This window comes from Triturus cristatus, chromosome 7, assembly GCF_964204655.1.
Source record: "Triturus cristatus chromosome 7, aTriCri1.1, whole genome shotgun sequence".
NCBI classification, from domain to species: Eukaryota; Metazoa; Chordata; class Amphibia; order Caudata; family Salamandridae; genus Triturus; species Triturus cristatus.
In genome coordinates, this window is record NC_140590.1 from 1,208,380,652 (window position 1) to 1,208,669,009 (window position 288,358).

Consider the following 288,358-nt stretch of genomic DNA (forward strand, 5'->3'; position numbering starts at 1 on the left):
TTTTTAGATGTTGATGTGGCAGTTTTTTGATGTTGAGGAAATGTGGTAGAGGAGCCTAAATAGCTAAATGTGATATAAAAGGATCTTCTGAAATGTTACAAGGGAACCCAGAGGACTTTGACTTACTAAGCATTCAGTTTTATGGTCTAATGTATTCCAATTCTGTTTTTGGTGTCACATGCCATATTTGAGGTATTCAGTCCTTTCCCAGAATATGATGTAATATTTTACTGTGGCTGAAGTACCATATTTCTTTATTTAGATGTTTTTTAATCTTGAGCAGGAATAGTGTGGTTAGGCACTGTAAAGGTAGAAAAGACAAAAAGTCCATTGAATATTTAAGTATTTCTGGGTATTGACTTGGACTTATTAGGGGTGGGATTTAGACTGCCTGAGTGCGGATTATTAAAACTAAAAGCAATGATGGACAGTGAGATAAGTACTTTAAACAAAGTTCAACAACTGATCAGAAATTTTTATTTTGCTTGTAAAGTATGGTTCCATGATGGAATATCGTTAACATAAATATCGTCAGAAATAAATATCGTCACTAAAATATCGCTTACATTAATATCGTCATCCTATACTTAAACAAGAATTCACACAAAGATCGATATTTTTTTATCGACACCCCTAATATCGTTTACACTAATATCTACAACATAAATATCGACTACTACATTATCGACTTTATTTTAAATATCATTACCTTAGACATTTATATCGACTACACTAACATCGACGACCTATCTGCTTATAGAAATATACAAAAAATATCGTCTTTTTATTACCAACTCGATATGCACGATTCTTTTATTTTACTCACTTGTTTTTACTATTTTACTTTACAAAACTATTCACACATATAATTATTTACTTTTCCTAATACTTATTGATATAAAAATATATAATATATGTTAAAAATATTACATTTACTGATACTATCATACACTCCGATGGCCTAAATGTGAAACACATTTCATTATTTTCTACATATAAACTATTTACATATAAAAAAAAAAAGCACATATAAAACTTTTTACAATGTACTTTAACTAACAAATAGTGATGCAACAAACTCTTACGAAAATAACGGTTTTCTAATTCGAAATTACGTTCTCGACCAATGATTTTGACATTTCACTAATTGAACCAATCAAAAGCTACCATGAATTAACTCACTAATATAAAAACAATTATACACTTAAGGTAATTTACCATTTTTGGCGCAAACTTGGAGAAAAACGGTTACCTTGCTGAGAGAAGAGAATACAAACCTACGACTACAACTACAAAACGTCATACTACACTTCAAGTAAGTAAAAACCCATGGCTTTTTTCATTCGAACTTAGCAAAAAGTAGATAAACTCCCTAATTTAAAAACTGTTCTTCTTTAGAGTAAAAACAAAACATGTTGAACTTATCAACAACGACCAAATAATTAGATGTAAAAACATTTATAAACTACCTTATCCATGTCTACTTAGATAGCTGATAAAAATTATTTAAACTTGCTAAGTAAATGTACTATTTACTTCATATGTTAACAACTACTATCATCCAAATACTATAAGTAACACAATGATTATTTTTTCCACAGACTCTACAAAATTATTTACCTATCTACAACTACACTACCAACATCTTCTACTACATCAAGTAAGTATAGTCACTGTATGTATAACAATTCTGAAAGTAAAATCAAACACCTATAACACTTAATCATGTCTTTCAATTATTCTTTAACACTACTACAGAACTTAAAAAGAAGAAAATTCAAAAAGAGAAATAAGAATAAAAGATTTACCACTGAAGCCACATAGTAAGTATATGTTCACGCTTTTTCCTGTTCTTATACACATCTCTCTAAATAGTCTTCAATGTTCTTAAAAATACATATATATATTTTCCACAGATCTACCTTACACATGGCAACTGGAGCTACTTTCATTACTTCGCAAAAAGGGAAACTAATGCTGAACTACATGGGTTACACCTACACTCAAGAAAGAGTAAAAGCGAATAAGACCCATTGGAAATGTAGCAAATATTACTCAAGTGCATGCTATGGTAGAGCAACAACTGTTGATAACAATGTGGTAAATGTACGTGAGCATAACCACCCACCAAATGTAACAGAAGTTGAAGTTAGACAAGCACTGGAAACATTGAAAGATGCTAGTACAGGATCACAAGAAACAAGCACTAGTATTTTGAAAAATGTTTTAAGAAAAGTGCCAGAACATGTGACAGGACAGCTACCTTCTATTCCCAACTTAAAAAGATTAATTGCAAAAACTAAACGTGCTTCAGATCCAACTCCACCAACGCCAGAAAGTTTTAAGGATATAAAAATATATCCTGAATATACCATTACACATAATGAGGATAAATTCCTAATGTATGACAACCAGAGTCATGACAAACGAGTTTTACTTTTTGCTACAAATAGTAATTTGCAAAAACTTAAATCATGTGAAACATGGATGATGGACGGGACTTTTAAAGTTTGTCCCAAACTTTTCTATCAACTTTACACCATCCATGGGGAATACCAAGAGACAAATATCCCTCTAATTTATACTCTGCTACCAAACAAAACAAATACTACCTACGTTGAACTTTTAACAAAGATAAAAGAATTAACAGATAATTACTATCCTCAAAGAATTATAATTGACTTTGAAATAGCCATGATTCAAGCTATCCTTAAAATATATCCCCATACCTCAATACAAGGTTGTTATTATCACTACAACCAAAGTATATGGAGGCACTTACAAAAATCTACCTTAAGCATTGAATATTGTACAAACAGTCACTTTGCTTATCAAATTAAAAAGTTGATTGCATTGGCATATGTACCAACAACAGAAGTAGCTAACTACTACAATTTATTAATTGACAGCCCTTTCTACCGCACCAATGAGAAAATACTAACTCCCTTCTTGGACTATTTCGAAGATACCTGGGTTGGAAGATTACATCGTTCAGGCCACCGTAGACAACCTAAATTTCAAATTTCATGGTGGAATGTGTATGCTAGTACAATAGCACAGAAAGCTAAAACTAACAACGCAGTAGAAGGATGGCATAATGCCTTCCAAGCCACTTTAGGAAGAAGTCAACCAACACTTCACAAACTAATCCAAAGCATTAAAAAAGAACAAAGCTACCAAGAACTCAGAATAGAGCAATCCCTTTCTAAAGTTGGCCCTAAACTAAGTAAACAAACATTAAATATGTACGAATATCTCCAGCAAAAAACTAGACTGTACCCAAGTATAGAAGGTCTAGCATACTTAGACCTAATAGCAAAATCCATCCTTTAAATATAAATTTACCATGTTTAGTAAGAATTTACTTTTTATTCTTAAAAAACCAATGAATATTGTAAAATATACATTAATATGTTGAATAGAATTATGTATTAATTGTTTATTGTATATTAAAAAATGTTTTTCATTGTTAAATATTTTTCCCAGATGTTAAAAAATGTAAACTTATGTTATGTACATATCGTGATAAAATCAATGTCATAAAAAATATGTAATATATTCAATTTTTATAAAAATTTAATATACTAATATATGCATAATTGAAACTGTATTTATGTACAAAACTGCAATATAATTTGTTAACAAAAATTATGTTAAATGTTTTATAAAATGTTCAAAATCTTTGCAGTAACAAATTAAACTATTAATAAAAAAAAAGATCTAAAAATTTTTATTTTTTAATTTAGAAAATTGTCATATGTATGTAAAAATGTTATAAAAATGTTTGTAATTTATATTGTTGAAATGAATATTACAACATGACATATATTATTCTTATTAAAAATAGTAAATAGATAATGCTGGATAATAAACCATAATTATTAACTATTCTAACTCCAATCCTACGTAAGTCAGGGTAAATGGTGGATAGTAAACCATTATAATTAACTATTCTAACTCTAAACAAAACATAAGTCAAGGAAAGTGCTGAATTGTAAACCATAATAATTTACTAATCTAACTCCAATACAACATAATTCAGGGAAAGTGCTGGACTGTAAACCATAATAATTTACTATTCTAACTCCAATCCAACCTAAGTCAGGGAAAGTGCTGGATAGTAAACCATAATAAATTACTATTCTAACTCCAAACATAACATAACTCAGGGAAAGTGCTGGATAGTAAACCATAATAAATTACTATTCAAACTCCAATCCAACATACGTCAGGGAAAGTGCTGGATAGTAAACCATAATAAATTACTATTCTAACTCCAAACATAACATAACTCAGGGAAAGTGCTGGATAGTAAACCATAATAAATTACTATTCTAACTCCAATTCAACATAAGTCAGGGAAAGTGCTGGATAGTAAACCATAATAAATTACTATTCTAACTCCAAACATAACATAAGTCAGGGAGAGTGCTGGATAGTAAACCATAATAAATTACTATTCTAACTCCAATCCAACATAAGTCAGGGAAAGTGCTGGATAGTAAACCATAATAAATTACTATTCTAACTCCAAACATAACATAAGTCAGGGAGAGTGCTGGATAGTAAACCATAATAAATTACTATTCTAACTCCAATCCAACATAAGTCAGGGAAAGTGCTGGATTGTAAACCATAATAATTTACTATTCTAACTCCAATCCAACATAAGTCAGGGAAAGTGCTGGATTGTAAACCATAATAATTTACTATTCTAACTCCAATCCAACATAAGTCAGGGAAAGTGCTGGATTGTAAACCATAATAATTTACTATTCAAACTCCAATCCAACATAAGTCAAGGAAAATGCTGGATAGTAAACCATAATAAATTACTATTCTAACTCCAAACATAACATAACTCAGGGAAAGTGCTGGATAGTAAACCATAATAAATTACTATTCTAATTCCAATCCAACATAAGTCAGGGAAAGTGCTGGATAGTAAACCATAACAAATTACTATTCTAACTCCAATCCCACATAAGTCAGGAAATGTGCAGGTTAGTAAACAATAAACATTTTTATATCTAAATTTTTTTTACACCCTATTACCCTATAACACCAAAATAATTTATTAATATTTAAAAATAAATTTCATGTAAAATTTAAAATTTCGAAGTTAAATTTTAACTTCATGATAAATTTCTAATTTATTAATATTTTCTACACTTTTAAAACACGACATTTTTAAATTACTACCCACCCTAATCCCCTATAATACCAAAAACCCGCTCCTACAATATTTTTTGGGAAGTTTAAAATTTAATTACAAATTTAATTTGGTGAACAATTCGAAATTTCTAATTTAAATTTTGATTTCTTAATTATTTTCTAATTTTTTTTAATTTTATAAATTTTGTAAAAACCAAATTTTAAATTACTACCCACCCTTATCCCCTATAATACCAATAACCCGCTCCTAAAATTTTTTGGGGGAATTTTAAAATTTAAATACAAATTTAATTTCGTGAACAAATCGAAATTTCTAAATAAAATTTCGAATTCTTAATCATTTTCTAATTTTTTTATATTTTAGAAATTTTGAAAAAACCAAATTTTAAATTACTACCCACCCTTATCCCCTATAATACCAATAACCCACTCCTAAAATTTTTGGGGGGAATTTTAAAATTTAAATACAAATTTAATTTCGTGAACAAATCGAAATTTCTAATTAAAATTTCGATTTCTTAATTATTTTCTAATATTTTTATATTTTATAAATTTAGTAAAAACCAAATTTTAAATTACTACCCACCCTTATCACCTATAATACCAATAACCCGCTACTAAAATTTTAACAATTCTTTTGTAGAAAATATTTTTTAACACATATTATTACTAGTAGGAGTTTTGTAAGTTTTTTAAAAACATAATACATATTTTTTTATAATTTTTATAACAACTTATATTTTTCTGTCGATATTATATAAAACGACATTTTGATCAACGATATTCTGTTCATCGATATTTTTTCTTGACGATATTTTTGTCATTCTCAAGAAACGATATTTTTTACAAAGATATTTTCGATTACGATATTTTTCACAGTCGATATTCTGACCACGATATTAATGCTAGTCGATATTTCCCCGTCGATATTCTATCTTTATACCGTAAAGTATTTGCAACTGAAAGTGCTTTTGTAGACATTTGGCTGTTGCCACATTGAGAGTATTTTGACCTCACATGTGGCATGTGGAAGTGGACTGGCAACTTCATCGAGCTGCCAGTCCACTGCCTTCCCCTGTGACACCTCTAGAAGATCAGCTCGGTGGGACTACATGTGCCAAACTCCATCAGGAGATATTGGCATGTGGTGACATTCCTGCTAGGACCAGGACTTAATCCGAATGTGAGGAAAAGCAGGACCACGCTGGATTGAAATTAGGTCATTCTGCCCTTTCGGGCAGAATGTTCTAATAGCCTTACAGCCCTCTGTAAAGGGCTATACCGGTTATTAAAGGCCCGCTCCCTTGGTAAAGGCCCTCACCTTAGACTCAAGTCTGTAGGCCTGCTCCATTGGTAAAGGTCATCGCCGTAGGCTCGGGTCTTTAACACTGGAGTGGGCCTTTAATGGCCAGTGTAGCCCATTACGGGGGAAGAGGGGGATGGGGGCGGGGAGGTAAATGGATATATTAAACCTCCAAGTGGATGAAGTTGCTCAAGCTATTGTGGTCCCCACTGATTTTATAAATGTGATGTGGCTAAGTGGGAAGTTGACCTGACTGTATTTTTTAAGATTCTTCTAATAAGGAAAACTGAACCCACATCATGGCAAAATGCAACGATTGTCCCCATCCATAACAATGTTAAGACTCCTGAAAATCTGCTTCTTACTTCACTGCTAGACATTTTTGGAAATTTATTCAGCATTGTCTAATAGACATCAAGATTATCTGAACTAAGCATTTATTCTAGTGAACTGGCAAGCAGGGATCAGAATCAGAATTGTGATTACAGAGCAGAGTTTGTGCCTAAAGATTTTCATTTCGAAACATATTATCGTCAAGAGGTGGAGCATTTGACTTTGTGAACAGATTATGACTTAAGGAAACCTTAGTTAATCATATGATCTCATCTGCTTTATTAATGTAATAGTTTTCTTGTACTCTAGTATCACTGCATGTCATAACGGAAACCATCCTGTGGTTTTATCTTTACCTCAGGGGTTAGACAAAGTTGCTTTTATTTAATAAATGTAATAAAAGATTGTCACAAATAGGAGTTAAAACTGACTGTCCTAGGTCTACTCTGTCTACTTCATGCTCATGATGATGTGCAGTTTGTAAAGACATGGAAAGTACGTCAGGGCCATTTGAGGTCTAAAGAAAGTATTGGCCAATGAGGCAAAATACAACATTATCATTGATTGGAGAGCTCATATTCTAAGGAAGAAATGTATATTGAATTATAAATCCCTTGACACTCCATCTGATTTTGTTACTGGCTATCCCAGCTGACAATATGCAGGTGGTTAATTTGTTATCCATGGGACTCTGTAATCCCTATATAAATCTCTAGTTTCTTTATAATCAACGACTTTTGGCAAACTCAGTCGAAATACGTCAGAACTCAACTATTATAAGTTATTACAGTCGAGTTCTGACATTGCAATGCCTGTTGCCAGAGCCAACAGCTGAGGTGAAAGGCAGGTCAGGAGTATGATTAAAGCAGCTGTTTAAATGTTGCTTTTCTTTCTTCTGCTCAATTTTATTAGCTTGCAATGACAAGCAGAGTGTATGTTAATTGTTTGTACTCCTTAGATAGCTAATAGCTAGAATCTTTTTTCATGCTTATATGTATTCCAAGGTACTGCAGCTTTTTTTTTTAAACTGACTTGTATTGAACTGTTTCTAATATCTGTTTGCAACAAATATCTAAGAGGTTTTTGATGTGTGTAAATTCGCAATAAAGGTTTTATTTTTTATGTTTACAAACATGCTTGCTCTTTCATATGAAAAAGAGCTACGCATCAAGGTTTAAAGAGGTTTGTGGGAAAGGTGATGGTGTGACCATGTATTATATGGGATAAAGTAACCCCTGGCTTACATGATAAGGATATTGCAAGTCAGCTCGGAGTTCCATATCCTTCCAAAGAAACTCGGCCTATGCCTTGTTCCTCTATATTTTTATGGAACTCCTCAGTGACTTGCAATATTCCTATAATGTATGTCAGGGGGCACTTTATCCCATATATGATGGCAAACTAGGTGGGGGGCCGTTATCAGCCCGGGCAGGGCTTAAATTGAGCTCACCACCACTCATTTTTGGGGGCCTGCACTTATTGTAAATCATAAGTCTTTGATCCAGAGCAAGAGAGAGAAAAGCACAACAGGAAGGATAAAGAGAAAGATGGTAAAACAGTGACAAAGAAAGACAGCAGGGATGAAAGAGAACCTTAAAGAGTGAGACAAAGAGGCAGGGAGTCTCTGATGACAGATAAAAAAGGCATGAGGTGGAATCAAGAATACACAGCCTTGGTAATTGGCACCACCACCATTCCATAGCGCCAGCCACAGGATTCTGAGCAAAACTTGGGCCCTGCACTTATCCTTAAACAAATTCTCTCATGAGGGTGTACTCAGATAAATCAACTGATCAAGACACAAAATAATTTCTTAAAGAGGCTCTGGTGGTTACCAAAATCGACTCTGTTGGACTTTGCCATCTCTGCCGGGACACACCCAAACTTAGTGCATTCACTCCTCCTATTTTTGCTGAATTTGTTTTTGTTGGTCTTAGGGCTCTCTGCAGTTTACCACTGCTAACCAGTGCTAAAGTGCTTGTGTGCCACCCCTCAACATGATAAAATTGGCTTACACCTGATTGGCATATGTAATTTACTTGGAAGTCCCTAGTAAATTGGTATGCCATATACCCAGAGCCTGTAAATTAAATGCTACTACTGGGCCTGCAACGCGTATTGTGCCACCCACTTTAGTAGCCCCTTAAAACATGCCCCAAGTCTGCCATTGCAGCTTGCATGCAGTTTTAAACTGCCAATTCTACTTGGCAAACTAACCCTCTTGCCAAGCCTTAATCTCCTCTTTTATTGCATATAAGTCACTCCTAAGATAAGAACTAGGTAGCCCATAGGGCAGGTTGCATTAAATGGTTGGACATGTATGCTTAAGTTTTCCATGCCCTGGTAGCGAAAGACTCCTCTAATTCGTTTTTCACTACTGAGATGTCTACCTGTCCCATAGGATATCTTTGGGCTGCCTTATTACATTTAATGAGTGCTAACTTTTGATTAGGAGCAAGTAGGACATTCATGTTTCGTGTCTTAGAAATTGCTATTTAAAGTCCTCTTCGATAGTAGTCAGATAATTTTTTTTATTTTTTTTATTGTCAACAAGAGAGCTTCATTTACAAATTATACTAAGTGTATCTTATATTATCCATAAAAGAAAAAACGTCTTAAAAATACATGCCCGCTCATATACAAGCATACTTAACATACAAATACATTTAATGGAGAAAAGAAGTAATAATTATAAACTTGAAACTAGTGACCAATTAGTGTTTACGGGAGGCGCCTCTTCAACATACATATAATACAGGCTTGTTGCACGCTGGAGTAAGGCTATGGGGACTGATGTCACCTCTACAGTTATTAAACAAGCACTCAGAATTATAGGCAGTTCAATTCATTCCGTTAGTCTGAGACTACAACAATTTTGTACAATTTGTATGCTTTATTATACGCCGGAGAAAATTGTAAGCGGGCGCAGGGGAATCATGGAGGAGACCGGAAGAAATGCCCTAAATGTGGTATGTATGCTGCAAGCATAGTACACTTTTTGTAACGTGCCCAGAACTAGGAACCTTTTGGTAAAAGATAGGTCAGGTGATAAGGCAGAAACTAGGGATAGATTCATCCCCTACAGTCACGGATATTATGATGGGATACAAGGAGGAGAGCCAGGGACTAACGTGGCTTATGTCAATCTTACTAGTTGCTGCCCGGCTTACAATTGCTAGGGTATGGGTTTCTCCTAAACCCCCTTCTATAAGCGAATGGTGGGCTATAGTAAGGGAAACATATGAAATGGAAAAAGCCCTAGCTAAGGCAAGGGGAATTCGCTCTCTGATGAAACTGAAGGCTATATGGGGGTATTTGGCACTAGACACGTGAGATCCAAAGAGTAAAGTCAGATTTTAAGTCACAATTCAAAAAATGCAATTTTTAGAAAGTTGACATTTTTCTGCCCTAGCAATTTTGTGCCTGCTGCCTGTTCCTGGGTCACATGACTGGGTGTAATTGGCAGTTGAACTTCGCATATTCCTCCCAGACTACCACTCGATAGAGGTATTAGCTAAGCCTGGATGAAACGTCACTGGTAGGGTGGGGAGGGCGGAGTTGGGCGCATCCCCTCTTGCAAATTAATAGGCTGTGCCCTGCCTTCATACATAAGACTTCACACTCCATTGTGCCTGTAGTCAGGCTGGAGCCAGGTGGGGGAAGCAGGAAATTTCAAGCACTTCAAAGGAGAAGTTCTAGAAACTTCTCCTATTTCAAAGAAGACAGTAAGTATAAAAATAGGACCCTCAGACCCACTCTTCAATTCACTTTGTGGACCTGTGGAAGGACTCTCAGAGGACTGCCTGCTGCTGTAGTCTGCTGTGTACTTCAGAAGGCTGGTTTTCTGCACCTGGAAGGACCTCTCTGCTGACTGAAGCCTGACTTGAACACTCAGAAGCTTGCTGTGCTACTTGAGCCTTGTTCCACCTCATGATTCCAGGACTACCAGAGTGACTCCAAGGGCTAGTTTGCTGGCCTTCGGAACAGAGTCTCAGGAACGAAAAAGGCTCCAACTACCTTGAACCTGCACCTGGACCTAGCCTGAGTGAGTGCTGGCCCTCCAAGTGGTGCCTTTCCAGTCCCGTACCCTTGCAAGTGGTGCTAAAAGTGCCCAGATAGCCAAAATCCCAAAGTGGGACTTGGAAAATCTGTGGCTAAAAAGTGCTTTGAGAACCGAGAGAAGACTGGGACCTACCTGCTTGTCAATTCGCCCAAGTTGCATCGCCGGTCAGTCTGACTTTGGGGAAGCACCCGCTACGTTCTTGTTCAGTGGTTCTTCACAGAAGGGGTGTCCTACCTCATGGAGCCCTCTTCGTTTACAGCTTGCAGCTTCAACCTCCTGGAGGTTTTGGACTAGGAATCTAAGGGGATCATTTGGATGGTGGTCCAACCACCATCTGATGCTACGATCCAACCGAAGCATTACAATGCATGCGGTTGGAGGCAGCATATGGAGGGACAGTGCGCGTTGGAATGTTGGAGATTTGCCCACCATGAAAAGGCAGGTGAAAAATTGACTTTATGGGCTCCTAGCGGGCCCCCTCCCCCGGCCCTTCGTTATGGAGCCAAACATCCCTGCACCATGTGACAGGCACTGCATGGTGCCTGCCACACGGTGCAGGGATGTTTTTAGAGTCTTCATTTTCTGTTAGTATGCTGGCTGCACAAGCCATCATGGAAAATATATACTTTGTGGCTGCCATGAAGGTGGTTGCATTGTAATATAGGCAGCGGGACCGCCGACTCATTGTTGTAATGATGCCCTAAGTCCGAAAGTGAAAAACCTCACCTCAACTTCGTCTAGTGGCTCCCCGACAAGAACACTTCCTCCTTGGACACTGCCTGCACCTTTGCCCTGATAAACTTGACCTTTTCAGGCATTTTTCTTCTAACTTTCTTCTAAGTCCAAAGGAAAGCACAGACCGGGTTCAGTCCACTTCATATATCCGACCCATGCTCCATTGTGGTTGGCCATATTTTTCAACTTTGACCCTGTCTCACGTCTAGATGTCTGCAATTGGCTCTTTGTTCTTTTAGATGCTAGTTTTTACCTTATACTTTAAAAAATCATAACTCCAGTTCTACTGTTCTGGTGTCAAGTAATATATTTAAATGTACTCAATTTTTCTGTATTAGTTTGGGATTTTTCATGTGTTCTGTTTTAACTTTATTACTGTTTGTGTGCTGCATAACTACTTTACACATTGCCTCTAAATTAAGCCTGACTGCTTTTGTGCCACAATACCAGAGAATTAAGCCCATATCAATTTAGTGACTTTAGTGGTTCACCCTGACAGAGACTGTGACTGCTGCTTGAGCAGGATTTATACTCCATTAAGGATTCAACCCAATTTCTCACAGACTTCAATACAATTACCAAAGCTGAAATTAGGAATGAATGTAGAAATAATCAAATAACTCTCGAATCAGCATTATGTTTGATTCGGCTGTACGAATCATGTTTCATCGGATAACCAAGAAATTCTTCGTGATCACTAGTAATGTGACCAGGTTATCAGTTTACCATGACTAGTGCATGTAAATATCTTTTCTCTGATCCTTGGCTTGAATAATATCTGGTCAGAACCTAACTGAGCTCGTGCCATTCTGTTACATCTCCGATCTACTGGGATTTTTTAACAAAAGCTTTTCGATTGCATCTATTGGGCCTTGTCATTTGAGGAACACAATATTGCCAGGTAGAGATGTGGACAGGATGTTGTTGGCTATCAGCACTCCTTACATATAAAATGTACATTATCACTTATAACGCTGTGGGCCTTTACTGTTAAATGTTCTAAGAGTCATTCTGTTTATGGTAAATGCTCAGTTGGGTTAATGGAAAATGTTAAACAGACAATGTTGGTTAAAACCGGTGTTTGGATGTTCTAATGTAGAAACATGCAAAGAAAATGTATTTTAATATAAAAAAACAGAACAAACATGAAGTAATGAAATTCAAGTGCCTGGAACATTCATAAGAAGATCTTTCCAAAGATTTAGCTGCTCAAGCCATGGAATAATATTTCTTTTTTTTACGCATCTTGGTACTTGCTTATGACATTGATGCCATTTGGCGAATCTTCACAAAACTTTACAAAAAAAAGTCTCATTCATCTCATCTCCTTGCCGAAGGTTTTGATTTGGTTTGTGAAGCGGGTCTGAGAAAAAAAAATTCCCCATGCAATTTTCTTTAAGAAAATTAGACACAGCTACAGCCAGAGTTTTTGCATCTGGTGGAAATCTGTTCAGTCATTTTTGAGAAACTAAGGGCCCAATTACAATGTGGGGTGGAAAGTCATCTAAAAGGTAGTCAGAGGTTTTCTGACCAACATCATTGTTTTCATTCCGAGGCGGTCGAAAGGAAACTCTTGGGGGGATTCCGCTCCACTTCCGATGGGTTCAAGGAGCCCGTCGGAGTGTCAGAAGGAGTCATAATACCATGAAGATGGTGGAGCTAGCCTCAGCTCTGCCGTCAGGATTATGATGTCAATTTACCACAGCCTTTCCATGTTGGGATTTCTGTCATGGAAAGGCTGCTGGAAAGAGATTTTGGGGGCCCATAGCTGAGCCCCTTCCTCCTGGCCCTCCGCTATGGGGCATAGGCGGCACCTATGGTGCCCCCTAAACATCCCATGATGCCTGCCACACGGTGCAGGAATGTTTAAAAAAATCACATTTTTAATGGCATCTTGTATTGTGGGCCTTTTCTGCCTGCCGCACAAGCTGCCATTGAAAAGTGGATGTTTCCAATCACAAATAGAGCGGTTGCATCCAAATTCTGCAGTCGGAACCGCCGACCTATGTTCTTGTGGTTCTAGTGCACTATGGTGTCGGGCGTACACAAGTCTGCCCGACATTGCAATGAGCACCTACGTTTTAAAAATATAAGTATTTATAGGGAAGTTGAGCATCTTCGAATCCAACAGATCAAAATATAAGGTCTGATTGGCTGCCATAACATCAACAAAGATGCTGCAGCAGCCATGTTAGGACTCAGGGAGTCAGCCCCCTGTCCTGAAAAGATATTTTAAAAAATTTATTGAGGGTATGGGTAGGAATATACTAACCCCTCGGCCCCAAAATCTTTTAGCAAATGGTACCACAGATCCGAGGATGATCCACGTATATATTGTAAAAACAAATTAAAAAGACGGTGAGCTCAAGCTATTGTTAAATAATGGCCCAAGAGGGCCTGAGCCCAGGTGGCTGGCCCAATATTTGCCTTTTGGGAAGTAGGCATGTGGCCCCTTTTTCCAAGCCTTTTCAAAACCCCATTCAAGCCATCCTCCGGAATTTATGACAATTTAAATGGGAGGGACATGCAGCCCCCTCTCCCCAAGCCCTACGAAGGCCCTGAGGCCCGCATCCCCCAGGTCAGATGTATTGATATGAGGAGGGGATGAGCAGCCCTCCTCTGTGAACCTTTATAAGGCCCGAGGACCTACCAACCCTTGGCACCAGTTTCATTTTTTTGGGGAGGGGGCGTGTGTTCCCTCTCTCTGAGCTATAGCACGGCCTCAGGACCCCATCCTCCAGGTCTCTAAGTATGTCTACCACCTCTGGTGGGAGCAGTAATGCTCCCGCTGGGCATGAGCAACATTTTCCCTCAGGGCAGGAGCATAGTTATTGCCGGCTACCACCAGCACTCATAATGGATGCTGGCTGGGGAGCCGGCAAGGGCTGCAGAGACTTTTGGGATTTTCCCCTTGGACCTCACTGCATTCCAGAAATGTGGGTGTGCAGGTGAGACCCGGGGCACCCGCAAAAAAAAGTGGCCAGCTCCAACCAGCACCCATAATGGGAAGCAGGCCAGTGCTGCAGCGGCCTTGGAGCTCCCTCCGCATCCTCCATAACATTCCAGAGATTTGGGTGCCACAGGTGAGACAAGGGCAACCACCCAAAAAATAAGTGGCTGCCTTCCACCGGCACCCGCAATGGGTGCTGGCCAGGAAACTGAATGGGGGCACTGGCCATTGGGGTTTCCTTCATGGCTCCTTACTCAAAATAAAGGTTGTGGGTGCCGTTTTCCTGATATTCAGTAAAAGTATGTGACTGAGTTAAGATGTACGCAACTGGCAATCTGGAATTAGGGGATGCAGGACTTGTTAAGGATTTTGTTGTGATGTGGGACACAACGTAGTGTGCAGAGGAATGGGTAGAAGTGTGGGATAGACAGGACTATAGCATAGTTTTTTTAGAATGTTTTCCAGTGGTAGTCGTCAGGTGTTTATGGAAAGATAAATTGGCTAACTAAATTGTTTTCTGCAATGTACATTGAGAGAGTAGTTGCTCAGAGTAATAAATTGTCGGCAAAAGATGAACGGCGGGAAGTATGTTGTACAATATGACATTGTCATTAGGGGTGGGCGGAATTAGCGAAAGTGCCTTTCGCAAAATATCGCGAAACGGCACAAAATCTCCGCGATCTCGCGATATTTCGCGTGATCGCGGAGATTAGTGCTTCCGGTTGGGGTTGCAGGAGCATCGTGCCAGAATGAATCTTGCCCTGCATATTTACCCAAGAAGATGCCACCGTTTTGTGCAATACCTCTACTCAACTCGAGTACTTTCTACTGGCTAATTAGTAAGTGCTACCTTGTTGGGTAAATGTATTTATTAATTTTTATTTATTTAATGCATTTTTATATAGCGCGGACTTTACCCGAAGGTGTCAGAGCGCTTCAGAGCATGTATAGTGCTTTTCCTACACTACAGCTGCGTAAAGGGCAAGAAGAGTTGTCTCCAGTGGCAATGTGTGTCTGTAACGTTGCCACGGCACCGACGGCCCTGGGGTCCCTCGAGTCAGCTGTCCATCATAGTGGGGGAGAGGGCGGGAAGACATTGCCCACCGCTGGTGTGTGTGGCGGGGCTTCCATGCAGTTCACATGCCGCTTGTTTATAAAGGGCCAGAGACCGATCAGAGCAGCAGACGAGGAGACAGAACCTCCTGGTGTCAGGAACTACAAGGGGATTGCGCTCGTGAAAGTCATGGCTGCACAGAGCTCCATCAAAGATCACAGCTAATTTTTGACGGTAGATATGGGGAGAAAAGCACACCTGCCCAGCCTCGACCTAGCTCCCGAATGTTTTGTGCTGATTAATGCGTTACTGAATTTGAGCTTCAACTCGAGCCCCTGCTTTTTTTTGTGACAGGAAAGGACTCAAGGCGACAATTTCTGTTCCCTCGCGGATCGTGGAAATTTCGCCATTTTCGCGTTCCGCGCGGAACGCGAAAATGTCGAATTGTCACAATTTCCGCGAGCGGAACGGAAATTGTTGCCCACCCCTAATTGTCATCTCTGAAAAAGAATATTGTATTTCAAGCAAGTCCTGTCCCGGGAAAAAAATATTTCTGATGCACTATATCAATCATAGTGGGTGAGATACTGATGGCTGACCTCTGGAATGGATGGGAAAACAAAGACAAATCTGTAATGTATATTTAAAAGAGATATTTTAGAAGCAGAGCAGTAATTTAAAAAATGTTTGGCTCTGTGAACTTTAAAGACTCACTTCCCTCCCAAGACATAATGTTAGTGTGCTGAAATGCAACAGAGAGGTGGTGATAGGAGATGTTTGATTTAAATGAGAAGCTATTTAATTGGATATTTACTGGGAGTGTTTGGGAGAGGATGGGCACCTGCCATATTTGCTGACAGGATTTCTGATATTTCCTTTTTCGGTTACTACTCAGTGGGTGGTAAACTGAATAAAAGAATGATTGCAGATGGATTAAGAATTAGGGATAGAACTGAGGATAGAAGATAGCCCGTATCATGTAGGTTATGGGAAAAAAGTTTGCAAACCTTGTCAAGAGTGTGTACTTCATATTGGAATTTTTTTTTAGGTCGAGCGTAAGCGTACAACCTCTTATATACTTTAGTATACAGACATCTCTGTGGGCCAAATTCCAGTCCTTGCTTCTCATTTGTTTCTTTCAATGTCCTTTAAAAATCCTTGCTTATTAGTGTCCAGTGCTGCCTATTTGTTCCTCCTTTTTCCTCCAAGGAGCAGGGACTTAGTACAATATCATTACACTTTATTCTGTTGATCTGCTCGTGGGAGGGACTATTTTTCACCCTCTTGTTACACTGTGTGTGCTCAGACGTAACTGCTTTCATTTTATTGCAGCATTCACGTCTTGACCTTCCTGTCTGAAGCCAGCAGCAGCCAGCCATGCTTTCTAGCTACTGCAGCTCTAAATCATGTCAAAAGTTAAACCAAAACTTGAAATGATACTTTAATATGCATGCTGCATGTGTTTTTTCCTCCCCTCCAGGACTTGTGCTTGGCTGCTGGCTAAGGAGTTGGAAGTTTCTCCTCATCAGTTTTGCGCTGAGACCAAAATGTTTCCTTCTGGAAAAATGTCCCCTTTAAAATGTGCATTTGAATGTATTACATTAAATAAAAGCAGAATAAGAACACAGGGCCAGCACAAGGGCTGTGTGATCCCAGTTTGCGAGTTTAGTTTTCCTGGCCTCCTGCAATTTCCAGACAATAAAGATTTCAAGATAACTCTGATGATTGATGTTCTTGCTGGAGAGAGAGATCAGAGTTGTCTAGTGGAAGAAGTTTTAACTCATTGCAAGGTAGCCAGAGGGTTAATATTCCAGCTGCGAAGAAAAGTGTACCATGCAGATTACAAAGTGCATAAAATGTAAACAGGTCAATGGGTCACTGCTCTTCTGTTACTAGCAGCTTATAAGTTAAAATCCTAACAGAACAGTGAATTTATAACTGTCATCAAAGAACTGCATGCACTGCAAAGTAAAGATTAGAGGAGATATTAAAGTTGCAAAAAGGGGTCATCTGGATGGAAATTGAATATTTATATTTAAGAAAAACCCCAACTATGGTGTTCTGTTTTCAATTCTGAGTTTGTGCTTCTGGGGCCTAAGCACTCTTTAGCAATGCTGTCTACCAATATGCATGACTAGTGACTCCTACACTCTGTAGTCCTCTGTGCTATGTAACATTTCCCTTACACTAATTTATACACTTAAGATTGATATTCTCTGTGTAATATGTGTGTGATGCAAAGTGCTCTGACACCCTACACTGGTATGTGTGGCGCTTTATAACTAATTAAAGGCATCTGAACATTAGTGGTTAAGGAACCTTGAGGGACACTGTCAAAGAGTGGTGGTGAGGGAATCCGCATCACTCAGTCTTACCTCAACATCTTCTGAGCACCGTCTCAGCATCATCACAGCACCACCTCCTCATCAGTGCACCCTCAGTGCATCACCAACTCAGCATCAGTGCAGCACCACCTTAACATCAACAATGCACAGCACTATCTCAGCATCAGTGCACCACCTCCACTGCAGCAACACCACCTCAGCATCAGTGCACCACTACCTCAGCACAGCACCCACTCAACATCACTCAGCACCACAGACTGGCAGTAAAAGAGGCTCAGGTACTGCCAGCTTTGTTTCTTGTGAGCAAGGACTATAAGTACAAAGTGTGTGTTATTGCACCTCTTGCAGGTTTTCAAAACACGTAAATAAAAGGCATTGCCATATACAATGCCAATAGCTCAAACTCTCACAAATGCAAGACCAATTGCATTGCAAATGCTTGTTTCAGTTTGTGTTTCATTTATCAGAATCTTTTACGAGCTTTTTATTTTTTAGAGATGACAGAAGAGAAATATTTGCCGGCCTTGCATGTGGAAGATGTATAGGTGGCAATGGAAGATAAATGGTTGTGTATGAATAGGAGTAAAACCAATGAAAAAGGAAAAAGGGAGGCATGGATCATGTGTCCACTGATGGCCATGTATAATTATAGTTTGAGAAGGGGAACCAAAAAAGAAAGTGGTAGTTTTCATCATGCTGAATACTTGGGCCCTAAATAGGAGTGGTCTCTGAATTTTGATGGAGCCAGTAACACCAGTTACTTGCATCATCAGAAATATATGTTTTTGTTTTTCACATGGAGACGAAAGCAAAAAATATCTCTGAAAGACTGGGAAAAACATGCAGGGATCATTGCGGAAACACAGGTTCCCCAGAAAATTGTAATTTCTAATATTTTCCTTCCCTTAGGTTTACCAGGACCCATAATAATGGTAATTCTGGGGCAGGAAAATAGCAGGGGTCAATTCAAGGCATTCATTACGAGGCCTTAGTGGTGAAGAATGGGCAAGTCTTGCATTTTCTAAGAAATGTTTTGAAGAAAACTGGATCACAAAAAAGGTGAGAGGATGTGCCCTAACTGCTAGGGCGATCGACCTCGAATCGGGGAACCGGGTTCGAGTCTCTGCAATGACGCTCAACATCTTGTGATTCTGGGAAAATCACTTAATCTCCTTGTGCCTGACAAAAAGGAATGTCCTTACGTAACGCAAATGGTGCTCCTGAAAAGCACTCTGATACCTTCGGGTTAAGTTTGCGCTATATAAAACTCCGAAAATAAAAACAATCGTGTGATTTTGCCTCTGTAGCATCCAAATTCGGTATGTGCGATCAACGGTGTATGGGATTGGAAATGTGAAAATTTGAGAGATTTCCGTTTAATATAAGGGACAATTGGTTTAACTAATTTTGATGCAGTTTATTGGTGTTAAGTTGTAGATGGCCTCAGAACGGTTGTCCATTTAAGGTAGGCCTTTGTGGATGTTCTATTGTTAAATGGCAAAATAAAATAATTTTTATTTTTTATTAAAGAGATTTTTATTACTAGCTCTGAATGTGTGGGTGAGATCACCCTAGTTTTTGCTAATTGTTTTTGAGCTGGAGAGAGAATCAGGGACACCAGATGCAGTTATGAAACATGTAGGGAAAAAGTATTTGCCACATAGATTTGATTCGGAATTGATTAAAACAAATAAGTGATATTTAGCGAGGTTATAGAAAATGCAGCATAGCTTCAAACTTTGCTAGATCAATTTGCTACCACCAAGAGTTCGGAGGACAGCAGAAAACCATGAGCCTTAAACAAGGCTGTACAGTGAGCGAGAAAATACACATTTTTTAAATAAAAATATGTACAGTTCATTACTTGAATACTATTTATGACATATCAGATTTGTTCATACAAGATGGTGTTCACTTGTCCTTTCTGTGTGTAGAAACATATCCAAAGGGGTTAGTGGAAGGGGGAGAGAAGATTTTTAAACTATCGAACAATCAATAACTCATTTATAAAGCTCAGTAAATCACCGGTGAGGATCTCAAGGTGCTGGGGCTGCTAGCTCTTATGTGGTGATCTGTTCATTGAACAGCCAGGTCTTGAGCCCTTTCCAGAATTCCTGTATTGATGAGGTGGTCCTAAGTTGCAAGGGGAGGTTGTTGCAAGCGCTTTTTCCACTAAGTGAGAGAAAGAGCATCCACGCTGCTGCTTCTGCGTGTGCGGTGGGGGGGAGGCAGAACGAAAATGTCTGGTCGGTTGGTGGAAGGTGATGTGTTTGCTGATGTATGGTGGTTCTTTGGTGTGCAGGGCTTTGTATGGAAGAGTCATCATCTTGAACTGGCACCTCCTCTTGATTAAGAGTCAGTGTCATTTTTTGAGGAGCAGTGTGATGTTTGTCCATCTGGGGAGGTCGAGGATGATTCTTGCCGTGGAGTATGGTATTGTCTGTAGTCTCTTCGGGAGGCATGTGATGATTCATTGTGTTCCTGCAGTCCAATCTGCTGGTGACGAGGGACAGTCCTTCTGGTGTTGTCCAGGATGATGCCGAGGTTTTTTGCCTGTGGTCTGTGGGGGTCGGAGGTGAGCCAAGTGCAGCCAGCCACCATACCTCATTCCATGGTGAGGTGCTCTTTCCAAAGATGAGGACTTCTGTATTGTCCGAGTTGAGTTTGCAACAGTTATCCTTCATCCAATCTGGGACGTTCATCATGCATCTGTGGAAGTTGGCTCTGGTGGGGGGATGGATCATCTGATAGTGAGAGGATGAGCTGCGTATAGAATGGATTGCTGAAATTAACACCTCTGGTGAGGGTTATTTATAGTTGGGGGTTATCGTCTAGGGTAAGATGGAAACATGTTAAGGCTACATCTTATTTATAAATAAAGTCATAATTCAGTGATTCTCACATGTTAACATTCGTGCAAGAGATGAAGATGCTGCAAAAGGTAAAAGAGAGACACTAGTAAAAGTTATATGAACATAGCGGAGCGGGAAGGAAAAATAATATGTTTGCCTTCGATTCACAGGTAAGAGAATGCCATTTTTATCAAGTGAATTGTTCTAATTTGGCATATATATATATATATATATATATATATATATATATATATATATATATATATATATATATATATATATATATATATATATATTCACTGAAAAAAACATAGGTTTCACACATGTTATAGTTAGCTGGACATTTCACTCGTAAAAAACCATTGAAATTCCCCCGTTATAGTTAGTTCAGCTAACTATAACTCGCGCGACCGCAATCCACTGCTGATGACGTCACATATTACATCACTGTATTCACTAAGATACTGTTAATAAGTCAGTTATACAATTAATTTTACAACAAAAAGACATCCATTTAGACACTTATTTACCCATTTATTCTTCCATTAACCTTTAGATATACATATATAAAAAATATTTATTTTTCAGAAAGACACATATTCACTGGATGATGTCATCAGTGATGTCATCAGTGATGTCATTTGAGATGTCATCAGTGATGTCATGAGTGATGTCACTGACCATGTCATGAGTGATGTAATATGTGACGTCATCAGCAGTGGATTGCGGTCGCGCGAGTTATAGTTAGCTGAACTAACTATAACGGGGGAATTTCAATGTTGTTTTACGAGTGAAATGTCCAGCTAACTATAACATGTGTGAAACCTATGTTTTTTTCAGTGAATTTGCAAGGTTTTTTAAATGCTAATTCCTAACTATAACGTGTGTGAAACCTATGTTTTTTTAAGTGAATTTGCAAGGTTTTTTAAATGCTAATTTCTAACTATAACGTGTGTGAAACCTATGTTTTTTTTAGTGAATTTGTAAGGTTTTTTAAATGCTAATTTATGTATGTATTATTATATTTTTTATATATTTATTTTACAATAAACTACCTATGTATATAGTTATAGATTGACTGTATCCTGTAATATGGAATGGCTCAGCTCTTTTTTTTTTAATTTGGATAAAGTTGAACAGCATAGTTAATATCTTCTATAAACTTATAAACAGTTTAAAATGTTTTTTTGTTTTTTTTTAAGGGTTTTTCACCGTGCGCGCAGCGTGCGCGCACCCCGCGTTTTTTTGAAAAAAAATAAAATGTTTTTTTCACCCTTCGGGGTCCTTCGGGGTCCTTCAGGGACCCCCTGACAAAGGCTAGGGGGTCAGGTACTCTCTACCCTGCCCCCTTTTCACGTTCTCCACCTTTCTTTTTCACTGCCACACACAAAATGGCATCCGACACTTCCTGATTTCGACCGATTCGAATGTTGACTGACATCTAACCACCAATCAGAATTACGCTCGCGGACATTTGGTGCGCGCACCATGCGCGCACGGTGCGCATATACAGATATTTATGTACTTTTAACTGCAATTTTCTCAGGAACTACTGAACAGATTGACACCATATATGCAAAAGGCACATGCCTGACCTGAGGACTACCTCTTTGCCAAATTTCAAGTAATTCTGTTCAGCCGTTCGGGCTGTACCTTTGACTAAAGGTCCTATGGGAAAATGCATGGGGAAAACGCGTTTTGGGACCCCCCTTTTTTCTCAGCCCCCGCTTGACGAATCACCCCGAGACTTTCATGGTAGGAGCTGAGCAGAGCGCCCCATTCGTTTTGAGAATTTCACGAAGATAAGTCAACCGGCGCCAAAGTTATTCAAAATAGAATTTTCAGATTTCCTATGGGAACTCGGTCCTAACTATAACTATCTACTGGCGACTGGCAGTAGATAATACATATATATATATATATTATCTACTGGCGGTCGCCAGTAGATAGTTATAGTTAGGACCGTGTATCCATAGGAAATCTCAAAATTCTATTTTGAATAACTTTGGCGCCGGTTGATGAATTCTCGCGAAATTTTCTAAACTAATGGGGCGCTCCGCTCAGCTCCTATCCTGAAAGTCTCGGGGTGATTCGTCAAGCGGGGGCCGAGAAAAAAGGGGGGTCCCAAAACGCGTTTTCTCCATGCATTTTCCCATAGGACCTTTAGTCGAAGGTACAGCCCGAACGGCTGAACAGAATTACTTGAAATTTGGCAGAGAGGTAGTCCTCATGTCAGGCATGTGCCTTTTGCATATATCGAGTCAATCTGTTCAGTAGTTCCTGAGAAAATTGCAGTTAAAAGTACATAAATATCTATAGCCGCGCACCGTGCGCGCACCCTTTCATGCGCGAGCGTAATTCTGATTGGTGGTTACATGTCAGTCAACGTTCGAATCGGTCGAAATCAGGAAGTGTCGGCCGCCATTTTGTTTGTTTTGGGTGCGACACTGAAAAAGAGAGGTTGCGAACGTGAAAAGGGGGCAGGGTAGAGAGTTCCTGACCCCCTAGCCTTTGTCAGGGGGTCCCTGAAGGACCCCAAAGGGTGAAAAAAACATTTTATTTTCTTTTAAAAATATCGCGGGGTGCGCGAACGGTGCACGCACGGTGAAAAACCTTAAAAAAAAAAATATAATAATACATACATAACTTAGCATTTAAAAAACCGCACAAATTCACTTAAAAAACCATAGGTTTCGCACACGTTATAGTTAGGAATTAGCATTTAAAAAACCTTGCAAATTCACTTAAAAAACCATAGGTTTCACACATGTTATAGTTAGGTGGACATTTCACTCGTAAAAAACCAATGAAATTCCCCCGTTATAGTTAGTTCAGATAACTGTAACTCGCGCGCCCGCAATCCACTGCTCATGACGTCACATATTACATCACTCATGACATGGTCAGTGGCATCACTCATGACATCACTGATGACATCATCCTTGTGATAGAGTGGCGGTCGCGCGAGTTATAGTTATCTGAACTAACTATAACGGGGGAATTTCATTTGTTTTTTACGAGTGAAATGTCCACCTAACTATAACATGTGTGAAACCTATGGTTTTTTAAGTGAATATTAGGGGTGGGCGGAATTTGCAAAATCCACTTTCGCAAAATATCGCGAAAATGTTAAAAATTATCGCAAACACGTGGAAATATCACGAAGATGCAGAAGTTTTTTTCCCGCATGTTCACGAGATTTTCTGCATGGTTGCGGCTCGCCAACTTACCCATGTGGTTGCTCGCGGGCGCGGCCATCTTGTTTTCAGTTGTCTCGCGGTGCATGATCGCGAGAAGAAAGACGTGATAGCGCGACGCATGACGTCACTGCTGGCGCGAACTGTCGCGAGACAGCGCAAATGGCTAAAAACAATACAACATCTCATGGAGAACGCGACCGGATCAAGAAAACTTGTCGGCGAACGCAGGGATTCAGGTAAGGCGATCGCGCGCGCGAGAATGTATTATTTTACAGCGCGAGCAAGAACCAAATTATCGCTAAGCTGCGGAATGCCGAAATTTTGACATTTTCGTGCTTTCCGCGGATCGCGAAAATGTCAAATTATCGCAATTTCCGCGGACTGAACGAAATTTTCGCCAAGGCCTAGTGAATATATATATATATATATATTACCTACTGGCGGTCGCCAGTAGGTAGTTATAGTTAGGACCGTGTTTCCATAGGAAATCTCAAAATTCTATTTTGAATAACTTTGGCGCCGGTTGAAGAATCTTCGCGAAATTTTCAAAACTAATGGGGCGCTCCGCTCAGCTCCTACCCTGAAAGTTTCGGGGTGATTCGTCAAGCGGGGGCCGAGAAAAAAGGGGGGTCCCAAAACGCGTTTTCCCCATGCATTTTTCCATAGGGACTTTAGTCGCAGCTACAGCCCGAACGGCTGAACAGAATTATGTGAAATTTGGCAGAGAGGTAACCATAAGGTCCATGAAGTGCCTTTTGCAGGTTTGGTGTAAATCTGTTCAGTATTTGCTGAGAAATTAGCATTTAAATCAATATATATATCTGTACGCGCGCAGCGTGCGCGCACTGAGCAAGTCCTGTGCGCGCACCTCGCCGTGCGCGAGCGCACTTCTGATTGGTTGTTAGATGTCAGTGAACATTCGAATCGGTGGAAATCAGGAAGCGGCGGCCGCCATTTTGTCTCTCGCATAAAGAGGGGGTGATAAACAAAGGGGGAGAACTTGAAAAGGGGGCAGAGTGGGGAGATATTGACCCACTAGGCATTGTAAGGGGGTCACAGTAGGACCTTGTAGGGCAAAAAAAAAGATTTATATTTTGAAAAAAAATATTGCCGAGTGCGCGCACCCAGCGCGCACCCGAAAAACTTTTAAAAACAAAAAAATAAAAAAAATACGCAATTAAGTAAAAAGATATATGGTCAGCATGTAATTTTAATGATGCAACGTTGTAGAGCTGATGGTTCAAAATTGGATACTTTAATAAAGAAGTTTACAGGACAACAATTATCAATTTCTGGAAAAACTTTTGTTACAGTTGCAATAATTTTTCATGAAGGACCTACTGTAACTTCTGGACATTACACAGTTTATCTTAAATGTGAAAAAGGCTGGACACTGTGTAATGATTCCCAATTGATTTTCAAGCAACGTTTGCCTTATGATTTACCCAATTCTTATTTAATTTTTCTGAAACCTAAATTTTTAAAACTAAAAACTGCATCTGAACAAAGCATTTTTTGTAATTTTAAAGGATTATAATTGAAGATATCACTTAAAAAGGATTTTGAAATTACTATTTGGCCTAAAGGAAAAGTAATAAAAACAATTGTGGACTCCTTTGACAGAAATTATTTTGGCATGTGTGCTTTTGCGACAAGGTTTAAAGACGGTTTATCTAGAAAAATTTTATTCATCTAGAAAAGTACTTGTAATATATATGTAATATTTCTAACAAGGTATATTTTAGTGAGGAAAGTTTTAGGGCTTTTTTTAAACAATCTTTCAGATTGTTTTTTTTTTGCCCGCTGTTAAATGATGAATACAATTGTTTTCACTATTTTAAGTGAAAAATAAAAAATTCTGAAAACAGCAAAAAAAGGGCAAAAAATTGCTTTGTAAAATATGTAAAAACATGTAATGCTTTTTGTAATGTATGATTGAATATTAATACTTTTTTTCTTTTTTTGCAGAACTGGAAAAAATAAAATTCTGTTCCCTTGCAAAATACTTTAAAAAAATTTTTTCAAAATAATTTATTTTTTTTAAAAAAGAAGTGAAAAATATTTGTATTTCTCAATCCTCCCTTTTTTCATGCTTCCATTTCTTCACCTCTTTTTGTACATTAAATTTAAAAAAAAAAAAAAAAAAAATGTCAAAACATCCTTGGGTGCGCGCACCCAAAAATAAATAAATAAAGAAATCCCGCCCAAAAATTTTTGGGGTTTAGTTTTTAAGTGGCTCTTAAAAGAGCCCTTGAGTTAATGGAGGGAAACAGGAAGAGAAAAACGAAAAAAAAGAAAAAACATCTATGGCCTACTGCACTGATGCGCATCAAATTTTCTCTGAATGAGATCAAGACTGGTCTCACACACAGAAATAAGTTGACCGCAATCAGTGCAGCGTGTGGACAACCTCGCAAAACAAGGTGGTCCAAAACGAGGTGTGGAAGAAGGCAAAGGCACCACTGAGAGAAGAAGTGCTCGCCTGAGCTGCCGAAGATGTGCTCGGCTGAGCTGCTGCAGATGTCGTCGGTTGAGCAGGTGGAGGGTTTGCTCCAGAAGCTCGACGAAAAGTCACTGGATGCATTTTGTCAACATGCCTCAACATAGTGTGAATGCTAAAAGAATACTTCTTGTTAGGATTCACACGTGACAAGACTTTTTGACAAAGTACACAAGTAACTTTAAGTGCATTTACCTTTTTTTGTCCCTCTGGAAAAGTGAAAAACTGCCATATAAAGCTGTCTTTCTGCTTCCTGCTCCTCTGCCTCTCAAGAGTGTCCTGGTCACTGTCTGAAGATGGTTGCTGTTCAGCCATTGTCTCTCAACAACAGAATAGCTCCTTCTCCAAAGGAATCAGAACTGATAATGAGGGGAGTAGGTGTGGTTTGGGAAGAATCTGGAACTGAAAGTACTTCAAACCAATCAAAAGTGATGATTCTTGATCACATGACTTGCCATGAGGGGATTGGGTGTGGTGTTGAAACAATCAGAAACTGAAAGTAATGATAACCAATAAGAAGTGTTGTTTTATTAACCATATAACCCGAGGTGCGCGCACTGCGCAAGCTCCGAGCGCGCACCTCGTGATTACGCATGCGCGAACGCGTAGGAGCGCATGTGCATACGTCATATGCGCGTACGTAGCGCGCATACGTTGAACACGCGTATACGTGAACGTTATTGCGCGTAATTTAAGCGTATGCTGAAGTGAACCGCGTGGAGCGCGTAGGACGCACGCACGCACGCATGCGTACGTACGTACGCATACGTACTGGGTGCACGCTCCCAGCGCGCACTATGACGTATATATGTGTACGTAAATAACGTACAACGGTATTCATAAAAAACTTACGAAATTGTACAAGGAGCGCGCTCAGAGCGCGCACCCCAAGAATTTATATAAAAAAAAAAAAGTGGAGAAAAATTAATTGCAAAAATTAAAAAAAACTGTTCAACTTTATCCTAATTGAAATTTAAAAAAAAAGCAAAAACAAATAAAAGGATACAGATAATATATAAATGAATACATAGGAATTTTATTTTTATTATAAAAAAATAAATATTTAATTAAATAATTCCAAAATTAGCATTTAAAAAACCGTACAAATTCACTGAAAAAACCAAAGGTTTCACACACGTTATAGTTAGGAATTAGCATTTAAAAAACCTTGCAAATTCACTGAAAAAACCATAGGTTTCACACATGTTATAGTTAGCTGGACATTTCTCTCATACAAAATCAATGAAATTCCCCCGTTATAGTTAGTTCAGCTAACTATAACTCGCGCCCCCGCAATGCACTGCTGATGACGTCACATATTACATCACTCATGACATGGTCAGTGACATCACTCATGACATCACTGATGACATCTCAAATGACATCACTGATGACATCACTGATGACATCATCATTGTGGTAGAGTGGCAGACCTCCTCTCCCCCTAATATAACCTTTGATACACACATTCAAAAATAGAGACTAAAATTTTCAAAACAATCGACATACCAATACCAGTTACAACAACCTCTTCAGTAATTCTAAGATCCACATACACATCCACTCATTCACCAACAGTCCTGTACAGTCACTCATACATGTACTCACACATCATATGTACTCATACACCTATACATCCTGTTACTCAATGCCTCTCATCCATAGAGTTACTGACACACATAGTCACTCATGCTAATAAAGAATCAAACATACATTTACTTGCATATACAGTTATACACACACCACCACACTTACTTCTACGGGAACTTACACATACTTAGTCTTTTAAACAATCACTTATAGAAACACATACTTATTCATACAGGAACTCTTTCAATCTCTCACTCTCACATATACTCACTTATATACAACAATAGTCACATATACTAGTTTAAAACATATGTAGTTACTCATAGAGACACTATTGAGACAGTCATTCACTCACTAACACACCCATACACACACTCATCCACCCATACAGTCCTGCAGACATGCTGTCTTCAACACATACAAACAGTGAGTCACTCATTCATGCACCTATGCACTACGTAATACCCCCCACCGAACCATGCAGACACTCAGACTGATGCTCAAAAAACAAACTAATAACCTATATAGACACCCATGTAGCTACTCACCAACCCATGCAGCCACTTATACACAAAGTGAGAGACTGATACAGATATTTACATATTTAAAGATTACTCACTAAGCCATGTATTCACTATGATACACTTAATCAGTCAGTTACACAATCAATTTTTCAAAAACAAATCATCCATTTAGACACTTATATACCCATTTATTCTTCCATCGACCTTGAGATACACATATATAAAACATATTTAATTTTCAGAAAAACACACATTCACTGGATGATGTCATCAGTGATGTCATTTGAGATGTCATCAGTGATGTCATGAGTGATGTCACTGACCATGTCATGAGTGATGTAATATGTGACGTCATCAGCAGTGCATTGCGGGGGCGCGAGTTATAGTTAGCTGAACTAACTATAACGGGGGAATTTCATTGGTTTTGTATGAGAGAAATGTCCAGCTAACTATAACATGTGTGAAACCTATGGTTTTTTCAGTGAATATATATATATATAGATATATGATAGCAAACTTCTGATATAAGTTTGCCTACAGGTTCTTTCTCTGCAGTTCTTTCATATTGAAAACCCAATATGCGGTAAACATTCCCAGGTTAAGAAAAGGCAGCAAATTTGGAAAGTGGTTTAAGGATGGATTGATGCAGCCACACTCGGTGCTGACTCCCACTCCACTGTAGTGCCAGGAAAACTGATGCAGGTGAGCGTAGTGAAAGAACAGACTTGTGCAGATAGGGGTTTAATTATGTAATCTTTCTCCACTTATGATGTACCGCTGTTGGATAGACAATTCTACCTGCTCATTTTAAAGCTGTTTACTATGTAATGAGCTAATGTTGCATATTCCAGTAGATATGATTATCCAAAAATGTTTGGGGCAAAAATGTTACAGCACTGCTAACGTGTATATTGGAAGACAAACAAATCTTTTCATTGTGATAACCAGGAAAATCAATTTTTCTGTGTCAGTTCCATTGGCTTCTTTAAAAACTTGCTTAAAGAAAATAACTAACAATGTTCAGAGAGTAAATAACTGGTTTAAAATAAGAGATTTCGTCTGCTGCAGTTAAATATCATCTTATTCAGCTCCTGCAAAATAAGCTTTGAAAGATGTGTCCATTTGTTAAAATGTTTCTAATTGAGTAAATATTTGCCTTTTACTATAGCGTAACCCATCTAACCGAGCTGGCTAAGTAAATCCCTGAATGGATGAAAAGTTAGAGCTAAGATGCCTTGTCATAATCCCAGTGAGATGTGACCATGCATTACTTAGGTTTGAGTGGGCATGGTTCAGGTGGTTGATTTGTAAAAAAAAATAAGTGCCAGGGCTCTTATAAGAAAGCAGCTTGCACCAGCCCATGCCTTCTCATAGCACCGCCTAAAACAGAACCAAATACTAACCATGAAAGTGGGGAGAGGATGTGGCATATTGGCCAGAGCTGCCGGCTTAGAATTGGTTAGTCAGGCTCGAGTCTTGGCATCGGCTCAACATCCTGTGACTCTGGCCAAAATCACTTAATCTCCCCATGCTTACCATACATGAATGTGTCCTTAACTGGTACTCATGAAAAGCGCCAGTGTTGATGAATAAGTGCTGGTGCTGAGCACAGGAAACCACCTGCTCAAATTAAGCACTGAAGGGTTCCCTAGAAAATCCAAAGATCTTCTATGTTTGATTAAGATCGGACCCTTGAGAATTGTCAGTTTTATCAACAGGCATATCAAGCCATTGATTCCATGACCAAGAGAAGGTTCCACCATAGCGACTCCTCCCTTTAATGTGCTTTTGTTTCACTGATATTATACATTTAAAGATATTTATTGTACAATATGACTTCCAATGTTGCCTCAGGGAGCAAAAAGTATTTTAATCTGGCTGTTATCTGAAGCCGAGGCACTGATATCCTCTTCCAGGCGTTCGTCTATGCATGTTGGATTATCTAACACTGCTAGTGCCAGAGACTTATCAAGAATACGTTTGTGAGGATCCACTGCTGGACGCCTGGTGGTGAACTGTAACTTCAGATTAAGTATGGTAAACTTGACAGAAAATTAATTCAGTAGTCCTAGATTGTGTCTGCCCTTTGTTCCCTTCTGTGAGCTCTCAAAGGAGGAGTCCTAATGAAAGGAGAAAATGAATAATTCACTGCCATACCCAGCTCCTGTAGGAAAGTGTGCAGTGCTGCTGATCTGGTTCTGGTCTCCAAATGAAACAATGTAAAGACACCTTTCCTGGATGGAATTAATTTCTAGGTCTGATGTTAATGCATCCCTGCCAACACTTGGTAACAGAGTATTTATTTATATATGCATTTTTATATAGCACAAACTTTACCCGAAGGTGTCAGAGCGCTTTACAATAGAACCAGTTACATTACATAAGGACTTCAGAATACATGAATTACATAAAAGATACAAACAGATAAACTCTAAATTCACATAGGAATGGTAGTAAGTACACAAGTCTACTACAGATACTAGTGGTTAGAGTTACATATATACAAGTTGCAAGTTCACCCAAGGTTACATTTTAAGAAAAGTTGAAGCGATTAGGGTTGGACAAATATATATTACATATTTACACAGCATGATCTTTTCACCATTACTGGAGTTCTTGCTTTCGGCCCAGCCTTCAGGGTCTTTTTGCACTCATGGGCGGTGATCTTGGGCATGGAGGGGTATCCTCGAGTTGGTGATGTTCAGAAGTCCTCCACATTTGTTGGGATGGTGGCTTACCAGCTGGGCCCTAGGACACTGAAGTGGCCATCAGTCCTCCTCAAAGCAGCTGCGTCGGCGCAGCAGGTCGACCCTGCCCCATTCGTCTCCCTCGGTCCTCTGCCCTCCGTCGTGCCACAACATCTGCGGCCATACCCAAGGATCTGCTGCACTGCTACTGCCCCATTCTCAGTGGTCGTGGACCCAAAGACTGCCGCAGTGGCAAAGGATGCTTCCCCAGGTCTGGCCCAAGTCCACAAGGGCCCGCGCACTGGATCAGCAGAGCACCGGGAAGCAGTTTCGTCTGAGAATCATTGCGGAACCGACCTCCTCCATGCAGCATCCCCATGAGCCGAGACAAGACTCCCTCTGTCGAGAAATGCAGGTAGGGAGTTGAGGACCCCCACGTCACTGCCACTCCATCAAGGAGCACAGTGGTCGAGATCACCACCTGGACTGCGCCCACTCCGCATGTCTTTTAAGCAAGATCTGCAGTCCAAGCCCAGCTACGGAGCCGCCATCTTGGGTGCTTAATAGAAGCGATTGTCTCTGCTCGTCCCTGGGGCTGATGATGCAAATCGTCATCATCCCTGTGCCTGCTGTTGTACCCGCGTCTCCTGCTCTCTAGGGGCACCCAAGTTGGCTATAGATGCCACGCGGTGTAACCATTGGATGCCGGGGTCTTGTGGACTAGCGTGGAGCTCGAGCTCAGAGCTGCCTACGGCATGGCAGCTAGCTCTCCCTTCTCGATAAAAGAGTAGAGAGAGGCATTGTGCCACCATTAAAGATAAAAAATTTGTTAATATTTTCCCTGATAATAACTACCATGCATGAGTTCAGCTTTTCCATTTTATTATCATATTTCGTCTTTAAATTCCCCTTTTAGTTCTCCTAAAATATTAGAATGTATTCAGGTAAACTGCTAATTCTCCCTCCAGTATTGTGATAATGACTGCTAGAGCTTTGAGTGCGAAGTTGCTCCAATGGTGATGGGGAGCAAACACTGTTCCTGCCAGGGCAGAAAGGGTCATTGCTCTTACACTGTCTAATACACACGGACCTAAGCACAACTTATTGTATTTTAATCCAACATCACTAACATCACTTTGATTTTTCTGTCAGTGCTCAAGTTATCCTGATTCTCTAATGGACAACAGTCGCTGCACTGTCTGTGTGCTTTGTCTTGCATAGAATTTAGCAGCCAACTGCCCGACTTTAGTTTAGCTCAACTACCCTTGCCATGTAGCTGTAGATTCAAACAAAGGCCACCCAGTGATGTCATGAGTGATGTCACTGACCATGTCATGAGTGATGTAATATGTGACATCATCAGCAGTGGATTGCGGGCGCGCGAGTTATAGTTAGCTGAACTAACTATAACGGTGGAATTTCAATGATTTTGTACGAGTGAAATGTCCAGCTAACTATAACATGTGTGAAACCTATGGTTTTTTCAGTGAATATATATATATATATATATATATATATATATATATATATATATATATATATATATATATATATATATATATATATATATATATATATATATATATATATATATGTACCAAACTTAGCTCCTTCCGGAAAGCTGGACCCAAGAGAGGTGGCGCAAACGCCGGCGGAGCGCGCCGACACACAAATGTTACCACAGCAGTTCCAATATCATGCGCTTTCAGTAATCAGAAAACTCCAGTTCAAATGATATCAACAGGGATGTTTAATTCTCACTTATCGTCGACTGGTTGTTTCATGCCTGGTTCGACCCTCATCATACCCTTAGGTTGCCTCTTCGTGAACATCAAATGAGCCGCTGCTCTTCTCTCCTCCTCTTCGTCCATGTTGCACACACCTCTGGAATAGTTGTACTAAAGAGCTGGAGTTCTGATTCCCCCTGTGAAATGACAGGTTCCTCTTGACCCGTGAGCGTTGAAAAACAGTCCAATGCTGCCACGATGAATAGGTAGGATAGCAGGCAAGTGTTATGACAAGAATACCACTTTCACTAGCCTTTTTGCAGCCGTATTCAATCCTGAACGGACTTCTAGCCTGGTGTGTGGTGTCCCGCAAACCCCTTGCTGCTTCCCGGGGAAAGGATCGGAGCCCCCGCAAAGAGAAACCCACCCTCACACACACAGGGGTAGACAAACGGGCAACAGGGCTTACCTCCACCAAAGGCTATAGTCCGTATCCGTATAACACACGTCTCACGATGGCCGGTCCAAACGATTGCAGTGCTCAATTCTACGTACCAAACTTAGCTCCTTCCGGAAAGCTGGACCCAAGAGAGGTGGCGCAAACGCCGGCGGAGCGCGCCGACACACAAATGTTACCACAGCAGTTCCAATATCATGCGCTCTCAGTAATCAGAAAACTCCAGTTCAAATGATATCAACAGGGATGTTTAATTCTCACTTATCGTCGACTGGTTGTTTCATGCCTGGTTCGACCCTCATCATACCCTTAGGTTGCCTCTTCGTGAACATCAAATGAGCCGCTGCTCTTCTCTCCTCCTCTTCGTCCATGTTGCACACACCTTTGGAATGGTTGTACTAAAGAGCTGGAGTTCTGATTCCCCCTGTGAAATGACAGGTTCCTCCTGCCCCGTGAGCGTTGAAAAACAGTCCAATGCTGCCACGATGAATAGGTAGGATAGCAGGCAAGTGTTATGACAAGAATAACACTTTCACTAGCCTTTTTGCAGCCGTATTCAATCCTGAACGGACTTCTAGCCTGGTGTGCGGTGTCCCACGAACCCCTTGCTGCTTCCCGGGGAAAGGATCGGAGCCCCCGCAAAGAGAAACCCACCCTCACACACACAGGGGCAGACAAACGGGCAACAGGGCTTACCTCCACCAAAGGCTATAGTCCGTATCCGTATACCACACGTCTCACGATGGCCGGTCCAAACGATTGCAGTCCTGAATTCTATGTCCCAAACTTAGCTCCTTCCGGAAACCTGGACCCAAGAGAGGTGGCGCAAACGCCGGCGGATAGCGCCGACACACAAATGTTACCACAGCAGTTCCAATATCATGCGCTCTCAGTAATCAGAAAACTCCAGTTCAAATTATATCAACATGGATGTTTAATTGTCACTTATCGTCGGCTGGTTGTCTCATGCCTGGTTCAACCCTCATCATACCCTTAGGTTGCCTCTTCGTGAACATCAAATAAGCCGCTGCTCTTCTCTCCTCCTCTTCGTCCATGTTGCACACACCCGTGGAATAGTTGTACTAAAGAGCTGAAGTTATGATTCTCCCTGTGAAATGACAGGTTCCTCTTGCCCCGTGAGCATTGAAAAACAGTCCAATGCTGCCACGATGAATAGGTAGGATAGCAGGCAAGTGTTATGACAAGAATACCACTTTCACTAGCCTTTTTGCAGCCATATTCAATCTTGAACGGACTTCTAGCCTGGTGTGCGATGTCCCGCGAACCCCTTGCTGCTTCCCGGGGAAAGGATCGGAGCCCCCGCAAAGAGAAACCCACCCTCACACACACAGGGGCAGACAAACAGGCAACAGGGCTTACCTCCACCAAAGGCTATAGTCCGTATCCGTATACCACACGTCTCACGATGGCCGGTCCAAATGATTGCAGTCCTCAATTCTTTGTACCAAACTTAGCTCCTTCCGGAAAGCTGGACCCAAGAGACGTGGCGCAAACGCCGGTGGAGCGCGCCGACACACAAATGTTACTACAGCAGTTCCAATATCATGCGCTCTCAGTAATCAGAAAACTCCAGTTCAAATGATATCAACAGGGATGTTTAATTCTCACTTATCGTCAACTGGTTGTTTCATGCCTGGTTCGACCCTCATCATACCCTTAGGTACCCTTAGGACACCTTCCTGCACAAAAACAATCACAAGAGGCTTTTTCCTCTTTCAATGCATGCTGTAGAATGGAGGACACACTAAAAGAGGAAAAAACGAGGAGAAATAAAAACATTTCTCCTCGTTGTGCCTCGCAACACCACCTCTAGGGTGGCGTAGCATTCACACGCATCTCCAGAGTTACGATTTCTCGTAAACAAGGAGATGTGTCTAGTTCTTTGTGTGTTGCGTGGGAACACCCACAACAACACCCATGGAATGCCCCTTCAACAGACAGTGCTGCGTGTGAAGTGGCTGTATTTATGTGGAGAGGAAAAGTCACACAGGGTGGCTTTTCCTCTCCTTGTAAATATGAAGGAGCTCCATGCGCCACCAGTACGTTATGAAAAGTGACGTAGTGGTGGCGCAGAGGCCTTGTTAATCTGCTCCAGAGATGTTAAGTAAATTAAGGGTAAGACAGACAAAGGGAGAGAGACAGAAACAGAGACAGAGAGCAAGGAACTGAGAAGGAGTAAGGCAGTTAGAATGACTGAGACACATGGAGACAGGGAGAGATACATGGTTGAAAAAGTAGTGATGGAGGCAGTAAACCTAGGGGAGTAGTATAGAAGGAGTAAGGGAGTTACGAAAGAGCAGTAAAGGAAGAAGACAGAGAGAAGGGGAATGAGAAAAGCACAGTGAGGAGAACTGATGAAAAGGGAGCATGAAAGTGAAGGGGTAAGAAATACAGATATTTCAAAATTACCTGACCAACAAAATAACTTAATTATAAATAAATGTTTTTTTTAATTGCTAGAAAAAATGATTACATTTCCTACATTTTCTTTCTCGATCTGAAAAAAAAGAAAAAAAGTATTAATATTTAAAAATACATTTTAGAATACAGTACACATATTTTCATATTTAACAAAGTAATTTTTTGCCCTTTTTTTGTTGTTTTCAGAATATATTGAATTTCACTGCAAATTGTCAAATCAATTGCATTCATCACTTAACAGCTGGCAAAAAAATTAACAATCTGAAAGATTGTTTAAAAAAAACCCTGAATCTCTTCTCAGTAAAACATACCTTGATAGAAATGTAACATATATATGAAAAATATCATCTAAGAACAATAACTATTTGCAATAAATAACGTCTGTAAATCTTGTTGCTTAAGCTCATACACCAAAATAATATCTGTCTAAGGAAGTCCACAATAGAAATTTTTACCTTTCCATGAGGCCAAATGGTAATTTTAAAATTCTTTTTGGTGAAATATCCAATGTTAATCCTATAAAATCGAAATAATGGTTTCTTCCGATACTGCAATTTGTATCTAAAATTTTGGTTTTAGAAAAATTAAGTAGGAATTTGGTAAATCTGCAGGCAAACGTTGCTTGAAAATCAATTTAGAATCATTACACAGTGTCCAGCCTCTTTCACATTTTAGATAAACTGTGTAATGACCAGAAGTTATAGAAGGTCCATCATGGAAAATTATTGCAACTGCAACAAATGTTTTTCCTGATAGTGATAATTGATGTCCTGTAAACTTCTTTATTAAAGTATCCAATTTTGATCCATCAGCTCTACAACGTTGCATCATTAAAATTACATACTGTCCATATTTCTTTAAAAATAACGTTGATAACATGTCTGATTTACATTGAGAACATTCCATGTTGTGATTTGCATCTTTAACTAATTTACTAAAAATCACTGATTTACTCTCTGGTAATGTTAAATATATGAACCTTTCAGAATCAACATGAGAGCGGCAGGTGTTCAAACAGTTTTCACAACTATGTTCCCATTTATATGAGAGACCAAACATATTTTCTATTTGTATCCCTTCATCTTCCAGTACTATAAGCATATACATTAAGAATTCCTGTGCATCTTGCTGGACATTTTGAGTAAACTGTGTACATCCTGAACATACATCTAAAAGATTTCTAACAGCAGAAGCACTTTCTATTTTAGTTTTATCATTACTCAGCTTCTCATAAAGAAAACTCAGCAGAGAACAGAATCTTTTTTCATGATTTAGTATTATCTGCTCTTGCAAACTTTCAAGATAAAATACAACATTCAGCACTACATTAGCGTAGCAGTTGACACCAGAGCTATTTTCAAAATGACAACCAACAACCTCTTCAACATTGTCCTTTTTCTTTTTGCTTGGAATCACATCACTCTCCTTTTGTTTTCTCTTCTGTACATCCTCATTACAGATATTCTCAATTCTCCTTTTCTGACAAACAACACGTTTTTCAAACACGGGATACTGACCTAAATCAGGAGCATAGCTTCTTCTTAATCTATTATATTCCTTTACACAGTTTGCATCAGCACTAACTTTTGACTCATCAAAGTCTATCATGAATAAACCAGATATTTTTTTCACGCGTGACAAAGCAACATATGCCATACCTTCTTTAAACACAGTAGATCCAATGTTTACAAAAGCACTATCTACAGTTAATCCTTGTGATTTGTGAATAGTTACAGCATATGCTAGAGAAAACGGAAACTGCTTCCTACGTACATATAAGTCTTTCACAAGCAAGAAACGAACTGAACAACGACTAATGTCTTTAACCTCTTCAATCAGATCAAATTTTATTTTGAAAAATTCAATTCCAACTTTTTTCTGGTAATTAACAAAACCCACAACTTTACCCATAGCTCCATTCACTAAACCTTTTTCTACATCCAAATTACGTCTTAAAATTACTCGACAGTTCATACATACATAAAGATTCTTTTCGAAACCAGTTGTTTGAGATGTTTTTCTCTAGAGAATCCAATTTAGTTGTCAATTTGCTTGTCAATATAATAGTTATTCCTTCATGTTGTATTTTATCCACAGCTTCCAGTTTTACAATCTCTTCATTTTCCAATTTAAAAAGTTCTTGATTGAATATAGAGCATTCATGTCGTGTTGGCATTAAGCAGATTACAGTATTTTTTCCAGCAATTTTCTTGTATATTTTCTAACCCTGGGCATAGTTCACGAAGTAGCACTTTGCAAAGCTATGCAAAGTGCAGTTCGCACTACACGAGCAACGCGTAGCACTTCGCGAACTGCGTAGTACCTTGTTCGCACTGCGCCAGATGTCGTTTTCAATGATTGCACAGTGCGGACAAGCAACCGGCACTGTGCAATCATTGAAAATGGCATCTTGCACAGTGCGAGCTGTAGTTTTCTGCTGCTCGAGTAGATTTTTACTCGAGCGGCAGCTTTCTCAATGCGAACTGGTAGTTTCTCAGCGCGAGCGGTCGCGAGCATACGCGACCACTCGCAATGAGAAACCTGACCTCCTCGCGTTGGGAATCTCGCCGGGAGGTTTATTTTCCATGCTCGCGATCGCCAACTTGATGTTGCTGATCGCGAACAAGGAAAAAGTCTCGCCGGGATGTCATTTTGCTCGCTCGCGGTCGCCAACTTGACGTTGAGGACCGCGAGCAAGCAAAAAATGACCGCAGCACTACGCAACACTACGCTACGCGTGTTCGCACTGTGCTACGTGCAGTTCGCGTAGTGCGAAGTAGCGCGAACTTCGCAAACTACGCGAGCGTAGCGTAGTGCTTTGCCCAGGCTTAATATTTTCTCTGGAACTATTTGTTCTGTTGGAAACAAATTACATAGCAATCAACTCTGTAAAGCTTTTCTGCCATGTTCTGTGAGTAGTCCAATTCTGAAATCTTTGAGAATACTTGCATAATCATCATCATTTGCTTGCCGCATATTGGTAATGAGTTCTTTGTACTCAAAGTATGTCCAAATATTCACATTACCTATACTTCCTAACGACTTTTTCGTGTCTTCATGTGTAAGAGTATGAAATACTGGTTGTCCTTTAACTGGAGTGAGCTGCAGTAGATCCCCAAAAAACTATAACATGTTTTCCTCCAAATAGCACGTCATAGTTTTTCTTTAGAATTTGCTGCATTCTTAAATGCACAAAGGCAAGCATTAAGTTTGATACCATGCTTACCTCATCAATAATGAGAAGTTTCATTTTTTTCAATACTCTTGAAACTTCAAAACATGCTTCTCCTGTTAGCTTGTGGTATTGTATTTTGTTCTCATGCTCTACTGGTAACATTAGCAAACGATGGAGGGTAATTCCTTTTATGTTATATGCTGCTAACCCAGTTGGAGCAGTAACAACACAAGACAAAGTTGAATCAGTTTTTTTCTGTAGGTAGCTTCTAATTACTTTAATCAAGAAACTTTTTCCAGTTCCAGCTTGTCCACTCACATACATTCTGATTGGTTCAAATGATGTGCATGAGCACTCTTTATTTTCATGTAGTAATCCATGATCAATTTGTTTTGTGACTTCCTCATACATTTGTTGTTGTTCATCATTCAGTTGCTGTTCCAAATTTGGTAAGTTTATTAAATCTTCCTGAGCTTGATTCATAGCTGTTTCCACTTCAGTCATGGCTATTGCAGCTTCATTTTCTACGATTGGTTGTCCTAGGGGATCTTGACTGAGCGTCCCAGAGCTTTGAGTGTCTTGAGAACTGTCTCTAGCTACTTCAGCTGCAATTGTTGCTTCTTGTTCAATTTCTTCATTTAACATTTGTACATAAGTTGTGAAAGTACTGCATTCAATGGTATCTTTGCATGCATTAATGGAATCTTCATAGCTTTGAAAATGTCCAAGTAATTCATCCTCTGAGCGCCATGGTTTAAACAACTGTAAAAGTGCTAAGTGGTAAAATTCCTTCTTGTCAGTAGAGTCGCAACTCAGCTTCCTTTGATTAATCAAACTTCCTTTTGTTTGTTTTACCAAACAACCTTCTTCACCAATGACTTTATATTTTCTTTTGTTGATGTCTTCTGTGGCATTCCGTTTATAAATGTTGTTCTGCAGCACTTCATAGAGACACATGTTCTCAAGATGATGACTTCTCTTTGGGTAATATGTGTCCAACATGTTTGTTCTTAAAATGTCTGTACTTTCAGGTTCGTACTCTGCTAAATATTCAATTTCTCGAATAGATTTCAGTACCCGATTTTGCATTCCTGCAAGGCCTAAACTTACCCAAATTATTCTTCTGGATTTGGAGTACAGACTTGCAGATGATAACCTATCTGAGCATTCGTAAGAGCCAATTTCTCGATGCGATAACATCTTTAAACTGAAACTGTATAGCTTTTTACTGACAGTCTTCTCGTGAGAAATCTCTTCCCACATTTCTTTCAATTCCGTTTTCTCAGATTTAGTGATGTAAGATGTGACATACCGAGCAACAGCAATAGAATTGTCAGCTACATACAGAATATCCATGTTAGCATTCCACATGGATAAAATGACTGGGTTGTAGTCATTTATATATTTTGACTCTTCTTTTCTTCTTAGGTTGTAGGTATTCTTAGGTGATTTTCTTGTAATAGTATGTCGCACAGCTGACATAAAACTGTTTACTCTTCCTTTTGAAAGAACAGGTCGTGGAAATCCAAATCGACATTTTGTGTAGATTTTATCTTTACTCTTGTACTTTCGTCGACAGTATTTTCCACACCGATGACTTTGGAAACGTAAAACTTGCTCTTTTAATTTTTTTTCTTCTGTGCTTTTAGGTATAGCACATGTTGCATATCCTTCAATGAAAGATAAAACTGACTCATCAGAATCTGTTCCAAATTTTGGGGCATCCTTGATCCACAACAGCATATGAATATGAGGAGCAGCTCTTGCTTGGTACTCTTTTCTCCAAAAGAAATCCACAACTTCTCCAAGAGGTGGATTTTTTTTATTGCAGATGAAGGACATCATAGCCTCAAATCTATGATTGAAATATCTCCAAACATTAACCGGATCCAATGAGCACAATTTTCCTGCTGTCTTGTATTGGATGTTTTCAATATTTGAATTTGCCTCTCGAAGAAAATCCAGTAAATCATCCCAAGCGTACTCTGCACAGCTTAGGGTAAGGAACCATGTAGGAGTTCCTAAATTCCGTAACATACATTTCAATTCTCCATGGCGTCGGTACCAATATTCATTAGTCCCACGCTGACAAGCCATTAGATTAATCAATTGAGATTCCAAATAATCATCTCGCTGTTGCACTTTGTTCATAAAATCCTTTGCAGACACATTATGTAGATGTACTCCAGTTTTCAAAATGTGATTTACTGCATAAGATAGTGCTGATAAGTCACTTTCAAATAAAAGATGGAACAAATAAGGAATACTTTGACGAAATCTTGGATCTTCTGCATATAATCTTGTAGTCCGATACTCAGAAGCAGGAATCTGTACTGGACGTTCATCATATCGTCCACCTTTTCCTGTAGGAAACAGCTGGGGAAAACAACGAGCTTCCAAGCTCTCCTCCCATACACTCACGGGAGTTCCTTTTGCTTTTTTCATCTGAAAGAGATCAATAGTGTTTCCCATAACTTCTTTAGAATGAAGAGGATGTATGCTGAAATGTTCATAAATTTCTTCTTCTTTTGACTTATCCACTTTTTCAATTTGCCCAGTTGGTATTCCTGTGTCTGCTAGTAAATCTTCTTCATCTTCTTCCATATAAGCTGTTTCATACCATTTATTATTTCTTTTCAAATATAAATTTGCTCTTTGTACTTTTCGTACATCCACCAGCTCCTGCCAAATGTTCTTATTCTTTGTAGGTACACCATTAACCAGAATAACTAATGGTTCAGTTTCCAAACTATCTGCATCAATTGTTTCAATATTTTTTTTCAAATCTAATGGCAAATACACAACTCTTCCTTTTAAACCTCTTTGTAAATCCGTAGGAAGTAATTTGCCTGTTTTAGGCTCCATACGAACTATAGTCTGAAACGGATGGACACATTGAATGAGTTTGACTCATACGTATTTAAATCATGAAGTTCTGCAGGAATATCAACCAATTCTAAATTATTATGTACAGCTCTAGCAAGCATTTTATTTTCTTCTAACTTGTTATAACAGTATTTACAAATACGGTGATCTTCACACAAATCAAAACAATTTTCCAGAAATAAATATGTAGGAAAATCCATCCACTTCGAATTATTTTCTTTTTCACTTTTTTTATAGAGATCAACATTCCTTGTTTGATTTTTGTAATGGCTTCTCCGGCAACAAATACAAGTAATATTTGGTCTTTCATTAGAGATGATAGTAAATTTTGTCATTTGATCTTCAAATGTTTTACTAACAGTGAGTTCTACATTCTCTTCCACATTTTCTTCAATAACTGTGTCATTTCCTCCACTTTCTTGCTCTGGACCAAAGTAACAAAACTCAATATCCTCACAAACCTTCTTCACATCTGTTACAGATCCACGGAACAGAGCACTATTCAACTCATGTAACTTTAGTGCTGGTCTTTTAGCAAAATACAATCTTCTCACAAACTTTCTCATTTCAGTATGATGAACAGCCAGCATCCTAAATGGTGAAAAACACTTTGACAAACTTTCCTAGAAAGACAAGCCAGAGAATGTCCTTGCAAACCAGTATTCTCTCTCACTCTGCATGGATCTAGTCTTTGATGCACCTTAATCTTCTGTTTAAAACTTTTTTTACTACATTCTCTTAGAAAGTCACAAAATTTATCAATAGATTCCTGTCATACAGTACAAATGCTACTACAATTCCAAGTGTACACTGGGGCTTTAGGACGTCTCCCCATAACCTCATCAGCTAACACTTCTTCCTCATTTCTTGGAACCATTTTCTCCTTTTCCATTACACAACCATCCTTAACTTCATAAGCTCGACCACTGGTGTCAACTGCATGCAGCAAACTATTACTTTGAAGATAACTCTCTTCATTAAAAAATGGTTCAGTACTTGAACTATGCTTCCATTCTCCTAAGAACACTTTACAAAAGTTTTTTTTTCACTTCTCTTTTTCTTTTGCTTTTTGACTTCATTACATTCACTAATTTATCTAATGTACGGATCCTGTTCAAAATTAAAATGAATAGTTTTCTTTTCAATTCCAAAGCCTTTGAAACAATTGATTCAATATGGTTTTTTTTCTTATAAAATTTGGCTTTCTCCCTATATTTTTTCACATCCTTTAGCAAATTGAACATCACTCTTCTCTCAAACATTTTTCTACGAATGTTTTTAAAATCTATTTTTCTTTTTAAGTCATTCTTTCTTAGATCTGTTTGTATATTAGCATTTAGTGTATTCTGTCGATTGTCTTGTTGTTTTCTACTTGAAACACTATTTCCAGTGGATATATTTTTTACATTTTTTCTTGGCTTGAGGATATTTTTTAAAAAATCCTTAGTCTGCTTACCAGAAGGCTTTTTCTTTTTTCCAACATGAGGTTCTTCAACTATTTTTTTTTGTCCAGTTGTCTTCAAATATACATGTTGTTGCTGTTCTTTTCTCTTTCTTGATTTTATAGGCATCTTTAATTTATTTCAGTCTTGTTCAGCAATACCTGAAAGAAAAAAAAAAAAAATACCTTTATGTAATTTATATATATTACTATATTTTTTATGAGCTTTTCAAAACATATCATATGAGCTATCCCTTTCCTACGACTGCAAGTCTTATACAATGAAAGCTACACAAATTACATCTCTGACAACAATTCCTGTGTGCACACAGACTCATGGTGTGATTCTAGGCAGAAAACGATTTTTCATTGGCAATTTCAAAGCACATTTACCGCTGTGGTTTTGCAAGTCATAATTACTGTAAGAGCCTGACACATTTTCCTTATAGTTTAGAGAGGCAGAAAACAGCACATGTCCTAACAGCTACTTGAGAGCATGAGCATGTGGAATCTGAGTGAGTGATTAGACTAGAGCAAAAGAAATGAGCCTTGGTGATGTTGAATGTGTTAGCGTTACACACTACTATCTGAAATACCACACAGTGCTGATTGATTAGTAAGCATGGGAGTGTAGGAGAAGCAGCTGCCTGTGTGCCAAGAGTGAGTTTCTGGAGACTGTGGGCCATATGTACGTAGCCTAATACCGGTCGGTAACGGCCGATTTTTGGTAATTATACCGTTACCGACCGGTATTTAGGCTTTTGCAATGTAGGGGGCACATTACAGGATTCGGTATTTACCGAATCAGTAAAATTACCGAATCGGTAATTTTACCGAATCGGTAATGTTACCGATTCGGTAAATACCGAATCCTGTAATGATATGTAGGGGGAGTGTGTGGGTGTTGTGGGGATTCGTTATTTACCACCAACTAAAAGTTGGTGGTAAATGACGAATATGTGAAAAAAAGCATTTCATGTGGCAGACATACATGCCCTTAGGGCATGTATGTGTGCCACATGTGCACACATGCAGGAATCAGGGGTGCAACAGGGTGTCACTGTGACACCCTGCCACCCTTGATTGTGCTCCCCCCATTACCGAATCGGTATTTACCGATTCGGTAATGGTAACTGGCTTCAAGGGATGCATTATTACCGAATCGGTAAATACCGGTTCTAAAATACCGAATTTTACCGATTCGGTAATAATTACCGAATTATTATCTACATAACATTTACCACTTCATAACTACCGAATCGGTAAAATTCGGTATTTATGAAGTGGTAAATGTTGGCCTACCTACATAAGGCCCTGAGTATTGTCAGGTGCAACAGAGATCTGCATGGACGCTTACACAACTGCATGAAGACTGCAGAGATATATGTAAGAGTACATGTGTGGTAAGGGTTAATTGGAGTTTTGAACATGTAGAAACGATCTCACCCATTGCAGGAGTGGAAGAAAAATCTACCATGTTCATTTCAAATGTGTTAGTATTTGCCTCTTATTTGAGAGATAGTGATTTCTGCTGAATGCAAACCATCACAGTTCAAGAAAACAAGCTGCCCCTTTCCTACGAATGCAAGTCTTACAGAACCAGGCCAAAACAAATTAAATCTCTGACAACAAATTCTTGTGTGCACACAGATTCATGTTGTGATTCTAGGCAGAAAAGTTTTTTTCATTGGCAATTTCAAAGCACTTTTACCACTGTGGTTTTGCAAGTGATAAATACTGTAAGAGCCTGACACATTTTCCTTATAGTTTATAGAGGCAGAAAAGAGCACATGTCCTAACAGCTACTTGAGACCACGAGCATGTGGAACCTGAGTGAGTGATTAGACTAGAGCAAAGGAAATGAGCCTTGGTGAAGTTGAATGTGTTAGCGTTACACACTACTATCTAACATACCACACAGCGCTGAATACTTAGCATGGGAGTGCAGGAGAAGCAACTGCCTGTGTGATAAGAGCGTGCTTCTGGAGACTGTGTATTGTCAGGTGCAAGAGAGATCTGCATGGACGCTTGCAGAACTGCATGAAGACTGCACAGATGTATGTAAGAGTACATGTGGGGTAAGGGTTAATTGCAGTTTTGAACATGTAGGATCTACCTCACCCATGGCAGCAGTGGAAGGAAAATCTACCCTGTTGTTTTCAAATGTGTTAGCATTTGCCTCTCATTTGTGAGATAGTGATTTCTGCTGAATGCAAACCATCATAGTTCAAGAAAACAAGCTGCCCCTTTCCTACGAATGCAAGTCTTACAGAACCGGAGCAACACAAATTAAATCTCTGACAACAAATTCCTATGTGCACACAGACTCATGGTGTGATTCTAGGCAGAAAAGTTTTTTTCATTGGCAATTTCAAAGCACTTTTACCACTGTGGTTTTGCAAGTGATAAATACTGTAAGAGCCTGACACATTTTCCTTATAGCTTAGGGAGGCAGAAAATAGCACATGTCCTAACCGCTACTTGAGACCATGAGCAGGTGGAACCTGAGTGAGTGATTAGACTAGAGCAAAGGAAATGAGCCTTGGTGACATTGAATGTGTTAGCGTTACACACTACTATCTAAAATACCACACAGTGCTGAATACTTAGCATGGGAGTGCAGGAGAAGCTACTGCCTGTGTGATAAGAGCGTGCTTCTGGAGACTGTGTATTGTCAGGTGCAAGAGAGATCTGCATGGACGCTTGCAGAACTGCATGAAGACTGCACAGATGTATGTACGAGTACATGTGGTGTAAGGGTTAATTGCAGTTTTGAACATGTAGGATCTACCTCACCCATGGCAGGACTGGAAGGAAAATCTACCCTGTTGTTTTCAAATGTGTTAGCATTTGCCTCTCATTTGTGAGATAGCGATTTCTGCTGAATGCAAACCATCACAGTTCAAGAAAACAAGCTGCCCCTTTCCTACGAATGCAAGTCTTACAGAACCTGACCAACACAAATTAAATCTCTGACAACAAATTCCTGTGTGCACACAGACTCATGGTGTGATTCTAGGCAGAAAACGATTTTTCATTGGCAATTTCAAAGCACATTTACCGCTGTGGTTTTGCAAGTGATAATTACTGTAAGAGCCTGACACATTTTCCTTATAGTTTAGAGAGACAGAAAAGAGCACATGTCCTAACAGCTACTTGAGAGCATGAGCATGTGGAAGCTGAGTGAGTGATTAGACTAGAGCAAAGGAAATGAGCCTTGGTGACATTGAATGTGTTAGCGTTACACACTACTATCTAAAATACCACACAGTGCTGAATACTTTGCATGGGAGTGCAGGAGAAGCAACTGTCTGTGTGCTAAGAGCGTGCTTCTGGAGACTGTGTATTGTCAGGTGCAAGAGAGATCTGCATGGACGCTTGCAGAACTGCATGAAGACTGCACAGATGTATGTAAGAGTACATGTGGGGTAAGGGTTAATTGCAGTTTTGAACATGTAGGATCTACCTCACCCATGGCAGGAGAGGAAGGAAAATCTACCCTGTTGTTTTCAAATGTGTTAGCATTTGCCTCTCTTTTGTGAGATATTGATTTGTGCTGAATGCTAGCCATCACACTTCAACAAAACAAGCTGCCCCTTTCCTACGAATGCAAGTCTTACAGAACCAGACCACCACGAATTAAATCTCTGACAACAATTCCTTTGTGCACATAGACTCATGGTGTGATTCTAGGCAGAAAACAATATTCCTGGCTGATACCAGTACACCTTTACTTATGGTGAAGACATACTCCATAATATCTGAACAGTTCAAGGCAGTTAAATATCTTCCAAAACATAAAATGTAAAACACAACTTTAAAACAAGAATCTCATTTACATTTGTTTTATCAATATGCACCACATATATCCCCTCTCAAATTCATAACTCACCTTTAAAAGTAGTTAGTTGAGAAAGAAATGTGGCATTCACACAGCAGATTATCAGAGGCAGAATCTCTGAACTGTACACCTCTCAGCAGAACCAGTAAATGGCAATGTCTCCCTCTCTTTTTTCACACATATACATGTTAACTTCAAATCACAGTGCTTCCCACATTTTTTCAAATGGAAACACACATTTCTATTGGTTGCAAATTTCAACCCTTTCCAAATGATCCCTACCCCCAACATGACTTCTGCCTTCTACCATAGCACCAGGTCATGGAACACTGGTGTGAGCAGAGAGGTCAGAAGTTCAGCACACAATGTTTCTAATCCAAAGAGCAAGAGTGCTTGACTTTTCAAACCTAACAGCAAATCCAAAGTAATGTTCTGTGGGAACACATTTTTCTGAACCAATACAAAACATGCTTTTTAAAATTTAAACATACAGCCTAGTTTTTAGTGTAGAATGGTGTGAAACAGCCAATGAGTTATTTTTATTAAAAAAAAGTATGTAAGCCTCCATTTTACAACTATCTTTCTTTTCATATTGCCATTCTACTGAATGACACCTTCTGAGTGCATCCAGATCTCCTAGAAAGATGTTCACAGTGTGGATTGTAGGTCATAGCTATGTCTTCTGGAGTGAAAAGTATGCAGAAAAAAGAGGCATTTTCAAAGACCTTGCTTTGCCAAATGTAGACATTAAATGGATTGGTCAGAGAGGGTTAAAGTGGCACCAATTAATGCCTTTGGTGAAATCCTTTCTACATCTTCCACAGCCTGACCTTATAATTGTGCACTGTGGTGGAAATGACCTAGGCACTTTAACTGGGGTAGGTCTGGAAATGCTTGTTAAGGACACCTTTGTGCAATTGATGTCACTTTTTCCACAAACTACCTTTGTATATTCTAATATATGCCAACGGCAAAAGTGGAACTGGTCCAAGCAATATTGTCCGCAGATTGACAAAGCAAGAAAGCACGTCAATAAGTCTGTTTTTGGTTTCCTCAGAGACTATGGTATGGGTTCTATATACCACAACAACTTGCGTTACAACATGCAAGGCATTTATAGAGGAGACGGTGTTCATTTCACAGATGAAGGCAACAGAGTCTTCCTCTTGAACTTTAGACTCTGCATCGGTACTTACTTGTAGGTACCAAAAAACACTCAATAAACACAACGGCTCTTTTTAGAGCCAACCAACACCTTAAACACTTAAACTTGATTTTTTAATCTATTTTTTAATGGTTTTTTTTTTGCACCGTGCGCGCACCCCGCAATATTTTAAATATTTTTTTTTTTTTTAGACCTAAGAGGTCTTTCATGGTCCCCATGAGAAGGCCTAGGGGGTCAGGGACTCTCTACCCTGCCCCCTTTTCACGTTCTCCACTTGTGTTTTTAGCTCTCTTCTACCACTAAAACTCAAAATGGTGGCTGGGGGTGCGCGCACCGTGCGCGCACCGTGCGCGCACCCCGCAATTTTTGGAAAAAAAATAAAATGTTTTTTTCACCCTTCGGGGTCCTTCAGGGACCCCCTGACGAAGGCTAGGGGGTCAGGAACTCTCTACCCTGCCCCCTTTTCACGTTCTCCACCTTTCTTTTTCCCTGTCACACACACAACACACAAAATGGCGGCCGACACTTCCTGATTTAGACCGATTCGAATGTTGGCTGTCATGAATCCACCAATCAGAATTACGCTTGCGCACGTTAGGGTGCGCGTACGGTGCGCGGACGGTGCGCGGCTATATATATGTATGTGCTTTTAAATGCAATTTTCTCAAGAACTACTGAACAGATTGACACCATATATGCAAAAGGCACATGCCTGACCTGAGGACTACCTCTTTGCCAAATTTCAAGTAATTCTGTTAAGCCGTTCGGGCTGTACCTTCGACTAAATGTCCTATGGGAAAATGCATGGGGAAAACGCGTTTTGGGACCCCCCTTTTTTCTCGGCCCCCGCTTGACGAATCCCCCTGAGACTTCCAGGGTAGGAGCTGAGCGGAGCGCCCCATTAGTTTTGAAAATTTCGCGAGGATTCGTCAACCGGCGCCAAAGTTATTCAAAATAGAATTTTCAGATTTCCTATGGAAACACGGTCCTAACTATAACTATCTACTGGCGACCGCCAGTAGATAATATATATATGGATACAGTTACATAAGGTAAGTGACCATTACTTCAGGGTAGCTTCTACAGTGTATATTTAGAAGCTTTGGAGGCCAGCTCACCCTGAAGAGCCCATAGCATCTAGTTCGCTCCATTGGACAGTTCTAAGGGGCCTGTGTTAGTGTACCATTTACAGCTACCCAGAGGGTCACAATTAAGATGGTTTTCCCAACAACACACATACGCGTCATTCTCAGCTGGAGTAGAACACCTGGACTCCCGAAGCATTGATCTGACTGTTGGTGACCTCGGGCATGGGCCCATGTTGGTGACCGGCACAGCGTGGAGTAGCAGTTGGTGCTGGGGATTAGCCGCTATAGAGATGGTTTGGGATTTCTTGCCAGGGGAAGTCTTTAGCTGCTGTGCTCCAACGAAGAAGGTTGCTAAGCAATAAGGAAGGTGTCCACACCACTAAGGAGCCCGCTGCTGACTGGGTAATTTGTCATCTTCATAAGCAAAGGTTTACTGCTGTTATATTGCAGTAACTTTTGTAAAGCCCTCAGGAAGCCCTTGGGGTTTAGTAGCAGTAGACTAAATGTTTTATATATTTATTTTTTAAGTTCAGCTTCAAAAACGGATGTAAACAGTACTCAGACCTCCAGACACTGATAAGAGCAAACAAATGAGAAAGAACAGGAAATAGTTTGCCACAGCCAACAGAAACAGAAAAAAAGTAATTGGCAAGCACAGGAACCAATGAAAGGCAATGGGGCAGGATGCAAGCCCCTTTTAAGGTATTTATTAACAATAGATCTCACATGCACAGCACAGGCGAAACCTAAAAAGGATTCATTTGTCTTTTAATGTGTGCTGCATGGTTTCCTCACATATCACTTATAAATGCACTTTTTACTTATGTGTGAGCACAAGATCTCCTAAAAAAACAAAAAATGTGTAATAATGATATAAAGAACACAATTACTGAATACTTATATATATATATATAGTATTTACAGCCTGGCTTTTCCTTTTTTATCATATATTTCTGTCTTGCCTTGGGTGCATTGCTATGCGTATTGAATTTATGGAGACATACTGTACTTTTGTATTGATTAATGACCTAGTGAACCATTGTTTTTCTTGAGATACCACTTAAGGACGCATAAATGTGGTTATTGTCTCTTCTGCTTGGTGTAGAGGTGAAAAATGGCAGGAAACTGAATAGAAAAGAGACACTCTAAATGATATATTGAAAATCACGACAATTACCCTACACAGTGTCTGGCCCCAGGTGGTTCAGTGAAGAGGGTGGACGTTGTAGAAGGAACAATGCTTTGACGAATTGGAGCGAGTCCTCCAAACATAATATCCCCTTCCTGGTAGTAAACCTGAATGTTGGGTGACGTGAGCTGGCAGCCTGGTGACGGGGAGACATTAGCAACAGCAGAAGAGAAGAGCCGCAGATGAAGCCACAAAGAAAGGAGTAGAGTCATCATCTCGCACTGCTGAGCAGTCAACAGAGTACCTGATGAAAGAACAGAATACATGGAGGGACGGTTTCATTAGGTTGAAGCATTGGATTGATGGATGGGTATTCAATAAGCTTGCCCATTAAAGGAATTAAAGGAGAAAAGTATATCATAACGTTGAATGTAAAACCACAGTATAAAATGGATCCTTGTATGTTCAGTATATGAATTGCTAATTTTAATATTTTATGGTTGTTATGTGGCTGTAAGGCCAACCTCCATACAGAGGAACAAACTTTCTTTTCAAGGACATGGAAAACATGCTTTCTAATCTCTTGTAACAGTTTGCTTAACCAAGTAATAACAAGTTCTATTTGTTTATTTTGTAAAGAAAAAGAGTATTGATCAGGACGTTATTTGCTTTTTAATTTTTATATGAATTTGTTTAGCAGAAGGAGCAGACTTGTTGTTTGGAGTAAGTTAATCAGATTGTACTACTAAATACCCATGCCCCACACCTTCTCTCTTTTAATATATATTCACCACTGTATAGCTATAGTATAGCCACACTTTTCATTGAAAAAATCATATGTTAATTTGCCTATAACTTTGGCTTTCATGGATAGATCTGCATTGAATTTGGCAATTGCTTAATAAATGCAGCTAAGGTCCTGCATACTAATTGTTCTGTAGTTCCATGCAGAGGTTAAAAAGATGTGTTTTTTCCAATCATGATTTCATAAGAAGCTTTGCTGATGGATTCAGCAAAAACGTATGCACAGATTTACACCAAACTCGACATTAATGTAGAACTTTACTCATCTGACAACACTTATTCCGAAGCTGCACCACACGGAAGCACGGGGTAAATGGGGAAGGTGCCTGAGACTCGTGGGGGGCATGGCAGGAGATAGATGAGTGATCTGGGGATGGAGGAGGTTAGGGAGGAGGAGGAGGGTTCATGCGCAGGAGTTAAATGGAGAGAGAGGAGAACAGCAGGAGGGTGTTGAAATATTAGCATTTTAGAAAGTAGTCAGGTAGGCTTTGAACGGTTTTCACATCTTGAAAGTAGATAAAAGTATTTTTTGGTTTCCGTATTACTAAAGCACAATTTGGCAAATATGAATGAAATTAAAGAGACACTTAAGACCTGGCTATGAGTCGCACAGTACAAGCGGGATGGTGAATTCATGTGTGAACCTCAATGAATTAGAAATTACTCTGCTAAATCAAATCTACCAGTCAGAGAACTACAAGGAATTCCCAGTTCTGTATGATTTACTGCATACATTTACCACTTTCTATAAGCAGGTTCTAAATATGTGTAGGGTCCAGTGTGAGATTGGGTGGGTGAATGAAGTGTGGGGAGTAGAGGACAAAAGTGCAGTCAAGGACTTTCAGAGGGGAGCATTGAATGCCCGAGGGGCGACGTTTAGCTGCTGCTGTAGCCACATCCTTTGTTAATGTTGCTGAGTCCGATGTTGCAATACCCCAAAGAATTGGGTCTGAGGACACAAGCCCACTTGTGATTTACTGTTCTGATCTTGTTCAAGTACATTTCATGTGTTTAATTCATGTACTAACAGGACATTGCATTATTTGTTCAAGAGCCTGCTGGATACATTCTTGAATTTCTAGTTCTGAATCCTTGTTTGAATGTCCCTGTGCCAACAAGCCATTACATGTCCCCATGCCTGTTATGTTCAGCCTGCTCTTGATATCAGAATTCCTGTTCTAGATGTCTGAAGCCCTGTTCATAACTCCTTGTCCTTGTCATCTCTTTGGCCCTCTGATCTAGTGCTAGTATAGTATCTGTCTTCAGTCTCTGCCTCCTGTTCTTTCATATTGTCTGCCTTCCAGCTCTTGTTCTTTGTCTATACTGTATTCTGTTTATCCTTTCCACTCTGGATTTCTGTCCCATTCTTGATTCAGTCCACTCTCTGTTACAGTTGCCAATCCATTTACAGTGTGACCTCTGGCTTGGTCTCCTTTCAGATCATGTAAGGGAAAGACTTCTGTTGTTGCACCCAGGTGAGCCTTGCACTTAATTCACCAGTCTCTATAACAGCTGTCCCAATCTATTACTTCACTATATGGCTATTCTTAAGAGCAATCTGCTGGTGTCATTCTAAAGGGCTTTCCCTAAGCTACACTGGACACCTTGTCATACACCAGTACAAGCCTTACTTTGAGCAAACCTTGCTGTCATGTACACTTGATTGTCTCCTGTCACTCTCTTTGTCTCTGCTTACAAGCAGCCCCTGTCTTCTGTAGTCCTGGGATCACAGAATAGTTGTTTGAGCATTGTAAACAAGGAGCTGGGAGTGTGGAGAACATTCAGCAGTCCTAGAGGGTGGAGAGATTATTTGTAACCTAGGAAGGGAGAAGGGTGATACGTCCTCCCGAAGCTGAACTAACAATGCCTGTAGAGTATCCCTCTTCACCTCATGGCACTGGGCGAAATGAGAGAAAGTGCTTGCCACAGCTAGACTCCACACCACTAGGAGTGGAAAAGGAGAAATTCAGTTTTTATATGTAACCGTCACATACTCTATTAGGGTCATGCCTCATAATCGGGTTCACCTAAAGCTCAGGGTGGGCTTGAACATATTTCAGGGAGCTCTTAAAAGAAAAAAAAGACTAGGCAGTGCAACTAGAAGATAAAAATCCCTCATCCACACCAAGGTGTCCCTTTATTCGCAGAGCAGATGGGGACAGTAAAAACTAAATTATGGAAGGGGGCTGTAGAATTTAATGGTCCTATTACCCTTGCTTGACCAACATGTTTCAGCCCTACTCTGACAGGCCTAAAAAGGTCCGGGGCTTTTGTTATGGTGGATTCAACTGTGTAACACTCCCCTAGTGACGAAGCTATTTGTGCGATTAACTGATCATGTGTAGCATTCAATTAACAACTGCATGCCCTGGCAGGTTTATACTTGCCACTCTTGGTGCGACCTGTAAAAGAGAATCTCATTTCAGATCGCGTATACATTTCTTGGTTCCGCATACGGTGCTGTGCCTTTGTCATGTGCCATTGTGTTGCGGTTTTGAAATGTGGCATGCGCAACATCTCATGTACATTACTATCATGTGTAGTGACTGTGCCAAGTTTATTCCATGCACTTCAATGTAAGCTTTCACTTGCAGATCACCGCAACATGTGCCTTACTGGTGCATGCACACTTACCTCACACATTATTCAGAAGAGGAATTCATACATGATAGCATACTATGCCATATTTATGTTTCATCGTTTTGTGCCCAAGGTTTATGTTGGTTTAAACATCAGACATTTACAGGTGGGCAGGGCTCTTATTTTCATACAAGCATAGAGGGAAATGCCTTTTTTAACACAAAAGCAGATTTGTTTCTCATACTGACTCACCCAAAGTTTGGGAACATATGGCCCCACGAGGCAGCAGGTCAAAGCAGTGGCCCTGTAGTCAAACCTTAAAGTAGTTAGCTAGTAAAGACTAAAAGTAAAAAGGAAGACATCTAATCAGTATCAGCTTCTTACTGCCAATAGTTCTGTAAGTCCAATCCCCCCCCCAAAAAAACACTTACTTTGTCAAGGATCCCTACCCTCATATGCACCTACTTGGCTCCTGCTCTACCCGGCTTGTAGCATTGTAGTAGGGTGGAGAGCATGTTTATATCTCCTTGGGCCGGCCAGCTCTCATTTCTGCTAATTGCAGTGTGGCCAATAGAGAGCCAGCAGGAAGAGGCATGTTAGAACTACGCACTAACTTCTATGTCTGATGGTTGCGATGAGGCATGCGTCTCAATTGCCATGGTGCTGCGAAGAACGCTGGGGGCCAGCACAGCCCAATAGGATTAAGATCTACACAACGCTGGTGGAATGATGGGAAATGTAGTTCCCTCTGGTTTTTTAAAAAAATGACTCTGTATTACTGCTTAGAGAAAGACCATGCATTGTTAAAGCCAAATAATATTGAATTGTATCTAAAATGCCATTGAAATCTTTTTTTTCTTTGTCTTTATTCGATTTTCCAAAGGCAGATCATAAAAGATACACAAACAAATATGATAAAATCAGAAATATTAAAAACATCAACAATAAAAACCCTTTAGTAACTTACATTTTAAGGAAGGGGTTTAGCCACTTCCGCTAATTCCCTGGAGGCCCGCCTATGCTTAAAAAACGATATCCTAAACCCATTATTTATCCTTTTTCATGATGGTCTCTGGATGCTCAAACAAATGTACACAGAAAAGGACTACAAAGCAGTCCTTGATATATTTATCCATGAAATCACCAAACCACGGGCACAAGACAAGGCAATCTCTAATGACTGCCCAATTAAGTTTGGCTTCCCTGTTAGCCCATATTGAGCACCAGAGAACCAAAGGGATGGCATTTTCAGTATCCTGCACATACTCCATACCTAGCTCCTGGTGCAGGTAGAAGTGTGGAGTCAAGGGGGGCCACCTAATAACCGGCAGCAGAACCTATTCTCCTCGGTCTGTATAACACCATGGTCCCTACACCCCAAATACCCATTCCATAGGTTAGAATTGGCAAACATTTTTGATTGTATATCTCCAGAATCAGTGCAATAGGTGTGTTTTTGCCAATGGACAGGGCAGGTGAAGAAGTAGAGCCGACTGCTCGAGTAAAGCGAGTTATCCTATTTTTCATACAAGCTGAGCAAGTGCACCGATCATCAAACTCCAGAACCAAGTATGAAAACGAGCTTACCATATCTAGCCATTAAGATCATATTCTACAGCCTGATTTGCTTTCCGTGTATTATTAGAGGAGTATCCCTTTTAGTGGTGCTATGTGGAATAGTATGTATGTAGTGCATAGAGATGGACAACACTAAGAGAGAGGTGGCAATCTTAGTAGTTGTTTTTCTTTATCATATCTGATTTGTACGTGTGGGCATGTTAGCTGGCCCTACCCATCTTGATGTTGCAAACACTTCCTCTCACAGCCAGTGTCGTGAGGTTAGGAGGGAATCTCTAGAATATTGTTAGTATTTGTTTAAGCAGCCTGGTATTTATATTGTCCTGCCATCTTGTGAAGTATTACCTCTGAATTGTCAGCCCCTGTCTATGCTCCCTGACAATTTGACTCTCATTTACAGGTTACTAAGCTGTGGATGGGATATTTATCACCGGGGATCATAATTTCAACAGTTGTGATAATTATCTCTTATACCAAGTCGTTCACTTTACAATGGGGTATACAATGAGGATTTTGATGTTTAGCTTACCAAAATATGCTTGTACCTGTATTTATTGCCCATTTGTCCCCCGTAAACATTGGCAAATTTCACCTGACAAAATTTACCTTGGAAAAATTTTGTTGGGTGTGCTAAACATCACAAAACTTGTAATTTTGATATCTGTGCATACTTCAATTCTCACAGGGATCAGAAAAGAATGGCCAACTTATAATGAGGGCCTTAACATGTTTACCTTACTTTAGAAATGTTACTCATGCAGGTTCAGCAAAGAGGAACTCAATTGGGAGGTTTAAAACCTGTTAATTTGCCAATACATATGGCATTAATTAAAGACATTTTGACAGTTAGCGGGTAACTTTGGTATGGTTTGATGAATTTCCCACACCTCAGACCAAAACCCAGCACCCGATTTGATCACACTTATACACACCAGCCATCCACTCACACTCACACAGACCAAACACCACCAAACCAATGCACCACACTTGCATGCATGCTCCTAAACACCTGTTCACTCAAAAAACATTCCAAGGAGATATGGGGCCTGCTGCACAAACACGCTGACCTTGACAGATTAAGCAATTGTCCATTTCAGCACACCCATCCCACACCACCAAAGACCGACCAGCTCCGGAAGCACCCACTGCAGCTGGAAAAGCAACACAGAAGAGGATTAGGCTTACACCCATTCCACATACAGGCCCAAGCACACTAGCACACAAGACACTTGTGAAAGCCATCAAGAACCTCAACAGCTGGGTCACTGCATATGCCAACAGCTTGGCTCTGCTCAAGCACAAACCAACAGCAAGAGCCCGACCACAGGCCAGCTGGTGCACAGAGGAACACAAGCTGATGAAATGGCACTGCCAAGACACCGCAAATGATGAAATCTTTAAATCAGCTCTAAGACACTACCACCCGAAGATGCAAAATACCAAGTACACAGGTCTTGCAGATCGCATCAGCGCTGGCATAAAAGGCGGCAAGGACATCTTTGCCATCATCAAATAATTCACCACGCCTCCTGCTGCCTCCAGTAACATGACCCCCTCAGAAGAACTTTCCAAAGGCTCTCTGAATTCTTCTGTAACAAAAGCACCTCCATATACATCATTTTACACCCTCAACCAGAACACTGAAAGGTCGCAACTCAACTACCTATTAAAGCCAAAGAATTAACCTTGACCTCATGGCCCTCCATCACCACAGTCAAAATCACTGCAACCACGAAGACATCCACTCGAGATTCCCATCTAATCCTTGCTCGCACCATACCTTCACCAAAGGACTCTTACCGATCAGCAAAGCACTAACACACATCCTTACCACCTCCGACGACACAGCCACATTTCCAGACCACTGGAAACATGCAATCCCCATGCCCCTGCGAAAGAAACAATAATTTGACCCAGCCACGCTTTCCAACAACAGACCCAGCTCTCTCCTTCCCGGCACACGTCTTAGATAAACTACTCAGCAGACAGATGGAGCCCCAAACACAGAATATAAACAGCATTCATCACCGCCAAAGATGACATCTGCATAAACCTTGACAGAGGAGACACTGTGACCCACATTTTCCTAGACCTCATACAGCATTTAACATGGTGTCACATCCCACCCTCATAAGGCAACTGCAAGAGATTGGCATCCAAGGACCGAATCCCTGCTTGATATACTCCTTCTTAACAGACAGAACACAATGTCAGCCTGGCACCTTGCTCTTTGGAAGCCCACAAACTCATCTCTGGAGTGCCTCAAGGCTCATTGCTTAGCCTCACTCTTCAATGCGTAATGACCGAAGTCACTAACTGGATGAAATAACTGTCTGAAGCTCAACACTGAGAAGACAGAAGTAGTGATCTTCACCAAGAACCCCTCACATGGGACTCTAACTTGTCGCCAGTCAAACTTAGACCTACACCCAGCACCGGCACTGTGAACCTCAGAATAATCAACTGAAAAATCAAGCACAACTCAACTCTGTCACTGTATCCTGCTTTTCCACCCTGAAGATGCTGAAGAAGTTTTTTTAATTGCTCCCAGGCAACACACACTCTAGCTACCAGCAAGTTGGACTACAGGAACACCCTCTATGCCAGGATCATCAAGAAACTCACTAGAAGACTGCAATTCATCCAGAACCCGGCAGCCAGATTAACCCTTAACCTCCCACACAGAACTCACATCACGCTACACCTCAGGGAGCTCCACCAGTTCCCAATACACATACACAAATGTGTTCATTTCAACCTCCTCACACACACACACATTTAAGGCACTACATACCGTAGTCCCCATCTACCAGAACCATTTCCCTACACCAACCACTCATACACCTCTTCTCTGCAGGACTACTACTCGCACACATTCACCGCACACACCTGCTTAGGGTGAGGATACCCTAGAAAGTTATAGTGCTGTTTACAAATACACTTAGGGGAAGATTTACAAGCCCCTTGCGCCACTTTTGTGTCACTTTTAACATGGAAAAAGTGACGCAAAAGTGGCGCAAGGGGCTTGTAAATCTGCCCCTTAATGTTTAATTTGGCACACAGCAAAATAGGTGCACCACAAAGGTCAGGGCCATCAGAAATTTGCTTTGGAGGTCTGGCTTCCCAGAGGGGATTGTTTCGGGTGACTCGCCTGTCCCCCTGCTGGGGCTCTACATTGTGTGCTGCCATCACAGGAGGATCTTTAGAGACTCTTGCTGAGTGGGGCTGCCCCCCTCCCTCCAAGTGTGAATGTTCTAGGCTGTTCTTGTGGTGCTTGAGAGCCCTGAACATTGTTATGTTATGTTATGGTTTGGTGTTTGTAAAGCACATTGCTGTCCCTGCAATGGGGCGTCCCAGCGCTAGTCTCAAAAAGACCAACTGCAGATGATGACCAAATGGAAAGGTACACCAAGGAGCGTTTATTTGGAAAACAACCAGGACTTCAGGGATTTTCTGAAGGACCCATGGTTCTGAAATCACCTAAGATATAAAGGTAGTGCATTCCAAAGAGTAGGAGCTTTAGCGAGGAATTGACAGCCACCTGCTCTTTTAACACATGGCACGCAGGGCAGATTAGGATCGGCTGAGTGCAGAGTACGTATGGGTTGGTACATTGAAATTGGCTTGGTGCGGGGCACCCCGCATAGGCAGATGCCCTCATTGCCATCACCTGCTGTTTGATGGATAGAGAAGGTTGTGCCACATCTTGATCAAACTCCCTCCGGCATAGTTTACTCTGCTTTTCTGGACCAGCTCTGGGTCTACCCCCTCCCGGAACCTGGCAGTGGCCCCAGCATTTTACCTCAGAGGTAGCATGGGCCGACCGCCACCCCCCTTTTCATCTCCAGGGACTGTGACTTAAGTAAGGGATCCTTGATTGGAGCGCTGAACACTACGTCACTTCCCGGAACCTGAAGGACCTTGCCGACCACTTTGACATCTATGGGAGTGGCTAAGACCAAGCGCGACGAGTCAGTCTGAGCAATGCTCACATGCTCCACACCTGTCCCCACCAAGGATTTGGTGTCTACGTCACAGACTCTTTCATTAGATTTGGGGGCCCTGGACTTGGGTCAGGCACCCGTGACCTGGGATTTTCTGGCCTCCCTTTTGGATTCTCTTAAAACGGACATCCAAGACCTAATATAAGACTTAACCCAAGATATACGAGTACTACGCCCACACCTGTCTTTGGTGGGGGACCGAGTGTCCTCCCTAGAAGACAATGACACGGCAAGAAATAAGGAAGTGGAGATGCTACGTCAAGAGATAATTTGCCTCCAGAGCAACATAACAACCTCAAAACCCATAATGAGGACCTTAAGAACTAGTCCAGATGCAGTAATATTCACCTCAGAGGGAGCCCGACAGGCCCGGGAGCACGGACATCCATGGATATACCCAGGCGTTGTTCCGCTCTATGCTGGAATAAGGGGACAATGCTGAAGTACGGCTGGATAAAGTGCACAGGGTTGGTCGCCCCAGTGGACCTAACACCAGACCACCGAATATCCTTTCATGCTTGAATGACTTTCAAATTAAAGATGCAATCCTAAGCAAAGTGAGAGCCAAGCAACCTATTCACTTCCACGGCCATACTATTGAACTTTAGCAGGATATCTCCCACCTTATTCTTCAGTGCTGCAGGGCATTTAAATTCATCTCTAATTATCTCCACTCAAAGGAGGCCTCCTATGGTTAGGGCACCCCTTCAGGCTGGTCTTCTGATGTGAAGGAGAGCTTCATCAACTTAAGATACTCAAAGATGCCCGCTGGGTGCTCAATCTCCAAGAGGACTCATCTCAGCAATCCAGGCCTGACCCTAACTTAGGTCCCCGCCCCAGGTGGCAACATGGCGAAAAGCAGGAAAATGTGGCAAACAATCTACCCCTGGACCAGAAGAAGGGGTCAAAGAAGGCAGAGCAATGTTGGACAGTCTAGCCCAGGGGACTGGTGGCGCCGCCTTGTAAAGAGGGCCCCTTTGGTACCCAGTGATTGGATTGTGTATGCTTGGCCGGGTCATCGTTTTCAGCACACGGCTGTGGTGACAGGGAACTCTATTGTACTGGTACATCATCTCTGCCGGTCCACACCCAACATATCTTCCAGCATTGACTATGGACTCTTTCAACTTGTACTTTTGTTTTTCCTGTTTTTAGGGAATGGTTCATCTGGGGTTCTGGTCCTTCACTTTTGTAGGTCTATATGAAACACCTCAGGGGCTGTGGTGCAGGTTGGTTTATCCCCAGGTCACTCCCGTGTTTCGCATCCCCCATGATGACTCAGGATAGCCAGTAGTGCATCTGCACTTCTACCACCATTCCTGGAACTTGAGGCGACAAGCCTCAAAGTTGGAGCACTTAAAAACCCTGCAAAATGGGCAGTGGTCCTTTATCACCTAGAACAACAGGGCGACTACATCTGCCTCTTCTAAAAGACCAACCAGGTCCTCAACAACAACCACAGACTGGTTCCCATGGTAACTCTGGCCCTCAGGTTCTACTAAGCAAGGTGGGGTGGCAATCCTGCTGTCCAGGGTCGGATTGAGAAGGCAGGCAGTCAGGCATTGGGTAATGGGCCGTCACCTAAGTGTCACCTGCAGGCCATCTTTTTTAAAGCCCTGTTTCACCTGGCCCACAGAGCCTTGCAATCTTTGGCAGTCCCCCAGCCAGGCCACTCTATTGTAAGGCAGGCTCACTATCAGGGCAGGGACTTGCGACACTAGGCCTGCCGTTGCAGACTTCAGCTTAGCCCATTGGGGGATGCACACACACACCCAAAAGCAGTGCTCCTTCTCCCCTGCCAGGCTGTCAAACAGAGGCGGGCCGAGAAGAGTAAAGCAGCCTTGAAGGGGGTTCAGTGTCAGGTGATAAAGGCGATGGTCCATCTTCACCTCAGCCCCCATTGCCCTCCACCTCAGATGTCGGCCCACAAGCTTTGTTTTTTGCTTCTTTACACCTCTGGCTATAGTGAGCTGGGGAGAAGGTGAGTGGGAAACAGCCAGTGGTCTCACTGGGGGCCAGTTGTCTCACTGGGAGCCAGTTGTTCCTTGGCTGTAGGGTCTTTTTCACCTATCCCTCTTGGGTTCGACCCAGCCCAAAATCACTGTCTTTCTCCTAGCCCCTCCCCCACTGGGCCATCACAGCACATTCAGGCCTTGGTGGACGGGGAGGGCGAGAGTATTCAGGGGCTTTGCTGGGGGCCAGGAGTTGTCATCTCAGCCCCAGTGTCTTTCTGAGTGTAAGGTGGTGTGTTCATGTGTGTGGGAGGGTTTTGCATAGGCCTAGCTGTGAGGCTACCTTCAACAGAGCTGCCAACTTTGGAACTATGTTGGAATCCCGGCTTTAGCTCAACATCCTGTGATTCTGGGCACATCACTTCTTGTCCTGAGGCTGAAAAATAAAAATGAATTTTATTTCCTCCAGCACAGTTGGTGCTCATTGAACTAGATCCAATGCCCTTGGGGCCAGTTCACACTATATAAAACTACAAAAAACATATTTTAAATATGTACGGCCATTGATCATGTTTTCAAATGTTGCAAACGCAAGAGAATGATAATTAAAGACAAAACTTTAAAGAGAATAAAAACCTTATTCTTTTTAACACATGGCTTTTCTGCCTTTGTTAATTTGAAAAATCTGTCTTGGGTCATTAAGGCAGCTTTAGAAATCAATATAAAGTGCATTTGAATTACCTTTATAGTTTAAAATACATACTGATTAGGGGAAAAAATAGCAGATTCTGGCAATTTTTGTCTTTTTTGTACAAGCCAAGATATTAAAATACCTATCAGGGCAGGTGTTGAGGCCCTTGACCATTATATTTCACCTTGCCCGCCTGACCCAAATTCAGTGCTCCTAGTTTTTACTCTCTACTAGCTCTATAAGCTATAAAATGTTAAAACTACCAATCATTTCTATAATCATGTGCCCAATGAGACTAATCAATTTGTGTTTAATGAAAAGGCACAATCCGGGAATGTGGGCCATTTTTTTTTAGGAATGCCCGGGCCTAATTGTGATCCCAATCCAAACCTGCTGCTGTCCCAAAGTTTTTAAAGGTGAGAACCTCTCTAAAGTGGCAGAGACTAAGGGACGACTTCTGACATACAGGTTTCAAGTAGGCACTTTTCATTTCACTCTTGTCAATGTTTACGCACCCAATGAACACCAAGAGACTTTCATAAGAGGCGTCCTGGCACTGGTGCTCCTCTCTCTTGACAAGGCCATTCTGGTTGGTGGTGACACCAATCTGGTAATGGACACTGACCTGGACAGATCGGGCCAGCGCTCAGACCAGACTGGGGCCTTCACTGCCCAAGTACTCAGGTAGTTGGTGAATTGTGGGTTACAGCAACCCACCGCACAGGATTACACATTCTATTCCACAGCACACAAAACATATGCCAGCAATTGATCCCTTTTTTGCATCTCCCACCATGCAGGCCCTTGTAACCAATACCTACATTGCCCCTCGGTCCTTCTCTGACCACGCTTCTCCATCTCTAGTGTTCCGCCTAGACTCCCACCAAGTCAGACAATCACAGTTCCCATGTCCAGTCCCCATATATAGTGGCCTTGCTTTTCCAGGGAATCTCTGACTACCTACAAACTACCGGCAACGAAAGATGTCCCTTGCCTCTTTTTGCGAGGCTCTAAAGCTAGTGGTTTGGGGAAAACTGATAGCCATATAGGCAGTGGAAAATCACTGCCAGAAAGACAAAAGACAGAGCCTAGGACAAGCAGTGTACGAACTTGAGGCTGTACACAAATGCACAGGTGAAACGAGAGTTTGGAAAGTGTTGAAAAAAGTGCAACTTTCCCTCAAGCGCCTAGATGTTGACAGGGCAGAATATGCTTTGATGCATCTGAAACACGAGTTCTACTTGGGGATCAATCGCTGTGGCCGGATGCTAGCACATCGCCTACGGGCCAAAATCCACACTGGGTCGGTTCATGTGATCTGACCAAGTCCAACTAGTGAAGTGCATACTGACACAAAAATTGCGCTGGTGTTCTAGACCTTCTACACCTCACTGTATGCAACCTCTGATAGCCCTGGTGGGTACCCTTCCACCTACCTGGATGCTGGTCCCATTAGCTTACTCCCAGCCTGAAATCCGAAGACCTGGAGAAGCTTATCCAGATCGAGGAGGTGATCTCGGCCATCGCTCCCTTGAAAGATATGAAATCCTCAGGCCCAAAGGCTTCCTGTTTCTATAAAGTCTTGTGCCAGGAATCGCCTCACTGCTCACCCGCCCCTATAGCACCTTTTGCCGATGCGGGCACCCTCACTGACGTTATGATTGAGGCCTCAATCTCTGTCATACCAAAGCCCAGCAAAGACCCTGCTCTTTGAGGGTCCTATAGGCTCATCTCTCTCCTGAACATTGACGTGAAAGATTTCACCAGTATTCCAGCCCACCGCCTCAATCCCCTCATGTCTGGTACAGTTGCTCAGGACCAAGCATGCTTCATCCCCAATCACCAATGCGGGGATAACACCACATGCATTTTGCATGTAATAGATAAAATATATGGGTCCCGGAGAGAAACAATATTACTCTCATTCGACACTGAGAAAATGTTTGACTTGGTCGACTGACAATACCTGTTTGAAGAACTGAAAATCTTTGGCTTCGGTGACGAATTATGCAGATGGGTTCACTCTGTCTATAGTGCTTCTTAGAGCAGCCGTTAGAGTCACTGGGGCAATGTACCAACCTTTCCCCATTCAACTGGGTACTCAACAAGGGTGCCCCCTCTCCCATTCCCCTTTTCGCCTCCTACTCAAAACCCCTCGCCTTTAAGAGGAGAGCTAATCCAACCTTTGGTGGAGATACGCATCTCATTAACTTATATGTGGATGATGTGATTCTCTCAATTACTAATCCCCCCCTATGCTCGTGACAGAGCTCCAAGCTTTTGGCAACATATCTGGGTTTAAAGTAAAATGCAAAAACCCCAGATCCTGAATCTATCCATTACCACATCCCAAAAGGTACATCTCTGCTCTCTGTTCCCCTTTTTGAGTGAGAAAACATACCCTGTCTTGGTATCAAGGTGGCACAATTGCTTTAGAAGACACTAACACTCAGTTATACTGCCCTTGCTTCACAAACACTTAAGGATTTAATCACTGGCCGCCAACTTCGTCTTTCCTGGCTTGGCAGAATTTCTGTCATAAAAATGACTATACTGCCACACATCCTTCATCTCTTCCAGGCTTTTCCATTGACTCCGCCACAGCATGCTCTGCACTCCCTGAAACTCCTGAAATTTGGGACAGGAAGAAATGCCACCTCCCATGTCAACCAACACAGGATTAGCTGTCCTCATAATAGCGCGCTACTTTCAAGCTTCCCAGCTTCGCTTTTTAGTGGAGTGGAGCCACCCTCTTTCTGAGAAGCACTGGTGCTTCATACATCAGGCGGTAACATCCTCTCAAATATGGAAGGAACCATAACTCCCTGTAAACACAGAGCATGGGGTCTTTATTCTAAATCAGTGACTAGCTCCATTTTTAAAGTATGGGATGCTGTAGCTACAAAGGCGGGTTTGACAACCTTTCCCTCCCCCATGACCCCAATCCTATCAAACCCAAATTTCGGCCCAGAGATGCACTATGAGAGTTTCTGGTGATGGCAAGAGCCTAGGTGCATGCTCATTGACAGCCTGTTTGACTCAGAGGGTTTCATTCCTTTCGAGCACTTGAAGTCTGACTATGGGCTTGAGGGAGGAGATCGTCTCAAATACCTCCAGGTGTGATGCTGGGTGATGATTCCAGCCCTTAAACCACATGCAGAGAGGACCCTTACCCCCTTGGAGAAATGGGTCATCCTTAAAAAAACCAATAAATGCCTAATCGCTGAGCTCTATGCCCTCGTAGGGAAAGAAAGTCACTAACTACACCCATGGTTCCGACTAGGCGGGAGACGGAACTCGTTAGGACAACCACTGCCAAAGAATGGGAGGACATTTACCACAGAGCTTAACACACCGCCCACAACATGGCCAGTACCGAGACTGCATACAAAATATTGTCTTATTGGTAGCTAACTCCCGCTCGGCTCCAAGCTTGGAACCCGGGAACACTCAAAAGAGTGCTGGGTGGGGATGTGGAAGTAAAGACACCCTAATTAATCTTCTCTGGCACTGCCTGAAACTGGGTTGTTTCTGGGAGCATGTATTTAATGATATAGTCAGGGCCTTCCAAACGTCTATTCCGAGGTTCCTGTCTATACCATCCGCGGGGTTCCTAACCCCTTGACGTACCCACTGCGCTCTTTAAGGGGGAAGCAAATGGCCCTTGCCCTGGGAGCATTCCATCAGGTGATTCTTTCCTTGTGAGTACCACCAAGTTCCCTGACCATATCACTTGACTTCATAATATCGGGTTCATACTGGGAAAGGAGAGGTCATAGTTAGCTGTTGAGCAGAGGAGTGAGTCTTACTCCATGTTACTGGCGCAGTTGATCCAAATTCTCTCCTCTGAATTTCACAAGCTAACCTGCCCGACATATCTTAAGCTGCTCTGTCTGCTCTCAGAGTCCACTTCTACCAACAATGCAGCCCGGTACGAGTTCGCTGCCCACCAAGCACATGCCTAGTGTTTGTCTTGACATGCCACCAATATAGACCTCTTAGCTATGCCTCAGGAAGGACTTGTGGGAGAGGGGGGCACTTGTGTTTGGGTACTAGTGTTCTTAAGTTAGTAATGCCTCTTAATGCTGCTGACCCAGATGAGAGCAGGCAGCTACATACTCAATAGGCTGCAATACGCTTTATCCATACTGCCAGCCCTTTGGGTTGTAGGCGAGCAGCTTTGTGTGTCTATGACTTACGGTGGGTTTAATTACATAATTGATCTATAAATGCCTCCAGCAATGCTGCCGGCCCGTGGGGTTGTAGGTAAATGGCTGTGATCATTTATATTCTGACTGTGCATTGACGCTGCCAGCCCCTTAAGTTGTAGGCAACCAGTGTTGTTTCTTTGCAGTTGCTGAGGCTTTAATAAACAGAATTGATCTATATAACTGCACAGAAAGGCTGCACTGGCAGGCTTGAGTCATGTTTAAAGAGCTACTTGAGTGAAAGGCACAATGAGTGCTGCGGGCCCACTAGTAAAAGATAAACAAATGAAGGACAGAATGCGGAACAAATCAAATATTCACCCCCAGTCAAGAGATATGGGTTAAATCCATGGTTCTTTTGCTCACCAAGTCCCCCCAGTTTAGAATCAGCCATACGCAAATCAGTCTTGGCCCTGCTCCTCATGGGAACAGTCAAGCCTAAACCACAGAGCCATGTCCTCCATGAACCAGAAACAGTAGTATCATTTAATTTACATGCCCTGGATACATGTGGCACCACTTATCTTAAATGTGCCAATTGGAATTAAGCCAATTATACCATTATGGAGTGACCACACGCACTTTTGCACTGGTCAGCAGTGGTAAAGTACGCAGAGTCCTAAGGCCAACAAAAACAAGATCAGAAAAATGGAGGAGTATGGCAATACTTCTCGGGGAAGACCACCTTAAGGCTGACAAGTCTAACACACACCCTGCCACCCCAGTGTGGACCCAGTCATATACAAATAAGTTGTGGTCCTGCTCCAATAGGAACATTCTAGCCCTAACTTCCAGGCCAGGCCTTTCCTGAACCAGAATGCAAGCAACCTAAGGCTGGTTTTGCCCTAATTGGAGCTCTTCAGTTGGGTGTAGCTCGTTTCCAGTGGCACAGTGAGCAGTGGACCCATGCCTGGGAATTCCTGTGGCTACTGAGGGGGGTATATCAAATTTACAAATTTGACTAATGGTAGATCATTAATTGCATGACATTTTCAGATTGACTCTCCTGAGACAAAGCATCCGTTGTACCATTATTATGATGTGTGGACCTAATATTAATCTGAAAACAACAACATTTATCTAGGCTGTCTGGAAGTTAGTGCCACAGCCAATTTCCAATATTACAAATGTTTGGGATCTCTATATATCCCTACTGAGTGTTTGGATCCCAACAAGAGAGAGAGGAGAGGAGTTGGCCTAACAGCTAGGGCGGGTGGCCTCAAATCTGGGGAACTGGGTTCGATCTCGACAAAGACGTGCAACATCCTGTGATTCTGGGCAAATCACTTAATCTTCCCATGCCTAACAACAGTGGCGTAGCTAGGGGGGGGGGCGGTCCGCCCCAGGCGGCACTATTTTGGGCGCGGACAAAGGCATTCAGGCTTGCTTTCGTGAACGTTCGGGGACGGGCAGAGAAGGAATAGGACTCGGGCAATGTCCTCTTCTTTTTTGTGCTGCCAGCTGTCCCCCCCTCTCTTCCTATTATTCCCTCTCTTTCTGTCTTGCTCCTCACTTACTGAAAACGGTCACAGTCACAGTGACTCTGTCACTGAGGTCACATGAACCTTGAGCAGGTTAGGGCAGTGTGAACGGTGTGACCGCACTGGGTACCTATTTCGGGTGGGTGCGTAGTGTTTGCAAGTATATTATGGTTTAAAAAAAATTTGCTGCCTCCTTCCTGACCTCCAGCAATTTTCAGAAACAATAAAAATGTCATGATAACTTCGGTGATTAATGTTCTTCCTAGAGAGTGATCCGAGTTTTGTCTAGTGGAAGGGTTGACTCCTGGAAAGGTAGCACAGAGGGTTAATGTGCATGCTGCAAAGAACATGTACCATGCAGATCACAAAGTGCACTGCTTTAATGGGGGGACCATGATGAATGGTCATTTAATGTCAGCCGTAGGTGATGGATCCCTGAACAGTGTCATGTATGTGCATGTTTGCATTGTGCTGAGGGGATTACCAGGTAATTGTTCACGCAGCTCTCCGATGGATGTCACATGCGGTTCTTCTGAGTCCCCAGATAGATTATGCAGTCTGTGTGTTCTCTTTTGTACTGCCAGTCACCGGTGTATTCAACTGTGTAGCCTTGGACCGTGTCATGTATGTGCTTGTAACTTGCATGATCGAGGTAACTATTAGCGGCGATACTACGTGCCTCTCGGTCCTCTTTCAAGTGCTTGCTGTCCTATTTCCCCAACAACCCCCCCCCCCCCCCCCGGGGCGGCAATCTGAGGGATAGCCCCGGACGCCACAAGCTCTAGCTACGCCTCTGCCTAACAAAAAGAAATGTGTCCTTATGTAATGCAACTGGTGCTCGTGTAAAGCGCTCTGATACTCGATACCTTAGTCAAGTCCACGCTATATAAAACTCTGTAAAAATAATGCATCCACCACTCATAGGATCTATTAAAAAGAAAAAGCTCTTTTTCAATGATGGTATAGTTTACCTGTTATGGAGAACACTTTTAAGAAAAATAAGCTGCTAGATTAACTTGACAAGTGCCTTAGTTTTTTCAAATAAAAGGAAAACTCAGAATATGATGTGATATGAGGCATCTGTCACTTGAAAAATGTTCTTTAAAAAAATAAAGAGGCATGTTTATGAGACCCTTGTGCTGCTGCAGTGTCACTTGTTATGATATTCCGGTGGCAATCATATCTATGAGGCCACTCAAAGCCACTTTGCGTGGCTTTGAACAGCCTCATAGATATGGAGTAATGCAAAGAAGTGCAAAGCACTAAGTTGCCTTACTCTGCGCTCGGGAGGCATTCCATGGGCATTGTGGTGGGTGTTCCCAGGCAACACCAATGGATTTTGAGGCTTCTCCAAATCTACAATACCATGTACAACTGGGGATGCGCCAAAACCCCTTGCCCCCGGAGGCGAGGCGTAACAAGGAGAAATAACTTTATTTCCACTAGTTATTTCCTACTCCCAGGATTGTTGTGCCTTCCTGCACAATTACAATCCTGCAGACAACACAGGCACCCTTGTACAATGGTGCAAGAGTACCTGAGTTGGCGCTAGGCTGTAGCAACTGTGCCAACGCTGTGGGAAAGGAAAGGAATGCACCATATTGGATAAATACAGTGCATTCCTGCCTTTTCACTTGAAGTAGAGCTGCACAACAGGGTGACTTGATGCGCTCCCCTAAGCCAACAACCCCAGAAATGAGGGACAAATAATTTAAGTCTGGGATAAGAAATTGGATTATTATTTGGGGGGTGGCTACCCACCTCAAGGAATAATCACAACCCTTGTCAAGTTGAACACTCAAAGTCACTAAAGTAACCTGAACTCCACCCCCTGGTAACTATGGCACAGATCACACACACTTAATTTAAGGCAATGTGTAAACCATTAATGCAGTACCAAAACAGTAATGAAGTTAAAATACAGAACTATAAGAATCCCAAACTTAATTCGATAATTAGTGCAAAATTGTATAAGCACAATGCCATGAAATGACAAAAATCCAATAAGGAGAGCCAGGGATATGAACTTTTAAAGTTCAAAGGAAAAATAGTACCAAGTAGCACAAAGTGCAATGAAAATCAATGGTCAGGGTAGACCTGGACCTCATCGTAATAAAAAACAGACTTTTATGAGGTACAGGTCAGATTCACCAATGAGGTTCCCCCTGCTCAAAGATTTTACATTCTGACTTTAGTCCTTTACGTTCCAATCCACCACAGGAGTACACTTCTAACCCCCCTTTGCCTCTGGGAAGGCACTTAGAAACTCACAGTGTGTCTAGCAGAGGCAGAACAGCAGGGTCCACTCCAGGTCCAGTTGCCACTGGTCAGCTAGGCAATTGCAGGAAAGGCCTCTTGTAGCTTGTTCTGTCAAGGTTGCTTTAACAGAATGTCAGCCTTATGACCCAAAGAGTCTCTTCTCTGACCAGGGTACAAGAGATAGTAGGTCCATTCCTTTAGGCTATTCTCAGGTCGCAGACAGCAGGTTTAGTGCAGTGCCTTTCTGATCTTCCTTAAGAGTGTTCTGAAGTGGGTACTTGGAGGTACCACATTTATGCCAGGCACAAGCTACTGGGAGGAAATGACGCCTAGGCACACCCTAAGCAATGGACAAAAGTTCCTTTGGATAATTTCAGGAATAGCAAAATTCTTCCACCACACTAAATTAGGGCACTGAGGGCTGTGGGATATGAGGTATTCTCCCGCATCTAAAACTAAAATCCAGTTTGGGGGCAGTTATTGTACCCCCAATAAACCCAGAAATAGAAGTCTGGTAGCACAAAGCAGGGTTTTTCAGCAACTACAAGTCAATATTCAAAAAATGTCTTGCATCCTGTTCTCGCCACTTGAAGTGCACGTCCTCAGTGTTATTTGTAAAACCAAAGCAGAACGCTCAAGCAGAATTTTACACTGTAATTTATAAAAAGATTCTACTGTTATTGGAGCCTATCTGCCCGAGGGGGATAAAGGAGGGGCCCTGTCTCGGTCTCAGCTGACATTTGCCTGTGACAAGGAGACCTCCTTGAAGTTCTCCCCGAGTGTTGTATGTAGAATCCCAGCAAACCTGTTAAGCAGGATTTGACCATCAAGCTAGATTTGACACTGCAATGTCAAGAAGAATGATCACAGCTTCACCCTGCATATTCTGTCAGGTTCGGAGGAGTCATCTCTGCACATTCAGAACAGCATATTGTTTGCTCCTGGGAGACATTTTACCTTCCTTCACATCTATTCAAATGCTGAATACCTGACCCCCTAGCCAGGGACCTGCTCTCTCCCTCAGCAGCTCAGTTGTAGAGCCTCCGCCGCTGACCCCGAGTCACCTCGCCTGTGGGAGTTCGAGGCCTCTGCCTGACTCTCCTCTTGTGCCCGTTTTGTGCCAGATTTGTCCGTGTGTTGGTATTGTGCCTTTCAATTTTTGTTATTATGCCTCTCTCCCTATTTTGCTGTTTTTGCTTTTTCCTGTTACCCTGTTGTGTCCGCATGCCCGGTTTTCCTGCCCGCCGCTGCTGCCCCCGTGGCCCCTCCCCCCTGCCGGTTTTCTCACTCCCGCCTCCCAGCTGCACTTCCCTCCCTCCCCCTTCTCTATTTAATGGCGGCCGCACAGCGGCCACGCTGCTGGCACACCGATGGCATGCCAAAGGCAAGCCTGTCTGCGCCCGACTGCGGCCCGACCATGACCAGAACCAGGGACCCTGGATCTCCGGCCTCCTACCACTACAACAGAGCTGCCCTCCTTGCACTCAACGCCAGAAGGAACAACAACTGCCAGCTGTCTACGCCGAGCACCACCCACGGCCAGTTCTCCTGCCGTTGCTGCTGCTAGACTTTCACCACCCTCCACACCCCCATGGCCATCACCCCCTCATCGGACGTCAACATCACCGAAGCCCTGAAGTGCATCCTCCTCAATGTGCGCTCCCTGCACAAACACGCTGTAGAGATCTGGGACCTCCTCAACGCCCTCTCGCCAGACATTGCCTTCTTCACGGATACCTGGACCAACGCCTCCTCCACCCCTAACATTGCCACCGCCATACCTCACGGATACAAGATCCAGAGGAAAGACTGCCCCAACCGCCCAGGAGGAGGACTCACCATCACACACAAAAGCTCCCTCCGACTCTCCACCTCCACCACGTGCGAACCCTCCTCCCCAGCAGAACACCTTCACTTCCAGATCCAGACCAGCCCCAGAACCACGCTGCACGGCACTTGGCATACAGACCCCCAGCACTTTGCGTTTTATTCACCACAACCATCGCCAACATCATCACACCCCACGCCATCGCCTCCATGGACTACATGCTCATTGGAGAACTGAACTTGCACCTCGATAACCCCAGCTACCCCAACTCCACCACCATCCTGGACAACCTCACCAACCTTGGACTGAAACAGCTCGTCACCCCGTAACTACAAGGCAGGACACACCCTCGACCCCATTTTGGCAGGTGGGAACAGCATCCGCTTCAGCCACACCATGCAACCACCATGGACAAACCACAATTGCGTACACTTCAAACCCCCAGTGCCCAAACCTGCTCCACGCCCTCCACGAAGAAACTGGAGCAAAGTCACCAAGGAGGAACTCAACTCTGCCCTCAGCCGCAATGCCCCCACCACCTCACAGCCAAAGAACTCCACAGATGGATCACCAACTGCGCAGATGAGCTTGCACCCCTACACCACCCTGACAAACAGCGCCCCAGGAAGGCTGCCTGGATCACCGCCGACCTCCAAGAATCCAGAAGCACCTGCAGATGTCTCGAGAAGAACTGGAAAAACAGCAAAACCTCAGAAGACCGCACCGCCTACAAGAACGCCATGACTGAATACCACCACCGCATCAGATCCACCAAAAGGTTCTTCATCCAGAACAAGATCCTCGCCAACTCCAACAACCCCAAAGAACTCTTCAGCATCATCCAGGAATTCACCAAACCCCCCAGCTAATACACAGACATTACCCTTTCCCAGGACCTCTGCAACAAGCTCGGCTCCTACTTCCATCTGAAAATCAAATGTCTCTACGACAACTTCAATGACCACACACCTGACTCCTAAACAACTTCCTACTCCAGCAACATCCACCAGCCCACCATCTCCTACTGAGCTCCAGTCTCACCCGAAGACACTGCATCGACCATGAAAGGCATCCACTCAGGAGCCCCTATGGGCCCCTGCCCCCGCACATCTTCCACAGGCTACCACCGCCATTGCTCCTGAACTGCGACGCACTATCAATGCCACCTTCAAAACCGGGATCTTTCCCGATGATTGGAAATGTGCTGAGGTCAGATCTCTACTCAAGAAGCCCTCAGCAGACCCCACGGACCTCAAGAACTACCGGCTCATCTCCTGCTTCCCCTTAACGGCCAAAGTCACAGAGAAGATCGTCAACACCCAACTAACAAAATTCATCAAAGAAAACTCCATCCTCGACCCCTCCCAATCCGGATTCCGCAAAAACCACAGCACTGAGACCGCTCTACTCTCCGCCACAGATGACATCCGCACCCTCCTCGAACAAGGACACACCGAAGGCCTGAAACCTACTCGACCTCTCTGCAGCCTTCAACACCGTCTCCCACCGCACACTCACAGCCAGACTCCATGACGCCAGCATACAGGGAACTGCCCTTGACTGGCTTCGCTCCTTCCTGACCAGCAGAACCCAAAGAATCAGACTGCCGCCCTTCCTCTCTGAACCAACACAAATCAACTGTGGAGTACCCCAAGGATCATCACTCAGCCCCACACTCTTCAACATCTACATGGCCCCTCTCGCCGCCATCGAGAGACAGCACAGACTCAGCATAGTTTCCTACGCTGCCAACACCCAACTAGTCCTCTCCCTCACTAAGGACCCCATTACCACCAGACTCAACTTCAAGGAAAGAATAAAAGATGTTGCTTCCCGGATGAGCAGCAGCTGCCTAAAGCTCAACTCGGAGAAGACAGAGGTCCTCGGACTCACCCTCTCTGCATGGGACAACTCCAGGTGGCCCACCACCCTTGGCAGCCCCCCTCCTCTACAGACCATGCCCAAAACCTTAGCATCATACTTGACCCCTCCCACTCCAGTGTCTGCCAGGTCAACGCCGTCGCCTCCACCTGCTTCAACACTCTCCGCATCCTCTGCAAGACATTCAAATGGATCCCACCAAATCAAGGAAGACCATCACCCACTCACTCATAAACAGCAGATTGAACTATGGAAACGCCCTCTACACCGGGATCAACAGATATCTGCTCCACAAACTCCAGAACATACAGAACACAGCAGCCAGACTCGTCCTCGACATTCCACGACATGAACACATCAACCAACACCTGCGTAACCTCCACTGGCTCCCCGTCGAGAAGAGATTAACTTTCAAGATACTCACCCACGCCTACAAATGCCTCCACAACACAGGACCCCAATATCTCAATGACAGAAACTCGTTCCACTTGCCTAAGAGGAACCTCCGATCCGCCGACCTCACCCTTGCCGAGACTCCGCTCATCCGCAGAGCATGAACAGGTGGAATATCCTTTACCTACATCACGGCCAAGACCTGGAACAAGCTTCCGATCAATGTCAGATGCGCCCCCAACCTGCACATCTTCAGGAAGACCCTCAAGACCTGGCTTTTCAACTGACCGGAGCTGCTCCCTCCTCTTCCCCAGCGCCGTGAGACCCTCTCGGGTGAGTAGTACGCTTACTATTTCCCTGATTGATTGATTGATTGATTGATTGATTGAAACTGGTTGGAAAAAGCGGGAAACAAATGAGCCCCCAGAAGCTTTAGGCAGGGAAAAGGTACCTCTTCCTTAATATTTATCAAAAATCCCACAACACTCTTGAAGTGGGTTTTAATAACTATTTAAAACAGTGGTTTAATTATTTTTCAAGCTTTTTCCTAGCCACAATTAGCATTATTAAATGTGATAATGTAACCCAATGTTTTTATATGGAACAGCCAGCCTTGCTGCAGCGAAAATAGCTTTTGGGCTGTATTCACTGTTTAAAAATATAGATATTTTTTCATTTTGGTATAGTGTTGTTATTATATTTACATTTAATACTTCTATTTATATTCTCAATATGAGCTAAAATGTAATCTATTACTTTTTTTTTAATTGTTTGTATTAATATTAAAGTTAGGGCAGAACACAATCACATAAATGACTATAAATTTGCAGTTTGTTGGTACAGATCCCACCTATGAACCCATAGATATCGCCTCACCCCCTCCCCGTTTCAGATGGAGATATCCTCATTCGGCAACTCCGGTGGTTCACAGATAAAGCCCCTGTATTTGTTCCAGGCTCCCCATACCTTCCCCCATTTCTATGGACAACCTCGGCTAACATATGTAGTCTTCTCTGCTACCATGGCTTCATCCATGTCTTTACACCATGCCTTGATCATCGGTGGGCGTCCGGAGCCCCACAACCTGGCTATATTTCGTTTGACGACCATCATTCCCAAAGTTGCCCAGTCCTGTGCCGGATGGTTTAGATCATTTGGCTCCCATATATTTAGCAAACATCTTTTAGGTTCTGGTGTTACCGATACCCCCTCCACTTGCGATATGGTCTGCATCACTGCCACCCAGTATGGCATAATCCGTGGACATTGCCATATAGTATGGTAAAAAGTTCCCTCTTCCCCGCATTCCCGCAGACAATACGGGTGTGAGGTATTCCCTATATTGTGTAAGGTTAATCTAGTGAAGTATACACGGTGTAGTATCTTTAATTGTATGAGCCTCAATCTCGAGGGTATTGCAACTTCCCGCGGTGATGAGAGTGCCATTTGCCAGTCTGTGTCATCCATGTCCCCAAGGTCTACAGACCTTTTGACCTTCAGTGCCTGTGTCGGGTCAGGTAGGTTATTAACTAACTTACGGTAAGTGAAAGAGGTGGCTTTTTTCGTCATGTAGTCAGTGAGGAGTCTGTCCTCTAGGGGAGAGGCCTCCGGCAGGACGGTGTTCGGCGGTATGGCTGCCTGTAGTGCATGCCTAATCTGTATGTACCTGAATTGTTCAGAAGAGGCTAGCTCGTATTGATCCTGCAGGCGTTCGAACGCTACCACCCCACCCTTAACCCACAGGTCTCCTACCGTAGAGATGCCTATGGCGTCCCATTTATTGAATCCTTTACTATTTCTAAGCTTTCCCAGTCTTCCTGTATCCCAGAGCGGAGTAAGCTGTGTGATAACCCCCTGCCATCCCAGTTTTTTATGCACCATATACCATATGCCAATTGTATGTGCCGCCGGGCCAATCAGTGGGTTAGGTCGTTTTTTATTGTATAAGGCCGCCATGACTCCTCCATCTCCTAATATATATCTGTCCGCCTGGAACGCAGGGTCGGACTGTGGGGCGTGGATTCATTGATTGATGATTTTCAACTGCGCAGCCCAATAGTACAGCTGTATGTTTGGTAGTGCTATCCCCCCCATCATACCAACCCCTAACCAGCTTTTCCATTGCAATTCGCACCGGCTTGTTTCCCCACAGTAAACTAGAGACCTCTGTTGCTATTGCTTTAAAATAGCTCGCTGGCACTGGGAATGGAGTATTTTCCAGAAAATACAGAAACCGGGGGAGTGCCATCATTTTAAAGAGTGCTGCTTTCCCAAGCAGCATCAAGGGTAATGCGTGCCAATGCGTGGTATCCCATTTTAGACGGTCCAGGGGGGGTAGTAGATTTTTGGTAATAAAGTCTTCCGGCTTAGGTGTCACATAGATACTCAAATACTTAAAGCATTCTGTCGTGATTAGGAGACCGCATTCTTTAGGCAGTTGCGGTGGCGGACCGCATAGTATAAATAAGACCGACTTGGACCAATTTATGGTGTAACCCGATACCCTCCCATAGTTTTCGCAAATGTTTAGCAGCACCATAATGGAACGTCTGGGGGAGGTCAAGTATAGTAAAATATCATCTGCATATAACGATAGGCGGTCCTCCCACACCACCGCCCATTTGAGTCCCCTGATGGTTAGCTCCCACCTGATCAGGGCTGCCAATGGTTCCAGCACCATGGCAAACAACAAGGGGGATAACAGGCAGCCCTGACGAGTTCCGCGTCCCAGCGGGAAGTCCTCTGACATGTGCCCATTGGCTGTGACATGCGCAAGGGGCTTCGCGTATAGCAGGCGTACCCATGCACAGAATTTAGGGCCAAAGCCCAGATGCCTAAGGACCGCAAATAAGAAGGGCCACTCCACCATGACGAACGCCATACGGGCATCTAAGGAGAGAATAACAACCGGTTCTTGAATATAGGGCGTACGGGCCAACAGCCCATGAAGCCGTCTCAGGTTAAGAGCCGTATTGCGACCTGGCATGAAACCCGACTGGTCCGGGTGTTTGAGGGTCGTCATATGCGGGGTTAATCGGGTTGCCAAAAGTTTTGCGAGTATTTTAGCTTCAGCATTAAGTAATGATATTGGGCGATATGAGGTGTATTCCTCAGGAGGCATCCCAGGTTTTGGAATTGCCACAATGGTTGCTATTCTTTGGTCCCTCGGGAGTTCTCCCGCTTCTAGACTTTCGGTATACATGTTTAAGAGGTGGGGGGAGAGTGTACCCGCCATCTTCTTATAATATTCAATAGGGATGCCGTTAGGCCCTATCGCCTTCCCCGACTGCAGGGACTCAATTGCTAACTGCAATTCGTCCGCCATGAGGTCGGCTTCCAGCGTGGCTGCCGCCACCGGTGCTAATGTGGGCATTTTGATGTCTTGGAGGTAAGCTAGCGCCTCCTCCACCGTGTTGGTCGACGCAGGCGCATATACCTGGCCGAAGTACTTGGCCAAGCCGTTTACAATTTCTTGAGGGTCGGAGACCACCACTCCCTCCCGAGTTTTAATTTGCGCTATCCAGCTCCTTGCTCGTTCTTTCTTGTCCAGCCAAGCCAGAAGCTTACCCGCCTTATCTCCAATTTCATATATCTTATGTTGTGTACTCTTTAACTTGGACTTCGTAATCTCTTTTAAGTGTTCTCTGTATTCCTGTTGTTTAACACAGAGGGATTGGGACGTTTCTAGCGTCGGGTGCTGAGTATGACGGTCCTCAGCCTGATGCAAACTCGATTCTATGTCCGATAACTCCCGTCGCTTTTCGCGTTTATAACCGACTGTGGATGTAATGGCTTGCCCACGGATAACAGTTTTGTAGGCCTCCCAAAGGGTGACTGAAGATGAGGTTGTCAGTGTATTTTCTTTAAAGTAGTGTTGCGTTGCAGTGCTGAGGTCGTCAACGATTTTGGGATTATTTAAATACCCTGGGTGTATGGGGTAAATGCGTCACCTAACTATGTGGTGGCACGCATATGTAAGTAGCACTGGGGAATGATCCGATATCCCTCTGGGTCTGATCTCTATGTCCACTACGTTCTGTAGGCTGTCCGCCGATGTCAAGACGTAATCTATCCTGCAGAGACTATTATGGACTCCCGATTGGTAAGTGAACTGTCGTGTCGTGGGGTGACGGCATCTCCAGGCATCTAGGAGACCAAGGGCTTCTATAAAACTCTCTATGTGGGATATTCTACTGGTGTGGGGTTTGGGAGGATGCCGGTCAATAGTTCCGCTGATTGCCGTGTTGAGATCTCCCCCAATTATCATTTCTCCCGCTGGGAGAGCGAGTAGGAATTTGCTGAGCGCTGGCAGGGCCACAGCGTGGAGCGCTGGAGGGATATAGACGGACACCACATTAAAGGATCTTCCCTCCCACTGACATGCTATAGCCGCGAAGCGGCCCTGGTCATCTGTCCATGATTGATTGATAATCAGTGGGGATTGTTTTCTTACCAGGATGCCTACTCCCCGTGATCCGGAAGAAAACTCGGAGTGCACAATCATTTTAAAACCAAATCTGTCCAGCGCTTTACATTTCGTTCCTGTTAAGTGTGTTTCCTGTAAGAGGGCTATCACTGGTGCACACCGTTTCAAATATTGCAAGACTAGACCTCTCTTAATCTTATCCCCTAGCCCACGGACATTCCATGTAACCAATGATAACGGAACAATTGGGCCCATTGGGACGGTAGTGCCTCAGCCTTTGAGTGATCCTGAACCATCATTTCTATCACGTTTGAAGCTGACAGTCAGTGCCATTGAGCGTCTGCATTCCCTGAAACCAGTGTCTGTGTACCAAATTGCATCCAATGCCCTTAAAAAAACAACAACTAGCAACATCCAATATTGTAATAACAGCCCTAACCCCCCCACACGCCTCCCTGCCTCCCTGCTTGACGGACCCAAAACTACCCGCCACCCCAACAGTGCAGAGTGCTTAATACCCTTCCCTGATACCATCACTTGGGGGCGAGAGCAATCGCCCGCTGTCCTCGGAGACCCATTGTTCCCTCTGGAGTTGTAGCGGTCTCGTTTTCCTCTCTGATAGTTCGTATATAGTGAGAGATTGGGCAGTACCGCTTTTCTCCCTCGGATTGTTCTGGTCGCAGTAGGCACTCCCTCGAACCCTTGTGTGAGGAAGTCTCGGTGGTAACACAGCAAAGTCATTGAGAATCCGGTAGGCCGTCCGAATTCTAGATTTCAGCCCTTTGTCCAGTTAGGCCATGACCGCCTTGGCAATGCCGTTCTTTCCTTCCTACTGCAGTAATGAATGTCACCTTCACCTGCAGTCATTTACGCTAAGTCTTCTCGCTCTTCAGTTTCCTCACGGTGGGTGTGACCTCCTTTTCGGCGCTCTGAACGTGGGGTTGTACGCCAGCCCTCTAGCCATTCCTGTGCTTCTTCCGGCGACAGGAAGAACCATGCTTTACCTTCGGCTTCTACCCTTAACTTCGCAGGGAACAGCATTGAATACTTGAGTCCACGTTCGCGGAGTAGTTTTTTAACTTCAAGAAATCCGCGGCGCTGCTTCGTAACTGCAGCAGTGTAGTCCGAGAAGATGGTGATATTTGCGTTGTCAAGTCTCAGAGAGGGGGTGACACGCGCAGCCTGCAGTATCGCGTCTCTATCCCGGTAGTTAAAAATGCGAGCCAGGATAGGGCGCGGAGGGGCCCCGGGCTTGGGCCGACCCCCTGGTACTCTGTGTGCCCGTTCCATGGAGAAGTAATTGGATAGGCCCCGGGGATGGAGATGATTTGTTATAAGATCTTCAACAAACAGGTCAATGGCAGGGCCCCCTGTCTGTTCCGGCACACCTATAAGGCGTATGTTATTCCGTCTGGAACGCCCTTCGTGGTCCTCCAGCTTAGCCGCTAACAGTTTATTGTCTGCTGTGAGCTGCTGCATTTGCTGCTTAAGTGTGGCCGTGTCGGTAGTGAGAGTTGTTGCCGTCAGTCACCTCCACCTCCGTTACCCTGGTGGACATTTTATTAAGGTCAGCCCGGTTTAGGGAGAGTTCTGACGAAAGGGATCCAATGCGAGAATCTAGTGACGTGTGCACTCTATTCAGTGTGGCCATAATATCTTGCAGTGTCACTTCTTTGGTTTCCCCCGTGGTCGCCCCCGGTCCCGGCCCTGCATCGTGACTCGCAGGCTCCAGTTGCGATTTCGTGTATGCGTACTTTTCTAGCTTCGCCTGGTTCGGCCCCTTCGCGTTTCTGCCGCTCATTGTTGCGCTGGGGGTATGCTCGCACAGGTAGAACGTTCAGGAGTGGTAATCACCGCCGCCTGCCAAAGGGCGGACTCCGCCCAAGCAGCATGTCGGGTTTCCCACCCTGCTTCGCTAGTATGGTGCTGCGCGACGTGTCGTAGGCCTGGCCCTCCGGATCAGGACAGCTGCTGTGGTTTAGTATGGCGTTGTGTACTGCACCGTGGTGCCTTCTGTAACTGTGGTCATGCTCTATATTCAAATTCGCCCCCTCACTTGTGTTTCACCAGTGAGCCGCTGTCTGAAGACGACGCGCGCCGGGACCAAGCGCGGTCCGGTGCTTCTGGCACTATCCGCAACACAGGCAGAGGAGCCCTATCAGTATGTTCAATATGCAGGCTAAAGAGGGCCTTCTCCGTAGTCACCATATAAGTCACTGAGGCGCTGCTCGCTGTAATGGGCCTGTAAAGCAGCGGGATGTCGCTTGCTGCCTGAAAGCAATTGGCGTGTGCTGTATAGTGCAACAGTACCTGGGCAGCCCCTCCACGCCTCTTATGAACGCCGCCGTCCCATCCTCGGTGGGCCGCGGGATCGCAGCGGCGGTATGGTGGTCAGCCCGCTTGCGAGCGCTGCAAACGCTCCTTTTTGATAGCGGTGGGGGACGCGTCTCGTCCCCGGAGCAGCAGTCCGCCCACCTCGTCGTCTGTGCCGGTGCTGTATTTGACGCCGTCTCGCTGGCTTAGAGGCGCCTCCTCCAGCACACCGCCAGTGGCGGGTGCCCTCCCCCGGCCATCTCCAGTCCGCCGCACACAGCGCACTCCTGCGTGGCTCACTGCGTGTCTCCGCGGTCCACTCCGTCGGAACTTTACTCCCCGGCGCTCCTCACCGGGGGTAGGCCCCTCGCCGATGTCGCGCCGTCTATGGCGTCTGCGCCCTCCGCTAAGCCTCGGACCGGGATCAACGGGCGCCCATGGATCTCCGCCACCACCAGCCGAGGTATGTTCGTAAGAGAACCGCGGGATAAATGATCGGATGGATAAGGAGGGTTCCTCGGATTACGGAGCCTCTCTAGGCTGCGGCCATTTTCCACGGCCGTTAGCCACGCCCCCCCTAATCTATTACTTTTAACAATTAACAATTTTATGTAATATTATATTTGATTCTTAGATTGTATTACTCAGCCTTTTCATATTTAAATTTTTAAATGTATTTATCTTAAGTATTTCTATTAATATATCAATTGTTATTGGCTCTGATAAATGTGCTTGTTCACCTATGTATATATCAGATATATTAGCATCTCATGTGCCAACGATGCATAGATTATTTATATGTTTATATGTCTGATAATATCTAATGTTTGCTATTGCTTTAAGTCATTTATGTATAGTATATATAAAATGCTAATAAAAAATGTAAACACAAAAAAAAAATGTTTTCCATTAAACTTCTACACGTCCTGCTATTAAATACTATGCAAACCACATTGTGGCCAATAAGGCCCACAAAGGGGTGATATATAAATATTCAAAAGGAATGTTGTGACCTGGTCAAATTTTCAACTTAAAACTGCAAAACCCAAGCTACAAAGGATAAGACTGCAATCATTTTTTCACTTTCAGGGTAGTGAATGGCACAATGGTTGCTGCAATCCACTGGTGACATTTAACTTACAGGCTCTGGGTACACTTTGTACCATAAATTAGGGACGTATAGGTAAGTTAAATATGCCAATGAGGGTTATGGCAATTTCACCATGTTGAAAAGGGGAGCACACACACTTTATCTCTGGTTAGGAAGGGTAAAGTGTGCAGAGTTCTACAACCAGCAAAAACACAGAACCCAGTAAAAGGCAAATAAATCAGGGGTGATCCTGCAGAATACGTGAAATTCTTCCCTTCATAGAAAAACTGTACTCTTATGTAGTGACTTTGTGATAGGAATTACTGTTCCAGTAAATTGATGAATAACCCTTCTATAAAAGGTGGCAAAGCCTACAAACTGTTACACTAGCCTCACCTCTGATCATCAATGTTTGAAAATTGTGATTCTGGTTGGTGGAGGTATGCACCCTGTCCAAGCAGGAACTGCAATCCTAGTCAGGGTAAATCAGATACACACCCTAAATTAACCTGTACTCCCCTTCTGGTAGCTTGGCACAGAGCAGTCAGGATTAAAGAAAGAAACAATGTGAAAACACGACCCAAAAAGATATCATGCCTGGTTGGAATAGTAGAGCTTAATTTAATGAACAAAACACAACTGAAACAACAAAGATCTAATAAGTAGATCCTGAGATATGTAATTGTAAAGATTTACTTGAAAATAGCGCATAAAAGTGAAAATCACCAACTGTGGTTACCTGGTCGTGCCACACCAGGACAAGGGCACAAGTTCAGGCCGACTGCAATGGCGCATGGGCCAGCTACAGGGACCCACCTGCCCTCGCTAAACACAGTACCTTAAATCCTGGTGCGCGGGCTGCGCCGTATTGCTTTCCAAGGCTTTGCTTCATCCAGCGTCAGATCCAAGAAAGACCACAGAAGGCGGAGCGCCTTAGGCTCACTTCCAAGGGTCCAGGGCTGGAGTGGCACCACTTGCCAGGGTAAACTCACAGGTGCTGTAGCAGGTGAGTTGGAAGTCTTCTGTGTCCCTGAGACTTAAGAAACCAGGAGATAAGCCAGCAAGTGCTAGAGTCACTTTGGTTCTGTTTTGGAGAGTTGTAGGTCCAGTCCTTCTCACTACCAGGCACGAGGGCAGTAGGTCAGCACAGCAGAGCAGGAGTCTAGCAGAGTGACAGTCCTTTCCGTAGCATAGTAGTCCTTCTTCCTGGCAGAGTTTCCACAGGTCATGAAGTGTACCAAAGTGGTGGCATCTGAGGTCCAGTATTTATATTTTGGTGCCCTGATTCTAGAAGTTGGGAGCAGCTTTTAGACAGTGGGTTTGATGTGTGGGAAATCCCCTTCCATCCATGCCCTGGCTCAAAGCTGGCTGGAGTGGCAATACAGGGTCTTATGGCCTATTGTGTGGAGACAGGGCATAGCCTGTTGAGGTGCAAGTGGGGCTGTGCTTAGCTCCGCCGCCATCAAGACAGTTAATGGTCCATTAAGTCCCATCAAAACACACCTAAGCACCCATTGTGTGTTGCTGTCTAGCGGGAATGCACAAGGCCCAGCAGTCACCCACCTCAGATGTGTATTCAAAGACAGGCAGAAGGCACAGAATAGTTAAAGTAAAAAAAATGCCAACTTTCTAAAAGTGATATTTTCAGACTTCCAACTTAAAATCTACTTTAACCATATGTTGTCATATTAAATTTGAGTCCAGAGACATTAAACGCAAAATATCTATCTTTTCCCAATGGGAAATTACGCAGTTAAAATGTAATAAGGTAATCCCTATGTTGACCTATGGGAGAGACAGGCCTTGCAGCAGTGAAAAACTAATTGAAGAGTTGTGCACTACCAGGGCATTTAAAACGTAAAAGTATTTGTCCAACTTTTTAAATGAATACTCCCTGTCCTTGGGGCTGCCTAGACCTACCTTAGAGGTTGCTTATATGTATTAAAAAGGAAGATTTGGGCCTGGCAAGAGGGTTAACTTGCCAGGTCGACATGGCAGTTTAAAACTGAACACACAGGCTCTGCACTAACTGGCCTTAGTCATGTTTTAGAGGGCTACTGAAGTGGGTGGCACAACCAGTGCTGTAGACCCAATAGTAGCATTTCATCTACAGGATCTGGACACATGTAGTCCACTTTACTAGGCCCTTATAAGTACATTTCATATGCTAATTGTGGATAAGTCAATGTTACCATGTTTAGAGTACAGAATACATGCGCTTTGGCACAGGTTAGCAGTGGTAAAGTGCCCAGAATCCATCCTGAAGCTAGCAAAAAAGAAGTCAGCAAAACAGGAGGTCAGAAGGCAAAAAGTCAGAGGAAACCAAACCAAGGATGCCAGGTCTAACACATGAAAAGACATCGGCTATATGAAAATATTTCAAGAGTGCACAACAATGCAGTTGGCGCTGATTGAGGGCCAGATTGATTAAAGTTTTGCATCGCCCTTGTGCCAAGGTAAAGCAAGGGCAATGCAAAACCTAAATCAAGTTTAACAAGCCGTGCAGGTCCACTCTGCAAAGCCCTACGTTGCTTATTAAATCTGGAGTAAAGCAAGGCAGTGCAAATTGCTGCCTTGTGTTACTCTGCGTTGTGGGGGTGTTAAATGGATGGATCGTGGCTGTTCCGATGCATCCACTCATGAATTCTGAAGCAATCCCAGATTTGCCAACACTGGTAGACCTGCGAATGTGTCAGAATTGTTTGCCTTCCTGAAAGAGGTGCAACATCAAGAAGCAATTATCCTTATTTCGCTTCATGCTTTCTCCTTTCAAAGTGTGCTGGATTGGTTTTGTGCAAGAAGGTTACCCTTCCTGGACAAAAACAATCCTGCCTGGAAGAATATAGGCGGGACCAGGGGGAACCTGGTGGCCGCTAGTCAGTAACGGTTGTAAGCTCTCCTACGCTGGTGGTGCGCATGAGATTTCAGAAGCGGTAGTTTGTGCTTACCATATGGATCCGGCGGTGCGAATTTAGAGTGGGGGTGTTGTGGGGGTCGTGGGGCTGATTTTCTTTCCTCTTTGTGTGTTTAGTGTTCCTGCCGCATTTTCCTCGGCTTCTCGGCGGCAGGGTGTAACAGGGAGGAATTGCCAAGGAGACGCTGGTAGGAGTGTGGCCGGAGGCAGCAGCGCGACTCAGCTGGAGCCGCCACGCTGATGCTAGGACCGGCTTTTCGCGGAGAGGCACTGACAGGACACAGATACAGATTGCCATCCCGGATATTTTAAAAGAAAGGAGCAGCTGGGAGTGTATCTTGGAGGCTGACTTTTCAAACCAGAAGAAGCAGGGACCTGTAGCCGGAGCAACTCTGATGACCCCGGTAAGAAGGCGGGTGCAGGTCTCACCAGAAGACGGTGATTCTGGAAAGGGGGCTGGAAAGGGGGATGAGAATCCTAGATTTAACACAACTATTACAGCAAATAAGGGAAAAAAGGATAAGAGAGGAGGGGCAAAGGCCACAGCAAGCAATAGTAACAGTAACACAGTAAATAGGTATACGTTAAGGAGCAGAGGGGTTTGGGGAAAGGAGGATCTGGTTACCTTAAGCACCGGGAATTCTACACCTAGAATTCAGGTGTTTTCTCGACCCACGCAAACTGAATTTCTTGCGGACAAATCATCTATATCAGATCTGAGTAAAGGGCTTGCAGGGAAATCAAGTCATAATCAAACTAAACAGCCGAAGAAGAGGAAGCCTGGGAAAATCAACATTACCCCCTCTCTGCGTTCTTATTTTAAGCTACAGGTCCAAGGGTCCCCTATCATAACAAAGGATCATCCCAGCCCATATCAACCCCTTTAGGCTATACCACTCAGACAAGGGGAGGAAAATATGGCTACAGGCACCAAGTAATCAACGGTAATTCATATCTCAACAAAAAATAGATTTGACCCTTTAGCAGGCATCGAAGACTGTTCAGCCCCAAGCTCAGATAATATAGGCCCCACGGCTAGACAGAGTGTTATCGACTCAATGTCCTCTCTGGAGCATCAAACGCAGGCAATTCTGGGTGACCCAGGAAGCACCCCCGGTTTAGAAAATACAATGTTGACACTGTTATCTGAAATAAAGGAGAGATTCGCTATTTCTGAAACCAATCAACAAAAAAAACAAGGGCACTGTGAAACTATGGAAGAAAAAATCAATAGTTTAGTTGATAGAGTTGGAGCTATTGCATCTGCATATGAAGAGGTCTCTATGAAGGTGGCTGATAACCAAGAAGAGATTTTGAAGTTAAAGAAAAGCAAACAAGAGTTAAGAGACAAGTTCGAAGCCCTTGAAAATAATGCAAGGAGGAATAACATAAGAATGTTGAATGTTCCCGAGGGGCTGGAAGGTGGGGACATTAAGGCCTTTGTAATTTCTCTTCTAAAGGAGCATAATATGGATCTTGAACAATCCATGTTAGAGGAGGTCATACAAAGGGTCCATCGAGACCCCTTTGTGCTCCGTGTAGGTAGGGAAACAGCTAGAAGGATTCTTGTAAATTTATTCATTAAAAGAAAGCATCCACACTGGGGCACTAAAAGCTGGATCATACAGGAAAAATGATTGGTCTTTCCGTATCAGGTCTGACATACCTCGTACAACCCTCGATAGACAGTGGGAGCTTGATAAATATATTCAGGAATTAAGAGATCTTGGTGCTACTGCAAATATTCGGTTCCCTGCATTCCTAAGGGTTATGAGGAATAATAAGATGCTTAATTTCCGGAATCCAAACGACGTGAAAACTTTTATAGAACAGATTAAAGCACAAACGGTTTAACAGCAATATTAACTCGACCTTCAGGAGGTAGGAGAGTTCATAATGAGGTGTCTATAGTATTCCTCTAGTTGCAAGGGAGGGTTCCCCAGGGAGGGTTGGGAGGGTCATGGGCACACAATGTAAATATAGGAAAAATTAAAAAAGATTCACAAAGGGTGGGGGAGCATGTGGGAGAAAATAAGAAAACAAAAGTCCTCTAATGTCATTCTTTTAAATTATGCAGTTAGTTTATTTGTGTTATGGCTGCCTTTGCCATTTGAATGCTGGAGTTACTTAGAAAATGATAGGAAAGTAATCTCACTTAATGGCAGGCCTAAATAATCCTAGATGTCTAAAATTTTTAACATGGAACGTCAACAGGCTGAGGGTGATACCAAGAAGGAGAAGGATATTGAAGTATTTGAAGTTGTGTGATTCAGATGTTATTTTCCTTCAAGAATCCCATCTCTTAAAAGAAGAATGGTGGAAATTCTAAAAAGCAAGCTATGTATAGAGCATTGTATATGCACCACTCAAGCGGTCACAGTAAAAGGGGTGGCAATCTTGTTTAAAAAATCCTCCCAATGAATTTTAGGTGAAACTTTGGTAGATCCATCATGTAGATGGGTAATTGCAAAGGCAAAGATCTAGGGAATTTGGCTTGCATTCATTGGATATTACGGGCCAAACCCTGATGATTCCACTCCCCTAAATTCACTATTCTTACATTTAATCGAGTTAAATTAACCTATTATCATGGGGGGGGGGGATTTTAACGTAGTCCTTGACCTTGCTCAGGACACAACTTCTAAGAGGGCGGCTGTTACTGTCCCTAAAATGAGAGTGGCCCTAAGACAAATAATCCAGGATTTGGGTCATGTTGATATTTGAACCCTTAAGGGTGTAAAGACAGGGGCAGGACCGGGTAAATACACTTTTTACAATAAAAACATGGTCACTGATCGAGGGTAGACTTTTTCCTGGTAGCAGCTGCCATCAGTAATCATATTAAGAGTGTTGCTCATATTCCGGAGCATCCATCCGACCATTCGGCAGTTTCACTCCAATTTTTGGTAAAAGATAAGGCAACTGAAAGGCGGACTCTGAACCGATCTCCACTTTTAGATGCTTCAATAATTGACAAATTGAAAAACTCAACGAAAGAGTTTTTCTTTTTAACCTCGACTCAGCCTCTTTAAATAAGGTATGGGACACGTACAAAGCCTTTCTTAGAGGCATATTAGTCAGTATTAATGCTTCACATAATAAAATGGTCAAGAATGAGATTAAATCTCTAGAAGATTCGATTAAAACAATACAAGGAAATATAGGGCACACTTTAAACCGATCTAATAATTCAGGTTTTGAAACGGAGTTAGCAAAAGCAAAAGCTAATTTAGCCGATTATTTGGAAGTTAAGTTAAAACAAAAATGGGAAGCAAGTAAACTGGCTAATTACGAATACGGGGAAGGATGTGGCAAACTTTTGGCCTGGAAGGTTAAAGCCAACCAGGCCAGAAATGCTATTAAAGAATTAAAATGTCAATTTACCGGCAATAGTATCACTGACGATGGGGAGATCAAACATGCATTTGTCCAATTTTTTCAAGAGCTCTACACAGGAGATATAGATCCGGATAAGTAACACATAGCAGCCTTTTTTCGGGATTTGAGTCTCCCACTCCTCAGTGATGAAGTTAGAGAGGAAGTATCAGCCCCCTTCACAATAGAAGAAGTCTATAGTGTAATAAAAAGCTTAAAGAAAGGCAAGGCTGCAGGGCCTGGTGCCCTCCCAAATGAAATGTATTTCCATCTGAAAGAAGAGCTGGCTCCTATCTTGCTTAATCTTTTTAACTCGGCCTACATATTAAAACAAGACCTCCCTCCATCCTGGGACCTAGCCACAATAATTATTTTGTTAAAACCCAATAAAAATCCAAGGGTATGTGAATTGTATAGGCCGATCTCCCTTCGTAACAGTGACTACAAATTGTACACACAAATAATTACCAAAAGGTTGGATCGGATGGTCGGCCTTTTGATCCACAGCGATCAGAAGGGTTTTATGAAGGGTAGGCACCTACATGACTTGACCCACGAACTAATCGGCACAATCGACCTAGCAATGGAAAGTGCCAGCCCCCAAAGTGTGATAAATTGTGTCGCTGCTAAAGCGTTTTACAAGGTCAGCTGGCCCTTTCTTCAAGAGGTGATTCAGCGTTTTAATTTGGGTCATAATTTTGTTTCTGCAATTAAGGCTCTTTATAGAAAAACCCATCTGCTCGAATCTTAGTTAACAGCAACTTATCTAAGCAACTTAAAATAGGTAGAGGCACCAGGCAAGGTTGTCCTCTCTCCCCCTATTATTTAACTTGTATATAGAGCCACTCGCCATTAAACTAAGGGCATGCAGGAATAGCATACCTTGTTCCTGTAACGGGTGGGAAAAGAAAATCGGGCTTTACGCAGATGACCTCATGATCTTTCCCGGCCAGCTACATGTGTCAATTGCAGCCATATGGGAAATACTAGAGAGCTTTAGCAAATTATCTGGATATGCTGTTAACCCAGAAAAGTCAGAGATTATGCAATGGAATACAAACTATAGGAATGACTTAATTAGACAAAATATCAGGTACCTAGGGATTGAAGTGGTTCAGAAACTCGATCTATTAGCAAAAGTAAATTTTGAAAAGATCACCTCTAAGGTTAAGAAACAATTACAACAGTAGGAATATTTACCTCTATCTTTCCTAGGCAAGTCTAATCTTCTAAAAATGGCCATTTGACCTAAATATACCTTCCGAATTAACTCAATCCCATTAGAGTTTCAGAAGGAATGGATAAAGAAAGTGCAAGGTCTCTTTTCCAGTTTTATTTGGGGGAAGAAAAGACCTAGAATAGCCTGGCAGAAGTTCAGGGAAAAAAAGGAAAATGGGAGCGTAGCAAGTCCAGATCTCCTCCAATATCAGAGAGCCTTTCATCTAAAAATCTTCAGGCAACTGTTAAAAGATACCTCGGAACTTTCACCACTTTTCCAAGCTCTTACTTTTGGCCCTCCGGATCAACCCAGCTTTTTTCTTTTTAAATTCAGAGACCTAAAATCTTTTAAAAAGGTGAGATTAAAAATTCTCCAAGCAGCATGTAAAGTATGAATGCAAATCAGGGGTATACTACAAATCTCGTATTAGAGTTACTATGCCCCAATCTGGAGATCACCTGGAACACCAGCATGTTTACAAGACTCTCTTGCAGTTCCAGTAAAAGAAAAAGGAATTTATAGATGGGGCCATCTGTTAGAGGGTTTGGATCTAATTTCTTGGCAGACAATGCAGGAGATTGCAGAAGTCTCCGTCTCCAAATTTAAGAACTAACAACTGCTAAATTGGGTTAGAACTTTAAGAAAAAGTAGAAAGGGAAATACGTTTTTTTAATCAAAAATAGTCTTGTGCCCACTGGGTCAAAAGGAAGTTTCAGCATGGTACTGGATGTTGATCCAGTCTCGTGAAGAATCACAACCCTGGTTTAAAACGACTTGGAGGAAGGAACTGACGGAATATGATCTTGATACATTATGGCAAGTATCTCTATCTTTCTTATAGCATAGTGTGAAGTCTGCAACTCTAAGAAAAAAACACTTATTTACTATCCATAAGGCATACTGGACCCCCCGAAGACTCTCAAAAATGGGTTTACAAGCTGTGAAGAAGTGCCCAAAGTGCGGAAAAAGGAATGCAGATGAAGCGCACATCTTCTGGCGGTGTCCTTCCATCCAAGGCTTTTGGGAGAAAGTGGGCACAACGCTTTCAGATATCATGGGGCATGAAATTAAGGTGAGTTTTGCACTGGTCATTTTTGGGGTAATTCCGGACGAAGATTCCACAACTATTTTATCTAAACAATACAAGACACTTATTGTTATGTTAAGTCTTCTGGCACGTAGAGAGTTGTGCAATAAATGGATTTTACATGTTTCTCCTTTTGAATGTGAATGGCTCAATTCAATACATAGAATAGCAAAAATAGACAGGGCAACCTATAACTCGAAAAGAACAACATTCTGGAGTTTGTGGGATAAGTGGTGTAAGAATACACCTCCTTAAGAGGAAACTTTATTAGTATCCTAGCTTAGTTTCTCATTTTTTTTCTTTCATTTATTATCTTCTTAAGGGCATATTATTTAGTCCTATGATTAAGAATCAGTTTTACAGGTTGTCTGGGATTACCCAGAAGTGGCCAAGATAGATTGGCAGCCCTGGGAAGGCAAATCCGTAAGCACCTGTTGTTTTGGAGGAAAGAGAAAGGCGGCTAGGCCAGGTGGGGGTCCCAGATGTAACACATCTCCTCCTAAAAGGAGTGATCGGACACCCTACATATTGCATGCCCGAAAAGAAGCCGGAATTCCATTGTATCCCCAAAATTTAACTGTTTTGACAAATGAGGACAAAAGAAAAAAAAAACAATCCTGCCTGTAACGCAGACACCCTTGCTCCACGGCTCAAGGGTGCTTGCGCTGGCACTAAGCTGCTGATTGTGTTCCAACGCAGTCAGAGGACAGAAATGCACCATATCTTGATAGATATGGTGCATTCCTGCCCTCTTCATTTCATGCAGCGCAACACAGCAAGTTGTCTTGCTGTATTCCTCTCTGTGAATGAATGATAAATCTGCCCCTAAGTATTTTGCTTGTGCACTCGCCTAGTGCACGAAGGTGATCCAAGTCCACTGATCATGGCATAAAGGTAAAGGTAAGAAAAGCACTCTTTATTCAAAATCAAATTCAAAAATAGCTTTATTCGATTTAAAATATAAATCATAAAAGCACAGTTTATCGCATAATATTTCAAGCAGTAAATCGCAGAGGTATAAAATAGTTAAAAACCATATAAAAATCATGTATTAACAGCCAGGTTAAAATTCTACATTGATTTCCTTGAATTAATCATGCATTTCAAGTACATAACAACAGAAGTAGTAAACATTTCATATTGTAAAGGTTGTAACATCAGAATAGCTGGGCGACATTGTCTCATGCCCAGAATTTTAAGGATTGGCACTATCCATCTTTTTCTAGGAACAGAATAAAATGTACAGAATAAAAAAGTATGCATCGTGAACTGTTGTGACAGATCGTCGCATCGGCAGGCACCCAGGGTTTTAGACCAATCGTTCATAACCAGGAAACTTGTAAGTCTATGAAAAGTCCTCAGGCGAAAACGAGTCAGCAACATCCTGTCATAACCTCCAGTTATGAATACAAGATAGGGCTGAATGCCATAGCATGACATCAACAACTGGTTTTCCAAGACCGTGGGCTTCACAATATCTTGTGAGAGTCTGATTGACTGTAAGTGCATTAGACAGTCAGCTTTCAATGTTTTTCTTGGGATTGATGTGATACTGACCGGTCTAACAAAATATTCAGGATGACTGATATCAATAATGAATTATTTTATATAGTATAGCCAGGGAATAAAAGACACCCTGTGAAGCTTTAAACAATTGTTAATAATGTCCAGATTGAAGCTAGTGTGTATTGTTACCCATATTTTATGCCATAGCAAGATGGGTTCGATCTTAATCAAGTCAGATATATATGGGATCCCAAGCTCCGCATGACAAATGTAAATAGCAGTGCTATTAGGGACCTCCAGTAAGTATTTGACAAAAGCATTGTCAATTAATTGTAGGGGCTGAATATCGGCATGACCCCAGATGCCCGCACCATACATGGCAGTTGTAACACACTTAGCTTTATAGACTTGTATTAGTTCCACCATTGGTCTTCTGCCCAATCTTCTGGCAAAATTGGCTAGAGCACCAGTGGCTTTAGAAAATAGCATTTTCCTGGCTAAAACCGCATGTGACCAAGTTCCCCTTTGATCGCAGTGAATACCTAGATATGGAAATCTATTGATACACTCCACCTTAGTATTATTAATAAAAATGTCACGCCATGTGGCACTATTCGTACCACATTTCATTATAAATGTTTTTGAAATGTTCACTTGCAGGCCCCAATTTTGCATGAATGTATCGAAGCTAGTCACTACTCTTTGTAGCCCTATATGAGTACGAGACATTAAAACAGCGTCATCTACATACAGTAATGCAGGAATAGGGCCCTTATCAATGAGGGGCAAGTCCTGGCATTGGTTGACTAAAACTTGGCCGAGGCCATTAATATATAAGGTAAAAAGGAAGGGGCAAGCACACAGCCTTGTCTCACCTCCTTTCTGATTGGAAATTTGGCAGTGCAGTCACCCATGTTTCCATATCGGACCCTGGCGCCTGCGTCTCGGTATAGCTGCTTCATGAAGTTCATAAGTGGTAGTTCCACTCCCCTTTCCTCAAGGATGCTCCAGAGTCTGTCATGTCTCACGCAGTCAAACGCAGAGCTATGGTCCACTAAGGCCTGAAATAACTTCCCCTGCTTAGCTTGCGTATATTTACCTAACAATAGACTCAGATTTAGTCCCTCTCGATTGTACCTAAACCCTGGCGAAAGCCATATTGTAATTCAGAGATGACACCTGTGTCTTCCGCCCATGACTGCAGTCTGTTTAGTAAAATACGGCCTGTCACTTTGAGGAAGGAGTCTAAAAGAGAAATTGGTCGATAGCATGTGGGGATAGTACAATCACCCTTTTTAAAGATTGGGACCAAGATCGATTCGGACCAAGATGGAATGAAGCCATAATGGCAATATGCTGTTAAGACCAAAGTTAGTAACGGGCCCCAGAGAGAGGGATTTGACTTATACAAGTCGACAGGGACTCCATCCGGGCCAGGAGCTTTACCTCTCCCACTAGCATCTATGGCACAGATGACTTTGTCTATTGAGAAGTGAACATCTAGTGGAAAAAAATGTTAAAGTTCAGGCTTTGGGGAGAGATTGGTTTCAGCTGGTGGCGCTGCCTGCTCCTCGCCGTTGTATAATGTGGTAAAGTGATCCACCCATTTATCCTCACTGATAGCTATATCCATTAAAGGAAGATCTCTAGGGGCTAAAAAAGGCATGTTAACTGCCCTCCAAAAACTTGTATTATCTCTACTTAAAGAGGCTTCATGCAGGGCCTGCCAAGATTCAGCTCTCAGTGCCTCCTTACCTTCTTTTAGCGAACGTCTATATGCATTTTTGGCCGTTTTAATATCCAGCTGATTTCTATCAGGTTTGTGTAGAACTTTTTTCAAGTCTGTATGGGCTTTTGTGCATTTGGAGTCAAACCACCCCTGTTTCTTGGAATGACACTTTTTGTTTTCCACAGTTACACTCTTCTTGATCTCTTTGGATAAAGAGCCAAAAGAGTTCAAAATGTCCACATAGGGAGTGGTCTCATTAAGGCAAACAAGAACATCCAAATTGCATTTAGTTAAAAGTGACTTTGTGAACTCGATTTGTTCTACTTTAGGCCAGCTCAGGGAGTAACCATTGATTCTATTAAGAGCGAGGTTATGCATAAGGTGCTCTGATGTGCCCTTTTATTTAACACATTGCTTGGTAGTTAAAAGGTGATACCCATGGAAAGTGGTCGCTCATTGCGTTGGAATGTATCACAAAAAATTAGTCAACCTACTTGAGTGACGATTTGAGAACAATATAAAATCAATGATGGAACCCAGCCCCTGCCATTGTAGGTGCATTTACATGGGACTGTAGGGGTACACAGTTAGTTTGAGAACCTAAGATCGAATAGGAACAAGAGTGAATTTAGAAGGTCCCCGGGTAAAATGTCGAATTGATTCAATACAGGGACATTATAAGAATCTAGTGGGATAGCCAAAGGGCCCCTGCTCTGTATTCTTGTAAGAGTTACTCAGTGTGGCTGGTAGAAATACCCCAGTGTCAGAATGGTAATGCCGGTGGGTGAAATATGTTGGTTGCCAGCTCTGGTGAGAATCACCTGTATTAAATGTGGAGATCGAAAATTCAGTACACACAGTCTCCAGCCAATGATTTATGGTCTCTGCCAACCAAGGTAACACTTATGTCCATTTCAAATTCAACAAACAAAAAACCTGTTTTTGTGCCCAACCAAAATTAAGCTGTATTTCCACGGGCATCCCATGATTCCCTTGTCCGAGTCCGAAGGACTGGGGGATGCTGACCTGAACTATAGTGTTGGGGGTTGCTGCCGGGGGTAAATTAGGTGTAGATGTTTCCATATAAGGCTTAGATTGGGGTAAAGGGACCGTCTGCTGTTTTGCTCTTGAGTTGGATATGGCAGGAGCCCTCAAGATGGTATCTGCAGTGCAGTGTACCGAGTTCATATTTATAGTGGGTGGGGGTTTGGGCCCGTGGCATGTTGGTCCAAATTCATTAATGGCATTGGACCAACCCTTTCATAAGACTCAGCACATGACATTCCACTGGGGTTTTTGGCCCACGGGTTGGCATGTTAAATCCCTGTATGAACAAATATCAGTATTAACCTTTGTGTGTGGGGGGGGGGGAGTGTTGAGTGCCTACTTTGTGCTTTAATAAATCTTCAATTACACCCACCCTGGTGATTAACTTAGTTATTATATCACTTACAGTTTTGTGTAAATCATCTATTTTATTTACAGTTTTACAGAGATCAGCTGACTGATTCATGATTAAGGTATTAACGGATGGTGAACCCTTCCTACCAACGTCAGGTTTGCTTGGTTTGTTCGTTTTTTCATATTTCTTTTTAATATCTGTCCTAGGTGCTGTTTGAATTATATCTGTATGGTTAGAAACTGTGTCAGGGTTTCTAGGTTGGTTAGACGGGGGCTGTAGGTCACAATCCAGGTCACTCATGTATATATGCCCTGATGTGTCTTGAACACAACCATTCTGAGGTGATTGACCAGGCGCGACCTCTGGTTGGCTTAATAAAGAGGCATTGTGTACAATTACCTGGGGGCTCCTAGATGCCTCGTCTCTTACCTTCCCTTGTGTTAGCGAGCGACTCTTCAACTGAGTTAATTTGTTTTTCAATGGCCCCCATAGCCCCGGTTAGATAGTTCATTAAAGATTGCTGTGCACTCCCTGGCGGTTTGGGAATACTCCCCACTTTTCTCTTACCCATCCCGCACCCTCACTGACAGAGAAAACAAAGAGAATTAAAACACACTCAGGATATAAAAAAGTGTGGGGCTTAACCTCATATGATCAGCAAGCTAAGAATCCGTATAATCAGTAAATGAAGGAAGATGGGCCTTCAATAAAGACTGATGCCTACAACAGTAAGCCCGCTGACGTGCAATTCCAAAAAAACATCAAACGTTTCAAGTCTATGTCCCACAATAGCGAAGGCTCGAACTACACTTAGCCATTTCAAATGAAGCCTATAACTACTTGTCCATACTTGTATAAGCCCTCAAACAGCCTCAGGTGGTTAGTCAATAAATGTAACAGGACGAAGGACTCACCCCTGTAGGTTCAAGACTCCGTTTATGTACTTTTCAGGGGGGTGGCCCAGCCTAGCCTCCTCTGGTCTCTGACGGGCTAAGACGGGCCAATCTTGGCCCGGTCTTCGCTCGGGCTGAGCTCGGGCATGCCTCATGTGCGTCCCGCGCTGTGGGGCCTCCACCGGCCTTTTTGGTGTGCCACGCCCGTCCTTTGTGCCGGTAGGGATGGGGACCAAAGTGCAGCGTGCTTGGAGTTAGGGTCCTGGGTCAAAGTGCGAATGCTGTGCTGTACTTCCCCTCTTTATACTTTGGGTTGCATGCAGGACATAGCTGAAGGCTGAAGACCAGGCCCTGCTACTAAATCTCTGCAACACAGGCTAAAAGCCATATGCAAGGTGGATTGTTTGACTGTGGCGGTTGGGCACGTGACATGGCCAACTCCGGCAGCTCATGGGTAAAGACCACACAACCAACTCCCAAAGTGCAGAGTCAAAGGTAGGTACATGCATTACACTGAAACATTTACCACAGGACTGCCCATATACCACATAAGTTGCAGTATATACAAAAAGAGTTGTTTGTTGGGAAATGTATGACATCCTAGTACTCTGTGTCTGTCTATGTTTATTATAATTAATAGGGCATCGCAAGTGAACCTGAAGGTCTCATTTGCCTTCAATATCTTTGCATGCCTCTATATTTATAATACAGTCATATTGTGGCAGCAGACACAGACCTGGAGATAGTGTGACACAGACAGGGAAATCATGAAGGCTAGGAAGCTGCACATATCCTTCCAGCAACTAAGCACTAAAGCCATCTTGATAATGGTCACATTAACAATGTACACCACAAACAAAAGCAGAAGTATTTACTTTTTTTGTGATCCTTCTGCTGTTCCAATAAGGCAATATGTCTTCCAAGGGAGCTTTTAAAAGCACAGAGATGACCAGGCCAGACATGGTGTTCGACATGTATTAGCAAAACTGCTCGGCCACTGATCCACAAATGCATACATCCCAGACTAGAAGCTTGCATCGAGAGAACACACAGCTGCAATTTGTAAAGCTAAATGTTATTTGGTTGGATTGAGGAGCTGATGTCAGACTTGTGTGGGTGATTGTAGCAGACCAGCAAACAAGGCCTTAAATGCAACCAGAGAACAGCAAGATGACTCCAACCCCTTGGCCAGGGGTCTCTGAACACCCTGCAGATGTGCTCAGCCCGAGTGATGAGGCCCCAAACACAGAAGCGCACCAGGGAGGGAGGTAAGGGCCTCACATATCAAGGACTTACAGTGTACAACGGCAAGTCCTCAACCAAAGGAATAGATTCCTGAGCACAGGACAGCGGTGGAACAGTGATGAAGTGCAGTGAGTACTGTGGTCTCAGTTAGTTGTTTTGAGGAGTGCCATGAAACACTGCCTTCTACCCAAGTTGGCAGGCCCTGAAGGAGGGGGCATGGTGTTTGACTTTGGTACCCCTGCTCACCCGGTGGCCCGGGAGGAGCACAGCTGAGTGCTGGTGAGCTGACAAACTGAGGACAAGCACAAGTAGTGCTATGGAGGCTATGCAGGAGGAGCAGGCCTGAATCGCTATACCACACACCTGCTGGACACTGATTCAATCCCAAGTGAGAGCTAGCTGGGGCAGACAACCCATGTGGGAGGTTCCTCAAATTGGGTGACAGCGACACACTACGGTTTGTGCCCTGACATAGACACACAGGGCCACAGAGAGGGTGAGAGGTAGAGTCCACCTAGGGGCACAACTAGACCCAAACTTCGGGGAGGGCTAACACTCGCAGCCAGTGCTGGCCCTAGAACTGGTCGCACACAGTGCAACATGTTTTTTTTGGCACCCCCCCTCAGTTCCTCTTTGTCCAGGAATTTCCTCACTACCACTCACCAGCAATGCACCTCATCTCTCGATAGCACCTTTCTGACAAACATTTCATTTTTTTATAGCACTGCTCATAGTTTACTCTCACTAAGTTCTATGATCTGGAAGGTACACATTCTTTGTAGCAGGCACATTAACCTTCTGTGCTGTGTGGGTGGCAAGAGTGCCCATGTGAGTGCACGGTGAGTGATTTGACAGTATGAGAGTGGGGTAAGAGGAGTAACTGCAGGATGAGTGCAGTGACCATATGAATTTGGGTGCAGATGTAAGTGCAGAGCGGGACAAATGAATGTATGATTAATGATGGGCTTGTTTGAGTGAGATTGCAGAATAACCAATGAGGGGGACAGATGAGTGAAGTGTCACATGAGTGCAGGGTGGGAAGTATGCTCATGTGACTGCAAGGTGAGTTACAAGGTGAACAGCACAAGTGCATTGTGAGTGCAGAGTTATCACTGTGAGTGCAGGGTGAGTGGGTGAATGGTGTGAGTGCATGGTGATTAGTGTGACTGCATTGTGATCGCTGTGAGTGCAGGGTGAGTGTGAAAGTGAAGGGCGAGAATGAGGAGTGTATTGTCTAAATGCAGGGTGCATTCCCAGACACTTGAAGTACAGTGGCGGCTTGCAGAGGGAGTGATGCGGGTGGTGAGGCGGGGAGGGGCAGGGTGGGGGGTAGTGGACTCGGACATACGGCGGAATGGAGAAAATTAAGTAAATCAATAAATAAAACAATTTCCCTCGCGCGTGCTGCATCACCAACTCTGCAAAGGAATAGGCAGAGTGAGGGCCCAAGGGGAACTGTAACCAGAAAAAAAACTAAGCCTGGTTAACCAGTTTACAAAGGTATGTAAATATGCAAATGGTCTTTAAGGACCTGTGAAAAACTCTAACGTATCGGAGATAAGACTACAGACACTGCCAAGCTAAGCCCACAGCAGCTCGAGCTGCAGCAGCCTGGGGTGTGGCACACGACGGGGGGGGCTGAAGTCCTCTTAGCCCTATGGGCGTTGCGCACCTGAGTCCAACCCTGATTGGGAGTGGATCACTCATCCACTACTGACGTGCCTACTAAAGATCTCACTGACACACACTATGGTGAAACCTAATCCAACTGAAGCTGCCGCTCCCCTGGTGCCACTCCAGCTGAACCCCACTAGTACTAACAAAATGGAAATCTCATCGAATAGTGAGGAGATCACAAGAAAGAAACAGCCGTGCAAGTCTGACATACAACCACAGGCGGTTCTCGAAAACAGAGGTACTCTGTAATCAAAAATTGACTTGTAGCCGAAAAACAAAAAACCGGTACAAACTGAGGCTTACTTGATTTCTATCACAACCCCTATTATTTCACCCTATTATCAGGGTGCCCTGGAGGAGGAACCTACATCCAGAAAAATTAAGCTAGCCCTTGCTCAGCTAGCCGGAGGTAAAATGCCCGACTCAGATGGGTTTCCTGAATACCCAACTTGCAGTCTACCTCATGGCTAAGAATTAATTCACATAACAGGAGGGTAGGTTGCCCCAGTCGACGAGAGAACCAATTAATAATAGCACTTATTGAACCAAGTGTGGATGCCCTAGAATTTCGATTAGAAAATTAACTATTTCAAATATGTTTATTTCATGTATTTAAAAACATTTACCATAAACAATTTTTAATGTGTACTAAAAGTTATGTATAGAATGAATTCTAATTAATTTATATTGTTCTAAAAAATTGCAAGTTCAAAATGTTGTTTAAAAAACTTAATACAACTTTTTAATTTTTTTATTATATTTAATTGTTAACATTTAATAAAATATACATATATTTTTAAAAGTCAAAATAAGTTAATTTGTTTTAACAATTTAACATATGGGGATTTATTTTAAATCCCTGCCTCCATTGTTTTTTTACCAGAGTGTGATGCAGTACCTGTGCATGGTCATGTGCTGTGCTGGGAGTACTCCAGAGCTTGGCTAGAGCATATTTATGACTGTCTTTGCTTCTTTTTCATTATAGCACCTTTGAAAGTGTAGTTTGTAAATAGATATGGGCTTACTACTTTTGTGGGTGTGTATGTGTCCCTCACTAAACCCCTCCTTAAAACACCCTTAAGCACGCCCAACCTCTCAAAAAACCCTTCCCATTGTGTGGTAGGTATTCCCCATTTCACAAACACTCTCGCCCCTCCCACATTTACTACTAAAACATAGGTCTATGTGTATGCCGACCTCTACAATATGGGCGGTGATCTCCACACAGACAAAATAGGAGAGGCAGAGGCAGAGCTTTCTGTGCATTGGTTAGTGAATTAAAATTTGTAGTGTGTGATTAGTAATATTGTTGTATTTCTAAATGTATTACAAGCTGCAGCTTGAGAATAGGTTCTTACATTTATTTTAAGTGCTCTACATTTTCCATGGAATAATCTCTGCATTACTGGCTTCACATCAATTCAATTGTTTCCTCTTGCTGATTTGTATGTGCAGAAAGACTAAAGATTCCTAGGAACTTAACTGTGATATTCTCTATTATAAATTATAATGTATCTTTTAAAAGTACAGAACGAGTGAGTTCATTGTTTTAATGGCATGTTCCCTTACTGGAAAGCACTGGCTGCTCTGCAGCAGGCTGCACTATGCACTTCGCCCCTTCCCAGCAGTGGGAGAAAAGGAAGGAGAAACAGCCCTTCCGGTGACAAATTAAGCCCCTCTCACCTCCCAGGCTTCTGTTGTGCATGAGGTCAGCTCTCTCAATTCCATTAATAATGTACATGCAGTGTCCTTGACTCTGCACTTGTGAATTTTCAAGTCGAGCATCAGTGAGCATGCCTGCTGTCATCAATAATACCACTCTATTCCCTCCTGCTACTTACCATTGGTCAGACTTTTGCGTCACTCTTCTTTACTGCCTCATAACTGGTACACGTCACTTTCCTTGTTCAGCAGAGGAGCACCGACTAAGTACAGTATCGTTACCCTTGCAGTGCTTTTCTATTAGTTCAAGATCACTATTTTTTGTTCCGCCCAGTGCTGCTTTTCACCAGGTTTATTTAGCAACACTTTTCAGAGGGACTTGTTCATTTTTAATCCTTTTTAGGCATGGGGAGAATAAGTACTTTGTCAGCAATCACAGGATGTTTGAAGCTCCCACCTGACTCGAACCTGGTTCCCCAGCTTCAAAGTCGTCCACTTTGGCCATTACGCCACGTCCTCGCTAACCCTCTAAACAAGCATTTCAAATGCAAAAGGGCTCGCATTTGCGAGAGTTTAAGCTATTAGCATTGTAAATGACAATGCCTTTTATTTATGTTTTAAAAACCAAAACAAATAAAAGGCATTGTCATTTACAATGCCAATAGCTCAAACTTGCATAAATGCGAGACCTATTGCATTGCAAATTGTTGTTTATATCACTTTAAGTGATTTTCACATTAATTCATTGTATAGGCTACACAGTTGCAGAGCTCTGGCCACCACATACTAAGATGTATGTCATTGAAGGAGTAGAAATCTTTGATCCCACCATTTCGCTGCAGTATTGGTTATGGTTATTTGTTAGTTTCGGAATTGTGGTCATTTGTCCTCGGTCACTGTATATGACTAGTCCCAACCAGTATCTCGCAGGTTGCTTTTAAACAGGGAGCACTTTTTCACTGTATTATTTTGTATTACAACATGTATATAGCACTTACTACACCTGTGTGGGGTGCCGACGCGCCTGCCCACGTGGATAGCAGCTACACCATGGAGGGTGTGTGGTTTGCAGTGTCTTGTCTTTGATTCGATCCTGTGTGGGAAGTGTTTCTATGTTGTGGGTGATGACCACAGAGGTGCGGTTATTGTATTATGGAGTGCAGTGCCTAGTTGTGTGATGGATGATAAAGTGTTGGAGAAAAGCGCACATTTTTCGACTTCAGAAAGCTGACAATTGTGAACAGCTCTGCAGATCCCTTATGGAGTTTCTTTTGTTCATAGCAGTCTATGGGGCATATTTACAAGGCGGCGATAGAAAATTATCGCCGCTTTTGCGGCCGTTTTCGGCCAAAAAGCGGCGATAATTTTATCGCCTAATTTGCAAGGTCACGCTAACGCGTGAAACCTTGCATTAGCGCACGAATTCTTAACGCCCAGCTTTGCATCTCTAATGAGATGCAAAGTGGGCGTTCCTGACCTGACATGACAGGAGAAATGTCGCTAAGCGACATTTCTCCTATCATCAAGCCCCACGCTATGAAGCATAGTGGCAAGAAAAGTAGCGATAACCCCTGTTATCGCTACTTTCCTTACTCCTGCTTCAGGACTGACTTAGCCATGATATCCTATGGAAGGTGGATATCATGGCTAAGTTTGTGGGACCCTATAATAAAGCTAACGCCACATTTCATGAGATTATCGCTGGGTTTTCAGCTGTGGGGCACACGGAAGACGCGGGGAGCGAGCCAGGAGCAAGAGGGCGCCCCCCCGCTTCCCGCGCCTTATAAAGGGGGCTGCATGTCGCACAGGGAGCCCGCACCCCGGTCGTCCCGCCCCCTTGCCCCGGAAGCCGAAGGGCTGTTTCCGTGTCACGGGGGAGGCATCAACCTATCGGTGTTGGGGGCGTGCCGCGCGCGTCATCGCCCTGCGACACACCCCCAACACCGAAAGGCCGGGGGAGGGGGGGCACCGCACCGCCATGTGGGCATGAGGGCCGAGTGGCCCCCACTTTACAGACACTGCTCCGGGAAACTTTCGTAAAAAGGTTATTATGGTGAAGGAACTGAATGAAAATCAATTAAGATTGTTCAATGGATTCAATTAAACATCTTAGTGAAAATAGTCACGTGGTAGACTTAGCAATCACTTAGATTACATATATATGCATGCCATCATTAATATTTTTTACTCATATTAAACGTAATTGTAATTGCAATTATTTAGCGCTTTATGCCCCTGACGAGGTATTGAAGCACTTTACACCGGTCCAGAACGCAAGGTTAATGAGTCTTCCAGAGGTTATTGGCTGTTGTTGGTTAAAGGGGACAGACTTGTGCTCTGAATGAGACCATTCTCTTCATTTACTCCACTTTTTTTGTGGTAGATCAAATTAGTATTTATGCGGTGTGATGATTTGGTGATGGGTCCGTGAGTGCATGCAGAGGGTTGGTGGGATTAGTATATGAGCCAGAGTAGATAAGTTGTGTCTAGAGCGCAGGTTGTGACTTTCAAAGGAGGACAGGGCATGATCTTTGAGATGAGGTGTGGCCTGGTTGCAGAAATACAATATTAGAAATGAATGCAAACATGTACATAACTTAAAGCAGGCTGTATTCAGCGAGAGGATGCATGCAGATAATGTAACATAAGATGCAGGTAATTCAAAGACAAGATGGTACAATCAGAGGTTTTAAGTCAGCGTCGACATTTTCATGCAAGGTTATAGGAACATAGAGTAAACTTTAGTATGCACTCTGAGAATGCAAAACTGTAGAAAGAAACATCATTTGCATGTCAGAGAGGGCTATATGAGGTACGTCTGATTGGCCCAGAGGCAGGCAAACATTCTGCCCACTGGCAGGCTGCTGCTAGGCCACCGCCTTAGCAAGGACAGCTGATTAGTTCAGGGACTGGAAGCAGAAAGTAATGGCTAGACACATGTCTAGGGAAATATCAAGAGATTTAGGCTGTGCTTGAATATGACAAAAGCAATATGAGAGAACATGAGAGAATGCACATGCTAAGTAGTGCATACATCTAACGTAAACTTTGAAAAAGAGATTCTGCCAATGATGGCAAGGCTGTCTTTTGATGTTCACCCCTAAAGTTTGTTGCCCAGTTATATTTACCAAAGCAAAGTGGGATCTGTCTGGATGCCCCTAGTGTAGCCTAGCACATGATGTGGGTAAAAGTAGCTTCACTGACAGGGTAAGTGTATGACTTTCATTTTTAGCTGGAGAGGTGAGACATAGACAATGAAGTGAAGAGGAAGAAACCGGGCCACCTTAGGAAATTGCAAGAGAACTTTTGCTTAATAAGTTGATGTAAATGAGTCTTTCTGAGCACTGTCATCTGGTGGGTGACAGGGGCGAGGGGTGGGGCTTCAGTTTCTAGGCTAGGCATGCCTTTTGTCTGCCTTACATTCCTGCTACAGCAAGTTCTCACACTTCATTGTGCCCATGTTGTGGGTTCTCCAGCTTGGAGTCCACGTCTGTGCTTCCTGCTGTGAAAAAAATACTATTCCCACTAGCTTGGATATGTGAGTCACTTGCACATTCAATAAGTAACTAATTCACAAACTCACATATTCACACTACAAAATGGATATCACAGCGTAGGCTGACACACTCACAAATCAAAAGGGCACATCTCTTGCTTAAATAAGTACCAGGTCTCAGTTCTTTGAAAATGTTTAGATAAGCTGTGCACAAACATTCTGGCTAGCACACATACAACTATGCAGCACAAACACACCCTTATAGTCTCTTGAGCTCTCCCACACACATGAACTCACACATGCGATGGCTCCATAGAAATGCTCAATTGATGATACAAAATCTGCTTTACCTTCTGTCACCATGTGATTCTGAGTCATAGCGAGATACATCATTATATGGAGAACGAGGTAGGGGGCATCCCGTGGGCCCGAGCTCCTGCTGCCGCTTTCTTCCCGCCTTTTTATGCCTGAGCTTGGCATGAACCACAAATTTGCAAATCTCTGTAGACTTCAGGATATCATTAACAACACCCTACTGCCCGTCCCTTGCCAATAAATAATTGGTAATATGGCAATTGCAAAATGAGTGGTTTGTTAAGAATAGTAATTGAAAGTGTGTAGCACAAGTGAGATGTTCTTGTTTTTGTGCTTTACTCCCTAGGTAGTGGTGGAATTGTATGTCAGTGAATAGACTGGTTATAAATTGTAACCATATCATAGAAATTGTACATTGGTTGTAAGGAAGATCAAGGAATGTTACAAGCATTGCATGTTGCTTGCAGTAGAGGAGTGGGCAATCACACAAGAAGGACAATAACACTAATGTCCAGGGAGTGCTGTTTCATGATTTAAAAAAAAGGATTTTTAATCACTTCAAGGTGCAATAGCTCAGCAAAATGCAACAGCTCAGGGTCAAATACCTTGGGGCAGATTTTCAAGCCCCTTGCGCCTCTTTTACGCCGCCGTTGCGTCACTTTTGTGACGCAGCAGTGGCGTAAAGCCAGCGCCATGCTTCGGGGTATTTACAACGTGACGCATCTGGGAGATGCATCACGTTGTAAAGCCCTGCACCACATGTAGGCGTTCTGGCGCGGGGGGGGGGGCGTTACGGCGCAGGAACGCCTCCTAAAAGTGTCTGAGTGAAATCTACAAGATTTCACTCAGTCACTTTTAAGGCCATGCTGCGTCAAAACCCTGCGCCTACTTGAAGCAGGCGTAAGGATTGACGCAGCATGTTAGGGATAGGGCACCCCCAAGCCATGCTGGAGCTGCGTCACGCTTGCGACGCAACTCCAGCAATGCGCCGCCTTTCCGACGGGGGATGCGTCACGCATCATCAGTGGTGGCGCACGGGTGGGCAGATGCGTCACAACTCTTCTGGCGCATCTCTGCTGATTAGCAGAGATGTGCCAGAAGTCGTAAATCTGCCCCCTTGTACCCAAAAAGTGCTTAATCTGATGTCTCTTTTGGAAATCCAACACACTCATATTGCCTGCAAGTCTGATTAATGGGATCAGTTCAGATGGGTTCTGCAACCAACTCTTATCGTTCTTACCTGTTTGGCTGATGCTCTTCAGTGTCAGGCAGCTGGTGTGAGACTCAGTGGTTGCACTGTTCAGTGTTGGGTGTTTGTGGTGAAGGATCAGACAGGTGTAGCATTGTGTATGTGCAGTAAGGCCAACAGAGACCCTCTCATCTGACGGCACTCAAGGACACACTTTTGGGGCATGGTGACATGCCATCCTGGTCAGGACAAAGGGGGTTGTATAGTCTTAAATCACCTATGCAGTGGTGATGTACAAGTTGTGGTTTTGTTGAGCTGCACACAGCAGGAAAAGCAGGAAGGACCCGTAGATAGCACCATAATGCATCCTATTAGGCTCCAACGCTGACTTCACTCTTCTAGATTCAAACCTTGCAGATCTCTGAACCAAAATGGTTTGATGATTCATAAAGCTCCTTAATGGTGAGATTACTAAACAATGTATCCCATACTCCTTCAATGAAAAACATTCTCTAAGGTTCATACCCCTCTCAGACTGGTGCTCAATCTCACGACTCCCTTGCACCAACATGTAAATTTCACTTTGATATTGTCACTCTTAAATATAGAATGAAAAAGCAATAACACATTTAAGCAAATAACTAATCCCTCATAATCTTATAGGAAACATTCAATCTTCACTTTAAAAAAAAAAACCTTACACGCCTGGCTGCCAAGCAACATTGTTCCCTGTGAGTGCGTGTTTGTGGATTTTGGTGACATAAAGAGGAGTTGTGGCTTTTTATGGAGTACTCAATAGTTGACCACTGCCATAGACCCCTGCCTATTCTTGAAAAATACAAATTTCACTTTGTGTTTTCCTTTAAACACACCCCCTTCTCCTTTAAAGAAAATGGGTTGCATCTCAAACAAAATTGCTTTATTTAAAAACTATTATAAACATGGTGGTCTGCTGACTCCAACAGGCCACCATTCCCGTGATGGATGCCATTCCTAGTGAGTCTGTAAAATGACCTGCCTTTACAACAAAGTCAGTACCCCGCATGCAAGGTCACCACATGTTACTTTACAGCACAAGTTGTTACAACATCTTGCTGCAGGGAGCGTGCTCCTGGACTGGTGTTGGATTTTCAGGTCGAACACCTTCCTTACTGTTGCATAGAATGGAGTTAGAATAGTAATTTATACTATTCCAAAATGTTGCGCCCTCTAAAGTAAGCCATTGTAACAACTTGCATGCTAAAGATACGTTTGTTAATGTTGCATACGGGGTACTGACTGTATTGTAGAGGCGAGCGGGGTAAATGCCTGCGGGTTTCCGTCATTCAACCATTTCTGAATCCTGACAACCATCTAAGGAGGTAAGATCCAGTTTTTTGTCTTAGTTCTTTGACAGTTTGGAAAACAGTAGAAGTACACTCAGGGCCAAATTCACACAGGGCCTCCGCACTCTTGGCGAAGGCTCCGCAGTCGTGGCGGAGGCCCCACACTCGTAGCAGAACCTCCATACTGTAATTACCCATTGCGGAAGTTCGCTATGAATGCAGAACCCTGCCATGACTGTATGTCCTCCACCATGAGTGCAGTGGCCCTATGTGAATCGGACCCACAATTCTTAGAGAGTGAAGCTTTAGAATACATGTCAACACCTCCTCAAATATCAAACAGACTAATTATGATTTAGAAAAGCACTGAAAATCACACAACCAAGATTCCTGTTAACTGTCCCCTTCCTCTTTCACCTTCTGACCCTATGGGTCTGCCCCCAGGATAAACTTACATTCAGAACTTGTCCTTGTACAGCACCAAAAATTACCCCTAAGGGTGTCAATGCGCTGGGGGCCATCGGGGAGATTAAGCGAGCTACTGCCCAGAGTCACATGGTGCTGGGCTAACCTGCTGCCGGCGATCGAACCGTGAGCCCTGGTGTTCTGGAGTCAGCCGCCCAGGCCGCTGCACTACATCTCTTCCTCTTCCACAACTGTTGGGGATCCCATAAACATTGTGAGCCCCAGATCTATGTCAGTGTCTGAAATAACTACTAGGCATAGAAATTCCAAAAAACACAAATGCATGAATAATAAATGTAGTGTTTCCTATTACTTTAAAACTGCTGCTTGAATGGGAAATTCTCTTGCTTGTGTTTTCAAAGCATTAGGATGTTCAGGATCAGGCGGGTTATATGATAATAACAGTACAATGGAATTATTTGTCAGCTATGCATAACAAATTTACACCATTCAGCTGAAGGTATAGTAAATGATCCAAAGCAAAGAAGCATACATACAATCACTAGCATTTTTATTTATTTTTCATAGCTAACTTTGATTTTGAAATTAAAAAGTCTCGAGTGTTCCTGTTTGGCCTCCAAAATATTATGAATATTTTTGGGGCAAATATACAAAAGAGAAGTCCGGCACTAGAGGACAAAATAGCAAATATCTCAACAGCAACCAGATACTTTCCCTTTGTGCTCAAATAAGCTGGAATGAATGATAACCACACACTGACGAACACTAGCATGCTGAATGTGATGAACTTGGTCTCATTGAAGCTGTCAGGCAAGTTCCTAGCCAGGAAGGAGATCAAGAAACTCATACTGGCCAAGAGTCCCATGAAGGCCAACATGCTGTAGAACCATACGATGGAGCCCTCGTTGCATCCAAGAATTATCTCTGTCATGGCAGGACTAGTGATGTGTTCTGGGAAAGAAGGAGATGTTATCAACCACGCGACCCCAATGGTCATTTGAATTAATGTGCAGCTCAGAACTATGGTGTAGGCTATCTTTTTACCTAAGAACTTCTTGAGGTTGCTGTCAGGCTTTGTAGCTTTGAAGACCATCACAACGGTGACAGTTTTGGCAAGCACACAAGAAACACAGGTGGAAAAGACGATCCCAAAGACAATTTGCCTCAGCATGCAGGTTTCTTTCTTCGGATGGCCGATGAAAATCATGGCACTAAGAAAGCTCAACATGAGTGACACCAGTAGGAGATAACTTATGCCACGATTGTTCGCTCTCACCACTGGAGTGTCTCGGTACCAAATGAAGACTCCAAGGACATACAAAGTATTGCCGAAGAACAAAATAGACATACAGGCTAATGTTGAGCCCAGAGGATCCTCATAGGACAGGAAGACAATAGATTTTGGTATGCATCGGTCTCTTAAAACACTGGACCAGTGATCATCAGGACACTTCATGCAGTCTGCAGAATCTGGAAAAGACATTGAAATCTAAAGTCATGCAAGCATCAATAAATGGAAAACTATATGTGTAATGGATATCAAAATAATAGGGTACAGTAAAAAAGGAAATTAAGGCATTGTGAGCAAAATATTTTAAAATGAAGATGTATGCTTCATTGCTTGTGGTATTTAATTATAGAGTTTGCTGGTAAATAAGGCTAGCACTATATACTGACAATTAACAAGCTGAATTCTATTGCACTAGGAACAACCAATCAATGAGGAAAGAGAGATAACATATGATTGTTAGGCATTGTTTGGAAGCTTGCAGGGCATATTAGATAAATGGGTGTTCTGGGATCCATACAAGACGTACCACCTATGACTCCCAACTGTGTCTAATTTTGAGAAAGCCTGGGGTTGGTACGTTTGCCTGGGCCAGAATACACAGCTACCAAAATCCCAAGAATTGAAGAAAATTCAAAGAAAACACTTGATATTTCCACATTGTGATTCTGGGCCTTTCTTGTCCTAGGAGACAGGTCTCTATTTGAAGATTACACATATACGGCACCGGGTTGATTCAATTAGTGCCCCAGATCACGATTATCACCAAATTCATTCAGTGGCTACGCAGTTAAACAAAACAATACAACTATTATCCTCAGACTACACTCATTACCATCCACTTTTAACTTAAGCTTAATTTCTAATGTATTCACATTGTTCCTGATGAAGTTATCTCCTGTAGTTTGTAACTTCATCTGAAGGCTAGGGAGAGGTTGAGTTATCCTCACCTCTTCATATTAATACAAACTTAACTTCTATCTAAGGGTGGGCGTAGTTCGCGAAGTAGCACTTCGCGAAGCTACGCAAAGTGAAGTTCGCACTACGCGAGCTACGCGTAGCACTTCGTGAACTGCGTAGTAACATGTTCGCACTGTGCAAGATGCCATTTTCAATGATTGCACAGTGCGGACAAGCAACCGGCACTGTGCAATCATTGAAAATGGCATCTTGCACAGTGCGAGCTGTAGTTTTCTGCTGCTCGTGTAGGTTTTTACTCGAGCGGCAGCTTTCTCAACGCGAACTGGTAGTTTCTCATCGCGAGCGGTCGCGAGCATACGCGACCCCTCGCAATGAGAAACCTGACCTCCTCGCGTTGGGAATCTCGCCGGGAGGTTTATTTTCCATGCTCGCGATCGCGAACAAGGAAAAAGTCTCGCCAGGATGTCATTTTGCTTGCTCGCGGTCGCCAACTTGACGTTGAGGACCGCGAGCAAGCAAAAAATGACCGCAGCACTACGCAACACTACGCTACGCGTGTTCGCACTGTGCTACGTGCAGTTCGCGTAGTGCGAAGTAGCGCGAACTTCGCAAACTACGCGAGCGTAGCGTAGTGCTTCGCCCAGGCCTACTTCTATCCTAACTTAACTATAAACCTTAATATTATAGTTGTGTGTACAAGTTTACCTGCAGACGTTTTAGAAATATTCTATTGCAGGGCTTCAATACAAAGTTTTGGGAGAATTCTCTCAACAATTCATTTTTCTCAATTTCAACTGTGTCCTTCTTTTTCTAGGTGCTAACTTTTGGGGTGACTTTGGGTATCCAATAGACTTTCTCTCAAAAGATAGAGATCTGTGCTCTCAAATCTTAGATACTTGAGTGTCCTTGAACAGGAGATTCTCTTCTGTCTAAGGAGGGCCTGGCGTTCTTTGCAAAGCTTAGGAAGGACCATGCAAACTGGGCTTTGCACTTGGGTCCGGTCTTCTATACCCGAGTGCACCCAAGCATCGGACGTCTTGTGTGATCTTCAAGATACAAAGGAACCAAGGCTGAGGAATCTTGAGCCATTAAGGTAGTGTTTAGGATGCCTTACTCGAGCACCATACCCTTAATGTAAATCCACACTAAAGTGGCTGCAGAAAATACAGAGAGCTGGTCACCAGTCTGTTGCCCAAACAAAAGGAAAAAAGGGGGTATAAGCATCAAGTCAACAGTGTCAACGGTGGGCGCCAACATGTGTGTCCATGGTGGTTCAGGTTCATGGTGTTTCATGACAGATTAAAGCACTTTTTGCGCTTTTCATCTCAGGACCTTTACCCCACACTTGTGAGAAACCATTTCTATTGGGAGAAGTATACTTGTAGCGGTCCCTACAACTTATGACACTTTTTACCAAAGAAATTAGAAGGAACTGTTTTTTGAAACATAGTTTGTTATGTGCATGGCATAGTGGTGAAGGAAAATGTTGGGATCAATTCAGGTCACACCACTCAACTCTGCCCATGATCTCTAGTTTTCAATAATCTCTGGGGCTGGTAGGTTACTTCGGATGCATGTGGACCGCAGGCCTAAATATAGCAGGAAACTACTACCATAAATGTGTAGCTTATCCAAAGGCTCACTCACCCATGTAAGCTACCTTTGTCATTGGGAGAAGTGTGGGAAAGTAGCATTCTAAACCAGTGAGACAAAAAACACATTTCGAAAAAACACTATCAGAATCACCTAACATTTCAGGTAAATGTGGGTTTTTAAGGGCAAATAACAAACACTACACACCTCCACGTACGGTAGAGTCCGTCAGAGGTAACATATTGGCCTTTAGTGCATAAACTTAGCGATAAAAACATTGTTACCTCTTTCTCATTGTTCTCGTTTTCTTTTCTTATTACTTACACTATTTTTGGTTAAACTATTAATGTAATTAGGAACGCAAGTGCCCCTTGTGGTAGAATGATTTGTAGTTTTCAGATATGTATAGCTTTTTAACATCATCAGTGGGTTTTATGACTCTTTCCCTCACAAGCAGCAAGTATTTAGAAGTTGCAAAAATAAGAAATACTGAACACTGCTTAGAAAACAACAACACCTTTGTCGAAAAAAATGATTGTGCTTGCACTCTGTGCGGAAAGATTGGAATCGTAGCACAGCAGGCCTTTTGTTGATGCCATTTTCAGAAAAAAACACGCTTTCTAGTACAGCATTATTCCCTATTTTATGGAACATTTTTGATTCTGGGATAGGTTGGACATTTTCTCAGGACCATCACTAAAACTAACCGTTACAATTCGCAATATATAGGGAACAAAGGGCACACATTTAGCCTGAATGTCATTGGTAGAAGAAAAGTTATGCAGGCTTAGCTATGAAGTGCCCGAAATGTCATAAAGAGGGCTCAGCTCTGAGGGGAGGGGGGAACCCTCAGCGTGTAAAGAGTTAAGTGAGAAGCAGTGCTTAATTTGTAAAATATGAAGTGCATGTGCTCAAATATTTGTCGGAGGCCAAACCCACTTTCACCTGGCTCCACCCACTTCCTCCACTGGTTCCACCCACTCTATATTGGCTCCGCCCACATCCTCAACTGGCACTGATGAAAGGCTGATGTAATAACCGATCTGAATTTCAGCAAGGGAGCCTTGCTCCAAGTAAGGTTTTGATAGGAGGTTTCCCTGCTCTGTGAACATTTTGAAAAAGATTAAATTCAAAGTTAATTTAAAGCACAATTTTGGAATAAATTAGCTAATACGACTAGTGCATTGAAAAGGGACATGTGAAACATTCCAGTGCTCTATGTGCCGATTTAGGGAAAGGACAATACTCACATGCATTATAATGCCTAGCCCTGGCATAATGGTGGCATGACACGGTGGTGGCCAGTTTTCGGATATTAGCATCATTGCCAAATTGAGGTAGCCACATGTTGTATAATGGTGGCCACCATTGACAAACTGAGGGCATACTTGAACTTATGGTGATTACCGTTTTTAATATATTTTGAGCATCCATAGTATTAATGGTGTCTAGACCTGACACAAAGGTGGCATTCACGCAGTGGTACCCATTATTGGCCTATTGTGTTGCCTTGGCATTATGGTGGCCATCTCTGGCATAGCACTTTACATGCAGCTGAAGTCTTTGATAACAGTTTTAAGGTTACTGTAGATTAGGATGGAAATTTATGAATTGCAAGTAACAAAACAATCTATGTGACAAAAGTAATAACTCCCTGAGCTACCCACATAAAAATACTGTTCTGTGATATGCAGAATAGACGTTCCTTGCAGCAGGCATGTTAACTCTCTTTCTGTGCTACTGCAGAGTCAAAAGTTGCACGAGACAACTCTTATCTCTCTGCAGCAGGAACATGATAAATCATCACTTTATCTTTCACTTACCTACAGAGTCACTGAGTGTTGGGTAAATAATTCCTGCTGCTCAGCCTGGTCACTGTAGCGGGTGTCTGTAGGGTCACTCACTGCAGACCCGTGATCTGACTGATAGTGTTGTGACAATAGAAGACTAGCTCATCTGCAGCTTGTAGTGAGGGTGAGAGGTCATGGTGTGGCACGCTTTCAGAGCTGTGCCCTGCGTTTAGACACATGGTGCCCACTCTCAGTATCACCATGACTGGCATAGCCACCAAAGAATCCCCATGACCAGGAGAGAGGAGCACTGTTCAGGATGTCATGGAGGTCTTTGAATTATGAATTCGGTTGGCAGCAGAAGCAATTCTTGGTGGTGGTAGGATTTTTTAAATTAAAACATCCTGCTTCTGCTCAGCCTGCACGGACCAGTGGTAGTGCCTATACCAGACATGAAGCGGCTGCCGAATTTCCAGTAGGGCTGCAGGCCATGAGTGTCCCTCTTGTGAGTGCAGCTCTGTCTCACCTGAGCTGACAGGAGCGCAAACGCCAGCCACAACAGAGAGCTGTAGGGGTGGTGAAACCATGATGTCCGGGGGCTAGTGCTACGATTAACATTACAGAGATAAAATCTGCTCAGCACGCGTTGGGCCCAGGCTGCACTCGGCAAACTTAAAGTGCTTGAAAACGTGTGCACATGCACCGGCGCAACGAGGTCTGAGGCCTTAAAAAATACCGAAAGCAAGTCGCAAGTGAAGCATGTTTGCAGTGCACTATGGTACGTCGGTATATGTGTGTCTTTCACAGAGAAATAGTTAGCATTTGAAAGATAGGGTTATTTTCTGGCGTACAGGCTTAGATGACTAGATAGTTTGTCTAATAATAATAATAATAAAGCCACTTTTAGAGCGCTTGGTTACACTCAAGACGGCGTGTCCCCGCGCTAAATATGCCGTTCAGTCACACTGTATGTAGTTTCACGACCGGAAATGGTGGCAGCACAGTGACGAACGAGGCAGAACACAGAACATATTCCTTGCAGTATTTTGCTGCACCACATTATTCAGACTGCACTAAGATGTCGTTTGATGTTACACTATGTGGCACAAAATGCCCCGGTGCTGTACACAGTCACATCTGCTCACTGCCCCGCGGCTGGCAACCAGGGCCGGCTTTAGGGCGGTGCAACCAGTGCCGGGTGCTGGCTTCCTGGGGGCGCTGTGTTTGAAAGTTTATAAAGCTTTTGAAGCACCTGCTGCAGCGTTTCTTTCCGCCGGCAATTACCAGGCCTCACATAAATGTCAAGAAAACTCGTGTGATTAATTATCTTCCTGGAGAGAGATCAGTGTTTTGTAAAGTTGATGTTTTGACTTAGGTGAAGTTAGAGCAGAGGGTTAATATGCCTGCTGCAAAGAACGTGTACCAAGTAGATTACAGAGTGTATATGATGTAAACAGATCAGCAGATTACTGCTTTCAAAAGAGACATCCTTTTGTTACTTGCAATTTATAACTTAAAGTCCTAATATAGAATAGTGAGCTATTAACTTTCATCCCAGAACTGCATACACACCGCAAAATATACATTATTAGAACATTGATTAATGTTGCAACAAGGGTTAAGTTGGCTAGAAATCGATTCTTATTATTAAAGAAAACTCCCAACTATGCTGTTTATTTTCGACTCTGCGTTTGTGCTTCTCCACACCAAGCACTCAAACTATACTGCCTACCAGTATGGATGACATGTGACTCCTACACTTTCAGTCCTTTGGCTTATGTAACATTTCCTATACACGGATTTACACACGTATGATTGATTGTCTCTGTGTAATGTGTGTGTGATGCAAAGTGCTCGGACAACCTACACTGGTATGAGTGGCGCTATATAACTAGTTCAATGCATCTGAGAGAGTGTGGTTATGGTGACTTGGTCACTGTTAAAGGTTGCTAGTGAGAGAATCCGTGGTGGAGTGGTCATTAGGGGGGCGCCAACAAACATTGTCGCACAGGGTGCCACCAGCAATAAAGCCGGCCCTGCTGGCAACCTCACCTACAGCTATGCCAGGGCTTCTGAGCTACAGTACTGTAATACACCCGGCACCCACCGAATTTCAGACAGCTGCCTGAAGGCGCGCTGCCTTTAAAGGAATTATTTAACACCACACACAACAGGGTGCACTGCAGCCATAAAGTACTGACTGGGGACTCACTTACTTCAACGTAGAACATACAGGGGCAGGCTCAGGCAAGACCGCGGCTCACGAGAATTCGGGTTTCCCACGCAGCTCATTGGTGAATCCAGGCAGTGACAGAGTCCTGGCGGCCGCTGCAACTTCACTTCGTCTCTCTGACCCTCAGCAAATACTGAATTTGTGGCGCCAGGGTCAATCATGATTTTAAACATACTGCACCTGCGCAACGTGACGGCCGGTGCGAGCAGACAGCCGCGCTGTGTAGGATTCGAAATTACTGCAAAATGAGATGCACTATCAGCCTACTCCAACAAAATCCAGTAGCGGAAGGTGAGCACTGGCAGGACATGACGTTAGTCCCCGTGGCGCCAGCCTGTATCACGCAATGGGCACTACCACGACGTGAAGTCAGGTCTGAGAGCGCAAAGCGGGGAAATCAATCTCCCAAATTGAAACATTGTTATAGAAGCCGGCCATCAGCAACTGCTACTAGCTCAGCCAGCAGACTCTAAGCCTGCGAGAGCAGCACGTGCAGGCCACATGAGTGCACTGCAAGCCACTCCAGTGTTTAAGGACAGTAGGCAGAGCTAACGGCTTGTGGAGATTAATTTATTATCGGGCTGACCTGGCTCGCTCTCTCAGCACTGAGTGCAGCACAGCAGCACTCTTCTTCACCGAGGGACTCCAGAGACAGTCTTTACGAGTGTGAAGTGAACAACACTTCCATAAGGCAATTATATTTCATTTACTCTTTGACGCATGATGTATAGACTGCAGTGCAGTCATGCAGTTGATGTAAGTTGTAGACCCGGTGCTGATAAAAAGGTGCAGGTGCTAAGCACCGGAAAGCACTGGCACAAATTAAGCACTGGTGAGAAGCAATACTTTTAATAAAAACTTTGACGTGAGCAATTGACAATAATGCCAAGGTTGCGTAGGAGAAAATAAAGGAAAAGATAGCTAGAAGCAACTGTGTTGAAGATTGATTCGGTGCGATGGGGGATCTCGAGCTTTGGGTCGTTGTAATTAATGTTGAGGAAGTATTTTGTTTTTGAGTTCTAGAACTAGACCCGAGACACCGGATATCAGAGCGCTTTACAAGAGCACCAGTTTGGTTACAGATGGACATTCATTTTTGTTAAGCACGGGAAGATTCAGTGATTTGCCCACAATCACAGGATGTTGAGCGTCACCGCAGAGACTTGAACTGGGTTCCCCAGCTTCGAGGTCGACCGCTCTAGCCGTAAGACTACATCCTCTCCATGGCACAACTGTTGTAATTTAACGATAACGCCTGGAGTTGAATAAAAAGTAAGGTGCTAGTGGTGACATATAACTGTGAGCAATCAGTGGGATGAGTGAGGTAATGATGTATATTATATAGGAGTGGGAGGGAGAAATCCTTGAAGGGGTCCTTGAGGAGTAGTTACCTGCATATATTTTATGGTAACTGGTCAGTTAGGAAGAACTTGAAGAAGTGGAAGGGCAACACTTTCCCCCCACAATTTGGACAGAGAGAAGCTCTGTTTTACCTTATCAAACATACCAACAAATGGATTCCACAGAAATAACAGAATAGACCTTAGTTACCTGTTTACCATGAGTCCCCTCTCTGTCCTGACTCTCCTGGTCCTGCCTGTAGTAGGATGGCTGTGGTATGCGGATAGCAGACAGCAGTACGTTTCTCCAATCCTATCTCCCACAGCACAAGCTACACCTCCAGCTGCACAATGTTGGGCAAATGCTGACTGGACTATAGCTTATTCCGTTGGGACAACTTGTGGCTCAGCAGAAACAAGAAGTTGCAGAGCAGCCCGAACAGGTGTCATCGATGCCGGCTCGCTTGCGTGTGGAGGTGATATTTAGCTACTGGGTAGAATGTAGCCATCTACCAGACAGTTTTTAAGTGTTAAACGAAAGGAAAACTAAATACCTACCTAAAGTCAAGAGTCGCGCAGGAGGTCTCATGACCTCTGTCTGTTCTACAGGTTCTACCACCGTCTCCATGATATCATCTTCTATGTGAACTGTATCTCTGGACAGCATTACATCGATTTGGCTCTTTATCTCCATGTAAGGAGACGGGTAGTTCCATGAATGAACTGATAAACAATATTTCATCCCACAGTGGGCTTGTCTGCAGGTCAACAGCCAGAGGTAGGGTACTTTGGCAACCTTCCGGGCAACTAGGGTAAAAGGGACTCATGCACCACCAGTGTTAAAGGCCTCACCTCCTACCTTGCTGCTATGGAGACATAACCTTCGCGTGACAGGTACTCCCTGATATGATCACTGTACCCATTGATCTTGGTTCCCTTTCTGCCTCAGTAACTGGCTGTACACTCTTAGAGTCATCCCAGAAAAGGTTTCTGGCTTACTAATCATATTGTAGAGTGAAAAGAGAATTAGTGAGGTGCGGTGACTCACAAGATTAGATAATCCAGTCTAGTTAAAGAGACAGATGTCTTTCTCATAATCTAGGGGTAATTACAGCAACATTAAGATCTTTTTAAGATCCTATAGGTCTGGCACAGGGTATTCTGCTCATCGACTCAAATTTCTGATTTATTTTCCCGAGGATCCTCTGAAGTTTCTAGTCAGAGTTGAATAGAAGTAACTTATAGAATAGTGCATTTTGAAACATTTGAATTTAAATTGATGCTCAGGTAGGTAGGTTAGTTGGTTTCAGAAGTCAAGTGGAGTGTTGAAGATCCACTAAATATGACAAACACAAAATTGATGTAGCTGTCTAATTTCCAGGGAGCATTTAGTTGCTAGATTTGATTTTCATTATGGCCTTCAAGAGAGATTTTAGAAGCATTTAGGGGAGACCGTAGTGATGCGGGTCCTAGGCCCACATGCTACTAAGATGACACAGACACCTGATGTATACTTAGTAAACTGGCCACAAGCATATGCACTCTGGCTCTTTTATTAGCAGGGTCACGTCACTTGTGATGCGTGTGATAGATGGGTGTGGTGTGCCAGTGTGTCCAGCCCTTGAGGTAGTGGCTGACAAACTAAGTGTCTGCTGAGACACTAGAACGTGTCCAGCATGACACTACATTCCTCCCAAACTTTATTGAAATAAAAACCAACTCCAAACTGTGGAAATGAACTATACACAGAAGACACCATTTAGCCTCTCTGTCTTGAGAGGCAGTCTGCGGGACACTAGTCAACAAGTGCAGCTGGGAGTACCCGGGCATCGTGGCAAATGTCCATAATTTAACCAGCTTCTACTGGGCACAAACAATGCTTCAATGGAGTTCAAATTCCTTGGCAGACTGTCCGTCAGATCGCTGTATACTTACACACAGTTGGATGGACCTGTGTGCTCTAGCGGTGATGCTGTTGGTGTCCGACAACTCGAACATGGTGCATCAGGAGCTCCAGTGGAGTCCCGCTACAGAGTCTTCTCCTGGAGGCATCCAGGTACTGAGATGGCACGACTTGCCAGGGGCACCTCAGCCTCTTGGAGCTTTGCAGGTGCAAGGCTCCACCTTGGTGACGAGTTGCTCCTTGGTTGGATTGGGTGATGCACATGGAAGCGATGTTGTGGTTGCCATTAGACCTGGACGACAGGTGGTGATGATTTGCCTGGAGTAAGGATGACTGGAGGTACTTCGCAGCCATGCATCTTTACTGGTACTGTTCTTCTCCCATTGCATCTTCGATTGGGAGCAGGGATGCCATCTGACTTAGACAGCCGACACTCAGGAACTGATGGTCGCACTGGGAAGCATTGGGGAGAGACACGGTTCAAGCTTTCTGTGGCTTACGTTTGGTTCTCCCACTGAGCTCTCCGCAGGGACGTCGCTGTGCCCTGGTGGCTGTCTTGTGTCTGCGGGTGAATTCTTCTCTTGCAGTATGAGTCCTCGTCTTCTCCCTTCGCCGGTCTCTCCCAGTGCACCTGTGTTAGTCCGGTTCTTCAGGATGACAGGATTGTCACACTTTTCTTTTTACATGATGTGACGTTGTGCCACATTCTCTCCTCTGTGTTGCGGTGGTGGCAGCTTGTCACTTGGGGACGTGCGACCCTCCTGCCTGTAATGGGCTGATGTCTGATGCAGGCCTACGGCAGTGTTGGGGCACTTCCTTTTTGTCTCTGGACTGCTGTGGGGCAGTGCTAATGCGGGTGGAGATGCTCTTTCTCCTACATTAGGGCCATGCTAGGCCTGTCCGCACGTCTTGGCTCTGTGGAACTCTGGTGGTGTGTAGTGACTCATGTCTGCACATGCATAGGTTCCCTCGGCTGGCTCCCTGTATGCTTGCACTGCTTGCCTTGCGGAGGTGGCAGACAGCCGTTAGGGGGCTAGTAATGCTCTCTTTCACGTATTGATGCTGCCTAGGGGCAGGGATTCTATAGGCTTTTGATGAGCCTTTCTCTTGCAGGGCATCAAGGTGTAACCAGTTCTCTTGTTCCACTGCCACTGTTAACAGGTGGCCACTATGGAGCATGTACTACTCTCGTGGGCAATCTCTCCATGTGAGAGGCAGGTGTTTGGCATGAACGTGCATGTAAGCAGGGCTGCTGTTATGCTGCTCGAGGCAAACAGTCTCTTCATGGGGTGCAGGGTACAGTGAATGCCTGTCTTGGCTGTCCTTCACAGCCTCTGTCTCTGTTGAGCGAGATGGATGGAGAGCTGTAGATGCCCCACTTTGTAGCTGATGAGTTAATGTGGGATAGTGCATTACCAGAGGCATGGGGCATTGCTGGGTCTCCTGCCAGGGCCAGCGTGCAGTCGCTAGGTGGCACCATTACACGAGGCCACAGCAGTCTTTCCTGAAATGTCAGGCTATGTGGACCTGTATTTGAGTGATGAATATGGCTTCGGCTGGGGTAGGCAAAGCTCTTTGCTGGGCTATGCCTTCAGTGTGGTGCTTTCAAGCTTTGCCCTCGTCTTCCCTTTCATTACCGCTAGTGATACGGCTGTCAGTCTCCTTCGTATGCATGACAGCAGCACTGAAGGCTGTGTTGGCTGGTGTCCTCATGGAGGGGTGGGAGCCGCGAGCTGCTTATAGTGCCTTCCCTTACCTCTCAGGCAGCTTCCTCTGTTAAAGGAGTTCTGCCCTGGCTCCCGCTGCAGGCAGGTCCACCACAGCAGTCTTGGACTGAAAGTATGGTGCACCACTTTCCTTCAGTCGCCAGCCAGGGTGCAGTGTGGCAAACCACTGCTAGGAGCTCTGCAGATGCTTTAGGAGGAGGCCGTGTCTCTCTTTGGTGAAACCACAGGCCACGCTCTACTTAGAGGTGCTGATGCAGGAGAGGGCATGCAGTGCTGGGAGGTTCCAATCTTAACCCCAGTCGTGGTCTAATGGAATCACTCTGGTCAGTGCTACTTCTTTAGGTACAGGCCATGGCTGCTTTTCCGGGATGGCAGGCCATGCCTAATTATGCAGGCATTGTAAGATGGTCACAGGGAGCATCGCCATTGCTCCTGGGTGTTGTGTCCTGCAAGACACGTTCTAGTGTCTCGACAGACACTGAGTTAGTAGCCACTTCCCTATGGGAGTGGGCACACTTGCACCCCACATGCATCCCTCACAGGCGTCACGAGTGACATGATAGGAACATAGACAGCAAAAGGCGCACCACAATTTCAAAGTAGATCAAAATCAGTCCATATACATTCAATTTTTCTTTTTCAAAAAGATCTTCTTTATTTTTCATATGTTAAAATGACATTTACGAGCAGCCAGAGCAGCCGACGCGTTTCGTCCACATGGGACTTCTTCAGGGCTGCAAAGTGTGTATGTAAAACAATGTATAAATACAATGAATACCAACATACAATATATACAAAACAAACAACATTATTGTAAATCATAAATGAATATGCATACAGTACTAATGAGACGGAAGACAAAGGACAAAAATGAAAATAAAACAAACGTTTCAAAAACAATTTAAAAAAACAAGGTTCTGAGTCAATTAATCCTTGTTATTGATTTAAATTCAATAGTTTTCAGTATCATTAAGTAATCAACTCAACGGCATGTTTCCAACTTGGTAGGAAAAAACTACACCATTGTGTGATGCAGCTGGTTTATAGAAAGAATGCACAAGCCATCGTTAATTAAGTCAGAAGGGGAAAAGGGTAGCTATCAACAGGCTCAGAGAAGTATCATCGGAAGTGGAAAGTAAAAGAGAGAAAAGGGCGGTTCCAAGATGTACCCACCGTTAGAGACAGTACATCTGTTTATGTGATTCTTGCTTGAGAATTCAGGGATAACTTTTCCAGAGTCACTAAGAAATGTCAAAAATGGATAAGCATTACTCAGCGTAGTGTTCTAATATTTGCAGAGTGTCAAAAGGTACATATTATGTAATGATAGTCTAAAGAATTTAGGCAAAAGATGCGGTACAAAATCTATCAAGGGGTTTCCTTCAACGTCACTGAGATTGGTCAAAGAGATTTATATAAAAAAGATTACTCCTTAATGTAGTGTTTTGATGATCGCAGACACCAGAGTGACAAAGACACAATTAATTTAAATGATAACCTGAGGAGTTAAAAGGAAGTGGGGTATAAAGCTTAGCAAGGGGTCATATACAAAAGTCGGTAGCACAAATGAATAAACATATAAACACTAATTCCAGTGTCACAAGTCAGCCCCCCAGAAGGAGAGTACCACTGTACCAAAGTACATAGGGGCTAAACAAGGTAAAATAAACCCTATAAGGATATCTGTACTTACATAAATAATAAGTATATCAAAAAATAGAGTGGTGATCTTGTATCGATGGGTAGCAAATGCGTGTCCCGTCTTAGAGAGAATCAAGCGTCCAATGAAGTAAAACCAATGATATAGTGGGATCCCGACTCTTTAGAATGCCTAAGATGGGAACACAATAAGCTAATGATTAAAATCAATAGTTGCGTTTTATGATAGGATCAACTACCCCAATCACAGTATTAGGTATAGTTATAAGGATATCTGTACTTACATAAATAATGAGTATATCAAAAATTAGAATGGTGGTCTTGTATCGATGGGTAGCAAATGCGCGTCCCGTCATAAAGAGAATCAAGCGTCCAATAAAGTAAAACCAATGATATAGTGGGATCCCGACTCTTTAGAATGCCTAGGATGGGAACACAATAACTAATGATTAGAATCAATAGTTGCGTTTTCTAATAGGATCAACTACCCCATTCACAGTATTAGGTGTGGGTTAGTCTAGAGTGGGGTTTGAGATGGGGTAAATCAGGGCAACACCGTTATAATTGCGACCAGAATAGGACCATCAAGGGTTATGAGCAACCAATTTTTTAAAATTGTATAGTCTTGATGTAAGTGACCAAACTGTATTTATCACCAATAGTACTATGTTTAAGAAGTAATAGTTAAAATTTTTTTTAAAGAAAATAAATATATTCCTTGTATCAACAAGACAAGGGATTAACCCCTAACATATATCTAAGGGGTTTTAGTATCAGAGTGCCATTAGTCCCAAAAGAAACAAACAAGCTCAATCAGGGTTTTTGAGTTTGCCAACACTACTGCTAGATTAGACCATTTTCGAGTGCTCAAAGACAAATTCATTCAAACCCCCAGCGCACCTACCAGATTCCGCATCCTCAAGGTCCTAAATTGCAATCCTCAGGTTTTCAGTAACACACGAGACTCCTGCTCGTGTGTTTATATAGCGATTTACCCCATGTCAACTACGAACACCTGGGTCCCTGCCTCGTGACCAGGGTTAGCATCGTGGTGATATGACTGGAGTTGGCGTGTAAACGCAGCGGCCATTTTAAAAGGGTGAACCGTAATAAGCCTGCTGATGTAACGAGGATTTGAAATAAGGTCGATAGTAAAGTGTTATAATAGCGAAGATAACCCATACAACATAAGATTCACAATCAACTGGAGTAAGGAGAGGATTGATTTCCTGGACATCCAGTTTTTTGCAGAACAACACAATACAGAGCACGGTATACCGCAAGAGCACTGCCTGTAATAGTGTACTGCGTTATGAAAGCGCCCATCCTCGACATGTTGTCAACAACATCCCCTTTGGGGAAATGATAAGAATGAGGAGGATCTGCAGCACTCAGGATGGATTCATCCGCAATATAACAGAGACCAAAAACAGATTCATCAATCAAGGTTACCCTGTGCCCCTCATGAATAAGGTCGAAAAAAGGGCTTACAAGATAAAGAGAGAAACTACCCTGGAGAAGAAAAAAACATCACGTACTAAAAAACAATCTACCGTTGCTCTTGTTACCACCTTCAATAAAGATAGTAATCGGATTTATAACATCATGAGGAAACATTGGAGATTACTATGTGATATACCGGGTCTGAAGGATGAAATCCCTAACACACCCAGGATAACCTACAGACGGGGTCAGAGTCTGAGGAACATTTTGTGCCCCAGTTTTGTAACATCCCCCAAACCCCCAAACTGGCTGACAGAGGGCAACGGGGGCTTCTTTACATGTATGAAATGTAATGTCTGCAAACTGGGAAGAAACAAAACACGTACGTTCAGATACAACACTGATAAAACACACAAGATCAAGCACACCATTACATGCAAAACAACTTTTGTAACATACATCCTAGGTTGTCCATGTAACATCATTTACGTAGGCAGCACAAAAAGGGAACTTAAGATTAGAATACAGGAACACCTAAGAGCGGCAGTAAAAGGTGATTCCAAGTATCCCCTTACTACACATATCCAGGACAAAGGGCACAAGCCAAATGAACTGTGGTTCTTTGGGATAGATCATATACAACCATCCCCCAGAGGAGGGAATAGGGAGTTAGAATTGAGACGCAACGAGGCAGGTTGGATATGTAGGCTCCGATGTGTGGAAATGGGGCACAACACAGAATCTGAAATGCATTATTTCCTGTAGAAAACATAAGATTTAAGAACAACTTAATCCGACCATCAGATGACTATGTATTTTTGTATTTTTGTATAGGATATTTTTTGTACCAACCGCCCGTCTTTTCCGATTAAGCTAACTCTATCCCTGTTGTTCTGGAATAACAATATGTTGATGCTGATATGGATCTTTGTGTGTTAATTATGTACTAATCCATAACGCGGAACTTTGACAACTACCACGTTATGTACCTTTGATCATTGGGATGGTTATTACTATGTGCTCCTGGTATAACCTAGCTCACATTACTGGTCTACATATGTTTATTCACTATGATTGTGATCTTTATGTGTCCATGGTATAGCCTGGTTCATGCTGTTAATTTACATATTCTCAACTCTGTCGCTTTACCAAAACTGTACTTTCTGGTTCTCTCCTTGAATTGACAATATCTGTGTGATTATGAGATTATACACACTGAATATTGATTTATGATCTACAATATTTGGACTTTACTGTAACATTTTCACCTCAAACACAACAGGTGACTTCACTCACATGTATTTGAAATGGTTTGGTTAACTCGAAATCTATATTTATTTTTAAACTCATATTGGCACCCTTATGACATCATACCTTCCATTATAATATCTCCTTTTCCTTCAAAATGGCAATTCGAAATTTATTTGGAAATACATATTGGCATCCTTATGACATCATACCTTCTATTATAATATCTCCCCTTTTTTCAACCCGTGTCGATTTTTCATAGATGGACACTATGTTTATATTTCTTTTTAGCTCTAAAATAGTGGCTGATTTGCCCGTTTTCAGGCTCTCATGGAGTGTGGCTTGATTTGGACTAACGAGTAAATACAATGAATATGCGTGCCTTCTGCAATTATAACACACTTTAAACTCTATTTTCGCCCTTTCTCTAGACCCTGTCGACACTAACAGTTCGATCGCTTTTTCCACCTTTCTAAGATGGCCACCATATAGACAATACTTTCCTGTTCCAAAATGGCGGCTTTAAAACAGTGGCTGATTTGCCCATCTTCAGGCTTTCATGGAGTAGGGCTTGATTTGAACTAACGAGTAAAGACAATGAATATGCGTGCTTTCCGCAATTTTAACATACTTTAAATTCTAATTTCGTCCTTTCTCTAGACCCTGTCGACACTAACAGGTCGATCGCTTTTTACACCGTTCTAAGATGGCCACCATGCAAACAGGTCGATCGCTTTTTCCATCGTTCTAAGATGGCCACCATGTAGACATTTCTTTCCTGTTCCAAAATGGCGGCTGTTTTGTCCGTTTTTTGGTATATACGAAGTGCTGTTTTCTCTCTATTGACATACCCCCCTTTTTCTCTCTTTCGCAATTATTATGAATCGGATGTACGGAACCAAATTCTTTTGATACTAGCAGTATCACATGTGGTCACACACTACCACTCTTACGAAGTTTTGTTTTTCTCTTATCTAAATTTTCCCTCTCTTTTTGTAGTTAGCATGCACCAGATGCACGGCAATAAACTTATGTGCCGTTCGCTATTATAACACTTTACTATCGACCTTATTTCAAATCCTCGTTACATCAGCAGGCTTATTACGGTTCACCCTTTTAAAATGGCCGCTGCGTTTACACGCCAACTCCAGTCATATCACCACGATGCTAACCCTGGTCACGAGGCAGGGACCCAGGTGTTCGTAGTTGACATGGGGTAAATCGCTATATAAACACACGAGCAGGAGTCTCGTGTGTTACTGAAAACCTGAGGATTGCAATTTAGGACCTTGAGGATGCGGAATCTGGTAGGTGCGCTGGGGGTTTGAATGAATTTGTCTTTGAGCACTCGAAAATGGTCTAATCTAGCAGTAGTGTTGGCAAACTCAAAAACCCTGATTGAGCTTGTTTGTTTCTTTTGGGACTAATGGCACTCTGATACTAAAACCCCTTAGATATATGTTAGGGGTTAATCCCTTGTCTTGTTGATACAAGGAATATATTTATTTTCTTTAAAAAAAATTTTAACTATTACTTCTTAAACATAGTACTATTGGTGATAAATACAGTTTGGACACTTACATCAAGACTATACAATTTTAAAAAATTGGTTGCTCATAACCCTTGATGGTCCTATTCTGGTCGCAATTATAACGGTGTTGCCCTGATTTACCCCATCTCAAACCCCACTCTAGACTAACCCACACCTAATACTGTGAATGGGGTAGTTGATCCTATTAGAAAACGCAACTATTGATTCTAATCATTAGTTATTGTGTTCCCATCCTAGGCATTCTAAAGAGTCGGGATCCCACTATATCATTGGTTTTACTTTATTGGACGCTTGATTCTCTTTATGACGGGACGCGCATTTGCTACCCATCGATACAAGACCACCATTCTAATTTTTGATATACTCATTATTTATGTAAGTACAGATATCCTTATAACTATACCTAATACTGTGATTGGGGTAGTTGATCCTATCATAAAACGCAACTATTGATTTTAATCATTAGCTTATTGTGTTCCCATCTTAGGCATTCTAAAGAGTCGGGATCCCACTATATCATTGGTTTTACTTCATTGGACGCTTGATTCTCTCTAAGACGGGACGCGCATTTGCTACCCATCGATACAAGATCACCACTCTATTTTTTGATATACTTATTATTTATGTAAGTACAGATATCCTTATAGGGTTTATTTTACCTTGTTTAGCCCCTATGTACTTTGGTACAGTGGTACTCTCCTTCTGGGGGGCTGACTTGTGACACTGGAATTAGTGTTTATATGTTTATTCATTTGTGCTACCGACTTTTGTATATGACCCCTTGCTAAGCTTTATACCCCACTTCCTTTTAACTCCTCAGGTTATCATTTAAATTAATTGTGTCTTTGTCACTCTGGTGTCTGCGATCATCAAAACACTACATTAAGGAGTAATCTTTTTTATATAAATCTCTTTGACCAATCTCAGTGACGTTGAAGGAAACCCCTTGATAGATTTTGTACCGCATCTTTTGCCTAAATTCTTTAGACTATCATTACATAATATGTACCTTTTGACACTCTGCAAATATTAGAACACTACGCTGAGTAATGCTTATCCATTTTTGACATTTCTTAGTGACTCTGGAAAAGTTATCCCTGAATTCTCAAGCAAGAATCACATAAACAGATGTACTGTCTCTAACGGTGGGTACATCTTGGAACCGCCCTTTTCTCTCTTTTACTTTCCACTTCCGATGATACTTCTCTGAGCCTGTTGATAGCTACCCTTTTCCCCTTCTGACTTAATTAACGATGGCTTATGCATTCTTTCTATAAACCAGCTGCATCACACAATGGTGTAGTTTTTTCCTACCAAGTTGGAAACATGCCGTTGAGTTGATTACTTAATGATACTGAAAACTATTGAATTTAAATCAATAACAAGGATTAATTGACTCAGAACCTTGTTTTTTTAAATTGTTTTTGAAACGTTTGTTTTATTTTCATTTTTGTCCTTTGTCTTCCGTCTCATTAGTACTGTATGCATATTCATTTATGATTTACAATAATGTTGTTTGTTTTGTATATATTGTATGTTGGTATTCATTGTATTTATACATTGTTTTACATACACACTTTGCAGCCCTGAAGAAGTCCCATGTGGACGAAACGCGTCGGCTGCTCTGGCTGCTCGTAAATGTCATTTTAACATATGAAAAATAAAGAAGATCTTTTTGAAAAAGAAAAATTGAATGTATATGGACTGATTTTGATCTACTTTGAAATTGTGGTGCGCCTTTTGCTGTCTATGTTCCTATCTTGCCCCAGAGGTTGGGGAGGTATTGTGTTAGCGGGTACCAGTCGAGAGCGCACACAGAGGGTGTAACTGAATTTATCACCTATTAACACAAAGGGGAACACACAAATCCGGTGCTGTCCAAGAGGGTTACCGCTAGCTCCGTTTCTTCTAAGTCACGAGTGACATGAGCCTGTTAATAAAATGGCCCGGGTGCACGTGCTCGAGACCCGTTCCAGTTACCACACATGCCGAATCTGTGTCATTAGTTATGCAGGATGTGGGCCTAGGGCCCAAGACAACACAATGGCGATGAGCGGGTCGTTCCCCGCGGGAAATATCAACTGTTTGGGTACTACACTGTGGGGGGAAGAGTTACCTGAATCCTAGGCATCCCCACACCTGCTGCCAGCGAGACGGCTATGCCGGGAGGGGAGAGGAAAGCATCTAGCCTCTATGTCCGGAAGTCGCCTGCCTGCCTTGACACTCTAATAGGGCAGCAGCGGACTGCGGCACGCGAGTTTAGCCCCACAGGTGGCAGGGAGCAGCCCTAAATGGAGGAGAGGGCCCTGCTGTCCTGTGGAGGAGTTTGAAGCCGCAGAACAACCCCAAAGGTGAGAATCCTGTGGTTTAGCCCACAGCTGTAGCCAGCAGCAATATCACCCAAGCCGGCAAGCACAGCACTTGATGTCAGAAGGGCTTCTGTAGCCTCCACCGCTGAAGGGGAAGCACCCCCTTAACGAGGCACGTCGAGCGTAGTTATCCCGACGGGAGGAGTCAGCATCAGGACACCAGTAGGGCCACACTAGTACAGCAAACAGCCCCTACTGGCATCACCCGGGACTGCATCGGCCCGTGGTTGAAGGAAAGTCTGCTACGGCTGGGGCAGAGAGATGCCTGTTGCCCACCCTGCATGAAATGCCCCCTGATGCCTCTCTGCTGGGACCGCTGGTCCGACGCTAAGACTGTCGCCGCACAAGTCCGCTGCTGCACTCAGGTCAATAGTAATGCAAGTCAGGAGTGCGCCCAAAGATCCTTATCTACGGTGGAGAGAGTGCCCGCAGCCCTGCCACCTGTGAACGAGTGAAGAAACGCCAGCCCCAGCCTTCTAACCGCCCGCATGAGAGATTACAATAGTGTTAGCAAGGTTGTGCTGCACCGCAAAGGGCCGAAAAAAGACACTGGCAGTGAAGCGACCTCCCTCTCTGTAAAATACAGGTCAGCCCTGCTCCCTGCGTCAAGAGGTATCTGCAGCGCCCCCACGATCTCGCCCACAGCAGCAGCCGTGAGAACAAGTAAGAAGAAAAGAAAACCCCGGTACCTCATTGAAAAGTGGTCTGTGAGTAAAGGGTCTAAATTTACTGGACTCATTCCATGCATCACCCAAACAGGGTTAGCAGAATGAGCCTCCCAGCACTGCATGCCCCTCCCGCATCGACAGCTCTAATCAAAGCACGACCTGAAGATTCAACGATTCGATTAGGTTACTGCAACGCCACCTCATGGTAAAATACCACACAGACCCTGAAGCTATCTCACACATAACCTCCTGCTGTTTTCTCACCCCGAGTGTGCCTGTAAACTCGGCTGCAAGGCTCAGAGCCCAAGGAAGAGGCTGACAGAAGTAGCCTGCCTCCAGCCGTCCCAGTTAGGAAAGAAAGGAGGAGCGCATGGTCAACCAGGCAGAACTATGCTGCAACTCCCCCATGATAAAGTTCATGCACTCTTGTGAAGACTGCAGCACAAACAGGTAAACAGACGTGCCTCAATGTGAGCAGCTCTTCTCTCCCTGGCCAATCTCCCATACCTAAACAGCTGCATTAAAACACAGAAGAGGCTCCATCAACTCCACCAGCACTCTACTGCAGAGCTCCCCCTAGGAGCTGCAAAGCCCACAGCCTGAGGAAAGTGACAGAGGTACCTCTAAAAGCACCCACAGCGCCACCTGCTGGCCACAGTGACAAACTGCACTCTCAGCTGGGACACAAGGGAGAAGGCAGAAGCAGGCTCGGAGACACACAGCCAGGACTGGTGCTGAGTGCACCACACGCCCTTAGTAGCAGTAGACCTCGAAAGCAGAACCCCATTTGAAGAGAAGGTGGTATGCAGCCAAGGCACAAAGAGCCTAGAGAGAGACTGTGATGAGCACCACAGTCCATAGCATCAGGAGGGCCACCCCAGCACACAGAGGGGCCAATAGTGAGTACACAGACTGTCCACCCGAACATGCAGCGTTGACCAGAGAACCAGAAAGCAGCTGCCTATCTCCCTGAAAGGGGAGCATCTTAAACTGAGGGCAACACAGGCCCCCAATGAGCTGCCTAACTTTTGGGAAAGAGGAAGACTGTCACATCCCACATTTGAAGAATGTGCACAGAGCGTGCAAACCCCCAGTTGCCGTTGGATACCACCGCAGACAAGAAGGATTTTGCTACACACACCCCAGTGGTGACCCGACGTCACCGCAAGCCAAGGAAACGGGCACACCAAGTGCCAGAAAAGAGCATCCGAAAGGACCGAGAGCATGGATTCCGAGGTGTGCTGACGCATGCACCCAGAAGTTTGACAGCACGTGCAGGCGCCCACGAGAAAGAGACCTCTCCAAAGGAAAGAAGCACTGCTGAAACCAGAAGGGAGATCCCATACATCTCCACAGCAACAACAACGGAACGGCCCAAATGCTGAACAGTGTCCTCCTTCACAATGCCTCACGCAGGAGTCGTCAGTGACCCAAGGCTGACGAGAGGAGAGTCATACACCACAAGACGCCACAGCTCACCACTGCCTGTGGAAGCCATTCCCTGGAGAGGGAACACCCGGAGTAGGAGCGTTGAGAAGCTGCCTGAAGAGGGAGCACCCAAGATGAGGGGCTGCTTGCCATGCAGCCGAGAAGAGCGACTGATATTTCGCCTGCGTGGTCCAGAGACCATTGAAGATAATAGGCCCAGTTGGCCTTTGTGAACATTGTGCATGTTACTGCACCCGGAGAAGAAGCAGAAGAGTGGAGATTGTGTCACCCAGAAGAGCTGGACAAACACAGGTGTGTCAAAGACAACGAGAGGAGAAGCCCCGAACACCTCCAAAGACACCAGACAGCCACCAACGCGAACCGAAGGCCCTGGCGACAGCACCAAGGGAGAACCACATGTAAGCCGCCACCAGCGCAAACCGCATTGCTCCCATCGCTTCACAGTGAGACCGTCCAGCCCTGAGTGTCGGCGGTGGAAGTCGAACGGCATCCCTGCCCCTGACTGCAAATGCCAGAGGTGCAAGAGAAGATTCAGAAGAGGCAGTCACGTGGCTAAGACGTCCATCCAGAAACCTCCTTTCCTAGTTAATCATTGCCACCTGTCGTCCGGGCCCAATGGCAGCTACGTCATCAGTGCCATGTGCATGACACCGGAGGGTCTGCACCCAGAATCGGACAACCAGCTGAGGTCAGAAAAGGAAGTCATGAGTGGCAGGGCCGGACGATGAAAAAAACCCAAGCTAAAACAGGAGTGAGTCTTGACATAGCGACAGCAAGGGAAGAGGGGGATAACCCAAAGAGGAACTGGCAACCTCACAGCGGGAGTCTGAGGGTAAGCCACACAGCCTGCGCGAACCGAGTCTCATGCCTCACGTTTCTTAGCGGATCCATCACTCCTCCGTCATCAAAGTCCCAACAGCCCAAGAAGTCCAAGTACACGAATGCAAGTGCCTCCCCAGGGAACAGGGAGGTACCTGGCCAATCCCTGCCTCAGGTGACCGACTCCAGACTAAATGCCTGCAACCATCAAGGCAAGTCATCGTCCTGATTCACCACACGGCTGGCAATGCTACCATGCCAGTCCTCATCAAGTGCGTCTACCGACACCATCTTGAACACACATGGAGTGGAGTCCTACACTATTGCCAAACTAGCCAACAAGGAAACTCAAAGGCTACCTGCTAACCTGGTCTGCACCTGAACTGCGGCAGCGAGAGCATGTTCTGACCAAGATTCATACACCCTTGAGGTTTGTGCGAGAGACTGGCTACTGGCTCCTTGGCGGTTTGCAGCTGCCCCCAGTCAGCACACACGCAGCCACATGCAGCCTACCAGCAGTCCTGTGGCAATTCCGGCGAAGGGCCTCCCCAGGCGGGAGAGCTGGAAGAGACATTGCCCCACCGACAGGTCACCGGACACAGCAAGACAGCCTCATAGAGACTTCAGGCAATCCGGAAGTAATCCAGTGAACTTTCACCATGGACTCCCACCATGGTGTTGACGCACCCAGTCAATGAACTGTTGTTATTCACTACATACCATCCTCCATGTCAGCGATAGGAAGCTACCTGGGACTAAAGGACATGCTTACACCGGCACATTCCCAGTGCGCAGCTGACGCTTCCAAGCAAGCGTTTGTGTCCTGAACCGGTCAGGTTAAATGGTGAATGCCTGCTGAGATTGTCCTGCCACAGTCGGAATCACCAGTCCTTGTCTACTGTCTCCTGGATGCCTGACCCGAGAGGCTGATGGACACTGTGGTATATATTTCGGATCACTGACATAATATCGAGAAAGAGAATATCGAACTACCAAAATATAGAAGGAAAAATATAGAATGCCAAAATATCGAATGCCTATCTCCAAACAGGTAAGTACAAAAATATTGAATCCAAAATATTGTTGTAAAAAATATAGTTAGTCAAAAAGTAATGTAAAATTAATGAAATAGTACATATAATTAACTGAAACATACTTAAAAAAACTTAAATAACTTTAACATTAATAAATAATTAAAGTAAGTAAAACAAAAACAATGAATACATATATTAACGTAATATTAATTAAAAATATTCAATATTTTTTGTGTAGGATAGCGGCCAGGTAAAATTGACTATTACCACTCCAGTAAGTGCAATAGTAGGGAAAGCGTTGGATAGTGGGAGGGTAAAAATTACTATTCCCACTCCAGAGAGTGCAATATTAGGGAAAGCATTGGATAGCGTAGGGGTAAAAATTACTATTACCACTCAAATGAGTGCAACAGTAGGGAAAGCGTTGGATAGCGTAGGGATAAAAATTATTATTCCCACTCCAGTGAGTGCAATAGTAGGGAAAGCGTTGGATAGCGTAGGGGTAGAAATTACTATTACCACTCCAGTGAGTGCAATAGTAGGGAAAATAATATTTTAATATTTTATTAAAAATAAATTAATTATTAATACCAAAAAGTATTAAATTTAATTACCAATTACACAATATTTAATAATTAATTATTTATAAATACAATTAAAAGAAATAATAATTACATATTAATAATTAATTAACAACCAATTAATTTTCAATACAAAAATGTGTTAAATACAATTAACACCAATTAATAATTAATTAATAATAATGTAATTATCAATATACAAAAAGTATTCTATAATTAATTATTTACAATTAAATTACTTCCCACCATATTCCCTTATAAACCCACAGCCCGCTACAAATAATAATTTAATACAATTAACATAATTATCAATTAAACTATTAATACAAATTAATTACCAATTAATACAAATTATTTAACAATGAATAATTAATCAACAACCAATTAATTTTCAATACCAATTGATAATTACCTCATAATAATTACATTACTTCCCACCCTATTCCCCTTTAAACCCACAACCCGCTACAGAAGTAAAACGCCAAATTACATGAAAAATAATTAGTAATTCCTAAAAATTATTATTTTATGTACTATAATCAAATTACTTCCCACCCTAATCCCCTATAAACCCACAACCCGCTACGGAATTAAATTACACAAAAATTAAATAACATAAAATTCATTACTTTAAAAATATTCAAACATACATTACAAAATTAATACTTACTTTTAACACATATACTAACACTTAAAACACTATAAAAAAATTCGATATTTTCAACAACTATATTAGGACTGTCGATATTACTTACTTCGATATTATTAAAATCGATATTTCTTACCTGATTTTCGATATTCTTCACCACTATATTTTGGCAATTCGATATTCTGTCCATTCTGTATTAAAAACACGATATTCTGTCCTGTCGATATTTTTAATTCAATATTATGTCTGTTTACCATATATTTCATAGTTGCTTTATCCCTACAGGTTGAACTAATGAGCTTTTATTTTTCATTAAAATTTTGATGGAATGTTATGTCCTGTGAGACACGTTCTAGTGTCTCGTCAGACACTGAGTTAGAAGCCCCTCCCCTATGGGAGTGGGCACACTTGCTTCCCAGACGCATCCCTCACAGGCGTCACGAGTGAAGTGAGCCTGTTAATAAAAGGGCCCGGGTGCACGTGCTCGAGGCCAGTTCCAGTTCCCACACATGCCGAGTTTGTGTCATTATTTATGCAGGATGTGGGCCTAGGGCCCAAGGCACAACACTGGGTACCGTGCAGCTTCTCCAGGATGCGTAAGGGGCTCGATCTACTCACGCTGAAGGGGGGCCTCAGTCCTTTATATTGCCGGCAGGGCAATGCTGACGGCTCGAGGCATGCGGTACAGGGAGGAGACGGCCTCAAACCTTGAGCCTCTCACCTGCAGGCAGGTGCTGTCCAGCCGACCATGCACAAGTCAGAGCGCTTCTACTCGGGGCACTGTAGGTGTTGTAGAAGCGGTATTCGAAGCAATCAGTGTGTGACTCTCCTCTCACACTTGGGCCGATGTCTCCCCCTCTACAGCATTCTGTGGACTGGTGCCTGGCTGGGAGTGGGACACAGCTGCTTTATCGATGCTGCCGTCTGTCACCTTCACATCGCTATATCTGGGGCAGCGGGATAGGTGGGGGTGAGACCCACTCATTGCCAATGTAGTGATGTGGGCCCTAGGCCCACATGCTACTAAAAGGATGACACAGACACCTGATGTATGCAGAGCAAACTGGCCACAAGCACGTGCACTTGGGTTCTTTTGTTAGGGTCACATCACTCGTGATGCCTGTGATGGATGGGTGTGGGATGCGAGTGTGCCCAGCTCTCGAGGGAGTGGCTGGCAAACTACGTGTCTGCTGAGACACTGGAACGTGTCCAGCACAAAACTGCAGAGCTCATTTTAATGAATCCAGTTGTTGGAACTGTGCACTGTTTTGAAAGCAATGATGTTCAGTTAGCACACAGTTCACCGGCAGTGATCATTCCACTGGGATTTGCTGAAGGCGTACAAACACAACATGTTATTTTGATTGGTCATGTAGGTAGCACTAGTTCATTTGGCAGTCTGCAGTCATACTGCTGCACTCAGGGGGAACTCTGGGAAGGGAGGCTCATGAATTTGCGAAAAAACTACATTCTGGCGTTAATCTTGGTTCTGTTTAGGATGAGGTTGACAGATTCCCAGCTGGGCAGAGTGTGACTATAGGACGTTTTCAGTTTGCATACAGGCTCAACTGAAGACACCTGTCGTCAGGTCAGTGTATGGGAAGAATCGCTGACAGTCGTTCCAAGAAACCTTTTGTTTTCCACCTAGCTCTTGGTCTACATAATGAAGAGAAGGCCACCATGGACATTTATTATGTCATGTGGCCATAATGGGATTGTCTACCATGAAGACAGCAGCTCTTCTCTTGGATTAAAAGCTGTGGTCCATTTAGTGGATAACATGTAGGCCACCAGGTTCCCGAATGATAATGATTTGATTAGCATGGCCTGTGGATGACCAGTAGGTTTTGATATAATTATAACAGGGTTAGTTGATAAGTGATGCATTCTTGAGCAGTCAAATGTCTGCAGTAGTCAGAAACCCCAGATATGTGAATAGGACAAATGAATTGAAATGTATTAGATTTAGTTATATCCACTGTTCTGAACATAGGCCTTTGGCTTGGCCTATTAAAAAAATTCTTTAGTTTGTTCACTTAGAAAGTTGGTAAATGAGTTGCTGTGGTCTATATCAATCTGACGTAAAGATGAAAAAACCTGTAAATTCCACATTGCATCCTTAAATCGGGACAGATATATATTAATGTGACACTCCAGGATGCCTTTTTCATTAAAGTGCCTAGTTTGTTTCACTTCACTGAAAGTATATAGCAATTCACTGGCTTTACACTTTCTTAAAATACTTAAACACCTTAACCTTACCCACCTGTTTGGTTGGTTATGCTTCCTTCTGAACATGGGACACATTCAAAACAACATCTAGGCTTCCCTTCTATTGCTGATTTTCTATAACCTGGAAGACATGGTTCACTGCAAAGAGAGATGGGTACCTGGAGGACAAGGAAATGAAAAAGAAGTGATGTGAGAAGAATATTGAGAATGTCTGAAATGGATGCATCTCTAAAGTACCAACCACAATCAAATCTTAGCAGTAGATATATTGAGATAAACTGTTGGGCCTGGACTTTTTTAAAATCTATTTTCTTAGTAGGATTCAGGGGGGACTTACAAATAGGCACACTTTATTTCTTATTCAGGTGTAAGATGTATTATAGAGGCACAATACTCCCTTTTGTGATGCAATCTTATACCCGGTGTTGCTCGAAGGTCCTCTGTCGTCAGAGTGAAGACTCGTACGCACAAAACTATTGACCGTATGTCATTAGACTTTTAATTTTCATGACTTTATTCAGATAAAAACATATCCATAAAGGGTCAAACTCATTGCAATATGAAAACATACAAAATTGTGATATGTTAAAAAAGTAAACATAAAAGTTCAATACAATGCAAAGCTGTTAAAATACAATTATACAGTGTTCATCGAGTTACGAGCACTAACAGCAGTTTTCAGAAAGGCCCCACACAAATTATTAACTCTTCATCCTCCAATTCAAGAAAGGTCGTATATGCTTCTCAATAATCTACATAGAAACGCCTCTTTAAAAAAGGAAGTAGGAAGTGTTTTGTATATTGCAAGTAATACTTGAAAAATATAAGAAGTGTAATTGGGTTTGGCCTGAACGCCCATTGCATGGAAAGAGAGCAAGATCAAGGTTATCTCGAAAACCCAGGGGGAAACCTAATAAGTACATAACATTACCTGCCCTTATACGAAACGCTCCCAGCTATCCATAGGTTTAGTCAGGTAGCCAGCCAGTAGATGGCCATTCTCAATATTTAAAAACAAGGCCACACTCAGTTTACTGGTCTCTTTGGCCAGTCTATCCTCACAATTACACTTGTATAGTGCCTTCTGAAGCTCCTTTTCACTTACAGTGTCAAGATCATTATGTTTGTCAAAAACATGTCAATAGTTCATCCTCCATAAGCTGGTTCTGACCTCTGCTAACCTTGTAATATCCATACCTTTCTCATATTTAAGGCAATCTGCTATATGTCTCCTGTAAGGGCAGCTGCCTTACTTTGCCATACATCTAGCCAAAATAAAGTAGGGTGGGCTCTAATATAATCTTCAATGTAGTGTAATTTTAGTTCACTATGACACATATTGGGATGAAGAGACTGGGGTGGCAAGGATCTTGAGGCAGAACCTGTTCTCTTCATTCTGGATATTACAGCAATTGGAAATGCCCCAAACTTCTGCCCCGTAGGTTGCTGTGGCTGTGCACTGAGCTTTATAACATTTTAAAATAGGTAAAATGCCCCCCCCTCCTTGGTTGGAGTAAACTAAGTACAGCATTAATTCCCTTAGAGAACTTAGTCCAGCAGTAGACAGTATGATCTATCCACAGACCATTAGCAGCAAACACCAGGCCCAGATAAGGAAAACTCTTTGTGCTTTGTAAACTTTGATTGCCAACAGAGAGGGCATTTATCGTGTGCTTTCTTGGTCCATAGGCCATTATAAAAGATTTAGTAAAACAAGTGCGTAAATCTAAAGAGACCATAAAATCCACAAAGCCCTAACCTAAAAAGCACAAGGCTTTTGGAGTACGGCCCATCAAGACCGCATCATCTGCATATAATAGGGATGGGAGAATAGAGCCGTTGAGTCTTGTGACGCCTTTAGTAAGGGTTGTTAAAAACGCATGCACATTTTTAATATACAGAATTAAAAGTAATGAACCTAAGACAGACCCTTGTCTTACCCCTCTAAAAACAATATCATTAGATTCTTCCCCATATGTATTAATTAATTTTTACTCAGAGCCTTCATGTCTCTGGGTAAAAAGGCTAAAAAATGCACTAGTGTTTCAATGAGCATTAGGCAATAGTATATTTCTCAATTATTAAGTTTAGTTTGAGACACTGTTCTATTGTGCCCAGAGTGTTTCAAAAGCCATGTTGACTGGGGTGCAGAATGGAATACTCCTCAGTCCTGACTTTAATCTTGTTGTACAGGACCCTACCCAAGATTTTCAGTGTGGTGTCTATCAAAGAAATGGGCCTGTAACATCCAGGCTGGAGGAGGTCACCCTTTTTAAAAATTGGTACTATAGCAGAGGTCGACCATATGCTTTATACCGGGGAGCAAGCTAGGTTTTTAAAAATATTAAGCAAAAGCGGGGTCCAAATATCTGGTTTATATTTAATGAGATCTATTGGCACCCCATCAGGTCCAGGAGCCTTATTGCCCATACTCTTGTTTATGGCTTCCTCCACTTCGGCCAGAGACATCATTACTCCCTTAGAAATGGGCAGTTGGGATATCTCATTATCATGAGACAATGCTGCGTATATCGCTGAAAAATGTGCCTCTCACACTTCACTAGTTATATGCAACTAATTGGTGTTAATATCTGGCCCATCGCTTGCATATTTTATATGGCTGCCCAAAAAGGTTTACTATTCTGAATCCCATCATTGGGCTAATACCTCTTCCTTCCTCAGTGAGGTAACCAACTTATATTTTTTCCTTAATGAGGTCAACACTTGCGTGCTCCTGGGCTTGGCCACAAGGGCCTGACGCAACTGTCGGTTCACTAATGCACATTCGTGGTTAAACCATCTAGGGCTGTGGGAGACGAATTGGGCAGGTTTTATTAATTCCATATTGATAATCAGACAGAGATCAGAGAATGTGAGGACTACATCAGGATTGGGTTTGTGCATGTCAAACAAATCTTAACACCGCAAGATTTTCCCTGACCACTTTGTAAAATAATTGGGCAGCGTCAACTCCACACCACACTAATCGTAAATTATCAGTGGAGGGTTCCATGTTCCTTGCACCACATTCAGTTTTATACTCGGGCTTCAGAACCAGTTTGAGTGCCACTTCAATAGGTTTGTGATCCCCATGGTGTGTTACAACAACTTTACCATACAATAAATATTCCGCTAAATTAGAAGAGATAAAAACATAATCAATTATGGAAGCCTACCTCTAAACGTTGGTTGTATTATATCATTGTTGTTAAAAGCAGCAATGTTCATAACAGCACTTACATTGTGGGTTGTCAAATATTGCATCAAGTCTACACCCCTATTACAGACTTGAGCTCTGCTGAGATTGACGAAAAAAGGGTCCTGGGGGGCCAGCTTGGCATTAAACTCACCTCCCAGGCATATGCCAACTGGGTTAGTGATCACATTCTTCTAATTTCGAAGGGCAGTAATGTAATCAAAAAGGCTAATAAATTTAGTGTTAGGTTTTATATAAAAAAAAAACCATTATTATAAAAATTAATCAGGTATAGGGTCATGCCCCTTTTGTAGCTTATAACCTGAAAGTTATCATTCTGAGTTGGTATGGCCTTGACACAACCCCCGTCGCAATATTCACCCATCTGGCTAGACCACCAAAGGGCTGTCCCATTTTGGGTGATGGTGCAAGAATATTATGACACTCATCCCCTCGAGGTATACGTCTCTGGTAGCCCAGGTTTCCTGACACATTAAAATATTATTTTGCCTGATTAACTGCAGCCAGTTAGTGACTGTTTGTTGGAATATCATCACACAAAAATATTATGCTACAAAAAATATCACAGCCAGAATATCTATGCCAAAATGAGGCAAATATGTTGTGGTTCCATGTCTGGCAACTCTTCTCCTTCCTCTACGGCTCAGTGTACCTTGCTAGGGTGATTTGAATGACACAGAGAGCAACAGGGAATCTGCCCTTCTGGACCAGTTCTTTTTAACCCGTGGAGGTGCTGGTGTAACAGGTTCTGTCCCGCAAAGGGGTGATGTCCCCTCGCTCCAGTTCATGCTTGACAAGGAAGAAGTCTTGCATTGCTTACACCTGACTGGATCTGCAAGTATCCCTTCTCTCTTTAGAAATCAGCTCTGAACCTCCCCAATTAGTAAAAAAGTTCTACGTACAGATATATGAATAAATGTACACAGTCAGCCAATCTGGCAATAGCAGCACTTGTCACTCACCTGAGATTCTGCTATATCACCGCCACTCTTGCCATGTTTTCCTCCCGAATTATGCAAAAAAGTAATGGATGGAGTGCTTAAATGAATCTCAGCTGCTGATAATTAGTTAGGGCTGCATCCCAGCCCCTGGATATTTTGGACACCATGCAACCTCAGTTTGGACCCAGCCATATCCAACTCCGTCTTGATCCTGCTTCAATAGGAACAGTCCAGCCCAAACAGCCAGGCCAAGTTCCCTGAACCAGAACACAAGCAACTTAGGACCGGTTTCACCTTGATTATGGCTGATCAGCCAGGTATAGCCTGGCTCCATTTACACACTTGTTTGGTACCCAAGTCTGTGAAAACTAGTTCCACTTAAGGCGACACACTAAAGTATACAAAAAGTGATGGATGGAATGCTTGAATTAATGTCTTGCACTGGTAATTTCTTGGGACTGCATCTCTGCCCATTGTTATTTTGCACACCATGCTACCTTTGGTGCTAGACAGCAAGTTGTCTTGCTGTGTTGCATTGCTCCAAATGTAAGTAAATCTAGCCCTAAGTCTGGGCGGATACTAATTTTTGTTGCTGTATCTGTTTGTGGAACAACCTACTCCTCTCCCTAAGGTTAACTCCTAACCATCCCCTCCTCTGTAATCAGCTGAAGTCCTTATTCTGCCACTCCTCTTACAGCGGTCCCTGGTGCCTTTGATTTGTATGCACTTAATAAATTAAAATTATATCATAAAGGATTTAACCTTTTCTGCAAGATTACCAGGAGCAGGCAAAGGCAACAAAGCCTTGCCTAGGAATAAATCATCTGATAAGAGGTGCTATACACACTAAGGGCCCAATTTGGAAGTCGGGCGGAAAGCCAACCGACAGCCTGTCAGAGGGTTTCTGCCTGACATCCCGGGTTTCCCTCCGAGCGCCGTATTATGATGATGGTGCTCAGGGGGAAACACGTGAGGAGATCCTGCTCCTCCTCCAACGGGCTCAAAGAGCTCATCGGAAGAGCATTGGCATTGTAAACCCTTGAAAGATGGCAGAGCCAGCCTTGGCTATGCCGTTGGTATTATGATGTCAGTTTTCAACAGCCTTTCCATGTTGGCCTTTCCGACATGGAAAGGCTCACAGAAAGTGACTTTGTGGGCCCCTAGCAGGGCCCCATCCCCCCTGTCCCTCCACTATGGTGCCTGCCACACGGTTCAGGCATTTTTACAAACATCCAATTTTCAATGGAAGCTTGTGCTGCTGGCCTTTTCTGCCTGCTGCAAAAGCTTCGATTGAAAAATGGATGTTTGCGACCGAGGGAGGTCGCATCCTAATCCTACAGTTGGAACCGCCACCCTAAGGTCGGGCGGTTCCAAACTCCAATGGTGCCGTCCACTCAACATCGTAATAAGCCCCTAAGTTGTTCAGAGAAGTGAAATTTGTTGGACATCAAGGACATATTTACAAAGAAGTGGCACAACACTGTGCAGCATGACAAGTTGCTGCACAGAATTGCACCCCCTTGCGAGAGTAGAACTGCACCACATCTTCAAAGAAATGGCACATTCTGCTCTCTCCATGCCCTGGTGCCCTTTGTGCTAACTAGCATCAGCACTGGCACCCTTGTGCCATAGCCCATGGATGTCGGCATTTTGGCCAGGATAGTTTTTGTGAAACAAGGGGTGCCTTCTTGCACAAAAAAACCCTTTACGGATATTTCCTCTTGGTATCTGTGCTGCAGAATGCAGCACACATACAAATACAAAATAAGTAAGAGAAATAAAGATATTTCTCCTCATTATGCCAGTGCACCATTTTGACACAAACGAATGTCTACGACTCTTTATAAATTTAAGTTTGAGTCAAATTCTAGCAATGCTATGTAGTGCAAATCACTGCGTTGTGTTACTGTGCCCCATGGTAGGCTTTCCATGGGTGGGGCATGGGTGTTCCTACAGAACATCCATGGATCTTGATGCATTCCCAGGTTTACTGTTACTGGTAGATTTGGGAAAGCGTCAAAATGCTTCGCCTTCCCAGGCGAGGTGTAGCAAGGAGAAATATGTTTATTTCTCCCTGGTTTTTCCTCTATGTTTTTGTTCTGCATTCTGCAGCACATGTAGAAAGAGGAAAATAGCTCAGGGGATAGTTGTTGTGCAGGAAGGTGCACGTTCCTGCACAAAAACAATCCTGCTTACAACATCATTGCACCATGGGATCTGCGTTGGCACTAGGCGGATCAAAAGATCTCCGATAAAGAACCCCCATGCCGGTCAAGCAACGCAGGGCCAGCCTGATGAGGAACATCCTATGATAAAGCATGACACCCTGGCGGGTGTGTGAGGGCACCAAGATCTTATCTTTCAGATCCCCAGGAATCCTTTTGAATGGGTTTTTGATTCCGGTGAGCTTAGGGCTCAGCACCTTTTCCCAAGAGAGGAACTACTCCATTTATTGTGTTGGTGCTAGGCAACACATTGTGCACCATCACTGGGAAAAGGCAGGAATGCATCATAATATGTTAAATGTGGCACATTCCTGCACTTTCCCTTCATGGAGCACAGCAAGGTGGCTTGCTGCGCTGGGCTGCCTGACAATGATATTATGCCGATGATGTCTATTTTCTTGCAAAACTGAAAATTTTGTATGATGTTTTCTCACATTTACTTAGTACCTCGGAGCATGTGTGGACCTGGTTGGAAAGGCTGGACCTTATGCATGGCACACATAGGCAGGACAGAGATGGCCACTGTGCCAAGATGAAAAGGATGAGAATACTCGCTCAGAACTATAAGTCAAGTCCTTTGTGGCATCTGCCACACGCATACGAGTTCAACGAGTTGAGACTCTGACTGATAGTGATATTGAAGCCAGTGGAGCTGAATCACCAAAGAAATTTACAGATATGTGAGTATATAGTTATGGATGAAGATTGGTATCTACGGTTAATGGGCAAATGGAAAATGTTGTTTACTATCATTGAGTGTGTGGAACGCTCCTCGTTGATAAGCCTGATTTTAAAGTGAGAGGTGACGGAATTGAGGGGCATGAGACACTTCTAAGTAGAGTTTATTGAGTTTTATGTGAGAGGGTAAAAGGGATTGTGATTGGTCTACTAAATGGTGTGAGTACTTAACACTTATTCAATGTACAACAGACCAGTGAGAGTTGGTCAGAGTGAGGGAGAGGTTATGGTTTGTTTTCGTTAGTCAGGTTCAAACCTTTTAGAGTGTTCAGGATATGTTTATTTTGACTTCTACAACGTGCACTTACAGGTAGGGGGACATGATTTGCTTCCTGACCTGGAATGTCTGGGGGCTGCATAATTTCAGCGGTGGCCGCCACAGATCGGGGGTACGGGTCAGAGGGAGGGGAGGAGAAAGGGGAATGTGAAAAATTAAAAATTAAAATTAAAACCACTTTGGCAGCATTGAGATTGGTAAGGACCGAGGCTCCCATGACCAATCACAATACCGCAATGCAGCATTGAGATTGGTCTGAGCGCCGTAGTTTGATGCTCAGACAGAGACTGTGGGCCTAGGCATGTTCTCCACCCAGGATGTAATGCTGCCTGGATGTAAAACATGGAAAGTGTGCATGACTGTTTGGCTGGCCCCAGAGGGCCAGCCAAAGTGTAATTCACAATTTCATGTGCCACCACTTCTCCCCAGCCCTGCTCTGAGAGCACAGCAGCCACACCCGCTGCCCCCTCGCAAAGCAACTGCAAAACATAAAATGATTATAACATTCAGCTATTATCATTTTATTTTTCCTTTAGTCATACTGCTTAAAAGCAGTGGGGCAATGCTCCTCCACCTTAGCAGGGGAGCTGTCACTTTTATAAACAACAGTTGATGCAGAGTGGGTTCACACCTTGGGAAAAGGACTATACATTAAGAATTTTGCAAGAATCAAACTTAACCCAAAAGGAGAGTCAGTCAGATGGAGAGGCAGGTTGTAGCACGCTGGTACACTTATTATTCCTGGGGGTGAGGGGTTGGTATATGGGTGGCTCCTGGCACTCAATTATTAGATCCAAAGACAATTATTGATATTGTTGATATGGTCAATAGATTCATGATATTAATTTGTTCTGTAAATAGAGTGAATGTTTGTATAAGTAGTGTGTACGCAGATGAAGGTACATGTTTCTTAAATGAGCCACTACATGTGTACAGTATGTGTGAGTGCTTGTCCTTTGAAAGAGGGATCGTAACTGTACACTAGGTGTAAATAGGGATAGGATGCCCTGGGAGCTTCTCGCAGAAAACTATTGTACAAGACTTTGAAACAAAAGCATAGACGACCTGGATTTATCATTCGGAAGGACAGGTCACATGTTCTAAATTAGATATTTTGTTGACACTGAGAGCTTATGACCATCATCTCAAACAGGCACAATATCAAAGTAGGGTTTAGATGGACCACTTTGCTCTGGAGATGATTTACAAAAGTAGGATGATACATTCTAGGGCTCCTACATGGAGACTACAGGTATCGGTGCTGCAAGAGGAATTATTTACATCAGCATCGTGGGAGGAGATGTCACAGTATTTCACTATTAATGAGAATTCACTTTTCTTGGGTTAGAATGACCATAGAAGTAGCAGTGAAAGGGTTTCCTATGGCCAGAACCTGTTACACCAGGATCAATTGGAAGATCAAATAAAAAAAGGAATGAAGATGATTGATCAACTAACCAATTTAGTCAGTGAATCCAAACTGCCCATTGCAGGCTATATGGGGGGAGGTGCCTTCTGCGATGAGTAAATTATATGAGTACCTGACTAGGATGTATAGGAAGGGCTACATAGGGAAGGCGATAAAGTGGGTATGCTGATGTCAATGTTGCTAACAAAGGAAAGTCCAACTATACAAAAAAGTCAGTGCAGTGGACCAACCAGGAAGAACAAATTATATATAACTGAGCATCAAGAAGGTGTTCTTCTAATATTTAATAATAATAATTCCACATTTGTAAAGTGCAAACGTATCACCCCTAAGGGTATCCAGGTGCTAGAGGGCACTGAGGGAAATTAAGTGAACTATTGCCCAGAGTCACATGATGCTAAGCTGAACTGCCACTGGCGCTGGGTATCGAACCCTGAGCCCCGCATTCCAGAGTAAGCTGCTCTTATATAATTAGAGGAATTAGTAGGGAGATCTGCATAAATGGGATGTGATGGATATGGTAGTTTTGCCCATAGTTACTGGTGAACGGTGTGAGGATCTAGAGAGTTGACTGAGATTGGCTGAGATCATGGGAGTGCTTCAGGATATAAATTCAAGTAAGACACTATGCTGAGGTTGCCTTCCTGCAGCAGTGTATATACTGTAAAGTGATGTATTTCCAGAGAAATTGTTTTGGGTATTTCAAGAGTCAAAGGAATAAATGGTGTTCCCTCAAACAATGACGGAAACTTAAATAAATATATTCTCGAAGCCATTTAATGGTCTCTCTAGCTACAACCACTGTGGGCCTTTGTATATACTTTTAATTCAGATTCAAACGTGTTGGCCACGGTATTTGCAAGTACATTAGTAAAGGTATTCTCAAATCTAGTACATGAAGATAAATGTGGGCTTGTCCTGGGTCGCAGAACAGTTCATGCTGTGGTGGACATAAGATAGACATAAAGAAGTTGTGTTAGAATCTCTGGATGCTGAGAAAGCATTTGACACAGTGTCTTGAAAGTATCTATTTAAGGTATTTGAAGAGATGGGTTTTGGACCCGGTTTTTTAGGTTGGATTACATTTTTGAAACAAGACCGATGGCTAGGGTGACGACCAATGATATGGTGTCTGAGAAATGTTGTAACATGGAACAAGATAGGGTTTCCAATATACCACTATTATTCTTTAAGGTGATAGAACCATTGACGTGCATGATGTGTTCATGTATGATGCAGAATGGTGAATAAATAGGAACTCTAAGACGTGGTATTTTATATGCTGGTGATCAGCTGGTGGATTTGCTGAATCTGTCCGAGTCAGTGACACAGCTGATCTCCAAATTTGATTGTTTTGGTGCTTTTTCTAGGTTTAGAGTCAACAAAGACAAAGCAGTCCTTAATCTAATGGGTGCAGTGAAAAGTGATGTTAATTCTGAACTTCCAGAGTAGGCTATTCTTTGGGCAGTAGAGTCGCTTAGATTTGGGTATAATGACAGTCACAGAGGAGACACACAGGCACATGGTCAATACACATAAGGTTATGCACAATTAAAAAAAATCATGGGGTTGAAGTCAGAACCTTAGCAATGGAGACGCTTAACAGGTGAGCTCCATGCCAACTCTCCAAAATGGCTGCTGCCTCATGTCTTCAAGCCAATATGTACGCCCCCACCCAGTTGCAGTAATCCCAGTTCCGCAACAGAGGAGAAACCTATAAATAAAAGAAGTGGGGTCAGCAGTACTCAAGTGGCAATTAAGAGCAACTGAGACCAACTTGTGCCTGCATTGTTGATGTCAGGAGTTGGAGCCTGCAGCCTTTTGTGGGGATGCAATTTGAAGGCTGTGAAAGGATCTGCCAATGTGAAAGATCACTCCACTATAGGGGGAACATCCCACCAACAAAAGCAAAAGAATCTGCCGGGGTGAAAGACCAAAAAGGGCAGGTTCAAGGTTAAACTACGAACAATCATTGGCAAAACCAAGAGGTCCAGCTTTGACTGCCAGCCTTAGAGAGAGAGAGCAAGAGATAGAGAGATAGAGAGATATGGATAGATGTATGGATGGATGTATGTATGGATGGACGGACGGACAGACAGACAGACAGACAGACAGACAGACAGACAGACAGACAGACAGACAGACAGACAGACAGACAGACAGACAGACAGACAGACAGACAGACAGATAGATAGATAGATAGATAGATAGATAGATAGATAGATAGATAGATAGATAGATAGATAGATAGATAGATAGATAGATAGATAGATAGATAGATAGATAGATAGATAGATAGATAGATAGATAGATAGATAGATAGATAGATAGAGTTGTTAAGATAGAAAGAAAAGCATAGATAGAAAGACAAGGTTTCAACGGTAGACAGACAAATCGAATTGCAAAGTTAGATAAGTAGGACAGAAAACTGTCCTAGTGCCTGGACTGGATCCAGTCCTTCTGTACTGGCCGAACACAGCGAGTCAGACTGCCTCTGTTCCTCTCAGAACCTACAGAGATAAGCTGCGGACTGCCCCAGGGCTCCATCCTGAGCCACACCCTCTTCAATGTGTAGATGGTTCCCTTGCGGACATCGTCGGAAACCACAGACTCAACATTGTCTCCTATGCCGATGACACCCAGCTGATCCTTTACCTCACCAACGAACCCACAGCTGCCAGAATCAACTTTCACAGCGGGATGAAAGCCGTTGCCACCTGGATGAAAGACATCTAGCTCAAGCTCAACTCGGAGAAAAAAAGTACTCTCCTGCCCCCCCCCCGCCGCACTAAAAACCCCTCCCACCTCCACGGACCACACACGTAACCTCTGCGTCATACTGGACTCCTAGCTCACAATGAACCGCCAGATCAACGCCTTTTGCTCATCCTGCTTTCACACACTCCCCCTGCTTCGAAAGACTTTCAGATGGATCCCCACAGAATACAGAAAGATGGTCACCCACACACTCATCACCACACTTGACTACGGCAACGCACTCTACGCCGGGGTCACACAGAAACAGTTCAGGGAACTTCCGAACATAGAAATTGCCACAGCCAGACTGGTCCTTGAAATCCCTGCTGCAGCCACATAGCACAACACCTCCAAGAACCCCACTGGCTCCCAGTCAACAAGAGAATCACCTTCAAGTTCCTCACACATGCCTACTCACAATGCAGGACCAGTATATCTGCACCATTGCCTTCCATTCCACATACACGCTAGACAACCTTTTCTCTACACTACTTGCAGAACAGGAGGAAGATCCTTCCCTACCTTGCCACCAAGACCTGGAAAACCATGCCCCTCCACCTCAGGCATTCTCTGTCGCTGACCCAATTCAGGAAGAATCTCAAGACCTGGCTCTTTGACTGAACCTCCACACCAAGACAGATCAGCAGCCCTACCACTCCTCACCAGTGCCTTGTGACCCTCATGAGTGAGTAGCCAAGCTTTACAAACTCCTGATTGATTGATTGAAACTGGAATAAACAGCAGAGCTAATATTAGTGATTTAATAGTTAAATATCTATAAAGGGAGGACATTCAAAAATACTGAAAAAAACACTAGAAAATTATACAAGGAGGACATACAAACTAAATTGCTTTACAGGAATATCTGTGGTTCTCAATTAGAATAGTTAGCTGCATGACATACAGAAGAGCAGTTATAAATGCATACTATAAAAATGCCAACGTTGTGAAGAACAGTTTGAAATAGACATACTTTGGTACACTGTGTAATGGCAGCAGACAGATAAAGGTCACTTTAAAAGAAATTCACAACACCATTAGCAGGTGACAGGAACTGATAAAGTTGGAATATGCCCAGTGCTCAACATGGAAGAGTTGGTAGAAAGCTTCCTGCTATCACACCATTCTCCAAACATAAAGTGTGCACCTTGTGAAAGAGCAAAAGAATACTCACTCACAGTGATGTTATACAGTGGCTGAAGGGGGCTCAGCCCCTGTACATGCTCTTTGTTGTAGTGGGCTGAAGACAGTTGAATGGAAGCCCCTTTAAAGAAGCATATTATACATATGTTTCGTCAATATCAAAAGGTCTTCTCTAACTCCAGATAACAAGATGATAGGCAGAGTGGCTCTGATTTAGGCCCAGATCTCTGTATTGGGGTGAATGTATGACATTGTTCAGCATTCTGTCCATCAATTGTTCTTTTTGCATTTGTCACCTCGAGTGGGATGGGTATGCCAGGACGTGGGTCCCATGCTCTCCATGCCACTGGAGTCAAGCTATCCTGACTGAGGAGGGCTGAAAGCCCGAAACCGGTCCTAGGATGCTTGTTCCCAGTCCAGGGAGGACCTGGCCTGGCAGTTCAGGCTGGACTGTTCCCATTGGGTGCAGGGTCAAGACTGATTTACATATGGCTGGGTCCAAACAGGAATGGCATGGTGAGCAAAAAAACGAGGGATTTAGGCCCAGATCTCTGTACTGGGGTGAATGTATGACATTGTTCTGCATTCTGTCCATCAATTATTCTTTTTGCATTTGTCACCCCGAGTGAGACGGGTATGCCCAGACATGGGTCCCATGCTCTCCATGCCACTGGAGTTAAGCTATCCTGGCTGATGAGGGCTGAAAGCCTAAAACCGGTCCTAGGATACTTGGTTCCAGTCCAGGGAGGACCTGGCCTGGCCTGGCAGTGCAGGCAGGACTGTTCCCATTGGGTGCAGGGTCAAGACTGATTTGCATATGGGCGGGCCCAAACTGGAATGGCATGGTGAGCAAAAAAGCTATGGATTTAGGCCCAGATCTCGTTATTGGGATGAATGTATGACATTGTTTTGCATGCTGTTCATCAATTGTTCTTTTTGCATTTGTCACCCCGAGTGGGACGGTTATGCACAGACATGGGTCCCCTGCTCTCCCTGCCACTGGAGTCAAGCTATCTTGGCTGATGAGGGCTGAAAGCCCGAAACTGGTCCTAGGATGCTTGTTTCCAGTCCAGGGAGGACCTGGCCTGGCAGTTCGGGCTGGACTGTTCCCACTGGACGCAGGGTCAAGACTGATTAGCATATGGCAGGGTCCAAATTGGAATGGCATGGTGAGCAAAAAAACGATGGATTTAGGCCCCGATCTCTGTACTGAGGTGAATGAATGACATTGTTCTGCATTCTGTCCATCAACTGTTCTTTTGCATTTATCGCCACAGGAATGCCACTTTTTATGAAGTTCCTGTAGCGATAAACCATTTGCCATATTTACAAGGCGGCATTAAGCAACTTAACGTGGCTCAAGGATGCCTTGTGAATAAGTCCCCCTTTCACTCAGCACTTAGCGTGAAAAGGATGGGCAAGGGTGTTATGGTGGGCGTTCTGTCATAACACCCATTGCTTTTTGACACTGCCCCTATTTACAAGGGTAAAAACAACAGTTGATGGACAGAATGCAGAACAATGTCATACATTCACCCCAGTACAGAGATCTGGGACTAAATCCATCGATTTTTTGCTCACCATACCATTCCAGTTTGAACCCAGACATATTCGAATCAGTCTTGACCCTGTGCCTCATGGGAACAGTCCAGCCCGGACTGCCAAGCCAGGTCCTCACTGGACTGGAAACAAACATCCTAGGACCGGTTTCGGGGTTTCACCCCTCTTCAGCCAGGATAGCTTGATTCCAGTGGCACGGAGAGCACGGGACCCACGTCTTGGCATACCCTTCCCATGCGGGGTGATAAATGCAAAAACAACAGTTGATGGACAGAATGCAGAACAATGTCATACATTCACTCCAGTACAGAGATCTGGGCCTAAATCCATCGTATTTTTGCTCACCATGCCGTTTCAGTTTGAACCCAGCCATATGCAAATCAGTATTTGACCCTGTGCCTCATGGAAACAGCCCAGCCCAAACTGATAAGCCAGGTCCTCCTGGACTGGAAACAAGCATCCTAGAACCGGTTTCGGGGTTTCACCCCTCTTCGGCCAGGATAGCTTGATTCCAGTGGCATGGAGAGCACGGGACCCACGTCTGGGCATACCCTTCCCACTCGGGGTGATAAATGCAAAAACAACCGTTGATGGACAGAATGCAGAACAATGTCATACATTCACCCCAGTACAGAGATTTGGGCCAAAATCCATCGTTTTTTGCTCACCATACCGTTCCAGTTTGAACCCAGCCATATGCAAATCAGTCTTGACCCTGTGCCTCATGGGAACAGTCCAGCCCGGACTGCCAAGCCAGGTCCTCCGTGGACTGGAAACAAGCATCCTAGGACCGGTTTCGGGGTTTCACCCCTCTTCAGCCAGGAGAGCTTGATTCCAGTGGCATGGAGAGCACGGGACCCACGTCTGGGCATACCCTTCCCACTCAGGGTGATAAATGCAAAAACAACAGTTGATGGACAGGATGCAGAACATTGTCATACATTCACCCCAGTACAGAGATCTGGGACTAAATCCATCGTTTTTTTGCTCACCATGCCGTTCCGGTTTGAACCCAGCCATATGCAAATCAGTCTTGACCCTGTGCCTCATGGAAACAGTCCAGCCTGAACTGCCAAGCCCGGTCCTCCCTGGATGGGAAACAAGCATCCTAGGACCAGTTTCGGGGTTTCACCCCTCTTCGGCCAGGATAGCTTGATTCCAGTGGCATGGAGAGCACGGGACCCACGTCTGGGCATACCCTTCCCACTCGGGTGATAAATGCAAAAACAACAGTTGATGGACAGAATGCAGAACAATGTCATACATTCACCCCAGTACAGAGATCTGAGCCTAAATCCATCGTTTTTTTTGCTCACCATGCCATTCCAGTTTGAGCCCAGCCATATGCAAATCAGTCTTGACCCTGTGCCTCATGGGAACAGTCCAGCCCGAACTGCCAAGCCAGGTCCTCCCTGTACTGCATTCCGTCCATCAATTGTGTGTCTTTTGCTTTCTCGCCATAAGTGTGCCAGGTATGCCCAGACGTGGGTCCTGGGTTCACTGTGCCACTGGAATCAAGCTATCCTGGCTGAAGAGGGGTAAAACCCCGAAACCGGTCCTAGGATGCTTGCTTCCGGTCCAGGGAGGACCTGTCTTGGCTGTTTGGGTTGGACTGTTCCCATGAGGCACAGGGTCAAGACTGATTTGCATATGGCCAGGTCTAAACTGGGGTGGCATGGTGAGCAAATGAATGATGGATTTAACCCAGATCTCTTGACTGGGGGTGAATGTTTTGATTTGTTCTGCATTCCATCCATCAATTTTGTTTCTTTTACTTTCTCGCCATAAGTGCGCCAGGTATGCCCAGACTTGCGTCCTGGACTCACTGTGCCATTGAAATCAAGCTATCCTGGCTCAAAAGGGGTGAAACCCCGAAACCGGCCCTAGGATGCTTTTTTCCGGTCCAGGGAGGACCTGGCTTGGCAGTTCGGGCTGGACTGTTCCCATGAGGCACAGGGTCAAGACTGATTTGCATATGGCCTGGTCTAAACTGGGGTGGCATGGTGAGCAAAAAAATGATGGATTTATCCCAGATCTCTTGACTGGGGGTGAATGTTTTGATTTGTTCTGCATTCCGTCCATCAATTGTGTGTCTTTTGCCTCCTATTTACAAGGGTGGCATAAATATGGGGCGAAGCCAGAAATAAGACCAAGGAAAACCTGGTCTTAGCCTGACGAAACGAGGATAAATGATTAATTTCTCCTCATTTTCGCTGTTTCTGCGTGTGCTGCATTTTACAGCACACATAGAAACAGCAAATCGCCATTAGTGATTGTTCATGTGCAATCATTAAAGATTGACGAGTTGCAACTTCTATATGTACCATTAGTGATAGCTCATGTGCAGGAAGTGACACCTTCCTGCACATTAACAATCATTCCCTGCAACGCAAGGGTGCCTGCGTTGGCACTAGACAGCTGATTTTAGTGCCAGCGCTAGAGAAAATGCAGGGGTTTGCCATATTATTGAAAATATGGCACATCCATGCATTTTCAGAATGGTAGAGTGTGATGTCAGCAATTTTGGCTTAACTATGACAGATCTATTATGTCGAGTACATATGCAATGCTGCTGGAATTGGAGTTTAAACCACCATAGAGCTATACACAGGGCCTGTCTATTGGTGTACCTGACACTCATACCACCCCTTCAAAGCTCTAGGGGGTGCACTCAACAACAGAGGAGATATTTGCCCAGGTAGTGATGAGGAATCAGGCTTCGCACTGTCTTGGTTGTTTACGGAGGGCCTTCGGGACACATAATCAGTAAATGATATGGACGCCCCATGAAGAAGCCTGACAAGAAGAAATCACAACGCGATCTTCACTCCTATTGGCTAAGCCTGGGCAAAGCACTATGCGACGCTCACGTAGTTTGCGAAGTTTGCGCAGCTTCGCACTACGTGAATTGCGCGTAGCACAGTGCAAACACGCGTAGCGTAGCGTAGTGCAGCGGTCATTTTTTGCTTGCTCGCGGTCCTCAACGTCAAGTTGGCAACTGCAAGCAAGCAAAATGACATCCCGGCGAGACTTTTGCCTCGTTCGCGATCAGCAACATCAAGTTGGCGATCGCGAGCGTGGAAAATAAATCTCCCGGCGAGATACTCAACGCGGGGAGGTCAGGTTTCTCATTGCGAGTGGTCACGTTTGCTCGCGACCGCTCGCGATTATAAACTACCAGTCCGCGTTGAGAAAGCTGCCGCTCGAGTAAACATCTACTCGAGCGACAGAAAACTACAGCTCGCACTGTGCAAATGCCATTTTCAATGATTGCACAGTGCCAGATGCTTGTCCGCACTGTGCAATCATTGAAAACGGCATCTTGCACAGTGCGAACAGGGTACTACGCAGTTCGCGAAGTGCTTCGCGTAGCTCGCGTAGTGCGAAGTGCACTTTGCGTAGCTACGCGTAGCGCTACTTCACGAATTACGCCCAGGGTTACTATTGGCACAGTGGCACAGGAGTGGATAGGCAACAATGTAAGTGCCAATGAGGATGCTAAATCAATGTTTGGAGGCTACACTGGATAGCACCACCTCTGTCTTGATGTCCATTATGGGAGACGTTAGAGACAAATGTGATGGCCTAGAAAATCACCCCAGTGAAGAAACAACCAAAGAAACACCTACTGGAAGCCTCAACAACAGAGGGGAAATAACAATCAGCAACAGAAGGAGACACCCGAGGGCATATTTACAAGGGGATATTGCCACCAGAACATCACTTTTAGCAACATTCTAGTGCTGATATGCCCTTCTCCATATTTACAAAGAGGCGTTAGGCCACATTGTGTGGCTTAACGCCACCTTTTAATTAAGGCCCCTTTACACGCATCAATTTGCGTGAAAGAGGCGTGCAATGGGTGTTGCTGTGGGCATTTCATTGGACACCCATTGCTTTTTACACTACCCCAGATTTACAAGGATGTGTAAATCTGTGGCAGCGCCAAATACTAACGACAAGCAAGAGCAGGAATTAGAATGGCAAAACAAGGAGAAATAATTTTATTTCCCGTCGTTTTTGCTTTTTTTATGTGTGCTGCATTCTGCAGCACACATAGAAATAGCAACATGCCAATGAAGCTTGTTCATGTGTAGGAATGCGTCCCTTCCTGCACATAAACAATCATTAAATAATGACGATTCACTACTTCTATATGAGCTGCATTCTGCAACACAAGTAGAAGTAACAAATCGCCATTAGTGATTAGGAAGGGACACCTTCCTGCACATAAAGAATCATTCCCTGCAACGCAGGCACCCTTGCACTATGGTGCAAGGTTGCCAGCATTGGCGCTAGGTAGCTAAATTTAGCACCAGCGGTAGTTAAAATACAGGGGTGAGTGGTACTCTTGTGAAAATGGCACATCCCTGCGTTATGAGAATATCAGAGCTTCGCGCTCTGATATTTTCTCATAAATGTGCCCTTATGTGACTGACAACAAGGCACTGTGTAGGTGTAACACTTGGGATGTTCAAAATGAAACTCCAGAAGTGATGGATGGTGCCAAACAATCTTCCTTTCAAATGATGTCATAAGACAGCAACTTTTTCAATTTCTTTCTTGTTTAATGTTTAGGTCTGGGGGAGGGCGTTAGGGGGTACAGTATAGCTCACCATGAGTGAGCAAACTGCAAATCAATAGGAATGTCTTTATTTCCTTGTATCAAAATGGTACCATGTCTGAGCTTGTTTTTTTTGTGCTTGTAATATTGGGGGGGGGGGGGGTCGGGGATGTTATTGGGAAAAGGAATGGTGGGGGAATCCCTGGAGCCTTTAGTAACTGGCTTGTTCCATCTAGGATGGTGAAGTGTTGAAGATGCAAGGAAGGAGAGACGAAAAGAGCAATGGTGCAAGGGTGCCTACGTTAGAGCAAGTCTGCCAAAATTGTGCCAGCACAGGCAGAAAGACAGGAATGCACCATATTGCTTGAATCTTGTGCATTCCTTCCCTTTCACTTTGGCATAGGGCAGCGCAGCGCTGAGGTGCACTATGCCTAAATTACATAAATGAGGATCTGCGTCTGTTACAATCAGTAGATACGTTTTGCACCAAAAGTATGAGTGGCTGCATTGAAATGCCCATGTACCACCCATGTAACACCCCACCTGACCCTGAGTAAAGCAAAGCAGCGCTTTGCACTAGTTTGCATTACTTTTCCATACAAACCAACACAAATATAAATGTTAGTTGGTTTGTACATCCAAAAACAGATTTTTCTTCGGGTCTGGTTTAAAAAAGTAAGGTAAATCAGATGCAAAACCTTTCTTAATCTGTGCCTAGGTGTAGTCCAGATGTTTCACTACAACCACTAGAGCATCTCTTTGCACAAAAAGGGTTGTTTTGGATATTTATCATTTTATGTATTTCACTGCTTGGTTTCACTGGTAATAATGCATCACTGAAAGTGTCACATATACTGCAATGGAATGTCACACCTAAGCAGGCTTGGAGCATACAATGTCACACATAAGGCCTTTGAAAACTTAGCAGCTATAGCCCTGGTCTCTATGTGATCTTGAGGTGATCGATGCATTGAGAAATATACACCCATTGAAGAAGGAATGTTTTTTTTTCTCCTTTTTAGGGTTCCCCTGCACAGCACTTGCCTGTGCTTGTGAAATGTCTAGTTTTTAATATATCTTTAAAGGGGATCTTATCGGTTCTCATTGCCGAATTACTGTGTTAATTTGTTTTTGTGTAGACCTGTTTTTTTTGTTAGCTTCCCCTGGCTGCACACATTTACGATACTTCTACTATAGTTGTTCACACTGCTTAAGCCCCATTCACTGTCAAGATAAGATCTCTTCCCACAGAAAAGGCAAGACAGCTTCTAACAGTATGCTGGAATTCTTGCTTTTTATTACTTACTTGTGCAAAGCAGATACTTTAGCCTTAGACAGTTTGTGACATTTCCTTTTCATGCCTCAGTACCTCTCTTTGCACCTTGTATGCATTATTGCATTGATTTTTTCAACTTAATCTATTTGATCATTATGAATTGTAATAAACATTGCACATTAAAAATAAAGTTATATACAAGAGCTGTGCTATATTTTACTACTAAATAGGCAGCCACAGTGCAGTTACCTTGCAGACTGCAGGGTCATGATTTGAATGGTGCAGCAGGTGCAGTAGCACCAGGTCCAAAAGTTGTCAGAACTCCTCCAAACACCCACTATTGCTATATTTCACTACTAAACAGACAGTCACAATTGCACTTACCTTGCCGTTGAAAGCGGCTTGATTTGAATGGTGCAGCAGGTGCAGTGGCACTAAGGCCAAACGTTTTCAGAATTCTTAACCCTTTCGCTGCCAGTACTCCCTTCCCCAACCACCCCAGGCCCTGTGCCATGCCCTTTTTTGGCTATTTGGGGTAGTTCCTCAACATTTTCCCCAAAAATAAATGTTCTCACATTTCTGTGATGGAAAAGATCTGGAATCTATGGGGCGCCACAAACTTCCATCCACCCAGCATTCCCCCAAGTCTGCCGATAAAAATAGTACCTCACTTGTTTGGGTAAGCCTCCGACGCGACAGGAATAGGTCTAAAATGCAACATGGACACATCACATTTTCCAGTGGTTAAAGAGGGTATGCAGTTCCTGGGAAGAGGATGTAGTATGTATGTATGTATTTATATTTGTAGAGCACACTGCAACCCTACGGGCATCCTGGCGCTGAAGACAGAGTGAAGGAGGAACGGAGGGGGGGCTGAGAATTAGGCTCTGGGGAACAGCCAGGTTTTCAGCTGTCTGCGGAAGAGGGTCAGATCCTGGACCAGTCGTAACTCCACAGGGAGGCTATTCCATAAGCGTGCAGCTGCAGTGCTGAAAGCACGACCTCCCAGGGTGGCTCTTGTTTTTTTGGGAGTCAAGGCCAACCTAGCTGAAGAGGAGCGCAGCATGCGCGTGGGAGTATACCATCTGAAAAGATTTTGCAATGGTATAGGGCCAAAGCCATGAAGAGCCTTAAAAGCTACACACAGAGATTTGAACACAATTCTCTGGTGCACGGGCAGCCAATGTAATTCGAACAAGGCCCTAGTGCTGGAGAAAGAACGCGGTCTCAGAAGAGCAAGTTTTGCGGCAGCTGCCTGGATCCGTTGAAGTCTCTGAATCAGATATGCAGGGGAGGCAAGCAGCAAGGCGTTACAGTAGTCCAGGCGACTGAAAATTGTGCCTCGGACTATGTACCTCATACATGAGAAGGAAGAAGGGGCAAAATCCTACGTAAACCTCTCATGATCAGATAACAGTTTGAAGCTACCTTGTTGACATGCGACTCCAGACTTAGCTTCTCATTAAAGCAGACCCCCAAATTGCGAGCAGTCTTTACTGGAACCAAAGGGGTGTCCAGAGGGAGAGGCCAAAAATTGGAGGGCAGGGTAAAAGGCACCCTTCCCACTGAGCAATGTAAAATCTCAGTTTTGGCACCGTTAAACTGCAAAGCATTATTCCTCAGCCAAGTTGTCATTTCCATCATGCAATTGTGGAAGGTGGATAAGGAGTCCACCTGATCATCACCATCCAAGGAGATGATCAATTGCGTATCATCGGCATAGTTGACTGCCGAGATGTTACAGGATTTGATGATCTACACCAGGGGGCGCATGTAAACATTGAACAAAATAGGGCTAATAGAAGAGCCCTGTGGAACCACCTGTTTGTTCAGCAAGAAATCTGACTGAAATGGAGGCAGAAAAACCGCCTGCCGTCTATCCGATAGGTAGGAGCAGAGCCATTTAAGGGCCATGCCTGTGACCCCTATCTCCTCGAGCCGATGTAGGAGAATGCTGTGGCTAACCGTATCGAAAGTCAAGCAGTATCAAAGTCGCAGAGTGCCCCTTGTCCGCCCGCATTCGCAAATCGTCCAAAGCAGTGATCAGAGCAGACTCGGTACCATGCCCCGGACGAAAACCAAACTGATTCTCCTCCAATTTCCCGTTGCTCTCAAGAAACCCTGAAAGCTCCTGGCTGACAAATCGTTCAGCTATCTTAGTTGGATAGGGCAGTAAAGAAATAGGACGATAGCTCCCGTAGCAAGCGGGATCCAGCGAGGGTTTTTTTTAGAAGGGGGAAACCAACGCATCCTTCCAACAGGCTGGGACTACACCACTGATTAATGACTGGTTAATAATCATATGGAGGTGCGGAAAGGTATCTGACCCTAATTCCTTCCAGAATTTCTGCGGAATAGGGTCTAAGGGAGAACCAGAGCAGACTTTCATAGCCACACTGGAAAAGTCCTCCATGGAGGGACAGGTCCAGTGATCCAGGCAAAGTCCCACGGGTGCCTCTACGCATGGCCTGAACACAGTACAGTCAGGCGGATCCACTATGGAAGTACATGTTCCAGCCTTGCAATTAGTTGCAGCATTAGGCTGCATACCCTCGATGATTCCCTTTATTTTGTTGTGAAAGAAGGCAGCCAGCCCATCACACAAATCCTGCGAGGGGGTGATCTTATTCGCCAAACACTCTGGGTTAGCAACACCTCTCAAAATGTTAAAAACACATTTAACACTGTTCGGGGAGTTTGAAATAAGATCAGCAAAATACAACGCTTTGGTGGAAGCAATAGCTTGCTTGTACCTGACCAGCAGTTCACGCCAGATAATCTTATCGCTGGTCAGGTACTGCCTACGCCACTGCCTCTCTGCGTGTTTGCATTGAATTTTAAAAACTCTTAGTTCCTCGGAGAACCAGGGGGCCGACGGGGAACTTCTTTTCCTAACCCGTTTCAGTGGAGCAATTCTATTAATGGTAGCTGTGATGTAGCTACAGAGCTCCTTATAGTTGAAGTCGACTGAACGCCCTGGCACAGGGAGAGGAGCCTCCTTAAATAAAGAGGCACACTGAGCTTTCCTTCTCAGGGATTTCCAGTCCCTGCCCAAGACACTATTGCTATCTTTAGGCGGGGGGGAACAACCCCTAAGGGTCGACAGGACTCTGAATCTAATTAGATGGTGATCAGACCAATCCACTGGGAGGATGTTGTCCAAGGTCACTACAACATCCTCCAAGAAGGCTAGGTAGGTAGTTGCCTGATCCTATGATGGACACAAAATGTCTCCCAATTTTGGAAGTGCGGCCCTCACACACCCAGGCTGGGTGTCATGCTTCATTATAGGGTGTGCTCCTCATCAGGCTGGCGCTGCAATTCCTTACGGGCACCCTATGAGGGGCTCTTTCTTGGAGATCTTTTGTCCCAAGCCGTTTGGTGCAGTGTGGGTAAGGGGCCTAGAGGTGTAGATGTGTGAGTGCAGATGTGCAGTGTGGGTGTGGTGGGGTTGAGATTCAAAAGGGTGGCCAGTGGTACTCCAGAGAAACAGGTTTAAATCAGATGAGCCCACTGGTCCCAGTTAAAACCAGATAGTGAGAGCCACTTCAGGATAAATGTCCAATAGTGGCTATGAGGTTGACATGTTTCTTGCCTGTAGTGTCTGAATGATCATGTGGCAATTCTTCCAGGACCAAATAAATATGTTCTATGTACACTTGTGGTTGAATCACTGGTAGTATCACATTGTTGACCCCCAATTTTTTTATACAACCTGACAGTGAGGTACCATATTTTTGTAGACCAACCCACTGTGGGTGAATGACTTGCTCCCTCGAATCAATGGGGGAGGGCTAACCCTAAATTAGAGCGTTAGTTTAGCAGTTCTTGAGATGGCGGGCACCTACCCCATCCTACGCCAGGTCGGGAGTATATTGTATGTTGACATATTGCCTACAGTCTTTGTAACATACCTTATACTGTTATCTTTGTAAAGCGCTCTGTCACCCGAAAGGGTCTTGTTTGCACTATATAAAACTCTATAATAAATAAATGAATAACATATCATAACAAGGTTCCCAGGATTACCAATACCTACTTTGATCATTTTCAAGAATGCCTACGTCTTCAGATACATTCAATTTGGGCTTTGAGGGCTTGGTGTGTGTGTGGGAAGTGTACTAAAGTAATCCTAGTGTCCTTTCACATCTAACACTAAAATCTAATTTAAGGCAAGCCCTGTACCAACAACTACCTTAGAGACAGAAGCCTGGTAGAACAAACCTGAGTTTTCAGCAACCTGACAGTGAATACACACAATTAGGTACGGCCTCCCGTTTGCCTCTTTGACACTGCAATGTCATAAAGAGATCCCCTGTAGTTTAGCCTCTCTGGCTGGGGGGACAAAAAAGGGCACTGCTCAAGTATCAGCTATCATTTGCCTTTGACAGAGAAGGCTTCTTTGAAGTGTCATACGAAAATCACCAGCAGACTGGTCAAGCAGGTTGTTACATTCAAGCAGGATTTTAAAGTTCAATGTCAAAAATGACCCTCACAACCCCACCCTGTATATTCTCTCAGATTCAGATGGGTCATCTCTGCCCATTCAGGTCAGCATATTGTTTGCTTCTGGGAGCAGATTCCCATTTTATTTCTGCTTATTTGATGTTCATTAGTGGGTAGCAGAAGGGGAGAGCAAAATGCAGATTTAGCTTCTGAATATTCCAACCGGATGCCCTCTTTCTAACTGAAACCTGGCTCAATGAGAGCTCCGGACCTGACATGGCGTATGCTCTTCCCCCTAACTATACTTACCATGGAAAAAATCGCATTGATCAAACTGGTGGGGGTATAGCTATAATTTTTAAAACGGACTACACATGTAAATGGGAAGACTTGGACTTCAAGGACTGTGAAGCCGGGTTGTTCAAACTCCTGCTATCTCCCAATTTTACTCTCTCCGGGGCCCTTATTTATTGCCCCCCTGACCCCGCTGGACCTTGGGCAGCAATCTTCCCTGACCTTATTGCTCCCCTATTATTAGAAACCACCAACTTTGTGATTCTAGGTGACCTGAACTTACATTTCAATGATACATCCTGCACTACGAGCTCTACTCTCTCAGCTGATCTAGCGGCACTGAATGTTCTTTTACTTAATTCAGGCCCCACGCATAAGGCAGGACACCTATTGGACCCTATTTTCTCCAACCTTGCTATCATTTCCTGTAAACAAGTTATTCCCATCCCATGGTCTGATCATTTTCTTGTGGAATTTATGATTGAACAGGAACAAGGTCCGACACCTCTCGCCCCTCTCGACAAATCCAGTACTCATAGAAACTGGAAAAATATTGATATTAGTACTCTGAACTCAACGCTGAATCAAACTATGCCGACGATAACGAGTCTAAAAGATGACAGGGTCATCCACAATTGGCTACCTCTGCCATTGATGAATGTCTTCCTCTATCCAACAAAAAGAATAAACAGGGCTCCCAGCACCCCCCAGCCCCCTGTTTTTCAGAAATACTTAAAACAGAAAAAACTAAATGTAAAAATTGGGAAAGAAAATGGCGAAAAAATTATGAGCCAGACAGGAAATCTACTTACAAATCAGCCCTCATAACTATCACCTGATGTGTAATACCGCTCGAGCCAAATACGCCACCCAGATTATTTTAAAATCTCAAAACTGCCCTAAAGTGCTGTTTGGAGTGGTAAAGGAGCTCTCGGGTGACACTCGCCTACCCAAGCCTCCTGACCTTAACTCTAAAAAATGCAACGATCTGGCAATTTTCTTTGTGGATAAAATAGACAAAATCTACTCCGAATTCCACAATTACTCTAATTGTCCCAGTGCCAGTATAAAACCTCAATCCACCCTCTCCCTACCTCCTCTTACCACACAGGAAATAACCCAAGCTAATAGCACTAATGTACTAAATGAATGGCTCCCCATGGACACTGCTTCTTTTCATAATATCCTCACAAGCATTAAGTCCGGTTCCCCGCAAGATCCTATCCCCACTACTGTACTCCAAAAACTAGATCCCCCCATACTTTTCTCCATCATTCAGCTCCTAAATATGTCACTCATGGAAGCTTGTGTTCCTGCAAACCTGGCAGCATGCAATGGTCCTCCCCTTATTGAAAAAAGCCAACTCCGACCCTGAAACTCTCTCTAACTTTCGCCCGATTTCTCTCCTTCCCATTTTTTCCAAGATTTTGGAAAAACACGTTAATCTTCAACTGACCCAGTTTGTCGAAACCGGTAACATCCTCCACTCCTCCCAATCAGGCTTTCGTGCCGGCCACTCAACAGAGTCGACCTTACTGGGTGTGACTGAAAATATCCGCAAACTAATTGACAAAGGAGAAACGGTAGCTCTTATCCTATTGGAACTAAGTGCAGCTTTTGATACCGTATCTCACTCCTGTCTCCTAAAAATTCTTAACGCTAAGGGCATCGGCGGCAACGCCCTCATGTGGCTGTCCAGCTTCCTATCCAATAGGACTTTCCAGGTCTTCTCCTCCACAGCTCTTTCCCAGACTCACGTATCCCATATGGAGTCTCTCAGGGCTCCATTCTCAGTCCACTACTCTTTAATATATATGTTAGTCCTTTGGCTAGTATAGCAGAACAAGCTGGTCTGACTATTTATTCTTACGCTGATGACACTCAACTTATTTTCTCACTTTCACCCAAAGAAACCTCCAACCCACCCTCCTTGCAAGCAGGATTATCTAAGATAGCCGACTGGATGCACACTAACAAACTCAAGTTAAACTGAGGAAAAACCGAACTCCTCATTTTTGGAAACAAAAAATCGCTCTGGGGCCCCCAACATTGGCCCTCTGAGATGGGTGATTCCCCTATCCCATCTCTTTCAGCACGTAACCTGGGCATCACTATCGATGACCAACTGACTCTGAAACAACAGGTGATCAGAGTAGCTTCTACTTGTTTTGCTATCCTAAAGTGGCTTCGGAAAATTCTTTGGATGCTTCCAGTGGCTACACAAAGAACTGTTGTCCAGTCTCTGGTTACTTCCAGACTGGACTACGGAAACGTGCTCTATCTGGGTGCGACAAAAGAAGTGCTCCACAAACTTCAAGTAGTCCAGAATTCTGCGGCTAGGCTTCTTTGCCAACTTCCCAGAACCGCCCCAACCTCTGGTGCACTTTGTGAACACCACTGGCTGAGAATTGAGAACCGCACCAAATTCAATGCATAGAATAAATATGGGCTCAGCTCCCAACTACCTTAGAACTTTAGTCCAACACTACCGGCCCTCACGATCACTCCGATCCTCTAATCAATTAAAATTCCAGGTGCCCAGAATCAAACCTGCCAAAATAGGGGGGCGTTCTTTTTCCTTCCTGGCTCCTTCTCTCTGGAATTCTCTTCCTACTCACTTACGTCACGAAAGGTTGTATCTTAAGTTTCGAAAGGAACTTATGACATGGCTCTTTAACCAGTAATCTTACCGAGTTGACTTCTTGATCCTGCCTCTGTCTTGCAATGTCCTATGCGCTGGGAAACCTCCGGGTAGCTGTGCGCCAAATAAATCCAATATAATAATAATAATAAGGACTTAAGATAAGGCAAAAGTAGCTTTCTAAAACTTACTTTTCCTTAATATTTTTTAAAAATTTGACTTCGCTGTTAAATTGATTTTTTAACAACTACAATAAATATTTGTTTAACTATTTTCCTTGCTAGTACTATCCCTGAGATAGACTATTAGGGCCTCATTTATGAAAAGTGACGCATCACTGCGTGAAAACAGTGATGCGTCACTTTTCACTGCGCCCTCCCTGCGACTCCAATGATGCGTCATATTTACAGTATGACGCATCATGTTGCAAGGAGTCAGAGATACGTCAGTATTTCTGACGTATCTGTAGGTGCAAAAGTGACGCATTGCTGGAGTGTGTCACGAAAGTGACGCAACTCCAGCAATGTGTCCTTTCACATGGGGCAAGCCCCATGTGAAAGGGCCTGAGTCAGTCTTACGCCTGCTGTGAGGCAGGCGCAAGATATTGACGCATTTGCACCCTAGAAGTGGCGCAGTGAAATCTCGTAGATTTCACTGCGTCACTTCTACGATGCTTACTTACGTGGGAACGCCCACCCTGCATACATTATACCTGACGCAGGTATAATGTGGCGCAGGGGTTTACAAAGTGACGCATCTAGGTAGATGCGTCACTTTGTAAACATGGCGCATCATGGCGCATGATTTACGCCACTGGTGCGTCACAAAAAGTGACGCACCGGTGTCGCAAAAGTGACGCAGGGGCTCATAAATGAGTCCCTTAGTATTTAAAATTGCATCTAAGTACTCTCCACTGGAACAGCTATAGTTAAAATAGCCTTGAGGTGAGCATCACTGTAAGGACATGTTGAACATTAAACCTTTTCATGTCCTACTTTAGAAAATCATTTACCCTGCCTTTTGGGCAACAAGCCCTAGTTAGGGGTGACTTATTTAAGGGAGGTTTAGACATGTTAAAAGTGATTATTTTGCCAGGTTACATTTTCAGTTTTATAACTGAACAGACAGGCTGCAGTGGTGGGCCCGGAGACATGCTTTATAGTGCCACTGTAGTGGATATCACAATGAGTTCTGCCGACCATTGGTAGCATTTAATTTAGAGGCCCTAGGTACACTTGGTACCATATACTAGGAACCTATAGGCAAATTAAATAAACCAACAAGGTGAATATCAATTTTACCCTTTTGAAACGAAGAACACAAACACTTCACTACTGATTAGCAGGGATAAAGTGTAGAGTTCTATATACATAAACTAGGGTTCAGAAAAAAGGAAAAAGAATCCAGGGTGACCATGCAGAAAGGACAAATTTCCAATAAGAAGAACTTTAATTTTGAAAAAACAATGGACTCCAATATCTCGATTTATGTCCTGGGGCACTGTAGCCGTCTAATATGGAGGCAGGTATTCAGAAACGGTCCCCCTTTCAAAAATAATTTTCGACCTGCAGTACTACTAAGGCCCAATCACAAGTATATATCCAACACTATCCCATACTTTGACGTCCCCAGAGTGGCCATTGCTCGCTACTTGGGAATGATGATAATGATAATGATGATATAATTGTGCAATGTGCATTGTTACCCAAATAGGGCATCCTGGTACTGAGGAATATTACAGATGCAATCATATACAACAGAATCATCGTCAACATAGAATAGTCTTGAGTTGTTTATAGAAGAGGAAACATTTTAACTGTGACAGAAGTGAAAATGAAAGCTGATTATAGGCTTTCAGGATGAGGAAAGAAAAGGATCATCTGCATCATCAACAGAGTGGACAGCAGAACATTCATCAGAAGGCAGAAGGGTGGTGAATGATTAGAGCTCTCTAGAGGGATTTGAAAGCCAAACTTTGCCGTGCATAATAGAAACCCTTTAACAGAGGTAGAGAGTATTAAAAGACTGACTTTTTCAGTGCAAAGAATGGAAGCTGGCAGAACTAGATGAGTGGTGAGGAAGTCCAAGAAGAACCAGTCCTGATTAACTTGAAGTCTAGACGGTAAGTACTGAGAAATACTGAAGTAAAGACAAATGGCATAGTCAAGTATTAAAAGAATCATAGTCTGAAAAACAGATTTACCACAGCTGTCTGGTAGAAGAAAATTATCTTATGAAAATGTTCCGAGAAAGAAATAGCAGGAGGAGCAAGTGCGATTGATTTAAATTGAAAACCTAGGAGACGCCCAAGATTTTTGGCAATGGTTGTGGGTTGAGGGTTCACCTTGCCCACTTTCAGAATGGTGATGGAATTCAAGGCAGCTAGAGAGTTGTGAGTTTGAGAGTTTCTCGGGAACTTTGGGTGGAAAAATAAGAGAAATTGGTCTAAAATTTGTTAAAACTTTAGGGTTATCTAATTATTTCTTGAGGCGGGGCAGGACATTGGCCTGTTTAAATTTGGTAGTATAGAATGCAGGTGCAAGAGAAACATTAAAGAGGGTATTGAGGGTGGAGCCTATGGATTCATGACCAAATGTGATCATGTACTGAGGGCAGGGATCTTTGAGAGAGCCAGATTTTATGGATTGCATAATTTTGGAGTCATCCACTGAGTTCGTCAGACAAAGAAGGGGCAGGGATGCCCCTGATGTGGCAGTGGATGGAAGGGTGATGAATTCTACAGGGTCCAGGGGAGGTGCTGGAAATTCGCAAAGATATACTTAATATTGTTTTCAAAAGAGTGAGACAGGTATGTGCATAAGCTGAGTGATGGGGTGGGTGTGTGCAACCAGGGAAATGCACCTTGCTTCTCTTAAGTCTGCATGATAGCTGTGTGGGGCTGATTTATATGTTCTCCTGTCTGGGTCTGAGTAGGAGCATCAGCAATGGAGTTTTAGCTGCTTATAATGGTGCTTCAGCAATTTTGGGTCCTTAATGCACCTATTCGAGTGCACGTTTCTGCAGGATTTCCTGAGGTCTCTAAAGGGGACAAGGGCGTTGGCCGCATTGGTGAGCCAGGTGTTGAAGTTTCTGGTGGCAATGGTAATTTCAAACATAAGGTGTTAGGGCTATTTGATGAGCTCTGATTCACAGGTCTCAATTGTGGCTGTTTTCCAGGTTCTTGTCTTGGTGTTTGGAGAGATAATGGGCTCAGGCAGAGCAGTAAGCGACCAGGTCGTGGTCAGGCCAGGTTTGGGAGAAAGGGGTCTCCATCCTCATGTAGTCAAGATTGGTAGAGATATCAAGTCTCTCTAACAAGCTCCTAAAAATGTAAAAGAAATCATCCCATCAAAATATGTGATAAGACTATAGTAATAATATTTTGTACCAAAATGTTCTGATTTCCTTTTTAAGTGAAGCACGCAGCCATTTTAGTGGAATATATGTTGTTAGTTCGCATCCGATACATCGCATGCCATTACAACGCGGTTGTTACAACGACTGCATTGTTACATTGAATACGATTACATCGCAAGTAGTTACAATGACTTGCTGTGGGGGGTGCGCTGGATTTAGGAATAGTATAGTTTACTATTCCTACTCCATTTTCTGCAACAGCAGGGAAGGTGTTGGATTGTAAATCCAACACCTTCTGCCCCCAACAGCAAGTCGTTGTGATGACTTGCGATGTAATCATATGCGATGTAACAACGCGGTCGTTGTAACAACTGCATTGTAATGGCATGTGATGTATTGCATGCAAACTAAATGATGTCTCCCATTTTAGTGTTTTGGAAAGATAGAGAAGCCACAAACTCTAGCAATAGCAAACAAATAAACAAACTTTTGAATATGCTTGCATCTTTGCACACTGTCAGTCGCAATGGATTAGTTTTATTGCCATCTTCTCCTCAATTCATTGGTTAAACTCATATGTATTAACAATAATTAGATTTTATATAGGTCTTGTTACCCCACCCACCTGTTGTGTTTTCGGAATGCCATAGATAGGTTGTGGGGAAGATAAAAAAATAACTTTCCTCTTGATTGTCCTTACCTCATGAGAAGGTCCGCTCCATTCAATGACACTGCTGTTGATGATAAGCTTCTGGCCTCTCCGTGCACTCGAATCAAAGGTGCCCACTTTCAGAAACCTGCTTGTGTCCTTCGAAGTCATCTGCCAGTGTACAAAATCCAGGAGTGGTGGAGCATCTCCATTTCTGTCAAAGGACACCACTTTGCCAGCTGAATTCTTTGTGCGAACATTCTTCAAATAGTGTAAAAGCTAAAATAGGAATCGATAATCTAAGTGTTATTTTATTACAGTCTATTTTTGTACATTAAGGGCATATTTATGAAAATTGTGTATCACCTCTGCGCCATGCAAGTGGGTGCAAGAATGATGCAAAACCTAAGTCGGATTTATCAAGCCAACCAACTCCACCTTGCGTGGACCTACATTTCTTGATAAATCCAGAGTAACGCAATGCAGCGCAAATCACAGTGTTGTCTCTCTGCCCTGGGAAGGTGTTCTATGAGTGGTTTGTGGGTGTTCCCAATCATCCACCCATAGATTTTGAAGCATTCCCAGATTTACCAACACTGGTAAACCTGGGAATGCTTCAAAATGCTACACCTCTCAGGTGAGTCATACCCAGGAGAAATATCTTTATTTCTCCTTGTTACTTACTTTTTCTATGTGTGCTGCATTCTGCAGAGACAGGAAAATGCCTCAGGGGATGTTTTTGAGCAGGAATGTATTCCTTCCTGCACAAAAACAATCCTGCTACAACTAAGGCATCCTTCCACCATGGTGCAAAGGTGCCTGCGTTGGTGCTAGCCAGCACATTGTGCACCAGCACTGGGAAATGACAGGAATGCTTCATATAATCAGTGCTTAATTTGCAAAACAATAAGTGCCAGGGCCCTCATCAGGAGACCACTGCAGTCTGCACCTCCCGTTGTCCCTGCCAGAGCTGCCAGTGACCACGCCAACACACTACTAATCATCACACTCTTAAAAGTGTTACACTTCCAGGCCCCCAAAGCTATACAAATGGCCTGAGTGATAGGTATTAGTCATTTTTATTGTGTATTGAATTATTAAACAGCTGTTGTGCTCGTCTTAAAATTTGAGAGACAATGCCACTGTTTTGCAGATTGTCGTTAGTGCCAGTTTAGACAATTAAGTGGCATTGACGACCACCGGAAACCACCTGCTCAAATTAAGCACTGCAATAAGTTTGGTGCATTTCTGCTCTTCCCCAATCATGCAACGCAACAAGGTGACTTGCTGCACTAACTTTATGGAAACCTGCTATGAGAAATGTCTTACAAAATCTAGGTTTCTAAAAAAACTTATAATGCACAACCACAAAAAAATGAATTGCTAGTCATTATTGTAAAGACTCTTGGCCAATTCGACCTCACAATATTTCTGCTCGTATGAATGGTCATAAATGAATAATTTTTCAGATGGTGGCATATTGAGGTTAAGTAGTCCTCAGCTGCTTTCTCTACACACTTCAAACCCAGGGCTTATTTAGGAGCCCCCTGTGCCACCATAAAATCACTTTTTGTGCTTCTCCAGCGGCAAAGATTACAAAATCATATCTATGAGGCCACACAAAGCCACTATGCATGGCTTTGAATGGCCTCAGTGATATGGAGTAAGGCAAGGCAGTGAAAATCGCGGCATTGCCTTACTCTGCACTCGGGAAGAGTTCCATGGCATTATGGTGTGTTTTTCCATGCAACGCCCATGGATTGTGATACTGCTCCAGATTTGCAAGAGCATGTAAACCTGGGGAAGCGCCAAATCCTTATCCGTTCAGAGGTGAGGCGTAACGAGGAGAAATAACTTTATTTCTCCTCATTGTTTCCTCTTTCTCTCTATGCTGCTTTCTGAAGCACACAAAGAAAGAGGGAAACGTATCTTAGGATTGTTTTTTTGCAGGAAGGTGACCCTTCCTGCACAAAAACAATATTGCCGACAACACCATGGTGCAAGGGTGCCTGTGTTGGTGTTAGGCAGCCAAAATGGCACCAGCACAGGGAGATAGGATAAGAATGCACTGTATTGCATAAATATGATGCATTCCAGCCCTTTCACTTTGACATAGGCCAGCGCAGCAAGATGACTTTCTGCGCTGCCCTACGACAAATCCCAGTAAAGAAGGGCTTCAGTGTACAAATTCTCCCTAGAGCCTCCATCCACTTTTCAATAAGAGCATAAAATATGCGGCAAGCAGCACACGACAAAAAAACTGAAGCCCAGAAGTCGATGCATTCAAAAACAGACTTAGCTCACAGCAGAATGGCAGCTGAGTGCTTTGGTGATCTGGTGTGGCTCGGAAACAAGAAATGTATGGTGGTGCTGGATGAGAACCAGGTAAACCTGAAGACATTCATGCTTAAAAAGGATCAATAAATAGCCCTTTCAAATTTAGCCTCATACCATATGCTGTGTTTTGAAAGACCACAAATGCCCTGACAGGCAAGGCAGGCATGCACAGGAAGAAAAAAGGGCCCACGACCCAATGAACAAAGAGAAATAACCCAGCACATCAGTATCTGCTTTTGTGACTGTTTCTAAACCTGTCCTTGTCTGCATAGCTGTGACGGTGGCCTTGGCAGACACTGACCATGGTCATTTAGGATTCATCTGTTAATCGCTATGTAATAGCTCTGAAAGTACACCAGTAGCAGGTGCATGGCTTCAGACTTTGCAGATCCCTTAGAACGAACACTAAAAGAGTTGTTGAATGCCTCACCAGCATTCTCAATGAAGCACCATATGCAGACATAGGCACAGTACTATCTGCTCTGTTTCCTGTTGTCTGGCTGATTTGGTATAGGGTGTCATTAGGCTGTCAGGTTTTAAGTTTAAACCAGTGAAAACATATAAACACTGAAAAAACACCCGCATAACCACAAACTAAATGCCATTCCAAAAAAAGAAAAAGGAGAGTGAAAGAGCATTTTTTCTCTACCTGAAGGAGCCAATACAATGTAACTTTGTTATACAAGCTAGAAGCAAGAAAGACTGGGCTAACATTATTCTGCTTGAGTTTTGTTGGTTAGGGATGCCACTAAAATATTGTTTCTTCTTCCTTTTGCTTTTTTTAGTTTTGTGGTCTTTGGTCTAAACATACAGGGTTTAGAAGCATGTTTTAGGTCTTGTTTAATTATTTTATAAACTGTAGAGAATCAGGAAATATTAAATTCATATTTTATATTTTGGCTGTGTTTGCTTCTTTCATTGATAGGTAAAATGGCCTGGAATCTTTCCCAATACGTGTCATCACATTTACCCACAGAGAATGGGTAAAAACTCTTGATACGTCAGCCCCCAGTTTCTAGTAAGTCAGTATTGATAGTAGGTGAATTGCCAACACGTCAGGACATTCAATAGGTCTCCCAGTTGTTTGTTTTCTTTTTGTCTATCTTTTAACCTGCTTTTAGTTGTGTTGTGTTATTCTGAAATCTGTTCCCCTTACCTAAAAGCGCCGGGACACTCTTTTTGAGTAACCGTTGCGCTATACAAAAGAAAAAAGACAAAAAAAAGACAGACATAGTGACAAGTATATGTAAAAAGAGTGCTATCACTGAGCATCTGGGATAGTGGTGAAAACATGACACCAGACTTTTGGAAAGCATGGAACGCAGTTTTACTTGGAATGCTCTACAGAAAGGTTCTTTCCAAGATCAAAAAAGATCGGAGTGATATTGTTTGTATTTGCAGTGATTCAGCTACGTATATAAAAATGTTGTGTGATTACCTGTCAAACTCGATACCTGAGCTGAAGTTCTTTCCTGTAAGAGATCCTTGCCACTTGTTAGCTCATATACTGCAAGCATCTTTACAATCTTCAGAGTTAATGAAGAATGCAATTGACTTTTTAGCCCATTCTGGTACACTGTTTTGATATACATGGGAACTAAAATGCAAATATGTCTCATTTAGTGCTTTGTGAGGCATCAAAGAAAGAGTCATCCCAACGGTGTTACTTAGATGATGATTCTCAGTCCAAGGGGTGATGAATGCTATATTATCCATGTGGCGACCGTTTTCAGACCTTTTGCTGAGTGATGATGGCAGAGTCAAGAAATGTGAGTATTTTTGGTCGCATATTGATAGTGATGTGAAAAAAGTACACTCCACTGCCTTCTTAGATTTTTACAGGAAAACATAACTGCTGTAGTGGACATAATAAAAAAATAGAGTCTGAAAACACCCTTGTCTGCCAAGTGTTCAGCATAGTTGGTGTAGATGTGAAACATCTCCTTGAGAGTAGGATGGGCAACACCTGTAGTGACTCTGGCACTGCAACATGTTCCATGTTAGAGTGCTTGCAACTGTTGTTTTTGCATTTGTCACCCCGAGTGGGAAGGGTATGCCCAGACGTGGGTCCCGTGCTCTCCATGCCACTGGAATCAAGCTATCATGGCTGAAGAGGGGTGAAACCCCGAAACCGGTCCTAGGATGCTTGTTTCCAGTCCAGGGAGGACCTGGCTTGGCAGTTCGGTCTGGAGTGTTCCCATGAGGCACAGGGTCAAGACTGATTTGCATATGGCTAGGTTCAAACTGGAACGGCATGGTGAGCAAAAAAACAATGGAGTTAGGCCCAGATCTCTGTACTGGGGTGACTGTACGACATTGTTCTGCATTCTGTCCATCAAATGTTGTTTTTGTATTTGTCACCCCGAGTGGAAAGGGTATGCCCAGACGTGGGTCCTGTGCTCTCCATGCCACTGGAATCAAGCTATCCTGCCTGAAGAGGGGTGAAACCCCGAAACCGGTCTTAGGATGCTTGTTTCCAGTCCAGGGAGGACCTGGCTTGGCAGTTCGGGCTGGACTGTTCCCATGAGGCACAGGGTCAAGACTGATTTGCACATGGCTGGGTTCAAACTGGAACGGCATGGTGAGCAAAAAAAACGATGGATTTAGGCCCAGATCTCTGTACTGGGGTGAATGTATGACATTGTTCTGCATTCTGTCCATCAACTGTTGTTTTTGCATTTGTCGTCCTGAGTAGGAAGGGTATGCCCAGACATGGGTCCCTTGCTCTCCATGCCACTGGAATCAAGCTATCCTGGCGGAAGAGGGGTGAAACCCCAAAACCGGTCCTAGGATGCTTGTTTCCAGTCCAGGGAGGACCTGGCTTGGCAGTTCGGGCTGGACTGTTCCCATGAGGCACAGGGTCAAGACTGATTTGCATATGGCTGGGTTCAAAATGGAACGGCATGGTGAGCAAAAAAATGATGGATTTAGGCCCAGATCTCTGTACTGGGGTGAATGTACGACATTGTTCTGCATTCTGTCCATCAACTGTTGTTTTTGCATTTGTCACCCTGAGTGGGAAGGGTATGCTTAGACGTAGGTCCCGTGCTCTCCATGCCACCGGAATCATGCTATCCTGGCTGAAGAGGGGTGAAACCCCGAAACCAGCCCTAGGATGCTTGTTTCCAGTCCAGGGAGGACCTGGATTGGCAGTTCGGGCTGGACTATTCCCATGAGGCACAGGGTCAAGACTGATGTGCAGATGGCTGGATTCAAACTGGAATAGCATGGTGAGCAAAAAAACTATGGATTTAGGCCCATATCTCTGTACTGGGGTGAATGTACAACATTGTTCTGTATTCTGTCAATCAACTGTTGTTTTTTCATTTGTCACCCCGAGTGGGAAGGGTATGCCCAAACGTGGGTCCCGTGCACTCCATGCCACCGGAATCAAGCACTCATGGCTGAAGAGGGGTGAAATCCTGAAACCGGTCCTAGGATGCTTGTTTCCTGTCCAGGGAGGACCTGGTTTGGCAGTTCGGGCTGGACTGTTCCCATGAGGCACAAGGTCAAGACTGATTTGCATATGGCTGGGTTCAAAATGGAACGGCATGGTGAGCAAAAAAATGATGGGTTTAGGCCCAGATCTCTGTACTGGGGTGAATGTACGACATTGTTCTGCATTCTGTCCATCAACTGTTGTTTTTGCATTTGTCACCCTGAGTGGGAAGGGTATGCCCAGACGTAGGTCCCGTGCTCTCCATGCCACTGGAATCATGCTATCCTGGCTGAAGAGGGGTGAAACCCCGAAACCAGCCCTAGGATGCTTGTTTCCAGTCCAGGGAGGACCTGGATTGGCAGATCGGGCTGGACTGTTCCCATGAGGCACAGGGTCAAGACTGATGTGCATATGGCTGGGTTCAAACTGGAATGGCATGGTGAGCAAAAAAACTATGGATTTAGGCCCATATCTCTGTACTGGGGTGAATGTACAACATTGTTCTGCATTCTGTCAATCAACTGTTGTTTTTTCATTTGTGACCCCGAGTGGGAAGGGTATGCCCAAACGTGGGTCCCGTGCAGTCCATGCCACTGGAATCAAGCACTCATGGCTGAAGAGGGGTGAAATCCCGAAACCGGTCCTAGGATGCTTGTTTCCAGTCCAGGGAGGACCTGGTTTGGCAGTTCGGGCTGGACTGTTCCCATGAGGCACAAGGTCAAGACTGATTTGCATATGGCTGGGTTCAAACTGGAATGACATGGTGAGCAAAAAAACGATGTATTTAGGCCCAGATCTCTGTACTGTGGTGAATGTACGACATTGTTCTACATTCTGTCCATCAACTGTTGGTTTTGCATTTGTCATCCCGAATGGGAAGGGTATGCCCAGACGTGGGTCCCGTGCTCTCCATGCCACTGGAATCAAGCTATCCTGGCTGAAGAGGGGTGAAACCCTGAAACCAGTCCTAGGATGCTTGTTTCCAGTCCAGGGAGGACCTTGCTTGGCAGTTCGGGTTGGACTGTTCCCATGAGGCACAGGGTCAAGACTGATTTGCAAATGGCTGGGTTCAACTGGAACGACATGGTGAGCAAAAAAACGATGGATTTAGGCCCAGATCTCTGTACCGCGGTGAATGTACGACATTGTTCTGCATTCTGTCCATCAACTGTTGTTTTTGTATTTGTCACCCCGAGTGGCAAGGTTATGCCCAGACATGGGTCCCGTGCTCTCCATGCCACTGGAATCAAGCTATCCTGGCTGAAGAGGGGTGAAACCCTGAAACCGGTCCATAGGATGCTTGTTTCCAGTCCAGGGAGGACCTGGCTTGGAAGTTCGGGCTGGACTGTTCCCATGAGGCACAGGGTCAAGACTGATTTGCATACGGCTGTGTTCAAAGTGGAAAGGCATGGTGAGCAAAAAAACGATGGATTTAGGCCCAGATCTCCGTACTGGGGTGAATGTACGACATTGTTCTGCATTCTGTCCATCAACTGTTATTTTTGCATTTGCCACTTGGTAAGCACAGCAATGTTGAAGAGTAATTCACGAACATTTATTTTACAATGTATGAGAAATGGCTTGCAATGATGCAACGAAATGTCCCTTCACCAACCATGGCATTTGAAGTCAATGAAACCTCACTGTGGTACTCTGTACAAGTTCTAGATCCCTTACGTAAAGGGGAATTTCCTCCGTAGTTTCAAAAGTGCTACTTTATTTTTCGTATTTCAATAACTCTGAGGGTATAAGCACCCAGTTCAATGCAAATGTTGCAGAACCTGCCCTCAGCATCGCAAACTTCAAGTGCACCAGTATTGGCATGGAAAGCTATGTCAATGGCCAGAGTTAACAGATTGTGTATTGGCTGTTTTGGCGTTGCCCGTCTCAAGTGCCAATGTTGATTGGGCCTTTTCACAGAAAAAAGTTTACATGGGAAGGAAAGCATGAGCGCACATGACCAAAGACTCACTGAAGAAGTATTGTATGGTGTACTACAATAAGTTACATTTACAAAAATGTATTTGGACCTCATATACACTATACGTACACTGTTTATATACCATGCACTATCAATGCATAAAGCAAGCAATAATAAAAGTAAAACAATCCATAAACACCGGAAAAACACTGTTTCTGTTGTTTTTAATGGTGCAAAAATGTGTCACCACTGATAACCAGTGTTTTTAAAGGTATTGAAATCACTTGAAAACACTGGGAAAAAAACACCAGAATTTACAAAAAATAGAAACTGAAAAAAGGAAAGCCTAGGTGTCATCAACTAAGTCTTCAGTAAATTACTGCAGTAATCTTTTGGGGGTAAGTAGGTAAGCATGAAAGTGTCATTCAACTAGCAGAACAATTGTGGTATTTGTGTCCTTGCATCCACCTGAAAAGCTAATGGGCACCCAGGATAGTAAAACCATGCCACATCTCAGTGAAGGATTTGGGCAGGCTGTTCAATATAGGTGGCGTACTAAAATACCTTTCAGATGGATGGCAGTGTAATCCCAAGTGCATTTTTAGTGACTGTCATGAGGTAACTAAGAGGAATATTTATGGGAAAGTCATGCAGCGCAGCAAGTCACCTCGCGGTGCTACACTGCGTGACTGGGAAAGGGCAGGAATGCATATTGAAAAGAATACAGCTCATGCCTGCCTTTGTTCCTGCGCTGGTCCCCTTTTGACTCCATAGCACCAACGCAGGATCCCTTATACCATGGTGCAAGGGTGCCTGTGTTACATGCAGGATTGTTTTTGTGCATGAAGGGGCACCTTCCTGCACAAAAACAATACGCTAAGGCATATCCCTATTTCTAGGAGCACTGCAGAATGCAGCACACATAGAAAGAGGAAGTAACCAGGAGAAATAAATATATTTTTCCTCGTTATGCCTCCCCTGGGAAGGCGTAGCATTTTGACGCATTCCCACATGTAACATTTCGGGTAAATCTGGGAATGAGTCAAAACCCATGAGAGTTGCATGGGAACACCCACGCAATGCTCATGGAAAGTCTTCCCAGGGCGGAGTAATGCAACACAGTGATTTGCACTGCCTTGCGTTACTCCAGATTTATGAAGCTACTCAAGGCAACCCAGAGTGGCCTTGTGTGGCTTCATAAATCTCATATTTTTAGTTGTGTCGCGCATGCACCATATTGTGTGGTGCAAGTGCGAGACAACTGGGCTCATAAATAAGGCCCTAAGTGTAGGTTGCCCTGTGGTGGACAGGCCATCAGCTAAAGGTTTCTGATGGCGAAATGAAGAGGCTCCCCAGTCTAAATGATGCAGGGTAACGTCCGGTTTCATAGAGTGTGATAACCACTAGCCGTATGTCCTTCTGCTCCAAACTCTAAATCACTCCCTAAATCTTCAATTTGAATAAGACTCACCAGAAATTGACAACATAATTGGCCTTGAGACCAGAGAGGAGAGCACTGAATCTCATTTCGTCTTAAAAGCTGACAAGCTTTTCACATGCATATTTGTATTTCAACTGGATAGAACTCTTCGTATATCTCTTGGTCAAGACATAGGGCCTGATTTAGATTTTGGTGGACAGGTGGACAGGTTACTCCATCACAATGGTGTGATATTATGGGATTTATATTTAGGCTACTGAAAGCTAAATCAGGCCCATAGCTCTGCTCTTCCTTCTCTGTTGTCTGTAATCTAATGAAACATGTATGAAATGCCATAAAAACATATTCACATCTACATTTAGGAATTGCTATAAAATATATTTACCTGCATAGAATCTTTTTTGCCCACCCTGTTCATTTAAAACATATTGTTGGAGAAATAATAAGGATTTGGATTAAGGAATATGAAGAGCAGATATTCAGGATGAAGAACGTTATTTGTAGAAGGTATGTACCACAATAAAACACATTGATTAGTGTAGACATAAAGGATTTGGAATTATGGATGAATATAGGGATTTTAAGAGGATTCATCTCTTCTGTCCTAGTATATTTTTATAAGAAGATTATCAAGCGGTGTGTGGTAAAATATATACTGCCGCGTTGAAATCAAACACAGCGAGGATTAGACCAGAACTGAAAAATATAAGAACCAACTTAAATAAGGACAATACAACAAATTAGGTAGGTTTTTGATTGCAACAGTGTGAAGAATTAGGCCAATCAGAATTATTGTGTTAATAATTAATGATTTCATACTTCACCTTTAGAAATCTGAAATTCATGAGTTAAGAACTATCAGAGGAAGACATGTCAATTCATTAAGGACCAATCAAGTGCAGAACTTAAATCAAGTTATGTCCCTTTTTATTTATTTACTTTTTTCAGTAACAAAATAAATGGACTAAATAGTCCGGTAAGGTTTTGTAAATAAGACTTATTTAGTTATGTTTACTTCTTTAGTAATAAAATTGGACAAAATAGTCCAATAAGGACTCGCATATAAGATTTAGGGTATTCAGATTACGACCATCAGTGTAATGGTATATAGATGTTGCTGATCTGGATATCATTTGTATAAATGAATTTATATGTATAAATAAATAAAACATTATTTTGTTTTATGAATAAATTATATACTGCTTTGTTTGGAAGTATTGAATGTCAGGATCCTGGGATATCAAGTATAGAATGGAGATAGGCAGAACTTTATATAACAAAGTTTTCAAAATGTTCTGATATAAATGTATTGATTAGTGTTGACATGTATTTTTTTCTTGCAGCCCTGACGAAACACGTAGGCTGTCAAGACCATTTTAAATTGAACAGTAAAATGTCTTTTTGAGATTGCTGGAATTAATTTGAAAATGTTTTCATTACAACTGGAACCTGGCCTGTCGATTGTTCTTTGGACATTTGTGAATTATGGTTATGGACTGATATAATTGGGGATACTGAGAAGACGCTCTTTTCATTTAAATTGATACTGTGCATGAAGGAAACATCATTTTTAAGTTTTGAAAGACACCACTGTATCCTTATGACTGCCCTTAATGTAATGTAAAATGCATATTAAAAGATTTTGAATTTATGTACATAACTTCGGAGAGTTGCTAGACCACATAGGCCAATCTGTTTTCCCCACATTGTACTCCAGCGTGGCTCCTGTTCAGCATGGCTAAAAGTAAGTAGCATAAAAGAGAGTGGCATGGAGTAGAGTACTGTACAGTGGATTAGAATGGTGTAGAGTGAAGCTGAATGGAGTGTTGCATACTGGAGTGTCATAGAGTGGAGTGGCATACAGTGCAGTGGTGTAGAGTGGAGTAGAGTGGCATAGAGTGGAGTAGAATTAAGTGTCATAGAATGGAGTGTCGTAGAGTAGAGGAGAATGTTGTACAGTAGTGTAGAGTGTTGTACAGTGGAGTAGAGTGAAGTGGCAAAGAGTGATGGAGAATGGATTGCCACAGAGTGGAGTAGAGTGTCGTAGAGTGGAGTAGAGTTTTTTAGAATGGAGGGGCATAGAGTGGAGTGCTGTACAGTGGTGAAGTGGAGTAGTGTCGATTGGAGTGGCATAGATTGGAATACAGTGGCGTAGAGCAGAGTACAGTGGCATATGGTGAGAGGAAATAAAATGGTATAAAGTGGGGTAGAGTGTTGCAGAGTAGAGTGCCATAGAGTGGTGTGGCGTAGACTGGACTGAAATGGCATTGAGTGGAGTGGCACAGAGAGGAGTGGCATGGACTGGAGTAGAGTGGCATAGAGTGGAGTGGCGTAGAGAGTCGTAGAATGGAGCAGCGTAGGGTTGAGTGTCGTAGAGTGTTGAAGAGTGTCATAGAGTGGAGTGGTGTAGAGTGGCATAGAGTGGAGTAAAGTGCAGTAGAGTGGAGGCGAGTGTCATAGAGTGAAGTGGGATAGAGTGGAGTGCAATAGTGTGGAATATAGTGGAGTGTTGTAAAATGGAGTGATGTGAAGTGCAGGCAGTGGAGTATTATAGAGTGGACTAGAGTGTTGGAGAGTGGAATGGAATAGAATGGAGTAGAGTGACATAGTGTGGAGTGCCAGAGAGTGGAGTAAAGTAGCAGTATGTGGAGTGCAGTGATTCATTTTCTATTTACCAGCTTGAAGATGCTAACTGTTGAATCAAAATGAGATGAAATTAGAATCCTGGTCTGCGTGAGTGTGTGTGTGTGCGTGTGTGTGTTTTTAAGCTAAATAAGTGAAATACAGTTCCTCCCAAAGCCATGTGGAGCGAGATCGGATGGCAAAATGAAACCAGCCCTGCTGCCTGTACCAATGAAGACAGAGAAAGTGAGAGTGACAATGATGCCAATCAATGGTAAGTAGTGGGTGGGCTCTATGCCCTTTTTAAGGTAGCTTAAGATACAACAGATGTTGAAGAGACAGTGCATGCACGCTGCAGCAGGTGATACCTAATAAATACATAATAGCAATTGAAGTATATTACTAATTTATTTATTGCACTATTTGTTTGCACTTTTAATTTGTAAGTATACTAAGTGATTTACCAGTGAGGATCACTCTGTTTATAGATGTCAACAGCCTGATACCCCAGAGAGTATTGTATTTCCACAGTGGAGAAGATGGATGTCCATCAGGGCATTTCTAGAACCACAATTAACAAAACAATTATCAATATAATAAACTCTTAAATCATCGATTAAATAGAGAGTGATATATCACCATCTAAGCTCTCCATGGAAAAAAAGTTGATGTTGACCTAAACACTCACTCTAACAAGACTACTTTTAATGGTAGCCTAATGCCCCTATTTGTAAACTGAGAGGACATGTGTCCAATGGAATTGGATAAGGACCAGAAAGGTGATTATATGGACAGCTGGAGCCCAAAGCCAGTGGCAAATTATGCATGAGATCAAATAACCTAGATAGCACCTGCCGTTTATGCCTGAGAAATCAAAGACAAAAGTCCAAATGTTTTTTCAGTGAGGATCATGTGATGCTTTCCAGTTAGGTGGTTGTGATGCTGCTGAACTCATGCTCTCTCTATAATATATATCAAATGTTGTACATTTTTCCTTGAGTGACATTGGAAAAACATAACGGAATTTGACAGAAGAGCCATTTCTGATTCAGAAAAGGGGGATAAAGGCAAGAAACTGAGGAGGCTGGGGGACATTTCTGCCTTGCAAAGTGGTCTACATGTACATCTATTTACAGACAACATGGCAGATCCTGGGGATCTGCCTACTTCTTTGCAGAACTCCTGGCACTTCACAGAAAACTCTACTCGATAGGCCTCATTACGATGGTGGTCGGATGGGCTTCTGACCTACATCGCTGTGGGCAGGTGACCAGCCAACAAGGAGTTGGCGGTCCCACCTGCCCTATTAAGACATGACTGCCATGCAGGTGGTCAAAAAAATGCCTTTTTCTACTGTGACTTGTGCTGCGGCCCGAAAAAGGTCCACAGCACAAGCCGCAGTAGAAAAAGGTTTTTCAAACATCCATACTCTGAAGAAAATGATTCTCACAGTCACTCAAGATCTTAACTCTTCAAATGTGTGCCTTGAAGACGAACTTTGCCTCAGGAATAACATATATCTGTTTGGATTCACAAAGAGGGTTGTGTCGGGATCTTTGGTGCTGTTTGTGGTGAAGCTAACTCAGGTTTTAGAGTTCTGAACTATTTATAATTGAAAGGGCTGACAGGACCCTAGGGTCCATATCTATTACTGGGCGATAATGCTCACGTCTTAAAATGCAGGGACCACAATTCAAGGTTGCGAACTTCCAAGGAGAGTGGTGAGCTATTCTTTGAGAATCACATAGTTAATGTTTACCCTGACACTACAACAACTGTGTAGTGAGCTTGCAGGTACTTTGACTCTGGTAAGGCATCTCTCAGGGACAGGAAAATGATCTTCCAGGGCAAAGGCCATTGCTTCAACACGGCAGAAGCTGCAATATAATTTGTGAACAATCTACAGTATTCACAAAAGGCATTTAGTAGTAGTAAAGTTAGAAATCCTAACTTTACTACTACTAAATGCCTTTTGTGAATACAGAAAGTCATAAAGTTAGCATTATGTCTCAGATTACTTTTGTGAATCGGGACCAGGATTCCTAAATTTACTACTCCTAAACTGAGACAAAATCCTAACTTTACGACTTTCGGTATTCACAAAAGGTATTTAGGAGTAGTAAAGTTAGGATTCATAACTTTAGTAGTCCTAAATGCCGTTTCTGAATACCGAAAGTTGTAATGTTAGGATTTTGTCTCAGATTACTTTTGTGAATCGGGTCCGAAATGTTCCTTTGCTTTCCTGGAGTTAAAAGGTTCTTTTGTGATATTTGTTCACCAGAACGTACTTACTGCTCTCTTGCTAAGTACTCGAATGGGTTAAGCCTGCACTAACAAAAAATTACAAAAATAAATAAAATATTAAAATATTGCCAAGTTACAAATTATATTTTGTGCAATGTCCTCTATATTGTACATTCTGGCTGTGTGTCTGCCATTCCTCATGCTTTGCCCCACCAAGCTGCATTTGTATGTCCGTACCTTACTCTGCAGGCTGATGCTCTTCAGGAAAAAAACGGAGTTCTATCCCTCTGTAGTCTACTTGCATGTTTTTTGCTCTCCTGATATACTGGACGCTATAGTTTATCAATGCACCAGATGGCTCACGTATGTTTCTCTCTCTAGATTGTGAAGGTGTCTGTCTTAGTCAGATGGTCAACTTCTATTTTTTACTGATTTCTTCCCCTGCTTACATCTCATGTGGAATCTATGTTCTCCAACCGTGACTCTAGGTTGACAATAGTGTCCGCTTTCCTGGGTGGGTGTTTAGGCACCTGCTAATTTGGTACACAATTCCCACAATTTCATGCAGCATGGGCTGATTGTGGGATGTGTCACTAGGCACTGGCTGGTTCAAGGCTTTTATTTTGTTAGGTTACATATGTATTATATTACTATTTTGAAAGCATTTCTCTTTCCCTTATCTCTTAAACTACTCCCTTAGTGATTTAACATAGGCAGTTCAGGGGTTCTATATTATGGTTTGAGTTGTGCCAATGGTCAAGCATTCCATAGCGCTTCCCTGTCTTTTTTTAGAGGTATCCAGGAGCTCCTGTGAGCAGGGAGCTCGTATGACCATTTATTTTGAATTAGTACCCCTCCATAAGAGCATTTGACTTGTTCTCTGGCTTTCCCATGTCATGTTTGGCTTTGGTCATTTCACTGCCAATTGGGATTAGGGAGGGGGTGTCAGACTTTTAGGATGTTGGTGTCAGACTTTTAGGAAGTTGGTACTTCTTAAATGTATTACCAGACACTCTGCCATTCTCCCTGTTAGACATATGAGAGGGAATTGTGGATATATTTAAGTTCAGTTCTGGTGAGGTGTGGTGTGCGTGGGGTTTGTTCCTGGCAATGCTCTGATATAGTTGTGTAACTAATGGTTCCATCTATATGGAGTGCAGCGTAAGATTCTGTTGTTAGAATGTATCCTTGGGTTCTGGGTCACCCATCTTCTGGGGTTCTCAGGGCATCGCATAGTTCCAGCAGTTGTTTTTTACAGTTCCATTCAATGAGGCTGATGTTCTTGAATTGTAAAGTTTGCAATAACTGCAAGATGCAATCAGGCTAGGTGTCACCAGGAGTGAAGGTGCTAAACTATTCTCCTCCTTTTCTCAATATGTAGACATTCTGACCTATAAGGAGGTAAATATTATCTTCCAAACCTCTAATTTGTTGTCGGGAGCTGATAGGTTTACATGTCTAGCGTTTGGCATGGGCATAAGATTTTGCTTATAGATCGTTATTTCACAAATGTTGACTCCCCTGATTTCTTTGACAGGCTCGGTTCTTCAAGCTTGAGACTATTGTGTTACCTGTAGTGGCGATTTCATCGCAATGTTGGACACAGCACCTGACAGATTGGTAGCATCCTTTGACATATCAATTATTGAGGCTAAAATTTAGGATGATTTTGCAGTATCAGGAATTAGTTGACTCAAATGTTGATGATCACCTCTATGTAATACGCTATAATATTGAATATGATTTTAGATCATTTCAATGGTGTTGCTAATACAACTCTACCACATACTGTTCCCAGTAGATTCTAGGTGCCATAGTTATCATTATTTCACACAATGCAATGCAGCAAGACACATTGATGCTCTGTGTGAAATGAAGAGGGCAGAAATACACCATATCCATCAAAATAATGCACATTCCTGCTCTCTGCTTGCGCTGGCTCACCTACTGATGCCTATCACCAACGCAGGCACCCTTGCACCATGGTGCAAGGGTGCCTGGTTACAGGCAGGATTGATTTTTGTGCACGAAGGGACACTGTCCTGCACAAAAACAGTCCTCTAAAGTGTTTCCCCTTTCTATGTGTGCAGCAGAATACAGCACACATACAAAGAGGAAAAAAACAAGGATTAATAGAGATATTACATAGACCCACTCCTTTTTGCAGTGTTGATGACTGTTGAAGGTGAAAATACAATTGACACTGTTGAATTACATTTTTTTTTTGAAGTTCTACATAGGATAGGTGTGAGATAGAATTCCTTTCTCTGTTTTGTCTTCTTTATGATGCCCCCATGCCTAGAGTTTCTGATATTGATATTCTTTTAGATGTGATACATCTTGCTAGACAATAGATGGAGTTGTCCCCTCTCATCACATTTTTTTGCCTTAGTGTCCAAGCCTCCTGCAATTCTGTTCATAAGAAACATGCTAATAGTGGCATCAGGATACCTCCACATAAGCATATTATTAGTTTACATGCAGAGGATATACTCCTGTATATCTCAAACCCTCAGGAGAGCGTATTCCTAAGTATGACATATCAATTTTCAGGGACTATGCAGGACTTCAGCCTGGGGTGGCTCCTTCTCAGGGACTGCAGGTCATAGCCCTGCCACCTGTGATCCCAAGGAGCCACTGCTAAATTAAATTATTAAACTCACACTATGTTCGGGGGTGATAAGAAAAAAAGAAAAAAGAAAGAGGGACTGGAAAGCACTAATGTGTTAAGACGAGAACCCTCACTCACCCAAGGGTGACATGCTTCATCACTGGGTCCCCTCGTCTAACCCTATCCATATAAATGAATCATGAGCATCTTAAATTTTCGGCCCTTATAGGCCCTAACATATTTAACACTATTCTTGAATTATAAATAGGTGAACGGTGTCCAGTACGCTATATTCCTCACTATTGTCTCAATAAAATTTTACTCACCGACTATGCATTTAGAAATAATACAATGAGAACTACAATTCCCGTGAACACTTAGGATGCACTCGTACACAGTCACAGACGTAGTCTCAGACGTACACGTGGGTTGTACCTCTGGCACGTCATACAAAAATGGTTATGTCTCCTTGGAGTATCTCTCCTGCCGGCCCTTCACAAGATGTGGTGAATCGAGACTCAATAAGTATGGCATTTGCGTTGGGTTCACATTTTGGCATACTGCTTACACTGCTGTCTTCCTCATAATGGTTGCAAGATGCTGTATTCACGGACTGGGCACTCCTATTTTACTGGAATCTTTAAATACAGTGTGACCCGCCTTCTTAGATACATCATTGAAAAGGACAGAATCACTTTACCTCTCTAGATAGACTCACTGATTCTCGAATTGTTAAGATGAATGCCGATAAATGTTTTTAGATTCTTTAGAATCTCCTCCAGAAAGCAATCATGGTGACAGTACGACAGACTTTAATAATGGTCCCGATTTTACGCTTCATTGTACACCAAAAAATGTTTAATGAAGATTTGCACAGGGGTATGGAACATCAATTACTCCAGAAATGTCTTTGTTTGAAAGGATGTTTATTTGAGAGTATTTTTCCTTCTATTGATTTGTTTGCTTTCTATTATTTTGGTACACCCATTTAGCTCTGACCCGCCCCGAAGAGACCGATGATGGTTGAGCAGACCTTGACACAATATTTATGGTAAGGTCATATAGCATCCTCATGGGCATCACAGATTCACTTCGCTTTAGGTTTGCACTGTTGGTAATGGACACTGGAATTATGTTGAACTGAGCACTGTTATTCATTGTGTTTTATTTTCAGAATGTAGTGGGCCTTACCAGATGATGGTGCCACAAGATTAACCAATATCGTGAAAGTATGGTATTTTTTTGGTTATTTTCAATTTCTTTAATCAGGAGAGTGACGTACACCTTTGGTCCTGAGGAATGCCATGAACTTTTGAACTTTTTAGTCGAATAAGGCAGAAACATGTTGACCATAGGATAGGGTAATATCCATATACCTATCTCACTTACCTTGTTTTTAATCCTATCCTTTGGGGGTACCAGACTAAAAAGAAAATCTAGCCACCAAGAGATAGTTTTATTGAACTTTTGTTGCACTTTGCTGCTCCCTCCCCCCACAGCAAGTAGTACTTGTAGTGCTTGTGACCACCCCCGCTCCTCTCCTATGGGAGAGTTGTAGCCCCGACTGGGCACCTTGTGGTCCTAGTGTGAAGAGGGGACCCAATGATGAAGCATGTTACCCTTGGGTAAGTGAGGGTTCTCGTCTTAACACAGTAGTGCTTTCCAGTTCCTCTTTCTCCTTTTTTCTTTTTTCTTCTTTTCTTATCACCCCGGTACATAGTGTGAGTTTAAGTATAGTGGGGTAGTACGGTTGGATTTGATGGATAGTACTCCAATGAGACCCTCTCTTTGTGTGAGACAGCTAATTTTGTGCATTCCCTCTGCACAGCCACAACACAGCACACTCAACTGCATCTGCATTCATCTGCATATTGATGGGTTATCCTGGGCAGGAGTGAGGAGAGGAGGTAACACTTCACTTGAGTAGTTATTGCCCTGTCTCCACACAAAGGGCTGATTTACACCCAATCGCTAGGCTGGCAGACAGGACTGGGCTGAAAGGGGACCTGTGCACTTCAGAGAGTTCTTTTGAAGTCACCCCCTACATCAAAGGCACTTTTGGGTATCAGTACTGGGGCTCTCACCTCTTAAAATCTGACACTGAGTGGGACTTGTGACCAGGTGCTGCTGGCTCTACATTTGCACATTGTCAGAAGGACTGATATGCTGTGTTGGCATGCTGCTTGCTGAGTGCTGAGCTTCAGGATGGTCTGTTATTCGGCGACCTGCTTGTGTGTGCTGGCCTGCTTCCTGCTACCGTTTTGTGTGTGACAATTGTTCTCCAAGGGCTTGTTAGCTTGCCCCATTCCTAAAAGGTCTAAGGGTCATCAAAGACTTTTGTCGTACCAAGGCTGCCGTGGGACTGTGAGACCAGCAGCAGAAACCTCATCCGACTCTGCGCTTCCCTTCTATAAAAACAAACGTACCACCTTGGGAGGCCGATGCTCCCTGCCCCCAAGTTCATGCTCTGTAAGTGGATACTCCAGGTGAAAGCGGCATGTCGGGCTGGGTGCCGAGCAGATCAGGTGGATTCCCTTCAAACGAGGCATGCAGCAACTATGCCAACCCCGCCCCAGCCGCCTTGGACCATCTGATGCCAGAGACCCGATTCCCTTGTTCTCAGTGTCCGGAGCAGGTATGGGTTCACAGCAGACCTCGCAGTACCCGACAGCTTCTGTGTTCCTACTGACTGGTGGCGGAGTCTGACTCAGTAGTGGGACCATGTTGTTCCAACTCCTCTGTGTTTGCACTAAGGGTGGGCGTAGTTCGCGAAGTAGCACTTCGCGAAGCTACGCAAAGTGAAGTTCGCACTACGCAAGCTACGCGTAGCACTACGCGAACTGCGTAGTAACATGTTCGCACTGTGCAAGATGTTGTTTTCAATGATTGCACAGTGCGGACAAGCAACCGGCACTGTGCAATCATGGAAAATGGCATCTTGCACAGTGCGAGCTGTAGTTTTCTGCTGCTCGAGTAGATTTTTACTCGAGCGGCAGCTTTCTCAACGCGAACTGGTAGTTTCTCATCGCGAGCGGTCGCGAGCATACGCGACCCCTCGCAATGAGAAACCTGACCTCCTCGCATTGGGAATCTCGCCGGGAGGTTTATTTTCCATGCTCGCGATCGCGAACAAGGAAAAAGTCTCGCCGGGATGTCATTTTGCTTGCTCGCGGTCGCCAACTTGACGTTGAGGACCGCGAGCAAGCAAAAAATGGCCACAGCACTACGCAACACTATGCTACGCGTGTTCGCACTGTGCTACGTGCAGTTCGCGTAGTGCGAAGTAGCGCGAATTTCGCAAACTACGCGAGCGTAGCGTAGTGCTTCGCCCAGGCCTAGTTTGCACCTGGTAGGGTAAACCGCTCAGCGGTACTGTGACTGACCAATCCAAAGCGAGCGTTCTTTGATACTCCATAGTTTGTTCATCTTTCATTGTTGCCTATATAAAACAATGTTTTGGGAGCCAGTGTACTTTCGATACTCCACCGTTTGCTAATCTTGCATTTTTGCATACTTTAAACAAAATGCTTTGAACATGAGTGTCCCTTTGACACTCAAGAACTATTGAACACTGTGATTCTTGGTATTCTTTAAAGTGAATATCTTGAGAGATGTATGTGATATTTTTATCGTTTGGATCTCTTTTCATTAATAATAAAGAACACTAGTTTTCTGAAACTCTGTGAAGTCTTTTTGTGATGTATTCATTGTATTACTGTGTGTGTGCGTTGCACAAATACTTTACATATTGACTCTTTAGATAAGCTTGCCTGCTTTGCGCCAAGATACCAATGGGTAAGCCCAGGTTATCTCAGTAGTGTGTCTAGCTTACCCTGATTAGAGTGGTGGGTTCTGCCTGGATTAGGTGTATACCTTAGCTAACCAGAAACCCAATTTCTAACAGACATCAAATGTGAAGATCTAATATTAGAAATTAGAGAGAAGATTAATGAACGGGAGTCTATCCACCTAAATTGATGGGGCAAAACTGAGCAGTTGCAATGGTTATATTTCTACAGAATCTACACACCATTTCAAACCTTACTTTGCTGTTTCCTAAACAATTGTGTCTTAATTTGGATTTCATCAATTAAAAATGTATTTGGAGTAAAGAAACATAATGTCTATCAAAATGATTACAGTCAGTTTTGCCTATTTTGAAAGCAGCTACACAGATTCTGCTTCATGTTGATCCATTAATTTACGTTGGTGTCAAATGTTTTAAATCTCCTACTATTTGGTACAAACCTTCACTAAAATTCAGAAAGGATACTAGATTCTGAAAATCTTGGATTAATGCTAGAATTGTTTATGTATATGATATTTGTCAGTTTTTTGTAATCTTCAGAATTACAAGCAAAACTTAAAGTACACCCATGTGAACTTCACAAATATGAAATTCTATGTGATATAATCCTAAAAACCTTTATTAACGTGTTGCCCATGACCAAAACTGCAGAATCCATATTTTGCTGACAAACTTGGACATTTTCCTTCTGAAATTAATACAAAGTGTATTGGTTATATTGATAATTTGGAGAAATTGTCTACTAGGGAGAACTGCCTTCCACCCTTTCTAATGAACAATGGAAATAATTTAGTTTTTGTAATATTTTAGATTAGTTAACATTAACTCTGCACCAGACGAATATATATGTACTATACAACTGTTTGTGTGTTTATGGGCACTATGTCAATTCTTTAAGGCTAAATTACCTGACACTCCGATATGCTGGCATTGTACATTTGATATTGGTTCATTGTAACATTTAATTCATGAATGTCCAATTGTATTGAGGCTCTTGGAGAAGTACTTGGATGCAATTGGTTAACATATCAAAGACGCTATTCATATAAATTAACTATCTTAAAGGCTTTTTTTGCCTTAACCTTTTTATTATCATAGTCTCAAATTAAATTATTTGATTCCACTGTTTTATCTGCTATTAAGTTGATCATTTATAATTTAAAATAAGCCCGTTTCTTATCCATTCAGTACTGGTGGTTGTGAATTACTTTTACAAGGAAAAGGGTAAGCCATTGTTACTTAATTACATGTGACATCTTACTGTCAAAATGATTTATTACAACCACTTGATTCTTAAGTTTCCAATGATAAATTGTTGACTTCTTATATTTTCTATATTTCATAATTTATTTTGTATTTACGGTCATATTTATAATATATCAGAGCCCATTTATTTACTGTATGCCATTTGTAGGTCTCATTTTTTGTTTCCCACTTTTTATTTCACTTTGAGGATGCTTGTTTGTTGTTATAGATAATTTGTTATTAATTACTCCTTTTCTCTTGTTAATTTTAATATTATGCACTGTTTTGGAAATAATGTTGTACATGTATCATTATATATTAATGTATTCTGAATAAAGTCCCCTTGTGTTAGTGGTCATGGCTGGTCCTGACATCACACTGCCTTGACACCACATAATGATAACAATGACTAATTTCCGGATCTGCTGACACAGGCTTATCAGGTGTTACATTGAAAAGATTAAATTAATTAAATGAAACACAATTTAAAAAATGTCCTTGCCACTTATTTTTACTCCTAATAGTACTACAATTATCTATGATTATAAAAAAGAATTCTGTCAATCCCAAAACGTCCAGGTCCTACATTTACAGGTGCAGTATGATATTAGTCTAGTTTTATTTGTCTTGGTTGACTTACAATAGGTTTCATATCAATTGTTATCATGACACTGAATGACTATCACTCAAAATTTAAACAATTGTGGGACCAGCAAATTGTTGCTTTGGGGCCCCAGTAGCAAACAAAAAAGCAGGTTGGATATAGGAAGAGATTTCCTAATGGCAATTACGACTTCTAGACGTTACCACCATCTGTATAACAATGTTTTAAAAATTATCCAAATGTTATATTCCACCAATCTTTTTTTGCATTATTGTATACAGCAGATCATTACTCTGTGCTGACTAAATTGATTCATTATTCATAGCATCATTCTCTTTCACTGTAAGATGTTTTTCAGAAAATGATATAAAGCACTGAATTGTCAAACATTCACAAGATAAATATCTAACAGTTTCTCACTTGCCAAGGTTGAAATTCTGGATACTTTGCGCATGTTCTGTTGGCAAAGGGTCCTCTTGTAGGTATGCAATACTTTAAATCATGTAGGGCCTGTGCTAAGGCATAGATGGCATTATATGCCGCATAAGGATATCGGAAGTTATTCACATCATATGCTGACACATCAAGTGTTTCCAATTTTTCTGTTTGATTACAAAATCTCTTTCCTGGTGTCCCGTTTTCAGTGTCTGGTCTGTTCATTTCCTCCAGCCATTGGCAGTCAAAGGCATGCTCCCAAAACAACTTCATAAATATGTCATTGACAAATTTTGATGGATGTATACTATAAAGGAAATCCTTAAACATCGGGATCTCTCCACTATACACTGCAAACCCAATTGTGCCATGCAACGTTTGCCATAAATCTTTTATGGAAAATACAGGAGAAGGAAACCAACTTGTGTTTGCAAGCCAAATTTTACCAACAATCTTCTTTGCAGAAATTTCTTGAAAAAATGGAATCATCTGCGGTGAAAAGGTCAAGCACACTATAACTTTTGCCGTACACTTGTGTATAATGTTGATGGTATGAAATAATGATTTCTGTGTCATCTTTGTAGCTAGTGTTTCAAAAAATTCAATACAGATGCCATTCTTGGGAGCTTCTTCCATTAGCTTTTGACCATTCTCAAGACCATAATCATTGTCTGAAGCCAGAATTCCAATCCACTTCCAACCAAAGTGAAGACACAACTCAATGAAAGCAGAGGCCCGAGATCCTGCATTTGCAATGGTCCGGAGAAAAGATGGAAACTGCACTTTATCACTTAGTGCACCCAATGCTGCACCATAGCTTATCTAGAAAGGTGGAAAACACTTGCTTTATGAACCTGTAACACATTTTATTTTAATAATTGATTGTCTAATGTGAGTTGTGGAATACTGGTTGGTTGACATAGCAGTATCTACTAGAAAATCTAAAACCTGCATCAGACTGGAGAACAAAATCATAATTTTAGGATCTAAAATGTTAAGAGGTTCTTGCTGCTTGGTTTATATTTAGGCACTCAGTTATCAAGACAATAGACTGTATTCATTTGACTGGTAAAATGTGTGCAGTCTGGTTATTAAAAGGGAACCTTTACATTACGTTTTCCAACAATAAATAATCCAAAGCATTTTATGACTATATTAACTTTCAGTTGTTTCAAAAGTTTGCCAGATCACATTTGATTCTAGCCAACGTGTGTTTTAAATACAAATTTGCTTCTTGAGTCTCAAACAATATAACAAATAGGACACTTTACATCACATACGTTTACAATGCATGCAAATACAACATGGTCGTTACAACGACTGCGTTGTTACATCGCAGTACATTACAATGCAAGTTATTACATCGACTTGCTGTAGGGGGCGCGCTGGACTTAGGAATAGTATAATTTACTATTCCAACTCCAGTGTGCGCAACAGTAGGGAAGGCGTTGGAATAGTAAATTATACTATTGTGTATGTTAGCGCGCCCCCTACAGCAAGTCGATTTAATGACTTGCGTTGTAATGTACTGCGATGTAACAACGTGGTTGTTGTAACAACAGCGTTGTAATCGCATGCCTTGTAACGCATGTGATGTAATGGCTGTTTTCCCAATGAAACAGAAATTGTTAATTTCGTAAATTGTATCCTAAGAAATTGAAAGTATATCAAAAAGATCCATTTTGTGATAGTGTATTTACATAACAGTTATCAATTAATTGCAAACGACAATTGATCAATTGCACACTTGACATATGAATCATAGGTTGGGAAAAGAAAATGTAAATATTTTTAGACAAACAAAGGAAATCCTCTAGCTATGTTTTTAATCCTAAACATATACTTAATATATTAATTTTGTTTTGTTTGACTTGTTTGGTACTATTTTTTTTATAGTATTCTACATATTATTGTGTTTTGGTTTATCAAAAGCATATTTTTACCAACACATTGCAAATGATTTCTTGTTCACAGCACTTTTCCCTTGTGTCATCGATCAAATTCATCAACAGAAATTGCATTATAAATGGTGCATTCTCTTATAGTTTCCTACCTACACAGATCATCTGTGTTTATTATAAAAAGCTACTTTTTGACTAGATTCAATTTTAAGCCTAGATTTTCTCAAAATAAAAGATTGTGTGGACTATGCAACCCAACAACAATCTTTAGTTGGCATAAAGAAAAAAGCCATAAAAGCACAATTTATAAATATACAATGAAATCAGCATTAAAAGAACAACTTCACTGCAATTAAAACTTCTAAAACTAGTGTCAATCAGTACATGTTGCACATACATATGGGGGCAGACATTACCAGATAAACACTGTTCACAAGTGTCATAAGAGAAACATCAAACATACAGATCAGTATTAGTAAAAACATAAAGGACTATACCACTCCCTATTTTTTTTTTTTTTTGTTTTTTTTTTGGAAAACCTTTATTTAAAAAATCAGGACACAGCTATTCAGCCGACAGCCCGAAGGTTCGGCAGCATTGAGAGTTAGATACAGTGATGTGTCCCCAGTACAGTACAAAGAGTAGTGCAAAGGTCCAATTTTGAGTAAACACAGAAAAACTCACAACAAACCCCAGCAAGGCAAAAACATTGAAAGCCCTTGGTGAAAGCCCCCAGGGGAGGCCGGACCCCACTCATCTACTAGTTACAAGACAGTGTACGGAGGAAGAAGGGGGACAGCAGAGGCCCAAAACGGTTCCTAAAACCAAACTGTGCTGGAAAGAGGGTCAGGGGGAAAGCTGTTCCTCGGGAGGTTCCAGATCCGGGGCAAGACATATTCCCCCCCTGTATTGGTTCCACCGCCCCCAGATGGCATGCCACTTCCGGGGGCGACCTCTGGAGCAATAGACCGTCTTCTCCCTAAACATGCTCCAGTCCATGTTCTCTTTCCACGCGGTCAGTGTAGGGGGTCCAGAGGAGCCCCACAATCGCGCGATATCCCTTTTAGCGACCATGTTACCCAGGGTCACCCATTGGGTCTGCGCCTCATCGAGGTCAGTGGGCCCCCAGACGTTCAGGAGGCAACACCGCGCCTCCGGCTGCACAGCAAGGCCCGTCACCTCCCCCATAACTGCATGGACTCTCCTCCAGAATTCCACAAAGACACCACATTCCCACATGATGTGCAGGAAAGTACCCACCATACCACATCCCCTCCTGCACAGGCCGTCCTCCGAGAATCCCATGTGGACCAGCCTTGGCCCCGTCACATACACCCGGTGCAGTATTTTAAGCTGCACCAGCCTCAGACGCGACGGGATCGCAACCTCCTTAGGAGAAGAAACCGCTGACTGCCAGTCCTCATTATCCAACTCAAGGCCATCCCTAGTCCACTGTTCTCTCAGCCCCAAAAGCATGTCTGCCCGGACGTTAATCAATTTCTTGTATATGAGCGAGATCGTGCTCTCGGGCATATGACCATCAAGGACCCGGTCCTCAAGGGGAGAGGACTCCGGCACCTTCTCACCCTCCACGAGGACTGATCGGAGGGCGTGGCGCAGCTGGATATACCTGAAATACTCGGAGGGCCTCAGCTCATACTCAGTCTGCAACTCCTCGAAGGACTTCACCCTCCCCTTATGCAGCACATCTCCCACCTTGGATATACCTATCAGGTCCCACTTATCAAAGCCCTTCGTATGCCAGAGCCTTCCCAATCTCTCCGATTCAAACAATGGGGTAGCGAGGGTGAGCTTGTCCTTCCAGCCCAGCGAGTCGGTCGCCATCTTCCACACACGCACCGCCACACCTGTGGGCCCCGTGAGGGACGAGTCTAGGGACCGCGAATACAACGCCCTGTAGTAGTTGCCACCACGCAGCAACTACCTGTCCATGGCATATCCAGGGCTGAGGGCGGGGCCATAAAACCCATGGTTGATCGCACTCAGCTGCGTGGCCCAGTACTACCGTCGGATGTCTGGGAGCGCAATGCCCCCATCATACCATGGGAGCATCAACTTTGCAATAGCTATTCGCGGCCGCCCATCCCACAGCAACGTCCGTTGGAGGCCTTCTTCGACCTCCCGAAAGTATTTGGCCGGTACCCAGTCCAAAGTGTTCTGGAGGGCGTAGAGGAAGCGGGGAAGAGACATCATTTTGAACAGGGCCGCACGCCCAACAAGGGAGAGCGGCAGCCTCCGCCAACCTTCAACATCTCGCCTCAAGCGTGCCAGGGGGGGGAGCAGATTCCTCTCGTAGCGCACAGCAGGGTCCATGGATATAAAGATCCCCAAATACACGAAACCCTGCTGGGCGACCTGTATCGAACATGTTCTAGGGATCGGTGGGACCTCGCCACTAAGAACGTACAAGTACGATTTGCCCCAATTAATAACGAGCCCCGAGTTCCTACCGAACGATGCGAGTACGTCACAAACCACTATAAGTGACTTCTTAGGTGAGGCAAGATACAACAGGATATCATCGGCTTAGAGCGAGATACGGTCCTCGTGATCAGGCGACTACCGAAGGCCCCATATATCCGGGTGCCAACGTATCCACGCAGCCAACGGTTCAAGGGCGAGGGCGAACAACAGAGGCGACAGGGGGCAACCCTGCCGAGTACCCCTACCAAGCTGAAACGGAGTAGATGCCCGACCATTCACCACCACGTTCGCTAGCGGCCCCTCGTACAGCAACCTAACCCAATTCACAAAACCGCGACCAAAACCAAACTTGGCCAGCACGGCCCATAAGTATGCCCATTCCACCGTGTCAAAGGCCATCGTGGCATCAAGAGATGCCACAATAGCCGGTTCACGCAGCGTGCCCGCCCTGGCGATGACGCCATGAAGACGCCTAAGGTTTAGTGCCGTGTTTCGGTGCGGGATGAAGACGGATTGATCCGGGTGGACCAAGTCGCCAAGTACCCTAATCAAACGGGTCGCCAGGAGTTTAGCCAGAATTTTCGGCTCAGCGTTGAGGAGTGAAATGGGCCGATAGGAGGCGCACCTATCTCGGGGCTTACCCTCTTTATGTATGACCACGATCGACGCCAGCCGCTGATCCAACGGAAGGATCCCATCCCCCCGCGCCTCCAAAAACATGGCGCGCAGGTGAGGGGCGACCCTATCCGGGAACAGCTTGTACAGATCTATCGGCAATCCGTTCGGTCCAGAGGCCTTACCCGAGTGTAACGCGCGAATAGCCCCCGCCACCTCGTCGACCGTTATATCACCATCCAAATCGTCCCTATCTATGTCAGAGAGGCAGGGCAACTCAATATCACGGAGGAGATCAGCCGAGTCCTCGGGCGGCCTGTCCGACACAGAGGAATAAACCCTACGAAAGTACTCCGCGAAACACTTCACAATCCCCTCAGGATCCACAATCGCCTCCCCCCTCTCTCCCATCAACTCTGGCACCACTCTATTGACCCGTTCTTTCCTGTCCAACCATGCCAGGAGTTTTCCTGCCTTATCACCAACATCATACAGGCGGCCCTGTTGTTCCCTACTGAGGGTCTTAGCGGCGTCCGTCACCAGGTCCCTATACTCCGTCTGCTTCAAGCAAAGCTCATGCAGCGAGGACTCTGTAACCCCCTCCTCCATAGCCCCCTCAAGGGCCGCGATCTCCTCCTCTACCTGCCGTACCTCCCCATCCCTCCGACTCTTGGCAGCCACCACCAGGGAGAGGGCTTCCCCCCGAAGCACGGTCTTAAAAGCTTCCCACAGCGACACCGCCGAGTCCACGGTTCCCAGATTGTCCTTGAAGTAATTATCTACCTTCTTTACCAGGGCGCTGCGCACCTTGGGGTCTCGGAAATACCATGGGTTAATGGGGGCCACCCTCCCTCCTCCCTCCCGACCTAGATCCAGCCGGATCCACACTGGCGAGTGGTCAGAGATACCGCGTGCCATGTGCCTCGCCTCGGACACCAACGAGGCATGTGCGGCCAGAGTGAGCAGGTAGTCAATCCTGGAGAGGCTACCATGCGCACCGGAGTGAAACGTGTATTGACTCTGTGTGGGGTGCCGGAGCCTCCAGCAGTCTATAAGACCAAGCATGTCCAGGAAATCTGGAAGCCATTTCTGAGCCCCCCCCTGTATCCCTGGGCGGGTATCTATCCAACAGTCCGGAGCCCACAGCGTTGAAATCCCCTCCCACTACCAGCATACCCCCCGGGAGAGTCAGCAAAGCCCTGCCCAGATCAGCAAATGTGGAGGCCTGCAGGGCCGGCGGGACATAAACCGAAACCAAAACCAAAGTCCTTCCTTCCCACCGCCCCGCCACCGCCACAAACCTCCCCCTATCGTCAACAATGGTGGAGTCCACCTCAAAAGGCAACGATGCTCTAACCAGGATGCCCACACCCCTGGACCCAGAAGAGAATCCCGAGTGTGCAATGAATTTATACCCCTTCCTATTCAAGGCATAGCACGTATTACCTATGAGATGCGTCTCCTGCAGCAGGGCAACATCTGGCATTGAGCGTTTAAAAAATTGCAAAACAATCCCCCTCTTGATGCGATCCCCCAAACCATTAACATTCCAGCTTATAACACTTAAGCCTCTACCCCCCATCCTCAAACGGAAAGAGGCCCACCCCACACCCGAGGAGCCACCATGGAACAGCCCTGAGGATAATCATCATGCCTTGCAGAAATAAACCCCCCAACAACAAACTCCAAATCCCCGAAACTCCCCCCACCCTGCACCCCTGCTGCAGCTTACAAAGCCCCCCCAACTTGCAGTGTGCCTGTCGCCCTACAAAACCAAAAGTCTACAAAAAGTACCCTAAGGGAGGAAAAGAGCACCCCTCGTCCTCCCGCAACCCTCCACAGTTACTGCACTCTGTTCAAGTTCTCAAGTATAGTCAAATCAAGTCAGGCCGGCTCTGAGATATCAACCCTGTCCATCCCGGCCACTGTCTCCATGCTCGGCTGTGTCGTCCCTCTTCCGTCGCCGGGGCAAAGCGTCCAGCCATTCGTCGGCCATAACAGGAGAGTCAAAAAAGAATGTCCGATCTTCGTGCACCACCCGTAGTCTGGCAGGGAAAAGCATGGCATACTTCAGATCCAGTTCCCGAAGCCTCCGCTTCACCCCCAGGAAGCTCTGTCTCTGTCTCTGCACCTGCTGGGTGAAGTCTGGATAAAAATTAACCGACGCATTCTGGAAGGGAACTGGGCCCGTCACCCTCGATGCTTGCAGGATAGCGTCCCGATCTCGAAAATGAAAGAGCCGGGCGACAATCGGCCGCGGCGGGGCACCCGCCTTGGGCCGCCCGCCCGGCACCCTATGGGCCCTTTCCACCGCAAAGAACTTTCCAAGGCCCCTAGGCTTCAGATGATTAAGGACCAAATCCTCAACAAGCAGGTCCGCCGAAGCCTCATCCGAGGACTCCGGGACCCCGATGATGCGCACGTTGTTGCGCCTGGCCCGGCTCTCGAAGTCCTCCAGCCGGCGGGCGACGAGGTCACTCTCGGCCCTTAGCTTACGGACCTCGGTCTGCAGTTCCGCTACATCGTCAGTGAGGCCCGTGGTCTTGAGGTCCAGGTTCTTAACGCGCTCGTTCGTCTTGCCCAGGTCCGAGCGGATCAGGTTGACATCCACCAGGATGGCATCCACCTTATGCGCCAGGGCCTCGAACTGTCTCCCCATCGAGGTCTGCATCCCGTCGAGCGCGCCCATGACATCCTGTAGGGAGAGCTCCGGTGTCACAGGCGAGTCCTCCTTCTGGGCCTCCGGCGCCTGGCTCGATCCACTCGGTGATGCTTTCTGGAGAGCGTAGCGGTCCATGCTGTTGACTTGGGTATACGTTCCCCGCCTGGTAGACTTAGTCTTCAGCCGATCCCCTTCTGCCTTGCCCGACATAATGGACTCCAGGCAGTCCAGTGCAGTTAAGACTGATCCCTCTCAGGGAGAGGAAGAAGGAGTGAGCAGTTCTGCCTTATGCTGCCAGAGTAGCCCGCCGAGCGTCCTTGGGGTAATAAAGCCACCCAGAGCTCTCCAGTGTCCGGGCAGACAAAGGGAACAAAATCGAAAGTGAAAGAGCGGGGACCTCCGTCCGACCGTTCACACCTCGCCTGGCCGTTGTTGATCAACTAGGAGCCGGGCATCCTGCCAACTCTGGCCCCTGGCATCCCCGGGAGATAGGCCGCAATCTTCCGCCAGGCGTAAGTCCGGTTCCCGATGGGCGATCCGACCACGGGTGGCATCAATCGCCTCCCTGACAACTCAGCAACACGATGCCATGCATACCATCAGGATTAGAGACAGGATAGTCGACGGAGGGCGCGAGGGTCTCGGGAGCTCTAAGCTCACGCGGCCATCTTGGTCAAGCGCTAGGCTCCTCCCCCACTCCTGGTCCCTTTGAATGTGTTCAGATAATATCATAAATGTGTGAGTTCATAAAGCATGGCATACGATTACGATCTTAAAAACAGTATCACTTCATCCCCTATTGCACAAGGTCAGGCCATTGGTCTCCCATAGATCTCCTAATTCACATACTGCACCATAAATAGGATGTTACAGAGGCACATATTAAAGGAGATTGAAATTGCTGCAGGAAAGTAAGGGCCAGACTGCTACAACTTATGTTATGCTGTTTAAAAATGGGTCTCAGAAATAATAACCTAGGAGCCTTAGAAAACCTGCAAAACAGTGTGAAGTGGAACATACATTGAGTGGAAGGGTTGTCACAGGGAAGTCTGGTCAAGGTGTGTGACCAGTCATTCATATGTGGAAAGGCAGCAATACACTACATCATATTGAACCGAAACGTATTAGAAAATATCAACCCTGAGTGTCCAGAATTGATGATAAATAAGGTTAAAGCCCCCTCTCAGGTGTCATCTCGCAATATGCTTTAAAACCCATTTTGTTTCAAATGCCTGATAAATTCTGAAGCTCAAAAAGTTGAAACATATGAGCACTGCTTCACTAACATCTAACATTGATTCAGGATCATCAAAGAAGGTTGGACTGTTTATCCCGTCACATAAGCTCCTTACATTCTTTAACCCCTTCGACGCTCATGACGGAACGGTTCCGTCATGAGCGTCGGTTGAGCTGTGCTCATGACGGAACCGTTCCGTCATGACCACGCCCGCGCAAGCAGCGCTCAGCACCGCGGGGGAATCCGCCCCGCATGGAAGGGGTTAACCAAGGTATTTCTAGTGCCCACTCAAGAGGTAAACAGTCCGCAACTACTCTCCTGTTTAACGTTGTCTCTGCTTTAGTGTATATACCAGGCAACAAGAGTAAAAGTTTTTCTCTAATGAGATCTTCTGTGTATGGCAGCCCTAACTCAGAGTGGCATAGGGCAGTCACGCAACTTGCCATCATCTACAATAATTGTCTTAGGCATGCTTTTTGTGCAAAATTAATTTCTTCAAATTTGCATGTCCCCAAAGACCAGATGCTTATGTTGCCGCTGATATACACTTCACACAGTATATTATGCATCGGTTGCTTTGCCAAATCACATCCAACTACCTGACGCATCCAAGTTCCTCTGGGGTTGAAAATAACGCCCAGATAGGAAAATATATGTGCTTGTTTTATGGCAACACCTTGGATACTAAAGCCTTTCTTTATTGAGGTGGATGCTTCACACATCATTATGAATCACTTCTTGGTTTTACCCCTAGGTCCAGATCTCCTATGTAAGCTGAAATTGTATCCCTCAAAAGCTGGAGCGCATGGGAGTGCGTGGCATCAGAACTGTATCATCCCTTTAAAGAAGCACCAGCACTGGATTGTGGCCAACCTGGGGCATGTCCTTGCCACCCCCTCTAGCACCTTATTCAAATTATTAGAATAGAACAGGCAAAGAAAGGGTGCAAAAACACAGCTCTGCCTTAATCCCCTAGATATGGAGAACTCCTCAGCACACTCCCTCCCTACTCCATATCTGACTCTGGTAGTGAAACTCATGTAGATGTCTCTAATTATGTGAATTATATTCATATTACTTCAATAACTTTCATCAAGTGCCGCAATTTACTATGAGATGACACAATCAAACACATCTGACATGTCCATTAAACTTATGTAAATTGAGTCCTTTGTGGCAACTGTATAATGTGAGATTAATCGAGACAGATGATTACACTGCTTTATGGTGCCCATGTCTCTTCAGAAACCATATTGACTATCTGCCAAGATGGCATGTTCATCTGCCCACATCTCCAGTCTTGCCAAGATAACTCCCCCGAACACCTTAACCACTGCATCCAATAGGGAGATCGGGCAATAGCATTGTGGCTCATTTTGTTCTCCCTTCTAAAAATAGGGACTATCAGTGACTAGGACTATGTATCCATTCATTAATATGGACCCCAAAAGTCTATATGAGCCTTGAACACTCCGTACATGACACAATCGCTGACCTCAACGCACCCCACGCCCTCGCCTTTTCAGACTACATCCTACATGGAGACCTAAACTTTCACCTGGACAACCACGATGACCCCAACACCACCGCCCTCCTAGGGAACCTCGACAACAAAGGACTGAAGCAACTTGTCACCTCCCCACATACACAGAGGGACACACACTCAACTCCATCTTTGCAGAAGGAAACAGCGTCTCCTACAGCCATACCACAGAACTCCCCTGGACAGATTACCACTGCATCCACTTCTCCTTCAGAAAACCCACCATACACAAGCACGCCCACTGCTTCCCCCATAGAAGCTGGAACAAAGTCACTGAAGACCAGCTCACCCCTGCCCTCACCACACCCCACGCCCAATGACACCAGACGCTAACAACACAGCACACAACCTCTACGGCTGGATCACAAACTGCGCCAAAACACTTGCCCCCTCAGGAACCAAACAAGATGACACATCATGAAAGCAAGCTGGTATACCACTTTACTCCAAGAATCCAAGCACTCCTGTTGACGACTCTAAAAGACATGGAGGTACAACAAAACCCCAGAAACATGCACCACCTACAGAGCAGTCACCACAACACACCACCAACTCAGCAAATGAAATCCACAAAGAATCTCATCAACACCCACAACTTCAAAGAACTCTTCTCCATCACCAAGGAATTCGCAAAACCCTGCAGCGAAACAACAGACATACCAACCTCCCAGGATCTCTGCAACAGACTCAGCACCTTTTTTTACCTCAAGATTAAGCTGATTTATGACAACTTCAGCAACCAAGACCTCCGCACCGCTCCAGCTTCCACCTCCAACGCCATCCAACAGTCTGCTCACTTGGACCCCTTTCACGACAGAGAACACCATAAAGACCATGAAGAGCATCCACTCTGGAGCACCCTCAGACCCCTGCCCACCCCACATCTTCCACAGAGCTGCCAGGGCCATTGCACCCAAACAATTCTGGATGATCAACTGTTCCCTCGAAACTGCTACATTCCCTGACTACTGGCAATACACCGAAGTCAACCCCCTCTTAAAGAAACCCTCCGCAAACCCGACGGAACTCAAGAACTTCAGGCCCATCTCCCTGTTTCCAGTTTCCATCAAGGTCATCGAAAAAGCCGTCAACATCCCGATAGCAAACTTCATCGAAGCCAACAGAGTTCTGGACATCTCCCAATCCAGATTTCATAGCAACCACAGCGCCCAGACTTCCCTATTTGCTGCCACCAATGACATCCGCTCCCTCCTTGACCAGAGCCAAAACACAACCCTCATCCTCCTGGACCTCTCAGCTGTCTTTGACACCCTCTTACCGCACACTAGCCACTAGACTCCATGATGCCAGCATCTGCGGAAAGGCCCTTGACTGGATATGCTCATTTCTCACAGGCTGAACTCAATCGCAGCCAGACTGATACTAGACATCCCCCATCACAACCACATCACCCAAAACCTCCTCGATCTCCTCTAGCTCCCCATCGAAATATGAATAACCTTCAAGCTCCTCACTCACGCATAAAAGGCCATCCACAACATCGGACCAGCATACCTGAACAACCACCTCTTCTTCAACGCACCCAAGAGACGCCTCTGATCAGCTGACCTCTCCCTGGCCACTATCCCACGCATCTACAAGACAAGAATGGGAAGAAAGTCCTTCACCTACTTCACATCCAAGGCCTGGAATGACCTTCCCCTACACCGCAGGCAAGTCTCTACACTGCTCCAGTTCAGGATTTGTTCTAATTTCCAGTCGGTCTCCTATGAATGCGCCCACACACGTTGGGGCATTTATAGGAGACCACCTGTAAATTACAAAAAATCCATATACAAGCTGCCTTATGTAGTTAGGATTATTATTGTAAGTTAGAACCCCATTTCTCATTTAATTTCCACTGTGATTTTTTAACGTCATTGTCAATAATTGTTTTCTAGGGTTTGATATGAATGTAAGAAAGTAAGACTATTTCAACTGGATATATGACCGAACATTATAGGTCTCTCTATGTTAGACTGGGGATGGTCTTTTCAAAAGAGTCTATTTCTCTTTGCTGTGTTTAAGATGTGTTGATTGTCTGTGGTATGAATGTGGTATGCTTGATAGATTAAATGAGAGACGATCTTGGTGTTGTTTAATATTTCTGGTTTGATTAGTTAATTTACTGTATAGCTCTGCCAGCATCCTGAGTTTGTCGTTACATGCTGAGCTTGACTATCATTTTTGATACGAACAAAAGCAATACATAATTTCTGTTTCTGTTGTGGGATTCAATACAGATGTTCATCACTGGACTTTTTTATTTGCATTTTTATTTATAGCAATCTTTGCAAGCAGAATTGTTGCCTAGGCTCATGTTTGTGACTCCATAATGATGACTTTTTTCCGTTATTGAAAGTATTTCCCAGGGGCCCTCTCTTTTTGTATTCCGGTTCAGGAAGGACCTCAAAACCTGGCTCTTCGAATGACTCCAGCACTCAAATGAGCCCCCCCCCCACCCAAACCCCGAGCGTCTTGAGACCCTCACGGGTGAGTAGCTGCGCTTTACCAACCCTGATTGATTGATGGAACAGATCTGCGGGAACCCAATCAAGATTTTAGAATGGGCACATTTACTGTTTGTTTTAATGTACTGGTAGGTTCAAGGACAGTCCATGCCTCTTCCATTATAATTCTTTTCCTATTTGTTAGTGCACGTTTATACAGTCTTCTGCATTCCACAATCGTGATAGGAGCTACCCAATGCAGACTTGAGTGTCCTGTGTGCCATTGTGCATTCATGGTCAAACCAGCCTTTGTTTTTTCCCCTTCTGCTGACGTTTTTAGTGAGCTCCCTTTTAATGTAGGTTGATTTCTAAATAAAAGCCTCTTTAATTTCTAGGTCACAAGCACTTTCACCCAGGTTAATCTTAAACCACAATGTGTTGTCCTTTACCAAATTTACCATAAGATCCTATAGGTTTCACATTTACCCATTTTATGCGAGAGACGTTATGAACTATAGTATCAATTTCTCTCACTTTTACATATGATTTAAGGTGGACTTCCCATAGCTGACTGTCAACCTGGAGGCTTTGGGGCAAATTATCACTAAAAGATTTTGTGTGGGTTTTAAAATTATAAATATGTTGCCTCATATTTTTCGATATTGAGTTGAAATCCATCATAATTCTTTACCTTCTTGCATTAAACGTTTTAACAAAAGGGACTATAGCTTACTTATTTCTTTTGCAAACCTCAAGCAGTGTTTCAGGAGGACATGATTGATCATATTGCCATTAACCTTGTGTGTTGAATGCGTGTGACCATTGCCCTTGTTGTCGCAAAAGCCACATACCTCCCTAAGAATGCACACACATAAATGAGCATTAAAATCCCTGCCACAAATTATGATTTTTCTTATTTAGTCCGCTTAAGTCTCTATCTAGCCTTTCAATCACAGCACTTATTCCCACACTAAAAAAATTGCTTTAAAAAATAACACACACTCTCCGTACTCCCTGTGACATTTCCAATAGACTGGTAAAAAGAATCACAAGACTGATATTTTTATAAACGGCCTTCTAAAAGGGTGGAAATGATGCGCGCTAATCCGCCCTTCACCCACCCCGAATTGGAGCACACTGCAGGTAGATGGTGTATGAGGTAACTGTTAATATGTCGGGGTTCCTAAAGACACAAAATCTAAATTTTCTTTAAAAAGTGTAACCATTCCATGTTGTCCAGTTTGTTATGTGGGCCTGCCACATTCCAAAAGACAAGTCTTAGCTAGGGGCAACTGGGCTTTAACATTGTAAGTAGGTGGTAAACTGCAAGTGTTTTGCAACCGCAAATGCAGTTGCACAATGATCATACATTACAGTTCGAATCACTACTAGGAAGGGACGCTCTTGGCATGCCCCTTCCTAATAGCGAGTCACAAACCATATTTTGCAGGTCGGTAATAGGTGAGCGACTCTCAAAATAGGGTTTGTACATGAGTCAGACCAATTTTGCAGTCGCAAACAGGCCGAATTCCTGTTTCCGAACGCAAAAAATTATCGTACATCTGCCCCTATGAATCTCGTATAACGCAAATGTTAAACCAAGGCTTTCCGTGTGGGGTGTTTCAGTTGCAGATTTGAGTTGGCATTCTCTGAACCCAGATGCCTAATTAGTTGTAATTTGAAGTTGATGCAAATTTAAGATTGGCAGGCTTCCAGCTGTGTGTTGATTTGTACTTGCATTTCCCGAAGACCATCGCCTTCATCTTTGTGGCATTTACCCCTAACTTATGATCTGAGTTATATTTATTTAGTTAATTTAGTGCATAATGCATTCCATTTTTAGTGTGGTCCTGGAAGACGAGATCATCAACGCACTGGATAATGGGCAGTCTAAAGAGTTCTATTCTTAGAGGAATTGTATTTGCCCTTGTGAGTGCACTGTCCAATTCTGTAAAATGCAAATTAAACAGCATTCAGGCAAAGATGCTGCAATGTTTAAGGCCTTGGTTTGTTGGCATTTGGCATGTAGCTGTTTTTTGAGTTCCTAGCATAATGCAGAACCAAGTGTCTGAAAGGAGAGAGATAATGGCTTTAAGTAAAGGGTTTGGAATACCCTAGTTTGCAAGCTTGGCCCAACGCCTATTCCTGTCTATTCTACCGAAAGCAGCAAAATAATCAACGAAGCATGCAAACAGTGGAAGTCTGGAGTGTTGTAGGAGGCCATTAGCCAGAAACACCTGTGGTACTGAATTATCTGTGGTTGATGAACTTTGCCAAAATCCTGTTTGAGAGAAAGGGACCAGATTCTCTCTCAAGTTCATGTAGTAGAATTTTCGCTGATCCTTTTGCATCGATGTCTAGTAGTGGAATTACGCGATAGTTTGCACGGTCACCTCTATTACCTTTTTGGGATATGGGGTATAAAATGGACCCTTTCCAGCACTGAGGTACCTGCACATTGGTGAAACTTTCCTTATATAAGTGTGTGAGAAGTTCTGCCCAAAATTCTGGATCAACTTTAAAGAGAGCCTAGAAGGCCATTGAGCCCGGGCACCCCATTTTCTCTGAATGTCTTGACCCTTCGGACATCCTCTTTTGTGAACTGTCTGATACCATCCCTAGGCTCACCATGTTGGACATTGTGTACTGTATTAGGTGTGATTGTATCGGAATATATCCCATGTACGTAATTGATCCACTTGTCCGGTGGGACACTCTATTGCTGTGTGCATTGTTTAAGGTGTTACTGTAGGTCCATAATTTTTCCTGGCAATTATGACCAAGAAAGGAGTGGATATGTCCATTCAGAAACAATATATCCTTGCTTTGTGGACCACAGTAATGATCGATAGGCCTTTTTTGCATTGCTATAAAAATGTGCTGTTACTGTGCTGGGTTTATCTTTGTTATACTTTTTGGTGGCTGCCCTGAGAAGCAACTTACTTTTCCTTAATTACTAGTGTGTATCACATAGTTTTGATGTTCCCCTGGTTTTTGGATGCCTTTCAAGGATGGGCCGCTTTTCCACTCATGGCACATTAAAGAGTGTCAGTTAATGTGCCCCAATTTAAGTGATACTGAATGCGTATTAAAGGGTCAGAGTCAAGGAGTTGTGAATAAAAAAATTGCTTCATCTTGCTGAACCGGGCTAGGGAAACCTTGCCCCACTTGAGTCTCCTTACTAGTATATTGCTTGCAACACCTGTCAGGAGCTCGGGTGTCTTGAACTGGCCGGCGCTAAGATGATTATGTTTTAGCTGCGTTCTCACTGGATTCTGGGATGAATTTTACCATAAAGGCTTTTTAAGACTCAAGTAGGGCTTGCTCACAAACATGTAGTCTACAGTTGAGATGTCCTTCAAAATTTATGGAAGGCCGAACGGAGGCTCTTCGGATTAAAGGGAAGTCAGATTATGAGAATTTAGACAGTCTATCAGTATCATGATGGAGGGAACTGACGATTTGAGTTTGTTGTCTAAATTGGTTATATTGAAATGTTAATACACTTCATTGGCTGGAAATTTATAACAGAGGTCCTCAAGAGCCTCAAAGAAGTTTTGAACTATAGATGTCTTACCTTACAGACCTAGGTAGGTATTTATCAAAGAAGTGGGCTCAAGCAGCCGTGTAAACAACATCCAACAATGTTGACTGCTTGGCGAAACAGGGCACCCTGAACTGGGTTCACTTATTATGAGCTTTAGTTCTGTATCACTATAAATATATGGGCCTCCTGAGTGTCTACCAAATTGTTTTTTTTATGGGGGATTTTTGAATTTCTTAGTGCCCTCCTATCTGGATCAGTGCTAAGACCCATGTTTCCCGTAAGCATAACACATCCCCAAATTTGAGAAATGCAAGTGATTCTTGTTGATTGAGGATATTCTTTAGCCCTGCAACATTCCAGGATATTATAGCAAGCTCTATCTTATGTTGCCATACTCTGCATGTAGCATTGCGGAGTGGGCTAGGAAAGGATTGTGATTTTGACTGCCTGTGTAGAAGCAAACCAGCCCCATTAGTCGTAGTTCTTGCCAGAATTGCCTAAATGTCATCACTATCCTATCTCAGCCTACATGTGTTGGCCCATACATATGTCTCACTATAGCTGGTAGCATAGAACCCAGAAGCACAGGCTTTCCATCTCTTGATACCCAGATGTCCATCACATACCCCATTCTTCTCGACTTTGCCTTCTCAATTTATGTAGTTGTATGCTGCAATTCCCTGAACTCATTAAAGTTTTGTACAGTATTCAAGAACACGTTAGAAACTGTCTCTCACTCAGCACCACAGGGCCCATCCATATAAAAGGTGTAGACTCAATAGTGCAATATTGAGCAAGCTCATCCGCAAAGCAGTTGCCTCGCTTGGCAAAGTCATTACTGCTCTTGTGTACTGCACACTTTTCCACAGCAATTTCTCTGGGTAACTGAAGGGCATCCAATAGATTTAGACATACAATCCATTTTTGAAGGGGTACCCAGTTGATGTCATAAATTATCTCTGCAGCCACAATTGACCAACGTTGTGCACAACACCGAGCTTGTATTAGCTGTCAGTGTAAATGGTAACTCAAGAGCTTTCTGAAGTACAACAGGCTCTGGTACAGGCAATCAGTTCAGCTACTTGTGCTGAGGTTACTTGGCACATTTAGGATGCCTCCACAACCCCAATCAGGGTACAAATGGCATATTCAGGTCTCAAAATGTCTCATCAGTATCTCAGACAAGAGCCATCAACAGACATGGTGAGGTCAGATTTATGAAGCGGGATATTCAGTATATCTGTTCTTGGTTTCAGGCATAACACTGTAACATTTATACAGTCATAGTTGAACTCACTTTCCTCGCCTTCATCACATGTAGGCAGTAGAAAAGAAGGATTTAGAGTACACACCTCTTTCAAGAGGCATTATCTGATGCCAGAATGATTCTTTCATATTGGGTTAAGTGGCTATTGGTCAGCTGCTTCATGCAAGTCATGAGAATTTCAATGGAATGTGACATCACAAGCGGGTGAACCATTACAATTACTTCAATTTGCTGAATGCTGTTACTGACCGCAGCAACTACTTTGAGACGAAACAGGCAATGCTGTGGCTACTGGGTCAAGGGTGGCTAAAAAACGACCACTAGACAAGTGGCCTCTAAATGGGTTTGTGTAAAAACTGATAATGCACACCCACCGCCCTCATGGCAAAAGAGTATGACTTCTTTGGTCCATCGGACATCAGTGGGCGTCAGCCTCAGTTAACGCTTCACCACAAAGGAAAAATGTGGGATCCATTGTTGACAGTATCCAACCATGCCCAAAAACATTAACACTTCTCTGTGTGTTTGGGAATTTCATTTTAAGGAGAATTTCAATGCACTCATGACACTTGTGACTCCCTTCACAATTGGAATGGAGGGTCTCTAAATTCTTGCTGAGTGTCTATTGAAATATGAGGGGCTCTCTGTATACCCTGAGGAGCATGACACCAGACAAGTGCTTTCTCTTGGCTCTCTTTGTGAAGTAGAACAAAAAAATTGACTGGCATAGATCAGTGACCATGAACCGTTTCGCTTCTGGGGTAATTTGGAATAGGATTACAGCAGTATTCAGAGTAGCATGGAATGACTATTTGACTTATTTTTCTTAAATACTTGACAATTCTCCACATTATATTTGCTTTTTGCAAGACCATCATCGGGGAACTATGAGGACTCCCAATCTCCTCCTTCAAAATGCCGGGTCTAGCATGCTTTTGATGACACTGGCTATTCCTGCAATGGCTTCTGGGGTCAATTTGTAATGGCGTGTTTAATGGAACACCATGTCAGACCTAAGGGTTATCTTTAGAGGCTAGCACCCTTAATCAACTCAATCTAATGACCTGGGAAATCCCTAACATCTTCTCTTATTGATCCCTTTCTGATCTGAATGTAGTTCTTCTTTAGTAAGAACCACGTAAAATCTGACTATGGATTTCAGTGCCTGCAAATTAAACTCAGCTTCTGCTGCTTGAGTCTCCAACCCCACTCTATCGGGTGTACAATATATGACAAAATTAAGCTTGCAGAGTAGGTCCATTTCCAACAAATTTACAGGACAAGAATCACATATAGCAAACTAGTGATATTCTTCGATGGCCCGACTTATTTCTGGGTTTGGTGCTGTAACCTGATTTGGAAACTGCTGATTTTTAATGCCAACAACGTAGACTTCCTTTCCAGAGAGGGTAGTTCCAGGACCTCAACGGTTCTAACAATTGAACAAGTGGCTCCTGTGTGTATCAGAATGGAGATGGGATGCCCATTAACCCTTCTGTCTACTTATGGGCAGCTCTGATCCACTTCTAGCACTACACCAAGCACACACTCTTCCTCCCCCAGGCACTGTCATTGGGCCTGTTCAAATTCCATGGAAACTTCAATCAAGCATTATGGGATTTGGGCTGGTCTGAGATGTAAATGGGCTATGCTGAGCTTGGCTGCTGGGTTGGAAATGGAGATTCCCTCCTTGTATTTGTATGGGCACAAGGGGATTTTGCAGTAAACCTGCTCTCTGGATTTTTTGGTTTGTCATAGGGGCGTCTTGGCACAGAGAGAAGTTCTTCCTGTATTGTGCAATTTGAGGCCTGCGCATCAATCATCACTCGGTCAGGATTACAGCGACACTCCCGCTTTCAGTGTCTGACCTTGTTGAAAATGGGACATGGGGTGTGCTTATTCTGGTGCCCGACATACCTCACACACACCTTCCAATTTCTTGAGAATTTCCTCCATAAGACATGGAGACCCCCTGCATGTTTAGTCCCAAGCTGGAGTCAGGGTCTAGTCCTGGATTTTGCACTTTAATTTCCTTTACTCTTCTGTTTTACGCTAGCTGAGTTTGTGCCTCCATGTACTTTTCTTTCATCCCTCTTCGTTTCGCATCTTGAATTTTACTGCAATATTTTGCATATTGCAGTCTTTTATCCACAGGCTTGCTTTGCCGGCAGAGCACTCCCTGTATGGTCTGATTGCTGATTTCAGGTTGTGATCCTTGTACAAAGGATGCAAGGAACCCTCCCATATTATCTCCCAGGGAGTCATTCATGCATATATGCCCCCTTTACACCTGCATTAATCTCTTAAAGTACACATGTTCAGAGTCCTTGGGCTCTTGGGATGTTCTGAAAATCTTGGGCGGATTCACTTCCTTTTGAGAAACCTTAGTTTTAAGATAGGCAATGATTGTGTCATATTTGGTTTTGACCACTAGTGACGGGGTATTTGTGATTGCTACTCTTACCTCAAAAAGCAAATCCAAATCTTCCCACAGAAACTTCGAGATTCTCACTATCTGCTTTATCTGAGTGTACCATTTGTCAGGATTTTCCCTCAATCTCAGTAGATTATTTGTGAAATGGAAGGGGTATGTAGGACCAAGGGACATGCACCTATGCTTTCCATTGGACCACCTTTACTACTCCTTCTGTGTCTTCTCTATCTCCCTTGGATTCCTCCTTTTGTTTTATGTTTGACCTTTTCTTCTTTGATCACAGTTCCGTGAATTTTCCACATCACCCCACTCCACTCCCTAATATTCTTTATCAGTTCTCTCACATGCATTTTTAATCCCCTCAGCTTTCACAATCTCAAATCCTTGGCTCCCATCATCATTTGGACATTCTTTCACAATTTCTTTCTTAGTGTCAGGTCAAATTCACACTCATCTGCCACTCTTTCCATTTTCACACAGGCCTCTTGCGCCACCTTCGCAGCCTCATTGCTATATAGCCATGTAGCACCGGGACGCTCTCTTAGCAGCTGTGCTCTTTACAAGTCATGTCATTCATATGAAGCAGTTCATCCTCATTGTAGTGTCCTAAGAAGTTCATACCTATGTTGCCTTTACAATTTCTTTGAACTCAACTTTTAATTGGGCTACATTGAGTCTCTGAGGGGGCATGTTCTTTTGGTTGCGGAGTGGTTCGTGAGGTTGTGGCAGTTCAGGTACCTTCTGCAATAGGAGTTCCTAAGACTTCATCCTGCTTCATCCTGCAGAATTCCAGGAACTGACATGCTAGATATGACTACCAAATGCAGAAGAATACTCAGAAGAATGTGACTCTCAGGCTTGTGAGGTTGTGGCAGTTAAGGTAGCCTCTGCAACAGGAGTTCCTAAGGCTTCATCCTGCAGAGTTCCAGGAACTGACATGCTGGATAGGACTACCAAATGCAGAGGAATACTCAGAAGGATGTGACTCTCAGGCTTGCTAGAGGACATTCTGGTGGACAAAATGTCTGGGCTAATAGAAGTCTGAGACTTAACCAAAGCAGCAAGTGTCGAGGCCTGGACAGGGGATATGGAAGTAGTCTCATTGTTACTTGGAGGTGTGCTAACTTCGGGAGGGAGTGATGTGACTGGTCAATTCTTTGGTACTGTCTGAGCTGGGGGTACCTGGAGTTGGTGCTCCATTAATGGGGGTGGTTTTATTCTTAGATGTTTGTCTATGAAGGCCTCCACCTCCTCACTCTCTGCCTCTGTCTCATCCCTGGGTTACTATTTATCAATGGGCTTTTCCTTCTCTATGTCCTCACCTTCTCTCAGTAGGCAAGCTCCTATTGTCTCAACCACTTCCTCCCTCCAATTTTTCGGCCTCTCATCATCCTGTTCCTTATCCTCCAATAAGCTTTATTACAGACCTTTAGTGCAAATTTCTTTCTTTTCTTTTCGTTTGTGACCTGTTCCTAGAGATGTAATGCCTTAAACTGTGTGGGTCTAGGCTGTGGTCTTAGGTCATACATTCTCCTTCTCAAGTTTTTGGTTCTCGGTGTGTTAAATGTGCCACTCAATGGAAACCACAATTCTCCTTCCTTTTCTTTGTGTTCGTGCCACATGCTCATAAATAGCCCTCTCTTTGCCACCATTTTCACCAGCTGATGTGCATTTGGGTCAAAATATCTCTTTGTTTAGTATTTGGTTTTTCGAAAACTGATTTCCCGTTTTATCAACATTCAACAATCATTCTTAGTTCTTCTCTCACACACTCTACACTCTGCTGAGTTTACGATCCATCAGCCAATACCAGAGCGTCTCATTCAAAAGTCAGGCAGTTGCAGCGTGGCTTTTGGTTCACCAACCGATCCATGCGCAGCACCTTATGATGTAAGGACATGTATACTGGCAGCTTATTGTAAATGAAGGTACACACTTCTAACTTAAAACGTACTGACGATTTATTAAGTAACTGCCTCCGACAGCCACACAACTATTCTCTCCACACCACAGGTCCGTTCTCTCACATACCAATGAACAATGAAATGTTGTTATGCACCAAGAGGGAAAGGTAACAGGGGGGGGGAAACAAGGGCAGGAAAAGGGTTAGACCAATTGGTACATTATATACAAAGAATTAATGATAACTGAAATACAAAAAATCACAACACAGCTTCTCCTGAACTCTTCACTGTTAACGTCTTTCTGTTTTTCTAAACTGATATTTCTACAATACAAAAATACTAACCTCCTCATTAAGAGGTAAACCCTCAACCTGCAGAATTCTACCGTACACTGTGCGATCACTCCCATTCAGTAAGGAATGAACAGCCAAAGAGCTTGTTTAGTACATTCGTACAACAGAGATAGTATGTCCCTAGCCTGGTGTAACTAATGGCACCTGTTCACCTCTCCTTATCAGACAACTTCATTAAATCAACAAATCTTTTGATTATAACTGATCGATTGAGGAACCTTTCTAAAATTCATACCACAGTGTCCATTAAGCTAACACGGATCATAGACTGTTGTCATAACAAGTCAACAAAGATGGTCCAAAACACAATAATTGCCCAAGATCTAATGCAAGATAATATTTTAATTCAATATCTATCCACTACATTTCACCACAACATCTCAAACTACAATTCCCTACATGCACTGCTTCGCCTCACTTCTCATTCACGTTCTGCACAAATCTAAGTCCCTAGGATCAGGCTTGGATGGGTTCATTTGAATCTCAGGGCTCAAACGCCTAAACCATGAAGATACAGTCATTTTTTCTATAGTCTACCTTGTCCACGTAGGTCAAATCAGTACAGGATGGATCCAATCAGAACCATCAGCTCTGCTACCAAATCTGCCAGCCCACAAACCTTGGTCTCTTTTACTTGAAAAATTGCCTGCTAAAGGATTGGACGGGATCAGTGTAGTCCCTATTGGCCTTTGGTGCTCCCCTTTGGAACCGTTTCTACTTGGCTAAATGTAAATGCATATAAGCTTAGCTGAAAGCATTCCCAATAAGACTGACTTATTTTTTAAAGTTTACTCAAAGAATAATAATACAGATATGCATAAGCTGGACCAACAAACTATTAGTAGATAGGCCAATTCTACAAAATACAGAAAGAAATTGATAAAGTTCTTCCGGAATTCCAGCATAGATTCGCCTTCTAAGAAAAGGAAAAGGTGGACACCTACCAGAGAGAAATTGTGCCCTTTTTTAGGACTTTGGACATAGAACTTCATACACTTTGGACATGGAACTTCATACATTTTGTACACAAATACATGTTATGCATAAAAAGGAAACAAGCCAGAAGAATTTTTTTACCACGAAATGCATTTGAAAAGTCTCTCACAATTCTGCTATATTAGGTTCAGTCCTTCGTAGGGTCTATTCATGTGACATGATTTGTTACATAGAGTATTAATTGGTCTGAGTCATTAGTTTGTCCTTGGATAGGTACAAATTTCTAAATGTGACTGGGAAAATCTTAGGGCCCGATTTACAACGGTAAATTTAGACCTGGAGTCTAAGTTTAGACTTAAACTCTAATTTTAGACCTGAAGTCTAACTTTCAACCTGAAATCTAACTTCAGACCTGAAGTATAAAGTTAGACTTTAGCTCTAAAGTTAGACTTTAGCTCTAAAGTTAGACTTCAGGTCTAAACTTAGACTTCAGGTCTAGGTTTACGTTTGCAAATCTGGCCCTTAGTCTTGATCGTAAAGCCTACAATTCTTTATAACACTGAAAATATCAACAGGGACACTGACCACACAATATGCTGTGAAGTTGCATCTGAAATGGAAAAAATTCACACAATTTGAGCATAAGCTTGATCTCTTGTATGTGAAACACTGCGATTTAAGAAATCAGATCCCACATGACAAAGCTCCGATTTGGGGGCACAAGAGAGATGTTGATTGACCCGCATGAACAGTAATGAAAGTGCAACCACTGCTCAAGCTGAAACCATCTTTACAGAGAACTCAGTTAGGCTGAGGAACCGAAATATGGTAAACAGTCCTAATACCAACAAGACGTAGCACAGGCCCTCCATTGATCTGGTGGGCTGGTGGGCCACCCACCGATGTCTAAATGACCTTCTTAATGATTCTTTTGGGTAGGTGAAACAATAATTCAGGAATTATTAATATTTTACTCACAAAAGCATTGATTCAGTTGACAAAATATCATCACTAATATGAACTTCATTAGCATACACATCTGTATGTGCACAGACCTACCGGACCATAGATATTTAAATACATTACTATTGAATATACTTTCCTGTTGAAGTGTTTACACAAATGCCATGTCATACCTGAGGATAGTTGCTGACACCAAGGATTCTGGCAATAGGAAGTGTTGCTGCAGATGATAAATCACCAATGATGGCAGATGTTTTGAGTTTGCCAGCACAGCTGTAATTTGGAACAGTTGTCTGATCACCCGATAGCAACCACAAAGTCCCCTCAATAGCAGCTGCTTCAGAAAAACATGTGTCATAGATTCTAAATCCCAAAGTCAATTCAGGTAGAATTGTAGGATTCTTGTTAATTTCTTCTGTGGCAAAAACCATGGCAAGAACACTTTGGTATTGTTCCATGTGAATGCTGTTAAAGGAAAATACATTCTACCATTAAATTGATTTGTGGCTGACTTTGTAATTTTCGTTAAAAAAAATTAACACTGCGCTTGTGTCACACACCACTCAAGTCCACAAACACAGTAAATCATGTATATGATGCAGTGCTTCATAAAATACAAATGTCCTCATTAGGTTTGGGTCATAGTCTCCTAGCGAAAGGTTACTAACATGACCACCCACTAGGATGCTACAATCAATTATGTAATGTCTTGTGCTTATGAGCAGTGTTTACTTCCATTTTTAATTACTAGTGGTAGTAAACAATCACCATCACTGCCAAAACACAAGCAAGGCCTGCATGGCTTCTCTTGAGAATGTGCCTCCCGAGGGAAGAACCCATTAAGAAGGGGCATGAGGACTGTACCAAATATGAACCATTTCTATTAGTGTAAGTGGTATGGTAGTTTATATTCTATCTTTCCCTCTGGATAATAGCACTAATAAGATCTCTCTTGCCACTCACTAATCCTAGTCTAAAGTAGCAGGCACCACTAGCTTTGCCCAGAAACATACAATTTACATACATTCATCATTTCATTCATTCAAAACTATTAGCCCTTCAGACAGCGAGGGGCAATTAGCTTGTGTTTGGTTCCAGGTGGGGGAGGCCTTATTATTGGTCGCACAAAGAGTTAGGCAGCTCTGGGTCATACAGCACTTTATAGATCATTATAATTACCTAAAGTCGAAAGTTTTTTTAAACGGTGAAGTGCTGATTAGTTGAGAATTAATTAAAAGTCTTTTTGTTCTGATTTTGCCCACACAACTTTATCTCAATAGTTCACATACGCAGGGAGGGCAGCAAGTGCATACATTTAACTGTTTCGTTTGATGGCCTATTGCAGTCAAATTTCTAGAGAAAAGCATAATATCTGGTGAGTGCAGGCTTTTTTTTATCGGACTGTTAGACTTGGCCCTCCCTGCAAGGTCACACCCAAACCTTTTGCTTTCACCCCTCCTATTTTGTTGAATTTGTTTTTGTTGGCTTTAAGACTCTGTGCACTTGATATATGGTGGGCGGTTTATCCAGCAAGCCCTGGCTATACTTCCTTTTCCAACCCACACAGGCACTATTCTAGGATCGATATGGTATTCGCTAATCAGTCCAGAATTGAAGAATCTTGTATAGAGGTATGTCAGAAAATCACTTCAGACCATAATCCTTTATTATTTACTATTCAGTATGGGACTGATGCGAGGGGGCCTACAAGGGCTTTCTCATTTCCCAAATATCTACTCAAGAATTCAGACTTTGTCCAGCGTATGCAGGGACTACTTGTAGAGTTTATTAACAATAATTCTCTAACTGCACCTTGGGCTATAGTTTGGGACTGCCTTAAGGCCTATGTTAGAGGTGTCACTCAGCAATACCTGTTTGAACAGAACAGGGAAAAGCTTAGGAAGTTGGAGTCTGAACGGAGGGAATATTCTGATTTAGAGAAATTACACGCTAATGCTATTCTTATAAAGGACGTAGGTGAAACTGAGATCTATCAGCAGCTCTTATCAGTCAGGGCTAAACTTAGTCGTAAGTTAAAGGAGAAAGTGGCGAGCCAGTACTTTAAATTTAGAACCCAACAGTATGAGTACGGGGAGAAGGTCGGGCGTGTCTTAGCATACCAGCTGGCTGATCAGCGGGCTAACACACATATTAAGAGTATTAAGGGAAGTGACGGCCTAACTTACAATAAGACGACGGACATACTTGAACAATTTAGACAATTTTACACTGACCTCTATAGCGATAATCTAGCTTTCGACCAGCATACAGCTATAGACTACATTCGGGATAGCGAAATGAACTAATTAGAACCACACATATCGGCACTAATGGATAGGGATGTGGGCACAGAGGAGATAGGGGCTGCTATTAGGGCCCTACCCTTAGGGAAAGCAGTTGGCGAGGATGCTATTCCCCTTGTGTTCTATAGAACGTTTGGAGAGATCCTCGATCCGGTCTTTTGAAGTTGGTCAACGATATATTGGAAGGTGGGGCAGCACCCTCCTCTTGGAAATCGACTAATATAGTCGTTTTTCTCAAAAAAGGAAAACCATCAGTGGAAAGAGGCTCTTACCGTCCGATCTCTCTCATTAACCACGACGCAAAGATCTTCTCCAAAATTCTTTCCTTAAGATTAGCACCGTTTATACATTTAATTGTAAAGGATCAACAACACGGCTTCGTTCCTGGGCGGGATACCACGACACATATTAACACCGCAATTGCCGTGTTTGACGTCGCCTGTCAGATGGGGGGTAAAATATCAATGATGTTGCTTGACGCCGAGAAGGCCTTTGACCGGGTTACTTGGGGGTCTCTCTGGTCAATAATGGCAGAAGTAGGGCTTGGTCGGAGGTTCGTCACAGCAGTTCAGAAATCATATATAAACTCCACGGCGGCAATTAGGCTTAATGGTTTAACTTCATCTTCTTTTAGCATTCAGAGGGGCACGAGGCAGGGTTGTCCTCTATCCCCACTCCTGTTTGCGATTTACATTGAGCCTTTTATCCGTCACTTATTGCACAATTCGAGTATTATTCCGGTGTCTTTCAATAACGTACATCTTAAAGTCACTGCGTACGCGGACGACATCGCGGTCTACACTATTAATCCTATTGTGGCAATGGGGGAGACGATTGTGGAGGCTCGGCGATTCGGGGCTTTCTCGGGGTACAAGCTTAATTCTAATAAAACTCAAACAATAACTAATTTTGAAATCATTCCTGACACATTATCTCTAGGCGTCACTCGAACAGCTACATACCTGGGGGTTAACCTTAGTAGTCAGACGAATAAAATAGTAAAACTAAATTACGAACCCTTGTTGCTGCTGACCTGCGCAAATGGCACCAATTGCCTCTCACAATTTGGGGGGGATGTAATATTGTTAAGATGAATATTTTGCCAACATTTTTCATATTTTTTCAGGGCTATCCCTTGAGGGTCGCCTTCTCTTTCTTTAAAAGACTCTACAGTATTATTGGCAGCTTTATTTGGGGTTACAAAAGGGCTAGACGCGCCATTACGTTTTTGAAACTGCCTTACGAAAGAGGAGGTTTCGGACTCCCAGACTTTAAGCTATACTTCTGGGCAGCTTTTGCCAGTCGTTTGCAGAGTCTGCTTAAAGGGTCTGGTATGTCCCAAATTTGGCTATCATACAAGCTAGCGTGTGGGCTAGAGTACAGGTTTATAGTGTGTAAGATGTCTGACCTGAACTACTTCACGCGGGTCCGTTTTAAGATAGTGGGACAAGCAGTCCGGATCTGGCACGATATTGTATGTGCATACAACATTCCGGAATTTCATGAACTTACGTATCTAGGAGGCAATCTGCGTCTAGGAGCCCTTTTTGACGACTCAGTTTGGAGAAGCTGGCAGCGCAGCGGAATCACGCAATTAGGGCAACTATATGACTCGGATGGCTTCAGATCTTTTTCTTCTCTTAGAGGCGAATTCGGAGTTACGTATAATCAATGGAAAAGGCTTAGCTGCTCTTAGCGAACTTAGCAAGGCTGCCCGTTCATTACTACAGGTAACTGGCAGGGGCTGTATAGGGAAAATCTACAAGAATCTTTTGATGGAGTCAAGGGATGATGGCGGCCAGGCTGTAGTAAAACTAAACCGATTTTTTGGGATAGCTTTGAGCGAAGAAGATCTATATAGCTCTCTGACTACTATTAACATGGCAGTCACCTCTATAAACTTAAAACTCCAACAACATCGAATGTTGTTTCTTCTTTATTACACACCTGAAGTCATTACAAAATGCGCAACGACCAACTCTTCACCTAAGACACACTGCCCTAAATGTTTACTTTACGCAGCCGATATTAGACACATTTTTATTACATGCCCGAAATTGAACACATACTGGGTTCAGGTAACTGAGGAACTGTGTAAACTGGCAGGTAGGAATATCGTTATTTCTGAGAAAGAGATACTCATGGGTTCAATAGACGACTCTGGTCTAATATCTAACGCTCTTTTTTCCATTATTATGGCCTGTTGTCATCTTGGTATTGCAAGGGTTTGGATTGAGACGAAATTCCCGACACTCACGGAGATGCGGCTGATACTGAGGGGGTCTATGAGATGGAACTGGCGCTCGCCAAAGCCAGGGGCACCTCCTCTTATACTAAATTTGAATGCACTTGGTCTAGCCTTCACTGGGACTAATCAAATATTGGTGTATTGTTAACATCTTAATCTGCAAGTCGCTAGCTGGATATGTTATACTGCCGGCTGTGTGCTGCAAATTGTTTTTTTTTTAGACCTGGTTTCTTTTTGGTTTTTTTTCTCTTTACTCATATCCTCTTCTTATATCTATATTATTTACTATTATCATTTCTGTTATTATTATCTATGTAAAAATGTTAATGTTATTATTGTATCCGCAATGTATTTGTGATTGATGTCTGCTTATTTGCCCTCATGTTTCCCTGTCTGTTGATACAATTGTTTTTTTTTTTCTCCATTGGCAAAATAAAAAAATAAAAAAAATAAAAAAGGACTCTGTGCACTTTACCACTGTTAACCAGTGCTAAAAAGTTTCTGATCAATCCCTAAAATGTGGTAACATTGGCTTGCACCTGCTGGCATAATTACTTTATTTATAAGTCCCTGGTAACGTGGAATACCATATACCCAGGGCCTATAAATTAAATGCTACTAGTGGACCTGCGGCACATATTGTGCTACTCACGTAAGTAGTTCCTTAAAACATGCCCCAGCCCTGCCATTGCAGCGTGTATTTTAAACTGGCATTTAGCCTTAGCAATATAACTCCCTCGCCAAGCCTTATACTTCCCTTTTATTGCATATAAGTTACCACTATGTTAAGCTCTGGGTAGTCCATAGGGCTGTGTGCATTGTAATTAAAAGGCTGGGCAAGTACTTTAAAGTTTTACATGTCCCGGTAGAGAAAAACATCTCAATTAGCTTTCCACTACTTTGAGGCATACTTCTCCCATAGGATAACTTTGGTTAGCCTTATTACATTTAATAACTGCTAACTTTTGATTGGGAACAGGTGAACATTTCATGTTTGGTGTCTGAGACATTGTAATTAAAAATATTTTCTACTGCCCACCCAGTTTGCTTGTTTCTGGTCCAGTGAGGACCCGGCTTGGCAGTTCAGGCTGGACTGTTCCCATAAGGTGCACGGTCAAGACTGATTTACATATGGCTGGGTCCAAACTGGCGTGGCGTAGTATGCAAAAGAATGATGGATTTAGCTCAGATCTCTTGACTGGGGGAGAATGTATGATTTATTCAGCATTCCATCCATCATTTGTTGCCCCAGCACTTTTCACCCTAAGTGGGATGGGTATGCCCAGACGTGGGTCCCTTGCTTACCGTGCCACTGGATTGAAGCTACGCTGGCTGATATGGGGTGATATATCCCGAAACTAGCCCCAGGATGCTTGTTTCCAGTCCAAGGGGGACCCGGCTTGGCAGTTCTGGCTGGACTGTTCCCATGAGGAGCAGGGTCAGAACTGACTTGCATATGGCTGGGGCCAAACTGGGGTGGCGGAGTGAGCAAAAGAACAATGAATTTAACCCATATCGCTTGACTGGGGGGGGGAATGTATGATTTATTCAGCATCAGTCCTGAGCTGTAGGAGGAGCACAACTTACTCCCAGAGAATGCCTAGGATGGGGTAGGAAGCAATACATCTGCCTGGGGTCTGTCCCCAGAGGAGCTGGAGGACAGGAAAGTAGAGAGTGAGCTTAGACTGCAGCTGGCTAAGATTAAGCCGGACGCAAAGGAGAGGAAGGCTTAGGCAGGGAGAGCCCTGGCCAGAGAGAAAGGTGAGGCAGAGAGGGCTTGAGCCGAATAAAAAACATCTGCTGGCACATAAGATGGGTCTGAATGAGCTAGAGCTCAAAGTCAGAGGGCCCGATTCAAAGAACTAACTTAAGACAAAATTCTAAACTTACTACCATTTTGGTATTCACAGAAGGCACTTACTCATTTTGGTATTCACAGAAGGCACATACTCATTTCGGTATTCAAAGAAGTTAGGAGTCCTAACTTTAGGACTCCTAAATGCCTTCTGTGAATACCGAAAGTCTTAAAATTAGGATTTTTCTCAGTTTAAGGGTAGTAAGGTTAGGACTCCTAACTTACTACTCCTAAACTGAGAAAACTCCTAACTTTACGACTTTAGGTGTTCACAGAAGGCATTTAGGAGTCCTATAGTTAGGACTCCTGACTTTACTACTCCTAAACTGAGAAAATTCCTATTTTTAAGACTTTCGGTATTCACAGAAGGCATTTAGGAGTCCTAAAGTTAGGAGTCCTAACTATACTACTACTAAACTGAGAAAAATCGTAATTTTAAGACTTTCGGTATTCACAGAAGGCATTTAGAATTCCTAAAGATAGGAGTCCTAACTTCTGTGAATACCGAAATGAGTAAGTGCCTTCTGTGAATACCAAAATGAGTAAGTGCCTTCTGTGAATACCAAAATGGTAGTAAGTTTAGGATTCTGTCTTAAGTTAGTTCTGTGAATCGGGCCCAGACAGATCCCAGAGTCCAGCAACAATGGTGGCAGCATTACCCCAGTGTCCGCTGAAGAAAAGAGAGTCCACATCCCGGAGGATCCAGAACATAACTTTGTTGTGGGAGGTGACATAGACACTAGCTTGAGGTCTATGAGGTCGCCATTGAGATGCACAGTATCCCTGAGGAAGATTGGGGACCTGCCTCTGGAGGCACATTCCCAATGAAAGGAGGAGTGCCCTGTTAGCCCTCAGGAAAGGGAACAGGATGAAGTATCCCCTCAAGTGATTGAAGGAAGCAAGGAGGTGGAAGCAGAAACTGAACTGAACATGTGAGGGCCGTGGCAGGAGTGCAGCAGTGTTAGGCAGCTGCTTGCCATGCTCCAATCTCCGGCCAGCTCTCTGGGGATTTTCCAAGACTTTCCATGGCTTTCTGTGGATGCCCCCAGACCCTAGACTCTAGAGAGGGTGTGCAGGGGCCTTTGTGGCTTCGTATGGTGACATGGGCCGATCGGGTACCCGGGTAGGCGGATAGAGCAGAGAGGTGCATGGCGGTGCTCAGCAGCTGAGCTTGCTGCTGTCTGCTGGTCACTGGTGCCATTAGAGCCATTGCCGCTTTCTGCTTCTGTCCCTGGGAAGGCATCAAAAACGGCCAAGGTCCTGAGGAGCTGCCATTTTGCCGCTTGCTGCTTCTGTTCCCTTGGTCCTCTTGACTCGCCTCGAGAGCAGGTCCCAGCCTGGTGAGAAAGCAGTGTCAGTAATCTCACTTGAGGAAACCGAAAAGAAAGTACTGACCATTCCCAAATGGGAACGGAAAACCTGCAAGAAATGAAAAGGGGTCCAGCAGAAAGAGCTTTTCAGTTATTTTACCAAAATAAAACAAAATCCGGGTCAATCAGGTGGAATTAAAGCATGAAGCAATTGTTACAACTAATAATGCCCCAGACTATACCCAGGAATCAGTGCTTGTACTTCTAAGCCCTGTCTGCACTCAGCGTAGAGTGATAAAAACACAAACAAGTCTTTCCATGAGTTATGATATCTCAAAAAGGCTGGCGGGCATACGGTAGTTAACAACAGCATACAAAAATAAGAAAGAGTTCAAAAATAAATCAACCAACGTGTACAAGGTATCAGAGAACACATCTGTCAGAACCAATGTCAACAACAAGCAGCAAAACCTGCACACTTGCAATGAGAACAATAACGGTGGCATGATGAGAAGAGGAATGTCCTGCTTTACCAAGATACAGGTAATTCGGTGGTTCCACAGCAGGCCAAGTCACAGGGGCAATATACACAGCACAACGCTCCTTACCAGGAACAGAGTCAGGCTCCTTTTGAGCCATAGGGGGGGGTCAAGATTCAGGCGCTGATCCGGGAGCAACTAAACATCAAACGTATGCTAATACCCTCCTATACACCAAAAGTCTCATTTGACACTCTAAGCAGAGGGTCGATCATAAGGCTAATTCAAGCAAAATGAGAACTGGATCATATTAATTAACTAGTAATAGAATTCAAACCTCATCCCCAAATAAGTAATAGAGAGGTAACGATAACAACTTGGGCTTCAAGTGAAATTGTGCAGCAAGTCCTCGCACAGCAGGAAACTTTTCAACAATGGGGGATTGAGCTACAAAAGATCAACTCACCATGTTATCCGGGACCATTGCTCCTCAATGCCACAAGTAAAACAAACAACAACCTAAAGAAGCCACAGCCAACTACTGCAGTAATTGGACACTCAGTTCTAAGTGGGCAATGGGAGCAGATATATCCTTGACAAACTTAAAAAAATTGACAATAGTGAAATTCTTGGTGTCCGGTAGTACTGGACAGGTCCTGCATCGCCAGCAGGATCCCACAATGGAATCAAACCTAGAATGCTCATTTTTAGAGCAGGACCGAATCAACCTTTGCTCCTGAAAACATCATGGCTTGGAGAAATTGCTGCAAGGTGGAGACACAATGTCAGTCCCCCCCAAAAATTGACATCATTCTAATGCAGACAAACTGGACCTTCCAGCCAATAGTAGACTACGTGGAGTATCACACCCCTGTCGTAAATATATTAAATTATGGCACCCTGGGGGGACTCTTCACATACTCCTCTACAAAATACAACTGAGCACCGGAAAAGATCGACTCAGGTGTAAACTGGATACAGGTAACCATGTTAGAAAGCAAAAGCAGCAGTTCCTCTGCAAAGGCACCATAAATGTTTATAAACACTCTTGTGAAGCGAAGAAGGAGGAAAGGATGGCAACGATGATTGAGTCAATAAAGACACTACAGAACCTAGACCAGCAATTGCTCTTTATCATCTCAGGGGATTTCAACCTTAAACTCAGCCCCAGTATCAAAAAATGGGGCAAACACTTTAATGCCACCAACCCATGAAAGCGGCTGGAAGAACAAGGCGTGAAGGTGCTGAATAGCAACATAAAGGAGGACACTCCAGCATCAATAAGCTTCCTAAGCAGTAGGATATGATCAACAATAGACTATATGCTAATAAGTGAAGAAGCATTCTCATTGCTGAAACAATTCCAAATCATCCCCCATTCAAAGATAGATCACTTCTCACAAACACTCAATATAGAACGCAAGCTCCATAATTTAAGTCTAGCAAAGGGTTTAGGACCAACACTGTTGCCGTTAGAGTGGGGACTGCATTGTCCAGAGTGCTCAGGGCCCCCAGAGGCAGCCCCTGACATCGCACTCACCTGAGGCCGCTCTCAGCGGTATTTAGCTCTTTTCCTCATCCTGCTCTCTTGGACCAATGCTGCTGCCGTTAGAGTGATGACTGCAGTTCCCAGATTGTTCAGGGCTGACAGAGGCGGCTCCTGACATTGCACTCACCTGAGGCCAATCTCAGCTTTATATAGCGTATTTCTTCGTCCCGCTGTGTGGGTCATGCGTAGGCCACACAGGGCCAAGGGCGGGCCCTTCCACGTCCGTCAGAGCCCAGAAGAGTCTGAGCTGGGCCCCCTTCTCAGCTTGGTGCACAAGTGAAGACAGTCATCAGCTGTGCGTTAGCTGGTCTCTTCGTTCTTCTCTGCCAGATGGCTATATGTGTTTGAGTTATCCTGAGGGACGTCAGACAGAGTATATTCCCTCGCTATCTTCAACCTGTTTTAGCCTGCTGGTAGGAGACTTGTTTTTTCCCCTGCATCATTGATGTACTAGATGGTCGTTTTCACTGATCGTCCCTCCTGTGAGTTGACATGAAGTGTGTTTGGTTCTAAGCTATGAGTCCCTGGGAACTTTGCCTCCCTTTACTTTCATCGGACTGAGGGGGCAAGAAGTGAGTGCTTGAAAGGTTGTCTATTTAACACAGTTTACTCAGAGCAGGGGGCTCATTTAGCAGTTACATCTACAGGCCAAATTACGGGCATAGGTATAGTTCCTGGACAGGTTTGGGGGCTGGACATGGGGAAGCACAAGCTCCTTGCTGGTGCTTCTGAGGCCTCTACCAACATGATTAAAACCATGGATGCCTTCCTGTAATGTGCTGTGGTTATCATTAAAAAGGAGACTGAGTTGACCGCCCGTCATCTATCTCTTTCTCCCTTATCCTCCTATTCTCTTACCTCACCCGGTGCATCTCTGCCTGTTCCATCGGATCAGGGCCTGGGGCCTACAATAACTCCATATTCGTTGGGCAGAGGCCAGGAAGGTTCCATACCTGTACCCTATGTTGTGCAGGCCTCCCCATCCTTAGGGATTCGTGACCTTGCCAACCAGGTGGAACCTGCTGCCCTGATAGATTTGAAAAAGGGATCTAGAGCGGGTGGAAAGAGGAAGAGATTTGAGGTCAGTGGTAAATACAGGCGCCCAAGGGTCAATACTGATCAGTTATCTAGGGATAATGGCTCTAACCTTATGGAGATGTCTAATATGGTAGCTTTAATGGGTTCTTTCCGTGATACCATAATTTCAGCTTTGGACACCAAATTGGAGCCTATATGTTAGTGCCTAGCAGCAATTGAAGTGGAACTTTCAAAACAAGTGGATGCAACCGGTAGGAGCTCCTACTCCCATTCCTGTCCCCACCTGTCTGCCCTCTGCTGATACGCTGCAGAATTTACGAAACTCAATAAGGATGCTGAATCGATGAGGGCCCAGGGTATTGCTGTCCCTACTTGGTCTTGCACTCACCAGTTAGGGTATAAACCCACCCTCCCAACACCACAATAGGTAAAATAGCAAAGTGGGGGTGGCTCTCGAAAGAAGGATTTAACCCAAGTTGTCACGTTTAGGGGGTAATGGCATGTTTTGTATTCGTGAGTTGGGTTCTTCCTTATCTAAACTGGTGATTCTTAACCTACTTCCTGAAGCTACACCATACATCGAAGTTCTGGGCTTCGTGCCCCCACTTCTGCCGAACACCTCTGAGAGTTTATATCAACTGAATAATAAAGTAATGCATTGGTTGGGCTCAATTACAGCTTTGGGGGACCGTGCTGGAGGTTATAACAACATGGTTCACCTAGTAAACTGGCTAGGTAGAGGCGAAAGAACTTTTGAAGGGGACTGTGCAATTATAAACTTTAATAGGCTGCTTATGGCGGGAAGGATTTTAGCACCTATCAGGCACCCCAGTACTAGTGGCCCCACAATATCCAGCATAGCCCTACCCTTGGGTTTATTTATAAATTACCAGACTGTACCTTGCAGCTCAATCAGCTGCAAGTTCAGAGACACCAAGTCCTGGCTCTGGTTGGCCAGTATGTGACCCCTATTGAGATGGACTCCTCAAACAGATTTGCCCCGTTATCCTCTCTGGATGGCTGCGATTGACCAATTGGGGACACTTACTCAGCAGGGACTGTGACGGGCTTCCCAGCTCTATGCATTGATGCCCTTGTAGATTTTAGCAACAAGGTGTGTAAATTCATCAGCTGGAACAATGCTGGTCTTGCGGGCAAGTTTAATGACCCTAAGTGGTTTGCAGTGCTCTGTGTTCAGGAGACTTGGGCAATCACAAATTGTTACTTTCTAGAGGGCTACAAGACTTTTTTTCTTCCTGCATCTGAATCTAGGTTGGGCTGATCTAAGTGGAAACTGATAGTTTTTGTTTCTCTGGCAATTAAGGAGAGGGTTGATGTGCTATCTGCAGGTGTTTCTACCTTGCAGACTTTATTATTTTCTACTGTTGGCCCAAGCAAGCTGTTGTTGCTGATTTTTTACAACGCAATATTTTCTTCTCAAGAGGTTTGCAACATCCACATTTTGTGCTCGTTTTAAGGGAATTTGAAAGGTCCTAAAAGTACTATGGCAAATATTTTGGTTGCTGATGACATTAATGTGCACCTATGTGGGGACCCGAGGGTAGATGGGGCTCATTCCTCCAGGTGCATTCTTATGCCCAGTTTACACATGGAGCATTGTCAACAACTCAACAGGGAACGAGTTTAAATGCCTTGTCCCGAAATTATATGTTGCCCAAATGGTTTGGCACAGGATGCACCCAGGCATTACGGAACTTTAAGAGAGCATTGAGTGTTAAGCCAAGGGATTCTGTCTTAGTTAAGAAGTGTTGCAACCAGTACAAATGGGAGTTGGATAGGAGCAGAAAACAACTTAAGGGAAGAGGCCTGGATAGATGTGATTAAGGCAAGTACCCTGAAAAGAAGTTCTAAATTTTGGGGTATAATTAATAGCCCCTCATTTACACCGGAAGTGGCTGCATCCCTGGAGGCACATATTACTGAAGACTGCTGTGTAGCTTATTTTGAGGAAACCCACAACTCCGTTCCCTCTAAACACAGTGGGGGAGTGGGTGAGGTGGAAGGAACTGCCGCTCTGACATCTCCTGAGGAAGTCAAGAAGGGTATTACGGGGTTATCTAATTACAAGGCCCATGGCCCTGACCTAATCCCACCCAATCTTTATGTCACTGATGTTACGGTCTAAGTCCCAGTCTTGACCTCCCTTATTAATTGGGCAGTGATAGTAGGCCGCCCACATTCCTGGTCATTATCCATTATTGTACCTGTTTTCAAAAAGGGGGATTGGGGCAGCCCTAACTGCTGCAGGTCTATAGCTTTATTGGATTTGATTGTCAAGGTTGTGGGACGCATTCTCTTGAACAGACTTTCTGAATGGGCTGTTGGTAACAATGTTTTATGTGAATTTCAGTATTGCCTTCACTCAGTCAGGTCAACAATTGGCCAGTGTTTGAACTTGTATTTGGTCCTAAGTAAATATACTGTTGCGCGTCCTGGTTCCATCCATTTAGCATCCATGGACCTCACATCTGAGTTTGACTGGGTTAATGGAACGAAACTCTGGCAGAAAATGGTGTCCATGGGGGTGGATTGGGACATAGTTCTCTACTTCAGAGTTTTTACAGGGACACCATGGCCTCAGTACGCTACTCTAAAGATCTAAAGTGTATGCATTGTTTCCACATTAAAAGAGTACTTCGACATGGCTGTATCCTGGCCCCTTTTTTGTTTAATCTGTACATTCATTATTTCAATGCAGGCCCTGATTGACACAAAAGCAGACTGTCACAAGTAGGGTCCTGTTGTTTACCAGTGTTATTGTGCGCAGGCGACGCGGTTCTCATGGCCAACACCGCTAGGGGCTTGCAGTCTCTGTTAAATTTGTTCACTAATTTTATGGAGAAGCTTGACTTATCAGTCAATGTGAAAAAATCCTTTGTGATGGTTGTTGGTCCGGGCTCTACAAAATCATCTAGGTTTGAACTTGGATCCTGTCCTCTCCCAAAAACTAGAGAGTTCTGATATTTGGGCTTACTGTTTGATTCTAGAATGAGCTCACAATTCCTTATCAGTAGGAAGAAGGAGGACTTCATCACGGCAAATGCTGCAGTTTTTAATTTTGCCTCAAGGTTGAGTAGTAGCTACACCCAAGCCTTATTACAGATATGCAATGCCAAATGTATTTCCAAAGTTGTTTATGGGAGCAAAATTCAGGGTTATGTTAGGCAGACTGAGTTACAGACAGAGGAAAATTATTTTCTGAGACGTCTCTTGTGTGACCCAGAAAGTGCCCCAATATTTTCTTTACACAAAGAACTGGGTGTGGCTTATATAACTGATATTAAGCCTTTTGCCCAATTTCTCTCTGGTTGGAAATAGATCTAAGACCTATGATTAAACTAAATAGGGAGATTCTAAAGGATTGTTTGTCTCTTGATTATTCACATCACATTCCATGGTTCAAGTATGTCAGGGACTTTTTTCAGAGTCATGGGAGGGGAGACCTATTTAGTACCCCAGATGGAATATGTAAATTTGATTACAAATGGGTGAACAAACACTTCTTGAGGCAGAGGTTTTTTTCCTAGAGAAGAGAATGCCCTAATGAAGAATTGTGATTGATGACATATCATGCTGAAACCCTTGTCAACTACAGAGCCGTACCTCCTGTTTGTTAAAAGTATGTATAATCATTTTTTGTTAACTAGGTTACGGCTAGACTTATTTCCCTATTTGTTAACTTACCCTCATGGTAAGAATAGTGGTCACAAACGTATGTCCTGCGGCTTCAACAATTGGCCTGTTCTGTAATTTTTATGCGATGCCCAGGAAGGCATATATTATCCCCATTTTAAAAAAGGGCACATTTTTCTCAGGTTCAACTGGCCCTTATGTACCTGCAGATGCACCCGGGAGACAAAACTTTTAATGTACTTTGAATTTTTAAAAGTAGCTGTAAGGCTGAGAAACAGTTGTGATCAGTCACCCATTGTGACTTGGGACGGTCATTTTTCTAATGCTGTACTGCATTATCTGTGTTTGATTACCTTGTAAATTCTTTTATATTTTATTTTGCATGTACATTTTTATCTGTATTTTTTGATGATGGATTATAACTGTTGTACAATTCCATGGTGTTTTGCTTTTATGTTTTTTTAATTAAAGATCTGAATAAAACTTATTTTGATTGATTTATTGGTTTAGTTTCTACACCAGTTATCTACAACCTAAAAAGACTAAAATGGCACAGCCCAGGGATAGAGATGATAATGGCTAGGGTTTATCGATGCACAGGAAATCTAGAAAAAGTAAACATATGTGTAGGCAATGCAAAAGGCCTGGGCAGCTTTAATCAATCATAATCATACTGTCAACATTACCAGCTAGAATAGCACCACATGTCGGCACCCGGTGTGCCCGTTCAATCATGAAGAAGGAGGAGAGAGCTGAGGTGGGGATTAAACTGCACAGTCATGTTTCGGCATAGGCCACTGCATCTTGGCCCTCAGGAAGGCCCACTAGGTGAACGTTATTTCTACGTCAACGCCCCTCTGCCTCTTCTGCTCTCTCCACTAGTGCACAGACCTGATTTTGGAGGGTGTGCAGTTGGTATTTCAGTCTCCTGGGTCAGTGGTTGTAGCAAGGCCATCATTTGCTCTGCAGTGTAGACTCTATCTTGCAAGTTTGCGGTGATCGTCCCGCAGTAGGGCTAGGTCAATTGCAACTGTGTCGATTTTATTCTCAAGGGACATTCTGGACCTCTCTATGGCTGCTAAAACAATGTCCACCTTTGTTTTCCGCCACAGTAGTGCCCAAAGGAAGCATAGGTACTTCTGCGACCATCAAGTTTGGAGCCTGCTCTCCTGTAGGTCTCATCGCCGAGGATTAACAGCCAGTGAGTAGTCACCCCATAAATGTGAGTTCTGCTGCACAACAGCCCAGTGTCTATTACAGCACCAGTTGATTGCTGACAGGACCAACAGGTGCTGCAGCGGATGGCATAGGCGGTATGTACAGTGATGCAAGAGTCTCCCAAGTTTACAGTGTCCCTTAGCTTGAGGGCTCCCCCCTTTTTTTCCACCTTGCATTTTTTAGACAGGGGGTATCAGCCTCAGTCTGATATCATCTTGTGTCAGGGGCCACACCTCTGAGCATCTCCCAGTGGATTTAATGTAAGGCCTCAAGGGCTCTCTGCTCTATTCAGCTATTCGCTGTATAGTGCATGTCTCTCGGGTCCACTTACTGCCACCTGCAGCACTCACTGCATGTTTGTCATGTACTTAGCGGTGGCATGTGGGCTCAAGTAGACATTTCCTGGGTCTCTCCATGAGCAGAGCCCCAGCAGCAGACATCAGATTCCCGCTGTATTAGGTCTCGGGGATTCCTCTGTTTTGGTGCCCTGACGCCTCCCACCTCTTGGGGCAGGACACCTGCCCTGGGCTGATCTAGTATGTGTGCCGCATCTCTCGCCTCCAATTCTGGCAAGGCCCAGTCCAGTTTCATCAGTCATGAAGGGGCACTGCTGCAGCTCACGGCAACCCTGGTTCCAGCTGCAGCGGCGGGCATCCCGGCCCTGGTCCACCAGGGGGCCCCTGCTTGGAGACTCACATCTTCTGTAAGGTCAGGGCAGAGGCCCAGCTCTCACCTCCGGCTGCTAGGGCTACAGTCTTGTCACTGGGCTGCGTGGAAGGGTCAATTGGCATCTCTCGCCAGGAAGTGTGATTATCTGCTCTGGACTCACACCCATGGGTGCCAAACCTGGTGCCTCCTCCAAGCCAGTAAGGGGGAACGATGGCAGCAGGAGCTCTGGATTATTGATGGATTCGGGGATCGGCACGCGGAGCTCTATTGAGTGTCCACCAACATGCCAGCCTTAGCTACGCCCCCTATTCTTGAATGATATCATAAGACCTAGATTGTAACCAAAGAACCAATATACTATACAGGGAAGCTTTAAATGTCTTGGGTGGTCTATGTTTGTGTTGTGTTAAACTGGATTGTTCTCGTTTGTGCTAATTATGTTCTCTTCCTGTTGCTCCACAGTCAATGATTCCCCGTCCTCAGCAACGGTGCAACAAAATTGGAAACGTTGCTTCTCAGATTCGATACATGAAATTCGGATCTTACCATACGATTTACCATGAAAGTGATCTGTCCATCTTTAATCTTACTAGTGCCTGTATTTATTTCATGTACGTGAATGGTTCAAGTACTATTTTTGTCTTTCTATATAGACATATTTACAAGTAATTTATTTCAGAATAAGAAATGTAAATCAGTCACTTGGACTGTCTTCATATTCCACTTTTCTTGTAAATCATTACAGAAAATTAAATTATTTTGTGATTTGTGTTACTATTTGATGCAATTCTCGGGGAAGGGCGGTGTATAGGTTGCCCAGTTTAATAGAGAGGGTAGATAATGTGATGTATTTGCACCCATCAACTAGGTTCTTAACCCTCTGTCTCACTGCAGTCCCTCCTGTCTATATGGCAATATCTACAATGTTATAAAAACGCCCCAAACAGAATTAAAGTCTGGGTTTGGACCAGTTGTTTTTTCAGAATGTTCAGTCTTTGGTGAAAATGGGTCAGGCAGGCTATGCACAACACTCAGAGCACAGAGCACATAAAGTAATAGCTGTTCACTTGCGATCTTGTGTATCCTTGTGTTCGTATCACATGCTGCTAAACATTTATGTATTAATGTTTTTGTCATCTATATGACACAGAATACTGGCATCAGTACAATTCAGGAACTACCGTAAGGGGCTGATTTGAAAGTGCACCATTTGCTGGTTACCCATTCATGTAGTGCATATTTATATCATCCTGACCTTGCACACTGTTGTGAGACCCTCAGGTGCCTACCACAAATAAATAAATAGAAATGCGGTGGCAACTCTTAGGGGCATATTATCAAGAACGGCGTTAAAGTTATCGGCACTTTAGTGGCAGGAAACTGCCGCTACAGCGATATAGAGATGAAGAGATAGGAAGTGTCGAGTGGTGGAAGAAAGAAGCATTATTTCGATCACTGGGTAACATTGGTATTCATCTTCTATAATCGGCAATCCTGGTTTTCATCAGGCTCCTAAGAAAAACTTTGGCCCCCGGCATTTATGTTCTTTACAAATTAGGGCCCTGCAGGATGTTCATCACTAGAGAGTGTATTGCTTAGGAAAGGTACAGTGTAAAGTGAAAGAACAATATTTCTGAGATTTACTTTGCACAGTGCCTGGCACCGGGTGGTTCATTGAAGAGGGAAGATGCTGCAGAGGGTATGGTGTCTAGATGAACTGGAGCAAGTCCCCCAAAAATAACATCCCCTTCCTGGGCGTAAACCTGGATGTTGGGTGAAGTGAGGTGGCAGCCCGCTAATAGGGTGATGTCAGCACCAACCGAAGAGAAGAGCAGGAGGCAAAGCTGTGAAGCGAAGCTTAGTGCCATCTTCTCCATGTAGATCAGTCACGTACGTGCCTGCTGAAAGAACAGAAAAAATGAAAGGATAGATGGATGGATGGACAGATGGATGGACTAAATGATTGCATTGATGTATGGGGCAGTGAAATAGAAATGATTGAATGAAATTTAAATATATGAATTCACAAATTTGTAAATGGGTAAGTCAATGGATGGTTGAATGAAAGGTTGGCTACATGAGTGAATAATTCAATCTTTCAATTTTCATGAGCCATAAGCCCCCCAGAAAACATCAGGAGCCGATTTACTAATATTTCCTGCAATTGAACATAGCACAACAACTTGCTTTGTTTCTTTGATTTCCATTGCATTGTGTGAAAGGAAAAGAGCTGAAATGTGTCATATGTATATATATGGCACATGTCTGTTCTCTCCTTGCGCAATGTGTGTTGCCTAGTGTCAATGCAGGCACCCTTGTGCCATGCTGCAAGGGTGCCTGCATTACAGGTAGGATTATTGTTGAGCATTAGGGATGCCTTCCTGCACAAAACCAATCATAAGAGGCAATTACCCCCAGGTCCCTCCGTCCTCGACACTGTCATGGACAAGTGAGATGTAACTATCTCACTGACAGAAAAAGAACGAAGGAATGCTGGACCTACCCTTCCCCCTCCCACTGGGAGTACTTAAGGAGTACCGTCCCAGCATTCCTCCTGTTCTTTTTTCTGTCATCCTGACGGTGTGAGGACGCGGCAGGAGCGGGGGCGCTCCTGCCTTCTTTCTGGATATCGCGTTGTGGCTGCTGGTGCTTACCTGGTGCCGGCGGCCCTTCGTTGTTGGCCTCTCCCTCCCTGCAGGGCTTGGGGGGAGTGGCGCGGGCCTCTCCATTTTTGTAAACCTCGCGGCGGTGTAATACCGCGTTGGTTTCTTCTTGGCCCGATGGCCGCCTCCCCTGGCCTGCCAGGCTTGCTGGGGGGCGCGGCCGAGCTGCTCCTTTGGATTGGTTGGAGCTCCTTCCCCGGCCGGACGTCGTCATGCCTGACTTCCGGTTTTTGATCATGTGGACGGAAGTCAGGCGCCTCGAGGTTACCGGCTTTGGGAAACTTGTTATAACGAGCGTTTGGGGTGAGTACCGCATAGCGGTTGTTCTCTCTGGCGATTTTGCTGTTGTTGGTGTGTTCTTTACGATGGGGAAGCATTCCAGGAAAAGACATCACCGGGAGAGGTCTTCCTCTTCTTCTAGTGATTCCAGGTCTCCCTCACCTGCCAGGTCCAGGCGCCGTGATGCTGGTGCTGATGCGCATATTAAGCGCTTGATCAGGGAAACCTTGACTGAGATGGGTGATGTTGGATCCCGTCGCAGGTGACCTGCTCCTGTTTCTTCGGCCTCTAGTGGCAATGAGTCTGCTGGTTTGGGGGATGAAGAGTTGAAGGGTAAATATGTGGACAAGGATGCTATGACCATTATTGTGCAGCATGTTAAGGAGAACATGGGGTTCCCTGACGAGGACGCGCCTAGTACCTTTAGGGGCCCTTTGTTGCGACAATTTCAGAGTGCTGCCACTGTCGATGTACCTGTCCATCCCTTCATCAAGGATGTTTTGAAGCGCGAGTGGGCTGATCCTGATCGCATCCTGATTCCGCGATTTATGGCTAAACTCTATCCTCTGCAGGATATGGCTACTGAACTGCCTGATACAATTCCTATTGACTCATTTGTGGCTAGTTTGGTGGGGTGTACTTCCTTTGCTGAAGATGCTGTGCTGAAGGATCCGGTTGACAAGAAGGCGGATGTGGCGCTCTGTAAGGTGTATTCTGGTTCCCACCTGGCCTTGAGAGCGGGCATCTACGGGACTTATGTGTCGCAGTCCCTGTTGTCTGATCTGAAGTCTCTCTATCAGTCTATGGATAATGCCACGGACTGTTCTGGTTTGCTTGAGCAGATTGAGCGTCAGGTGGAGCTGCTGTCTGATGTCTCCTTTGACGTTGTGCGTGCTTCTGCTCTGTCCGGGGGGGCTTGTGTGGCTGCCCGTCGCAGTCTTGTCCTTAAGGACTGGAAGACGGACTCTGCGCAGAAAGCAGGCGCTTTGAGGTTGCCCTTTCAGGGTACAATGTTGTTTGGGGGGGAGTTGGAGGTGAAATTGCACAAATTATTTAAGGAAAAGAAGCATTCTTCTTCTTTTAAAGTCTCCACTACTGCTCCTGTCACTTCTAAACCCAAATCTTTCTTTCGCCCTGCTTCTCGTAGGCAGTTTGTGAGAGGCCAGGGTAGGTTTGCTTCTGGCCGTGGTCGGGACCGTAAGGCTAAGTCCCCTCCTCCTGCCAAGCCACGTTCCTGACTCTTTGGCGGTGGTTCCCGGGTTGTTGGTTGGAGGGCGGCTGCGCTTGTTCCTGGATGCCTGGGTTCAGTCTTGTTCCGACGTCTGGGTGTTGGACGTAATTCGCCAGGGTTATGTTCTGGAGTTTACGGCTCCTCCTCCAGACTCGGGTGTTCGGCCAACTCCTTGGCCTTTGAGTCGTGTGAAGCGGTCTCATCTTTCTCTCGGGATTCTGGACCTTCTTCGGAAGGGTGCCATTCAGGAGGTTCCTCCGTTGGAGACGGGGTTGGGTTTCTATTCCCTGGTCTTTCTGGTTCCAAAGAACACGGGGGGTTTCCGCTTGATTTTGGATCTGCGGGTGATGAACAAATGGGTGGCCAAGATTCCTTTCCGCATGGAGACCTTGCAGAGGGTGATTCCGTTGGTGCTGCCAGGTCACTTCATGTGTACCCTCGATCTTCAGGATGCGTATTATCATGTCTCGGTCCATCCTCGGTCCCGCAGGTTTCTGCGGTTTTGTGTTCAGGGGCGTCATTACCAGTTCATGGTATTGCCCTTCGGTCTCCGGTCGGCGCCAAGGGTGTTTACGAAGGTGGTGGCGCCTTTGGTCGCGTGGCTTCATCTCCAAGGGGTGATGGTGTACCCCTATTTAGACGACTGGTTGATCCATGCTCCATCTCGGGTCCTGTTGCTGGAGGCCAGGGAGGTGGTGTGCTCGGCGTTGCGGGCCCATGGGTTTCTGATCAACTTGCCCAAATGTCAGCTGACGCCGTCACAGGACATGGTTTTCATTGGGGCCCGCTTCCGTTCGGATCTGAACCGTGTGTTCCTCCCCGAGCCTCGGGTTGTGACGTTGGTGTCCCTTGCTCGTCGTTTCCGGGTGGGGGGTGCTTTTCCGGTACGCCTTTGGTTGCGTCTTATGGGTCTGATGGCGGCGACAGTTTTTACGGTGGCCTGGGCACGTTTTCATCTGCGCCCCCTTTGGGTGTACCTCCTGTCTCTCTGGGATCCCCTGTCCTGCGACTTGGATGTTCTTATTCCTGTGTCTCCGGTGGTCCTCCCGGTTCTTCTTTGGTGGTCTGTGAGGGATCATCTGTCTTCGGGTCTGCCCCTGCAGTCTGCTCCTTCTCTGGTCTTGACGTCGGATGCCAGCGCCTTGGGTTGGGGGGCGACCTTGGGGTCTCGTTCCCTTCAGGGTCATTGGTCCCTCCTGGAGAGCCGCCGGTCGTCCAACTGGAGAGAGCTGGCGGCGGTGTCCCGAGCTGTGATGGGTTTTCAGGATCTGTTGCTCGGTCGGAACGTGTTGGTACGGTCCGACAATATGGTGACGGTGGCTTATCTGAATCATCAAGGGGGGATTCGTTCGGCTTCCTTGAATGCGATAGTGGTGCCCCTGTTTTGTTGGGCGGAGGGCCATCTGCTGTCTCTGACGGCGGTTCATCTTCGGGGAGTGGACAACTTTGTGGCGGATGCCCTGAGTCGGTGCTTTCCGGATTCTCTGGAGTTGTCTCTCACCCCGGTTGCGTTTCGGCTTGTGTGCGGGAGGTTTGGGCGTCCCTTTCTGGACCTCTTTGCCTCCCGGCACAATGCTCAGCTCCCTCGGTTCTGCTCCCGGTTTCTACAGGAGGGTTGCTGGGGGGTGGACACTCTGTCTCTCCCGTGGCCGTCGCGTCTCCTCTATGCCTTCCCCCCCTGGCTCTGGTTCCCAGGTTTCTGGCCCGTTTGTGTCAGGAGGATCGGGAGGTGGTGGCGGTCCTGCCGTTTTGGCCTCGGAAGTCTTGGTTTCCGACGGTGCGTCATTTGGCGGTGCAGGGTCCCTGGTTTCTTCCCCTGTCTCCGTCTCCGCTTCGATCTTCCCCGTGCCTGTCGCTTCTCCGGTTGCGGTTGTCGGTGTGGAAGTTGAGAGGCAGGGTTGGAGACGGTGCGGTTTCCCGGAACATTTAGCGGTGGCTCTTCAACGTTCCCGGCGGCCTTCTACCCTTAGGGCTTATGATAGGCATTGGGGTAATTTTGATCGTTGGTGTTCGGCGTTGGGGGTCTCCCCTTTGTTCTGTTCCTTGCAGGTTGTCCTTCAATTTTTGTGGGAAGGTTTCGAGAAGGGTTTGGCTGTGTCTACTCTGCGGGCCCAGTGGGCCGCTGTTCGGGCTTTTCGTTCCCCGTGGGGGAATCTTTCGGATATTGAGGACTTGGTTTCTCGTCTTCTACGCAGTTTTACTGTTTCTCGGCCTGTTCCTCGTACTTCTTTTCCCCTGAGGGATTTGCCTTTGGTCCTTCGGGTTTTGATCAGTCCTCCTTTTGAGCCTTTGGATGTGGTGGATTTAAAATTTCTCACTCTCAAGGTGGTTTTCCTGGTGGCTGTCACCTCTGCTCGTCGTCTTGGGGAGTTGGGCACCTTGATGGTGCGGCCTCCTTTTCTTAACTTCACGGAGGGGGGTGTGGTGCTCCGACTGGATTCTTCTTTTGTGCCGAAGGTTTCTTCGCAATTTCACAGGTGTCAGGAGTTGGTTTTACCTGCCCTGGGCTCTGTTTTGGATTCTCCTGGGGGTCCCCAGTGGTCTTTGTTGGATGTGTGCAGGGCTTTGCGCATTTATCTGGACCGTACGGCGGTTTTTCGCAAGTCGGACTCCCTTTTTGTCTCCTTTGGTGCGGCTTCGCTTGGGAGTAAGGCTTCTTCTGTGTCCATCGGCCGTTGGCTGAAGCAAGTCATTTCCTTGGCCTACTCTCTGTCTGGTTCTCCTCCTCCTTTGGGGGTTCAGGGTCCTTCTACGAGACGGGTGGCTGCTTCTTGGGCGGAGGTTCAGGGTGTCCCTCTCTCTGAGATTTGTAGGGCTGCCACGTGGGCCTCTTCCAATACTTTCATCAGGCATTATCGCCTCCTCAATCTGTTGGGGGATGATGGAGGTTTTGCATTGGGGGTGTTGAGCTCTGTTCGCTCCTAAATGTTTTTTTCTACTTTATTTCCAATAAATCTCTGGGTTTGTTTGCTATCCTGGTGGTTTGTTGTGTTTTCTGGTATGAATGCCGGGGTTTGCTTTGGTATTTCTCACTTGTCCATGACGGTGTCGAGGACGGAGGGACCTGGGGGTAATGTCCTATTACTTACCGGTAATCTTCATTACTCTGGGTCCCGTAGTCCTCGACACCGTCATGACTTCCCTCCCTCCCTCCCTGTCTGCCGGCCTTCATAGGGGCTTGGTATTTCAGGAGGAATGCTGGGACGGTACTCCTTAAGTACTCCCAGTGGGAGGGGGAAGGGTAGGTCCAGCATTCCTTCGTTCTTTTTCTGTCAGTGAGATAGTTACATCTCACTTGTCCATCACGGTGTCGAGGACTACGGGACCCGGAGTAATGAAGATTACCGGTAAGTAATAGGACATTTCTTCTTTCTATATGTGAGTCAGAATGCATCACACATAGAAAGAGGAAGTAATAGGAGGATGGCAGTGACAGCCTAATGAGGCATCCGCGCAGACAGAAAGGGCCATTGGCTTTTGGGGTCAGGCAAGCAGTTTACCAGTGCCAAAAAAAAACATGAAGGCACATGAGGGAGAGTAGTTGGCCTAACGGCTAGGGCAGTCGACCTCGAATCTGGGGAACTGGGTTTGAGTCTCGGTAATCACGCTGAACATCCTGTGATGCTGGGTAAATCACTTAACCTCCCCGTGCCTAAAAAAAGAGAAAAAAAAGGGTCCTCATGTAATGCAACTGGTGCTATGTAAAGCGCTCTGATATCCGATTCGGGTCAAGTTTGCGCTATATAAAACTCTGTACATTAAAAAATAAATCAGTAAAAACATGACACCTAAATGCAGGAGTTATTTTAGTTGGTGAGCAAGCTCTGCCTATTTTCATGAAGAGAGAAGAACAAGATTGCCATTTCAGTGAACTGCATAAGCTTATGGTCAGGAGCAGAAAGATTTCTTTGAATTAAAATTAAACTACTCCTTTATCTGATTTTAAAAAGGTTGTCTTGAATTTATTGCATACTATGGACCCTTCCACCTATAAAGTGACCAAACCTGACAATGGTGTTGATAAAATGTCTGAACAATCTTCACATAGTTCCAGTCAAAGCAAGGAAAACCTGTCTGTCAGCTGTACTACAACAAATAAGTGACAAACAAGAGACCCAACTTCTCCTGTTAATACTCCTGATAACCTATCTTTGGAAGTTTTACTAGAGTAAAATAGAGAACTTCACACTTTTATGGAGAAGAATAACAAAGTGCTACAAAGGATAGATGACAGATGGTCCATTGCAGAAAGGAGATTATCAGAAATGGAGCAAAGTATTAGCAGTGTGGAATGGGAAATTCCTAAAATGGTCAAAATGAGGAAAGAAATATCTTCACATAAACGTCAAGTTGAAGATTTAGATAACCAAAAACACCGAAATTCTCTTCAGGTATCCTCTGAAGGAGTTGATTTATATAAATTCCTGATATACTTTTTTCCACAGGTATGGGGCAATCCTGAGTTGTCTAAAGTTAATATCCAAATAGGTCATTGAGTGTGGAGCAATGTTATCAAGACAAAAAATAAATCTAAGCCCAGATTTATCATCAATCATTATGTGCAATATACTGATCCTTTGAAAGTGCTTCAAACTGCAAAAAGAGAAAAAGAACTTGAGTTGAAATGGCCAGAATATATTTTTTTCTTAAGATGTTTCAAAAGCTACAGCTGTGAAATGCTAAGAATTTCTGGACTTGGGACCTGCTCTAAGAAAGCTTTATGCTAGATATGGCCTTGTTCACCCTTGTTTTTTCAAGGTCACATATACGAATAAACTGTTTTTTATTATGACCCTGCTTAACTTAAAGTATAGCTCTTTCATCAGAAAGATGAAGAAATGGATATTGCTAAACAGGGAATAATGTAAATGTTATTCTATTTATCTATACATGTTTCTTTTGTAATAATGGAATGTGTTTGTTCTTCATGTGTGGCATGTTCTTCCACGTATGGAATGTTTTATGATTATGTTTCTGTTTTTATAGGTTTGTATCACCCTGGTGGCTCCTTCCTTTGCATGCTGTTATGTTCCCTAATGAAGGTCCTTGTCTGTTGCAGTGGAACTTGACCTGTTTCTGTGTTCGTGTGGCATTCACCATGCCGTATTATAATCTCCTTTGTTCTTAAGGTTACCGTTTGTTGTCTGTATCTTTGGATATTTTACTTCCTGTTATTGTATATGTTCGTTTTTCTTTGTTCTTCCATTCATATTCTACTTTTTTATGTTCTCTGCTGTCTGTCACTTTACAGTTCTATTATTTATTTTAAGCAAGGTAGTGATGCTCTCCATTTTGTGTTTAAGGGCATGCGATTTTACTCAAAAATTCATGGCATGTCAAATGTAAATAACCCAGTTAAACGTCAAAGAGTGATTACAAATAGAGATTGCGTTTTCATAAGATATTCACTTAATTTATGTTGAATCGGAAAAGCTGAAAAGGAATTGGATGGGTAATGTTGTTTACTCTTTAGGTTTAGGTAAAAAGAATGGGTATCTGTACTAATTCACAGATCCCTTAAGATTGTTGTAATTACAAATAATTTGGAAGGAAGATGGTGTTTTTCTCATGGTACAGTTCACGGTGCTCCTCTATCACCATTTAATATATGTGGTCCTAATAGTGTTAATTTAATATTTTGGTCTTTTGCATTTAAGATATTGACACATTGTGATGATGATAATGTAATTGTAGCAGGTGATAGCAATGTGCCCTTTGATTCATTTAGATATGAAATCAGATGCTAAATGTATTCACAATAAATTGCACAAAATGTTCAACATAGTTGTTCAACGCAAACACAAGGAGATAATTAAGTGAGCGCTGAAACTTTTCAGGCACCCCCAGTCACAGATCTGGGCTGAATCCATCACCATTCTTTAGCTCACTTCACCACTCCAGTTCAGAAACCAGCCATATTCAAATCAATCTTGACCCTGTGCCTCGTGGGAACAGTCCAGTCCGAACTGCCAAGCCAGGTCTTCCATGAACCGAAAACAAGCATCCTGGGACCGGTTTTGGGCTATCAGCCCTCATCAGCCAGGCTAGCTTAAATCCAGTGGCTAAGTGAGCAAGGGCCCCACGTCTGGGCATACCCTGCCAACATAGGGCAAACAAAGTAAACGCAATGAGATGATGGACATATTTGTTCAACAGAGAGCACTCTCAGATTCATGGAGAATATGTTATCCCAATAAAGTAGAGTTTACATTTTATTCACTACTACGCCATTTACCATCTAGAATAGATTATATTTTTACCAGTCAGAATCTCACTGCTAATTCATTACAATCTGAAATTGGATGTATTTTGATTTCAGACGATGCCCCAATTTTTTCAGATTTTGATCATTTACTAATGGGAAAAGGGAAAACGGATGCCGATTTCAATGAAGAATTTCAAAATTTGACTTTTGAATTTTTTTAAATCAATAAAGTGTCAGGTAGCACCACACATAACACTTGGGATACTTCTAAAGATGTTTCAAGAGATTTTCTGGCACATGCATCAAGGTAGGTTTTTGCGATTCCTTAATTGCGATTATTAAGGAATCGCAATTAAGGAATCGCAAAAGCCTATGAATGTAGGAATCTCTAAAAAAATAGCGATTCCTAAACATTCCTTAATTGCGACTGGCAAATTGCGAATCACAATTAAGGAATGGCTTCCCATTCATTCCTACGGGCCTACAGGCCCATAGGAATGAATGCGAATTGAATGCATAATTTGTGAGTACCAAATAGGTACTCGCAAATTGCGCATGCAGTTTCAAGGGTGCAAGTGTGCCAAAAGGACACCCTGTTGCACCCCTGAAATTGAAATGTGCCCCCATGTTGCGCACACACATGCCCCAAGGGCATGTGTTTGTGTAACATGTCACTTTGAAAAATGCACTTTAGTTCATTTTTCAAAGGTTTTGAAAATTAACGACCCATTTTGTTTTCCTGTAATTTGCGACCCCTAATAGCAAAATCATTATTTTAAATTGCTTCTAGCATTGCATTTAAGGACAGGTAATTTGCGATTCCTTAAATGCAATCGCAATTTGCAATTTTTGCATTTGGGTTGATGCATCCCAAATGGAAAAGTACCAGTCGCAAAGGGGCAGATTCTGAGAATCTGCCCGTTTGCAACTGGTTTTTACTTTGATGCATGGGGCCCTTTATTATCAGATATGTATCCAAAAACAACAGGTCAGAAGATATAAAGACCAATTAAATCTCAAGAAACATTAAGAATTTTGAACATTTATACTACTTCTCTAAATCTAAAGATGCCCTAGAAAACCTGATTAAAGCCAAGATAGATTTTAATAAGTTCACTATGGAAAAAGCATGTGATAATTTATTCAGAATGAAAGCTAGGTTTTATGGAGCTAAAAATACAATGGGTAAGTTATTGGCTAAATATTTGAAAGGATAGTGTGCTATTAGATAAAGTACTGAATGAAATATAATTATGGAAAAAGGGGAAAGCCCTTAGACCAGAAGGTTTTTCCTTAGACCAGTGGTTCTCAATCTGTGGTCTGGGGACCCATGGGGATCCATGAAGCCTTCTCGGGTGTGTATAAATGAAGAAGAAAAATGTACAGTTGGACATTTTAAACATTTTAACACATAGAAAAGGAGCGCCAATATTCAATTCAATTTCCTGATACAATTTTAGAGTCCATCAGGAAGAATCGTTACTCTGACTTTTCCATATATAGTTCTTTATTCTGTAATGGTTATTTCTTCTCCGAAATAACACCACACAAATGTTTTCTTCATCCAAAAACAGTCAATTATTTGTTCAATTTTTTTGAAATTATAATAATAATTCCTCCTCCAGTTCCAATCAATAATCTCTATAGCCAACGCGTTTCGCCCCCTTCTGGGAAATCATCAGGGCTCCTGTGTATTCTCAAGAAACACACCTTTTTATATCAAATAAAACTTCTCCAATGTCCTCATTTTCCTCATATTCCTCCTTTTCTAATGAATCTTTTCGTAATAGTTTCTAAGTAATATTCCACCCTTTAAAATGTTCTATAAATGTGAAGAAATTTGAAATTGGAGATTAAAAATGAAATTAGTATTGTGACATTGTATTCATGGGGGCAGAGCAAGTGCATCAAACAGAATATAGAACGGATGATGAGTGGCCTCAATTGAATTTGGAAAAGCTCCAACCTTCCTATTAAAATTAAAATGTAGCTCATTTTTAATACTTGTTTGTGGGTTAAATAGGAAGTTTCATCATTCGTGTATTTGATTGATGAATCCTTGTTTCTCAATTTGTTGAATATTGTTTTGCAGTTAAAATTATCGAAAAGGATTATGCCAGGGCCCCTGGATTGCAGCACTGACTCAGTGGGGGGTCCCTGTATTCCAATAATGATTTAGGGCTCGATTCCGATGCGGCTAGGAAGGCCTACTAACGGCATTTGCTCCGTCCAAAATGGATCGGGAACATGTCTTTCTGACCAACTCGGAAAGGTTTCCGACCGACCAAGTATGATGCAAGTTAGGCATTAGGAATATCCAAATACGAACCAGGCGGCATTTGGAATGACCGAGCCGTATGTCTCTACCGGCCGTGTTTCTGAACGACCGAGTATGATGCTGGATTCAGACAGCCTTTCCGAATTGTGCCATCCGACACCAACGGGCAGTCAGAATCAGACTTTGGGAGCCCATAGTAGGCCCCCCTGCACCCAGAGCCTTCTCAATCGGGTTTGTGGGGGTACCCATGGGTCCCCCCCTTACCAGGAGGGGCCTGCCACAGGCTTCCCGATTTTCTCCTGCCAGCCCTTTCTTCAAAGGGAGCCTATGCATTCGGTCAGAACAGAGTCAATGGGAGTCCAACCGAATCGTATCTGGAAGCATCCAGATGCATCATATTCGGTCAGTGAGACTCTCCCAATTGGAGTTGGTGGGAAACCATTCCCAAACCCATTCAATCGGGAAGATTTCCAAACCGCAACTGAATCAAGCCCTGAGTGGTGGTCCTCAGGCTCCAGTAATGATTCAGCTGGAGTCCACAGAAGTCAAAAGGTTACGAACCACTGCCTTAGACCGTTATTCTCATTTTTCTGACTTATTGGCCCTAAATTATTGATCCAATTTGAGCATTATTGTTGTACTAATAATCCTCACAGCACTTTTGTGCAAACTATGATATGCCTCATGCCTAAACCTGGAGAAGACAGTTCCTTTTGTGTAAACTACTGTCCAATATAGTTATTTATTGTAAAATATTTGCTAAAATATTAGCAATTGATTACAGAGTGTGTTCTTAATCTCATTAAATCAGAACAAGTGGGCTCTGTTAAGGTAAGGAACGACTCCTAGAGTCTTCTTAAATATTATCTGCACAGTAAATCTGCTGAAGTCTCCTATTGCAGCATTGTCTTTAGATACTGAAAAAGCTTTTGCTTGCCGCAGACTATACATTATGTTAAAGGCCTTGATATGGTATGGGCAAGGGCCTAAATTAGACCCTACAATTCTAAATACAGTTGTCTTATTAAATAAAGCTACCTGTGTGTATTTTTGTTAATAATATTATTTTTCCATTCAAAATGTATCTCTTGAACCTTTTCTAGCTAAAATCCAGCAAAATTCAAATATTGAAGGGTATTGATCTGGCACTACAGAAGTTAAATACCCTGCTTGTGCAGATGATACCCTGCTTTATATGAACAATCCTCAGCATTGTTTAATAGTTTTTGCTAGGAAGGTGAAAAACGTTCTTAATTTTCTGGTTATAAACTTAATTCAAACAAATCAGAGGCTCTCCCTTTAAACAATTGTGTTTCAATTACATGTTTAAAAAATATGATTGTGATTGGTGTAAAGAAAAAATAAATATTTTTGAGTCTAGTTCTCTAGGTCATATAATCAAACTTTAAAATACAATTTACTATGGGCCACATGCGTTTGCGATTGGAAAAAGGTATTTTCTGATGCATGAACCCATTTCCATTCGCAAATTGGGTAATCGCAATTTATTGTGATTACCTAAATTGTGAATGCATTTAGGGAATCGCAATTTCTGTTTCCCTAAAGGCGATGTATCAAGCCTTTCCTAAATGCAAACTGTGCATTTAGGAAACGCTACTTTTCATCAAATTCAAGTTGATGGTAATTTGCGCATTCTTTGAAAAATACACAATAGTGCATTTTCCAAAGTGACATGTGGTGCACACACATGCCCTTAGGGCAAGTGTGTGCACCACATACTCACACTTACCTTTTTTGGGGGGGCATCAGTGGGGCCCTAGGCCCCCTGGCACCCTTGGAATTGCATTTGCAATTTGCGATTACCAATTTGGTAATCACAATTTGCGAATGCATTCCCATTCATTCTTATGGGCCTGGCCCAAAGGAATGAATGGAGTCACATTAGCTAATAGCGATTCGCAATTACCGAATCGCTATTAGCTAATGTTCAGGAATCACAAAATGTATTGCGATTCCTACTTGCATAAGGATTTGCAATTACCAAATAGCGATTCCTTAAAAATCGCTATTTGGCAATTGCAAATCCTACTTTTGATACATGTGGCAATATATGTCTTGGAAAAAAATTAGTTTTTTGTTAACAAATGGTCTGCTTATACCTATCTTGGTGCAGTAGATTGGATTCCATTACAATTATTATTTCAACAATAATTGTATATTTCCTTTTAATGCATCAAAAAATCAATATTTTGGTATCTTAAGTTTTCATGGCAAAATAAAAAGCCTAGAATTTCTAAATTAAAATCCCCAAAGAAAAAGAAGGGGTTAAATTCTCTAATTTATCTGGTTATCATGATGCTTTTTCCCATAAATAACTTTTGTTTTGGCTACAGAAATCAAATTTCTTCAAAAACCCTTTTCTTTAGCATTATCTATTTTCAAAACTATGTGGCGATTATAGCAAACTTTCATAGCTTATCGCAAACTAGGTGATAATAATGCAATTAATGCTTCACCTATTTGGCACAATAAAAATAAAAACAAAACTATGTTTTGGATAAACTGAGCTAACAGAGGTATTTTGGGGTATAGTCAGCTTTTTGATAATGGTGATTGGCTCACTTTGCTCACTTATAAAACTACTATAATGGTCCAAAATCCTGTTTAAAACGAAATGTCGAATTAAAAGAAGCTGGTGTTCATTACACGTTACGTAAGGCAACATCTTTTAACTTGCTTAGTGTTATTAATAGCTTCACCAATATATTCTTTATTAAATTATGCTATAAGGGTTGATATTAAATCCATAATAGAGGCTGAATGGTTTTGGACCTTAAAAAGAATTACATATTTAATTTCAAAAGGAATTTAACAAAGATTATGTCAACCTCATCTGCTGCCACTATCTCCCAAACTCCACATTTTCTTTATAATCAAGCTTTTTTATATCAGTTTCTATGAATAAATGTAGTTTCCTAATGCCCTCTTCTTTTTGTTCACGAGCTTGCTATCAAATTACTTTTAAACAAATGGTGTTTGAATTAAATTTAGTTAAGCAATATTAGAAATGAGTCTGGGAAAAGATTGATATTATGTTTCATGCTAATGCTCCCATTTCTTTGCAAAATATTTTTCTTGGAAGTATAGCTAACAAGTTTAATTCCCTCCCAATGAAAGATAAATAATTAGATATATTTTTTGCAATGAAGTTACTACAAATCTTGATGAATTGGAAAGATGGTGCCAAACTGTCATTTAAGGCATGGTGAAATGGCATTTGTTATGCACATAAAATTAACACTATTAATCGTTCTTTGATCCAGATGTTCAAAGAAAATAACAAATTGTATTTTAACTTTGACAGAATATTTGGCAAAAACATCTTTATCTTCTGATTATTGTAAAACTGCAAATTACAAAGTTGCTAAACCTCCTTGAAGACATTGTTAATTTTTGTTGGCAGTCTATTGAGAATTAAGAAATAATTTTATATTTTGTTTCATTACATTGATATTTTTATTTTATTATGACACTCTGTTAGACCTGTATTGTTCAGTGACACCCATTCTCTAGTTCCTTCTCCTTTTCTTTTATGTCGTTTTTTGACGATGTACTTACCTGCTTATATTACAGTTCTAAATTTTATCGGGAGCTCCCATTATCCACCTATGTAACGTCTATCCAGTGCAAAGTAACTCACGGTAGTACCATGCACTACATTGCATCACTTTGTATTTACTAACTCATGCAAAGCCACAAAAATGGTCTTTGCATGGCTAAGTAAATGCAAAAATGGATTTTGCATTGGGCTGCATCACAAAAGTGTAACATTTTGATAACAAAATAAAACAGTGTAGCCAATGCTCTTGAGATCACAAAGATAGTTTTCTAACACAAGAGCAATGTCAAGATGTCCCATTCTTCCCAATAGTTTAATAATGATGATGTGGCCTTCTGGCTAGAGCGGTTGACCTCGAACCTGGGGAACCAGATTCGAGTCTCTGCAACAAACGCTCAACATCCAGTGATTCTGGGCGAATCACTTAATCTCCCCCTGCCTAACAAAAATGAATGTGTCCATCTGTAATGAAACTGGTGCTCAAGTAAAGCGCTCTGATACCCGATGTCTCGGGTCTACTTTGCGCTATATATAAGACTCTAAATTAAAAAAAAAATGATTAATACAACCATGTTTCAAAATGAATGGATGTTTCATAGGTTTTAAGAGAAGCCTATGACTTCTGACATCTTGAGTATTCGGACACAGAAAATATCCTATTGATTTTGTTTGCAATTAAGTAGATTCTATGTAAGAGACTGAATATATATAAATCATGTGCTGTCAGAATCTTTATGTGGGAAACGCTAGGGTTTGCTTCTATTCCTGGACATGATATGCTCTCCATACCGCCAGGCCTCCAAATTTTCCCTTAGTTTAGCCAAAGATATTCGTGTATGGGGCTGAGTTGCCTTACATAGCCAGCTTATCAACCTCCTGCCATCTCCCATGATCTGTGGAAATTTAACCATATTATGAATCTAGTGTTTGTCTGTTTTTCCTCACTGTATTTGAATTGCGTTGGCCATTTCCTTGTGGGTAAGGATTTGTCCCCCGATGAGCTTGTATTGTTCAATTAACATCTCAAAATGACTACAGTCGGCTGTTGTAGAACAAATCTCCTAGCAACCTAATGCCCGCATCCTCCTAGTAGACTAATTCTCCTTTTTGTAAAAATACTTTATGTTTGGGAATACCTAGCATTGGTACCTCTGGGGTATACAGTTTTATCTTGAAAATTCCGCTTTAAGCAATCCACTGCTACTTGCACCAAACAGGGCAATCTTTGGTAAACTTGAGTAAAAGAGATTGTCAAAAAATGTGCGTTTCCCAAGCAATTTCCCACTGTGGTTTTGAACATGACTACAGCTCAAACTGCTGGACAGAATTACACCACATTTGGCAGAGAGGTAGCTCCTGGTCCAGAAGAGCCCTTTTGTCTGATTTGGTGTAGCTCTGTAGAGTAGTTGCAGAGCTATTAAAGGACAAATTTAACTTGCTGGATCTGCAAATTCACACGCCATCAGCAATGACATGATTGCCTGACCACAACCTGACTAGGAGGTCGTGGCAGCCATTTTACATATCAGGGATCATTCCCGGGGTCCTAAAATGTATCGGCAAAATTATTAAAGGCGTCAGGGTAGAGTTACCCTGACTCAATAGGTGTGTTAAAGAAGTGTCAGAGGGACCTATGTTGGGTCCAAAGTTGAGGTTATTTTTTCCACTTCGAGGATCCGTGGATCCACTGCGAGGCTGAGAGTGGTCCTCATATAAATCCACAATGGATTCACAAATCTTGATGCACTTTGAAAATAAAAAATCTTTCAGACCCACTCGGACACTAACACAGGTATTCTCACACCCATTTACAGACCCACACAGACAGTCACACATTCACTTACAGACCTATGCAGGCATTTGCACACCCACTCACAGAGCCATGCTGGCAACTCACAGATCCACTCATGTACCCATACAGGCACTCACAGGCCCACTCACATACCCATGCAGGCACTCAAACACCCACTCACAGACCTATGCAGCCACACATAGACTAACTCACAGACACATACAGGCACTCAAACACCCATTCATAGACCCACTAAGGCAATCACATACCTACCGACAGACCCACACAGCCACTCACATACCCACTCATAGACCCACAGAGGCACTTTTACACCCACCCACCGTGCAAAGACCCCTGCAGCCACTCAATCACTCACCCACAAACATGGTAAAATTGGCTTTCACCTGGTTTGCATATTTAATTTACTTACAAGTCTCTTGTAGAGTGGTATACCCTGTGCCCAGGGCCTGTAAATTAAATGCTAGTAGTGTGCCTGAAGCACTTATTGTGCCACCTACTTAAGTAGGCCCTTAAAACATGTCCCAGGCCTGCCAATGCAGCCTGAATGCAGTTTAAACTGCCAATGCGACTTGGCAATGTAACCCCCTTGCCAAGCCTTAAACTCCCCTTCGATTGCATATAAGTTACGCCTAAGGTAGGCACTGGGTAGCGCATAGGACAGAGTGCATTGTAATCAAAAGGTTGAACAGGTACTTTTAGGTTTTACATGTCCTGGCACTGAAAAAAATCCTAGATTCGTTTTCCACTACTGTGAGGCCTACCTGTCCTATAGGATAACATTGTGTTGCCTATTTACATTTAATACGTGCTTTTGATTTGTAACAGATTAGCATTTCATGTTTAGTATCTATGAAATTGAAATTAAATATACCCTTTAATGATATACTTAGATTTTAAATTACAATTTTGAAGATACCACTTTTAGTAAGTTGGCATTTTGCTGGCCTTAGCCTTTTGGTGCCTGAAGGCTTTCTTAGGTCACATGACTGGGTGTAACTGGCAGTTAGACTTTGTGAATTCCTCCCATATATTCACACACTAGAGGGATTAGGTGTCCCTCAATCGTCCATCTGTTGGCAGGATGGAGTCCAGCCCCACTTGCTGTGCTCTGCCTTCACACAAAGGTCTTGTCACCACTGAATTGTTCTTGTGGCAAGCTTGGGGGCAGGGGAGTCAGGAAATTCCAAGCACTTCAAGAGAAACCTTTAGAAACTTCTTCCAACTTCAAAGAAGGCACCAGGTATGAGATCCTCGGAGGACTGGTTGCTGCTGTGTACCACAAGACTGCTTTGCTGCACCTGGAAGGACTGTTTTGCAGTCTGGAGCCTACCTTAAAGCCCCAGAGGCCTGCCCTACTGCTTGAGCCTTGCTTCAACACCTGACCCAAGACTACCAGAGTCGCTCCAGGGGCTAGTTTGCTGGCCTTCTGTTCAGAGCCACATGGACATAACAGGCTCTCACCATCCTGAACACAAACTTGGACCCAGCCTAAGTGAGTCTTAACCTCGGTAGTGGTTCCCCGTCCAGTCCTGGAACCTTGGAGGTGGTGCTAATGGTACCTGGATAACAAATATCCCAAACTTGGTACCAAACTTGGTACTTGAAAATGTTTAGGTCAAAACTACTCAGAGAACCGACGGAAGACCAGGACTATACTGTTTATTTATCCTCCGAAGGTGCCTCACCGGTCAGCCTGACTTCAAGGCTGCTCCCACTACATTTTTCTCAACAGCAGCAAATCCTGTTCAGCAGTTCTTCACCAAAGGGGTATCCAGGCTCCTGGATCTGTGTTCAGCTACAGACTCCTGCCTCATCCCGCTGAAAAATGTTGACTTTCCAAAAAGTGACTAAATCCAAACATAGGAAACATAAGGAGATGATGGATGGAGTGCTGAAACTTTCCAGACACTCACCCCCATGTTCTTTAGCTGCCTTCGCAACCCCAGTTCAGACCCAGCCATATGCAAATCAGTATTGACCCAGAAATCTTCAATGTCCAGCTGTTCCCCAATGCCAACACTCCTTCCTCGGACACCACGTGTAGCCTAGCCCCGCTGAACTTTTACCTTCTTACTTTTTCTTTAAAATTTCTTCCAAGTTTGAAGGAAAGCGCTGACCCAGCCAAATCTACTTCTTGTATCTGACCTGTGCTCCATCGTGGTCAGCCATATTTTATTTATTTTGACCTGGTCTTGCACGACCATATACCTGCTATTGGTGCTTTGATCCTGTAGGTGGTAGATATCACTTAAAACTTTAAAAATTCATACCTCTGGTTTTCCTGATTGGATTTATGTTACCTTGGTGCCAAATAATTTATTAAAATGTACTCTTATTTTGATAACTTGGTGTGGGATTTTTCCTGTGATTTGTTTTCACGTTATTACTGTTTGTGTGCTGCACAAAAAAATCCTTCACACATTACCTCTACGTTAAGCCTGACTGCTTTTGTGCCTAGCTACCCAGGGTTAAGCACAGGTTAATTTAGTGATTTTTTTGTGGGTCACCCTGCCAGAGATTGTGGCTGTTGCTTGAATAGGGATCTCCCCCTTTAACCAACAACCCAGTTTCTCACATTGCTGTTCAGCAGTGTGTATCAGGACTTGTGTTTGTGCTGTACTATACAATGATTAGTGTTGCACAAATATCCCAGATAAATAATTTGACATCAGACTTGATTGGCCATATATGTTTTTCCTTTTTCCAAATTTGATTCCGGCCTCACATTTTGCGTGCCTGTGACTCTTGCCTGCCAAGGTTAAGCTGGATATTGACACCTTTGAGAGCTACATTATGGATGAGCTGAGGAAGTTATGCAGGGAGAGGGGACTGAAACCACCTAAGTGTACTCCAAAGTGCAATCAATTATCTATAAGTACTTATCAAAATTAAGAAGCAAGGCCACATATAGGGTACACATGACAAATGACTTGCTTCTGAGTTCAATAGGTGAACTGAGGTGGCATGGTGTGCAAAATAACGATGGACTGGAACACGGCCCGAATAACTACCAGCGGCTTCGATAAATTGAAGCATTCCATCCATAACTATTTTGTATACTTTAGTGCAATGCCCTAAGTATGACGGGTATGCGCAGAAGGGAGTGCCATGCTAACTGTGCCTTTGGAACAAAGTTGTACCTGACTGACAAGCCCCAATTAGAGTTGCGTGTTTTCCAGTCTGGGAAGGATCTGGCTTGGCAGTTTTAGCTGACTGTTCCTTTTGGAGCAAGGTAAAGACTGATTTGCACATTGCTTGGTCCAAACTGAGGTTGCATTTTGTGCAAAATAACGATTGACTGGGATGTGGCCCGAGTAATTGCCAGAAGCTGAGATTAATTCAATAATTCCATCCATCCCCTTTTTGTATAGGTAGGAGTTCACTGGTGGCACTGCTGTCAAGGCAGCAGGAGGCATAAATATTTCTAAGTTCATACTTTAAAACTATAACGCTTCAACATGTTAAAGAAATTAACTTTTTAACATTTTGAAGCACCTTCATCATATTTTTCTATGTTTGTTGCATGATTTACATGCCAGACATCTTCATGGCTCGACTCATGCATGGCCTTTTAGAGCTAAGCCAGTCCCTTGGCTTTTTTCTGGCCTTGCTTCCCCTGCTAATTTCTTGGCTCTCCCACCTCTTCTCAGTCTGACTGTCTCGGCATCAAGACGCATCTAAGAAATTATTACGGGGTGTCCCACCCCATACATTCAACTTGAAGTTACACCCCTGACAAGATCGTCAAGGGTGTGTGTAGAAACAATGTGGTACAGCTTGAAGAGTCTGGTTTTCACTCTAAGTCCTAAGGACATCACAATATTGGGTCTCAGCAGATGATATTAGAAAAATATGTATTTATAAAAGAACAGTTTGTTTACATTACCTTGTTCTAATTCCCATCAGTGTTTAATAGTGTTGGTAGGATAACTTTATTCTGGAAACTAGCTGCCTTTCAAATTCTCACTGGACTTAAACGCCTTGTTGCCCTGCACCCTGGGACCTAGACTGAATTGCTAATGGGAAAAGGCGTGTGTGTTACTAGGCAAATTGGTGCTGCTAGTCGTCTTAACAATGAATGATTTGTGACACTTCTACCTTTCTCCCTTTATGTTGTCAAGCGGATGGAAAATGTCCTTCAGTTGTGCTGTCCATCTTCTTATATAAGTTACCATACACAGATGAAGTCATCAATCTGGATCATGCATCAAAAGGTCTGCAGCAGGGGTTAAAGGCTTAACAACATTTTACGGACTGGCATTTTCTGAAGATGAACAACTCAAAGAGTAAAGTTGTGACGCTTGATAGGTAGCAAACATTGTATCATTTTCCTACGAGTTTAAAAGCAGGAAATAAATTGAAAGGCAAGTCATTACATATATTGTTTCGGTACAAGTCCTGTGTTATGAGGTTTGTATAGTTGGATCCTCTGATAAAGCAGTGCTACTGCTCTGCATTGGAGAGCTGAAAATTCCCAGGCTGTCGAATATACCCTACACGATGAGAGTAAAAGGGCCCTTGCTGTAAACCCCTCTCTAACATTTACCATGCTTATCTCCTGAGGACTTGTTCTCAGAGTCTTCAGAAGTAATGCTGGAAGCTATGATAAAAAAAAGCAGTGGCAGTTGTAAGTTTTGAAGTGGAATGCATTGTTGTAGAGCTGTGAGTTTGAAAGCAGTACCTAATGAAACAGTGATGAGAACAACACACAATTATCTGTTGATATTCAAAGATCATCTTTTACATAAATTATTTTTCAAATCTGAGCCTTGAGGGCTCCCATTTTAGATTGGTATAGGGACATGGGAGGGTCTGAGTACCGATCAATGTATATATCCTTTTGTAACACAGGGATTGTAAATATCTGATAGAGACTTCTAGCTGCAGATTCCTTAGTTTAGAATTATCCCCAGGCATCATACTCGATCTGGAAAGAAAAGAAAACGTCAAGAACTAAGGTCAGCACACTGGGGCGGAGCCTAAATAGACATCAAGCACGTCACTTTTGGCACGGACGATGCCACACTGAGCCGAACAACGCCACGTACTGGTGCAAGGGGTACTGCTCACGAAAAAGTTCTGGATCCAGTCTGACACCTGGGGATAATTCTAAAGTAAGGAATCTTTTTTTTTCTTTTTTTTATTTAGAGAGAATATACATAGTACAAAATACATAAAAAGTAAATTTTAAACTTCATATATGATATACATACTTAGTTATACATATACGAAGAAAAGTGCATATTTTTTCAACATTTCATATATTTACACCATAAGAAAGAGAAAAAAAAAAGAAAAAAAGAAAAACGAAGAAAATATAAGAGACGGGGGAAAAAGCAAAGCAAGACAATGCTGCCTGTACCCGTAAATTCAATACTATTAGGCCAGCCATTCCCATCCCGCATTTTGGCTAGTTAGCCATTTATTCATAGGAGCCCAGATTTCCCTACCTCTCTTGCTAGCACGCCGGCCTTTGCAATTATACAATGATCTTTTGAGATTATATATGGCCAACAGGCGGCCTAACCAAGCATAATATATAGGTGGATCAACGTGCTTCCATTGAGTAGCAACTAATAACCGGGCCACAGCTACTTAAACAAAAAAAATTCATTCTTAGTTGAATCAAATCATATTTTTTCATCGTATCCAAGTAACATTAATGTAGGGGATATACTAATTATACTCCCTAGTGCGGCAGATAAGAACTCCTGCACTCCCTTTTTGAGAGATTCTAGTTTCTCACAGACCACGAACATATGTATTGTATCTGCTGGGCCTTGATCACATCGAGGACATTTATCATTCACTCTTCTACCCCAGCGGCAGAGCTTTGCAGGAGTAAAATAAAGATCATAGATGGTATAATAATGTTGGTGTTTTAGGTTAGCTGAAAGAAATGTCCCCTTACCTAGTGCTAATGATTGGCAGAGGTCTATATCAGGGTCTCCCAATTTGGTGGCCCATCTAGTTTCCACTATTTCAAATCATCAGGAAGTGTACCAATCAATATTTTGTATATGTATTTAATTTTTGTCTGGGGGTGCAACATAGCTTCCATTAAGGGTATCCTATTTGTGGAGATTCTTTGCCTATTTACTTGATTCAGAAAGCTAGTGATCTGTCGATATTTAAAATACGCCCCAGCCACTAAGCCATATCTTTGTTGTAGCTCACTAAATGACAGCCTCTGATCATTTGGGAATAGCTCTCCGATTTCTAAGATCCCCTTTTCTTCGCATAATTTACCCAGATTATCCTACATTAATATGGGGAATAGTGGAGACCGCCAAAAAGGTGTATATCTGTTATACTGTGGAATTGGCATGAGTCCAGCTATTTGACTCCAGACATTCCACATTGCTATTACCACCTTAAACCTAGTTTTCTTGTAATAACTGGCCTCGACTTGTCAGAGAAGTGTTCCCTGCGCTGTCTTACCTATAGCCAGCTCATATATAGACGGCATATCCATATTTGCCTCTGGGGCTACATAGAGTCTCTACCAGATAAGGCATTACAGAATGTTTTTAAAGCATGTTCATATAGCATGTCCCATGATTTTACCTCCCAGAATTTAATATTTTTGGCTGATATTTCTTTGCCACAGAACGGCTTATCAAGCATGGTCTTTTATAAATAATCCTCCAATGACATCAGTTGGTTACAAGATTTTTGATTTTTTAAAGTTTTTCTAAATGAACAGTCTATCTTTTGTAACTAATGAATCACAAATGTATCCCAAGACCAATCACCTACGATTGTGTGGAGTATTAATCCACAGCAACTACTGGTGTTTTTGAAATATTATCTCCCGCTTTGGTAATATCATGCTTCATCACCAGGTCTCATCCTGGTACCCAAGAAACCAGGAGGGCTCAAAGTCATTGAATTTGTATTTCCTTTTTAGGGTAATTGCTAAGATGAAAATATTTAGGGGCTACCTTAGAATCCATTTATTTGGGGTGTATGGCATCACAAAAACAGAAATAATCTCGGGGGATGTTCACTCCATAGAGTTGTAGATGATTGGTCTGAGCATACCTTTAGGATTTATCGACTAGACTAGGGAGGCATATTCCACTGACAATGCTAGCCCCCCCCCCCCTTCTTGATAGATATCAATTGTTATAGTGTTTTATTTGTGCTGATTTACGGTTCTCTAGATGAGATCAATATCAAATTTAAATAAACTAAACTGAATAAAGGTTTCATGAATTAAGTAAGCCTAAACAACACAAATGGTTAACATGTGTAAATGTAAAGAAATATATACATGGGTTTAGACAAAAGATAGAGACATTTACTTTAGTAGTTTATGCACAACATGAGTCACTGGAATGGTATGCAAATTGAAATCCTGATGGACCCCTTTTTTCAAAGCAAAGAAGGCATTTCGAGTTTGAACAATGAGCAAGGGGATCGAATGAATGGTTACTGGTGAACTACAACAAAATGGGAGGTAAACAGAGGCTTGTATTTGCAAATAAACAGCACTTCCGCTGAAAAATAAGATGTCTAATACCACAAGCTGATACTGAATTCTTCCTTTAGCAGTTTAAAACCCAAACGCCTGCTCTTGCAAAAGTCTCAGTGGCGGACATTTCTAGGACAGCACAGGGGCTCAAACTGTTCAGAAAAAGTTATCACCTCGTTCCTAGATTCGAGGAAAAAATGCAAAAAAATACTCCACAAGAAAATACTTCACACAGTAAATCCACTCAAACGTTCATAAATAATTGTAAAAGTCACCGCATAGCTGTCTTTGCACGTACCCTGCTTCTGTTTGGACATTGCCTTCCATTTGACCCGAAAATCACGTGCTCTGGATTGTCAAAACGTGTCCATAAAAATCCGTAGAACTGAATAAATTAAAATTGTTAAATGGCTAATCATCTGATTGCACTGTTTTACCACAGTGGTAAAGCAACACTTTGTAAGAGTGGCGCTGGAAAGGTTGAAAATGAGCAGACACCTGACGGCTGTGATCAAACCGATCACAGCCGTCAGGTGTCTGCTCATTTTCAACCTTGGGGATGGGAGGGGGATTGTTGTTGGGGTAAGACAAGGCGTGGCATACTTTATACATACATATGTAATATATTGTGCAACTTAACATGCTTATTGATATATGGTAAGTCATGTTTAAATTATTTACAATAAAATAAAAATATATTAATAAAAAACAAAAAAAGATACTATTGATTTTGTTGTATAACAAAACGTCCTTGAATCAAAAAAAAATAAGAAAAAGTAAAGAGTGGGTAAGAGATTCACATCTAGAAATTACATATTACAAAGGAGTAACATAAAATGAACCCCTTGTTGATAGACTTGAACAGATGTTATATGCATATATTTAATAATTTATAGGTTTGGTGGTAGCCAAAGTCTTTTGATATTACTAATTTTATATACATAAGTAAGCATGCTTATAGGTGTTTTTAGCAAGGCTTCTTCTTCCACTGGTCTGTTAATGAATTAATAATATTTTTCTTCCACCTACTACAGAATACAGCATGGGGTAGTGGACCAGCCCATATCAGCCTTTGCCTAACTTCAATGTGAGTGAGGGCATTATTTTCTTACAAAAGCAACACATTCTAACACAAGTCAGTTCCCTTCAGAGCCAGGAACTATGACAGAGGGTGTTTTTCAAGACCAACAAAAATAATTTGTTTTCAGCTCATTTTTTTCATATTGGTGAAGACCTTGCAGCTCCCCCAGGAATAAAGTTTTATAAATACCATGACAAACCCAAAAGGTTTTTGTGTGTTTCATGTACCGCCCTAGGTGGCAAGGGTATGCCCAGACGTGGGTCTCATGCTCACTGTGCCACTGGAACCAAGCTTAACCTGGCTGATGAGCCCTTATAAGGACTAAACTGGTCCTAGGTTACTTCTGTGAGGACCTGGCCAGGCAGTTGAGGCTATACTGCTCCGATGAGGGGCAGGGTCAAGATTGATTTGCATATGGCTGGGTCTAAACTGAGGTGGCATGTTGAGCAAAAGAACGATGGATTGGAGCGCTACCCGAACAACTGCCAGTTGTTAGAAAAATTGCAAGCATTCCTCCCATCACGTTTTGTTTTTCAAACCAAAAGGCTTGCAGCCTGCGCATGTTTTGCAGTAATGCCAAATATCTTACTTCCTGGCCCCCTTGTAATTATTATTTTGTTTGGTTTCATCCACACAGCTGGCTGCAGTAGACAGGGCACTGGAATGAAGTTTGGCTCATAAGTGTGGCTGACGGAGGAGGTCACTAATCGACACTCTTGGAGGCAATTTGATTTTTCTCCGCATTTGGGGCGGTCTCTATTTTAGTGCCTTCTTAATAGCTATATTCAAATAGTTTCTCTAGTTAGCAGTAAAAGACTTGCTGGAACTGGCGATTCTTGAAGATCTGACTGTGCGGCTCTTTCTTAAGAATGAAGTGATTTCCGAAGCCTCGTGGACAGTACTTCGAGAGACCTGGCCCTGCTTTAACTTGATTGGAGGATTGTAGCTGTTGTACGCCGTGGGTGCCTTGATTGTGCATTGTGCAATGCATAGTGCACTTCTAATCTGCAGTGTGGCAGGGTTAGGGCAGCTGGGGAAGGGGGGGCAACCCTTCAGGCCCCCCTGCCCAACCCTTTAGGTTGGTACCACTCCACCCAAGGGCAATGCCTTTCTATGAGCGATGGGAGACTTAGCTGCCCCATTTCCAGGGGCATAGCTTCTAATGGTGCAGCAGGTGTAGTGACACCAGGGCCCAGAGGCCTGAAGGGCCCACTGAAACCTGATTAATGCTGTATTTTATTATTCAAACAGCTAATGGGGCAATTTAATTCCTTGCACTAGGTTCCATGACACCTTGGCTACGCTGCTGCCCTCTTCACATTCTGTAGGGGGCCCCATCATTCTACATTACTCCACTGGGGGAGTTTTCACATTTTCTTGCTTTCTTGTTTTCAGACTCCGACTAGCCACCAGGCTTTGCTTTTGTTGTACAATGTTGTACAGCGTTCTCTTTTCTGGGAGCCTGTGTTGCAAGAGCCATAATAAAACAGATGAATTCATATGATCACCTCAGTGTAAGAACGGCAGGGAATCTGCACTTTTTTGGTTACAAGAAATATGTACTCGTGACCACATCTTAGTAAAACATTATTCTTGGCTTCCTCACTTTTTGCATTAAGAATGCTAACGTTCTAGGCCAAAATCTGCAAGTCAAGTGAAGGGCCTTCCTTCGGATGAAAGCTTTGCTCTGGAGCTGCTGTCAGAGAAGGTATGCAGACATTTCTAGCACAATCTTCCTTATGCAGGCTTAATCTAGCTCAGTTTGACAGCTCAGTCTGAAAAGGAGCATCCCTTATACCTTTTTCGTATTACAAACCGGCTATGTTTTAACATGAACATTTAAGAATGGGGGAGTGTCCAATGGGTTTCTGTGATAAATACTGTGCACTCTAGATAGCACAAACGACGGAAGTAATTTCAATGTTTTATTCAAGTATACAAAATTACTCGTTCATTAAGTTGGCTCTTAAAGTGCGAAAAGTAAGAAAATATCCAATAACATGAATAGACATAAAGGCATGCTCATTCATAGGAAGTCATTTGCTTTCCTATAGTGTTGCGCACGAGTAAAAGGGTGTTATTTCCTGTTACGTATTTGCTTTTGTGGGTGCCCTTAACTCTGGCCCTGCTATATTATCCTTAAGTGTGGTACGGGTGCTGCCCATCGAGAGAATGATGACAGAAACACATTTTAGTCTTAAAACAGTGTGTCCCTGGGAATTCTAAGCAATAGCAGGAGGAATGGAGATGGAAAGGCTGATGCTGAATGCGCTGCAGAACCCAGAGCAGACTGCTGTGCACTGCGTAAGAGGGACATTCCATGGGTGTTGCAGTAGGTTCTCACATGGGTTTTGACGCATTTCCATATTCACAGGGATTTGTAAACCTGGGAATGCGTGCAGCTGTGCACCTCCCCAGGGAAGGCGTAACACAGAGAATTCTGCAGCACACATAGAAAGAGGAAAAAGCCTCCATGGATTGATTTTGTGCAGGAAGGTGTCCCTTTCTGCACAAAAACAATCCTTCAGACAACACAGACACTTGGTGCAAGGGTGCCTGTGCTGGTGCTAGGCAGCAAATTGTGTGCTGGTGCTGGCTGAGAGGACAGGAATGCACCGTATCTTGAAAATACGGTGCATTCCTGCCCTTATGAATTGGCATAGGGCAGCGCAGCAAAAAGACTTGTGGCGCTGCACTAAGCCACTTCATTGTAACTATGCCCTTGTGTTTAAAAGGGCTGCCATAGGCAGGCGCGCAACACCCATTGGACTCAAAGGGCTTCAGCCCCCCCCCCCTCATGTGTGGCAGCCCGGGATGAGACAGATTCCCGGGCACACACAGAGCCGCACCCGAGCACTTCACAGGTCTTTAAAAGACCATTTGCATATTAATGAGGCCTCGCTGTTGTTTCAGCCCTTCTAAGAGCTCCTGCAGCTCCACTCTGCCTCTTGCTTAAAGATTCAGCCCCTCCCCCCCCCCCCCCCCCGAAAATTGGCTCTAGTTGCGCCTCTGGCCATAGGCATGGCACACACTGGCATGGGCTATAAATGCTTATATGATCTGTACACTCAAGACTTGTATGCTTAAGTTGTCGTCGCTAGACATGGAGCACTATACGCCTAAAACACTGCATGAAAAATTGACCTTGATTAACTTCTGATTTCTTTCTTCAGAATCCCTCTTCGTACGTCCCAGGCTCTGCTTGCCTTCTCTCCTGTTTCTGATTACAGCCTTCTCTCAATCTCATGCCTGCCTGCCTCATTCTACCTTCTTGTATTTCTGCAAATGGCTCACAGCCTCTCCTTCTTTAAAACCCTATCCCTGCGACCTTGCAATATCTCACCTCTCTCAGCCTATTTATCTGAAACCACATAGCCCCACTAATGAACAACCCAGCTGGTATTAATTGTAATCTACCACAAGGAAACTGGAGTAAACGCATGGAATGTCGTTTTTATCGAAAGAGAGGGCACGTGACTAATCACAATAACCAACAATACCACTCGATTAACCAGTAACTCACAGTAAAGCGCTTCAATGCTTCATCATGGGTAGTAAGCGCTCTATAAGTGTTATTCGAATACCAACAATACAATATGTACCACATTCAAGGTGGATGCACTAGTGGTGTCGTGATTATTTATTCCATGACATATTCACATTCTTTATCTGAAAGGCTCTTGCCCAAGGGCCATACACTTAGTGCACGGAGCCCAAAACAGAATCACACCTCTCTGTGCCCCTTTTCTCTTTCTACATTGTGAGACGTGCCCACAATCCGGAAGACAGCAGTTCCCTTCTCTTGTGCAACGGGTAAGTCTGCATGGCCCTACTCTGCACTTGAGTATCCACAACATAGTGCACCATTCTTGTCAAGAAATATTGTACTTCATGGATTCTTTAAAAAAAAAAATGAAAAACACGTGAAAACATACTTACTGGAACAGATGAATATTTTACTTTACAGCTACAGATAACTGTAAAACGGTGATTTATATGCCAAACTTTTAGCGTCGATAGCCAGATTCCTGAAATTGGCTGAGATCCTCGGTCCCGTCTGGCGCGTGATGTCAGTTGAAGAAGGCGTCTGCCGCTGGCACTAGGACATCCGGTGACGTCAGAAATCTGAATTCCAACTCCTGCTTGACAACTATGTGACCCTAAGAAAATTCCTTTCATTACTCCGTGCCGCGGTGCAATGGTTTGTCGAAATTAGCTGGGCCATGAAAAAGAAGAGAAGTACTCCCTTTAAAAAACAAAAAGAAACAACCATTTTCTTGTCCAGACCTAAGTGATTTGGAGACTAACACACCTCTCCATTCATTCAAATGCTCTGTAATTCCTATACCAAGTGCACACGCCTAGCACAGCAAATATCACCTAGGTAAGTGCCGCTCAGGCATTTAAATATTTTGTACCCGAGAAGTTTTCTAATTCTCCCATACAAGTATCATAATCCCACTTAAATCTAGTTTACCTTCAATAATGATATTATGTAGCTTCCTAAGAAAGATACATCATGCGCACAACACAGTAGGGAGACTTCCGCTTGCTTGTCCAGTGCATCTGTTATCCCTGTCTTTTATGCCCACACCGGGCACTAACCAGAGTTGAACTAATCTCCTAAGAATTCAACCTAGCTTTAGAAACACCCTCCTCCTATTCCCATGTCAAAATGTAATTACCCTGGAGTAGGACACCTGCAGATAATGAATGAGTGCTGTAATTTGAAGTGGGAAGTGCAAGTTATAGTCCTCATCTTGGTTGTTTGTTTTACTCCCTAGAGAAACTTACCTCTTGGTTGAATTATAAGTTAAGGAACACAGTTGATGTAACGTTTAACCCTGCCATGGAATTCCTACCTTGATGACAAGAAAGATGAGTGAATGTTGCAGACCTTACATTTTGCTTGCAGTAAAGCAGTGTATAATCACACTGGATGGTCATTAGTAGTAATGTACAGTGTGACTCCATTGAAGTACTCAGTGCTTCATTTCTAAACAAAACAAGCTCAGGGGCCCAAAGTTTTTCTTAGAAACCCACTGACAATAATGCCGAATGCTAGGGTTGCAAATACCAAAAAGTCTGGTTTTAATGACACCTTATGAGTCTTTCTTCCATTTCTTCCACTACCCTACACTTCCAATAATATCTTTAGCTTCCACCAGCAGGTTCTCTTTCATCCCTGCTTTGTCCCTTAGCCTCTGCTTTGATATCTTTCTCTTTCTCCGTCTGTCTTCCTTTTCTACCTTTCTCTTTATTGCTCTGGGTCAAAGTGTAATGATAAAAAAGTAAGTCCTGGTCACCAAAAAGGAGTGCCGATGTGTACCCCGGCCTGGGCTGGACAGGCAACAGCAACCAGCCCTGGCGATTACTGCCCAACTGGCCCTGGGAGCGGCTGGGGGGAGGTGCTAGCAAAACACAACATATTGCAGGTTCCCTGTAACAAAACCGGCCCCCATCCCTCCGGCCCATTGGAGAAATGCCTGGTGCCCGCTACGGCCAGCCCGGCCCTGACTCCAGCTCAAATTAAGCCCTGGAAAACTGCTGTGATTGCTAGTTTTGCGATGTAATTCTGAGTTTTATACTAGTAAATACATAACAAATGGGATGATAACATGAGAGAAAAAAATTCAGGAAATAAAGCAGATACAGAACTTCAACAGCATTAAGTGGAAATGAATCCAATTATGTAGGTCTTGTTGTGCTGTGGTGTTTAAACAACTTCTAAACGTAACATAGTCTTGGATGTTGTATTGACTTTCCACTATTCTTCATTACTTTGAGTTCTACTCATCCATGTACCCGTCTTTGCTAAATCATGGGTGTCAACACCTTTGTCAGGCAAGTTCTCCAGGGCATGATTAACCTGGGTACTAAGCAATCCTTAAGACAAGGGCACGGGCACTGCTGTGCAGCTCACTTCAATGCCACGAGCCTCAATTTTGGGATTTGACCTCTAGGGATTAATGAGGCTGAATCATCACGACATACTCATGGAAGTAATTTAGGCTGAGCAGCACATATATTTGACACACACAATATTTACGATGCCCAGTTAGTGCTGTTTCTCTATGTAAAAAAATCATAGAACATTGACGCACTTTAATGTATACTTGCCAAGTAAATTATGGTCGTCGACCGGTTCAGGACGCTGCTCAGACCCTCCTGTCCCAGCCTGGCAGGAGCAATATCTCCCTGCAGCAAGTCCACTGACTTGCTAGGAATCCTGAACAGATGACTTGTCATTCACCAGTACACAACATTTTTAAAGAGCAAAAGGGGCGACCTGGATGTAGAGAGTTAAATGTAAATTCTCTAGGTGGAATTTTATTTGCGATGAACATCGAATTGCCAATGTTTCTTCTTCTGTTCTTTCTCAAAAAATTGAATCTGATCTTCTCTGGTTACCCTTTACATCTTATCTTTCTTCACATGCTTCTCTGCTTTAATTGTGTATCTTTATTTCCTTGGTTCCTATCCTTCTTTAGTTCTCTTTTCCTTTTTCTCTAGTTCTTTTTCTTTTTTTTTTTCTCCTTTATTATTATTCGATAATTTATGGTATGTTGATATTAATTGATTTTTTATAATTTATGAACAAGATGTTCATTTTATGCTTGATTGTATTTTTCTGTTATTTTTTGTGTTTATTTCTCTTGAAAACTCAATAAAAATTCTTAAACATAAACAAAAAATGTAAATTCTCTAATAGCCGCAACTTCCAAGAAATTCCACAGCTCCTGCTGTCCTGGATATTCATAACAGCGAAGAAACAGACGATGAAATAGCACGCATGCAGTTTTTAAAGGCACAGCACCACAGATGCCATGAGTACCTCGTTATGCAATCAGCATGATACAGTGTCATACTGAGAATGTGTGGAGGGGACACAAGTAACCCGATGCCTAGCAGGAAACTGTGAATGGGAGATCCAAAAATTAGGCAGCCGCCTGGCCATCTATTGCAATCCTTGTAGACCTGTCACTTTCACACACATGTTTTAGCTCGTTTGTCTAAAAACCCCTAAGAGTGGCTCTTTCTGAGGGAAAGAGCCAATCCCACCAAAATGCAAATTAAACGTAAAACAATGCATGCAATCGTGGATTTCTCACACTCCTGGTGTCCCCTTTCTTGCATTTAAATTCATTTGTGTGGGCTGTTCACAGTGAAGGTGGGAAAAATTGAGCCAAATACTGACTTAACAACATAATGCAACTAAGCAAGGTTTAGTTTAATTTTACGTGGACTGCACCTTAACAATATCAGAAAATAATGTTTGCATTATAAGCATAAATGTGTACACACTTATATTACCAATCAGAAAGCTTTGTGGTATAATCATAGACAGAGACACCAATACATAAACAGCCACAAAGGATTTTAGTGTAAGTACACATGAGTAAACCATTACATTACCAAACACAATGAGTTGAAGTGTAATCCTAGACAGAGAAAGCATTACATTAACACCCGCAATGGGTTTTGTTATAATCATAGGCAGGGACAGCATTATGTTAACAGTCACAAAGGATTGTTGTATAAGTCGTCAGATTGAGCTCGTTGATGCTCTCGTAATGCCATGTATAAGTTAGCATTTGTGGCACCATTTTCTTTTTCAGACTCCATTTTGTGTGAGGTTCGAAACTAATCCTTGCCTGCTCCCAGAAATATCCTTTGCTATGTTTCATTTCTTTAATGAAGAACTGCTTGTGCCAGTGCATAGTTTTCCCTAGATAAAGAGCCTCTCCTACCTTTCTGGCAGTTTGATTGCAGCACAGAATGGAACGGCCTTGAGAGTGTCCTGACCTGTGCAAGATATGAGAGTAGAAAGCTTTTTTATGTCTTTCGCTGTCCGGCCACATCTGTTTGGAACATTCCACTGTGGGTGTGTTCTTAGCTAGCCATGAAATGTACATAATGTATCTTTATGTTTACTGTTCCTCAGTTCCTTATGTAGTACTCTTAGGAGACTGTGCAGATGGTGCCCCACTCTGAGCGTATACTAATAAACGAGTATTGGTGTATCTTCTCCGCTGTTTCTCTGACTCTTCATTCAGTATGGAAGGCGAAGAGGCAGTCTTTGGTGAACCAGGTGGCCCAAAGCGGGTCACTTCCTTCAAAGTTTAAATGAGTGCAGCATTATATGAACAATCTCAAAGAGTGTGTATAACCATAGACAGAGTCAACAGTACATTAACAATCACAATGGATTGCAGTATATTCATTGACAGAGACATCATTGCATTAAGTCCCAGACAGTTGTATATAAGTATAAATGAGTACATCTCTGCATTAGCAATCACAATGGGTTGTTGTATAATCATAGGCAGTGATAGCATTAGATTAACAGTCACAAAGGGTTGTAGTAAAAGTATAAATGAGTACAGCATTAAATTAACAATCACAAAATGTGAGTATAATCACAGACACAGACACCATCATCAGAGGTAACAATGATGATGTGCTGTGGCATAATCAGGGCCAATGAAATTATGCAGTAGGAGAGGACCAAATTATGTAGCAGGGCCGACTAAATTATACAGCAAGAAAAGACAAATTATGCGGCGTAACGTGCCACATTCTATGATAGTATTGCATACTCATTTTTACACTTATTATCACTGTCTGAGCATAGGTTGCACCTCATTAGTACCTGTTTAACTCCTAAATATAGCAGAAAGTTAACAAGTCCACCTCTGCAAAGGGCCTTCTTTTGTAAGGCACCACATCTTGCTTAGTTTTTAAAAACCTTTGTACCAGTCGAGCTACAAACACTGTTTTTGTTAAAATCTGCAGATTATGCAGCAGATGATAGATTATGTGGCAAATATTGCAAATCCATTATTATACGTGAAATGCTGGGGCCGCACAATCACATAATAAGCCAGTGGCCCTAAGTATATTCCCAGACATTGTCAGCATTACATCAACAGTAGCAAACGAATCTACTATAGGCATAAACAAGTATAGCATTACAATAGCAATCGCAAAGGGTGTGTATAATCATAGACAAAGATGCTAGTATTTTAACAACCGCAAAGAATTGTAGTATAACAAAAGGCAGAGACAGCATTACATTAAGGACTCACAATGGGTTGAAGTATAATGATATTTGGATACCCCATGACATTAACAATTACAAAGTTTGTGGTAGAATCTTAAATGAATGCTGTGCATGCAAAAGAGTATACATATTACTAGGACTACTTTGTTTTTCAGCACAAATCAGAAATACGACTTAAGCTGCAAAGTCTGGACCATTTGAATGTGTACTTTTTTAGACTAGCTTTATTCTAAAGTGGAATGTATTCTGTGTCTGTGTTAAAAAGCAATTCATGCAAGAGTCTTTTAGATACATCTTTGGAGGAAAATGTGTTTAAACAGGCCTGTTCAGGTAAACTATTTCATTGTCACAAATTAGACTAGACACAATAGGCTACAGTATTCCAAAAGTGTCATACCTTTTCGGGGTAAGTTTAGGTGTGTTTCCACAGAGGGACATGACCTGCAAAACATTTTACTACAAACAATTTTGTGTGTTTGCTGATGCTCAATGCCCTTTGCAAAATTAGCTTGCCTGTAAATCTTCCTTTTCTACCGGTAAAAGGGAATACAGCAATTTAGACAATCCCCTGTACAGATAGGTTGTCCACAATATTCAACTCTATCTGTGGGCCTAAATGTTCACATTTACTGATTCATAGAATCAGAATTTTAAAATGGACATCTGAAAATGCCCCTTTTGCACCCATGAGCTCAACTTAGGTCCATACATTTTTTTATAAATGAGGGCCTTAGTGAGGCAAGCTGTATGATAGAGAGGGAGCCCGCAATTCTTCCTGTAACGCCAGCAGCCTCAGCCTCATTGCCCCGAGCAGCAGGGGGACTGCAATCTCCACACTCCAACGCGGCATGAGCCACCCACATCATCTAGAGGCGCCAGGAGGCACTTAAAAGTGGGAGAGGCCACCTGCAGCATGGGACACGGGCACACTCGGGCCATGCCCAGGTGAAGCCCGGGCCACTGCCTGGCCCGGCCTGCACCCTTCCGGAGACAGGAGGAGGCGCGGCCACCCCCCTTGAATTCGCAATTTAGTCACCTGGAAACTGCGGCTGACCTTTAAGACTCCCCATTTCACCTGCTATTGAGGATTAAAGTGTCTTTGCTGACTAACTAAGCACTGGAACCCATAGTGCACTGGAGGTAGCCTCACATGGGAAGTAGCGACTTTGTATTTGGTCAGTGAAGCAAGACGGGACATTGGGACTTAACAGTTTAAGGTACTCGTTTCAATCTTACTTCCCCAGGCTTCCATTTATATTTGCCTCAAGTGGCTAGTTCTATTAACCCTGTTTATGTCTTCCATTGGCCTAAGGAGTGCAATAGACACTAATAAGCATATTTGACAGTTTTTTTCTTGCGTCAGTATAAAGATATTATTTGGGGACGGGAGGGCTAATGGATGATGGACAGCTACTCCCAGGTGCATAACACTCAAGAAGCTGGGTTGGTAGGCAAACTTTTTGATCATTTGAGCTACATTGTGACAGTGTGACAAGTGTGGTAAGCCTGATCCGTTCCTTCACCATTTAAAGGTGTTGATCACTAGCGAGCTCCACCTCTCTTGTCCTCTCTTGTAAGGCTACTATATAACAGGTGCATTAGTGACGCTTATCGCTAACATGGACAAATGAAAGCACTTAGCCACGGGTAGAAAAAAAACCCTCCCCAGACAATACACAAGAATCATTATTAAAATATATTACTGGGGCGATGGGAGCTATAGAAAAGCAGATCTTAACGGTTGAAAAATCTCTGTTATCCGGAGGGGGAAGTGAAACGGACGCTATTACTAAAATCCAGGCCCCTATTAATGAGCATGAGACCAGCGGCGTCACTAGGGTTGGTGTCACCCAGTGCGGTAACTCATGGTGTCACCCCCTCATGACTTACCCCATGATGGACCTCCTCCGAGTCCGCCAGTGGCAAATAACAGGACCATACGTGGGCAGTGGACTGATGAAAACGGAGGCACTTGAGTGACGTTTCAAACGTCGTCGACATCCGGACGCCCACGTCGTATAGCTAATTGGACAATAATCTTGGCGGGTGGCCGGGTAACGGGTTCTTCCTGATCTATGTAGCGATTTAAAGCAGAGGCTCATGTATGCATATTAATTTGCCCTGTTGCAAAAAAAAAAATACCCCAAAAAACAGATCTGAAACGGTGTCAAGTTTACGGTTCTGTTTCTTATGAAGTGCACACTGGAGTCGGGGCTGCTGTTGAAGGCTTGAAGATAGTTTTCTGCCCGCACCTGACTTCTCCCTTTTATTGTTTGGCGCAGCATCAAGTGCAGTATGCAGCATTGCAGAGCTTGGAAATCAATGGAATGTATTTGCATTCATCTTTAGTTGCCGTTTTAATCATTTCCTTATCTCCGTAAAACTGCTTCTCCAACTTCAGCGGCTCTTCACTAATGGAGCGCAGCAGGCATCAATCTTGTGCATCGTGCTGGCTAATTAACCAGGGCGGCCTCCCTGACTCTGCAGCCTGGACCCGCACGAGGCAGTCTGGAACCCACAGTGCTCACGGTGTCACCCCATGTGATGGTGTCACCCGGTGTGGTCCGCACCCCCCGCACCCCACTAGTGACGCCGCTGCACGAGATTAGTGGTAATGCTATCCTAGAGACTAGATTCAGAGGGGAGATTAAAGTACACACTAAGATTAATAATTCAACAGAGGGGGTTCATCCTAACACTATGGATAGCACGGGAGACAAAACGACAGGCAAAGGAAGTACGAGGGAAAACAAAGGGGAAGTGGTTAATAGGGAAAATGACTGTGTACAATATTTAGATGATTGTATATCTCCAACTAAATCTAGCTCCCTCCCACCAAAATGGATACCTGCCCCATTTAGAAGAGATTTGACTAGGAACAACAAGGGTAGTTATCTTATCCAGGGATAGGGCCACATGGAGGTAACTGCATTGACTATTCTTTCAGCCCCAAAATCAATATAATCATTAAAAAATGAGATGCCCTAATGGAGGCTTTCCAAACACTTGATCAGCATGTGAAAGAAACTATGAGGACAATACAAGCTAGACTAACTAAAGTCGAAGGTAGAACTAACTCCTGTTTAGAACTTTTGAATTTTTTTTCAGCAGGCCAAAGGCATAAGGACCCTAATAAAGCAGATCGCCCCCCACCTCCCAGAGTGCTAGTTGAATCTATCAGCAATCACACAACTAAGGATAGTTCAATAAGAGGTATCACCACGTATCCCTCTAACGATGAGGGCTCAAAAAATATAAGAGGGGGAGAGGTGTTTAGGTTAAGGTCAGTTGGAGGGGACAGGAATAGGAATGAGAAGGGAAGTGAGAATGGAAGCACTGGGGTAATCCCAGCGGTTAACAAGCAAGTGGAAGAACCAATGGATATTATTACTGAACGTTTGGACCTTCGGCCGGCAGCTGCCCCTTACATGGTAGTTTTGAAGAATGTACCCTCTCTCCCCACTAATGATAATGAGAACTGGGTCTCACTAAGAAATAAGGCTCTAAACTGGCTAGGGGTTAGAACAGGATTAACAAAACAGCTATTTAGAGACTTTAAGATGGTCATGAGAGTTAAGTGGATAGGGAGAGTTAACAAAACTCAGAGTGGTGATTGCGTTGTAGAGAACTTTTGATGTCCTCAGCTGGTGGACACGGTATTAAATAGGATTGGGGCCTCTAGCACTTATGTAAATGGCATTTTATTACGTCCCCTTGGCTATTTCTATCAGCCCCTAAACCACGGAAATACTTTGCACCTACAGCCAAGGTATGAACAGAGATCAAGATTTCTAAACATTACAATCCCGACTCATAACAGGTTTCAAAGCTTAACTATGCTAGATGGCCTTGATTGACTTAAAGGAGGGGGTCAGTTCGACAGGAGATGACAAATCACAAATAAGCCTTGACGGTGAAAACCTAGCGGACACAGTTATTGTCATAAATCCTTTGACCACACATAAAGATATTGCATTGAGGAAACAAACAGCTCCCCAATTTACTAACCATAACATACAAATCCCCATGATAGATACTCATGTAGAGAAAGTAGTTCAATCCACATCCTTTGGATGTATATTCTGGAATGTGGAGGGATTACGTGGTAAAAAACAATCCACAGAACGGTTAGATTTTATAAGGAAATACCAAATCATATGTCTGCAAGAGACATGGCTTAGCAAGGTTATCCATATAAATGAGTATAGGTCATACTTTACTAAAGCAATTCCTTCACATCATGGAAGGGCTAAGGGGGGGGTCTGTGTACCTATATAGCGAATACCATACAATTCACTAAAATGTACTTTATGACAAATAACCCATTCTATTATGTAATGGTGTGTAGTGCAAAAGGGTATGCTAGCTTAGTAAAAATTAATTTTTACAACAATTCCACTTTGAGAGTAATAACTGAAATGCTACAGGAACTGAATAAGGATCTAGAGTGCATTTTTTAGGGTAAAAATACATTTTTTACAGTCCTATGGGGGGTATTTTAACAAACGTCAGTGCAATGTACAGTCAGGGAAAATCTGCAGAATGACAAATAAGGAAGATATAGACCACTCACACTTCGCACATAGCATATATGGTAATAAACTAAACAAATTAATATTTAAATTCGATTTTTCATTCGTAAATGAAATTTCAACACCTTATGCGCATCAAAAGAAAACTTTTAATGGGTCCACTAATAATAGCATAATCGACTATGTTTTATTGTCAAACCACTGTCCTGGTTCCATCCTTAACTTCACTACACAATAGATTGCACTAAGTGATTGCTGGAGCGGGTAGAACAAAATTTTGTATACCCCCCATTATGCATGTTTATATTAATCTGAATAATTAACTAATAATCTTATTAATTGGTTTGCAGTGAAATACTTATCAATTTTACTAATAAAAGAATTACACGTGGGAATTGCACTATGCATGGCTATATTATTTGCATACTAACATGTGTACGCATCTTAATAGTAGAAAATTAGAATATTGCATGATATATGTTGCTTTGGTGATGTATTTGTGATTTGTGCTTTATTAAGTGAGTATAAACCGCTTTGAGTGTTGCTTTCTGCTAGATAATTACACACACATATCGGTATTAGCGAAGGGATAACATTTTATTAGCCATTTCTATGTTTTAATTACGTTTCTGTTTTTCTTTTGCTTAAGTTGACCATTTCGGCCTAGACAAGATGGCTGAACGAGACGTTGAACGTGACTGCCCTGACAACACGAGGTTCTGGGTGAAGTGCGCAGGCGTCACCACCAGCAGCAGTGGCCTGGACCTGACCCCGGGAGAACATGTACCCTTCAAGGTCTCTCCAGGAACTTCGCCAGCACCAAAAACAATGAACGATTTAAAAATCGGAACCAGCAAGTGCAATGAGTTAATCACACGGACACCCTGAGAACTTCACCCCGCGACCCCAAGTCGACCAATCAGGACTTTCTAAACCCCGATCTTGATACTTTTTGACATTATTTTCATTATAAAAGTAGGCAGGGAATTGAACTAAAAAACTCGCTCTTCTTTGACGAACTCGATTTCCTGACGTTATGCTGACAGAGAGGACGGTGACACTGCTGGACAGCTGTTATCCTGAATCTTTGAGAGACTGAATTGCGGCCTAACTTTGCTGAATAAAGATTTTTCCCCGACCTGACTGACTTAGAGGACGACTTTTAGCCAGATTAGGTAAATATGATGCTCTGAAATGCTGATGATGATTTCTAATAATTCTTGCAATATTTCTTAGATAAAGAATATTTGATTAATTGACAAATGTGTTGTGTCGATTATTTGGAGAAGAGAATTAAAATAAAGAAGTAGTGTGTAGATGAATTTAATCACTAAAATCATAGATAACAACTAAATGATTAATCTCCTTATGAGAGGAATATCTTAGGGTTGAAGGCAATGTATTTAGGGTAAGGTAAAGGTATTCCTTTCATGTCAGCGTTTAGAAGCTTATTTCCCTAGGGAAGCAGATCAACTGAGTGTGAGTATTGGTGTTATGGGCCCCACCAATGAATGTATATGAGTGAAATTGTTGTTGTGGTATTTGGTCTGTGACAAAAGGGGAATTTGATGTTCCACGCTTCAACATGATCACCTCCCACTGAGCCTTCAATTAGCAATTGCACCCTTTTTTAAACAAACTAATAATAATGTAACACCACAGGGAGAGGGGATTGAATTGGTAAGGTGCAGTGGACACCCTGCGCTGGACACAGATCATCTCAGAGGATCTCCTTACACAGTTAATTCCCTCTCTACCAACCGGCAAAAAGGCCCCTCTTCTCGCCATAGCTACTCTCTTACATACATTTCATTTGTTTTAAAGCGTTGATAAAGACTGGCTTTACTAATCCACTTACCTACCTATTTTAAATACAGATCTGTTCTCTGCCACAGGCATATTAACCCTATGTGCTACTTTATGACAAGTCAAAGCTGCCATTAGACAAAACTCCCATCTCTGTCTCTCTAGCAGGAACATTAATCACCAGAGTTATTTTGAAATTTGTATTGCTGTCTGAAATCTTGACATATAAGGAACTCTGCATCAGCTGCTTTTAAATCGAATGTTAGTGCTAAACACAGCGCCCCCACCTAAGGCCAGCGCCCCCTCCTATAGGTCAGCGCCCAGTGCAGCCGCACTGGTCGCACTGCCCTAAAGCCGGCCCTGTGAGACAGCATGACTCAAGTACCACTAATCTGAGCAAATGTGCATACTAATTTAACATGGTACTGCTTGACTGCTGCATGTGGCATGTAAAATTCACTGACCTAATAGAACTAATATGGCAGCTCGTGCTAATTTAGATTCCAATAACTTTAATTTTTGTCAGAGAAACTAAGTCATATTTTTCCCTCGATAGCAGCCGCCTCAGCAAATGACTTGCTCATAATCCGTGGAAATGCAATATTAGCGGCTGCATTTTTGTCCGTGCGTGCATAACATGAGAAAGATAGTATTGCATGCCTGATTATCTGAAGTACAGCATGTATTATCTTTGGGATTAGTGCGAGGTTAATATCCAATAACCAAGCGTCCTAATGTGAAAAATAATGTGAGGGAAAGCATGAAATGTAAAATTCTTTGCTTGTGCATTTCACAGTAGAATCCAATAGGGATTCATTGTTTCTTTATCTTTACTCCATTGTTTGGGTAAAGAAAAGTAAGCCTCGCCCTTCTCTTTATTATGATGTAGAAAAGCATGATGGGAGCCAGTTGAAGGGGCGTTTTTTACTTCGCACCGCTTGAAAGCAGGGGGGCGACGCTCCTCTGCCCAATAGCGGAGGAGCTGCCACGGCATCCTTATGACATACATGCCAAACTGTATAGAAACATAAAATGATAATAATCTTAAGTAATTATCATTTTATGTTTGTGCTGCTTTCCAGGTGGGAGGGGCTGCTCTGCTCTCAGAGCAGTGCAGGGGAGGACTGATTTGCCCACTTCTAAGTTCACACTTTCCCCGTTCTTGCCCAGGGCCCCATTCCCTGGTTGAGCATCGAACCCGGATGCTCAAAACCACTGCAGCGTTGTGGTTGGTCAGGGGAGCCTGGGTGTCTACCAATCGCAATGGTGCATTGCAGCATTGCAGCATTGTGATTCGTCAGTGGGGCCTGGTTGTGCTTCCTGTTACTCGAGGAGAGCAGGAGCAGAGACGCGGGATCTGGCGGCTGGGTGAATTAATTTTTTTAAATACATTTTTTAATTTGCGCACCCTCCCACCCCCGTATGACCCACCCCGTGCTACTCCCTCTCTGCAACCCCTCACACCCTCCCCCGCCACCCGCGAGCCATGCCATCCGCCGCTGTAAGGACGTCATGGGGCCACCTCTTAATGATTTATACATGTCTCAAGGGTAGCGAAAGCATTAAAAGACAGGACACAGTGGCCAGCAACAAGGTGTGTTCTGAAGCAGCCATGATACAACATGGGTAGTGTGATACAAACCCTATAAATAAATAACAATTACTGTCTTTTTGTTGCCGAACTGGTTGTTCAGTCCCAACTGATTCCCGTGATTGTATATTGACTCAGAAGAAGAAGAATTCAAAACTCTCCTATAGGTGCACCAAATCTATTGAAAATATACAAGCACACATGTTCAACTTTCATCATTTTTATTTATTTTTCATAGTTACCTTTGATTTTGTAATCAAATAGTCACGTGAGTTTCTGTCTGGCCTACAAAATAATATGACTATCTTGGGGCCAAATATGCAAAAGAGGAGACCAGCACTAAAGGACAAAATGGCAAAAATCTCAACAGCAACCAGATACTTCCCTTTTGTGCTCAGATAAGCTGGAATGAACAACAACCAAACACTGATGAACACTAGCATGCTGAATGTGATGAACTTGGTCTCGTTGAAGCTGTCAGGCAAATTCCTGGCCAGAAAGGAGACCAGGAAGCTTATGCTTGCTAAAAGACCCATGAAGGCCAACATGCTGTAGAACCATACAATGGAGTCCTCATTGGATTCCATTATGATCTCCCTCATGGCAGGACTAGAGACATATTCTGGAAAAGAAGGCAATGTTGTTGCCAAATCCACACCAATAATCACTTGAATCAGCGTGCATACTAGAATGATGGAGTGGGCTATCTTTGGACCTAAGAACCTTCTGAGATTGCTATCAGGTTTTGTGGCACTAAAAGTGATCACCACTGTGATTGTCTTAGCAAGTACACAAGAGACACACAGGGAGAAGAGGACGCCAAAATTGATTTGTCGTAACAAGCAGTTCAATTTCAAAGGGACGACCAATACATGTCATGGCACAGAGGAAGCACAGGGTTAGTGCGACGAGCAGGATGGAACTGATACTACGATTGTTAGCTCTCACCACTGGAGTGTTCCTGTACCAGACAAAGACCCACAGCACAGACAAAGCATTTAGGACGAAAAAAATAGACATGAAGGCTAATATTGAACCCAGGGGCTCCTCGTATGAAAGAAAGTCAATAGATTGTGGTGTGCATCTGTCTCTTAAATCACTGGACCAATGACCATCCGGGCACTTCATGGAAAGACATTGAAATCTTAGATCAGGCAACGATCGAAAAAAGAACTGCGTTATAAATATTACAAAGACAGATACAAGTAGAGGGGAAATTTAAACCGCTAAGAATATTAGTATTTTTATGAAGTTACACAATATACCTTATTAATAGGTCTGGGTAAAAATGTAAATTACCCAGATGTAATTTGCAAAACTTCTGTAATTTTGTGTCTTGCTTGTTATATTTAATTCTCTAAATTATACCATTATGCCGCTTTGCATAATTACACACCATTTAAGTAAAAACCCAGCTGGAGCCCATGCAGGTAAGAGCAGTGGGTTGGTGGAGCGGGGGGGGGGGGGGGGGGCATTTCGACAGACGACGACGAGAGAAAATTAATTATTTATTTAATTTTCCCTTGTGGTAAAAATGTACTGCAAATGCAAGTGAACACTAGTGAGTGTTGTTCGCTGTGTTTTTGTTTAAATACATGTTTGTGTCAAAAATTAATGCAAACACACATTTTTAGCTAAAAACTCGTGCAGCCTGGGGCGGTCTGATCCCCCCACCCCCCTTGCTACGCCACTGATCGTGCTTAAATATAATGTGATTACGATTTCTGCTGTAAAGGTTAGTACAACATAGTGACATGTATTGAGCAAGTGGGGAGTCTGTTGTATTAGGAATGATTGAGCTAAAATTAGCACAACAATGTAAGTCACTTTATGAATACCAGCTGTGTAACATGCAAACCAATCATAACAGGGCAAAGCGGATTCAATTACAAATAGGAAGAAGGCAAGACAAAAACACAGCCTAAACATGAAATAAACAAAGAGTAAAGGCAGAGCTGTAAATTCAAAGTGAAAAAATAAAGTGTATAGAAAACATATGCCGAACAGTAAAATGCACACTTCACATGCAGAATCCACAGCCATGATGGAAGCCGGTGGGGCTATGTTAACAGATGTGCAAAAAACAATCAGTTGAATGGTTCCCACATAGGAGGATCAATGCAATCAGCCTATTGAACATGCCCAGAATGAATGGTTAGAACACTCAGCCAATCCTTGACATAGGATTCGAAACGCAAAACATGCAGACAGCAATGGCCACAAGCCGAGCAGAGGTTTCTATTTCAACCACTTCAGATTCCTGTGAGAACTTGGAGATAGAGGGTGACTGAAAGCGAGGTTTAGAAGTGGAAGCAGGCCATTAGCCAGGGGCAGATATTTTGGGGGCCGGGCCCCACGGATAACAGAATAAGAGTGGTCTCAGGATGAACTGGGGTGTGGACACAACATGGGCCGTAGCCACGGGAAGAGGGGTATTTGAATTAAACTTTGCCCCCACCCTCCCCAAATGACTGAGGCAGCTGGCACAGAATAAAGGTACAGGTGTTCAGAAGGTAATTGAGCAATAAAAATGCCTTTGCATTTTTTTTATCTTGCTACATTTGCTGTGTGTTCAAAGACAGGTTAAATGTCAGGCTATGTCTTCTGAAAAATCACTGCCTATTCTTTAACCCCTTCGCTGCGGCGGGAATTCCGCCGCAGCGCTGGGGGGGTGGGGGGGGCAGCGCGGTGGCGCTGTGCTCATGACGGAGCCACTCCGTCATGAGCCACGGTTGAGCTGTGCTCATGACGGAGTGGTTCCGTCATGACTCCGCCCACAGCGCTAATCGCCCGCACAGGCGGGGAATTAGTGCCGCGTGGGCGGAGCGGCAGCCAATGGCCGCGGCATGACGGAACCACTCCGTCATGACCACACGCGACCGTGGCTCATGACGGAGTGGCTCCGTCATGAGCAGGGGAGGGGTTAAAGTGGCCATGTTGTTTACTTTTCTATCTTTGATTGCAAAGTGAGAGGATTTTGTAAAGTGAACTACCTAACAATCTTGTTGGGGTATGAGCAGAACTAAAGGAATACATTGGGGAGACTACATTTTGCGGCAACTTTGACTAATATGTGGGTAATAAAACACACATTTTGAGGCTCATAGTGGCACTTTTTGTGACAGTTTCACTTTAATATTTTGAGAAATAAGGACGGTGCAGAATGTAGTACAATTTACGTAGTTTCAGTCTTGTGACACAATCTTTATTTTCTCTTTACAATACGGCACAGCCAACGCGTTTCGTTCCTACGGAACTTCGTCAGGGCTGAAAAGATTATATATACACGTAAAAACCTAAGAGTAGGCAGGACATACAAACATTATAACTATTAGACATATACATTTAAACATCTTACACAATACATAACATCAGGATGGTTAAAGCACATACACCATAACAAACGTGAAATTCTTCACATATTAGAAAAACATAATTGAAACACAACAAAAATAATAAGAAAACAATCTTAAACACATATCACAAAACGTTTTAGAAAGAACCGACATTTATACCTACAAAATTACCAGAAACGCACAAAGATGTACAACTGCAAAGGACATATAAAAACACATTAAAAGACATATGTAAAAATCCAAAAAATATAAAATCCAAAGTATTGCAGCAAATATATATGATGGAATAATCTAAAGGGTATACCATGAGGACCTATCTACATACATAGAGAACACCTGCAAAGATTGATTCTACAAAGTCCCGTCTTATTGGTATAACCAAAGATAAAAGGTCATTTGTTTAAAAAGGAGGGGCCATATGGCCCTTTAAATCCAAAAGCGATACCATCATTATGGCAAATTGCAGCAACGCAAAAGTACCTCAAATATCCTAACACAAGGACATATATACTCGATAATAATCTCACCTTTTATTGCATTTGTTTAAGAAAGACCCTATATGTCCATTTCTTTATAATTTCCTGATATTCAAAACAAAAATTGCGTTGATCTAAAATTAAAGCAAGAGTGGGAAAGCAAAGAGTCAAGAAAAACGTCAACTTGAACTTCAGATACGAGCAAGAGAGCATAGACACAAGAAATCACACAATGTAAGTGTGTCAGTCCCATCCGGGTATTAATATTTTGTCATTTTTACACGTCTGGGCAAATGTTCCACTTCATTAGTACTAGTTCCACATCCAAATCCATTGATAAATAGCTGAAAGCTAAGCAGTCAACCTTTGCGAAGGACCTTCCATTGCACAGCAGCACGTGTTGCAGCATTTTTTTAAACATTTGATCTGTTTGAGTTAGAAACAAAATTTGCTTTCGTTGAAATCTTCAGATTATGGAGCAGATGATGAATTATGTGGCAAATGCAGAAAACTCATGATTATGTGGAAAACACCACAGAATCACATAATTCCAGTGGGTTTATGTACACAGAGTCAGAAAAAACTGTAGGATGTCAATTTGTTTCTAAGTCTCAAAAAATGTAAATACCTGTAAATGAACTGTACAAATATTTCAAATACCAGAAGTTATGAAAGCACAAATGAAGCACATTTTGTTTTATAATTCTGAAAGGTGATGGAAACAATGATTTTAATAGGCTCAAAACCAGAGGCGGCTCCTCCGTAATGGCGGAGGAGCATAGCCCCACTGCTCAGAGCCAGCAGATAAATAAAAAGATAAAAACACAATGTTATTATCATATTATTTATCGTGTCTGAGTCGGGCAATGAGTATAGGGAGGGGCGGGGCCTAGCATGGCAGGGAGGAGAAGTAGTGTGCACTCATAAGTGCACATGACAGTTTGGCCATCCATCTTAGGCCAGCCAAACAGTCATGCACACTTATGTTTCTCCAAGCCAGCTGTGTTGCACAGCCGGGTTGAAGAAAAGCCTCAGGCTCTCAGGCATTGTCTGAGCCCAATGATGCCGCTCAGACCAATCCTGGTGCTGCTGTCATGCTAGAGAGCAGCATCTGGATTCGGTGGGGAGCCTGTGTTTTGAGACCCATACACTTCTGGGCCGGATGATAGGAGCAACAAGGTGGCTGGCAGCGGGAGCCGAATAGCAGGTATGGTGTTTTTCATTTTATTCCCCAACCTCCCCCTGCCCCCCGGCTGCCCAACCACTTTAGATAGGCGGCAGCCGCCACTGCTCAAAAGAAATCTTGGTGATGCACAAATATTGCATTGCTACCCCTACATGTGGCACGGAAGCGCTTTCCTACATGAGCAGCAAGCTACATCCATAGGGTGGTGTGTGGTTGAAAGGGTGTTGTCTTTGTTTTGAGATCCTGTTTGGGAAGTGATTCCATGTCATGCACAATGGTCTCTGAGGTGCTGTTATCATGTTATGGGATGCATCTTTAAGCAGTGTGGTGGATGATGAGACACCAAGGAGCATTTCATGGTTTTTCAGTACACTGACAGCTTTGAACAGCTCTGCAGGCCCCTTTTTGATATTATATGACTATAGTCTGTTAGCTCGCTACTGCATTGGGTTGCCCAATCAGTCATTTTGAAGCAGATTTACTAAAATTTCACACAATGCAATACAGCAATGCAACACAGCAAGGCAAATTGCTATATTGCTTTGCATAAAAAGGATGCAGCAGAAATGCACCATATTTACAACAATAGGGTGCATTTCTGCTATCTCCTAGAGGTGGAGCACAGTGTGCTGCCTTGTGCCAATGCAGGAACCATTGCGCCATGGTGCAAGTGTGTTTGCATTGAGGGTATGATTATTTTTGGGCAGGAAGGGGCACCTTCTTACACAAAAACAATTCTTGGAGGCATATTCCACTTTATTTGTGTGCTGCAGAATGCAGCACACATAGAAAAAGGAAGTAACAAGGAGAATTAAGGATATTTCGCCTCTTTATGCCTCTCTGGGGAAGGTGTAGCATTTTGAAGCATGCACAGGTTTACTAGCTTTAGTAAATCTGGAAATGTACCAAAATGTATAAGTAGATGCATGGGAACCCCATGCTCAACCCATGGAACTCATTCCCAATTGAAGGTAACTCAAGGCAGCACTATGAGTTGCCTTGTGTTAATTTTTTACTAAACCTCGGAGAGCTATGCAAAGCAGCTTTGTATAGCTTAGCAAATACTAAAAATGATTTTGTGTCAGGGCTGCACCCCAAAAGTGACCCAAACCAGATGTAAAATCTTAGTAAATCTGCCTCCTAGTGTATAGCTATGGGCCAGAGCTGGCTTTGTTAGAGGGAGAGAGAAGCGTAGAGATCTGCTGGGATGTGCATTGTTACTATCATCTCATGATGAAAGAAGTGGCCATAGTGTGTAGATATTTAGAACCTGCAGTCATGGTCTTGATTTAAGTTCTCTAGTTGATCCACAGTATGTGACAAATCTCTTCAGTTTTTCTATGTCTGTTTATTTACGGATGGCTGGTTTATCGGCTGCACAGTACTGGTGATGGACAAACCTCATAGTAAATATTTGTTAATTGAAAGTAAGATGTGTACATTACAGTTGGCTGCTGACCGCTGGATCTTAGGGCAGTAGTATTAGTGTGGGCCAGAAATGTTATGTATGAACTTTCATAGCTATATAATACCCCGGCAAAGCATAGGTCACCCCTTCTTAAATTACATGCTTATTGAAAATGGTTTACTTTTTTCCAGCCTCTGGATTGTAAGCTAAGACTTGAGAGTGTGTCTGTCTTTCCAGATGTTGTGGCTGGGATGTAAGTTGTATACTTGTCTTGGAAATATCCATGCTTTTAACTGTCATCTGAAGTGTTTAGGCTGCTGGATGCTTCAAATGCTGGCCTGTAGTGAGCTCCAGAGCTTGGCAACATGTACTGAGAAAGCAGTGCCTACTACAGATTTTTTATGGTAAGGTGGTAAGATAAGTGGTGCAAACCTGTAGCAAATTGTCCTGATTTGTTTTGATTGCTTGAATTTAGCTTCTAGGTCTAGCTGTACTTTTTGTTGGAGGCTCTGTGGACAAACTAAAGTGTCTTGACCATTGCCCTTCTTGCTATAGTTAGCCAGTTTAGTGATTGCAAGACTGGAGTATTGTATTTTGCTTTGATGAAGGCAGAGAAGAAGTCTTGCAGCAGCATTTTGGATGTGTTGTGTTTTGCATAATATGAATGCAGGTGCACCAAGGCTGTCAGCATGGTCACACTTGGAGATTATGAGTGTGAAAATGGCTTGCAGTTTCTGTTGGCATCCAATGTATGGGAGGATGCAACATAGTGTTTTAATTGTGTAGAAGGCACTCTGTTTTATGTTTTTAACATTTGGTATCAAATAAAGGTCTGAATCCATGGTTACCACTAGGATTCTTACTTATCTTGATATTGTTGGAGAACCTCATGTTCCTTAGGCCATTCAGAGGTTGGCTGGTATTGTTGTCCATAAGGCACAAGCTCTGTCTATGAGGTATTTAGCTTTAGATGGTTATTCATCATCAATATATTCATAACCCAGAGGTAGTCATCAAGTTGTAGACATCTTCGGGACCATTCATTTTAAAACTTATTTGGGTGTCATAGTCATGGTTGTAACAGCTGAGCGTGGGGGATTTGATCAGGTTTGGTAAAAGGTTAGGTAGATGTTGAATAATAGAGGGGATAGGATAGACATCTGTGGGATGTCACAGTGGTGTATGTGAGGAGCTGATATGAAAGGTAGTACCCACACTAGTTCATTGTCACAGCTGAGAGGAGAGAATTCAATGGGCACTAGCTGAACTCCCTTCTCACCTTTCATATATGGTATGTCAAACAGGAATTTTCTGCGTGAAAAGATTGCACAGCTGTACAGGACATTAAGTGATTATGTTTTTAAGCCAATAACTTTCAGATATTTCCTATTCTATATATATAAGTGGTTGTCACTACCTAAACCTACCAGTCATTCCGAAGCAATATGTAGGAAACTTCTGATTCCAATATGGCATGATGGTCTGATGGCCTATTGGGATGTATGACGTTACAACGCATGCTGTTACAACGCATGCTGTTACAACGAAAGTTTTACAACGCGAGTGCATTGACAACGCAGGACATTACAACGCAAGTCTTTACATCGACTTGCACTAGATGGCGTGCTAACATTAAAAAAGTGTAATTTACTATTCCAACTCCAGTCCACGTAACAGTAGGGAAGGTGTTGGGATAGTAAACTACACTATTTTTAATGTTAGCACGCCATCTAGTGCAAATCGATGTAAAGACTTGCGTTGTAATGTCCTGCGTTGTCAATGCACTCGCGTTGTAACAGTTTCGTTGTAATGGTAGTGCGTTGTAAAAGTTGCGTTGTAAAGGTTGTTCCCCGGCCTATTGTGCTGGGGCAGAGTTATCATGAGTCAGGTACGACTTACATTTGACTGACATTGCTATAGCCCACACTGGACTGTTGTGAAATATAACCTGGCAAGATAATGTATCTGCTCTAGAGATCGTTAATTTGTTTGCAGGAGCCAGACAGTTTTTTAGGTTAATGTACCTGCTACAAAGGGTGGCAAATACACAGTCTAGCAGTAGTGGGATTTTGAAAAGACCCAATACAGCCTGCTATGTCACAAAGGGCTGCTGTAACATAGTATCGTTCAAAAATAGTTTTAGATCTGGATAATCCTGCCATGCTCAACACCCAGAGGATTCAATTCTTTGAACCAAATATTGTGAAAACCATTATCAGTGCATTAAATGCTGAAAGCATTTGCGTTATAATTGACCTCTCTACACATCTCTGCAGAATATCAGCTTACATTTTGCGACTTTTGTATCTCGTAATTTACGATCTATGTAGTATGCTTTTTGAAATGTATTGATTCCTTTGAAATTCTGCTTTACCCTTTTCTAACCTGTGGTCTTAGCCCATAAATTGCTGTTTTGAGGTCCTATAAAAGTGGAGAATTGTAATCCTAATCCTATCTGAGATATTGCAAGAGTGCATCATATTCATGCATAGTCAGCACTCGAATATATTCTGAGTAATTAACGTTACTAAAGAGAGTGGAGTATTGCATATTTGAAGTGTTCCACATGACATACTTGTATATAGAATGTGATTAATAAACGTTTATGTGACACATAATAATGTCACAGGATAAGGTTAATATAAATGTGCCCCATTGTGAGATTAATAAATTTGAATGTGTGTAAACTAATGTTTACACACTTGGAGCCTCGTCAGGTCCCCCACATCAGGATGCACAGCTTAATGATGCAAATCATCCTAAAAATTCAGGCAATAAATTATTATTCATGGGTACTTGGTGAACTGTTGAGAAACTGAAATGATAAGACTTGGTTACAAATTGGATTACTTGTGAAGAAATTGGATTAAAAATAAGAATTTATTGGCTGAACTTTTTGTATGATTTCCCTTCATTAAGCTGTGCATCCTGATTTGGGGGACCTTATGAGGCTCAAAATGTTTGCGTACGAATGAAGAGCGTCTCGGTGTGACACGCATCATACATTGCCTGGAGCATTAAGAACACTGAACAAGTTTTCATTATGTTGTGCATTCTATCATGTTGTGACACATAAACTAATGTTTAAACATTTATACGTGTAGCAGGAATTTATTTCATGCAGGAGCATTTAGAATGATATCTTTGTAATTTTTTACAATTTATACATTTATTAAGGAGCTGCATTTATTGTGTGTGTATAAATGCGCACACATTTTGTAACCCTCTGCACTATAAAATTGTTTAGAGCAGGCTTTAAGAAACAGTTTGGTCCCAGCTCATATTTTAAGTTTAACATGTAATTCATATTTAACCTTCAATGTAAAATGTGTGTACTTGCATTTTGTGTCCACTGCAGGTATGGAAGGAGAAAGCCTTATTAGTAAGCATAGGAGGGTTTTGTTTTGTTTAGATAGCAAGGTATGAGAATACAAAGTTGGCAAGGACAAGCGCAGTAACAAGCAAGGAGGCGAGTTCTCATGGGAGAGGAGAGGAAGGAGCAAGAACGAGTGAAGTTGCAACTTATAGATGTGAGAAAGGTGATGAAAGTGTCCAGTTATATCCGAGCTATGGAAATTCACCGGTAACGATCACATGGGAATGTCTGCTCTGACTGCAATTGATATTTTATGGAGAGTCAATTTAGATTTTCACTGGGAGCAGACCTATGCTTCTGCTTGTGTGGTTTAATGCTACCTGACCCATAGTTGAAGGGCCTTCTACTGAAAACTCCGACAGCTGACACCTTTCTGATTTCACCCTTTCCAAATGCTTCTCAGTTGAAGGTTGCCCTTTTAAAATAGTTTAGGAAAAGATAACTCGTTCATGCTTATTAAGGAGAATCATCAGATGAAATTTAATACTCAATTATGTTTCCTGATCTTCTGCATCATCATTATGGAGCTAAGTCATCTGCTTTGTATTATTTAGGGTAAAACTCTTCAGGAGATTTGGTTTTATCTTGGTCTTTCTGTACTTTTATATGATTATGTTGAGATTTGTCTACCATTGATTTGTTTCTAAAATTATATTCAAACCCTACTTTAAATTTGAGAATAATTGATAATTTGAGAGGGATATTGTTTGCTATGAAACTATTATCTAGACTTACACAGTTTGAAGCACTTAATGCATGAGAACGTGCAGCACATGTCAAACAAAGAAACAAATACCACGGAAGGAAGAAGTAAGCAATGACATCATTTGCAGATGCGAGATGGGATGAACAACAAAAGAGATGGAGAGTAGACATGATATATATAGTGTTTATGTGGTGTTCCAATATTTCGGTACGTACTTGTCTCCCTCTCTTTTTTCCTTGATCTTCTGTAAAGCGCTCTGATATCCTGTTGGGTCATGTTCACGCTATCTAAAACTGTATAAATAAATAAAAAGAGGGGGCAAAATTATACCCCACCATAACAGGCAAGGAAAAGGATGCTAAGAGAAGGAGAAACAAAAGAAAAAGGAGGAAGAGGGACAAGGAAAGGGAAAGGGAAATGCAGACAGTGACAGTGAACTAAGTGACAGCCTTTTGGATGGACTGTTAATGGAATGTCCACCCCAATATAATAGAAAGCATACAGGAAGTGGGGGAAGTACGAATCTTCCTGGTAGTTCTGGCAGTGCTTCAGCACCAGTTACTTCTAGACCTGGTGTTATATAAACTGGCACGACAAAAACTACAACAGGAGGGAATGTGGGAGCATGTGTCCTAGGTTCTTCGGGAGATTGTAACACCAACCTCCTGACTTTGAAGCTTCCGGATGCTCCTACAGTACTGGTTACTATTGGGCCTATCGTATGATCAGACCAGATCCCCCCCCCCCAGGATTGTGAGCCCAAACTGTATTATTGCAGAGGGTAAAAAATGTGCCTGCCACAAAAATACTGCAGACTTGTGCTCTGTCACTACTGGAGACTGTGCAACGTGGTGGCATGCTTCATCAGCTGGGATCTCCTCTTGGTTGCAAATCCTAGTGCTACCAAGGGCTACAATCCCCTCACTCTGAGGGAGGAGCTCAGGGATGTTTTGGTAGATCAGATTGTCGGATCTCCTAAAATCCGTTAGATGTGGAGCAATTGCAGTGCAAAGAGTAATGTGAAAAAGTGAGGTTATAATTGGCTACCAGGAGAGAAAAGACATTTTGATAGTTAACTCTTGGTGTCAATGTTAAAAGACAACAGTGCAAGCGCGGTCTGAAAAAGTTGTCGAGCGCGCTGGTCTAAACAAAGAGTCTACATGTTTCGGCCATGGTGATCAATCTTTGATTGCAGCCTTCTTCAGGACCTAGATGACAATTGCTACTGCAAATACCATGCGATCAAACTAATAGTGTAACTGGAATGATACAACATACAAACACCTGTGGCATCCTTTTTGAAAAATCTACAGGATTTGTTGTCGTCACCTGTGAAAGAAAAAACATGGTGATAAACTAGACCATGATAGAAAGGGGGAAAAACATATTAAAATACTTGTACTGTACTTTGTGCTCTAATTCGTGGAACAAATTGCTTATTAATATTCCAAAGATGTGAGGAGTGCCATTAGCACTGGAAAAATAAATAATTAATATTCCTTGCCGGTGATTGCACAGGTGGATACCTCACCTCACCGGGCAGCAGCTCAGGATGTGAGGCCCCACTCTATTAAAAAGGAAAAACTGATTATAGATACTGTCAGTATACCACAAAACAGTTTTCCATGGATTTTGTGTCAACTGTAACAGTTCATTCCTGACGAAACTGTGTGGAACCACAGTGAAATGTGTAATATCATGTTATATTTTTATCATTTTATCAAGAGCCATGTATTGCCTTTGACAATAAAAAGCAGCCGCTCCATTGCGTTCATTGTTAAAAGTGCGCGTCTAAGGAACTTCACTATTAATCTTTTTCTGAAATGTAATAGCAGTATACAATACTCTCTTATGACTGATGGTGCGCAGTTATGAAACCGCACTGTTAATCTAGGATCAGCAAGTGTGGGCAAGATTGCGGAGAAAAAGTTCCTCTTAATAAACCTTTACTAATGTATAATGGCAATGTATTATAACCTCAGGTGACTGCTAGTGTTGTCACAGGGAGTAAATCAATAGGCACCTCATGTCTAGTGAAGAGATGTTATACTGGAGCAAAAAACAGCACTATATACATTCACATAGATGCAATGCCCAACACGCATTCAGAGTTAAAATCACCAATAGCTCGTTGTCATGGGGGACGCCTTTACTCACCTCTCCGTCGGTACCCTGGACCTTTCTTCTGGCTGCCACCAGAGGTTACTGACGAGAGGGAGCGCGCCTTTTATACGTTGCACAATACTTTCATTGTGCCCTACTGTTCCTCATTATTCTTCGGTCTTGTCGCGCCTTTAGTGCATCAGCATCTCGTTGGACTACATAATGGAATACGGATCATGGGGGCTATAGTTCATATTGACCCTGTTTTGATAGATAAGTTGAACTATCAAACACCCATGGAATCACGGGTAATGTAGTCTTTGACACTGAATTTTTGTTCAATCGACATAGGACCAGATTATTTACATAAAGAGACTTGTCTCTAATGTTGAATTGACCTAAATCAAGGCCGATTCTACAAAGATGTCAATGTATTACTTGAAACTGTAGATCACGTATACCCCACTGTAATAAACGTATTGAACTACCAACCACCTCTGGAATCATGGGTAATGTAATGTTAAACGTTTCATCGCCGTATTTCGATCGGCTCCGAAACTCTTTATAAAAAGAGACTTATCTCTAGTAATGAGTTGGGCATTGAGAAGTGTAAAAACTGCAAAAAGGTTGTATGTTATGTAGAGCTATGATTGGTTTTCAGACACATTTGAACTACAGAACACCCATGAGATCATGGGAAATGTAGTGGTAAGCACTCTGTTGCTTTTTTAATGTGTGTCGATCGGACAAGGAATTCATTGCATTAAAGACTTATCTCCAGTATTTGTTTAATAATAGAGCATCCAGCATATGAGTCCCTTAAAAAACACTATATTGCAGCATTATGTAGTCAGAATTTACATTAGAAGAGGGCAGTTGTACTCGATATCATTTTGGGAGATATTAATATTTGTTTGAAACGTAAACTGAATGGTATATCAATGTATAGGTGGTTTGGCATCGTCAGTCTTGTACTGAGAATAAAGGACAATACTAAGGAGTCCACACATTGTTCATCAATTAAACCTTCAATGTCCCTATCTCAATTATGATAGTATGTTTATAGTCAAGCTTGTATTGAAATAATGTTTTTCATAGTCAGGCTTGTGTGAGAAATGGGGAGACAATGCTAAAGTGAAGTCCATGGGATATCATCATTTAAACCTTAAGTGTCACAATGTAATTTAAAAACCCTTCTCTGTTCCTTTCGAAAAAGAAATTTGGTTATATCAGTGACA

General features: G+C 43.0%; 1 protein-coding gene across 1 annotated transcript; it reads right to left on the reverse strand.

Annotated features, from left to right (window-relative positions):
* Positions 1-108,160: 108,160 nt before the first annotated feature.
* Positions 108,161-232,786, reverse strand: LOC146811610 (extracellular calcium-sensing receptor-like). The gene is made up of 6 exons (XM_085615086.1): positions 232,554-232,786; positions 214,760-215,051; positions 190,315-191,151; positions 167,674-167,901; positions 136,143-136,266; positions 108,161-109,080 (listed from the first exon to the last, which is right to left on the reverse strand). The coding sequence occupies exons 1-6, from the start codon at positions 232,784-232,786 to the stop codon at positions 108,161-108,163; spliced, it is 2,634 nt and encodes an 877-aa protein (XP_085471212.1).
* Between the last annotated feature and the right edge of the window lie 55,572 nt (positions 232,787-288,358).

What these genes read in the sequence shown, in the direction of transcription:
- LOC146811610 (XM_085615086.1), bottom strand. Translation starts at nt 232,786, where the DNA reads ATGGAGAAGATGGCACTAAGCTTCGCTTCACAGCTTTGCCTCCTGCTC. An exon ending in CAGAATTTCAACCTTGGCAA is followed by an intron (nt 167,902 to 190,314) that starts GTGAGAAACTGT and finishes TTCCTATTTTAG; the next exon opens with CTTTTACACTATTTGAAGAA. An exon ending in AAGCATAACCAACCAAACAG is followed by an intron (nt 109,081 to 136,142) that starts GTGGGTAAGGTT and finishes TGTCTTTTCCAG; the next exon opens with ATTCTGCAGACTGCATGAAG.